The sequence below is a fragment of the Hypanus sabinus genome, chromosome 26 (genome assembly GCF_030144855.1).
Source record: "Hypanus sabinus isolate sHypSab1 chromosome 26, sHypSab1.hap1, whole genome shotgun sequence".
Classification (NCBI taxonomy): Eukaryota; Metazoa; Chordata; class Chondrichthyes; order Myliobatiformes; family Dasyatidae; genus Hypanus; species Hypanus sabinus.
Window position 1 is genome coordinate 2810441 of NC_082731.1, and position 288358 is coordinate 3098798.

At 43.2% G+C, this 288358-nt stretch overlaps 7 protein-coding genes across 13 annotated transcripts in view; 3 read left to right on the forward strand and 4 right to left on the reverse strand.

Annotated features, from left to right (window-relative positions):
• The window catches only part of LOC132381798 (melanoma-derived growth regulatory protein-like), a 10775-nt gene extending 7664 nt beyond the window's left edge, over window positions 1-3111 (reverse strand). The window contains exon 1 of the mRNA XM_059951379.1: window positions 1656-3111. Coding sequence (XP_059807362.1) covers window positions 1656-1812 — 157 coding nt within the window. The 5' untranslated portion in view covers window positions 1813-3111. The remainder of the gene's footprint in view (window positions 1-1655) is intronic.
• An 8326-nt stretch (window positions 3112-11437) lies between these two features.
• On the reverse strand, window positions 11438-25530 carry snrpa (small nuclear ribonucleoprotein polypeptide A). The gene is made up of 7 exons (XM_059951378.1): window positions 25418-25530; window positions 19716-19797; window positions 18208-18380; window positions 17327-17494; window positions 14784-14957; window positions 13129-13217; window positions 11438-12187 (listed from the first exon to the last, which is right to left on the reverse strand). The coding sequence occupies exons 2-7, from the start codon at window positions 19786-19788 to the stop codon at window positions 12028-12030; spliced, it is 837 nt and encodes a 278-aa protein (XP_059807361.1). The 5' UTR covers window positions 19789-19797; window positions 25418-25530; the 3' UTR covers window positions 11438-12027.
• actmap (actin maturation protease) lies at window positions 24763-67277 on the forward strand. 2 transcript variants are annotated; one of them, XM_059951373.1, is made up of 8 exons: window positions 24763-24843; window positions 25628-25692; window positions 30172-30520; window positions 42127-42195; window positions 47320-47444; window positions 53689-53818; window positions 59594-59664; window positions 64730-67277. In XM_059951373.1, exons 3-8 carry the CDS (start codon window positions 30303-30305, stop codon window positions 65086-65088), a joined length of 972 nt encoding a protein of 323 aa, XP_059807356.1. In that variant the 5' UTR covers window positions 24763-24843; window positions 25628-25692; window positions 30172-30302; the 3' UTR covers window positions 65089-67277. The 2 variants fall into 2 exon arrangements, with proteins under 2 accessions (XP_059807356.1, XP_059807357.1); XM_059951374.1 differs by lacking the exons at window positions 24763-24843; window positions 25628-25692 and adding an exon at window positions 25760-25902.
• A 132-nt stretch (window positions 67278-67409) lies between these two features.
• yif1b (Yip1 interacting factor homolog B (S. cerevisiae)) lies at window positions 67410-89380 on the reverse strand. 2 transcript variants are annotated; one of them, XM_059951376.1, is made up of 8 exons: window positions 89242-89380; window positions 85716-85936; window positions 85136-85240; window positions 82909-82987; window positions 71576-71633; window positions 70181-70336; window positions 69943-70036; window positions 67410-68744 (listed from the first exon to the last, which is right to left on the reverse strand). In XM_059951376.1, exons 1-8 carry the CDS (start codon window positions 89273-89275, stop codon window positions 68589-68591), a joined length of 903 nt encoding a protein of 300 aa, XP_059807359.1. In that variant the 5' UTR covers window positions 89276-89380; the 3' UTR covers window positions 67410-68588. The 2 variants fall into 2 exon arrangements, with proteins under 2 accessions (XP_059807359.1, XP_059807358.1); XM_059951375.1 differs by having other exon boundaries at window positions 89233-89368.
• Window positions 89381-92416: 3036 nt separating this feature from the next.
• Window positions 92417-95942, reverse strand: gemin7 (gem (nuclear organelle) associated protein 7). 2 transcript variants are annotated; one of them, XM_059951385.1, is made up of 2 exons: window positions 95782-95942; window positions 92417-93081 (listed from the first exon to the last, which is right to left on the reverse strand). In XM_059951385.1, the coding sequence occupies exon 2, from the start codon at window positions 93065-93067 to the stop codon at window positions 92687-92689; it is 381 nt and encodes a 126-aa protein (XP_059807368.1). In that variant the 5' UTR covers window positions 93068-93081; window positions 95782-95942; the 3' UTR covers window positions 92417-92686. The 2 variants fall into 2 exon arrangements, with proteins under 2 accessions (XP_059807368.1, XP_059807371.1); XM_059951388.1 differs by lacking the exon at window positions 95782-95942 and adding an exon at window positions 93618-93768.
• On the forward strand, window positions 93875-210937 carry sympk (symplekin). 3 transcript variants are annotated; one of them, XM_059951382.1, is made up of 26 exons: window positions 93875-94049; window positions 104372-104437; window positions 113443-113496; window positions 115745-115818; window positions 115921-116047; window positions 124535-124784; window positions 126471-126641; window positions 128775-129014; window positions 134993-135144; window positions 135831-135981; window positions 139312-139510; window positions 142118-142274; window positions 144212-144447; window positions 147822-147903; window positions 147999-148112; window positions 149243-149390; window positions 156538-156698; window positions 160048-160156; window positions 164510-164610; window positions 169441-169531; window positions 170376-170483; window positions 175042-175229; window positions 176795-176971; window positions 182687-182776; window positions 198454-199101; window positions 209796-210937. In XM_059951382.1, the coding sequence occupies exons 1-26, from the start codon at window positions 93993-93995 to the stop codon at window positions 210093-210095; spliced, it is 4251 nt and encodes a 1416-aa protein (XP_059807365.1). In that variant the 5' UTR covers window positions 93875-93992; the 3' UTR covers window positions 210096-210937. The 3 variants fall into 3 exon arrangements, with proteins under 3 accessions (XP_059807365.1, XP_059807363.1, XP_059807364.1); XM_059951380.1 differs by lacking the exon at window positions 93875-94049 and adding an exon at window positions 99870-100054; XM_059951381.1 differs by lacking the exon at window positions 93875-94049 and adding an exon at window positions 99870-100054 and having other exon boundaries at window positions 142124-142274.
• A 4687-nt stretch (window positions 210938-215624) lies between these two features.
• rsph4a (radial spoke head component 4A) lies at window positions 215625-277371 on the forward strand. 2 transcript variants are annotated; one of them, XM_059951384.1, is made up of 6 exons: window positions 215625-216132; window positions 255614-255848; window positions 267933-268691; window positions 272907-273045; window positions 273507-273624; window positions 276968-277371. In XM_059951384.1, the coding sequence occupies exons 1-6, from the start codon at window positions 215933-215935 to the stop codon at window positions 277200-277202; spliced, it is 1686 nt and encodes a 561-aa protein (XP_059807367.1). In that variant the 5' UTR covers window positions 215625-215932; the 3' UTR covers window positions 277203-277371. The 2 variants fall into 2 exon arrangements, with proteins under 2 accessions (XP_059807367.1, XP_059807366.1); XM_059951383.1 differs by having other exon boundaries at window positions 215627-216132; window positions 267930-268691; window positions 276968-277370.
• Window positions 277372-288358: the final 10987 nt, after the last annotated feature.

Below are 288358 nucleotides of genomic sequence, written 5' to 3' on the forward strand. Positions count from 1 at the left end.
CCCAGCACCAATCTCTGTGGCACACCATTAGTCACAGTCAGAGTGGCAACCCTTTACTACCACTTCTCTAGTTTATCCCGTAAAGCCAGTTTACTACCTCATCCTGAATGCAGAGCATCTGAACCTTCTTGACCAGCCTCCCATGTGAGACCTTGTCAAATGCCTTACTAAAGTCCATGTAGACAACATCCACTGCCTTACTTTCATCCACTTAAAGTAGCCAAGGGAATGTTTTCTACATAAATGCACTGACAGCATTGTTAACAAGGGACTAGGCAGAGGTGTCAGTCCATCAGCAGAAGATGATGTCCCTTGGCTGATGCCCCATTCCCAACCCATGGGCCGAAACACACAGAATTACCAGGCCAATTTTTCAAAAGTCTGTCACAGTACCTGAGGGAAACCAGCTGGGCAATTACTTACGTAATTCTGTTAATTCCTCCCACTTTTAACATTCAGTTATGTATAATATTCATTACAAAACAGTATGTTTTTATTAGCTAAATGTCCCAATGTGTCTCACTGGCTTACCTAACCTTCAAGTCAAGTCAAGTAACCTTGACAGAGCAAGAACTAGAGAAGCACAGAAGTTTAGTGTGGGTGAACAGCTTCCACCTCTGTCAAATTTTGGAATGAACAAAGAACCAACCCATGAAAAGTACCTCACTATGTTTGCTCTCTCTTTTTATTTGGACTACTTATTTAATTTAATTATATATTTCCTGTTGTAATTTATACTGTTTTTATGAATTGCACTGTAACATTGCAGAAAACAAAAATAAAACTTCACACCAAATCATAAACACAAAAGGGATTCTGCAGTTGTTGGAAATCCAGAACAATATTCACAAAATGTTCAGCAGGTCATGCAGCATCTATAGAAATGAATAAACAGATGACATTTAGGGTCCAGGCCCTTCATTAGGACTGGAAAGAAAGTGGGAAGACACCAGAATAAAAAAATGAAGGGGGTGGGGAAGGACAAGAGATAGGTGAAGCCAGGTGGGTGGGAAAGACAAAGAGCTGGAGAAGAAGGTATCTGATAGGAGAGGAGAGTGGACCATGGGAGAAAGGGAAGGAGAGGCAGCAGGGAGAGTTGATAGGCAGGTGATGAGAAGAGGTAACATGCCAGAGTGGGGATAGAAGAAGAGCAAAGGGAGGGGGATGTCAGTGATACTAAACCTGATTCATGACTTACCAACAGAGAAACTAATTCAAGGACGATCAAGAAGCCAGAATTGATGGAGCAGAGAGAGTTGTAGGACTGGAGGAGAGAGATCGGAAGTCATGGAGGAATATGAAAACTGGGTAAGGATTTACGGGGAATTGAGTAACCAAGGGAAGAGTGTTTTCATTGGCCGAGTGGGGGCACAGGTCAGGGAAAGGATCAAAGGGTGAGCAAAAAGCCGTCTCTCCTCGCGGTATCATCATGAGTTGAAACACTCTGTCCGGAAGAGCAGCTCAGAGGGTTGAGGGGAAAAAGGAGAGTAGGACGAAATGGTAGTTCATTGCAACGAATAGCCTTCTTTCGTTGGCTTTCATTTGTAAACTTCCGCTAACAATTCTTTATCTAGAAGTACTTCATTTCAAACCCCTTTCTTGCAGCAGAACAAAACAAAGCTACAGAGATCAGCTCCTGTCTTTAAATTACTTACGGCTGCATTCTTCATCAGCACAGAGCTTCCAGTCTGCCAGTTTATGCACCGTTTCGCCCCTCTGGGACAGGACATCACTGGCGCAAAAAAGAGTCACACAAAGGAGAAATACTGCCAGGGATGTCCCAGATTGCATTTTATTCCTTGCAGGAAACATCCTGAACCCTTGGTGCTCTGGAAGAGACAGCTAGCTATGGGTAGAATACTGAAATGGTGGCCTCCCAGGAGCCCACGCTTGTGTTTGCTGAGCTGAAAAGGATTAGTTTAACAACCTAAAAACTGTGTGGAATGTCATTCCCAGCAGGAACTGGCTCAAGGCGAAGGTCTTAAGAATAATTCTCTTTTTATAAACTCTTATAAAAAGCATGATGTTAGAAGTGTTTACACTTGTTGCATCATGGAATAAAAATATTTTTCAAAAGTTCGCCTGTTTGAGTTGGAGTGGGAAACAATGAAGTGCTTTGGTGTGCTGGAATGGCTTGTTTTTAAAATATTTCACCTATGGAAGATGGATTAGAAAGAACCAGACAGATAACATCCTTTGAAGATATCTGTCCTTTGCACTTATGAGACAAGTGCATTAAAAGTATCCTGTCCCATTAAACACTGCCAGGACAGGGATAGGTGGAGAGAAGAGGACATGAGTCAGCTGGGCTCATGCTTCAGGGACTGGGCTGCACCTGGCCCTGGTGGTCATTCAGGTCAAGCCCGTGGGCAGCCCATCTGAATTGCCCGCCTAACCCTCTTTCAAGGTGGTATATGTGCCTTGGTGTCAGTGCACTCTTCATTGGCTCACTGGAGATTCTGCAGGATTGGTGGGCAAGGCAGGGGCCTTCTGGCAAATGAGGACAGCGTGCTAACAGAGAGAGGCCATTCAGCCCTTTGAATATCATTATAGCTGATCACCCAAGTTCAGTCCCCTTCCTCGATTTTTTCACATACCCCTTGACCTCCTCCTTGATGGTTTGACCTCATCTGTCTTCTATAGGAGAAAATTCCACTCTGGGTGAAAAAGTCTCCTTATCTCCTGCCAAATATCCTTCCCAGCATCTTTCGACTGATCCCTGCTTCTGGACATGTCCACCATCAAGAACATCTTCCCACTCCTCCAGGATTTTGTAAGTGTCAATGAGCTCTCATGCCTCTAAACTCCAGTGAATATAAACCCCATCTATTCAATCTCTCTTCATATATCAGTCCAGCCATCTCAGGATCCTTCACATCTCTCCTTTTCTTTCTTTCTTCTCTCTCTCTCTCTCTCTCTCTCTCTCTCTTTCTCTCTCTCTCTCTCTCAAGAATATCTTCAGATAAAGTGATCAAAATGACAGACATTATTTAAGGTGTCCCCGAGGCTTCTATATTTGTGAGGTGCCAACAAAATGTCACCATGTATCACCAATACCACCCTGAATTTTTGCCCCTTGTTCAAGGACTCTATAACTCATGTCAATATTATTTATTTATTTTGTACTTACACTGTTTTCCCTCTTTTGCATATTGTCGAGCTTTGTCCTTTTTCACTGATTCTATTGTATTTCTTTGTATGTCTGTGAATGCCTGCAAGAAAACATCACAGGGTTGTGTATGGTGATATATATTTACTTTGAACTTTGATACTCAATTTCTTATGCTATGAAAGACAAACTACCATTTGCCTTTTTAACTGTTCATTGCAATCTGCATGATTGTTGTCATCAAATGGTGTTTAAGGACACCCAGGTGCCTTCTATTGCAATCTGCCTTCCTGCTTTGCTATCAAAGTGCAAAACCTTATATTTGTTCATATTATATTGCTCCATTTATCAAAGTTTTAATACAAAAGAGAAACAGACACTTTTCTGTTGCTCCCGGAGACGGGTCGTTGGTAACAGGCTGGACTCCCACTCATCTCAAGTGTAGGCAGATGGTCATGGTCCAAGTAAGGGCTGCCAGTACTTCAAGCAATTCATCAATGGCATTGTTTCCTCAAGTTGAACTAGGGTGTAAATGGAGCAGGACTCCAATGCCCTCAAATAGAAAACCCTACAAAAAGTAGTGGCTATGACCCAGTCCATTTCAGGTAAAGCCCTCTCCACTATTGAGCACTGTCTCGGGAAAGCAGCATCCATCACCCAGGCAATACTCTCTTTCCACTGATACCATTAGGGAGAAGGTAGACAAACCTCGGGACCCACACAACCACGTTCAAGAACAGTTATTACCCCTCAACCATCAGGAAGGAGGTTCAGGAGCCTCAGGACTCACACAACCAGGTTCAGGAACAGTTATTACCCCTCAACCATCAAGCTCCTGGAGTTTCACTTGCCCCATCACTGAACAGTTCCCACAACACATGGACTCACTTTCAAGGACTCTTCATTTACATTTTTGATAGTTATTGCTAATTTATTATTAGTTTTCTTTTTGTATTTGTAGTTTCTTGTCTTTTGCACATTGGTTGTTTGTCCATTCTGTTGGGTGTGGTCTTTCATTAATTTTGTTTGTTTCTTTGATTTACTGTGTGTGCCTGCAAGAAAACAAATCTCAGGGTTACAAATGGTGACATATGTAATTTAATAATAAGTTTACCTTGAACTTTGAAAGCTAATGTAGTATAGAACATAGAATAGTACAGCCCACTATGTTTTGCCAACCCTTAAACCCTGTCTCCCATATAACCCTCCCCCCACCTTAAATTCCTCCACATACCTGTCTAGTAGTCTCTTAAATTTCATTAGTGCATCTGCCTCCACCACTGACTCAGGCAGTGCATTCCACGCACCAACTACTCTCTGAGTAAAAAAACCTTTCTCTAATATCCCCCTTGAACTTCCCTCCCCTTACCTTAAAGCCATGTCCTCTTGTACTGAGCAGTGGTGCCCTGGGGAAGGGGCACTGGCTGTCCACTCTGTCTATTCCTCTTAAAATCTTGTACACCTCTATCATGTCTCCTCTCATCCTCCTTCTCTCCAAAGAGTAAAGCCCTAGCTCCCTTAATCTCTGATCATAATCCATACTCTCTAAACCAGGCAGCATCCAGCATCCTGGTAAATCTCCTCTGTACCCTTTCCAATACTTCCACATCCTTCCTATAGTGAGGTGACCAGAACTGGACACAGTCCTCCAAGTGTGGCCTAACCAGACTTTTACAGAGCTGCATCATTACCTCACGACTTTTAAACTCTTAAAATGTGGCCACACATTTTAATTCCACATCCCATTTCCATTCTGATATGTTTATCCATGGCCTCCTCTGTTGTCAAAATGAATCCAAACTCAGGTTGGAGGAACAACACCTTACATACCGGCTGGGTAGCCTCCAACCTGATGGCATGAATATTGACTTCTCTAACTTCCGTTAATGCCCCTCCTCCCCTTCTTACCCCATCCCTGACATATTTAGTTGTTTGCCTGTTCTCCATCTCCCTCTGGTGCTCCCCCCTCCCCCTTTCTTTCTCCCGAGGCCTCCTGTCCCATGATCCTTTCCCTTCTCCAGCTCGGTATCATCCCACCCCCTCCAGTCCTCTCCTATCATTTCGCATTTCCCTCGCCCCCCACTACTTTCAAATCTCTTCCTTTTGGTTAGTCCTGATGAAGGGTCTCGGCCCGAAACGTCAACAGCGCTTCTCCCTATAGATGCTACCTGGCCTGCTGTGTTCCACCAGCATTTTGTGTGTGTTGTTGTTTGAATTTCCAGCATCTGCAGATTTCCTCGTGTTTGCTCTAGGAATAATGGTGCATGGTTCCCTGAAGGTGGAATCTCATGTGGATAGGGTGGTGAAGAAGGCTTTCGGTATGCTGGCCTTTATAAATCAGAGCATTGAGTATAGGAGTTGGGATGTAATGTTAAAATTGTACAAGGCATTGGTGAGGCTGAATTTGGAGTATTGTGTAAAGTTCTGGTCACCAAATTACAGAAAAGATGTCAACAAAATAGAGAGTACAGAGATTTACTAGAATGTTACCTGGGTTTCAGCACCTAAGTTACAGAGAAAGGTTGAACAAGTCAGGTCTTTATTCTTTGGAGCACAGAAGGTTGAGAGGGGAATTGATAGAGGTATTTAAAATTATGAGGGGGATAGATAGAGTTGACGTGGATAGGCTTTTTCCATTGAGAGTAGGGGAGATTCAAACAAGAAGACATGAGTTGAGTGTTAGGGGGCAAAAGTTTAGCAGTAACACGTGGGGGAACTTCTTTATTCAGAGAGTGGTAGCTGTGTGGAATGAGCTTCCAGTAGAAGTGGTAGAGGCAGGTTCGATATTGTCATTTAAAAAGAAAATTGGATAGGTATATGGACAGGAAAGGAATGGAGGATTATGGGCTGAGTGCAGGTAGGTGGGACGAGGTGAGAGTATGCATTCAGTATTGACTAGAAGGGCTGAGAAGGCCTGTTTCTGGGTTGTGATTTTTATATGGTTATATGGTTTACTCCATGCACTATACTTGCAGTTCTCGCATGACCTTTATCCTCTTCCACCTCACTATCTGCTCTAACAGTCTGGTTCTCCTCCCTCTGCAAAGAAATGGAAAGAAATTTCACATTAAACAGTATTTAGCTGTGATAATGTAGGAGAAGGAAGCTTATAATAAAGCTCCCACTTTGCAAACAAAAATGGGGTAGTTCAGCATTAAGCTCCTTCCACACGGTCAAAAGAGACACTCTTGGTCATTATCCTCAAAACAAACATGGCAGGGAATGCATTGGATTTCACATAGAACAGTATTAATAGTTACATGAACACTCTAGTTGAGTACGAGTTGTCAACTGGTGGCTGTAGAGGCTGATCTGGGATCCACATATTTTTGCACAGTGTTGACGAGTGTAGGTGGTGGCTGTGGTTAGTGGTTGGGTCTTTTCATTTTTCAGTCTCTCCTTTCACAGCTGCCACTTGTTCTCTGTAGCACAGCTCCTTCTTGAACAAGTTTCAAAAGTTGCACAACATTAAAATGATCTCTTCTGTTCGTAGAACTGTACAACTCAGGCCAGGCCCTTTGGCTCATAATGTCTAAGCTGATGACGGTGCCAATTCAAACTCTTCCAGATTTCTTGTCCATGGTCTAAAAACCTCAATTCTCCACTTGTCCACGTCTGTCCATTTCCTGTTAACCATTACTATCTGCTTCCTCTTCTTCTCTTGGCAATTCATTCAGGTACCTGACTTTCCAAATAGTAATTGCCTTATGAATCTCCACTAAATGTTCCCCTTCTCACCTTAAAACTATGCCCTCTATTTGACTTTTCCACCCTGGGAAGAGATCTACTCCTCACAATTTTATCAACTTCTATCAGATCTTCCCTCAGCCTCCGACATTCAGAGTAAAGGACCAAGTTTGCCCAATCTCACCTTATGACTAATATTCTGTAATCAGTATTCCGGTGAATCGCTAATGCAACCTCTCGAAAACCTTCAGATGCTTTCTGTAAACTGTAAATGTGCCTTATCAAAGTTTTATACAGCTGCAACATGACTTACCAACATTTGTACTTAAAAACCCTAGCTGAAGGCAAGCACACCTCTCTATTTGTGTTACTACTTTCAGGGAGCTATGGATTTGCACCCACCCCAAGATACGCCTATACATCAATCATCCATCAATTGCATACATCTAACCTCCCAAAGTGCAACCCCTCACTCTTGCCTGGATTAAACCCACATGTCATTTCCCTGCCTATATTACCAACTCGTCTTGGCCTTGCAATTCACAACTGTCAATTTTTGCGCAAAATTAAGTTTCCACCTCTAGTCATACAGAATTACACCCCTCAACCGCTAACCCTGCCTTCTATGGCCACACCAATCTACCACGTACCTTAATCTTATGGATCAGTCTTCCATAATCCAGATTCCCACTTACCAACAGTATGTATTCACTGCCACAACTTCATTCATCATTAAAGCTCTGTCTACATTGTCACATTAAACACAGAAGGTAAGTGGTACATGTGGAGATGGTGATGCTGTATCATTGGGTCATTGTTGGTCTGCTCCTAGACTGAGACAAGTAACCAAACACAGGAGCAGGTGGTGGGCCATCAGGGGAACTGTCCAGACTCTCTTCAGAGGTTGCTTTCATAGTTGGTGTTCATGGAGAGGGAGCACACGGTGCCCCCTGACTCTCTTGGATTGGTGGGAATTGCTGAGGCTAGCTGGGCAGAGCAAACCAATTTAAAAATTAGTCACATTTTAACAACTGTAAATATAAAAATGAAAGAGAAAGATGATTTGAAGGTGAAAGTCAAAAGAAAACAAAAGGTCAGATACAGAATAGGGCTCCCTGTCTTCTCTAACTGGGACATGTAACACTCCACAGCAACAGCAATAAAATCAGGGTTCAATTCCCGCTGCTGTCTGTAAGGTCGTTCTCCCAGACCACGTTGCGTACCTCTGACTTTCCAGGCTAGGTTAGGTTGTGGGGAAGCTTGTGTGCTGCCCCAGCACATCCTCAGAATGTGTTGGTTATTGACACCAATGATGCATTTCACTGTTTTGATCCACATGTGACGAGTAATGCTGAATTCTCAATATCGCCCAATAGACTAATGTTCATTCCAAGATTCTTGTATGGTCAAACGGTCATGTTCTACTACTGCTTAGACAGTCCTAGTCTTTACAAGCAGGTTCCTTGCATCCGCGTTTAACCGAGTGTCTGATTACAACATACCAGTCAGCTAGGAATGTTTAATCTGCAGGCAGCATTAGCAGAAGCAGGGAAGGGATAAATACTGCCGCTGTTAACTTGATAACTGTCAGCATGGAATTGCAGCCAGAGCAGCACTGGAATCCAGGGCAATTCAGATGGAAAATTAAACACAATCAAGCCCTGCTCTATGTGCCAAAACTCTCCAAAACCTCATCAAGGCCAACCTACCCCAGCATAGCAAACAACCTGCTGGAGGGAGGGACACTCAGCAGTTCCGGCAGCATGTGAATGAGTAAGAATTGTTGATGCTATGGGTCAAAACTCCGCATCTGGTCCTAATTCAGAGTTACAGCCTACATTTACTATTTATCCCCCCACCCTCCACAGATGCTGTTCAGCTAGAGTAGCAGATTGTGTTGGCTCCAGGTCAATCTCCTACCCTGGAACAGTGATGATGAACCACAATTATGGGCCTACTGGCACTTTCTGTGCCAGTAGAAAGTTTGCTGCCTTAATCTTTGTAATTGTAACACCCTTGAATAAACCCCATTCCCAAACACGTCTATACACTGGATAAATCTGTAAACTAAGCTTTTTCTCTTTGTTTTTACCCTCCGTCCACACTAAAACCAGCGTTTTTGTGCCCCCAAAACCAGAGCTTTTCAGAAATGCTTTCCAGGGTGTGTATTTTTGAAAATGTTGCTCAGTGTGGACGGGGTAACTGGAGAAATCTGAAAACGCTGTCAGACAGCTGCATGGCATTTCATTGTTTTCTTGAACACAACCTAACAATTTCAGAACAGACGGCAATGAGACTGAAGCCGGAAGAGTTGGAAATACTTTGACCCATAACTTACTGAATAAATAAGTATACTCACTTTGCCGTTTTCTTTCCTTGCTTGTATGAAGGTGGTTTACCTATTTATGCAAGAACTTCTCTGACAATAGATGTGTAACAGCCTAATGTAATATTGTATGGAAATACAAGATAATGATGCAGACATGTTTTACACATTTAACAAGGTGCTTTATTAATGCAACAAGAGTTAGTCAGTTTTTCAATGTTCGTCGTCAGCCGGGTCATAGTCCGTGAACCATGGACAGTCGGTTGCCGCCATACGCTCCAGTATTTGTTTTTTTTACTTTTAAGTCCTCCTGTGTGAAAGCGAACAGCTGCCCGTCATTAAGTTTTTCTAGTCTGTAACTGAACACACACCGTCTTTCACAGCAAGATTCGACACCAAATATGTCGCTTGTTTTCAGCAGATGTGTCCTGCGTGTGTGCAGTAGAACCGGCGAAATCTCAACGTGGACAGATATTTTTTAAAACGCAGTGTGGATGTAGCTGTTTTTGTAAGTGCAACACCCTTGAATAGACCCCATTCCCAGGAACAGTCCCTACAACTACCACAGTAAAACGTACATATCCATTGCACCTCTCATGACATCCCAAAATTTGTTAGGAATCTCGAAGTGCAGTTTCAGTAGCTACATTTGCACACAGGCACCGAGAAGAAACCAAATGCAGATTGGGTGTTAACTGCACACTTTTTAATTTGAGCTTTCAGTTACTTGCCCCCAACTCTCCCCCCCCACTGAACCTTTAACATTTTTCCAGCAACCACTATGTACAGCCTCTGTTGTGACATGCTTCTGCTCCCACCCTTCTTGTTCTGTTCACCCTTTCTCCTCTCAACAACCAAGATATTTGTTTTCTTAACTTTTTTTGTTCTGATGGAAGGTCACCTGAAATATTAACTCCACGGATGCTTCCTGACAATCCCCAGATTTCACTTCTGTTTCAGGTTTCCAGCGTCTGCAGTTACTTTATTTGTCAACCCAACAGTTCTGTAGGTTGGTGTGACACCTGTTCCACCCACTGGTCTGAGCCCAAGCTCAAATTATTCTTGGTTTATCCATAAGCTAGCAGGAAGAGTATCATCAAATGACTATTTCTGCTGTTGGTCAATCCCCATTGCTAACATTTTCCACTCTCCCCCAAGAAAGGCAAACCAATGGCATTGCTCTTTCCCAGGACATTGCCAGTAAAATGGCCTGACCAGTACGATGAGAAGACTGCACGTCTGAAACTGTGAAACCAGTGCCAACTCTTGAGCTGATAAGGAAATCAATTTCAAAGCAGCCCTAAAAGCCTCCTTGTAAAGAAGACCAGTTAGCTCTGGGGCAGGACTGCTCAAACTGGAAGAGGAGCACTCAAGCATATGAGGCCAGGCACCTACATCTAGCCACCCTACCAAGTGCCACTTTGATGAAGTCTGCAGATCCCACATCATACTTGGTGACCTCCAAAATCCAGGAAGTGGAAACAAATCATGCTAGATTCCTGTAGAGACTTCCTGACAACTCCAGGACAAGGACAGGGTATTGTGGGTGCCTGGCTCAGGAAGCAGGTGAGAGAAGAGGTTCAGAAAATGGATGCACAAGGGCCAGGAATTCTTGGTTGTGTAAAAAGATGTTAAAACAAATCATTCTACATGGTGCTGGGGAGAGTGAGGATATGGACAAAGTAAATATACTGATCTCCCTTGTAACTTAGATGACCATTTACACTAAGTATTAGAGATCATCAGACACAATAAGAAAAAAAAACAGAAAAAGATGTAAGGGGCAATAAAATATGAGACCATTGTAATTTAAATACATTTAAAGGAAGCATTTTTACAATGTGGAATTGATGTGATCAATAGATGTCTTAAGCAGCTGAGTACAGAGTGAGTTGGAGGAGTATAGTAGAGTGCCAGTTAACAGCACCAGTGACCCAGGTTCACTTCCCACCACAGTAAGGAGCTTGTATGCTCTCCCCGTGACCACGTGGGTTAGTGAATTGTGGGCTTGCTTGCTATGTTAGCATGATAACACTTGCAGGCTACCCCCAGCACATCCTCAGAGAATACTGGTTGTAGATACAAATGACACTTCACTATGTTTTGATGTACATGGGAAATTCAAAGCTTTAACTAAAGCTAAAATACCCCATTAAATTCAAGGTTGGGGTGGGGGGGAAGAAAAGAGGGAATCTCAGATGAAGCCAAAATCTGTGGAGCTGAACAAATGAAATTGTGTAAGGAGACTAAACAGGCTGATAGTTTAACTCTAACACTAAATAGCAGATCTCAGATAAAGAAATACACACAGCAGGTTATTTAAAAAAACCTTTTAATACTTCTTTTGGAAAGCTCCAGGTGCAATGTCACTGAGACTCTGGGTGAACAGCTTTCTTGATGTAGTTAAACAAACTTTGCCTCAGTCAGTCAGACACAGACATTCATTCATTCAAAGCTGCAGCCATAACAGGGCACACAAACGCAAAGAAACCAAGGGCAGAGGAAGCTTCATTGAGTTCCTTCAGACATGGTTAAGGCTGTTAGCTGTTTCTGGACATTACTGGAAAAGAGTGGACTGATTCAGGTTGATGTACGTGGCCGAGGATACAACATCCACAAGAGAATCTGCACAGTCCTCTGACTATACACTCAACTCCACTGGAGGAGGAGGTGGCCACAGTCACAGGGGCCCACATGACACTGGAACTCTTGTGGAGAGTCCGTTGGGCCAGCTATGATCTCCCAAGGAGCAAGGTGAACCCAAGGGGCTCTTCAGCCTCACTTACCTGACGCACCCGAACAGGAGTCTAACACACAAACCAATTACTGTACTATTTATATTAAAAAAACAGGAAAGGGCTTTGAAAGCAAAGCCAAAATTAATCAGTTCGATCCTCTCGAACCTTCATTTCTTTGCAAAGGAGATCTTCATTGCATTCGACTGTGTGATCTTGAATCCCTGCAAGGCATCACGTGCTGCACCAGCCTGGACCTCGTTGTCGAACTCCACAAAGGCGATGTCGTGGCGACCTGGAACCAGCCGGACTTCTTTAAACCCAGGGAACCTGGAGAAAGCAGGCAGAAGCTTGGTGGAGCACAAGGCAACAAACAAACCCCAGTATTCTCCACCTCGCTATCAGGTCCCCCAAAGTGCTTGCAGGGCTAATAAAGTATAGTAACAGCTGCAACTTGGGAAGTCAAACAAATTAATTTTTTGGAAGTGCTCACCATGTATTAATGAAACAAGTGTTTGTGGTGATGCCCATTGTGGGGCCGATATTGTCCAGGACAATACCAAAATGTGCTGTTGGATTTATTTTCACGTCTGAGATACCATAAGCAGCTGCACAACACTCTCTCAGCCAGTCCAGACCCAGCAGTGCTTCTTAACTGGGCGACGAGCTCAAACCCTCCTTTGTCACAGAGCAGAAGGCTACTACTGCGTGATAGCTGGCAAATTACAGTAAACGTCTTTGCTATACTATGAAAAAAATACAGAATGCCAGCATAAATGGCACTATTTACCATCTGTCCCATTGCATCAGGACCACCAGACACAAGTTACTTTCCCTAAGCAGCAAGACTGATCAACCTTCACCCGCTAATTCCACCACTATACCACTCTCCTCATGTACAGCCTAGGGTGCTGTAATTTGTCAATATGAGGCAGAGAGCGAATTTGTAAATCTGAAGGGACCAAAAGGTGTTAGGAATGGCTATGGTGGAGTGCTGCGGAAGGGGTGTGGGACAGATGGCCGAGGAGTGCCAGGGAGGGTTTTTTTTTGGATTTCTCTCCTCTCCCACAAGTTGGAGGCTCAGAAGGTCCAAGGAGAATTGGAACTTTCCTTTATCTTGAGAGACATCACTCCAGGAGCCTCAGATGTCCATCGTTGCTCCCACCAACAGCACTTTCCAGCAACATCTGCACATTTATTTATTCAACACCACTTCCCAACTCAGTATACCAGTTGAAGGTCTAGTAGCTTCTGTCCCTTCTGATACTTACTGATTGAAAAGCATGGAGAGCATCAGCTCATTAGTCTCTTCAGGCAGGTTGGTCAGGAAGAGGATGTGATTGGGTGGATTTTCAGACACCTAAAAAACAAAAGATGGCAATTAGCTTTTGAGCAGGACACTGATTTTGCTCCACCAGCACACCATGTATGGTATCTCTCCATTTTCTCATCCCCATGAGCACTTGCTTCACTGCAAAGTCAAATCCTGAACCTGCTCGGTAGCCCAGCTCAGGCACTGAACCCTACCACATATTAGGATGCTTTGAGTGCGCAGCAGAAATAAACCAAGGCTGCTCCAAGAAGTGGAGGAATCAGTTTATTCCAGATGAAAATGGTGGCTTTGTGGCCATGTTTGCGGACGATACAAAGATAGTTGGAGGGGCAGGTAGTGTTGATGAAGCAGGGAGTCTGCAGATGGAATTTGAAAGGATCTACTGCTTTCCCTGATGAAAATGGCAAAGCCTGTCATCAAAACATCAGTGATACCTGTACTCGGCTGTAAGCCAGAGAAAAGTTAGAAACATAGAAAACCTACAGCACAATACAGGACCTTCGGCCCACAAAGCTGTGCCGAATTTGTCCTTGCCTTAGAACTACCTAGGCTTACTCTATTTTTCTATGCTCCATGTATCCATCCAGGAGTCTCTTAAAAAGACCCTATCATTTCCACTTCCACCACCACTGCCGGCAGCCCATTCCGTGCACTCACCCCTCTCTGCATAAAAATCTTACCCCTGACATTTCCTCTGTACCTATTTGGACTTGGACAGATTAAGAGAATGGACAAAGAAATGGCAGGGAAGTGTAGTGTATGGCTGTGGACTTCAGTAGATGGAATAAAGGCAGAGAGTATTTTCTAAATGGGAAACAAATTTAAAAATCGGAAGCACAAAGAGACTTGACAGTCCTCGTGCAAGATTCCCCAAAGGATAACTTGCAGGTTGAGTCAGTGGAAAGGAAGGCAAATGCAATGTTAACATTCATTGATCAGACCACACTTGGAGCATTGTGAGCAGCTGTAGGCCCCATATATCTCAGGGTGTGCTGGCATTGGAGGGAGGGGGGGGGGTCACAAGAATCATCCCAGGAATTTGTCAGCTCTGGGGTATACTTACTATAGTTAAGAAGAATGGGGGGGGGGGGGGGGAGGAGGGGAAAGAGGATGATCTATTGAAATATTGAAAGAGGTTCTTGATTGATCAGGGTGTTAAAGGTTCTGAGGAGAAGGCAGGAGAATGAGATTGAGAAAGATAATAAATCAGCCATGATGGAATGGTGAAGCAGACTAAATGAACCCAATTCTGCACCTACGTCATGGCTTTTAGCAAAAAGGATTATAAATTAGGTCAATTAATTCTCATCCAGAGGTCAACAAGGAGCAAATTTAGAAAAATCTAAGAAAAACTCAATCTCAAAATGTCAATTTCCTTGTAAAGTCTCACACAGGGTCCCTCCAAGAACACAATGCAGGTTTAGACACTGTGCAGCAAGTTATGTACTCACTAGCCAGGGAGCAAAGTCACAGAGGCAGTGTGGGAATTCACTACATAATGAGGGGCTTTCTTCAGGAATCTTTCAATTGGCAAGATAATAGTTAAGAGTGTACTTGTACTTCCATCACCTCCAACAACAGCTGGACACTTACCGTCTGAGCAGGCGGTGGCATCTGGCCAGGCATCATTTGGCCAGGAGGAATGGAACCTGGTGGCATCTGGCCAGGCGCCATCCCAGGTGGAGGCATCATCCCAGGTGGTGGCATGTAAGGAGGCTGTCCCGACATTGGCATCATCCGTGGAGCCTGGCTCATCATTGGCATGCCCTTGAAGAAACAAACAGCAATGAATGAACAGACTGGCTGGTGGAGTAGTAAGCTCTAGATGAACAAATATTGTGGTAATACTCTCCCACCCCCACCAACAGCCATGTTGCCCCAACCACAATGGACCCTAGCTACTCAATGGTGGCAACTTAAATATTGTATTGACTGTATAAACACTGAACTATTGAAATACAGCATGGAATAGCCCCTACCAGTCACACAATGCAGTCCCAGTCTAATCACGGGACAACTTACAATGACCAATTACTAATTTGGGGTGTGGGAGGAAACCAATGTATTCTTTACAGAGTTTCTTCACAGACTCTTTACAGGTGATGTTGGACTTGAACTCCATTGCCCCAAGCTGTAATGGTGTCACACTAACCACACACCCAATGGTACAAATTTGGGAGGTAGTACCTGAGTATACTAAAGATCAAAGACAAGGGTCAATGTGGAGGGAGCCCAGGACAAACTAAATTGATATGATTGATCTCAGAAGCCTCCATTTAGATCAGCAGAGTGCAAGGAAAACAAGGATAGCAAGGAGAGACAGATGACTCCACTGACATTGTTTAAGTTTCAATTCAGCCTAATCAATTGCTCAAGTTCTAGAAGTTCACCTCTCAAAAGTCGAAATGGCCATTATCCAGCAACATAGCAGGCAAACCAATTTTAAATGCAATGATTTACGCGACTACTGTGATTCGCGCATCCACCTGTGATTGTTCTTTAAGAAGCAACTTTAGCATTAAAGAACCAATTTTAAAAATCTAGTGATTTTTACAAATACTTAGATAGACTAGGCAAAGACTCTAGATATCCAGCTGACTGGAAAAGCCCTTAAAGAGTTAGCTGATCAAAACCAATTCACCCTCATCTCTGTTCTAAAGTGACACTCTTCTATTCAGAGGCTGTGTCCTCTGGTCCTAGACTCACTCATGATAGGAGATATTCTCTTCACGTCCACCCCATCTAGGCCTTTCAATATGTGAAAGGTTTCAATAAGACCCCCACCACTCCATCCATTTTTCTAAACTGCAGTGAGTACTGCCTCATAGTTAATCAGACACTCTTCACACATTAACCCTGTCATTCCTGGGATCATTCTCAGAAACCTTCTCTGGCTGTGGAAGCCAAGTGATTAGGTATACAGTGAGCCCTCCATATCCGGGGGTTCTGCATCCATGGATTCAACCAACCGTGGATCGAAAATATTCAAAAAAAATTCAAGTCCTAAAAAGCAAAACTTGAATTTGCCGCGTGCCAAGCACTACACTGAAGTGATGTGTAGGCATACCCTGCTGTCGCCTCCCATCATTTCACGGATCCTCAGTCTCTCTCCAGCACCCGTTGTTTGAGCATTGTTCGCCTCACGTCTCGTTCATTCACTACTTGCGTTGTGAGTGAGAGGAAGGAGCTTAAGGCTAGTAAGGGATGGCTGGTTGGCCACGTAAAGAACACGGGAGAATCGGCATCAGCTGATGCCAAGGCAGGATCAGCGTTCCCAGAACAGCTACGATGGTTGCATCTGTACTGAACATGTACAGACTTTTTTTCTTGTCATTATTCCCTAAACAAATAACTATTTACATAACACTTACATTGTATTAGGTATTATAAGTAATCTAGATATGATTTAAAGTATACGGGAGAATGTGCATAGGATATATGCAAATACTACGTCATATTATATAAGGGACTTGAGCATCCGCTGATTTTGGTATCCACGGGGGGGTCCTGGAACCAATCCCCCACGGATACTGAGGGACGACTGTATTTAGAATGAAAGTTGATAGGTTCTTTAATTAGTAAGAGTGTCAAAGGTTACTCAGAAAAGGCAGGAAATGGGGTTAAGAGAGATAATAAATCAGCCATGATGGAATGTCAAAGGAGGCCAAACTCTATTCCCATGTCTTATGGTCTAATTCCAGTCAAGATTTACTGTTGTCTTGGCAATGTGGAAAGACAATAGTTCAGACTGCATCAGCAAACCCAATGTTGGACTGCCATTTGCCTGTTCTCTGTCATTCTTAAACAAACTTGCACAACACTAATCACTATCTTGGTATAACAACACCATGACCACTTTGCACCACAACAAACTGATTTTTTTGGTTTGTTTTAAATTGTTCTTTGTGTAATTTATGATTTTCTAGTGAATTTTCTATGTCTAATGTTATATGACTGCAATGCTGCTGCTAGTAAATTTTTCACTGCACCTGTTCATACATACAATAAACTCTGCTTTGACTTTGTCACCCCAGACCTAAACACCCAATCAAGCAAGTGTCCGATCCAATCAGTGAATAAGCAGACAATATGATTCTCAACAAGTTACTCATTCTCATTCAGATGGTGTCACTTACTGAGACAGGAGGGGGAACAGCATTGGCTGTTGGTGGGGCATTTGCCTTCTTGTTGGCTGAAGGTTCAGGAGCTTTCACCTTCCTCTTTTCCTTCTTCCGGTCACGTTCTACGTAGGTGCCCTTCATCTTGGCAATGATATCGGAATCAGTCTTTGCATATTGGATCCGCTGTGGACGGGAGAGAAGTTGCATCAGACTATAGAAATGCTACGCGAGGGTTGTTTGCAGAAGTTAAAAAAAATGGCGGGTGCGGGAGCAACTTGACCTGCAGAGATAACCCTCTGTAGAGAATACAAGTCATAGTAGTGGAGAAGGAAAGGGAAGAACACTAGCTGTAGGTCGTTCAAGTTAATCAAGTGGCAAGGATCAGACTTGCTGACAAGTCAAGACTTCTATTAAATCATAAACACAAGAGGATCTTCACAATGCTGACACCCTGAATAACAGACACAAAATGCTGGAAAAACTCAGCAGGTCAGGCAGCATCTCTGAAGAGGAAAAAAACAGTTAATGTTTGGAACTGACACCCTTGAGTTTCAGCCCAAAATGATAGCTGTTTACTCCTCTCTAAAAAAATGCTGCCTGACTTGCTGAGCTCCTCCAGCATTGTGATCTTTATTAGATCTTGAGTTCAGTTTGAACTTGCTACATCTCAAGGACATCTTAAGTAAACTAGATCAGAATAGGTTATACTGAAAGCATCAATTGAAGTTGGATGGAAAGAGGTACATGAGGAACAGACAGACCAGCAGACACTAGAGGGTGAAATGCCTCAATAGTGACTTTATTTCTTTGCACTGAGGTCACATTAGTAGAACAATGAGATTGAAATGAAAGAGCCGGATGTACCCAATAGAGCACAACCACCATGAGGAACTCACCATCGGCTTGTCATAGAACGGAAACCCTTGCATAGACCTCAAGGCATTGGTAGCGCTGCTGACTTCCTTGAAAATGACAAAGGCTTGCCCCCGCATCTTTAGGTTCCTGGAGACAAGGATGTCCAGAATCTGACCAAACTGGGAGAAGATGGCATAGAGCGACTTCTTCAGCTCTGGAGACACAGAACTTCAATCAGCTTTTGTATTAACGCAGCAGTGAGTGACAAGTGTAATGACACCTTAATCACTGCCATAGTTAAAAGTGCTACCTGCCTCAACACCTCTTCCCTCACTACCATTCGGGGCCCCAAATAGTCCTTCCATGTGAGGCAACACTTCACCTGTGAGTCTGTTGGGGTCATCTACTATACCTGGTCCTCCCAGTGAGACCTGACGCCAATTGCGAGACCGCTTTGCCGAGCACCTTTGCCAGAAAAAGTGGGATCTCCCAGAGGCCACCCATTTTAATTCCACTTCCCGTATGTCAGCCCTGGTCTCCTCTACTGTCGCGATGAGGCCACTCTCAGGTTGGAGGAACAACACCTTTTATGCTGGGTAGCCTCTGGCCTGAAGATCAATTTCTCAAGCTTTTGGTAATGCCCATCCCTCCCTTTCCCCATTCCCATCTCTCCCCCTTTTCTTTCTTCCATGGCCTTCTGTCCTCCTAACAGACTCCCCCTTCTCCAGCCCTCTATCTCTTTCACCAATCAACCTCCCAGCTCATTACTTCACGCCTCCCAGTTTCACCTATGACCTTGTGGTTCTTCCTCCCCTACCCTCACTTTCTTACTCTGACTCCAGCTTTCTTTCCCCCAGTCCTGATGAAGGGTCTCGGCCCAAAATGTCAACTGTACTCTTTTCCATAGATGCTGCCTGCGTTTGTTGCTTTATTAAATGCTGCCGATGGTGTCCGTCTCAAATAACCTCCAACAGTTAGCCTCTACAGGTGGCTTAACTACTAAAACTGGGCAGAACAGTTTCTACTAACAGGAGAAGGGGCATATGTGGACCAGTCACTCCGGTCAGACAGGGCTCGTCAGCTAAGGTTGGTAGCTCATCTAGGAAAGGGAAAACACTGATCTGAAACCTCCACTGCCTTGTGACTTTACCCACTCATGGGGAAGGCTACAGGAGTAACCCAAAGGAAAAATCCGCAGTGCCAGGTTGTGTTCAATGCTGACTGTAACTCCTGTTGGCGACGCTGGTACCAAACTGAATCGCTCTCTGCCATTCTGTTATTAATCAGCTGCCTGAAGGGGAGATGCAAGAGCTTGCTCTCCATATCGTACTGCCCTAGCTTACATATCACATCACAGCTGAGATGCAATATCCACGGCGAGTCCTTACCAATGGAGGGTCTCACTCTCCTTGATAAACACAAGGGACAGTGGATACAAACCAATTAGTTCAAATGGCCAGCTGTAAATCAAGTTTCCATGCTATCAAATGCACTGAGGTGCAACCATTAACCCAATGTGTTGTTGCTTCAGATGCTCTCAAATACTTACCATCTTTTTTAATCTTCTCGTTCAGATTATTGATGTAGATGGTGTGGTTCGGACGGGCGTCCTGGACAGACATGACTCTTCACTGACCCAAGTGAAATTCAAAACAAGAAAAAAATAAGATCAGTCACAGCCGACAGCAATCAAAGCAGAACAAACGTCTTCACTGCATGAGAGCAAAAGTTGACCCAGAAATAACAAACTTAAAGTCAACCATAGCAAATTGTGGAATTTAATAAATCCAAAAGGATTTTGACTTTGTTCACAAAACAGTAATCACAGATCAGCACTAAACTCTAACTTGTTCACGTGGGTCTAGTGCTGTCAGACTAAGCAGGCACGCAAGCAGCAACTATTTGTGCCACTTTTCAGACTGACACCCTGGAGGGTTCCACAGTGCACTTACTCATCTACAGTACTTTTTAAAAAAATGAAGATTTCTGCCTTCAGTCAGCAAATCATACAGACCTACTTTTCCTTGGGTTAAAGCAAATTGTAGGCTGAAGAGTTTATAGCAAAATTAACACCACGACTAAATGGAAGAAAGTTGTGGAGTGCAAGATACTATTGATGCAATGGCTGACTGCACACAGAGGCAGGAAAGAACAAAGTGGAGGAAGGGGCAAATATTGAACACAGATGGCAAACAAGAGAACCTGAGAAAACAGGAGCAGATTCTGCAGATGAAAGTGGCACCAGAGGGAGGTGATACCCATTATCCACTCTCCTCTCTCATTAGATTCCTTCATCAGCACCTATCACCTTCCAGGTTCTTACTCCACCCGCCTTCCCCACCCACCTTCCCCCTCATCTGCCAGCTTGTATTCTTTCCAGTCCTGATGAGGAGTCTTGGCCTGAAATATCATCTGTCTATTCCTCCCCAAAACAGGAATAGGCCACGTGTCCTGCCATTTAATATGATCATGGGCGACCTGTGCTGACCTCAACTCCTCTTCAATGCCAGGTCCCCATCACCCACTCTTTGGTCCTGCAAATATTCATCTATCTCCACCTTAAATATTTCTAGTGATCAAGGGCAGATAACTCAAGATTCACCAGCCTCAGACAGATGAATATGCATCTTAGTTTTAAATAGCCATGTCCCCTGTTTGAGACTTTCCCACAAATGGAAACATCACAACATTTCCACTGACAAATGAAAACTAAAGACTTTCCAAATGCTAGAGTCTGGAGCAACTCAGCAGGCCAGGCAGCATCTGTGGAGTCAACATTTCCAGTCATGCCCCCTTATAAACTTATAATGTACAACAGGTCTGTTCGAGAGTCAAGCAAAACATCACAGCACAATACTGACCATTCGACTCATAATGAATGCTGTGTTGACTTAATAACTTACTCCAAGATCTAGACTTCCCTCTTACATAACCCTCCATTTTTCCATCGTCCATATGGGTATCTAAACATTTCCTAAATGTCACGAATGAATCTGCCTCACCATCCCTGGACACACATTCCCCACATCCACCACTCTGAAGAACTTACATCTGACATCCCCCATACTTTCCTCTAAACACCTTTAAATTATGCCCCCTGGTATTAGCTATTTCTGCCATGGCTGCCCATGGAAAGGATGTTTCGAGCTGAGCCGGAAATCTACAGACCCAAAACATCGAAAATCATTCTGCTCCCTCCCTCAATTATTTGCTTCCACTGATTCCAGTGTTTATTTTATTCTGCACCCAGGAGATGGAATCATAGAAATCTACAATCTACAATGTTCTACTCTAGAAAGTGCCTAGAATTTCCCTACCACATAACTCTCTATTTTTCTAAGCACCACGTACCTATCCAAGAGGCTCTTAAAAGGCCTTGTATCCACCTCCACCACTGTCACCGGCAGTGCATTCCACAGCCACCACTCTCTGTAAAAAAAAATCTTACCTCTGACATCCCCCTTGTACCTACTTCCAAGCTCCTTAAAAAGCACATATAAGGGGTTGACAAATCTTAGAGCACATTCGACTTCATACATTAAAACAAAACGGGAGAAGGAAGGAGGGATAATAATATCTGAGGAAGAATGGACAATAATATGGAGGTTTCTATGGAAGTGTACCAGTTCACAGAAATGGAGGGAGTTTGGATGGAAAAACTTGATAAGATATTTTATTACACCCTCTCAGAAATCCCATGATGATAGTAACCTCCCTGTTTGCTGGAAAAATTGTGGAAATCAAAATGCAAATCATTATCATATTTTTTGGGACTGCACTGTTATCAAAAACTATTGGAGGGGGATACACATTCTTTAAATGTGAAATACCCTTAGAGAGTAAGACCATATATTTTGGATATATACCTCAAGAATGGGTGAAAAGAGAAAAATATTTAATGAACATGGCTGGTAAAAAGACTCTACTAGGAAATGGTTATCACAGGAGAGCTCAACTTTAAATAAATGGATGGAAATTACAATGGACATTTACAAAATGGAGAAGGTAACAGCATAAGCTGGAACAATTTTATTCATACTGGGAAAAATGGTTTAACTACATAATGCCTCAAAAGCCTGATTTTATTCTCACAAATCAATGAATATGTTGTTAAAAAAGATCACTCCCTACTTGTACATAGCTTTTTTTCCTTTTGCTTGTTTTTTTCTTTCCACTCTTTTCTATAAGTGTATACCTCAGATAAATACTTTGTGGAGATTTGGAGATATGATTGTATGATATATATGTACAATCTCTTAAATACATCTTATGGAAATGTTTGTTTGATGAACAATAAAAAAATAAATTACAAAAAAAAACTGTGCTAGCCATTTCAGCCCTGGGAAAAAACCTGGCTATCCACACAATGCCTCTCATCATCTTACACACCTAGAGGAGATGCCCTCTTCTCACTGTTACCATCAGGAAGGCAGCACAGGAGACCGAAGGCACATACCCAGCGACTTAGGAATAGCTTCTTCCCCTCAGCCATGAGATTTCTGAATAGACGTTGAACCCATGAACACTACCTCACTACTTTATTTTTGCACTATTTATTTAATAGAATATATATGTACATGTACACACACTGCAAGTCATGTTTTTTCTATTATGTATTGCATTATACTGCTGCCACAAAGACGTCGAATGTCATGACATATTCAGGTTTTAAACCAGATTTCATCTTGTACGACCTCTATGCACTTCATAATAAATGGATCCACAGTACATGGGACAGTAACAAACCAATTCCAATTGGATTTCCTGTTTAGCCTCCTGCAATCTCACTGCAGCCATTAAAACACCCATCACTGATCCAAACAAGCCAGGACCTTTGAGCTCCAGACTAGTCCACCTCGGGCAGTTAGTCTCACTTGAAAAGTGTTTACATGAAATCAAATACAGTGGATTCTGGTTAATCAGTACAGCCATTATTTGGGACAACTCTTCAACAAAGGCAAGTAGCTGGGATCTCTTTCATTAATTTGGGACAGGAGACTATTGCCAACATTTTCTAACTAGCAACACACACAATATGCTGATGGAACACAGCAGATCACAGAACATCTATAGGAAGAAGCACCGTCAACAATTTGGGCCGAGACCCTTCATCAGGACTAACTGAAAGAAAAGATAGTAAGAGATTTGGAAGGAGGGGGAGGGGGATATCTGAAATGATATAAGACAAGGGGGGGGGGGAGCTGAAGTTAAGAGCTGGAAAGGTGATTGGCAAAAAGGGGATACAGAGCTGGAGAAGGGAAAGGATCATGGGACGGGAGGCCTAGGGAGAAAGAACAGGGGAGGGGAGCACCAGAGGGAGATGGAGAACAGGCAAAGTGTGATGGGCAAAAAAAAGAAGAGGGTGATCAGAGATGGGGTAAAAAGGGGAGGAGGTTTATTAATTTTAGTTATAGAAATCAATGTTCATACCATCAGGTTGGAGGCTACCAGACATATAAGGTGTTGTTCCTCCAGCCTGACAGTAGCTTCATCTTGATAGTAGAAGGCCATGGATAGATATCTAACCATATAACAATTACAGAATGGAAACAGGCCATCTCAGCCCTTCTAGTCCGTGCCAAACATAGTTTTTTCTCCCTCACCTAGTCCCACCTACCTGCACTCAGCCCATAACCCCCCATTCCTTTCCTGTCCATATACCTATCCAATTTTTTTAAAATGACAAAATCAAACCTGCCTCTACCACTCTCACTGGAAGCTCATTCCACACAGCTACCAATCTCTGAGTAAAGAAGCTCCCCCTTGTGTTACCCCTAAACTTTTGCCCCTCAACTCATGTCCTCTAGTTTGAATCTCCCCTACTCAGTGGAAAAAGCCTATTGATGTCAACTCTATCTATGCCCCTCATAATTTTAAATACCTCTATCAAGTCCCCCCTCAACCTTCTATGCTCCAAAGAATAAAGACCTAACTTGTTCAACTTTTCTCTGTAACTTAGGTGCTGAAACCCAGGTAACATTCTAGTAGATCTCCTCTGTACTCTGTATTTTGTTGACATCTTTCCTATAATTCGATGACCAGAACTGTACACAATACTCCAAATTTGGCCTCACCGATGCCTTGTACAATTTTAACATTTACATCCCAACTCCTATACGCAATGCTCTGATTTATAAAGGCCAGAATACCAAAAGCTTTCTTCACCACCCTGTCCACATTTTAATTCCACGTCCCATTCCCATTCGTCTAATTTTCGTCTCTGATAGCTGAACAGTAAGGCAGTTCAAAACTGCGGTTTCAAGCATTCAGGCTTGAAGATACCATAAGACAGCCGGATGTCAGAATTAAACACTTTCATTTCTTCAACAAGTTAGGACTATGAAAAATTTAAAGGTATCATGAGTGTAACAATGAAAATTAAGACTTGGAAGATGCATCGTCAAAAAGCACTGTTTGAAGGTAGTTCTATCAGCCCAAAGGCCACAGCATGAATGAACCCCTCGGTCAGTATCATTAGAAACATTTGTTCTCCTGCAACCAGGTAACGTGCCCGTCCCGGCGGCACCAGACCGGCCCCCCGCGCCGGTCAGCAGGCCTCTCGTCCCCGAGACTCCGAGCTCCATCCCGAGGCCCCAGGCGCCTCCCACCCTCCCTGAAAGCCCCGCCCGCCCGCTCGGCCGAGACCTCGCACGCCGCAGGCCCGTTCACACCGCCCGGTAAGATGGTGACCTCGACCCCGCCGCCGCTACCAGCCACACACGGAGAGTGGTGGGCCCGCTCGACCCCGCCGCCCAGCCGCTACCAGCCACACACGGAGAGTGGTGGGCCCGCTCGACCCCGCCGCCGCCCCGCCGCCGCCACCAGCCACACACGGAGAGTGGTGGGCCCGCTCGACCCCGCCGCCCAGCCGCTACCAGCCACACACGGAGAGTGGTGGGCCCGCTCGACCACGCCGCCCAGCCGCCGCCGCCGCCCCTACCAGCCACACACGGAGAGTGGTGGGCCCGCTCGACCCCGCCGCCCCGCCGCTACCAGCCACACACGGAGAGTGGTGGGCCCGCTCGACCCCGCCGCCGCCGCCGCTACCAGCCACACACGGAGAGTGGTGGGCCCGCTCGACCCCGCCGCCCAGCCGCTACCAGCCACACACGGAGAGTGGTGGGCCCGCTCGACCCCGCCGCTACCAGCCACACACGGAGAGTGGTGGGCCCGCTCGACCCCGCCGCTACCAGCCACACACGGAGAGTGGTGGGCCCGCTCGACCCCGCCGCCCAGCCGCCCCGCACTCACGGATGGACGGCGATTGCCCTGCGCCTCCGACCGACGGCCTGGCCGTTCCGCGCCGTCTGACGCCCCGCCCACGCCCCGCCTCGGTTGGCCGGCACTGCCGACAAGCCGCGCGCTGATTGGCCACTGGCGGTATCAATCAACCTCACACAAAAAAAAAGCCGGCGCGCGATCGCATCCACAGCTCACACCGGGTTTGTTCGCCTTTTCCAGACGATTCGGAGAGAGTGCGAAGAAAAATAAACCTTCGTCTGCCCGTTCTCCGTCGCCCAGCAAGGGTAAGCTGATCGACCTACGGATTGGTAAAACTAAATGTCAATCAGGAATTGCGCGCCCTTACAACCAATAACACAAGTGCTGCAATCTGATTGGTCTATTCTCCAATTGTCAATCCTCTCGATCCGCCCAGAGTCCCACATCCTGCTTTGAATGAGGACTGTAGTTCGAAAGAGAGACAACGCACACAAAATGCTGGAGGAACTTTGCAGGTCAGGCAGCATCTGTAGAAAGGCATAAAAATTATGGAGAGTCTGGGTAGGCAGGGTTAATAAAACGCAGGGAGCTGAGGAGTTAAAAATAGAATAGTCAACATATTTTCAAAGTTTAGGGGAGCAAAGAACGAGAGAGTTTAGGTTGAAAGTGACAGGGATTCATTTAAAGGAAATCTGAGAGGAAAAATTCGAAGTTGGCAAAAACATCTTCACAATCTCCATCAGTACAGGAACACCATAGAATAGTACAGCCCTTCGGCCCACAATATTGTGCCGACCCTCAAACCCTGCCTCCCATATAACACCCCACTTTAAATTCCTCCATATACATGTCTAGTAGTCTCTTTAACTTCACCAGTGTGTCTGCCTCCACCACTGACTCAGGCAGTGCATTCCACGCACCACTCTCTCAGTGAAAAACCTTCCTCTAATATCCCCCTTGAACTTCCCTCCCCTTACCTTAAAGCCATGTCCTCTTGTAATGAGCAGTGGTGCCCTGGGGAAGAGGCGCTGGCTGTCCACTCTGTCTATTCCTCTTAATATCTTGTACACCTCTATCATGTCTCCTCTCATCCTCCGTCTCTCCAAAGAGTAAAGACCTTAGCTCCCTTAATCTCTGATCATAATCCATACTCTGTAAACCAGGCAGCATCCTGGTAAATCTCCTCTGTACCCTTTCCAATGCTTCCACGTCCTTCCTATACTGAGGTGACCAGAACTGGACACAGTACTCCAAGTGTGGCCTAACTAGAGTTTTATAGAGCTGCATCATTACATCGCGTCTCTTAAACTCTATCCCTTGACTTATGAAAGCTAGCACCCCAGAAGCTTTCTTAACTACCCTATCTACCTGTGAGGCAACTTTCAGGGATCTGTGGACATGTACCCCCAGATCCCTCTGCTCCTCCACACTACCAAGTATCCTGCCATTTACTTTGTACTCTGCCTTGGAGTTTGTCCTTCCAAAGTGTACCACCTCACACTTCTCCGGGTTGAACTCCATCTGCCACTTCTCAGCCCACTTCTGCATCCTATCAATGTCTCTCTGCAATCTTCGACAATCCTCTACACTATCTACAACACCTTTTCCATGATAATGCTAAAGGTCAGAGAGCAGTGATCACTGTCCCCCAGATGCTCACCCACTGACAGATCTGTGACCTGACCCAGTTCGTTACCTAATACTAGATCTAGTATGGCATTCCCTGTAGTCAGCCTGTCAACATACTGTGACAGGAATCCATCCTGGACACACTTAACAAACTCTGCCCCATCTAAACCCTTGGAACTAATCAAGTGCCAATTAATATTAGCGAAGTTAAAGTCATCCATTATAACAACCCTGTTATTTTTGCACCTTTCCAAAATCTGCCTCCCAATCTGCTCCTTGTTATCTCTGCTGCTACCGGGGGCCTACAGAATACCCTCAGTAGAGTAACTGCTCCCTTCCAGCCACAGTGACTCAAAAGAGGATCCTGCTACATTACCCACCCTGTAATAGTGTCCCTGACCGGTAATGCCACCCCTCCTCCCCTTTTCCCCCCTCTCTATCCCTTTTAAAGCACTGAAATCCAGGAATATTGAGAATCCATTCCTGCCCTGGTGCCAGCCAAGTCTCTGTAATGGCCACTACATCATAATTCCATGTGTGTATCCACGTTCTCAGTTCATCACCTTTGTTCCTGATGCTTCTTGCATTGAAGTACACACACTTTAGCCCTTCTACCTTACTACCTTTATACCCTTTATTCTGCTGCTCTTTCCTCAAAGCCACTCTATATGTTAGATCTGGCTTTACTCCATGCACTTCTTTCACTGCTCTATCGCTCTGGGTCCCATCCCTGTTGCAAATTAGTTTAAACCCTCCCAAACCATGCTAGCAAACCTACCAGCAAGGATATTGCTCCCCCTCTTCAGGTGCAACTCATCCAATCCGTACAGGTCCTATCTTCCCCAGATGAGATCCCAATGGTCCAAAAATCTAAAACCCTGTCCCCCTGCACCAACTCCTCAGCCACGCATTCAACTGCTGTCTCCTCCAATTCTTACCCTCACTATCACGTAGCACTGGCAGCAATCCTGAGAACGCCACCCTCGAGGTCCTGTTCTTCAGCCTTCTGCCTAGTTCCCGAAACTCACACTTCAGGACCTCATCCCTCTTCCTGCCTACGTCGTTGGTCCCAACACCACAGGGATGTACTTACCCCCCCCCCCCCACCACTCTATTCACCTTCCACCTCTGACTGTGTGGCTCAGTACAGCTCCAACACCGTATACAGCACAAGTTTGCCGATGACACCGCTGTTGTGGGCCGTATCAAAGGGGGTGATGAATCAGCACACAGGAGGGAAAAATTGGCTGAGTGTCACAACAACAACCTATCACTCAGTGTCAATAAGACCAAGGAACTGATTGTAGATGTCAGGAGAGGGAAACCAGAGGTCCATGAACCAGTAGTCATCAATAGACAATAGATGCAGAAGTAGACCAATCAGCCCTTCGAGCCTGCACCGCCATTTTGAGATCATGGCTGATCATCTACTATCAATACTCGGTTCCTGCCTTGTCCCCATATCCCTTGATTCCCCTATCCATAAGATACCTATCCATAAGATACCTTCTTGAAAGCATCCAGAGAATTGGCCTCCACTACCTTCCGAGGCAGTGCATTCCAGACCCCCACAACTCTCTGGGAGAAGAGGTTTTTCCTCAACTCTGTCCTAAATGACCTACCCCTTATTCTCAAACCATGCCCTCTGGTACTGGACTCTCCCAGCATCTGGAACATATTTCCTGCCTCTATCTTGACCAATCCCTTAATAATCTTATATGTTTCAATCAGATCCCCTCTCAATCTCCTTAATTCCAGCGTGTACAAGCCCAGTCTCTCTAACCTCTCTGCGTAAGACAGTCCAGACATCCCAGGAATTAACCTCGTGAATCTACGCTGCACTTCCTCTACAGCCAGGATATCCTTCCTTAACCCTGGAGACCAAAACTACACTATACTCCAGGTGTGGTCTCACGAGGGCTCTGTACAAATGCAAGAGAATTTCCTTGCTCTTGTACTCAATTCCCTTTGTAAATAAAGGCCAACATTCCATTAGCCTTCTTCACTGCCTGCTGCACTTGCTCATTCACCTTCAGTGACTGATGAACAAGGACTCCTAGATCTCTTTGTATTTCTCCCTTACCTAACTCTACACCGTTCAGATAATAATCTGCCTTCCTGTTCTTACTCCCAAAGTGGATAACCTCACACTTATTCACATTAAATGTCATCTGCCAAGTATCTGCCCACTCACCCAGCCTATCCAAATCACCCTGAATTCTCCTAACATCCTCATCACATGTCACATTGCCACCCAGCTTAGTATCATCAGCAAATTTGCTGATGTTATTCTCAGTGCCTTCATCTAAATCGTTGACGTAAATCGTAAACAGCTGTGGTCCCAATACCGAGCCTTGTGGCGCCCCACTAGTCACCACCTGCCATTCCGAGAAACACCCATTCACCGCTACCCTTTGCTTTCTATCTGCCAACCAGTTTTCTATCCATGTCAATGTCTTCCCCCCCCAATGCTATGAGCTTTGATTTTATCCACCAATCTCCTATGTGGGACCTAGCCTTCTGAAAATCGAGGTACACTACATCCACTGGATCTCCCCCGTCTAACTTCCTGGTTACATCCTCGAAAAACTCCAACAGATTAGTTTTCTCCCTCCCTCCTTTCTTAAAAAGTGGGATAACATTAGCCATTCTCCAATCCTCAGGAATTGATCCTGAATCTAAGGAACATTGGAAAATGATTACCAATGCATCCGCAATTTCCAGGGCCAGGGTCAGCACAACATTGTGGGCCGAAGGGCCTGTGCTGTGCTGTACTATTCTATGTTCCGTGCTCTTTTCTTGCTGCTGCCATCAGGTCGAAGGAACAAGAGCCTCAGGACTCGCATCACCAGGCTCAAGAACAGTTACTACCCCTCAACCATCAAGCTCTTGAACAAAAGGGGATAGCTACACTCATTTAAGGACTCTGATATATTGTTATTTCATGCTTATTATTTATTGCTATTTATTTATATCTGGATTTACACAGTTTGTTTACAGTTAACAGTTCCTGGTGTTTACAGTTACTGTCCTATAGATTTGCTAAGTTTGCCCATGGAAAAAAGAATCTCAGGGTTGTATGTGGTGATATGGATATACTCTGATAATAAATTCTACTTTGAACTTCGAGATTTACACATATTCCCCCCTTGTAGGTTGTGGATTCCCACTGCTCTGATTGTTGAGGAAAGTTGAGAAGAGGAAATGTGTAGCCTGTCCAATTCAGAAACTGAAGCACAGATTAACTGACAGCAGCTCCCAGTGAACGAAACATCCTGTAACACGAATGTCGCAACAGCAGGAAGACAACCCTGTGATATCTTCTGATTCACAAAGGTCACACCTTCCTCCCCCTCCACCTCCACCTCTGCCTCCGCCTCCGCCAGAATTTTCCAACCAATCATCATTACCTGCCAAAAGATTGTACCAAGTTCTTGCCAAAGGCCAATTGCAGCAAAGTGACCGAGAAGAACTAAAGAAGCTGTTGCAGAACCGATCCAACAGGTACAAAGATGTTAAAAAAGTATGAGCCTGCTTCATAGTTCTCTGTAACATCAGCAACTCTGGAAGGAGACTAAACAGAAAAAGGAAAAAGGTGTTCAAGATCAGCAGAAACCTGATAGCGGGGTTTCACAGAAAGCTGCCAGATATTGAAAGTCTTAGATAAAGTGGGCATGGAGAGAATGTTTCCAATAGTGGGAGAACCTAGGACCAGATTGGAAGGTTGTCCATTTACAACAGGAATTTACTTAGCCAGACGGTGGTGAATTTGTGGAATTCATTGCCATGGATGCCAAGTCATTGGGTATATCTAAAGAAGAGATTGATCGTTTGTTTGCTTGTTTATTATCCAATTATTCATTTGTTTGTTTGTTTATTGAGATGCCCTTCTGGCCCTTTGAGCCATACTGCCTAGCAATCCCCCAATTTCTTCCTAAACTAATCACAGGACAATTTGTAATGACTAATTAACCTACCCACCAATACGTCTTTGGACTGTGGGAGGAAACTGGAGCACCCAGAAAAAACCCATGTTGTCACAGGGAGAAGTACAAACTCCTGAAGGCAGCAGCGGGAACTGAACCCGGCTCGCCCGTACTGTAAAGCGTTGCGCTATGCTGCCGTACTACCCTTGATTAGTAAGGATGTCAGAGATTATAGGGAGGAGGCAGGAGATTGTGGTTGAGAGGAAGAATAAATCAGCCATGGTGGAGCAGACTCAATGGGCCTAATCATCTGCTCAAGCTGGGGCTCCATGGAAGTCATGGCTCAGTGCTTTTTAGGCTCTGGATGGATGGTTTTGGGAACAGAGAAGGGAGTTAGAGGTCAGGTTACAGTTTAGGGGCATGGATGTAGTGGAATTAGAAGTCTGGCTGGAGTCTAGGCCTCTACTCCACATTGAAGACTATCATCATACGTGGTTGGATATTGGGCTGGCAGACCAGCTAGGATGAGAGCTAGTGACCTCCCTGGGTCAGAGAGTCATCAGTGGGTTCCTGGATTGGAGTTCTGTGAGGGCCAAAGGCACAAGGCCCAGTGACTCCCAAAGTATGTGAGTCGGCAAGACCAGACTTCAGGGTCCTGTTAGCTGCAAATTCACAAATGTCATCATCAGAGTCCTGGAGAAGAAACTGAAGGTCAATCAGACCCACTGGCTAAAACCATGGGTTTGTGAGTCTAATTGAGAAGTCGAAGGCCTGACATCTGCAATTCTATGAGTCCCTGGACACAGGCTGCTGTCCTGGGATTAGAGATCAGCTCACGTGTGGCGCGCACGCGTGTGTGTGGGGGGGCGGGGGGGAGCAAGGAGCTTGTTGTTCTGTTGTTGATGTTGCTTGTGTTCTGCTGAGCATTGTGGGTAAGCACTGGATTGTGTTGCACCTCCTGTAGGCACATCCATAGAAGAGCAAGTGTTGGGTGTTAACACAAACAATGCATTTCACTGTGTGTTTCGATGTTTATGTGATAAGTAAATTAATCTCTAGTTCTGCTCCTATGTCTTATGGGCTTCTGATCATTTAACAATAAGTATACTAGTGCAGAATAATGTTGAACTCTTATATTATGACAGGCTAACACGGCACCCTGTATGCTAACAGCACACCACGTTAACATGTTACATGTCTACTCTTCCAAGTTATTTTCTCATCCTGTGCAATATCGATCCCACTGTAAAGATTAGACAGTATGTACACTCGGTGATCACCTGTACCTAATAAAGTGGCCACTGACTGTATGTGATCTTCTGCTGCTGTAGCCCGTCCATGTCAAGATTCAACATGTTGTGCTTCAGAGATGCTCTTCTGCACACCTCTGTTGTAACACCTGGCTGAGTTACTGTGCCCTCTTGTCAGTTTGAACCAGTCTGGCCATTCTCCTCTGACCTCTCTCATTACAAGGGCCTTTCACCCACAGAGCTGCTGCTCCCTGGATGGCTTTTGTTTCACAACTGTCTCTAGAATTTAACCTGTAAACTCTAGAGGTGGTTGTGCATGAAAATCCCAAGAGATCAGTAGTGTCTGATACTCAAATCACCCTGTCTGGCACCAACAGTCATTCCGTGGTCAAGGTCAAAGTCACTTACATTACATTTCTTCCCCATTCTGATGTTTGGTCTGAACAACGACTGAACCTCTTGACCTTGATTGCATGTCTTTATGCATTAAGTTGTTGCCACATGATTGGCTGATTAGATATTTACATTAATGAGCAGGTGTACCTAATAAAGTTGCCACTGCGTATTTAAAAAGTGCAGAGTATTACTTTAAAAATAGTAAAGAAGGAAGAATTGGATTGCAAGATAAATCCAGTTAGAAATGTAAAGAACAAATGGTAAAAGTTTCCATTAATACAGAAAAATGTTAGCAATATAAATATTGATCCTAGAGTGTGGGGAAGTAGTTATTACAAAATAAGGACTTGGTGCATGTGGGAAACAGGCGCAGTATTTTACATTGGTCTTTACAACAGAAAAGACTGAGAAATGAAGCAATTTTGGAGTTGGAATTGAGGGAGGAATTCTCTCAGGAAAGTTAGTCACTGGTTAAGTGGTAGCGGTTGGAGCTGGGACCTGATGGGACCCGAAGAAGAGGCCATTGAGATGGTTAATGCATTGGTTTTACAGGCAGCAGCGGCCTTTCAGATCTGGTGTTACTTCAGTTTAATTTTCTAATTTAATATTGAGACACAATTAGGGTTTAGGGCAGTGGATAACAGAGCGATTATCTACCATCGCCAGATACTGCTACAATACAGAGATCGCCCAAAAACAAACTTTCATGAAGATCTGCTGGTTAAGTTACGTGACCTCGGCTTGCTAAGGGGATCAGGCCTCGGACTCGCCGGATGCTGGTGGCCGAGGGTGGGGATGTCATAAGTGGTGTGCGAGGAAGCGGAAGCGAGGCAAGCGGGCAGGAGAAAAGCAAACCCTAGCCAGCCGGCTCTCCAATGTCCGCTCCCTGGACAATAAATTGGACTACATCCGACTCCAACATAACACTCAGCGGGAGTACAGAGTCTGCTGTGCGTATGTTTTCACAGAGACTGTGGCTCACTGACGGAGTCCCAGACACCACCGTTCAGCTGGATGGGCTCGCCTTGTTTCGAGCGGACAGGGACGCAGCTCTCTGCGGTAAGACTCGCGGTGGTGGCTTGTGTGTTTACATCAATATGGAATGGTGTAAGAGCTCTGTGCTGGTTTCCCGACACTGCTCATCCCTAGTGGAGTTTCTGGCAGTTCGATGCAGACCATTTTATTTACCACGGGAATTCACCTCTGTCCTCATAGTCGGTGACTACATTTCCCCCAGCGCTAATGTGGAGGAGGTGCTCTGTGAACTGTACGGGGCTATTAGTGAACTGCAGAACGCACACCCTGATGGACTGTTTATTGTCGCCAAAGATTTTAACTGCGCAAACCTTACGTCAGTGGTCCCCAAATTCCATCAGTATGTGGACTTTGCAACGAGGGGGGAGAACGCATTGGACCTGGTTTACACAAACATCTCCCACCCCCACCCCCACCTCGGTTACTCAGACCATATCTCTGTTATGCTAATCCCAGCATACAGACCGCTGGTCAGGCACTCCAGACCAGTTCAGAAGCAGGTGAAAACCTGGCCAGCAGGAGCCATCTCTGCTCTTCAAGACTGCTTTGAGCACACTGACTGGCACATGTTCAGGGAGGCTGCAACAGATGGCAACTCCACCAACTGAGAGGAGTACACAGCATCAGTGACCAGCAAGTGCATTGATGACGTCACTGTGTCCAAGACCATCAGTACATGGATGACTGCGGAGGTGCGTGCGCTGCTGAGGACCCGTGACTCTGCCTTCAGAGCAGGCAACAAGGCAGCCCTAACAACAGCAAGGGCCAAACTCTCCTGGGACATCAGAGAGGCAAAGCATGCACATGCCCAGCGAATCCACAGCCACTTCCAGGACAGCGGTAAAACGCGGCACATGTGGAAGGGCATCCAGGACATCACCAATTACAGGACAACATCACCTGACTGTGTGGGTGATGCCTCTCCCAGGTGCGCTGAATAACTTCTACGCCCGTTTTGAGGCAGAAAATGACGTGGCGGCGAGGAAGTCCACCCCTCCTACAAATGACCAGGTGCTGTGTCTCACTGTGGCCGATGTGAGAAGAACCCTGTGCAGGGTCAACCCACAGAAGGCTGCTGGACCAGACAATATCCCTGGTAGAGTGCTCAGAGGATGTGCAGATGTTCTCACTGATATCTTCAACATCTCCCTGAGCAGCGCCACCGTTCCAACGTGCTTCAAGGCTGCCACCATCGTCCCCGTGCCGAAGAAGTCTTCAGTGTCCTGCCTCAATAACTACCGTCCCGTTGCACTTACATCCATCATCATGAAGTGTTTCGAGAGGCTCGTCATGAGGCACATCAAGACCCTGCTGCCCCCCTAACTGGACTCCCTGCAGTTCGCATACCGTCCCAACCTCTCAACAGATGCTGCCATTGCCACCACCCTCCACCTGGCCTTAACCAGGTTAAGCTATGAATGCTGTTCATAGATTTCAGTTCAGCATTCAACACAATCATCCCTCCGAAACTGATTGGAAAGCTGAGCCTGAACACCTCCCTCTGCAACTGCATACTAGACTTCCTGACTGGGAGACCTCAGTCAGTCCGGATCGGAGACAGCATCTCCAACACATCACACTAAGCATGGGGGCTCCCCAGGGCTGTGTGCTCAGTCCACTGCTGTTCACTCTGCTGACCCACGACTGTGCTGCAACACCACATTATCAATTTCGCCGATAACACGACTGTGGTGGGTCTCATCAGCAAGAACGATGAGTCAGCTTACAGAGAGGAGGTGCAGCAGCTAACAGACTGGTGCAGAGCCAACAGCCTATCTCTGAATGTGAACAAACAAAAGAGATGGTTGTTGACTTCAGGAGGGCATGGAGCGACCACTCTCTGCTGAACATCGACGGCTCCTCGATAAGAGGTTGTTAAGACCACCAAATTTCTTGGTGTTCACCTGGCAGAGAATCTCACCTGATCCCTCAACACCAGCTCCATAGCAAAAAAAGCCCAGCAGCGTCTCTACTTTTCGCAAAGGCTGAGGAGGGTCCATCTCCCACCACCCCCCATCCTCATCACATTCTACAGGGGTTGTATTGAAAGCATCCTGAGCAGCTGCATCACTGCCTGGTTTGGAAATTGCACCATCTCGGATCGCAAGACCCTGTAGCGGATAGTGAGGTCAGCTGAGAAGATCATCGGGGTCTCTCTTCCTACCAGTACAGGCTGCATCCACAAAGCAAACAGCATTATGAAGGGCCCCAGACACTCCTCGTACAAACTCTTCTCCCTCCTGCCATCTGGGAAAAGGCACCGAAGCATTCGGGTTCTCACGACTAGACTATGTAACAGTTTCTTCCCTCAAGCTATCAGACTCCTCAATACCCAGAGTCTGGACTGACACCTCACTGTCCTATTGTCCTGTTTATTATTTATTGTAATGACTGCACTGTTTTGTGCACTTTATGCAGTCCTGGGTAGGTCTGTAGTCTAGTGTAGTTTTTTTCTGCGTTGTTTTTACAAACGTTTGTACATAGTTCAGTGTAGTTTTTGTACTGTTTCATGTAGCACCATGGTCCTGAAAAAGTCTTGTTTTTAGTGTGTACTGTACCAGCAGTTATGGTCGAAATGACAATAAAAAGTGACTTGACTGGACTTGACTTGATTTTCCAAATTTCCCTAGATATGATGAAATGGGAAAAGTATCAGTTCCTCAAAAAGGAAGGGAAACAGAAAGGAGGGAATTATGGCCCATGAAAATGAAAGAAACTGCTGATGCTGGAAATAAAAAGGGGAAGGACTAGAAACATTCAGTGGGTCAGGCAGGGCTGCTGCCAGATCTGCATTAAATGACAGAACAGGTTCTGGGGTCAGGTGGCCAATTCTTATTTATACTTCAAACATTCATATTGCAGAACAGCATTATATCTTACATATTAATGCAAGTGTGGTGCTGTAGATGACATGGAAAGATTGTGTACTCTCTTCTACTACAGCCTGTTCAGCATTGGAATTTAGCACAGCACACGGTTAAATGATTTCTTTGATGGATTAACCCTCGGGTCCTGTCGGCTAGTTAATATTGTAGACCATGTGGGCTAGTTAATATTGTAACCCTGTGGGCTAGTTAATATTGTAGACCATGTGGGCTAGTTAATATTGTAACCCTGTGGGCTAGTTAATATTGTAGATCCTGTGGGCTAGTTAATATTGTAACCCTGTGGGCTAGTTAATATTGTCAACCCTGTGGGCTAGTTAATATTGTAACCCTGTGGGCTAGTTAATATTGTCGACACTGTGGGCTAGTTAATATTGTAGATCCTGTGGGCTGGTTAATATTGTAGACCCTGTGGGCTAGTTAATATTGTAACCCTGTCGGCTAGTTAATATTGTCGACCCTGTGGGCTAGTTAATATTGTAGACCCTGTCAGCTAGTTAATATTGTCGACCCTGTGGGCTAGTTAATATTGTCAACCCTGTGGGCTAGTTAATATTGTAATCCTGTGGGCTAGTTAATATTGTCGACCCTGTGGGCTAGTTAATATTGTAACCCTGTTGGCTAGTTAATATTGTAGACCCTGTGGGCTAGTTAATATTGACGACACTGTCGGCTAGTTAATATTGTAACACTGTCGGCTAGTTAATATTGTCGACCCTGTGGGCTAGTTAATATTGTCGACCCTGTGGGCTAGTTAATATTGTAGACCCTGTGGGCTAGTTAATATTGTAACCCTGTGGGCTAGTTAATATTGTCGACCCTGTGGGCTAGTTAATATTGTAGACCCTGTGGGCTAGTTAATATTGTCGACTCTGTGGGCTAGTTAATATTGTAACCCTTTCGGCTAGATAATATTGTCGACCCTGTGGGCTAGTTAATATTGACGACACTGTCGGCTAGTTAATATTGTAACACTGTCGGCTAGTTAATATTGTCGACCCTGTGGGCTAGTTAATATTGTAGACCCTGTGGGCTAGTTAATATTGTAACCCTGTGGGCTAGTTAATATTGTCGACCCTGTGGGCTACTTAATATTGTAGACCCTGTGGGCTAGTTAATATTGTAGACCCTGTGGGCTAGTTAATATTGTAATCCTGTGGGCCGGTTAATATTGTAGACCCTGTGGGCTAGTTAATATTGTAACCCTTTCGGCTAGATAATATTGTCGACCCTGTGGGCTAGTTTATATTGTCGACCCTGTGGGCTAGTTAGTATTGACAACCCTGTGGGCTAGTTAATATTGTAACACTGTCGGCTGGTTAATATTGTCGACCCTGTGGGCTAGTTAACATTGTAACCCTGTGGGCTAGTTAATATTGTCGACTCTGTGGGCTAGTTAATATTGTAATCCTGTGGGCTAGTTAACATTGTAACCCTGTGGGCTAGTTAATATTGTAGACCCTGTGGGCTACTTAACATTGTAACCCAGTGGGCTAGTTAATATTGTAATCCTGTGGGCTAGTTAATATTGTCGACCCTGTGGGCTAGTTAATATTGTAGACCCTGTGGGCTAGTTAATATTGTCGACCCTGTGGGCTACTTAATATTGTAGACCCTGTGGGCTAGTTAATATTGTAGACCCTGTGGGCTAGTTAATATTGTAATCCTGTGGGCCGGTTAATATTGTAGACCCTGTGGGCTAGTTAATATTGTAACCCTTTCGGCTAGATAATATTGTCGACCCTGTGGGCTAGTTTATATTGTCGACCCTGTGGGCTAGTTAATATTGACAACCCTGTGGGCTAGTTAATATTGTAACACTGTCGGCTGGTTAATATTGTCGACCCTGTGGGCTAGTTAACATTGTAACCCTGTGGGCTAGTTAATATTGTGGACTCTGTGGGCTAGTTAATATTGTAATCCTGTGGGCTAGTTAACATTGTAACCCTGTGGGCTAGTTAATATTGTAGACCCTGTGGGCTACTTAACATTGTAACCCTGTGGGCTAGTTAATATTGTAATCCTGTGGGCTAGTTAATATTGTCGACCCTGTGGGCTAGTTAATATTGTAATCCTGTGGGCTAGTTAATATTGTAACCCTGTGGGCTAGTTAATATTGTCGACCCTTTGGGCTAGTTAACATTGTAACCCTGTGGGCTAGTTAATATTGTAATCCTGTGGGCTAGTTAATATTGTAGACCCTGTGGGCTAGTTAATATTGTAACCCTGTGGGCTAGTTAATATTGTCGACCCTGTGGGCTAGTTAATATTGTAGACCCTGTGGGCTAGTTAATATTGTAACCCTGTCGGCTAGTTAATATTGTCGACCCTGTGGGCTAGTTAACATTGTACCCCTGTGGGCTAGTTAATATTGTAATCCTGTGGGCTAGTTAATATTGTAGACCCTGTGGGCTAGTTAATATTGTAACCCTGTGGGCTAGTTAATATTGTCGACCCTGTGGGCTAGTTAATATTGTAACACTGTCGGCTAGTTAATATTGTCGACCCTGTGGGTAGTTAATATTGTAATCCTGTGGGCTAGTTAATATTGTCCACCCTGTGGGCTAGTTAATATTGTAGACCCTGTGGGCTAGTTAATATTGTCGACCCTGTGGGCTAGTTAATATTGTAATCCTGTGGGCCGGTTAATATTGTAGACCCTGTGGGCTAGTTAATATTGTAACCCTTTCGGCTAGATAATATTGTCGACCCTGTGGGCTAGTTTATATTGTCGACCCTGTGGGCTAGTTAATATTGACAACCCTGTGGGCTAGTTAATATTGTAACACTGTCGGCTGGTTAATATTGTCAACCCTGTGGGCTAGTTAACATTATAACCCTGTGGGCTAGTTAATATTGTCGACTCTGTGGGCTAGTTAATATTGTAATCCTGTGGGCTAGTTAACATTGTAACCCTGTGGGCTAGTTAATATTGTCGACCCTGTGGGCTAGTTAATATTGTAGACCCTGTGGGCTAGTTAATATTGTAACCCTGTCGGCTAGTTAATATTGTAACCCTGTCGGCTAGTTAATATTGTCGACCCTGTGGGCTAGTTAACATTGTACCCCTGTGGGCTAGTTAACATTGTACCCCTGTGGGCTAGTTAATATTGTAATCCTGTGGGCTAGTTAATATTGTAGACCCTGTGGGCTAGTTAATATTGTAACCCTGTGGGCTAGTTAATATTGTCGACCCTGTGGGCTAGTTAATATTGTAACACTGTGGGCTAGTTAATATTGTCGACCCTGTGGGCTAGTTAATATTGTAATCCTGTGGGCTAGTTAATATTGTCCACCCTGTGGGCTAGTTAATATTGTAGACCCTGTGGGCTAGTTAATATTGTAACCCTGTGGGCTAGTTAATATTGTCGACCCTGTGGGCTACTTAATATTGTAGACCCTGTGGGCTAGTTAATATTGTAGACCCTGTGGGCTAGTTAATATTGTAATCCTGTGGGCCGGTTAATATTGTAGACCCTGTGGGCTAGTTAATATTGTAACCCTTTCGGCTAGATAATATTGTCGACCCTGTGGGCTAGTTTATATTGTCGACCCTGTGGGCTAGTTAATATTGACAACCCTGTGGGCTAGTTAATATTGTAACACTGTCGGCTGGTTAATATTGTCGACCCTGTGGGCTAGTTAACATTATAACCCTGTGGGCTAGTTAATATTGTCGACTCTGTGGGCTAGTTAATATTGTAATCCTGTGGGCTAGTTAACGTTGTAACCCTGTGGGCTAGTTAATATTGTAGACCCTGTGGGCTACTTAACATTGTAACCCTGTGGGCTGGTTAATATTGTAGGCCCTGTGGGCTAGTTAATATTGTAATCCTGTGGGCTAGTTAATATTGTCGACCCTGTGGGCTAGTTAATATTGTAATCCTGTGGGCTAGTTAATATTGTAACCCTGTGGGCTAGTTAATATTGTCGACCCTGTGGGCTAGTTAACATTGTAACCCTGTGGGCTAGTTAATATTGTCGACCCTGTGGGCTAGTTAACATTGTAACCCTGTGGGCTAGTTAATATTGTAATCCTGTGGGCTAGTTAATATTGTAGACCCTGTGGGCTAGTTAATATTGTAACCCTGTGGGCTAGTTAATATTGTCGACCCTGTGGGCTAGTTAATATTGTAACCCTGTCGGCTAGTTAATATTGTCGACCCTGTGGGATAGTTAATATTGTAACCCTGTCGGCTAGTTAATATTGTCGACCCTGTGGGCTAGTTTATATTGTAACACTGTCGGCTGATTAATATAGACTCCATGTGCCTAGAGATCACCCAAGACGTAGGTACCACAGTAGACTAGCAGTTAGCAGAATGCTATTATAGTTTGAGGCATCGTAGTTTACTGTTATATTTCAATGTCACAAGACCATAAGATATAAGAGCAAAATTAGGCCATTATTTGCTGGGATTCAGAAGAATGAGGGGTGACCTAATTGAAGCCTGTTAAATGGTTTGACAGAGTGGATTTGGAGAGAATGTTTCCTGTGGTGGGAAGATCTAAGGACAGAGGACATAATCTCAGAATAGAGGGGCTTCCTCTTAGAATGGAGATGAGGAGAGATTTCTTTAGCCAGAGAAGTGAATCTGTGGAATTCTTTGCCACAGGCAGCTGTGGAGGCCAAGTCTTTACGTTTACTTAAGACAGAGGTTGATAGATTCTTGATTGTCAGGGCATGAAGGGATACGGGGAGAAAGCAGTAGATTGGGGCTGAGAGGAAAATTGGATTAGCCATGATGAAATGGTGGAGCAGACTCCAATAGGTCGATAATCGCCTCCAGTGTCTTTCCAACTACTGAGGTCAGACTAACTGGCCTATAGTTTCCTTTCCTCTACCGTTCTCCCTTCTTGAAGAGTGGTGTGACATTTGCTCCCACAGTCCAAAGCTGTATGGGGAAGAAAGTTAATTGGCCATTATACATCATCCTGGGGGTTGAATCAGGGGCTGCTAATGGGGTAGACGGCTAATTGCTCATTATACGTTGCCCTGTGGTTCAATCAGGGGCTGCCAATGGGGGCTAATTGCTCATTATACATCATCCTGGGGGTTGAATCAGGGGCTGCCAATGGGGTAGGAGGCTAATTGCTCATTATTCGTCATCCTGGGGGTTCAATCTGGGGCTGCTAATGGGGGCTATTTGCTCATTATGCATCATCCTGGGGGTTGAATCAGGGGCTGCCAATGGGGTAGGAGGCTAATTGCTCATTATACATCATCGGGGGGGGGGGGGGTTGAATCAGGGGCTGCTAATGGGATAGATGGTTAATTGCTCATTATACATTGCCCTGTGGTTCAATCAGGGGCTGCCAATGGGGTAGGAGGCTAATTGCTCATTATACGTCATCCTGGGGGTTGAATTCAGGATTCAGGGGCTGCTAATGGGATAGACGGTTAATTGCTCATTATACATGTCCTGGGGGTTGAATCAGGGGCTGCCAATGGGGTAGGAGGCTAATTACTCATTATACGTCATCCTGGGGGTTGAATCAGTGTGGTGCAACTCGAGGGGCTGAAAGGACCTGCACCGTAGTATCTCTAATAATAATAATAATAATAATAATAAATTGAGCAATGTAGATTTTATAAGATTCTTTTTATCCCCCCACAGTTTTAGTAAAGAGCTGAACTGGTTACTAATTAATGCACCTGTACCCTCGATGATCCAAGATGGTCCACAGTAAGTATACGTCATCCTTTTTTTTAACTTAAATATACACTGTTAATTTGTCTAAATTTAGTTTAGCATACATTGTGGGTTTAAGCCACTTTCCAGTTTGAAGTTCAAAATAAATCATTCTCGTTTAAAGTTCTTACCAAAGTACATATTTGTCGCTGCATACTTGAGCTTTGTTTTCTGGAACGAATTTACAGAAAAATAGAAAGATATTATAACGTTCATGACAACTATAAATAAGACTGACGAACACCAAAATGCAAAAAATTGTGCAAATAATATTTAAAAATAAATAAATAGTACTGAACTGTAAAGTTGGGTGCCATGGTAGCATTGCGGTTAGAGCAACTCTTATTGCAGATCGGGAAATCGGAGTTCAGAGTACAATTCTGACGTCATCTATAAGCAGACTGTGAGCTTTCTCCAGGTGCTCGAGTTTCCTCCCATGGTCCAAAGAAGTAGGTTAATTGGACATTGTGCATCATGCCATGATTAGACTAGGGGTTGCTGGGCAACATGGCTCAAAGGGCCTGTAGTGACTTGTGCTGTGTGTTTATGAGGTGTACTAGGGCAATGAGTCACATTAGAGGGGGGCGTGGTAAAAGCAAAGGAAATAAATGATGTATCACACTACTACTCTGTAGCAGCCATTATCTATTCTCTTTCCGATTTGTACTTTATGCTGTGCGTTTATTACGTGTATTATGGTAATTGGTCACATTAGAGGGGATGTGGTAGAAGCAAAGGGAATAAGTTACGTATCACACTGTGACAACTGGTAAGTTACAGGATGTCGTGTGCACTAACGACACCGTGTCTAACGTGGATGGAACAGTTTCTGTTGTTCGCAAGATGTCCCATGCGCCTAGTATCACATTGACATGGATCAGAATGGAGGCTGATTTAGCTCAGACAGCAGATACACCTTAGAGGAACAGTTGGAGGCTAGGAAGAAAAGGCAGAACAGCTTCGAAGAGATCAGGAGCAGTTACGAAGAGATCAGGAACAACAGCTTCGAAGAGATCAGAAGTAGTGCGTAATTCAATCGTGTATGCTTCTGAGAACACTGATTTACAGTACAATGACACTCGTGTTTCAGATGATAAAGGTCTAAAGTGCCGTGCTAGAAATCATAAGGACATGAAAGGAAATGATAAGCACACAGTGAAGCAACAGCAACACATTGCATCTCTGCCTAAAAGAGAGATTCCAATCTTCAATGGTGATCCACGGCAGTATCACTCATTTATGAGTAGCATTGAAGGCAAGGCTGAAGGTTGTGATGCTTGTCATCTATTTCCTTGAACAGTCCCGTGTAGAGCTTGTCAGAAGTTTCCAGTGTGCCAGCCACGAGCAAGGATACCTAAAGGCCCATTTTGATGATGAGCTCAAAACTGTGTGTCCTGCATGGAAAAGCCTCCTTTTTGGCCACATGTCAAATCAGAGGACGTGAAACCTCTTCAATACTACAGGCTTTTTCTGAGAAGTTATTGCAATTCCATGGGAGAAGTGCAGGGCCATGCATAAGTTGAACATGCCTGCTAATCTGAAGATTGTCGTAAATAAATTGCCTGATGAGCTTTGGGAAGAATGGTGATGGGAGGTATATGAACTGCAAGAAAGGCACACCCGTGAGGTTACTTTCACAGACATTGTTGATTTGATTGAATGGTGAGTGAAGATTGCTGCACGCCGTGTTCGGGGAAGTATACAATGCGACAGCAAAGGTGTGAACAAAACTGGGTCAAAAGTTCATTCTCAAGCTAAAGGGAGCAGCTTTGCTACTACAGTGGCTACCATGGAAAGTGAAACTGATGAAAAGGGAAGTTTGGAACAAAGCAAACACAGCAGCACCTTGGTATCTAATGGCCTTACGGAGGTTGGTGATTACGATTGTAATTGCAGTTCAGGTGAAGTCAAGAGAGTAACAAGCCAGTGGTTATTTGTGCTTTCCTAGATCAAGGAAGCACAGAGAACCTCATGAACAAGCTCTTGTGCCATGGTCAAGAGAAGGTCGTGAGTAGATACTTCATTTCAGGATTGAGAGAGTCTGACTTGGATAGTGTGAACTATTGTGACCTGCCTAACATCCATACACAGGAAAGTATGCCTTGTCAAAGAGATCTTCGGGAATTGTCTCACCTGAAGCAAATTTATTTGCCAGAAATTGAACTGACAGGAATGAACATGGCACTTGATTGGCAGTGTTAATGATGCATCCTATGCAATCAGAACAATGCTGGGTTGGACTGTTAATGAACCATTGGAAGGAGGTCATGATCATGGAAGAGACTACACTCAGCCAGGACTGGCAGTTAATGCGACTTCAGTTTTGTGCTTGGATGAGCTTTGGCAGCAGCAATTCATGACAGAATGCATACAGGAGAAACAACCTGGTTTGCCAGGAGAAGAACACAATCCAGGACAGCCTGCTTACCAAAAGAGGACATGTTGAGATTTCATGTCTCCTGTGTCCTAGCAGCATGGAGTTGTAACTATTCTGGTATAATAATTAGGGAGCTGGAACATAGGAGCTTTGCATTCTGTGCTGTGCATTTATCATGTGTATTATGGTAGCTAGTATTGGAGTATAAAAGTTGCATTATTTGCTGTGTAACCAAAACTATGTAGTCAGCTTGCTATGCATGTATCCAAAATGGAGTATGAAGGTTGCATTGTTTGCTGTGTGGCCAAGGCTGTGTGGTCAACTTGCTGTGCATGTATCCAGGATGAAATCCTAGGAATGTAAAAGACAATGGTGTGTTAGAGGAAGCTAAGAGATGTAAATTATGTAATCTGAGTTTGCTATTTGCTATGCATGTACCCAATTTAGCAGGAGAATGAAATATTAAGAATGTAGAAGACAATGGTGTGTTAATGAGAGGTAGCTAAGAGATGTAGATTAGAACATGATTGTACGTGTGAAACTGGACCAGGAGATTGCTATAAAAAATGCTGTGTCCAAAGATCGGTGGGCAATCAGCGACTAGCTCAATGACCGTCTCAGCTTTGATTTGCAAATTAAAGTTTAACCCTTCTTAAAGAATCTTCTGCATCTCTTGGTCATTTCTGGGGCACGAGAAACCACGATACTAGTCACATTAGACGGGGTGTGGTGGAAGCAGAGGGAATAAGTTACATATTCTTGCTTATTTCATGGCAGCTTGTTGCTTTGGAGCGATGGAGGTCGTATCTTTTGCTGACCACTGAGACAAAGCTCAGTAATGCTGAATTGTATGCTGCTAACTGCCAGTGAAGGATTGAATAAAGAGTTTGACTTTTGCAGCATCATTGGGGCTATGGGCGTGTCACACTGGTGTCGCAGACTGGCGGCAATTGTTTTGTTTTAATTTTTGATCAATCTTTTGCCGCTACAGGACCTATTCTGTGCTCTATCTCAATAAATAAATACATAAAGTCCTTGGAAGTGAGTTTATAAGTTGTGGAAGCTGTCCATGCTGGATCAGCAGCTGGTAGTTATAGAATACTAACGGTTTCTGAAGCTGGTGGTGTGGGGCCTAAGGCTCCTGTACCTCCTGCCCTGTGGTAGTAGCAAGATGGATGGTGGGGGCCGTTGATGCTGTTTTCATGGGGTAGTGCTTCTTGTAGTGAGCTCAGAGGTGGGGAGGGGTTTTCCTGTGACGGTCTGGGATGCATCCATCACTTTTTGTGGGATTCTTCTTTCCTATTTCCATACCCAGGCCATACTTGCCACTCTATAGAAGTTTGTTAAAGTTTTAGATCACATGCCAAATCTCCACAAACCTCTAAGGAAGTAGAGGTGATATCTTGCCTTCTTTGTGGTGCACTTAGGAGCTGTTCCCAGGACAGATTCTCTGGTATAATTAACGGTAATGAATTTAAAGTTACCGTTCCACTGACATGTACCCTTTTTTTTAGCTGTGGGCTGCAATACCAGTGAATACCACAGTGTCAGGGCTCTTCACCGTACTTTGTCTGTTGGTGGGCTGGTGGAAACTGCTGTATAAGTGCTGAGTTTCCCCAATTGTTTCTATATTCATATCCCAAACAAACTAACAAAACCACCATGACCAACCTTCTGTCTCATTGCTTTTCTTTGTCTAGCATGCCCCTTGTGTTCACCAAAATACCATCCAGGCCATGCTCTCTTCTCGCTATTGCCATCAGCACACACACCACCAGGTTCAGGAACAGTTATTACCCCTCAACCACCAGGAAGGAGGTACAGGAGCTGCAGGACCCACATCACCAGGTTCAGGAACAGTTATTACCCCTCAACCATCAGGCTCCTGAACCAGAGGGGACAAATTCACTCAAATTCACTCACTCCATCACTGAGTTATTCCCACAAACTATGGACTCAGTTTCAAGGACTGTTCATCTCATATTCTCGTTGTTTATTATTTATTTATCACTTGTATTTCCTTTTTTTCTTTTGTACTTGCACAGATTGCACACTTGTGTGCTAGTTGCTTGACCGTCCTTTGAGTGCAGTCTCTCACTGATTCCATGACAGTTCTTGTATTTACAGACAGACATACGTTATTGATCCCAAGGGAAATTCATTTATTGTGAATGCCCGGAAGAAAATGCATCTCAGGCGCAAAATGCACAAATGCATTGTGTCACATTTGTACTTTGATTATAAATTGACTTTGTGTGGTCCTTAAATGCAAAGGCATTTTGAATCATACATACAGGCCTATCGAGTCTGCACTAAGAGCCTAGCGTCCATTTACGCTGATCCTGCATTGATCCTATTTCCTTCTCCCCCCACATTCTGCCAGTTTACAGTGACAGCCTTGTTGGAATGCAGGAGGAAATTGGTGCACCCGGTGGAAACTCACTGTCACAGGGAAGATATGCAAATGTCATACAGGGAGCTCCAGGAGTCAATGTCAAACCTGGCTCTCTGCAGTTTTGGGATTGTACAAACTGTGCCACAATCAACTATTTCCAAATATTCAAAACTTTCACATGCCTTCCTCTAGTCCATTTGGGTAAAATTACAAAACAAAGAGCTCGGGGAATAGAGTAAAGGATACATTTGCTACCTGGATTCCCTGTTTCAGCTCCATCTCTCCTTGCCATGGTTGACCCTGCATTTTTCAGCTCCTGACGCAGCGACGGTTTATTCTATTCCAGGTGCGGCCTGGTTGCTCTCTGGATGGCTGGACATTTGCTGAATGCACCTCGACCTGTGAGACTGGAGGACATTGTGAACTGTGCCATAGAGAAGAACTACACTGCTCAGGGAGAGATGTTCTCAGGTACGGTCCAAAGCAGCTTCTCTACCTCCATTACTGGTTCCCATCACTTCTGTGATTAGTTCCCACTGATTCTGTGTTTAGTTCAGTGATTAATTCCCAATGGTTCTGTTATTAGTTCTATGAGTGGTTCCCATTGGTTCTGTGATTAGTTCATTGATTGGTTATCATCGGTTCTGTGATTGGGTCCCATTGGTTCCTTGATTAGTTCCCATCAGTTCCGTGATTGGTTTCCATCCTTTCTACTTTACAGATTAATCTGGCTTTGTGTTGTAGAGCACAGAAACAGGCCCTTTGGCCCATTAAGACTATACTGACCAAGAGGTATCCATTCTATGTATCAGCACAGGAACAAACTGCCTGGCCCACAGTGTCAGTGCTTACCATGATGCCAAATTATACTAATCCCAGCAAGCTGCACCCCTCTGTTCCCTTCCTGTCTAAATGCCTCTTAAACATTGCTGTTTTGTGTGCTTCTAGCCTCCCCTGCCAGGCAGTTAACGCCTTCTTTGTAAGTCTCTTTTAAACATTCCCCCTCTCTGCCTGAAGCTATGTCCTCTAGTATTTGGCATTTACTATCCTGTGGCTTTTGCTGTTGTATAAACTTCAATCAAGTCTCGGCCCAGCCTCTGATACTTTCTGGAACACAATCCAAGTTTGTCTAACCACTCATTATAGCTACATTCTCCAGTCCAGGCAACCATTTTGGCTGAGACCCTTCACTGAGACTAAAACGTCAACTGTTTATTCCCCTCCAGGTTGCTGAGTTCCTCCAGAATTTTGTGTGTGTTGCTCAAGATTTCCAGCATTTACAGAATCTGTTATGTTTGTAACCAGCTGCAAGATGACTGACAACTTTTATCCTGAGTGCCCTCACTTGCTGTAAGCCTTTGTTACAATTCTATCTGCCTGGGTTGTAAATTTCAGGGAGCTATGAACTTCCACCCCAAGATCCCTCAGTACATCACTCGGTCCCTGTACACACTCCCTCTGTCCCTAAAGGTCCCACCTTTTATTGTTTCATTGTGCAGCAGGGAATGGCTCTAACAGCCCTTTGTGCCACTCTGCCCATCGTCCTACTGATTTTAACCTGTCTAGTCGTGGGACAATTTAGACAGTTATGGTGAATCTCTAGACTGTGGGAGGAAACCCACACTTTCCACAGTGTCCGTACAGATAACCTCGGGATTAGTCTCTGACATCCCCAGGCTGTAATAATGTCATACTGACTGTTACGCTACCATACTCTCCACCTGTGTTTGACAACCAGAAATACAACACTCCACAATGAAATGCTGTCATTTTTCTGCACAGGTTAAGTCTAATGTGGACCACAATCTCTGGCAGCTCACCCTGCCCTTTCAGAATGTCCTATGCCTCTTCAGAGATGTTCTTGATCCTGACAAAGTGAAGGCAACACACCATTCTAGAGTCTGTCCTCTCAGAAATGCCTCTGAATATGGAGTTAGATAGCATTACCACTCACCAAGATTTGGACCTTCAAAATATTAGGTAATGATAGGTATCTAGAAAATTATAAGGCTAGCAGGAAGGAGTTTAAGAATGAAATTAGGAGAGCCAGAAGGGGCTATAAAAAGGCCTTGGTGAGCAGGATTAAGGAAAACCCCAAGGCATTCTACAAGGATGTGAAGAGCAAGAGGATAAGATCTGAGAGAATAGGACCTACCAAGTGTGACAATGGAAAAGTGTGCAGGGAACCAGAGGAGATAGCTGAGGTACTTAATGAATACTTTGCTTCAGTATTCACAATGGAAAAGGACCTTGGCCATTGTAGGGATGACTTGCAGTGGACTGAAAAGCTTGAGCATGTAGATATTAAGAAAGAGGATGTGCTGGAGCTTTTGGAAAGCATCAAGTTGGATAAGTAACCAGGACCGAATGAGATGTACCCTAGGCTACTGTGGGAGGCAAGGGAGGAGATTGCTGAGCCTCTGGCGATGATCTTTGCATCATCAATGGGGATGGGAGAGGTTCCGGAGAATTGGAGGGTTGCAGATGTTGTTTCTTTATTCAAGAAAGGGAGTAGAGATAGCCCAGGAAATTATAGACCAGTGAATCTTACTTCAGTGGTTGGTAAGTTGATGGAGAAGATCCTGAGAGGCAGGATTTATGAATATTTGGAGAGGTATAATATGATTAGGAATAGTCAGCATGGCTTAGTCAAGGGCAGGTCCTGCCTTACGAGCCTGATTGTATTTTTTGAGGATGTGACTAAACACATTGATGAAGGTAGAGCAATAGATGTAGTGTATATGGATTTCAGCAAGGCATTTGACAAGGTACCCTATGCAAGGCTTATTGAGAAAGTAAGGAGGCATGGGATCCAAGGGGACACTGCTTTGTGGATCCAGAACTGGCTTGCCCACAGAAGGCAAAGAGTGGTTGTAGACGGGTCATATTCTGCATGGAGGTCGGTAACTAGTGGTGTGCCTCAGGGATCTGTTCTAGGAGCCCTTCTGTTCGTGATTTTTATAAATGACCTGGATAAGGAAGTGGAGGGATGGGTTAGTAAATTTGCACAAAAGTTGGGTGTGTTGTGGATAGTTTGGAGGGGTGTCAGATGTTACAGCGGGACATTGATAGGATGCAAAACTGGGCTGAGAGTTCAACCCAGATGATTGTGAGGTGGTTCATTTTGGTAGGTAAAATATGATGGCAGAATATAATATTAATGGCAAAACTCTCGGCAGTGTGGAGGATCAGAGGGATCTTGGGGTCTGAGTCCATAGGACACTCAAAGCAGCTGTGTAGGTTGACTCTGTGATAAGAAAGCATACGGTGCATTGGCATTCATCAATCGTGGGATTGAGTTCAAGAGCTGAGAGGTAATCTTACTGCTATATAGGACAGTGGTCAGACCCCATTTGGAGTACTATGCTCAGTTCTAGTCATCTCTCTACAGGAAGGATGTGGAAACTATAGAAATGGTGCAGAGACGATTTACAAGGATGTTGCCTGTATTGGGGAGCATGCCTTCTGAAAACAGGTTGAGTGAACATCGGCCTTTTCTCTTTGGAGCGATGGAGAATGAGTGGTGATCTGGTAGAGGTGTATAAGATGATGAGAGGCACTGATCGTGTGGATAGTCGGAGGCTTTTTTCCAGTGCTGAAATGACTAACGGAAGAGTGCACTGTTTTAAGGTGCTTGGAGATGTCAGAGGTAAGTTTTTTACTCAGAGAGTGGTGAGTGCTTGGAATTGGCTGCCGGCGACGGTGCTGGAGGCGGATACGATAGGGTCTTTTAAAAGAGTCCTGGATAGGCACATGGAGCTTAGAAAAATAGAGGGCTATGGGTAACCCTAGGTAATTACTAAGGTAAGGACATGGTCGGCACAGTTTTGTGGACCGAAGGGCCTGTATTGTGCTGTAGGTTTTCTATGTTTCTGTGTCGAATGGCCTAATTCTGCTCTTCTGTCTTATGGATATTCCTGCTTTATGTACCTGCCCCTCCTAGTGGCCACCTCTCCTCTGTGTGACCCCCTCTGCCCCTTGAATGTCTCAAGAGCTCAATAACTCGCCTTGTCTTACCTCACTCTTTTCAGAGCTTGATAGAAGTATAGAAAATACACTTTATGCCTTCTTAACCTCAGCGTCAATCTGCGCAGCAGCTTTGAGTGTCCTATGGACTCAGACCCCAAGATCCCTCTGATCCTCCACACTGCCGAGAGTTTTGCCATTAATGTTATATTCTGCCATCATATTTGACCTATCATAATGAACCTCTTCACACTTACTGGGTTGAACTCCATCTGCCTCTTCTCAGCCCAGTTTTGCATCCTATCAATGTCCCACTGTAACCTCTGACAGCCCTCCACACTATCCACAACACCTCCAACCTTTGTGTCATCAGCAAACTTACTAACCCATCCGTCCACTTCCTCATCCAGGTCATTTATAAAAATCACGAAGAGTAAGGATTCGAGAACAGATCCCTGAGGCACCACACTGGTGACTGACCTCCATGCAGAATATGACCCTTCTACAACTATTCTTTGCCTTCTGCGGGCAAGCAATGTCCCCTTGGATCCCATGCCTCCTTACTTTCTCAATAAGCCTTGCATGGGGTACCTTATCAAATGCCTTGCCAAAATCCATATACGCTATATCTACTGCTCTTCCTTCATCAATGTGTTTAGTCACATTCCTCAAAAAATTCAAACAGGCTCATAAGGCACGACCTGCCCTTGACAAAGCCATGCTGATGATTCCTAATCATATTATATCTCTTTAAATGTTCATAATTCCTGCCTCTCAGGATCTTCTCCATCAACTTACCAACCACTGAAGTAAGATTCACTGGTCTATAATTTCCTGGGCTATCTCTACTCCCTTTCTTGAATAAGGGAACAACATCTGCAACCCTCCAATCCTCTGGAACTTCTCCCGTCCCATTGATGATACAAAGATCATCGCCAGAGGCTCAGCAATCTCCTTCCTCGCCTCCCACAGTAGCCTGGGGTACAAGTCATCCGGTCCTAGATAACTCACCTCGTCTCACCTCACTGTTCTTTTCAGAGCTTGATAACTCACCTTGTCTAGCACTTTTAGCTGCTCCTGACGCTCGGTGGACTGGAGGGAACAGTGCACTGTTAAAGTGACATTGTATTGATCAGGTGTTACCCACAGACATCCCACCTCTCCCGGAAGTTCTGGGAGTCTCCTGCATATTGATAGTGGCTCCCTGATGTCTGCAAATTATATACTATATCCTGGAAATCGGTTTTTTGAGAGGGAGAGGGAGACGGAGAGGGTGAGGAAGGGGAAGAGTGAGAGCGAGAGGGAGCATCCTGATAGGTTTATTTAGCACAAAGAGAGACCAATCAGTTTTCTCTGTGGGTGGGCTTTACAGTCAACCTCTCTCTCTCTCTCTTTCATTGTCCATCAGTTCAGTTTAGTGTCCTGCAGCACCATGGCAGAGTGTTCCAAAAAAAGAAAATATAAAATGTACTTCACCCCAGACTACACTAAAGCGTATCCTGCCTAATAGGGGTCAAAAATAATGACAGTGTTGCTCGCTGCACTGTTTGCAACAGTGACTTTTCTATTGCCCATGGTGGGTTAAATGACTGTAACAGACATGTTGAGGTGTTTAACAGGTGTCATTCGTTCATTAGCATAGCTAACGTTATTTAAACTACTGGCTAGCTGCTAAGGAGCTACTCTATTGATGGCCTACGTGATGAGGCCAAACTCCCTGTAGACTTGCTTAAAGTTGTAATAGAATTAAAAAAGTCACCATGATAATTTAAGTACATATTTTAATGTCACATTTACTGCATATACCCAACTTGGTTTACAGATTAGACAAAATCACTAAACAAAGTATTACATACACCCTTGGAGGTTGACCTGGGGGTGCGGATATGGGGTTGTGGGGGGTGCGGGTGCTACCTCCCTGAAATGGGTGGGATGTCAGAGACCCAGTAGCTTTACCAGGTGTACTCTAAAGGTCTGTCATCATTATATGAAAAAAATAAACCACTGGAGGAATTCAGCAGGTCAGGCAGTACTGATGGAGGGAATTGGGCTGTCGACATTTCAAGTCGAGACCCTTCACCTGGAATGAAAGGAAAGGGGGACAGAGCCAGTCTAGAGAGGTGGAGGGGAGGGGAAGGGTGGTGGAGCGGACCGTAGAAGTTATGTCTTAGCAGCCTATGTTTAGCAGATACGCAACCCAGGCCAGTACGATATGGAGGGCAGGCTGTTGCCCATGAAGCAGGCTCCCTCTCTCTGTGCAGCTGATGAATTCACAGGAACGTCAGAGACCAAAATAGTTTGGCACCAGTGGCATTGCAGGAGTTGCCAGTTTCAACACAGCCTTAGGGACGCCAGCTCTGGATTTTTACTCAGTGATTTAGTTCCGGAGCTTTCCCCATGAGTGGGTATAACTGCAAAGCAGCCGAGGTTTGAGATCAGAGTTTTCCTTCTCCTAGATGAGCTGCCAACAACAGCTGACAAGCCCCATCTGCCTGAAGTAACAGGTTTTAAGGCCCCAGCGACCTGCCTTTCCCTCTTTCCCTGTCAGAAAGAATGTTTCTGCCAGGTTTACTAACAAAGCCACACCTGAAGGCCAGGATCTGGACTTGTCTCTAGGCTATTTGAGACACAACATTAGGTGGTGGGAGCTTATTCCCACTACCTCCCCACCCCCACCTATGACAACCTTAAGGAACCAAGATGGTGAATGGAGCTAAATTAATGCTTATAATTGTTTTTCTGATTGCAGGTGATAATATGGTAAAGCTGGCAAAAGAAGTTTTTGCATGTCACGGGGAATTGCTCTCTGGTGGTTTATTGGGCAGTAACAAGGCCCGAATACTGAGTCATCTGAAGTCTGGATATCCTGCGTTAATACCGTATCCTTGCAAATTACTCACATCTCGCATTACTCGCATGCCCAGACTGGGGCTGCTGCTCACTACTGCTTGGCCGGATGTAGACTTGAATTGCTGAATCTATGGAAAGGTACAATGAAACTCCAATAACCCGCTCTCCAACGTGGAAATACAGATGGTTCCGCATTAGTCATACAAGACGACACTTGGAGCAGCTCTGATTCCTTATCTAAGAAAAGGTGTGCTGTGAATAGGTCAATGGGTTTCAATAGGTACATTTAATGTCAGAGAAATGTATACAATATATATCCTGAAATTCTTTTTCTTCCCAAACATCCACAAAAACAGAAGAATGCCCCAAATAATGAATAAGAGTTAATCATTAGAACCCCAAAGGAACCGCCCCCCCCCCCAGCTCATTGGAGAGGGTAACTGGAAGCAGTAGCCACGAATTAGATTCCTTCTCAGAACATGGGTAAATATGCATTGATCTGCAGCTGCTTTATACCCAGGGAATCACTGAATGGTAATCAGGAACAGGGAGCAGGGAGCATTCATTCTCCCTGGCACATCAGGGAAAAATGCTGGGTGCTGTTTCCACCATCATCCTTGTGATGGATAAGCAATAGCAAACCCTTGTGCAGAGTTTTACCCCCTAATCTGGGGTAACTGGACATGAAATGCAGAAGAAAATTTCTGCCATTTCATCATGAGCTGATCCAATCTCCCCTTTAGTCCCATTCCCTTGCCTTCTCACCATAACTTTTGATGTCCTGACTACTCAGATACCTATCAATCTCTGCCTTAAATACACCCAATGACCCTGCCTCCACAGCTGCCTGTGCCAACAAATTCCAGAAATTCACCACCCTCTGGCTAAAGAAATTTCTCTGTTTTGAAAGAGTGCCCCTCCATTCTGAGGCTGTGCCCTCTTGTTCTAGACACTCCCACCATGGGAAACATCCTTTACACAACTACTCTGTCTAGGCCTTTCAATATTTGAAAGGTTTCAACGAGATCTCCCTCCTCAGCCTTCTGACTTCCAGCGAGTACAGACCCAGAGCATTCAAACGTTTGAAAACCCTTTGATTCCCAGAATCCTCCTTGTGAACCACCTCTGGACCCTCTCCAATACCAGCATATCTTTCCTTATATGAGGAGCCCAAAACTGTTCACAACACTCAAGGTGAGGCCTCACCAGTGTCTTACAAAGCCCTGCTCTTGTATTCTAGACCTCCTGAAATGAATGCTAACATTGCATTTGCCTTCCTCACCACCGACTCTAGCTGCAAGTTAACCTTGAGGGTGTTCTGCACAAGGACTCCCAAGTCCCCTTGCATCTGAGAATTTTGGATTTTCTCCGTTTAGAAAATAGTCTGCACGCTCCTACCAAAGTGCATGACCTTGCATTTTCCAACATATTTCATTTGTCACTTTCTTGCCTATTCTTCTTATCTGTCTAAGTCCTTTTGCAGGCTACCTGTTTCCTCAACACTACCTGCCCCTCTACCAATCTTCATATCACCTGCAAACTTGGCAACAAAGCCATCATCTAAATCATTTATATTCAGCTTAAAAAGAAGTGGTCCCAACTGTTACGTACCCCGTAACTGGGTCACTTACCAGCAAAGATAGAGAGGTCCATTAAAGTCTGATGGTACTATTTTTAACAGTATTTATTGATAAAAATACACAAAAATAATATCAATGCAAACATACAGATAATATACATCGTCAATATTAAATCTAAAAGCCCGGGTATAATAATAATCACTAAGAAATAGCTCTGTCATTGTCTAGGGGATAATGTATTGTCCGATGGAAATATAAAAGTCACTCAAGTTCATGCAGGCTGCAGCCTTTTGTTGGAGAGAGAGAGAGACGGATTTTTCTTAGAACTTGCCCGTTTTATGATGTCGATCCTTCGAGAGTTCCGTTGGTGTAGCTGGGACCAGCTCCTTTTGCTATTTAGCTAAGCCGCCTTCCGTGGTCAGGCCCACCAATTCCGAGGCAAATGGAAAAGGACACACTTGGGCTTTCCACCGGCTGTCGCTATTACGCTGTCACGGGATTTCTGGCATTTCTCCTGGTGCGTCTGAAGGGGCTGTTCCCCAAACCCTCTTTTATTCTGACTCACGGGGTCTCAGATGTCAATCAGGTCGGGATGATGCAATCCCTCAAACAACCCCCTCTGATCATTCCCTGAGGGCTTCCATGAAGTACAGTACTCAATACACAATTCCGTCTCCAAGAGACAATGTCCATTTCCCGTGGCTTTGTATCACTGAGGGGCCAGGACATTCCAAACCCCTTTGTGGATTCTGCGTGTCTTTCTCTCATTTCCTGGGTCTCCTGACCTGAATTAATAGTGATCTTGCGATTCTCAAAAAGGAGGGGGCTACTTTGTACCCTTCGGCCCCTCAGAGTTGGGGCACAGGCGTAACACAACACAGACCCCAGTGGAACACCACTAGTCACTGGCAACCAATCAGAAAAGGATCCTTTTATTCCCACTCGCTGCCTCCTTCCAATCAGCCAGTGCTCTAAGCATGCTGGTAACTTTCCTATAACACTATCAGCTTTTAATTTGGTAAGCAACCTCATGTGTGGCACCTAGTTAATGCCTTCTGAAAATCCAAATATACAACATCCACTACATTCCCCTTTATCTATCCTACTTGTAATCCCCTCAAAGAATTCCAGCAAATTCGTCAGGCAAGCGTTTCCCTCAAGGAAACCACGCTGACTTTGTCCTTTCTTGTCCTGTGTAACCGAGTATTCCATAACCTCATCCTTAACAACTGACACCACTATCTCCCCAACCACTGGGGTCAGGCTAACTGGTCTATAATTTCCTTTCGCTGCCTTCCTCCTTTCTTAAAGAGTGGAGTAACATTTGCAATTTTCCAGCCCTTGGCACCATGTGAGAGTCAAATGATTTTTAAAAGATAATGCCTCCACAATCTCTAATGCTACCACTTTCAGAACCCAGAGTGCAGTTCATCTGGTCCGGGTGACTTAGGTCTATCAGCTTTTTGATCACCTTCTCCCTTGTAATAGTAACGACCCTCTTTTCTCCATCTTCACACATTCCTACATCTGACACACTGCTAGTCCTCCACAGTAAAGACTGATGCAAAATACTCACTTAGTTCATCTGCCATCTCTTTGTCCCCATTATTATTTCTCTTGCCTCATTTTCTAGTGGTCCTATATCCACATTTACCATTCTTTTACCTTTCACGTACTTAAAAAAGCTTTTACTATCTACTTTGATATTGTTTGCGAGCTTGCTTTCATATTTCATCTTTTTCCTTCTAATGATTCTTTCAGTTACTCTCTGTACATTTTTAAAAGCTTCCCAATCCTCTACCTTCCCACTAATTTTTCCTTTGTTGTATCCCCTTTATTTTATTTTTATAATAGCTTTGACTTCCCTTGTCAGCCACGGTTGTACTACTTTGCCATTTGAGTATTTCTTTGTTTTTGAAATACACATGTCCTGCACCTTCCTCATTTTCCCCAGAAACTCACACCATTTATGCTCTGCTGTCATTCCTGTCAGCATCTCCTTCCAATTTACTTTGGCCAACTCCTCTCTCAAACCACTGTAATTTCCTTTACTTCACTAAGATACTGCTACGTCAGACTTTATTTCCTCTCGATCAAGTTTCATGTTGAACTCAGTCATATTGTGATCACTGGCTCCTAAATGTTCTTTTACCTTAAGCCCCCTAATTGCCTCCGGTTCTTTACATAAGACCCAATCCAGTATAGCTGATCCCCTAGTAGGTTCAATGAGAAACTGCTCTAAGAAGCCACCTTGTAGGCATTCAACAAACTCACTCTCTTGAGATCCATTACCAACCTGATTTTCCAACTTAACCTGCATGTTAAAGTCTCCCATGACAACCATAACATTGTCCTTTTGACTCACCTTTTCTATTTCCTTTTGTAATCTATTGTCCATATCACAGCTACTGTTGGAGGCCTGTATATAAAAGGACCCTGCCATGAGGGTCCTTTTACCCTCGCAGTTTCTTAACTCAACCCACAAGGATTCAACATCTTCTGATCCTATGTCACATCTTTCCATTGATTTGATGCCATTCTTTACCAGCAGAGCTGCACCACCCCCTCTGTCTACCTTCCTATCCCTCCAATACAACGTGTAACCTTGGACATTCAGCTCCCAACTACAACATTCCTTCAGCCACGATTCAGCGATGACCACAACTTCATACCTGACAATCAGTAATATTGTAACAGGATCATCCACCTTATTTCTTATACTCCGTGCATTCAGATATAACACTGAGTACTGTATTTGCTACCCTTTTAGATTCTGCATCCCTAATGCACTGCTTCTCAGCCTGCTGGCTGCAACTTTGTTCTATCATCTGCCTGCCCATCCTGACAGTGACTGCACACTATCTTTGCTCTTATGCCATCCGTCCTATCCATCCATGATAGAAGTTTATAAAATTATGAGGCAGAATCTTTTTCCAGCAGAGAGATATCAAATACTAGACGGCATGTATGTGAGGAGAGATTAGAAAATATAAAGCAATGTTGCAGTTGGGATTGGCTTATTGTTGTCATGAAGACTGAGTTATAGTAAAAGGGTTGCATGCTTTCTGTTTGTACAGATCAGATCTTTACACAGAGCATTGAGCTAGAACAAAGTGCATAAACAATAACAATGCAGAACTGCCACAGATAAAATGCAGGATCATAGTGAGATAGATTGTGGGCTGAAGGGTCTGTTCCTGTTCTCTACTGTTCTGTGTTCACCGACCTGGGATCTCTTTGCCCTCCCCAATCTAGCTGTCACTGGGTGGTAATCGGGAGCTGTCTGCTTTCCCCTTTCTCCCATGCCTCAGGAGTAGAATCAGGAGCAGGAAACCCGGTGAATTCCTCCCTCTCCATGTCCCCTCTGTAACTCTGAAGAGAACAGACCATCGGTAGCTCACCTGAGAGTTTACAGGGTCAATTTGAGTTTATTGACAGATGCACAAGTACGAGGAGGTATGGGTACAATGACAAGCTTGCCTCCAGCGGCATCAGAGGCACTTAGGTGCAGACAACACACGTACACAAAAAAACAATTATAACACCATAGGGCATCAGAGGAGAGTTAGGCTATTCTGCTCCAGTACTCAATCATGGCTGGTTTATTATCCTCTCAACCCCATTCTCCTGCCTCTCCTCATACCCCATGATGCCCTCACTAATCAAGAACCTACCAATCTCTGCTTTACCCAGTGACAGCTTCCACAACCATCTGTGGCAATGATTCACCACCATCTGGCTAAAGAAATTCCTCCTCGTCTCTGTTCAAAAGGGACGTTCCTTTATTCTGAGGCTGTGCGCTCTGGTCCTAGACTCTCCCACTACAGGAAACATCCTCTCCACAGCCTTTAAGTATTCGATAGGTTTCATTGAGATCATTCCTCCCCCTCATTCTTCTAAACTCCAGTGAGTGAAAGCCCCGAGCCATCAAATGACTTATTCCTGGGATCGTTCTCGTGAACCTCTGGACCCTCTCCAAAGCCAGCAACATACTTTATACATTTTTACATAATTTATAAATATACAAGAACAAATGTCAAAATATTAGTGCAATATAAAAACAATGAGAGAAAAGTCCAAAGAGTGACTTGCAGTTAAGGAGGGTTAAATTGTTAATGTACTTTGTGTTTTTATTGGTAATCCGAGATGAGAGGGAGCATGGGGCATGCCATTAACACCCTGTTTGCTTCACTGCAAATCGCTACATTCCATAACTACAGGAAGCTACGATGAAGATTTCAACCACGAGCCCTGCCTGAGGAGAGGACACAGAGCTCACTGGGCGGTGGTGTCAGGTGAGTTCCAACACCATGTGGAGCTGTACCAGTGTCAGCGCCTTACAGCTGGAATATCCAATTTACTGTGTAGTGGCTTAACTGCTGAGTCTGGAATTTCTCCTTAGTTCAAAGTAAATTACATATTTGTCATCATATACAATCCTGAGGTTCTTTTAAAACAAATCTATTTATTGAGATATGGCACAGAACAGGCCCTTTGAGTCCTCTGAGCTGAGCTGCCCAGCAACACTGAATTTAACCCTAGCTTAATCTCGAAACAATTTACAATGACCAATTCACCTACTAACTGGTACATCTGGACTGTGGGAGAAAACCAGAGCAACCAGAGGAAACCTATAATGTCACAGGGGGAATGTACAAACTCCTTACAGACAGGTTTAAATCTGGATCACTGTCTCAGTAAAGTGTTTTGCTAACCACTACGCTACTGTAGTAAATATTGTTCTCGACATTTATCTTCTTTTTTCTTTTTGTATTTACACAGTTTGTTGTCTGTTGTGGGCATTCACAATAAGTACATAGAAACACAATAGAATCAATGAACGATTGCACCCAACAGGATGGATAAACAACCAATGCACATAAAACAACAAACTGCGCAAATACAGAAGAAATATAATAAATATCAAGAATGGTATTTATTACGGGAGCGTAGTTACACCATTACGGCTCAGGGTGTCAATTCGGAGTTCAATTCCAGTGTCATCTGTAAGGAGTCTGTACACCCTCCCTATGGAAGCTGTGGGAATTCCCCGGGGTCCTCCCACAGTCGTACCGGGTAGGTTAATTGGTGATTGTAAATTGTCCTGTTTAAGATTAGGGTTAATTGGGGTTGTCCAGGGTTGCTGGGTGGGACAGTGTCCCATTATTTCATGCCATTTTGAGGTGTTTTTTTTCTGTAGGAACCAATAGGAAGTGACTGGGTGTCTTCCAGTGTCCCAAAACATTCTTTTAGAATCTATACAGCCTCACTGTACAAAGTCACTGCTTTTCACCTTTCAAAATCCCTTCTGTAGCTTTGCTCAGCAAACACGAGGAAATCTGCAGATGCTGGAAATTCAAACAACACACACAAAATGCTGGTGGAACATAGCAGGCCAGGTGGCATCTGTAGGGAGAAGCGCTGTCGACGTTTCGGGCCGAGACCCTTCGTCCGGACTTTGCTCCTTTGCTGGTCTTCAGCTTCACAAACCCAGAAGTCTGAATTCTCTCGCTGAACCCTGCTTGCCTCTAAAGATCTGTAAGACTGATTGGCTTGACTTTGGATCACACCCACCTTGTTTCTCAGCAGACATTTTATGATTGGGCATCACTGAAACACTTTGTCTCCCTTGTTGCTACAGAACTTGATGCAGATTTTTGCAACATGCAGAACATTTACATTTACTTGCAATATAAAGAACTTCATAGCCAGTAAAATTTAATCACCATAGAGGATCTTCCCAGGTTACAAATGCCAATTGTATGTAGAGTGCACACATACAAACCTGTGTTTGGGAGACCAGTGGGATGGATTCTGGGTTGTCGGCATCTACAAGGCCTGGGAGCTTGGTTTGTGGCAATATCTCTATACACTGGTTTAACTACACACTGCCCTCAGATGGGCTAAGATTTTATTTAAGTATATTGCCCAGAAGTCTCTGACTTCCAAACTGTTCAGGTTAAGCAACTGAACCCTGTCACATCCACACTCATATCATTTTACTGTAGAGAGCCCTGACAAGCTGTTTCGCTGCATGGTGCGGAAACTGCACTGCAGCAAACAGTGCTCTACAATGGGTCGTCAAAAATCCCGAAAGCATCACCGGCACCAGCCTACCTGCCATCAAGGACATGTGTATATACAGAGTGGTGTCAGAAAAGGGCCAGAAACATCATGAAGGATCCCATCCACCCTACTGTGGACTGTTTGTCCCACTCCAATCAAGGAGGGCCCTACGTAGCAACCACCAGACTCAAAAACAGTTACTTTCTCCAGGCAGTAAAGCTGATCAACACCTCCACCCACTACTTTATCATTTCCCATCAGTCACCTTATGTACAGCCTTATGGACAGACAATATGTTAAGTAGGGATCCGTGCACAATTCTGATTTGATGGGGTCAGACGTGAGAGCGTGGAGGAACATCTGGAGAAACTTCTGAAATGCCCGCTACGCTGCCGCTGCTACTGTGCGGTCCGGAATCTCCAGATGAGAAGGCCTCCGAGACCTCGGCTTTGCTTGTTTCAGCGGCTGGGATGAGGTCGAAGGCGCTCGGCAGAGGATGGTGCCCAGGAGGCTGTATCGGAGGGGCTGGTCGGAGGCATTAATTTTTATTGAATATCAGATGTGATGCAGCATTATCCTGATCAGTCTTTTCTGTAGCACAACACTGGAATTGGATTTGAAAAGGGACATAATGGAGAAAAGAACACACACAAAATGCTGGTGGAACACAGCAGGCCAGGCAGCATCTATAGGGAGAAGCACTGTCGACGTTTCAGGCTGAGACCTTTTGTCAGGACTAGAGATAATGGAGAAAAGTTTCTTATTCAGTTGTGGGGTCATTCTCTGCATATTTATGTAGATTCCAGAGAATATGACATCTCAATAAAAATTCTCAGTCAGCATTTGTCACACAGCTCCAGTTAATGTGAAAGGGCCTAGATTGTTTCTCTTCTAGAAGTGGTGATGCAGGCCAGAGTGGGCAAGGAACTTTCATGCAAGAGATTAATTAATCTTTTATACCATTCTTCCTCATTTTAAAGCAATAAATTCTCAGTACTTTACTGCATACCTACTTGTCACTTTAAAATTGCATTAAACATAGTGACATTAATCATTGTGCTCCATCATTTTTACACTTTTTTCTTATTAGCTTTATTTGTCATACGTACATCAAAAATGTATTCATTTATTGAGATACAACTTGGAATAGCTTCGTCAAGACATGGCATCCAACAACCCCAATTTAACCCTAGCGTATTCGCAGGACAATTTACAATGACCAATTAATCTAATACCCAGTACGAAGGAAACTGGAGTACCATGGAGAGGACGTACAGACTCCTTACTGAGGACATCAGAATTGAACTCCAAACATATTGTCTGCTACACAACCGTGGTGCCCAAAGCATAGTTTGTGTCAGCTCAAATTGGTGAGGATTGTGCCCACAAGTGTCGCTGTACAACACTGTACGGTGGGGGGTGGGGGAGGTACTAGAGCACCCAGAGGAAGTCCACATGGTCACGCAAAGAACATACAAACTCCATTGTTCGGTCAATTTAAACGCAGGACAGATAGACTGAAAAGTCAGGGTGTTGGGATCAGAGGTGAGAGGTGGTTTTGCTCACTCTCTGCAATGGTCACTCCTCTCTCTGCAGTGCTGAGGTGATGAAGACCGCCCTGGCCACTGTGCTCTGTGCCCGCTAATATGATGAACTGATAAGCAAGTTTAATTGTACAGCATTTTTCAAACACAAGGTAGTTCAAAATGCTTTACACAGAACAAGATATAAAAATCAAACATCAAATTTCAGACAATATATAAAAGTAAAATCACACAAAATAGAATAATAATATACAAAATAGATAAATAGAAGTTACAGTGCAGGAAATTCTAATTAAAAGCTACAGTAAAAAGAGAAGTTTTAAAAGAGCTTAAAGGCTGGGGCAGACTTCAGATCCTCTGGAAGGTTATTCCAGATATGTGAAGCGTAGTAACTAAAAGCTGCTTCACCATGTTCAGTTTTGACCCTGGGGACAGTAAGATGACCTGAGAGCTTGGGAAGGTTCACAATGCGGCAAAGAGATGGGAGATGTAATTTAGCCCTTGACCATTCAGTGCTTTATAAACCAATAATATTTTAAATTCTGTCCTCTGATGGTTGTGAGAACTGGGTTGATATGTTCTACTTTCTTGGTCTTCGTGAGACTCGAGCAGCAGTGTTCTGAAGGTTTTTTTTCAACAGAGACCTGTGAAAACACTGTTACAGTAGTCAAGTCTACTAAAAATAAATGCATGGACAAGTTTTTCTGAATCTTGCTGAGGCATAAACTCTTTAACTCTTGCTATAATTTTTAAGATGGCAGTAAGCTGACTTGGTAATTGTGGCGGTTAAAATTTCAGTCGGAGTCCATCACAACACCAAGGTTTCTGGCTTCCAATGTGGTCTGCAACAACATGGATTCCAAGGGAGCACAGACTTTTAATTGTTCTTTTTCGCACCAAAAGCAACGCCAGGCTTTGGGCCTACTCTGGTCCGATCCGGGTTTAGATCTGAGGACTCAATTTTGGTTCGGAATGCTGTTGTTTGCTTCAATTGTTTGTAAGATCAGCATTTTTTAAAATCCTTTCTCTTGTGCATTAAGTGTTGGTCTTTTATTTTTTTTTCTTTAATTGGGTTCTTTTCGGTTTCTTGCTTTGTGGTTATCTAAGTAAACAAACCTCAAGGTTGTATAATATATACAGTCTTTGATAATAAATGTACTTGAATTTTGTAGACAGCAATGGGAATCAAATCCCAAACAGCTAGCTCTGTGAAGTGTGAAACTGGCACTACCATGCCACTGTTTGCATATTAAGGATGCACTCCCAAATAATTAATGAAGAGATGGATGATTAGCTTGTAGTTTGATCACCAAATTAGTTGGCCATTCAACAGGTTTGTTTTCCACTTCTGCACGGCAGTGTCTCCCCCACCCTCCATTTTAACCAAATTTTACAGAAGCACCATAGAGAGTGGCCTGACCAACAGCATCACCATCTGGTATGGTAATAACAAAGCTCCTACAAAAGATTGAGAGGAGCATTGGGATCTCTCTTCAGCCCATTAGAGACAGTTATCATGAGCACTGCATATGCAGGGCCCTTAGCATTATCAATCATCCCTCCCATCTGTCAACAATCTCTTTGACACCCTACCATCAGGCACAAGGTACCATAGCATTAGGACAAGGACTGTAGGATGGGAGACACCTTGGTCTGGAGGAATGTTGTCTCGTTTTGACAGTATGCAGCTGTAGAGTTGAATGGCTATAAACTTGAGCTTTAACCCATTTGTCTTTTTGTGGTTGTACAGGAGCACTGCTGGGATTGAGATGTGAACTGTTGGAGGACATCTATGAGAAGGATCCTGACATCCCTGGTCTCTACTACCCGAAGGGAGGTGTGAGCAGAGCTTCCTACTCTGAGGACTGTGTTGTTGAGTCCCACCTGCTGGCCAAGCAAGGGAAGAGCCTGAAGTACCAGCTATGGGAGTATGAGCTGGTTCACAGGAGCAACACGCAGCTGACAGAATTCAGCCCAAAGCGAGACAATGATGGAACGTCCTACGTTATACCCGAGGGTGGTGTGAAGCTGGGACTTTGTGGGGTTGTGATTCTTCTACAGCCATTGTTCTCAGAATCAAAGTTGACAGCTTCTATTACTAATAAATAAGAAAAAACTCCCATTGTAATTTGCAGATCACATCTTTACTATCAGGACTTTTTTTACCCCTTCACTTCCTCGGCTCTACCTTCCAATCCTGTGCAACCCTTCTCATGATTTGATTTCATTTTTTAAACAGAGCTATGCTACCCCCTCTGCCAACCTGCCAGTCCTTTCAATAAAATGCTTGGACATTAAGATCTCAGCTATAATCTTCTTTCAGCCACTATTCAGTGAATTCTACATCATACATGCCAATCTATAACTGTGCTACCTTATTCTGTATACTGCAGACATTCAGTGTAACACCTTCAGTCCTGTATTCACCCTTTTTGATTTTGTCCACCTTTTACATTGCAACTCATCTTGTTAACTGCAATTTTGCCCTGTCATTTGCTAGCAGTCTCACCACACACTACCTGTTTGTAAACCAGATCCTTGGCACTTTTTCTCCAGTTCCCCTCTCCTTGACAAATTAGCTTAAACACATCCAAACTGCTCTAGCAACCCTGCCTGCAAGGACACTGGTCCCTTCGGGTTCAGCTGCAACCCAGGTACCTTCCCCAAAAAGAGATCCCAATGATGCTGGAATCTCCACCCCACATTTATCTGCCAGATTATCCTATGCTTACTGTCACTGCTGATGGCATGGGCAGCAATCCAGAAATTACTACCCTGCAGGTCTTTCTACCCGGCTCCCTGAAATCTCTCTTCAGGACCTCCTCACCCATCATTGGTGCCAACATGTACCAAAACTTCTAGCTGTTCACCAGTGCCCTTTAGAATGCTGTGGATCCCAGACATCCCCGACCCTGGCAACATACCATCCGAGTGTCCACAGAACCTCATCAAGAAAGCCTCTGATCTCAAACCTTCATTAACTTGAAGTCATACCCACTCTTAGGAAATCAGAGCATTGAGTATAGGAGTTGGTACAAGGCCAAATTGGTGAGGCCAAATTTGGAGTATTGTGTACAGTTCTGGTCACTGAATTATAGGAAAGATGTCAAAATAGAGTACAGAGGAGATTTTCTAGAATGTTACCTAAGTTACCGAGAAACATTGAACAAGTTAGGTCTTTATTCTTTGGAGTGTAGCAGGTTGAAGGGGGACTTGATAGAGGTATTTAAAATTATGAGGGGGATAGATAGAGTTGACATGGATAGGCTTTTTCCATTGAGAGTAGGGGAGATTCAAACAAGACATGAATTGAGAGTTGGGGGTAAAAGTTTAGGGATAACATGAGGGGGAACTTCTTTACTCAGAGTGGTAGCTGTGTGGAACGAGCTTCCAGTATAAGTGGTAGAGGCAGGTTTGATTTAGTCATTTAAAAAAAATAGGTATATGGACAGGAAAGGAATGTAGGTTTATGGGCCGAGTGCAGGTAGGTGGGACCAGGTGAGAGTAAGTGTTCGGCGCGGACTAGAAGGGCCAAGATGGCCTGTTTCCGTGCTGTAATTATTATATGGTTAAGGCTTTGGGAGTTAACCCGGAGGGAAAATCTGGAGCTAGAATTCCTAACTCAACTACATTGAATTCAACGCTGACTGGCAATTCCTGCAATGTTCTAAGCCATTTCTTTGGATTTATCAGCTGCATGAAGGGGGAGCCTGCTGCATGGGAACAGCTTGCTCTCTGTATCATACTGCCCTTGCTTGCATATACAGCTAGGATGCAACATCCATGGTCAACACCAACCAAATGAAGGCCTAATTAGGCTAACACATTATGGGCCAAAGGGCCTGTACTGTTCTATCTTCCAAGTGTATTCACTGCTTTAATGAAGTAAACGAGGGAGCTTCACTCAGAGCCATGAGATGATGATTGGGATCAGGACAAGAGTGCCATGTTGTACCCTGTTTATCTGAAAGAGTAGAGTCCTCTGAATACTTCATTCAAAAGACAACTCCTCCATTGTACAACACTCACATGCTACTACACCAGGAATGTCAATTGAACAATGCTAACTTTATTAATTTAACTGTATGCAGTTTAGACAGTGTGGTTGGAGAGGGACTATTAATTTGTAGCTGATATAATGAGGTCCATAACACACTGCACATACTTCAAACTTCTGCCTCAATTAAACACTGACATTCTCAGTTTGTGGCTCATGAGCATCTTGGAGAATTATTATAACAGCAGATTTATAATCCTTTTGATCAAATATTTAACTCACACTAACACATCTGTATTCTCTTATTGATGGAATTAGTTAGCCAAAGTCTTAGCAGTTCTGGTGCCTGGATTGAAAATACTCTACCCTCATCAGAGCAGTAACTGCAATGCCTCAGCACAGGAAACTATGTGACACAGGACATCTAGAAATCCAGATTTTACAAGATTTTATAAGTAAACCACATTTCATTGCTCTTCAAGCAAGCTGGAGTGGAGCTGGATTAATGGGAGAAATTGAGGGTGTAACAGGATGACATTTTCCAAGACACAGAATCTAACACTAGAGGTAGCAGCAATCAATTTAATCAACCCTTCTCTACCCAGAGCCCTGGACAATTCTTTGTTGCTTGGTTGTTTCCTCCACATCTACTTCTGCCTCACCCCCACTGGCATAATCTCAGATAATAGTTGGCTACATAAAGAACACTCCTCTCTTTAGTTGACAAGCTGCCCCAGTACTGCAAGTTCTATGCTCGCTTCCTGTTTCCGTGCTGTAATTGTTATATGTTATATGGTTAAGGCTTTGGGAGTTAACCCGGAGGGAAAATCTGGAGCTGGAATTCCTAACTCAACTACATTGAGTCAACTCAACGCTGACTGGCAATTCCTGCAATGTTCTCGGCCATTTCTTTGGATTGATCAGCTGCGTGGAGGGGGAGCCTGCTGCATGGGAACAGTCAGCACTGAACAAGTGGTTCAGTGAGGCATCAGAATTACATTTCTTTAACTTGGAAGAAAATCTGTCTGGACATGAAAGGGAAGCTGTCCCGATGAAATAATTACAACACTGATGAACAACAGTTTTTTTTAAATTTCCTCTGTTTATAAATAGATATTAAAATATTCCCCTCAGTGGTAAGCAGATTCACCACAGATTTGTCCATCAGCTTGACTTTCCTGCAAATTCAAAACCCATGAATCTCAGTTAATTATACAGGTAGTCCAGTTGAAAAAGTTCCGCTGCGGATGAAACAGCCACATTCCACATCCATTCCTCAGAGAAGACAGTCTCATGTGTTTCCTCCCTTCCTCAATGTCCTACCTTCATTGGAAATTGGATAGTCACATCCTCTTTGGGGAGACTAAACTATCTTGTGACCCCTCACCCAGGGGAGGATGCATGCACACAGCTTTATACCACCCCCCCCTTGTTCAGTGAGATATCCCACCCACACCCCTTCTCACCCACCCCCAGCAGTCTATTTGGGAAGGCAGCCAAGTCTTGCTGCATCCACCCAGAGTGACCGACTTGTTTACATTCGCCAATCCCCGGTATCTAGAGGGATCAGTGAAGCCCCACCCCAGGGACAGCAGGAAGCTCTCCCGTTCTCCTATCGGACCAAGTGATAGGTGAGCCAATACATGAAGAATGGCTGCACTGCAGCAATGGCCATGGTCAGGTACATCCTCAGCTGATTCCTGGTGCCCCGGACTAGAACTCCCTCAGCTGCAGCTTCCGAGAGGATCTTCAGCCTCAAAGTTCGAATCTGAAATATTTGAGAATTAAGATGTTGCAAGGATTAAGTTAAACATGCAGAAATACACAGATGGCAGACAAGGCAAGAACAGGAGCAATCTCAAGGTTGAATATCCTGTAAGGCCAATGTCAGACCCAGAGACGAGAGAACAAGCAGACCCAACAGGCACAGAGATGAGAGAACAAGCAGACCCAACAGGCACAGAGACGAGAGAACAAGCAGACCCAACAGGCACAGAGACGAGAGAACAAGCAGACAGAGCAACTGGAATAGCTGCTGCTTCACAGCTTCAACTCTGGCCTTGGGTGCTGTCTGTATGGAGTCTGTCCATTTCTCCTTGACTGAGTGGGTTTCCTCCCACATCCCAAAGACAAGCGAGCTGATAGGTTGGCAGGCCAATGAGTGGAGAAATCTTGTGATAGATTGGGAATATGTAGGATCAGTATAAATGCACGTTTAATAGTCAGCACAGATGTGTTGGGCTGAAGAGCTTGTTTGTGCTTTGTGACTGAGACTGGAAAGGTCAATCTTCCCAGTACTGCACTGCAGGGATGAGCCATACATTGTATCACAGGAGAGCTGATGACACTGGAACTGTATTTGAGTCAGCAACACTGCAGCCCTCTTCCAGAGAGCAGTTAGGATCCAGAAATTCAAGGGGAGACAATAGATCTTAATTCCCTTAACAGATAGATAATCTCAAACCAGCCTCAGAAGGAGGGTTGGGTATGGGGCTAGCAACCCCATTCTGTAAAAATTCAGTGCTACAGAAAAACTAGCTCCCCGGAGAGAATGGATCTTTGCCTGGAAAACACATGAAGTCGTGTGGTGAAAACAGAAGACACAGAGCTGATTAACCTTTGGCCCAGGACACTGAGCTGCCATTGGCATCCTATGCCCCACTAGGAGTGGTTAAATATTAGTGGATTGTGGAAGGAGAACCAAGTTAAATAACTAAATCTAAACATTATAATAAACGAGATTTAGATTTGTTCCATGTAGATCGAAGCACTGGATCAATGACCAGCACAAACCGAGGGGGCACCCTGCAAGTGTCTCCACGCTTCTGTCGCCAACATAGCATGTGTGCAACTTACCAACTCTGACTGGAGTGTGGGAAATAACAGTACAGTGGTCATGGGAAAATGAACAAACTCCTTACAGTCTGCAGTGGGAATTAAAGTTTGTACACTCTCTGTGAACCTACCATGAAGACCACTACCGAGATGCAGCACCATCCCAAAGAAATGTAGTATCCCATTCTTCCAAACAACAACCCAGAAATGACTCCAGCTATCATCCTGCAGGGAAGAAATCAGATGTCGTGTCATTGCAAAGCCATCAATGCCCATACCCCCACCCAATACCCCGAGAGCCACCTAGCATCAGGACATGCCCACAAACGCATCTGCCCTGTCTGCACACTCAAAAGCTCACACACCTACCCAACGTATTTGTATCCCGCAAAGGCAACAAGGTCAATGGTGGTTAAATCCGTGTTCACCGTGACGAGATAGAGACTGAGCAAGATAGCAAGCACTTCAATGACCAGCCAGATTAACGCAGTGCTGGCCAGCATCCCTAGAACCTCTGGAGAGAACCTGTGGGGAGAGACAAGAGTGAGCTCAAACAATGCTGGGTGAGAGTTAAAATATGCGCTGGGTGACTGGATGCAGCCAGTCATACCCTACAGAGACAAACACACAGAATGCTGGATAAACTCAGCAAGTCAGGCAGTATCTATGAAAAGGAACAAGGAGTCAATGTTTCGGGCTGGAACTAAAGACAGGTGGGTGGGGAAAGTAAAGGGCTGGTAAAGAAGGCATTTGACAGGTAAGGAGGGTGGACCATGGGACAAATGGAAAGAGGGGCACCAGAGGGAAGTGATAGGTAGGTGAGGAGAGGAGGCTGGAGGCCAGAGGGAATAGAAGAGGGACGGGGGAAGGGAAAATTACCAGACAGAGAAATCCTTGTTCCTGCCATTAAGTTGGAGGTTACCTATGAGGGGCTGTTCCTCTACCTTGAAAGGGCCTCATCATGATAGAAGAGGAGTCCATGAATGTTGAGCTATAATCTGGAGTGATCTTATCCACAGCACAAGCGGCTGTCCCCAGCAGGAATACAGAACCATCCCAGTATTCACCTGTACACCCTCCCACTAACCAGCTGGAAAGCAGAATTGATGTGGCAAGCCCATTCTTTGCTTTGGGCTATTTGGAAGGGACAAGAAACTAGAGTAGAAACAAGTGTAGAGTGCTTGGTATCTGAAAAAGAAAAAAAATGCTCAGTTTGATATGGACAGATTCTTGTATAGGAAATGGACCAAAATCAGGAAAGTGAGACTAGCTGAAATAAGACATCTTGGCTGGGCATGGATGATTTGGGCCAAAGGGCCAGCTTCCATGCTGCTATAACTTTGTTCTTGCCTCAGACTTGTGCACCAGTGCACGACAGGGAACCAACCATACCACCATGTTTTGAATTTGTCATTAAATGAAAGCCCTGATTCCCCCCGGGACACAGTGACGCCTGATGTCCTGGCCAACAATTATCCCTTAGCTGGCATTAAAGATCAATACCTGGATATTGTTACGTTAGTCTTTACAAATATGTAAAATAGGATTACTATATTTACTGCATTACAAAAATAATCTTTGCAGCTGTCAAGGTACAACACAAACAAAATGTGTTTTTTACAGAGTGCTAATGTCCTTTCTTTTTTAAAAAGGACAAAGATGCATTATGCTGCCTCCCAACATCTTACTTAAACATGCTCAACTATACAGCTGGTTGGTTCAGAGGGAGAGAGAAGAAACAACAGACAGTGACAAAGTTTTTACCTGCTCTGTGTCCCAAGAGCAAGCCCGGCCACCAGTAAATACGTGATGAATGCCATTGCTGGAGACAGATCAGAACAACAAAATGAGTCAATTCATCACAACCTCTGTTTGAGCAGAAGTTATCTAGCTAAATATCCTTAGGTTTGATACAACAAAATCTGACACAGACACAGCAGGAAAAGTTAAAGACATTGGTTTTAAGGAGTGTCTGAGAGACAAGTTACCCAGAACTCTGCAGAGCTGTGGATAGAGTAGCAATCAACTCTGGGAATAAAATAGAATTCTGAGTTATTATTTAAATACAGAGCAGTACAGGCCCTTCCATCCCTTCAAGCTGCTGGCCAGAAAGAACTACAGTCTTCAAGTCAGTGAATCTGGATGGGCCGAGGTCAGTGGAAGTAGACAAACTAATTGTCTTTATTCTTGCAATAAGGTTGAAAGAATGGAGGCTGACATTTTGTGAGTTGTCTTGTGAACTGATTATGTTCAGAAATAGCCATATCAAAGTGCTTTAAAGTACAGTCGGCCCTCCTTATCCACGGATTCAACCAACTGTAGACTGGGGAAACCCGGAAGTTCTCTTTCCAACACTCGTTGTTTGAGCATGTACAGACTATTTTTTCTTGTCATTATTCCCTAAACAATACAGTATAACAACTATTTACATAGTATTAGGTATAAGTAATCTAGAGATGATTTAAAAGTACAGGCAGTCCCCAGGTTATGAACGAGTTCTGTTCCCAAATCTGTTTTGTTGAAACAGGTAGATCCGCTATTATTTAGCATCAGTTAGTCAAACATTTGTCTTATTAAATGGTATATATTTTACCTTTCTATGCATATAAAACACTTAAGAAACATACATATTTCAATAACTAAACCACTGCGTTGCTTAGAAATAATTGTAGCTTTCATCGGGGCAGGGCCTTTCACGTGCTCTATTAAAATTGTTCCAATCGTTGACCGACTGTAGCCTAACACTTTTCCAATGACCAATGGCATTTCACCTCTTTCCGATTGCTTTATTACTTCAACTTTATTGTCAATCATGATCGTGATTATTTTCGTGAACAGAAACACTATGAATTCAGGTCCTAAAGACCACCGCACTGAGCCAGGTTAAACAAGGGACTTGAGCATCTGTGTTTTTTGGTACCCGTGGGGGGGGTCCCCAGAACCAATCCCCCACAGATAAGGAGGGCCGACTGTACTTGATGCTCCTGATAATCTGCTGGTCTAGAGATCATTTCCAAATAAGAAGTTATTTACGAGGTGTTCTTTGGTATGATGAACATGCATAATGTCTTCCCTGAGGAATTAGCAATTAGTAACAAGCAAACTAATTGGCTGGTCTCTCCGATTTAGAACAAAAGTAAATTTTCCAGCTGTCAGTGAACACAGATTCTCTGTGACTGGTCATAAATACTAATCCTTGTAACAGAGCTGTACTGCCCTGTAACCAATTTAATCCTAACGTAATCACAAGTCAATGACCAACTAACCAACTGATTGGTAGGTTAATTTGTACCGAGAGAAAAACTGGAGCATCCAAAGGAAATCCATGTGTTCACGGGGAGGATGTGCAAATTCCTTACAGATGACATCACCCTGAGCTGTAATAGTGTTAGGCTAACCTTGGAGGAGATAGCCAAAAGATGTAGTGGTGAAGGGCATTACTTAGGACCATGAAGGGATTGAAAATGGTGACAAGACCGAGACACTTCCCATCTGGGGAAGAAAAGGCAGAACTGGCTGACATTGTAGTGTGGTGAATGGTGCTGCTGGTCCATAGCTCCAGCAAACTGGGTTCAATTCCAGCTGCTGCTGTCATGTGTGGAATGTGCAAGTTTTAAATGGGTTTCCCCAAGTACTGCTTTACCTACACAATTGCATGCCTTTAGAATAAATAGCTGCTGTGAATTACCCAGTGTTGGTGAGTGGTATAAAATGGGGTGGGGGGGGGCAGTTGGGAATAGTAAGGGATGTAAAGCCCTATCTGTCCAACAAACTTTTTTGACCCCTCCATTAGGCAGGAGGTGCTGCAGCAAAAACTGTTAGGATGGGCAACAGCTTCGTCCTCCAGTAAGACTACTGAACTCCCTGCCACCAGGTTATGAATCTCAGCATATGGTCTTCATGTATGAAGCACCAGCACCAATTACTTTTTAAACTTGTATCATAAATGCATCTTATTATTTGTGGTAATATTACTTTGTGCTTCTTGAATTATATGTATACTGTGCACCTGGATCTGGAGGAACATCGTTTGGTTTGGCAGTATACACATGTACGGTTGAAAAACAATAAGCTGAACTTGAAATGAAGGACATGAAAAAAACCCAAATAGTTTACAGAAGAAGGTGGGGGAATGGCATAGCTCTAAGATCCTGCACAGACTCAACGGGCTGAATGGACTAGGGACAAAGATTTTAAATAGTTTGATTCCGTTACAGGCCAATACTAGGGAGAAGAATGGGGGGGGGGGGGTGCTAGGCAGTGGTGTCTGGCAACTTCTGAAGTCAATAGCTTTGGGATTTGAGATCAATAATGAAAGAAATTTCTCAATTTGTGTTTACAACCAACCTTACTATTTGGAGACTGTGTTTCAGAGTGCAATAATCATCAGCAAATGCGCTAACCTTAATCTGCCAAGGGAAATATGTAGTTACATAGTCAAATACCTGACATTTATCTGACTAACTTTCCCAATGGCTCAGTTGAGCTGTACGTAAATAGCAGGAGGGTGGGTTCAACAGGTTGGAGAAGTATGATAAAGTAAAAGAGAAAAGTGTGGATAAAGATAAAGCAAAAGTTTAAATGAGAAAAGCAGTGGTGGAGTACAGAAAAGTGCAAAGGAGACAAAGATTACTAGATTTTAAAAGCACATTGAGTGTAAGGGCACTTTATCCGAATGCCCATAGTATTCAAAACAAGGTCAGTTAACTTGTAACACAAATCAGTATAAAGGGGTATGATTTATTGGCCATTCCAGGAAGATGGTTGCAGGTGGAGAGGATTAGGAAGTAACTGTCCAAGAATATCAAGTAATAAGGATGGATAGCAGGAAAGTAAGTGAGGCTCTCTTAATTAAAGGTGAGTTCAGGGAGATAGTGAGAGAGACTAAGATCAAAGGAGCAAAATTTTGAATCCATCTGGGTAGAGATTAGGAATCGTAAAGGGAAAAAAATTCACTAGTGGGAGCTGTCTGTTGACCACTGAATAATAACATTACAGTGGCACAGGCAAAAAAACAGAAATATCTGAGGTATGTAAGAATGGAATAGTAGTTATCGTGGGAGACTAACTTGCACATTGATTGGGTGAATCAAGTTGGTCAAGACAGCCTTGGAGGACTTCATAGAATGTATACATGATAGCTTTCTTGGACAGCATGTTATTACAATGGAACATGCCATCTTGGATCTGGTCCTGTACAATGAGACAGGTAAGGTTAGCAATCTTGTAGTTAGGGGTCCACTTGGAAAGTGATCACAGTATGATTTAGTTTACCATACAAATAGAGAGTGCAATAGTTTGACCTAAAACCAGTATATATATACCTAAACAAAGGAGACTACAACTGGATGAGGGAGCAGTTGGATAGGGTAGACTGGGAACACCACCTATAAGGTGGGACGACTGAAGAATAGTGGAAGACTTTCAAAGAGATTTTTCCACTGTGCCCAATAAAAATATATTTCTGTTAAAAGCAAGGACAGTAAGGGTGGGGAGAGCCAGCCATGGATAACAAAGGAAAGGTTTGAAAACTTCAAAAAAAAACACAAAACAACAAACAAACTAGGTAATGATAGAGATCTAGAAGATTGTAAGGCTAGCAGGAAAGAGCTTAAGAATGAATTAGGAGTGCCAAAAGGGGCCATGAGAAGGCCTTGATGGACAGGATTAAGGAAAACCTCAAGAAGTGCAAGAGGATAAGAAGTGAGAGAAGTGGAAAAGTGTATGGAACTGGAGGAGATACGATTCTGGTGATGTCATTGTCGGGAATGGCAGCTTAAGTCACTAGCTCCTCCGGAAAAATGTGTATTAAGTCCCGTTAACCCATCAAATATATTTTTTGGAAAATATTTGAACTGAAGAGGGGCAAGAATGGGGAAAAGGAATGGAAATAAAAAAAGCCACACTGCAGAGCCTGCAGCTGAGAGGAGTGCAGTGAGTGGCTCTCCTACCTAACCGCGTGCTAGCGAGGCGGACGCTGGACCTCGTTCAAAGCGGTGAATATGATCGATCTTGAAAAAAAATAATGGAGGTCCAGAAAGAAATAAAGCAGCAGCTCCGTGATATTAAGTCAGAGCTCGCTAGCGTCAATCAAAAAATAGCAGTAGCAGAGACTCGGAATTGAGAAGGTGGAAGATCGCGTTCAAAACGTGGAACGGATACTGAGTAAGACAATAAAAATATTAAATCACCAAGAAGGTAAACTGCTTGACCTGGAGGGAAGATCACGGCAGAAAAATATCAGAATCTACAACGTTCCCAAAGGAGCGGAGGGCTCGTCTATGACGGAGTTTGTCGGAAAGTTACGTGCTCGATCTTCCCTCGGCTATTAAGCTGAAGTCGAAAGAGCCCATCGTGCGGTCTTCCTGAAACCTACCCGGGATAGAAAACCATGCTCAATAATAATTAAATTCCTTCGGTATAGCACCAAGGTGGAGATTCTATGAAGGGCCTGGGATAAGAAGAGTGTTTTTCGACAGTAAATTAATATATTTCAACCAAGATTACCACCCCACCGCAGTCCTCCAGAAACGCAAAGAATACTCTGAAGTAAAGTGAGTACTAAAGCAAAAAAAGATTAGATTTCAAACTCCGTACCCTGCTAAACTTTGAATGTTTTATGACAACGGGACGTGGTTCTACCAGACAGTGGAAGAGGCAACTACAGACATGAAGGCCAAAGGGTTGCCCGTCAGCGTCACCAAAACGAGGGAAAGCCTGGCTGAGGAATTATCCCGCTCTGCTTGGGAAATAGTGCGAGAATCGAGAAGGCAGGAGACGGGAGGAGGCCAAGAGAAATATATCAGGTAGAGACTGGGAGTTTCCCCAAAGACAGTCCTCACCCCCTTCAGAAGAGCCATAAGGTTTGGCCAACTTTAAAAATGTTGAGAAGTTAAACGGGAGCAAAAGTACACAGTGATATACTTATCTCAGGAATACTTACTATAATGTGGATTTTATATTACTTTGTTGAGAAAAGGGAAATCTTTTCTGTGTAATGGATTTGTTCACTGACTTTTATAAATACTGCAATGGGGGCCCTCAACTCACAAGTAGGAGAGGTTATCCCCCACAGCTAGACATTTCCTCCAGCTCATCGCAGGGTCATCTACTAGAGACCTCAGCCTTGGAATCACACGTTCATTGCCATTTTTGTTATTATTTGCGTTTCCTGGTTCTCATTTGTTCAGGAGTAGATCAATTAAGTTTTATTCTAATTTCAATGATACATTGACCGATAAATAGATGGTTAAGGACAAAGTAAAATTCATTTCTTTTAATGTCAATGGGCTATTAAATCCAATCAAATGTAAGAGAATTTTATCCAATTTGGAACAATTTGATTCATATTTGGAAAAATGGTTTAACTACATAATGTCTCATAGGCCTGATTTTATTCTCACAAATCAATGAACCTGTTGTAAAAAAAAAATCACTCCCTACTTGTACATAGTTCTTTCCTTTTGCTTGTTTTTTCTTTCCACTCTTTTTTGAGGTGGGTACCTCAGATAAATACTTTGTGGAGATTTGTGATATACATGCACAATGTCTGAAATACATCTTATAGAAATGTTTGTTTGATGATGAACTTCAATAAAAAAATAAATTACAAAAAAAGGAACTGGAGGAGATAGCAGAGGCACTTAATGTGTACTTTGCTTCAGTATTCACTATGGAAAAGAATATTGGCAATGACTTACAGCAGACTGAAAAGCATATAGATATTAAGAAGATGTGCTGGAGCTTTTGGAAAGCATCAAGTTGGATAAGTCACCGGGACTGGACGGGATTGGATGTACGTCAGCCTACTGTGGGAGGCGAGGGAGGAAATTGCTGAGCCTCTGGCGATGATCTTTGCATCACCAATGGGGATGGGAAAGGTTCCAGAGGATTGGAGGGTTGAAGGACGCTGTTCCCTTATTCAAGAAAGGGAGTAGAGATAATCCAGGAAATTATAGACCAGCGAGTCTTACTTCAGTGGTCCTTCAGTGGTAAAGATCCTGAAAGTAAAGATCAGGATGGTAAAGATCCTGACAGGCAGGATTTATGATCATTTGGAGAGGCATAATATGATTAGGAATAGTCAGCATGGCTTTGTGAAAGGCCGGTTGTGCCTTATGATCCTGATTAAAATTTTTTGAGAACGTGGCTAAATGCATTGATGAAGGTAGAGCCATAGATGTAGTGTATATGGATTTCAGCAAGGCTTTTGATAAGATACCCCATGCAAGGCTTTTGAGAAAGTAAGGAGGCATGAAATCCAAAGGGAAAATTGCTCTGTGGATCCAGAACTGGCTTGCCCACAGAAGGCAAAGCGTGGTTGTAGATGGGTCATTTTATGCATGGAGGTCAGTGACCAGTGGTGTGCCTCAGATCTGTTCTGCGATCTCTTCATGACTTTTATAAATGACCTGGATAAGGAAGTGGAGGGATGGGTTAGTAAATTTGCACAAAAGTTGGGGGTGTTGTGGATAGTGTGGAGGAGTGTCAGAGGTTACAGCGGGACATTGATAGGATGCAAAACTGGGCTGAGAATTCAAACCAGATCAGTGTGAGGTGATTCATTTGGGTAGGTCAAATATGATGGCAGAATATAGTATTAATGGTAAGACTCTTGGCAGCGTGGAGAATCAGAGGGATCTTGGGGTCCATTGGACACTCAAAGCTGCTGCATAGGTTGATTCTGTGATTAAGGCATACAGTGCATCGGCCTTCATCAATCATGGGATTGAGCTTAGGAGCCGAGAGGTAATGTTTTTTTAAAAAACAAATTATTTATTTATTAAATTTTAGAAAATTACAAGAATAAATGTGATAATAAAGTAGTAAGAAAAATAATATTAACCCTCCCCCCCCCCTTAACCCCTATCTAAAGAGAAAAACAAGAAAGAAAGAAGAGAAAGATTGCCTGGATATTGGAGGATCCCCACATGCTCCATGGAGTTCAAAATAATTTTAATATTTATTTTTACTTTCCAATTACTTTATAATTTTATCTTCAAAGGACCATATAACAATCACAGCACGGAAACAGGCCATCTCGGCCCTCCTAGTCCGTGCCGAACTCTTAATCTCACCTAGTCCCACCTACCCGCACTCAGCCCATAACCCTCCACTCCTTTCCTGTCCATATACCTATCCAATTTTACCTTAAATGACACAACTGAACTGGCCTCTACTACTTCTACAGGAAGCTCATTCCACACAGCTATCACTCTCAGAGTAAAGAAATACCCCCTCGTGTTTCCCTTAAACTTCTGCCCCCTAACTCTCAAATCATGTCCTCTAGTTTGAATCTCCCCTACTCTCAATGGAAACAGCCTATTCACGTCAACTCTATCTATCCCTCTCAATTTTAAATACCTCGATCAAATCCCCCCTCAACCTTCTACGCTCCAATGAATAGAGACCTAACTTGTTCAACCTTTCTCTGTAACTTAAGTGCTGAAACCCAGGTAACATCCTAGTAAATCGTGTCTGCACTCTAATTTATTGATCTCCGTAAATCGTCTCTGCATTCTCTCTAATTTATTGATATTTTATTGATAATTTATTGACCTATGTACTTAATCCTATCTTTTCTAAGTATGGGAGCCAAATTTTCAAAAATATATATTCATTTCTTAGATTGTATGTAATTTTTTCAAGTGGGATACAACTATGTGTTTCATTATTCCAACGATCCATAGTTAAATACAAATCAGATTTCCAAGTAACTGCGATAACTTTTCTGGCTACTGCCAATGCAATTTTTATAAATTTTTTCTGATACTTATTCAATTTAAGTTTTGGTATTGTCCCTTCAATGTCTCCTAATAAAAATAATACTGGACTATGTGGGAGTTGTACTCCAGTAATTTGTTCCAATAAAAGTCTTAGATTTATCCAAAATGGTTGAATTTTAAAACAAGACCAAGTAGAATGTAAAAAAGTACCAATTTCTCGATTACATCGAAAACACTACTAATTTCCTTTAGTAAGGGGTAAAATTTCACTTTTATCCCAATTTACTTTATACCCTGATACTTTTCCATATTCTTCCAATCTAAAAGATAATCTTTGCAAAGATTGCAATGGGTTTGTTAAATAAATCAAAACATCATCAGCAAATAAATTAATCTTATATTCTTCTTGATTAACTCTAAAGCCCCCGCCGAGAGGTAATGTTGCAGCTATATAGGACCCGAGTCAGACTCCACTTGGTGTACTGTGCTCAGTACTCAGAGGGTAGAGGGGATTGTGGCAACCATGGAACGGGTGCAGAGGAGGTTTACAAGGATGTTGCCTGGATTGGGGAGCATGCCTTATAAGAATAGGCTGAGTGAACTCGGCCTTTTTTCCTTGGAGCGACGGAGGATGAGAGGTGACCTGATAAAGGTGTATAAGATGAAAGGCATTGATCGTGTAGATAGTCAGAGGCTTTTTCTCAGACCTGAAATGGTTAGCACGAGGGGGCACAGTTTTTAAGATGCTTGGAAGCAGGTACAGAGGAGATGTCAGGGATAAGTGTGTGGGAATGGGCTGCCGGTGATGGTGGAGGCAGATACGACAGGGTCTTTTAAGAGACTCCTGGATAGGTACATGGAGCTTAGAAAAATAGATGGCTATGGGTAGCCCTAGGTAATTTCTAAGGTAAGGACATATTCGGCACAGTTTTGTGGGCCAAGAGGCCTGTATTATGCTGTAGGTTTTCTATGTTTCTATGAAATAAAGGAAGGCATCAAACTAAAAGCTCATGTACAAAGTTGCCAAGGGTAGTGGGAAACTGGAAGATTAGGGAAAAAATTTAAAAACACAAAATAGTATGTTTTTCTAATTATATAAAGCAGAAAAGGGTGGTTAAAGTGAACATAAATGCCTTGGAGGATGAGAAGGGAGAATTGATACTGGGTAATGAGGAAATGGCTGAGGCTTTGAATGACTATTTTGTGTCAACTTTCACAGTGGAGGACACATCTAACATGCCAGAGAGTTGGTATGAATGCGATGGGAGGCGAGGACCTCGATAAAATAGCCGTCAGTAAAGAGGTAGAGTGAGCAAACCTGTAGGCCTAAAGACGGACAAGTTCCCTGGTCCTATGGAATGCATTCCAGGGTACTGAAAAAATGGCAGAGGTTATAGTAGAGGCTTTGGTGGACTCTGGGCAGGTCCCAGCAGATTGGAAGGCGGCAAATATCATGCCACTATTCAAAAAAAAAAGGATGCAAGCATAAGTCAGGTACTTATAGGCCACATAGTTTAATACCTGTAGTTGGGAAAATGCTTGAAGCCATCATTAAAGGAGGAATAGCGGGGCTCTGGAAAGAAATGGATCCATCAGGCAGTCACAGCATGGATTCAGCAAAGGCAGGTCCTGCTTGACAAAATTACTGGAGTTCTTGAGGATACAGTGAGCACAGTGAATAGAGGGAAACAGATGGATATAATTTACTTGGTTTTCCAGAAGGCGTTCGATAAGGTGCCACACAAGATAAGGATGGATAGAGTTGGGGGTGATGTGTGAGCATGGTAGAGGATTGGTTAACCAATAGAAAGCAGAGAGTTGAATACAAGGGTGTTTTTCTGATTGGCAATCAGTGGTGAGCAGTGTGCTGCAGGGGTTGGTGCTGGGCCTACAACTGTTCATGATATACATTAACGATCTGGAACAGGACTAGTGTAGTGTACCTAAGTTTGCTGATGATACTAAATTGAATGGAAAAGCAAATTGTGCAGAGGATACGGAGAGTCTGCAGAGTGATATAGATAAAGTGAGTGGGCAAGGGTCTGGAAGATGAAGTACAATGCTGGTAAATGCAAGGTCATCCACCTTGGAAGGAAAATGGAAGATCAGATTATTATTTAAATTGTAAAATACTGCAGCATGCTGCTGTACAGAGGGACGTGGGAGTGCTTGTGCATGAACCACAGAAGACTGGTTTGCAGGTGCAGCAGGCTATCAAGGCAAATGGAATGTTGGCCTTCAATGCTAGAGGGATTGAATTTAAGAGCAGGGAGGTTATGCTGCAACTGACAGGGTACTGGTGAGGCAGCACCTGATGTACTGGCTTTGGAGGTGGTGGAAAAGAGATTCATCAGGTTGATTCCAGAGATTTTGGGGGGGGGGGGGGTAGTCTATGAGGAGAGATTGAGCCACTTGTGATTGTACTCACTGGAATTCAGAAGAACGAGAGGAGATCTTATAGAAACAAAATTATGAAAGGGACGGATAAGATAGAGGCAGGAAAGCTGTTTCCACTGGTAGGTGAGACTAGAACCAGAGGATTCAGGGGAGTAAATTTAGGACAGATGAGGAGGAATTGCTTTCCCCAAAGACTGGTGTATCTGTGGAATTTTCTGCCCAATCGAGCAGAGGAGGCTACCTCAGTAAATATAATAAAAAAACAAGGTTTGGTTAGATTTTTGCATTGTAGGGGAATTAAGGGTTATGGGGAAAAGGCAAGTGGAGAGGAGTCCATGGTCAGATCAGCCATGATCTTATTGAATGGCAGAGCAGGCTCAACGGACTAGATGGCCTACTCCTGCTCCGATTTCGCATGTTCTTATATTATACATGTACTTTCAATTCATGGTTTGTGGTGTAAATGGGGCTCAGGTGAGACAGCATTAAAAAACTTCACAATTCAAAAGAGAATTGACCCTCTGGTCTTGATTTTGACCATTCCAAACCCAGGCTGCTGGAAAGTGGATGTGTTGATCAGGCTTGGTTCCAAAAACACACAAACCACTGACTATCCAAATGGGTGCTTGTTGGGAGAGATGTGTACCATGAGTGCACAAGAGCTTTGACTCCCAACAACATTTAAACATTCATCAGAAATGTGCACCCCAACCTATTTGTCCAACAATGTTACTAATTCTAAGGGATACATAAATTGGAGGCAGCAAAATTCCCCACTTCAGGAAACATGCGACCATTCTACAAGCAGATTCAGTCGCACTGAAGAGGGATGAAGAGGATGGATGAAGAGTGTCCATTGATGTCAGGTCTGTACAAAATTTTGCCTCTTGCTGAAAACTGTGTCAAAACACTGGAACAATTTATAATCCTGGTTGTAACTGCAGGCACTACTGATCAAATAGTTCAGACACTCACCTGGAATATACAAGTCAGGAGCATTTACTTCAACCCGGGGAGCCACAGGGGTGTCTTGTTGATACTGCACTTCCCAGTTCTGTCAACAAAAAGGGTGAAGAGCTGCTGTAACTTTGCTCTTTGATCATCCTTTTTCTAAAATCAACTTTTCTCTCCTCCTGTAACTGTCTATCTCCATGTTATTACAGAATGCTGTCACCTTCAGCACATCTTCCTCAGCTTCTTCTGAATCAGAATCAGGTTTAAGATCACTGACATATGTTGTGAAATTTGTTATTTTGCAGTAGCATTACAGTACAATACATAACAGAATATCAATTAAATATACACTATATTAAAAATCTAAATTAAACAAGTTGGCAAAAGAGCAAAAAATACTGAGATAGTGTTCATGGGTTGGTTCATTGTTCCGAAATCTGATGGAGGAGGGGTAGAAACTATTTCTAAAGCAGTGGGTGTGCACCTTCAGGCTTTGTGTCTTCTCCTTGATGGTAGCAATGAGAAAAGAGCACATCATGGGTGATACAAGTCCTTAATGATGGATGCTGCTTTTTTGAGGCATCGCCTTTCCAAGATGTTTTCAATGATGGGGAGGCTAGTACCCGTGATGAAGCTAGCTGAGTTGGCACCTTTCTGCTTCACACATCATCTGGACCCTCTTCTGCTCCAACTCTTCTTCAATATGTTCCTACCTCCTCTCAAAGTTCAAATTAAATTTGTTGACAAAGCATACATCACCATGTATAAACCTGAGATTCATTTTCTTGCAGGCATACACAATAAAAGTCAATGAAAGACCATATACAACTGGATGAACAAAGCCATTCTGCAAAAGACAACTGTACATTAAAAATATCAAGAATATGAGATGAAGAGTCCTGTGGGAACAGTTCAGTGATGGGTGAGTGAAGTTATCCTTTGCTTCAAAAGCCTGATAGTTGAGGGGCAATAACAGCTACTGAACCTGGTGGTGTGAGTCCCAAGGCTCCTGTACCTTCTTCCTGATGGAAGTAGTGAGAAGATTGGTGAAGATAGATGTTGCTTTCTTGCAAGAGTGCTCCATGTAGATGTGCTCAATGGTGGGGAGGGCTTTCAGTGAAAAGCTACCCTTGCTTCAGCCTGCACTGTATCACATATAACATCCTCAACATGAATAGAGGTTAGTGTAACACTATTACAACACCAGTGACCCAGGGTCAATTCCTACCACTACCTGCAAGGACTGTGTGAGAGCCCCCTCACATTCTAAAGTCAGATGTGTAATGGGTTATTTGGTCACATGGGCACAATTGGGCTCCTTTAGCTAGAAGTACCTGTTACTGTGAATCAGGCCATTCAGCCCAGTCTTCTCCACCATTCCATCATGGCTGATTTATCCTTCTCAACCTTCTTCTCCTGCCTTGTCCTTGTAACCTTTGAAGCCTTTACTAATCCAGAACCCATCAACCCTCCACTTTAAAAGGACCCAATGATTTGACTTCCACACCCACTTGTGGCACTAAATTCTGCAGATTCACCATCCTCTAGCTAAAGAAATTCCTTTTCAGACAGACAGTATCATCTTGAGAGTAAAGAGAACAAGTATCAAATAAAGGTTTTATTCATACAAGTATCACAGTATTGTCTCTGTGGAACCAAGACTGACCACTCTGCTTGTCTACATTTCAGTTCCATTACTATTTACCACTATTGCAAACAGAAGAACTGTTAGGATTCATGTGAAGTGGCACCAAGACTTCAGAAACAATTTTACATTACATGTTAACAGAAGCAAAACAATTCTGGATGCCACAGTAGCGCAGTGGTTACTGCCACTACCACAGCTTACGCGGAGTTCACAGTTCAATTCCGACATCACCTGTGTCTCCCCATGGAATGCATGGGTTTGCTCCGTGTGTTCCAAAGATGTTTTGGTTAGTAAGTTGTAAAATCTTTGTTGATTAGGCAAGAGTTAAATCGGGGATTGAAAGGCCTATTCTGGAATGCATTTCTAAATAAACTTCTGTAAGGCAATGTGGCACAAGAAACCCCATTAAATGCACAAACTGCCAGATCAGTAGGCATTGCTCCAGGGATGATTCTAAACGAGATGACACAAAGGCCGCTTTGTTACATCCCAAAGGAACTCAAGATTCCTGAAGATTCCATGAGTTTTAAGATCAGGATACACTTATTCACAAAAGAATCCTCTGGAACTTTAAGGCCAGTAAAGAGTCACATCCCTTACCTGGTGCATGTACGGAAAGATGAGGAGACCCAGCTTCTTTCCAACGTAAACAGTATCCACAGCAAAGTAATACTTCAATCTGCTCACTGGAATAAATCGATCAATCTGCAGACAGAAAGGTACAGAGACAATGCACCCTCATATGGTTAAGAAGAATGACCGAGCAGAAGCTAAAAACATTTGCATGACCTTAAGATATCTGGGTCAGGCCTTAATTGGCAGAGGGTGGTGAATCTAAAATTCTTGTGAAGGCTGGATTATTAATCCTGGGATTTCCTCCAGGTGCTCAAATTTCCTCCCACATTCCAAAGACATATCAGTTGGTAGGTTAATTGGTCATTGTTAATTGTTTCGTGATTAGGTGAGCATTAAAATTAGGGGATTGCTGGGCAGCACGGCTCAAGGGGCCAGAAAATAAATAAACTACACCTATTGGTGTTGAGATATACTGATAGCCAGTGCAGGTCAACAGCTGTTTCCATATGCTGAAAACTTATGGTTTTGGAATGAATGAAATAATAAAGAGGAAGATTCTGTGTGTTGTCTGAAGGATTTGCCTGGCTTTACCAAAGCCTCTTACATTTTTATCCATAATGTCCTTCCCATGACTGGCCAAACTGCTCCCATAAGCCATTGCCAAGTCAGACACCATAGGGTCAGCAAGGATGCCAGGTCTCGTCAGGCCAAAGCTCGAAGAAGGCCCCTCGTATCCAGATTCAAACGGGGGAACATCCATATTTCCACTGGTGTCTTCGAAGAGGTGACTGGGCTGCCCTGGGACCCTCGCTCTCACCTTGGTAGCTGGAAGAAAGAGGGGCAGAATAATAAACACAAAGTACACTGCAGATGTTGTGGTCAAATCAGACGTACAAAAAAGCTGGATGAACTCAGCAGGTCAGGCAGCATCTGTTGAAAGAAGCAGTCAATGTTTCGGGTCGAGACCCTTCGTCAGGACTAAAGGTGGAGAGGGCAGGGGCCCTATAAAGGTGGGGGGGGGGGGGAAGAGGGTGGAAAACCAATAAAAGGGAAGATCAACGGGTGGGGGAGGGGAAGCAGGGAGGGGATAGGCAGGAGAAGTGAAGAGGGAATCTAAGGGGAAAGCACGATGGGTAGTAGAAGAAGGCGGAATCATGAGACGTGATAGGCAGCTAGAAGAGGAGACAGAGTGAAGGTGGGATGGGAGAAGGGAGGGAGGGAAATTACCAGAAGTTGGAGAATTCGATGTTCATACCAAGGGGCTGGAGTCTACCCAGATGGTATACGAGATGTTGTTCCTCCAACCAAAGTTTGGCCTCATCATGACAGTAGAGGAGGCCATGTATGGACATATCCGAATGGGAATGTGAAGCAGAGTTGAAGTGAGTGGCAACCGGGAGATCCTGTCTGTTGTGGCGGATGGAGCTGAGGTGCTCGACCAAAAAAAGAATAAACAGAACAAGCTGGCTAACAGAACACCACCAACTCAACCCAACCCAACTCCTCAGAGAAGCTCCAGTTCAGATTCTCACTTGTTACATGTATATGGAAACAGTGAAATGCCCTAGTGTAAAAATATCACAACCTCCACTCCCCCCCCCCCCCCCCAACCACTATCAATTGATTTCACAGCAACTAGGGAAGGCATTTGATCAAGTATACACACATCAACAGTGGGAAGAGATTGCACATGGAGTTAAAACTTATGAGTAGTGTATGTGCTGGCAAATCAAACAGGAGATTCTGCAAATGCTCAAATCTTGTACAACAAAATGCTGGAGGAACTTAACACATCAAGCAGCTGAAGGATTTCCACCCAAATATGTCAACTGTTTCTTCTCCTCCACTGAGGCTGCCTGACTTGCTCATTGTGTGTGTTGTTCAGGAAAAGCACTGGATTTCTTTCATTCGGCAAGTCTAAACCTGGTTCTGGCAGGTTAATAACTGGCTTCATGTAAAACTGGTTCCCATAGAAGAGTAATGGACGACTGGAAACGGGTATGAACCCACTGAGAAGGATGCAGAGAATTGCCGAGGACATTTACCTTTATTTTATTTAGATGCAGCCCTTCTGGCTCTTTGAGCACCGCCAGCAACCCCAGTTTAACCTGGTCCAATCACAGGACAATTACAGTGACTTCTGGACTGAGACACGAATCCAGAGCACCCGGGGAAAATCTATGTATTTCATGGGGAGGATGTACAGACTACTTTCCAAACATGCCAGGACTGAAACCCAAACTCTGGCATCATGCTAATTGCTACGCTACTGATTTCTGGGTCTTGAGAGGCAATAGCCCAATAAATATCAAGGTACAATTATGTTAAGCCGATTATAATCAGTAACAGATAGAATGCATGACCCTCTCAGTAGATTGCTGTCCTGTGTCCTTTTTCTTCATTTTTTTTCAAGCTGTTCCACAAGGCTCATATGAAACTCATTTCAGAAAGCTCCACTCATATCTTCTCCAACACTTCAAGTTGAGGCATGCAAAAATAAAATTGTCCAGCACACCATAAACAAAATCTAGAAATCCAGAGTAACGAACACAAAATGCTGGCAGAACTCAGCAGGCAAGACAGCATCTATGGACAGGAATTAAGAGTCAATGTTTCAGGACAGGACCCTTCTGTTGAATCTTTATTGCTTTCCATAGATGCTGCCTGACCTGCTGAGTCCCTCCAGGATTTTGTGTTGTCTAGCCCATATTCATTCTACACTACTAACTTCTGTAAAGGATGTGACACTGTACTTTCAGGGGTTATATTAACATAGAAGTGTAGCTGATCAATGGAAATAAATATTAAACCAATGTGTGGGACTGCGAAAGGAAACAAGCCGCATAAACTTTGCAGCCTCTAATATCTTGCAAGTTATGTAAGATTTCTCACAAGTGCTTTCTAAATGGCAACATTTTGGACAAAAACCAGAACTATTTTATCACTGGGCTAGAGCTCTGAGGGAGTTATAGTATCAATGACACATTCATGCCAACACCAAGATCATGTCTTGGGCTTATTTGGTTAAAGAAACTGAAGCTTTTGAAGATCTGAAGCATAAGAAACACTAATCTAGGAATAAATCTCCAATTTCACCCAAAGCACCCACTTTCCCCTCAAACTGCAAGGTCTTTGTGATAACAACAGTGTGATGGTAGAAGCTTGTTAGGGAGCAGCCTCCACTTCCCACAGAAGAGCTCATATCTGGAGTTTCCCTAAAGCCATGTTCATTTCAAACCACATCAACATCTAGACTCCTCTGACCCTGACCAACTCCCTTTCCAGATCCCATCCAATAACCACACTCACCCACCCCAAGAATCTGTCCACCCAAATCTCTCTCCCACCTCACTGCAAAACCTGCTGCCCATACCCCTCTCCCCACCCTCATACACCCAACAGACCTCACCCAACCACCCCCTCTCCACCAGACCCCGCCCACCCCCTTTCCCTCTCCCTCAGACCCCGTCCGCCCATCCCGTCCCTCTTCCCCCAGACCCCGTCCCTCTCCCCCAGACCCTGTCCGCCCACCCCCCTCCCTCTCCCCAGACCCTGTCTGCCCACCCCCTTTCCCCATTCACCCCAGACCCCGCCCACCCCTTTCCCTCTCCCCCCAGACCCCGTCCGCCCACCCTTTCCCCATTCACCCCAGACCCCGTCCGCCCACCCCTTTCCCCATTCACCCCAGACCCCGTCCACCCACCCCTTTCCCTCTCCCCCCAGACCTCATCCGCCCACCCCCTTTCCCCATTCACCCCAGACTCCGTCCGCCCACCCCCTTTCCCCATTCACCCCAGACCCCGTCCGCCCACCCCCTTTCCCCATTCACCCCAGACCCCGTCCACCCACCCCTTTCCCTCGCCCCAGACCCCGTCCGCCCACCCCCTTTCCCCATTCACCCCTGGTTTAACCCCCCCGGGATTAATCACTTTCCTCTGGGGTGGTCACTATCTAACACCAGTGGACGAAGGAGACCCCTCGGGCGTGGGGTCTCCGATTTCGGCAGAAGGGTCCCCGAAGAGGAAGCCGCTTCCTTTCCAGTGGCCATTTGCGAACAGGGAACACTTCGCCACTCGTCTGGGGCGTCGCCTGGCCAACATATTTAAAAGTGGGCCACGTACGTAACTTACGCTGCCTGAAGCCGGCGGGGCCACTGCGGTCCATGTCGGGAACCGTCTCCGCTCACCCACCCGAACCGCCAGGAAAGCAGCTACGCCTGCGCAGAACGGCCGCAAGGCATGTGATCGACACCCTGTCCACCAATCAGGAAACCAGTTTGACTACGTAGTGATATTGATGACGGCTCGAAACCCCGCCCACAACTGGTTATTTCATGCCAATGATTGGACGGATATTGAGACACGTGCCTTCTTTTTTAAATTAATTGCCGACCTAATTTAGAAGCAATTAAAGTCCTGGTTTAGGAGAGTAGCTTGCCAACCGATTGGGAATAGGTCAGAGGACAGACTCCTTTAAAGAGGAAAAGAAGACAAGTTTTCCACTTCAATAAATAAAGTGTTATATAGTGTATATGGGTTGTATATAGTGATATATTCGTATTTTGATAATAAATTGACTTTGAACGTTAATGGTAAGTTTCAGTATAAGTGGAATCTGATTGAGGGAGAAGAGAATAAATGGGCAAAACTAATCTAGCCTATTTATGTTTTGTAAATTGAGTTTAGAGGAATATCTTTTAATAATACTAATGTCATTTTTTTCGCCATAAGTTGTTTAATTATCTTCCTCTTCACAGTAATCAAAGTGACATATACATATTTTCTGTTAATAGCAATACGAATTCCTGCTCTGGGTTCTACCACTTGGGAGAAAAGTCGTGGGCAACTTTACGACGGCTGTTAAAAGGACCAACCCAAACATCTCAATCTCCACAACAGCAGTAATGATCCTGGGAATTAAAGGGTTAATGTATGAGGAGACTTAGATGAATCTGGTCTGGTACTCACAGGAGTGAGAAGAATGGGGGTGGGAGGGAGGGATTGCATTGAAACATTTTAAACGTTGAAAGGCTCAGATAGATTGGGCGTGGAGAGGATGCTTCTTATAGCGAGTGAGTCTTGGACCAGAGGGCTCAGCCTCAGAATAGGACTTCCTTTTAGAACAGAAGATGAGAAGGAATTTCTCTATCCAGTGGGTGACCTTGTGTACATAAGGTGACTCCAACAGGAAATGATAAACAATAACAATAATAAATATTTTATTAATTCCAAGTGGGAAAACCTTTCGTTATGGCAGTATTTAAAAACAAACTTACGAGTGCACACTCGTCATGAAGTATTATAAAGTACAGAACAATAATTACCAATGTGTAACAAGAATGTATGAAATAATTAAACGGACTGGATTTTTTTTCTCCTATCACACAGAGATGAACTGTCGTATGTGCTTGTAGCATACGGTACAAAAGATTTTCTGTAATGATCCTTGTGATAGTGGAGCTGAATAAGTCTGTTTGAAAGGGTGCTCTGCTGTTTATTCAGTAGGTCATGGAGAAGATATACCATAATGGGTAAGTTTGTTTAGTGACATCCTCTCCACCACTAACTCAAAAGGGTCCAGTTTGTAGCCAAGGGCAGACGCTGCTCCTCCGAGATAAAGCCGCAAGGACGACTGCAGTCGCTACAACAGACTGGTAAAAGATCTCCAACATCCTGCTGCACACGTTGAAGGATCTCAGCTTCTTTAGAAAATAGAGTCTGCTCACCTCCTTCTTGTAAAGTAGTGGTGGTTGAGGGCAAGGAGGAAGTGGGCGATACGTGAACCTGGTATCAGAGTGCTGTCTACTAATGATGATGAACTTCTGATATTCATACTATTTATGTTGAAAACTATTGGACCAGTGTGTAATTCCAGACTAAAGTGAAGTGAGAGCTGCTGGCTGATGCTGGTAAGGGCTCTTGCCTCATGAATCAAGAATATGGACTGCCTGCTTCTTCACAGTAGGCTGGTCCTACCTCACCATTGTATCTGTTCCCAAAATCAGAATTGGGTTTATTATCACTAGCATATGTTACGAAATGAGTTTTGTGTAAAACATAAAAAATATAGTTACAATAAAATAAGTAAATAAATAGTGCAAAAGAGGAATAGTGAGGCAACTCTGATGGACCGTTCAGAAACCTGATGATGAAAGGAAGAAACTTTCTGAAACGCTGAATGTGGATCTTCGTGCTGATGGTGGTAACAAGAAGATGGCAAGCCCTAGATAGTGAGGGTCCTTGATGATGGATGTTGCCTTCTTGAGTCATCACCTTTTAAAGATGTTGGGGAGTCTTGAGCCCATGATGGAGCTGGCTGAGTCTACAAACTTCTGTACCAGCCTAGCAGAGACTGGTACAGTGCACCATCATGAATTCTGTTGTTATGTTTATGCTGGATAGCTGCAAGATCTGTTCAATTAGTCCCCACTCTCATCTACTGTAAGATATAGTAACAGAATTAGGCCATTTACACTAGCCTGCTCTGCCAATCAATCATGGCTGTTTATTTTTCTCACCAACCCAATCCTGCATCCTCCCCATAAACCTTGACTCCCTTACCAATCCTGAACCTCTCAATCTTTGCCCTGAATACACCTTGGGTCGAAGCGACACCAGCAATGAATTCCAAGATGAAGAGATTCCTCATCTCAGTTTTAATGGAATTTCCCTTTATTCAGATCCTAGACTCTCCTACTAATGAAACATCCTTTCCTCAGCCACTTATCTAGGTTTTTCAGTGTCTGATAGAATCCCAATAATTGTATAACTTTCAAACAAAGATGCATCAATAGTGTCTACAGAAGGCCACATCTGTCATCAAAGCTCCCCACCATGCCACCTTCTTGCAGCCACCATTGGGCAGGAAGTACAGAGACCTCAAGTCCCACACCATCAAGTTTGTTAACAACTACAGTACTTGAATAATCAAACAATTACTGAATCACCCCAGAGAATCCTAATCAGTTTAGCAACACTAAGACAACTTTGTTTTGTTTTCTTTTGTTCTGATTAGGATTTCTTGTCAAAAATTGTGTTTAATTTAGATTTAATTTGTTTTTCTTGAAAGTGTTGCTTATGATGCATTGTGCCTGTGATGCTGCTGCAATTTAATTGTACTTCTGCATTTACAATGCACAACTTGAATTTTCACTGATAAGAAAAGATAAAGTAAATTACATTACAGCCAGTTTTGGTTTAAAACTTGTACAGTTTTTAGAAATAGGGAAACAGTGTGAAATGTTGCTGTATCATCGATCGGTGAAGGAACAAGTTACTGTGAGAAATGCTGAGAGGCTTCCAATGATCAGGAAAAAAATGGAGCACTTTAGAATCATGCTCCTATAAACTTAAATTTTTATTCTGAATTTTGCTGAACAAACAAAATTAAGATATGTTAGTAATAAATGTGCACTTTATACCTCTCACCTCAGACAACCTGCAATTCCCCTCTGGAGAACAAATGTATCTTTTTGAAGTAGAAATCCTCAGCATAGAGAGCAGTGTATGATCTCACCCCCAGTGTCATAACTCAAACCTTACCCAGTGGACAGGGTATAGAGACATTCTAAGTGTGTTAAAGGTTAAATGTACAAGCTATGATGTCAGTACAGCGCAGTAATGCTTCCTTCTGAACACCTAATGGTGTCTGCAGGTCAGAAACTTGGAAGTTCAGGATGTCAATGTCTGAGGCAGTGAATGTTGCAGTGACACTGACCCGCTCGTACATTGTAAAGGTCACTGGCTTCCCCGTCATTGTAATCAGACTTTGTAGAAAGCGTTCCCGGAGCAAAGAACGTGATCTCTGCTCCTCCTGAAGGCAGAGACTAGAACAATTGTTTGAAGCTTGAATGGAGGAAGGCGCTAAGGCGTGATAGCGGGCTGATGTTGGGTCAAAACCCCTGCTCTGTCCGTCAGGAGCCCGAGGGAGACGCAGAACCATCACAGGAGAAGCCATTCAGGAAAATGTCTCTGCAAGCAAAACCAGGTATCCAAATTAGATAGACTCAGCACGACAGCACAGAAACTAGTTTGGCCCAAATAGTCCACGTGGCTCTTATTCTGCCCGGTCCCATCGATCTGCACCTGGATCCACAGCTCTCCTTTCCACATCCTCGCCACATCCACCACTTCTGCTGGCAGTTTGTTCCACCCTTTGAGTTTCCCCTCAAATATTTCACTTTTCCCCCTTAACCTATGACCTATAGTTGTAGTCCCACACAACTCAATGGAAAAAACATGCTTATATTTTCCCCATCTATACCCCTCATAATTTTGTATACCCATTTCAAATCTCCCCTTATTAACCTATGACCTGGGGAATAAAAGTTAGATAATTAACTCTGACTTGCATGATTGCTTATAAAATGTAAATTCATAAAGAAATAATAGTAAGCTCCTAAGAATTCTAATTTTAATTTGCATGCTTTCACATCACATGTCCATTTCCCCAGCACACACATTCAATTGAACCCTCCCCTCCAGTACTTATTGTTTCTTTTACATACCAAGGGAATGCACGATCAAAGAGACTACTGGTGCTAGAATCGGAGAAACAAATAAACAACCAGAATACTGTGTCCTGATTCAGGCTACAGATCTGAAATAAACTGACTAGTCCTGTCCCTCCACTGATGCTGTCTGACCCTCTGGATTCCTCCAGCTGGTTGTTTACTGGTTCTGCATGGTTCAGAGTACATTTTCTTTGAACTTCGACCAGCCAAGCCTCCTAAATGACACATTCAGTCATTCCCAAACTGCCATATCCTCTCATTTATCCCCCTCCTCCCATATTCAAACTCTCATGTTTTTCCACAAAATTGTTAAACTGAGAAAACTGCAAGGAACTATATCTATCAAGGCCACGTGCACAACCGAGGGAAATGGAATTTCTCTGGGAGGATGCCAGGCATGCTGGAAATGACAATGCATGCATGAAAGTAAGAGAGATACAACCAAGGTTTGGGCGTAAAACACTGCGGAGTGCAAGACAGAAGAGTGGGAGAGGGGACGGAAGGAGTGAGAAGCTCCCCGGGTCCAAGTCTCGGGAGAGGAGGGTGGAAAGGAGTGAGTGGTTCCCCGGGACTGTCTGGGAAGAGAAGAGTGGGAGAGGGTCGGAAGGAGTGAGAAGCTCCCCGGGTCCAAGTCTCGGGAGAGGAGGGTGGAAAGGGGTGAGTGGTTCCCCGGGACTGAGGTCTGGGAAGAGGAGAGTGGGAGAGGGTCGGAAGGAGTGGGAGAGGGTCGGAAGGAGTGAGAAGCTCCCCGGGTCCAAGTCTCGGGAGAGGAGGGTGGAAAGGAGTGAGTGGTTCCCCGGGACTGTCTGGGAAGAGAAGAGTGGGAGAGGGTCGGAAGGAGTGAGAGAGGGTCGGAAGGAGTGAGAAGCTCCCCGGGTCCAAGTCTCGGGAGAGGAGGGTGGAAAGGGGTGAGTGGTTCCCCGGGACTGAGGTCTGGGAAGAGGAGAGTGGGAGAGGGTCGGAAGGAGTGAGAGAGGGACGGAAGGAGTGAGAAGCTCCCCGGGTCCAAGTCTCGGGAGAGGAGGGTGGAAAGGGGTGAGTGGTTCCCCGGGACTGAGGTCTGGGAAGAGGAGAGTGGGAGAGGGTCGGAAGGAGTGAGAAGCTCCCCGGGTCCAAGTCTCGGGAGAGGAGGGTGGAAAGGGGTGAGTGGTTCCCCGGGACTGAGGTCTGGGAAGAGGAGAGTGGGAGAGGGTCGGAAGGAGTGGGAGAGGGTCGGAAGGAGTGAGAAGCTCCCCGGGTCCAAGTCTCGGGAGAGGAGGGTGGAAAGGGGTGAGTGGTTCCCCGGGACTGAGGTCTGGGAAGAGGAGAGTGGGAGAGGGTCGGAAGGAGTGAGAAGCTCCCCGGGTCCAAGTCTCGGGAGAGGAGGGTGGAAAGGGGTGAGTGGTTCCCCGGGACTGAGGTCTGGGAAGAGGAGAGTGGGAGAGGGTCGGAAGGAGTGAGAAGCTCCCCGGGTCCAAGTCTCGGGAGAGGAGGGTGGAAAGGGGTGAGTGGTTCCCCGGGACTGAGGTCTGGGAAGAGGAGAGTGAGAGAGGGTCGGAAGGAGTGAGAAGCTCCCCGGGTCCAAGTCTCGGGAGAGGAGGGTGGAAAGGAGTGAGTGGTTCCCCGGGACTGAGGTCTGGGAAGAGGAGAGTGGGAGAGGGTCGGAAGGAGTGAGAAGCTCCCCGGGTCCAAGTCTCGGGAGAGGAGGGTGGAAAGGAGTGAGTGGTTCCCCGGGACTGTCTGGGAAGAGGAGAGTGGGAGAGGGTCGGAAGGAGTGAGAAGCTCCCCGGGTCCAAGTCTCGGGAGAGGAGGGTGGAAAGGGGTGAGTGGTTCCCCGGGACTGAGGTCTGGGAAGAGGAGAGTGGGAGAGGGTCGGAAGGAGTGGGAGAGGGACGGAAGGAGTGAGAAGCTCCCCGGGTCCAAGTCTCGGGAGAGGAGGGTGGAAAGGAGTGAGTGGTTCCCCGGGACTGAGGTCTGGGAAGAGGAGAGTGGGAGAGGGTCGGAAGGAGTGAGAAGCTCCCCGGGTCCAAGTCTCGGGAGAGGAGGGTGGAAAGGAGTGAGTGGTTCCCCGGGACTGAGGTCTGGGAAGAGGAGAGTGGGAGACACACAATGGCTGCCCTGCACTACCGTTCCCTCTCCTCACCACCCTCCGGAGACAGGAGTATCATCAAGCCCTTGCCTGCTGCCACTCTCCGAACTTCGATTTGTACTTCAGGGAGCGGGAAACAAGTATCACTGTGATGACTGTCCGCTCTAGTATCAATTGTTTGGTGACAATAAAGTATTTGTCTTCACACTTGGGACTAAAGCAAGACCATCAGGTTCCGCTCTGGTCTGGTCCTGCACCAAACCCAGTCCCCGGAACACGTCTCAGTCAGTGAAACATTCCCCACCCTCTGTTCTCTCGCTCCGTGTCATAAATTTCAAAAAGTAAACTTTATTCGGAATAACACATCAGTATACAGACAAGAGAGGAATTGAATGAACTGACTTCATTACTCACACCCTTCATTCACATAATGAGGAGTAAAAACCTTTACGTTACGGCTCCGTCGAAATGTGCAATGTACAATTGCAATAGTAATTTATAATAATTAGAACAGTTAATGTTATATGGAAATACACTCAAATCAGCATGAGTTAATCGGTCTGGTGGAAGAAGCTGTCCCGGAGCCTGTTGGTCCTGGCTTTTATGCTGTGGTACTGTTTCCGGGTGGTAGCAGCTGGAACAGTTTGTGTTTGGGGTGATTCGGGTCCTTTTTTCACACCTGTCTCTGTATATGTCCTGAATAGTGGGAAGTTCACAACTACAGATGTACTGGGCTGTCTGCACCACTCTCTGCAGAGTCCTGTGATTAAGGGAGGTACAGTTCCCATACCAGGCAGTGATGCACCCAGCCAGGATGCTTTCAGTTGTGCCCCTGTAGAAAGTTCTTTGGATTTGGGGGCCCATACCAAACTTCCTCAACGGACTGAGGTGAAAGAGGTGCTGTTGTGCCTTCTTCACCACAGAACTGGTACGTACAGACTATGTAAGTTTATGCCCAGGAACTTAAAGCTGTTCACTATCTCAACCCCAGATCCATTGATGTTAATGGGGGTTAGCCTATCTCCGTTCCTCCTGTAATCCACAACCAGCTCCTTTGTATTTGCGACGTTGAGGGAGAGGTTGTTTTTTTGACACCACTGTGTCAGGGTGATGATTTCTTCCCTGTAGGCCACCTCGTTATTGTTTGAGATTAGGCCACTCAATGTAGTGTCCTCAGCAAATTTAATTAGCAGATTGGAGCTGTGGGTGGTGATACAGTCATGGGTATACAGGGAGTAAAGGAGGAGACTCAGTACGCAGTCCTGTATTGAGAGTCAGAGGGTTGGAGGTGACCAACTGACAGCGATCTGACAGGAGGTCCAGGATCCAGCTGCACAAAGCAGGTCAAGGTCGTGGTTTCTGAAGTTCCTGTCGGGCCTGCATGGAATTATGTATTGAATGCTGAACTGTGGTCCAAGAACAGCATTCTCACATAATCATCCTTCTTCTCCAGATGTGTAAGGGTGGTGTGCAGAGCTGTGGCTATTGCGACATCTGTTGATCGGTTGTGTTGGTAGGTGAATTGTAGGGGGCCCAGTGTGGGTGGTAGTGTGCTGCCGATGTAATCCTTGACCAGCCTCTCAAAGCATTTGCTTTTTATTGAGGGGAGTGCGACGGGACACCAGTCGTTCAGACATGTTACCCGGGTCTTTTTTGGTACAGGGACAATGGTGGAGGAGGAGGCAAAGTGAGAGTGGTTGCCACCCACTTCAACTCTGCTTCACATTCCCATTGGGATATGTCCATACATGGCCTCCTCTACTGCCATGATGAGGCCAAACTCAGGCTGGAGGAGCAACACCTCATATACCCTCTGGGTAGTCTCCAGCCCCTTGGTATGAACATTGAATTCTCCAACTTCCGGTAGTTCCCTCCCCCTCCTTACCCCATCCCAGTTTCTCTCTGCCTCCTCCTCCAGCTGCCTATCACCTCTCTCATGATTCTGCTTTCTTCTACTACACATATTGCTTTCTCCTTACATTCCTTCTTCAACTTTCCTGCCCCTCCCCCACCCCTTGTTCTTTCCTCTGATTGGTTTTTCACCTGGCACCTACCAGCCTTCTCCTTCCCACCTTCTCCTCACCCTTTTATAGGGCCCCGCCACCTCCCTCTTCAGTCCTGACGAAGGATCTCGGCCCAAAACGTTGACTACTTGTTTCCACAGATGCTGCCTGACTTGCTGAGTTCCTCCAGCTTGTTGTACGTATTGCTTTGACCCTAACATCTGCAGTGTACTTTGTGGTGGTGAATTTGTGGAATTTGTTACCACATGCAGCTGTGGAGGCCAGGGTGTATTTAAGGTAGAGATTGATATGTTCTTGATTGGACGTGGAATCAAAGGTTACGGGGAGAAGGCTGGGAACTGGGGTTGAGGAGGAGAAAAAAAAGGATCAGCCATGATTAAATGGTGGAGCAAACTCAATGGGCCAAATGACCTAATTCTGCTCCTATGTCCTATGGACTATGGTGTTAAGCTTCATGAACTTGATGGTTGAAGGATAATAACAGTTCCCAAACCTGGTGGTGTGGGTCCTGAGGTCCCTGTACTTCCTGGTAGTAGTGCGAGAAGAGAGCATGGCCTGGATGGTGGGGGTTCTTGATGATGGAGACTGCTTTCTTGCTACAGTGCTCCTTGTAAATGTGCTCAATGGAGAGAGAGCTTTTCCTGTGATGGACTGGGCTGTGTCCACCACTTTCTGTAGACTATTCTGTACCTGAGCATTATCCGATATCAGGGTGTGATCCAATCGCTGAAGATGCTCTCTAATGTGCATCTATAGAAGTTGTGAAAGTTTTAGGTGACTTCCCAAATCTACACAAACTTGTAAGAAAGCAGAGGGCTGTCACCTCTCATTTGTGCTGGCTCATGTCCTGGTCCCAGGACAGATCATCTGAAATGCTAATGGCAAAGAATGTAAAGTTGCTGCCCCTGTCTACCTCTGATCCCCCAATGAGGGCTGTTGATGGACTTCCGGCTTCTTCCTCCTGTCGTCGATTATCAGCTCTTTGGTTTTGCTGGGTGAGAGGTTGCTGTTGCCGTACCATTAAACCAGATTTTCAATCTCCCTCCGAAATGCTGATCCATCACCATCTTTGATTACAACAGTTGAATTTTAGGCAACATTTTTAATGTAGCAGAGGGGGTCAGGCCACTTAATAAGACATTCACAAATAAGTATTTTGATACCAAACTATTAAGGACAGATGAGATCCTGCTGATGTTTGAAATCCAGAGCAATGCATACAAAATGCTGGAGGAGCTCAGCAGGTCAGGCAGGATCTATGGAGAGGAACAAACAGTTGATGTTTCAGGCCCAGACCTTTCGAGCAACATTACAGGGAAGACTGAGGTGGGGAGGAGGGAGATTCAGTCAGGAAATTCTATGGCCTGTATACACGTCCACTGATAAGGCAGCCAATGAGGTTGAAGTTTCAGTGTGATCATTAAAATTCACATTGTATGTTACTGTGCTGCATATATATGAAGTTCAAATTTGTTTGTACTTATATTGCAGATCTGCATGGCTGCCATTTTTCTCATCTATTAGTGGGACCTCTTTTGTGAATTCTTGGTCACCAAGTGCATTTTGTGCCTCATGTTTTTTTTCTGCATCTTTCTTTCTTATTCATGTCATAGGATTCCCATAGCTGAAAATCTTGGTTTGGGACAATATTGTAATCAGCTAGACCAGGTCACAGTAGCCCGGGACACCTTGTCATTCAAACATTACATCACATGCCTTCCACCACCCTGAATTACATCACATACATCCAATGCTGGTGTCAGTAAATAAAGAGAAAATACTGCAAGTAGGCAACAATCGGCAAAACATCTGTGAACATGCTACAAGTATAGAGGACAGACAAGAGACTGCAGAAACTCAGCAGGTCGAGCAGTATTTATAGAATCCCAAAGACTGCAAGTACATGTTCTCACATCAGAACCAATGACAAACAAGAGCAAATCTGCATATGCTAGAAACACAAAATGCTGGAGGAACTCAGCAGGCCAGGCAGCATCAGTGGAAAAGAATGAAGAGTTACCGCTCAGCAAGACCAATAAAGTTGATTTAATTGGGTCTGCCGTGAGGGATTTTGGGCGATGTAGTTTATTGACCGCACCATTACCCGTAAGGCATGCGTAGTGCGACGAGCCTGCCGTTTGCGCATTGTGATGATGCAAGCTAAGTGATGTATGCGTGGTGCCGCTGAGGCCGAGTTCGGTGTGAGTTGTGCTCTAGGCCCCGAAATGGCAGCGGCTGGGCCGGCCGCTGATAGCGGCTCCTCCCGCCGTTGCCTCGCCACACAATACTTCAATGAGGAAGAGAATAATGCGATCGAGAGTCTGACAACCAGTGAGAGGGTGAGGAGGCAGAGGGTTGAGGGCCGTGGCCGGATGGGTTGGTATGTGGTAATGGAAAAGGATGGGATGAATTGATTAGGGATCTTGAGATGGTAAGTGGCTCGAAGTTGCAAGAATGGAGCTCAGGGGAAAGAAATTGACGAGAAGTTTGGATTCAGCTGGTGCAAAGAGGGTGGGGTGACAGGGATGAAGAGGGTGGGAGTTTGATGCAGTGGATGGGAGAGGGGGGCGGGGGGCGAATTATGTGGCATAAGTGAAATGTCAAGTCTTGTAATATTTCACCCCTACGTCAATCTGTCGCCTAATCCCCTTCTCAAAGTCTTCTTTGGTACAGTGTGGTCATAAAACAAGATCCTTTGACCCATGATGTGCTGAATAAATTAAATTAATCCCTTCTGGCTGCACGTGATCAATGTTCTTTTAACGAGGGCGCATAAATCTATAAATATATAATATAAAATTTGAAAAATCAACAAGGCAGCTAAAAAGCCATAAGGAGGGAAAAGATGAAAGGTGTGCTAGTCAGTAATATTAAAGAGGATACCAAAGATTCTTTCAGATATATATAAAAAGTAAAGAAGAGAGTAGTTGTTGGACAACTGGAAAATGACGCTGGAGAGAAAGTTATGGGAGGGAAAGGAATTGTGGGCAAACAAAATAATTATTTTGCATCGGTCTTCCCTATGGAAGACACTAGCAGTATGCTGGAAGATTGAGAGTGTCAGGGTTTGGAAGTGAGTACAATTGCTAATACTAAGGAGAAGGTGCTTGGGAATGTAAGAGGTTTGTAGGTAGCTAAATCACCTGGACCAGATGAACAACAGTCCAGGACTCTGAAAGAGGTAGCTGCAGAGATTGTGGAAGCATTAGTTATGATCTTTCAAGAATCACTAGATTCTAGGATGGTTCCAGAGGACTGGAAAATTGTGTCTCCACTCTTCAAGAAGGGGAGGAGGCAGAAGAAAGGAAATTATAGGCCAGTGATACTGACCTCAGTGGCTGGGAAGATGTTGGAGGCAATTGTTATGGATGTAATTTCGGGGTACTTGGAGGCACATGGTAAAGTAGGCCAAAATCAGTATGGATGGAGGCTTTTCCTCAGGGCTGAAATGGTTGCCACAAGAAGACACAGGTTTAAGGTGCTGGGGAGTAGGTACAGAGCAGATGTCAGGGGTAAGTTTTTTACTCTGAGTGCGTGGGATGGGCTGCTGGCAATAGTGGTGGAGGCGGATACGATAGGGTCTTTTAAGAGACTTTTGGATAGGTACATGGAGTTTAGAAAAATAGAGGGTTATGGGTAAGCCTAGTAATTTTTAAGGTAGGGACATGTTTGGCACGACATTGTGGGCCAAATGGTCTGTGTGTTGTAGGTTTTCTATGTTTCTATGGTTTCCTTAAGGGGAAATTTGCCTGACAAATCTTTTAGAATTCTTTGAGGAAATAATAAGCAGGATCGACCAAGGGCAATCAGTGGATGTTGTGTTCTTTGTATTTTCAGAATGCATTTGACAAGGTTCCGCACATGAGGCTGGTTAACGAGATAAGAGCCCATGATATTACAGGAAAGATATTTGCATGGGTAGAGCATTGGGAGGCAGCAAAGGGTGGGAATAATGGGAGCCATTTCTAGTTGGTTGTTGGTGACTAGTATGGTTCCACAGAGGTCTGTGTTGGGACTGTTTCTTTTTTCATTGTATGTCAATGATTTGGATGAGCGAATTGATGCTTTTGTGGCCAAGTCTGCGGATGATATGAAGATAGGTCGTGGGGCTGGTAGTGTTAAGGAAGCAGGGAGGTTATAGAAGGATTTGGACAGATTAGGAGAATGGACAAAGAAGTGGCAGATGGAATACAGTGTCAGGCAGTGTATGGTCATCCATTTTGGTAGAAGAATGAAAGGGTTGACTATTTTCTAATTGGAGAGAAAGTTCAAAAATCGGAGGTGCAAATAGACTTGGGGTCCTGCGGGATTCCACAAAGATTAATTTGCAGTTAGAGTTGGTGTTAAGGAAGGTAAATGTGATATTAGCATTCATTTTGAGAGGACTGGAACATAAAAGCAAGGATATAATGTTGAGGGTTTATACAGCACTGGTGAGGTATTGTGAGCAGTTTTGGGACCCTTATTTAAGAAAGGATGTGCTGACATTGGAGAGGGTTCAGAGTAGGTTCACGACAATGTTTCTGGGAATAAAAGGCTTATCATATGAGGAGTGATTGATGATTCTGGACCTTTATTCGCTGGAATTCAGAACAGTGGGGGAGGGTGGCTCTTTGAAAGCTATCGGATATTGAAAGGCCTGGATAGAGTGGATCTGAAGAGGATGTTTCCTATGATGGGGGAGTCCAGGACCAGTGGTCGCAATCTCAGAATAGAGGGACATCCATTTAGAACAAAGTTGAGAAGGACTTTCTTTAGCCAGAGAGTTGTGAGTGAATGCAATTCTTTGCCACAACCAGCTATGGACGCCAGGTCATTGGGTGTATTTAAGGTGGACGTGAATAAATTCTTGATTATACCAGGCATGAAAGGTTACAGGGAGAAGCCAGGAGAATGGAGTTGAGAGGGAAATGGATCAGCCATAGTAGAACAGACTCGATGGGCTGGATGGCCTCTTTGTGTTCTTATTTCTTATGTCTTACACTCTGCATTTATTTCTGTATCTACAAAAAAAAATGTAGTTATACAGTAGTTAGAGAGTGTTTATTAACACTGCTGTTTGAGATGAGCTAAATCCCATGACTGGTCTCACAGTAAGCAGCATTGTCAGCAAAGAGAAGAGCCCAATTAAAGAACTGAGAAAACAGAACCCTTTTCAGCATCTTAACTAATTATCCCTCATCTTCTTTGCTGCATGTGTGAAAGATGTACTCTGGATTCTGGTTAGTTGGGGCAGCTGCTTACTTGGGACAACTCTTGAAGAAAAAGTAATTGGGGCAGGATATGGTGCTGAACAATTTCTAACTAGCGTCAGTTGTGTGGTTTTGAGATACTACATTGTGCTTCGAGCGAACGGTTTTTAAGTAGCATCAGTTGCATGTATTTGCAGTTGCAGTGATCTGTTTTCACTGATAGTTGGTGAGAAATAAGCAGAAAGACAAGTCACAACTATTTTGCTCACTGCAGTTTCAAGTATTCAGGGTTAGAGATGCAAGGAACGGTCAGGAGTGAAAATGAATTATTTCACTACTTCAGCAAGTTAGGAACTACAAAGAGTGTAAAGTTGTTGCCAATTATGAATGTTGGAATGAAAATGAAGATTTGGCGGATGTAATCATTGAAAACATTGTATGAAGGCAGTCCATTATCTACAAGAGATGTCTGATTTTGTTCATGTACAGCATACACTGGATGAATTTCTCCATCATTGATAACTCTGAAACTTGGGTTAGTTGGGGAAGCTGCTTAACTGGGCCAAAATGTACCGGTTCCCAATGTGTCCCAATTACCTGGAATCCATTGTATATACTGTATAAACAACTCATAATATGAATGAAAATGTGGATGGGTAGGTTTCTAAGTTTTCAGATGATATGAAGATTGGTGGTAATGTGGATGGTGTGGAAAAAATGGTGTACTGAGTTGCTGATCTGGGCTGGGAACTGGCAGATCAGTGAGGTGTTGCAAGTGTAAATTACAATACTCTTGATGGAAGGAGTCTTAAAAATGTTGATGTACAAAAGAATCTTGGAGTCCTCGTCCATAATCCCCAGAGTGGCAAAGAAGGCTTATGGTATGTTGAGGGATTGAGTTTAAGTGTTGGAGCTCTTATAAAACTAGTTAAGTTGCACATTGGAGTATGGCATTCAGTTGTCACTGACACATGTTAGGAAGAATGTAGAGGCTTTGGAGAGGATGCAGAAGAGGTTTTCTAGATACTGCGTGGATTGAGGAGAGGTGAGACAAACTTTGATTGTTTTCTCTGGAGTGGTGCAGGTTGAGGGGAAGACCTGATAGTTTAGATTATGAGACGCATAGATAGACAACTCTCTCTCGGGGTTAAAGTGTCTAATACTGGAGGACATTAAGGAGACAGGAGGTAAATTCATGGGAGATGCGTGGATGATTTTTTTCTGCTCCCTCTCTCTTTATCTCCCCCACCTGCTTCTCCCCTACACCAATGAGGAAAGAGGCCAGAGTGGGGAATGGACCGGGTTTTCCTAAAGGGAGAGATCAGTGTTCATGCCTTTATGCAAGTTTATGTATCCTGACCTCAGCCTGACACTTATTATTATAGTTATTTTTGAATTGCAAGTAATATTTCTGTTATCTGTTGATAAAATTGGGGAATAATCAATAGACTTTTTATTTTACAGGTTGTGGATCTACTGAATCAGGCTGCTCTCATTGTTACCGACAACAAAATCACAATTCTCAAACAGGTCAGTAAATCAGGAGAGACTACAAAGCAGGTTTTTATTTTAACTGATTTTATAGTGTGCATCTAAACACAATCCAAATGTATCACTGGCACCAGTTGACCTGCCATCAAGGATGTATATACAGGAAGGTCAGTAGCATCATGAAGGATCCCAACAATCATGCTCAAAATCAGGTTTATTATCATTGGCATGTGACGTGAAATTTGTTAACTTATCAGCATTAGTTCAATGTAATACATAATCTAAAAGAGAATGATAATAATAAACAAGTAGGTAGTGAGGTGGTGTCCAAGGATTCAATGTTCATTTAGGAATCGGATGGCAGAGGGGAAGAAGCTGTTCCTGAATTGCTGAGTGTGAACCTTCAGGCTTCTGTACCTCCTACCTGATGGTAACAGTCAGAAAAGGGCATGCCCTGGGTGCTGGAGGTCCTTACTAATGGACGCTGACTTTCTGAGACACCGCTCCCTAAAGATGTCCTGGGTACTTTGTAGGCTAGTACCCAAGATGGAGCTGACTAGATTTACAACCTTCTGTAGCATCTTTCGGTCCTGTGCAGTAGCCCCTTCCCTCTCTAATAACTTAATTGATATGTTGGGACAAGGTTAGGTCCTCAGAGATCTTGACACCCAGGAACTTGAAATAGCTGACTCTCTCCACTTCTGCACTCTCTATGAGGATTCCTTCGTCTTACCCTTCCTGAAGTCCACAATCAGCTCTTTCGTCTTACTGATGTTGAGTGCCAGGTTGTTGCTGCAGCACCACTCCACTAGTTGGCATATCTCACTCCTGTACACCCTCTTGTCACCACCTGAGATTCTACTAACAATGGTTGTATCGTCATCAAATTTATAGATGGTATTTGAGCTATGCCTAGCCACATTGTCATGTGTTTATAGAGAGTAGAGCAGTGGGTTAAGTACATACCCCTGAGGTGCACCAGTGTTGATCATCAGCGAGGAGGATAGGTTATCACCAATCCACACAGACTGTGGTCTTCCAGTTAGGAAGTCGAGGATCCAATTGCAGAGGGAGGTACAGAGGCTCAGGTTCTGCAACTTCTCAATCAGGATTGTGTGAATGATGGTATTAAATGCTGAGCTATAGTCAATGAACAACATCCTGACGTAGGTATTTGTGTTGTCCACGTGGGCTAAAGCCATGTGGAGAGCCATTGAGATTCCGTCTGCCATTAATCTATTGTGGCAATAGGCAAATTGCAACGGCTCCAGATCCTTGCTGAAGCAGGAGTTCATTCTATTCATGACCAACCTCTCAAAGCATTGCATCATTGTAGATGTGAGTGCTATCGGGTGATAGTTTTTAAGGCAGCCCACTTTATTCTTCTTAGGGACTGGTATAATTGTTGCCTTTTTGAAGCAAATGGGAACTTCAGCCTGTAGCAGTGAGAGGTTGAAAATGTCCTTGAATACTCCCTATAGTTGGTTGGCACAGGTTTTCAGAGCCTTACCAGGTACTCCATCAGGATCTTCTGCCTTGCGAGGGTTCACTCTCTTTAAAGACAGTCTAACATCAGCCTCTGAGACAGAGATCACAGAGTAATCAGGTGCAGTAGGGATCTTCTCAGCTGTTGTGATGCCCCCTTCAAAGCGGGCATAGTGGTGTTGAGTTCATGGTCTGTTTGACCCACTTCTCACTCCCATCAGGGAGGAGGTGACACAGCATCCATGCCAAGACCAGCAGACTCATTAATGTTACTTTCCACAAGCAGTACTTTTGATCAGTACCTCAACCCACTGACCCACACCCTCAACCTCCACTACTTTATTACTTCCTGTCATTCATATGTACATACACTACTGTCAGTCATATGTACATAAATTCAATCTATGTCTATAAGCAATCTTGTATATTTGTATTTATTGTGGCATTATTATTATTGTGCTGTTTGTCTTATTTTGGTTTGTTTGGACTGCTTCCAGAGTAACAATTCTTTACACTTGTGTATTGGAAATGATATTAAATAATCTTGAATCCCTTGGTGTTGCTTGTTTAATAATATGCTGCTTTCCAAAGCAGTTGTGATACTGCACATTATTTAACAGAGGTGGTTTGTTAGACTTGTCTCTTTAACATTGCTTACTACTTACCAGATGTATAATCACAATTAATTTAACATTGCCGTACACAATGAGGTTAGGATAGATTCTGGTCATTGAAATAGGTTTTAGTGTTTCTTGAAGAAAGAGTGGCTGAGATTATAGAGGGAATTTTTTAAATCAAGATGCTCTGGAATCCTGAACAGTAAGTTAGTGCAATTTTTTGAGGAAATTACAAGTAGGCTAGACAAGGGAGATGTAGTGGATGTTGTGTATTTGGATTTTCAGAAGGCCTTTGATAAGGTGCCGCACATGAGGCTGCTAAACAAGATAAGAGCCCATGGAATTACGGGGAAGTTACATACATGGATTGGTTGATTGGCTGGAAACAGAGAGTGGGAATAAAGGGATCCCATTCTGGTTGGCTGCCGGTTACCAGTGGTGTTCCACAGGGGTCCATGTTGGGGCCGCTTCTTTTTACTTTGTATATCAACGATTTGGATTATGGAATAGATGGCTTTGTGGCCAAGTTTGCTGATGATACAAAGATAGGTGGAGGGGCCGGTAGTGCTGAGGAAACAGAGAGTCTGCAGAGAGTCTTGGATAGATTGGAGGAATGGGCAAAGAAGTGGCAAATGAATTACAATGTCGGAAAGTGTACGGTCATGCACTTTGGTAGAAGAAATAAAAGGGCAGACTATTATTTAAATGGGGAGAGAATTCAAAATTCTGAGATGCAACGGGAGTTGGGAGTCCTCGTGCAGGATACCCTTAAGGTTAACCTCCAGGTTGAGTCAGTAGTGAAGAAGGCGAATGCAATGTTGGCATTCATTTCTAGAGGAGTAGAGTATAGGAGCAGGGATGTGATGTTGAGGTTCTATAAGGCACTGGTAAGACCTCACTTGGAATACTGTGAGCGGTTTTGGGCTCCTTATTTCAAGTCAAGTCAAGTCAACTTTTATTGTCATTTCAACCAAACCTGCTGCTACAGTGCATAGTAAAAATGAGACAACGTTTTTCAGGACCATGGTGTTACATGACACAGTACAAAAAACTAGACTGAACTACGTAATAAAAAACAGAGAAAGCTGCACTGGACTACAGACCTACACTGGACTGCATAAAGCGCATAAAAACAGTGCAGGCATTACAATAAATAATAAACAGGACAGTAGGGCAAGGTGTCAGTCCAGGCTTTGGGCATTGAGGAGTCTGATAGCTTGGGGGAAGAAACTGTTACATAGTCTGGTTGTGAGAGCCCAAATGCTTTGGAGCCTTTTCCCAGATGGCAGGAGGGAGAAGAGATTGTATGAGGGGTGCATGGGGTCCTTCATAATGCTGTTTTCTTTGCGTATGCAGCATGTAGTGTAAATGTTGGTGATAGCAGGAAGTGTGATCCGAGATGATGCAATTTCCAAACCAGGCAGTGATACAGCTGCTCAGGATGCTCTCAATACAACCCCTGTAGAATGTGATGAGGATGTGCTGACGTTGGTGAGGGTTCAGAGAAGATTTACTAAATGATTCCGGGAATGAGAGGGTTAACATATGAGGAACGTTTGACCGCTCTTGGACTGTACTCCTTGGAGTTTAGAAGAATGAGGGGGGACCTCATAGAAACATTTCGAATGTTGAAAGGCATGGACAGAGTGGATGTGGCAAAGTTGTTTAGTCTAATATGAGAGGGCATGACTTGAGGATTGCAGGACCCCCATTCAGAACAGAGATGTGAAAAAAAAAATTTATTCAGAGGGTGGTGAATCTATGGAATTTGTTGCCACGGGTGGCAGTGGATTTAAGGCAGAGATTGATAGGTATCTGAGTAGTCAGGCTATCAGGTTATGGTGAGAAGGCGAGGGAATGGGACTAAAGGGGAGATAGGCTCAGCTCATGATGAAATGGCAGAGTGGACTCGATAGGCCAAATGGCCAACTTCTGCTCCTTTGTCTTATGGTCTTCAGGATTAGAGCAGCAAAGGAGAGAGTCCATGGAGGGATTTGAAAGCAAGGCTGAAAATTTAAAAAACTGTTTAACCAAGCAAGGTTGAACAGCTAGCATAATTTGATTTTGAATGAAATTGGAGCTCATGAAATTGGGCTTTTAGTTTATTGATGACAGTGCAAGCAGCAAGTAGACATCACCAGTTCAGTTACATCAGGCAGCAGGTAGACATCACCAGCTCAGTTCCATCAGGCAGCAGGTAGACATCACCAGCTCAGTTACATCAGGCAGCAGGTAGACATCACCAGCTCAGTTACATCAGGCAGCAGGTAGACATCACCAGCTCAGTTACATCAGGCAGCAGGTAGACATCACCAGCTCAGTTACATCAGGCAGCAGGTAGACATCACCAGCTCAGTTCCATCAGGCAGCAGGTAGACATCACCAGCTCAGTTACATCAGGCAGCAGGTAGACATCACCAGCTCAGTTACATCAGGCAGCAGGTAGACATCACTATTATTAATAAAAACGCTGGAAACGGGAACTAAGTTTCATGGTTCTTTACTGGTATAGTCCGAACTTGACACACACATAAAGATCAATACGTGTCTAATAGCACAAGCAACGATGTGTTACTACAACATAAAGTAGTCCCATATTATAATGTAGGCTCTACGGTACACTCCTCCTCTTTTATTTTTATTGTGTATCAACTTTTTTTTTACAGGGGCACTATGCTAAGCAAATATGTTTACCCTTAACATACAAACACCTACCATTTGTTTACAAATTACAACGAAGTAACTTAATAATATCAAATTATAACAAGCCTTTTTCTTTTTTTATTACTTTTGGTCTGAGACCAATTTAGAACTCAAGTCACTGGGGAGGGTGGGGGGGTCTTCTCTGCCTCTCCAGGTAATGTCTGTCCTGAAACGTTTGCTTTGGGAAATCAGTCTCCACAGGTACATCAGGTGGGTCATCAGCACTGATGACAGGCTTATCTGTAGATGAGACTGATGCTGTCACCTCAGGAGTGTTTGCTTCCATGTTGGGGAATCCAGGCAACGTGTTGTTGTGTTTTTCACCTGAGCATCCAGGATTTAGTCCACATGACGTCTCCATACGTTCTCCCCCACCTCCACTGAATACATCAGGGACCCGTCTATGGCAGAAATTGTAGCCGGCTGCCACTTTTCAGTCCGGTAATCACGTTCGAGAACTGATTGTCCCACACCGTAGCTCCGTGTTGACTTAGGACTCAAGTGTTTGAACTGTCTGTTCTGCACATTCCGCCGTACATCTGGTTTGAGAAGATCCATGTGGGACTCAGGTTCCTGTTCAGAAACAGCATCACTGGAGTCTGATTAGTGGTTGCATGTACTGCATTACGATAGGCAAGGAGGAAGTTGTCTATCTTGTGTTGCAGTGGTCGATTTTCGCTGTCCATTGCCTTGATGGCTTTCTTGAACACCTGCACAAATCTTTCTGCCAAGCCACTTGTAGATGGATGGTAAGGGGCAGATGCAAAGTACTTGATTCCATTGTTCTTCACAAAACTTTGGAATTCTTCGGAGATAAATTGTCGTCCATTGTCTGTGCAGATTCACTGTGGTGTGCCATTCCTGGCGAACACGGCCCTCAGCACTGTGATGGTCTTTTCCGATGTGGTTGTCTTCATTTTGATGACCTCTGGCCATATGGAATGTGCATCAATGGTGATTAAAAAGAATAAACCCATGAATGGTCCAGTAAAGTCGATGTGCACTCATTGCCATGGTGATGAGAGCCACTCCCATGGACGGAGAGGGGCTTGTGGTGGTGTGTTCTGGATCTTTTGACATCCAGAGCAGTTCTTGGTCAAGTCCTCAATCTGTTTATTGATTCCTGGCTGCTACACGTAGGCACGGGCAAGACTTTTCATCATCATGGTACCCAGGTGCCACTCATGCAGTTCCTCCAGCACTCTGGTGCGTAGCTTGGGAGGAATCACAACTCGTGAACCACACATTAGTGTTCCCTGACATACTGACAGCTGCTCCTTCCTCGCTGAGAAGACTGGAAACAGTGTGTTACCACGTGCTGGCCTTCCCTTTACCGTGATGTCATACACATAGGGTCATTGTGTGTTTCTCTTTCAATGAGGCTGTTCATCACTGGTAATTGTTCAACTATTGTTGTGTGAAAGACCTCTGCTAAATCTGTTTGTGTAGTTACCTCTGAAGTCGGAGGTGGTAAACGTGACAAACCATCTGTGTTGCTTGGTCCCCTTGTGTTCAATGTCATACCTGTGATGTCCTAAGAAAAGAGACCATCGCTGCAGCCTCTGTGCTGTCATCACTGGAACGCCTTTCCTTGGGTTGAAGATTGACACATTAGAGAGGCTGATGGTCAGTCAACAGATAGTGACTGAATTTCTTGACTCCCCACATGAGGCTTAGTGGCAATCTTTGCGTAGTTGTGTTCAGCTGAAGTTAGACTTCTTGAGGCAAAGGCTGTTGGTCTTTCTGAGCCATCTTGTGTGATAACACAGCTCCTATCCTTTGGGGTGAGGCATTACAAGCCAGTCGGATTGGTAAGCGGGGGACTCAAAATGTGCGTGCGCCCCTTCTGAAGTTATGAGTCTCTTAGTTTCTTGAAACGCTTTCTGACTACTCAGTCCACTTCCATTGTGTCCTTGTCTGTAATAATGCATTTAATGGATGTAGGACTGTGGATAAGTTAGGCAAGAACTTGTGGTAATAGTTCAGTAGTCCAAGATGTGCTCTCAGCTGAGACACACTTTCAGGTGGTGGTGCCTTAAGCACCATCTCTATCTTGTTTTGAGACATGTGTAAGCCATGCTTGCTGATCCCATGCCCACAGTATGAGATTTCCTTTTAGAAAAACTCACAGTTCTGTCGATTAGCTGTGAGCCTATATTCTCGTAACTCAATGAGCACTTGTTCAAGGTTAGAAAGATGTTCGTCGTCAACTTTGCCGGTGACAATGATGTCATTCAGGTAACACTGAGTCCCTGGAATCCCCTGCAGGACCTGGTCTGTTGCCCTTTTCCAGATTGCAGGAGCTGATGCTATCCCAAGCACCAACCTGGTGAAGTCCTTTGTGTGTATTTATTGTCAGGTATTTCTTGGCTGCATCATCGATTTCCATTTGGAGATAAGCCTGGGCCGAATTGATTTTTGTGAAATTTTCCCCTCCTGACGGAGAAGCAAAGATGTCCTCAATATGAGCTAGAGGATACTGTACTGTGCGGAGAACTGGGTTAACAATCACTTTAAAGTCTCCACATATGTGCACCTTGCTTGGTTTTCCTGTTTGTGCTGGAGGTTTTCTCCATCACTGGAATAGGTGTGGTCCATTCACTCCAATCCACCTTGGACAGGACCCCAGTCTGCTCCAGATTTTTTCAGCTCAGCCTGTACTGTAGGATGCATTGCGTAAGGCACTGGCCTGGCTTTGTGAAATTTTGGACATGCATTTTTCTGCATTCTTTGTCTTTAAGTCACCAGTCCTCAGGGTCATGTAACATGTTCCCACAACGGTAACATTTCTTTCCTTCATTTCTGTTCAGTGACATTTTATTTGTAGCATATTCCAAAGATTTTTATTGTATATCTGAAGCACCCCGTGCTGCTATTTCCAATGATATTGCAATGTTCCAGGCTTTCTCTAAGTTAAGGTCTTTTTCACACAGGAGCTTCTTCTGTGTGGTTTCACAGTGCAAGCCAGACACTAACCTGTCCCTCAATGCATCAGATAGACCTGCTCCAAATTGACAGTGTTCTGATAATTTGCACAATTCAGCACAATACAGTCAGCCTTACTTATCTGTGGGGGAATTGGTTCCGGGAACCCCCATGGATACCAAAAAACGCGGATGCTCAAGTCCCTTATTTAACCTGTCCCATTGCTGTGGTCTTTAGGACCCAGCAGAACCCCGGACTTTATTTAACCTGTATCAGTACCTTAGGACCTGGCGCAGCTCTAAATCCTCAGTGTTTCTGTTCACGAAAATAATCACAATCACGATTGAAAATAAGGTGGAAGTAATAAAGCAATCAGAAAGAGGTGAAACTCGCGCATCGGTCATTGGAAATGCATACGCTACAGTCGGTCAACGATTGGAACAATTTTAATGGAGCATGTGAAAGGCTCTGTCCCGATGAAAGTTACAATTATTACTAAGCAATGCAGTGATTTAATTATTGAAATACATATGTTTCTTAAGTTTTATATGCATAGAAAGGTAAAATATATACTATATACTAAGAAAAACGTTTTGACTAACTGACGCTAAATAATACCGGATGTACCTGTTCCGACTTCAAATCCGACTTAAAGATGCACTCAGGAATGGTACTTGTTCATAACCCGGGGACTGCCTGTACTTTTAAATCATCTCTAGATTACTTATAATACCAAATACAATGTAAATACTATGTAAGTAGTTGCTATACTATATTGTTTAGGGAATGATGACAAGATAAAATAGTCTGTACATGCTCAAACAATTGAGTGCTGGAGAGAGAACTTCCGGGTTTTCCTGATCTACGGTTGGTTGAATCCGCGCATGCGGAACCCACAGATAAGGAGGGCCAACTGTATTCAGAAATGCTTTCATTTTTGCTCTGATTCTGTTTGTGAAATTTAAATCGTTCAGCAATGACCAGTGGTTTGGGGTTTAAATGCTGTTGGGAGAGTGCCTACTATTTGCTTGAATGTTTTGTCAGCTGGGGTTTCAGGGGTTAACAAGCTCCATAGCAGCCCGTATGTTTTTGCTCCCATAACACGCAGTAAGATGCTGGATTTCTTTTCATCAGTAATACCGTTAGCGTCACAATATAATTCCACTCTTTCAATGTAAGTTACCCATTTTTCAATACCACTATCAAATGCTGTAATGGTTCCAATCATTGCCATCTTTGTTATGTTAATTTAGTCCTTTGCTTCTTGCAGGGAACTGTACATTTTATTCTGATCTTTGTTTCTTCCTTCTCTAGGTTCAGGAGCTGATTGTCAATAAGGATCCCACACTCCTTGACAACTTCTTAGACGTGAGTAATTTCGTTCTTCCCAGAAATCAGAGAATTTTCCAATGGTATTGTTTGAACATCAGTGCTCTCTCATGATGGGAGAGAAATGGGAATGGGGTTTGCAGTTCGGTTATGAATATTTAGGCCAGGTGTTGGTGTTGAAGGGTGGCGGGCTGGAGATGTGTCTCCCTTGGGCAAGGTGTAGCACTGCTTAGCTCCCCCGGGATCAGGGTCCCCATGTGAAGCCGTGGGAGCAGGTGTATGAGCCAAGTCACAAGTCCTGGTTGTGTGACCACTGATGCCAGGCAGACAATCTCTGAAGAGTTTGGTAATGGTTAGGGTCATGTGTCTTTTAAAGACACTGGAAGAAAGCAATGGTTTTGAGCTAGTGTTTAGAAATGTCAAGGGAGTCTGCATCCCTTATAGTTTTAGGTATTGAGTTCCACAGTTCCAGGAGTGTAGTTCAAAAAAGCTGACCTGCCAATTATCTTTTGAGGGCGATTGTTTAAATTTAAGAAGGCCCAAGAACTCAAGCAGGATTATAAAACAGAAGGATTCTGTTGTATGTATTCCAGTCCCAGACCATTGAGAGCGTTGAGAACTTTAAAATTAATTCTAAAAGATACAGGAAGCCAATACAGCATAGCTAGGATGGGAGTGGTTTTAGTTAAAAGTCTAGCAGTGGTGTTTGGAATGAGTTGAATCTTGTTAATGGATTACTTTGGGAGGCCAATAAAAAGTACATTTCAGTAATCTAGTCTATTCGATATAAAGGTATGAATTAGTTTTTCAGCAACATTGTGTGATAGAAATACGAGTACCTTTTCAATATTTCTTAAATGTAAAAATGCTGCTCTGGTCACTTTCTTTATGTGGGATTTTAAAATTCAGATTTGAATCAAGGATAAGACCCAATATTTCTGTTGCTTCTGTTGCCCGGGACAACTTTCAAACTCTCGCCCTGTCCTGGTGAGTTGCTGTAATGTATATCCACAGCATAAGATTCAAAAAGGCAGCTCACTGCCACCTTCTCAAGCAACTAGGGATGAACATTTAAATGCTAATAGCCTGCGTAGCCCACATCTCTTCACTTATTACAAAATAAGTGACCACTCAGCTCAGTCAGAGTCCATTAGTATCTGTAATGTTAGGTGGAATCACATTTTGTATCCACAACTAAGTTGCTCTTGTTCCAAAAGTGCTATAAAGTTGGTTTAACTTCTCATTTGGAAGACGACAGTACTAGTGCAGTGAAGTATCAGCCTAGGCTTAATGTTCCAGTCTCTGAAGCAGGGGTTGAACTCAGAACCTGAGTGCAAAACCACACCTTGTGAATATTTCACAGTCCACTCAGTGCCCACTAATCAAGGTTTTCAAGGTAATCAAATTAATTGGGACATGTCAGGACCAGTACGTTTTGGCCCAGTTAAGCGGCTGCCCCTATTAGCCCCAGTTTCATGGAAATTAAAGACAAACTATTGTTTATCTGAGTAGCATTTTACATATTTAAACAAAATATTTAAACATATCTTACATATTTATACAAAATACACAACAAATTAGAACACTGCCAATGGTAATACAGTACTATAAAACTGTATTAGTACCTAATAGTTATTGACAGATGAATTAATCTGCCGTGTTCTTTTGAATGACTAAATAAACAAAATCAGCACAGATACTTAGTGTAGATAATCAGCTACCTTCATACAATGCTATCAACAATTGCGTCCTCCAAATCTTCGTTTTCCTTGTAACATTCAAGATTATTGTCGATACTTTCATTAATTCCTAACTTGTTGAACTAGTGAAATTGTTCCATTTTCACTTTTGGCTGACTCTGCCATTTCTATGCCTGAATACTTGAAAGCACAATGAATTAACCAGTTTTGAATTACTTTACTGCTCATTTCTTGTCCAATGTCAGTGACAAAAATCGATGCCTTTTGAACACAAACACATGCAACTGACACTATTTAAAGCTCATTGCTCTAAGTATGATGTAGTGTCTAATGGCCGTGCAAGTGCACGTGACTGGCACTAGTCAGAAACTGTTCGGCACGGTGTTCTGCCTCAATTCAGTGGCATAGCAGGGAATCCCGGCTATTTCCTTGATTTAGTTTTAATGTCATTTGGCCCGGTACATGTTGAATGACATTTAAACTGGACTTGAATTTGAGAACACTTGACAATGAATCTAGTACATTGGTGGTGTGATTGCTTATTGCTGTAATGCTAGTAACTAACAAATCAATTTAATTGTTTTTAGGAAATGATTGCATTTCAGTCAGATAAGTGGATTGATGTTCGTAAATTTGTGATTGGATTCATGGAAGAGGCATGGTTAGTACATCTTCTGGTATTTTAAAACTCTTCTTTCCACTTTTAAAGCTCACTTCATTCCTGACTCTGTCTCCACCCTTTCTTCACCCCCCCCCACCCCAGTAAGCGTGACAATGAGCTGCTGCCAAAACTAATTGCCAATCTCAACATGCTGCTAAAGGATGAGAACGTCAATGTGGTGAAGAAGGTCATTTTGACCATGACACAGCTGTACAAGGTGGCACTGCAGGTAAGAAATACATGCGTCATCGTGTCTCAGTCTTTGTGTGTCAGCCACGGAAAGCTTCAGTATTGAGACCTGCTCTTCTGTTAAATCAGTAGCAGGAATGTGACTGACTAAAACTGAAACACATGGAAGCTGCAATTAGGAAATATAAAAGTCTTTTATTCATACAGCAGAAAAATGAGGGGTTGAGGCGGGGGGGGGGGGAAGAGAGAGAGAGAGAGAGAGAGAGAGAGAGAGAGAGAGAGAGAGAAATAGTATGAGAATGAATCCTACTCACCCAACTTATATTTTAGACCACAAGACATAGCAGCAAATTAGGCCATTTGGCCCATCATGTGTGCTCAGCCATTCAATCATGGCTGATCCTTTTTCCCCTCCTCAACCCCATGCCCTGGCCTTCTCCCTGTAACCTTCGATGCTATGTCCAATCAAGAACATCAGTCTCTGCCTTAAGTACACCCAACAACCTGGCCTCTGCAGCTGCTTGTGGTAACAAATTCCACAAGTTCACCATCCTCTGGCTAAAGAAATTTCTTTGCGTCTGTTTCTGTTTTAAATGAACGCCCCTCGATCCTGAGGAAATCCCTCATCATGGGAAACCAGAGCCATCAAATGTTCCTCCTTTCATTCCCACAATCATTCTTGTGAACTGCTTGTGGACCCTCTTCTTAGATGAGGAGCCCAAAACTTCCACACTACTCATGGTGAGGCTTCAACAGTGCCTTATAAAGCCTCAGCGTCACATCCCTGCTCTTGTATTCTAGACCTCTTAAAATGGAAATGAATGCTAACATTGCATTTGCCTTCCTCACTACCGACTCAACTTGCAAGTTAACCTTCAGGGTGATCTGCACAAGGACTCTCAAGTCCCTTTTCATCTCAGATTTTTGAATATTCTCCCCATTTAGAAAATAGTCTGCACATTTATTTCTACCGAAGTGCATGACCATGTATTTTCTAACATTGTATTTCATTTGCCACTTTCTTATCCATTCTCCTCTAAGTCTTTCTGCAGCCTACCTGTTTCCTCAACACTACCTGCCCCTCTACCAATCTTCATATCATCTGCAGACTTGGCAACAAAACCACGTACTCCAGCATCTAAATAATTGATATACCGCATAAGAAGAAGCTGTACCAACACCGACCCGTGTGGAACACCACTAGTCACTGGCAGCCAACCAGAAAAGGATCATTTTATTTCCACTCACTGCCTACTGCTAATCAGCCAATACTCTAACCATGCTAGTAACTTTCCTGTGAAACCATGAGTTTGAGCTTGGTAAGCAGCCTCACATTGGGCACTATGTCAAAGGTCTTCTGTAATCTCCTCAAAGAATTCCAACAGTTTCATCAAGCAAGATTTTCCCTAAAGGAAGCTGTGCCGACTTAGTTCTATCTTGTCCTGTGTCACCAAGTATTCCATAACCTCATCCTTAACAATTGACTCTAGCTTGCTTCATATTTCACCTTTTCCCTTCTAATGATTCTTTTAGTTTCTCTCTGCAGGTTTTCAAAAGCTTCACAATCTTCTATCTTCCCACTAATTTTTGCTTTGTTGTATGCCCTCTCTTTTTATTTTACATTAGCTTTGACTTCCCTTGTCAGCCATGGTTGTTCTGTTTTTCCATTTGAGTATTTCTTCTTTTCTGTATTACATCTGTCCTGCACCATCCTCATTTTTCCTAGAAACTCATGCCATTGCTGCTCTGCTGCCATCCCTGCCAGTAGCTCCTTCCAATTTACTTCGGCCAATTCCTCTCTCATACCACTGTAATTTTCTTTATTACACTGAAATACTGCTATGTCATACTTTACTTTCTGCTTATTAAAGTTCGAATTACTTTCTGCATGGAGGTCAGTGACCAGTGGTGTGCCTCAGGGATCTATCTTTGGGATCCCTACTTTTCGTGATTTTTACAGCGGGACATTGATAGGATGTAAGACTGGGCTTAGAAGTGGCAGATGGAGTTCAAACCAGGTAAGTGTGAGATGGTTTATTTTGGTAGGTCAAATATCATGGCAGAATATAGCATTATTGGTAAGACTACAGGCAGTGTGGAGGATCAGAGGGATCTTGGGGTCGCAGTCCATTGGACACTCAGAACTGCTGCACAGGTTGACTCTGTGGTTAAGAAGGCATACGGTGCATTGGCCTTTATCAATCATGGGATTGAATTTAAGAGCCGAGAGGTAATGTTGCAGCTATATAGGACCCTGCTCAGACCCCACTTGGAGCACTGTGCTCAGTTCTGATCGCCTCACTACAGGAAGGATGTGGAAATCACAGAAAGGGTGCAGAGGAGATTTACAAGGATGTTGCCTGGATTGGGGAGCATGCCTTATGAGAATAAGTTGAGTGAATTTGGCGTTTTCTCCTTGGAGCGACGGAGGATGAGAGGTGACCTGATAGAGGTGTACAAGATGATGAGAGGCATTGATCATGTGGATAGTCAGAGGCTTTTTCCCAGGGCTGAAATGGCTAGCACGAGAGGGCATAATTTTAAGGTGCTTGGAAGCAGGTACAGAGGAGATGTCAGGTAAGTTTTTTATGCAGAGAGTGGTGAGTGTGTGGAATGGGCTGCCGGTGGTGGAGGCGGAAACGATAGGGTCTTTTAAGAGACTCCTGGATAGGTACACGGAGCTCAGAAAAATAGAGGGCTCTGGGTAGTCCTAGGTAATTTATAAGTTAAGGACATGTTTGGCACAGCTTGTGGGCTGAAGGGCCTGTATTGTGCTATACGTTTTCTATGTTTCAAATTGAACTCATTTCTTTTCTTCTTTCTTATTTTTTTTTCTTTTCTACTCTTTTTTAATTCTTTATCTTTTTTTTTTTTTTGTTAAATTTTAGTTGATCTCCTAATAGGCTCAATGACAAACTGCTTTAAAAAGCCAGCTTGTAGGCATTCAAGTAACTCACTCTCTTGAGATCCATTACCAACCTGATTTTCCCAATCGACCTGCATGTTCAAATCTCCCAAGACTATCATAACATTGCCCTTTTGATGAGCCTTTTCTACTTCCTGTTGTAATCTGTGGTCCATGCTGCAGTTACTGTTGGAGGCCATCAGCATCCTCTTACCCTCGCAGTTTTTTTAACTCAACCCACAAGGATTCAACTTCTTCTGATGCTATGTCACATCTTTCCACTGATTTGATGCCATTCTTTACCAGCAGAGCCATGCTACCCCCTCTGCCGATCTTTCTGTCCCTCCTATGCAACGTGTAACCTTGGACGAAGTAATTATGCTACTTCTGTACAAAGATACCAATAAACTATTAACTACAGTGTCTGAGGAGACTGAAGAAAGCCTGGATTTTGCACATCTGTACTTAAGTAATTGTACAGATCCTCAGTAGACAGCAACTTAACAAGCTATATCTCTGCTTGGTACAGAAACTGCACTGCAGAAAGACTCTACAACTTGTAGTCAAATCTGCCCAATACATCACTGGCACCAGCCTCCCCACCATCAAAGACAAAAAGAGAAAGGTGCCAGAAAAGGGCCAGTAAGTTTCCCACCCACCCAGCTTGTTGACTGTTTGTCCAACGGGGAGGAGGCTAGGATTAACAGACTCAAAACCAGTTACTTTCCCCAAGTAGAAAGGCTGAGCAACACCTTCACTCACTACTTCACCACGACTTTATTATTTCCCATCAGTCACCTTATGTATAGCCTAGTGTCACTTTATGGGCATACAGGTAATCTAACATGTAATTGTATTTACTGTGTTTATTAATTATTATTGTTGTGTTCTTTATCTTTGTGCATCGGATCCAGAGTAACAATAACAATTAATTTGTTCTTGTTACACTTGTGTACAGGAAATGACATTAAACAATCTTGAATCTTGAATTGCTATAGTTACCTACATTAATATTTTGATTATAGTCAGGTAAATTTACAGAATGACATGTTTACATTGGTAGCACATCTTGATTCGCAGAAGCCCTTTGTTGCAAAAGCGCCCAAAGTATACCCCTTTTGTTACAGCATCGAGGGATGGCTCCATGAATATACAACTAACAACAAGGTTAAGTGACAAAACAAATCTGTTCTGGACTGTGCATTAAGTGGCAGGATACACCTTTAACAATGCGATAACAACAGGAAAAATTAATCTGGGACGTCTTTACTGTGTGCATTTTCTCCGGGTGCTCAGGTTTCCTCCCACATTCCAAAGATGTATGGATGTATGGGCTTATAGGTTAATTGGTCAATTAGGTATAGTTGTGCAGCTCCAGCTCATTGGGCTGGAAGAACCTGTACCTGTGCTGTGTCTTTAAATAAATAAAAGTGTCTTCCCCCAGGTAATTTCAATGAGACAGAATCAGAATGTCCCATACCAAATGATTGCTTTCGGTAGCTACAAGGTATCAGTTGGAAGTTGAACTGTGTCAGGTATTATTTCCTGAAGACAGTTACTCATTTTAATTAATCCATAAATTCACAATATGGATTAATCCACAAGTTCCATAATCTACAGGTTTGTGAGTACCATGGTAGTATAGCGATTAGTGCAGTGTTTTTACAGTTTGTACATGGAGTGTGTGGATTTTGTCCAGGTACTTTAGTTTCCTTTCACAGTCCAAAGATGTACAAGTTAGTAGGTTTGTAAATGATTGCATGATTAGGCAAAGGTTAATTCAGATGACACAGATGGAAAGGCTGGAAAAGCTATTATCTCTAAATAAAATAAAACTAAATAATAATTATGCTATCTATAAATGCATTAACTCCAGAATGATTCCTAGTAGTGTTCTTTTGCATAGCAAAAAAAGTCTGTCTGAGAGTGTAAATAATTAGTTACTGTTGTTGAAGGAAGGATATCAGCTAGCAGGTGCAAATGTATGTAATATTAGATGTAGAGGTCTGAAAAATTTATTAGCAAATTCAATAATAACTTTCAAATTTGTATAAGTACTTAAATGAGTGAAACTTTGTGGAGTTCAGGGGAAGGAAAAGAAGTGCAGACTACTTGGATATCTCACCCAAGTGCCAGCAAAGACAAAATGCATTGAAGAGCTTGCTCCTACATTGGAAAATCTTGGCTCAGGCACATATCAGGGTATTTACTTTTTCTTCAGGTTACTTTGAATTCCGTCCAGCATGTTTTATTTTCTAATTCTTTCAGCTTTACTTGTTCTTTCTTCCCTTTCGTTTTGTGCTTTTGTCATTCTCTGAATTTGCTAAATTAGAAAAAGTGATATTTGCAGATGTGGGAGCAAGGGAGTGTCAGAGAGCAAAGAGCTAGCACAGGTGTGATGGACAATGGTTATCCTTATTTATTTTGTGGAGCATCATTGAGAGTCGGCACCAAAATTCAAGTTTATTTGTCACGTGTACATCGAAATATTCAGTGAAATGTGTCTTTTGCGTTGAAAGCCAACACACACAAGGATGTGCTGGGGGCACCCTACAAGTATTGCCACACATTCCTGTGCCAACAGAGCATGCTCACAATGCTCGGAAGAACACAACAAGCAACAGCAAAACTAGCCCCATTCCTCCCTCCCATTTACACAGTCCTTTAACCCCACCGGAACAGCCTCTAGTCTCTAACGGACTTGGACTTGGGCCTATAGAAACTGGGCTTTGACCTAAACCAAAAAGGAAAGAATTCCTAAGAGGCTGAAAGTATAGAAGTGGGGTTCAAATCTAGAGTCGTCTTCTTCGGCTATCCATCAATTTTCGATGATGACTGAGGCCTGGGCAAGGTTGTATGGAAGACCAGCATTTGCCCATGCTGCAAGTCTCCCCTCTCCATGCCACCAATGTTGTCCAAGGGAAGGGCATTAAGGCCTATACAGCTTGTCATTGCAGAGCAATCTGTGGTTAAGTGCCTTGCTAAAGGATACAACGTGCTGCCTCAGCTGAGGCTCGAACTAGCGACCTTCAGATCACTAGACTGACGCCGTAACCGCTTGGCCACACGCTACAAAATCTAGAGTAGTAAAAATGCCAAGTGCTTTTGAGTGGTGTGGAGGAGGGTAGCAAAGGAAGTGGTGAGCCTGAGATGAATTTGAACTGGAGTTTAATAACCCAAATGGGATGGCTGCCTTGGTTCATTCTGGAATTGTGTCTAGACATTTTGCCCTCTGGATTGGAAAGAAAAAGGTCAAGAGAGAACGTGGCAAAAAGTAGCGCAGTTGGCTTGAGATTGACGTGGTTCATTGCTCTTTCCCCTTATTTCTTAATCACAAAAAGTTGCAAAGCTTGCAGGAAATCATCTAGCATCTATGTTCGATAGCAAGATCATGCATTTTGCCTTCCACCAGTGTGCCTGCTGCTTTTGTTATACTGATAGAGCGATTATGCAGTTATTGCTTGAAACCACTTCAGTGTTCCTATGGCAATTTTTGCGATGCTGGCCTCTTGTGCTTCTCTGATTCTTCAAAATATGTACCATTGGTGGTCACTTGCACTCTCAGGTGCTGAGCTTTTCAATTCTTCTGCTCAAATTTTTCTGTCCCTCTGTCCCACTCCTTCTCAGCACTTTTTGCCCAATGTTTTGGTCACCTGCTCTTTTCTTTCTGGCAGACTTCATTCCCTTTATTAGCATGTTAATCCCTAGAGTGTAGAAGAATGAGAGAAGATTTGATGGAGGTATACCAAATATTGAGGGGCATAGAAAGGGTAAATACAAGCAGGCCTTTTCCACTGAGTTTGAGTGAGACGAGAGCTAGAGATCATGGGTGAAGGGTGAAAGCTGAAATGTTTAAAGAGAACATGAGGGAGAACTTTATTCGGAGGGTGGTGTGTGTGTGGAATGAGCTGCCAGTGGAAGTGGTTTGATTTCAACATTTAGTAGAAATTTGGATAGCTACGTGGACAGGAGGGGAATGGATGCTATGGTCCAGGCGCAGATTGATAGGGCTAGGCCAGGGGTCAGCAACCTTTACCACTGAAAGAGCCACTTGGACCCATTTCCCACAGAAAAGAAAACACTGGGAGCCGCAAAACCCGTTTGACATTTAAAATGAAATAACACTGCATACAACGTTTTGTTTTGCCTTTATGCTATGTATAAACAAACTATAATGTATTGCATTTATGAAATTGATGAACTCCTGCAGAGAAAACGAAATTACATTTCTGCATGCAACAAAAACATTTTGAACTCCGAAAAAAAGACGTTGGGTTGAAGGTTACTTTTAAGTAAAATACTCTACGTCTATTTGAGTCCTTCTTGTATTTATGAAAAACGCCAAACTTAAATTTGCCGCCAGCAGCAAACCAAAAATAACATCAGCCAGCTGTCAACCTGAAAAATAAAAGGACTTTTTCACTGAACAATGAAAACATATGAACATACGTAAAATAATAGGCAATTAAAATATTTATCATACTTGGTCAGGTTGACTCACACCTGACAATGCAGTCGTATTCTGTAGGGATGGATCGATGCTTAGGGGAGTGACCGGGAAGGATAATGTGTTTTTTTCCTCTCTGAACTCACAGAAGCGTTTCCCAAACGATGTTTGCATTGCGATGATTGCAGAATGTAAATACTCCGAATTTATCATGTCGTGACCTTGTTTGAACTCTCTCAAATTGGGGAAGTGAGACAATGTGCCTTTCTGTAAATCTCTGGCAAGCACTGTCAACTTGCGCTCGAATGCCAAAACATCCTCCAACATGTGCAGGGCTGTACGTCCTTACCCCTGAAGAGCTGTGTTCAGCGTGTTCAGGTGCGCTGTCATGTCTACCATGAAGTGTAGCTTTTCCAGCCACTCTGGCTGTTCCAGCTCAGGAAAGGTGAGCCCTTTGCTGCCCAGGAAAGTTTTCACTTCTTCCAGACACGTGACAAAGCGTTTCAGCACCTCCCCTCTGGACAGCCAGCGATAAAAACACGTTGTAGCGGTGTGCTACACGCAGTCAGTAAACTGCAGTCAAAGATAGCTTTATTCGAACTAAACAGCCTTGCTTTTAAGCCTCCCTCAATCCGCCCCCCCATGGGCGCTGATGCTGCAAAAGACACGTACTCACAAACCCCCGTAGGCTATCTCCCTTAGCCTGAACGCTGGCTAATTGTGAGCCGGTTCGGATGTGTCAGGAAATGGGTCGCCACAACGTCTTATTTAGATTGTACAAGATCACCATAATCTTCAAATTTAGAATTACATTTCAAAAACTAACAAACTAACATAAAATACATTTTAATTAAATACTGACCAATTATTTCCCAAAGCAACAGGGAGCCGCAGCACAGACGTAAAAGAGCCACATGTGGCTCCGGAGCCGCGGGTTGCCAACCCCCGGGCTAGGCAGATTGATAGTTTGCCATGCCTAGATGGGCTGAAGGTGCTGTTTTGATGCTGTGGTGTTGAATGACTGGCTCTGACTGTTGAATTCCAAATGCCTTTGTATCTGTGCTCCCTTATCATGTTAATAGTGTAAGTTATGTTCAGAGCATTGACTACATATTATAAGTGCCTTGTGTTTTATTTGCCAAGAATATTTTAAACACCTTCTTTGTTTTAATCAGTGGATAGTAAAGTCAAAAATCATCAGTGAAATGGAGGAGGCATGCTGGGATATGGTTAGCGCCATGAAAGATGACATCGTCATGATGCTGGATTCTGATAATGATGGAATCCGGACTCACGCCATCAAGTTCATTGAGAGTTTGATCATCACCCTGTCACCTCGCACACCTGATTCTGATGTTCCCCGACGGCAGGAGAATGACATTAGTCTGGATCGCATTGTGAAAGACCACCCTTTCATTAAAGCATGTGGGTATCTGAAGAGCAATTTGCTACCTGTTGTCGAGTGGTAAGGATAAAACTGGATTATGACTTTTCTGCAGCTCTGAACTGTTCCCTCATCAAGCCTCTGCTTTGTGTCAATTTGTTAGCTTGACAGAATCTGAATCTCACTGGCATATGTCATGAAATTTGTTGTTTTGCAGCAGCTGTTCATTGCAATATATAATAAAAATTCCAAATTATAGCAAGTAGTATACATCTTAGGTAAGTATGTGTGTGTGTATATAAATAATTGGAGATTCCACATTAGTCCTGTGCTAAAATTTTTGACCTGCTCCCCAGAGTTGTCTCACATTGACTCTCATTCTCACCCTGACTTTCTTCTGTATTCCTGCTCTCTAAAGGCGAGGGAGATGGTGGAGCGCTGGTAGCAGCACATGGAGAGAGTTACAAATTTAATTGTAACAGAGTCATCCAACTGAACTCCACTTCAGTTTTTCTGCATCTTTACAGTCTTTATTATTTAGAGGTACAACGTGCTTTAGGGCATTCCAGCCCTTCAAGCTGTGCCACCCAGCAACCCCTGACAACCCCAATTTAACTCTAACCTAATCACGGGACGTTTTATAAAGATTATTTAACCTACCAGGTATGCCCTTGGATTGTGTGAAGAAACAGCAGTACCTGGAGAAAAGCTATGCATTCTAAGGGGAGAGCGTGCAAAAACTAGAGGACACTGGGACTGAAGTCCAAACTCTGACATCCCGAACTGTAATAGCATCCTACTCACTGCTGTGTTGCCATGTTGCCCTTTATAAAGCCGTCTCTTTATAAAGTTGCTTGTAAGTCTTCTTCCACCTTCTTCCAAGGGAATAGCTTCATGGTAACATGGACTGAAGCTATTTAGCTCATTGAGTTTGTTCTGGTTTTCAGAACAAGCTTGTATGAAACAATTTTCAGCTTTCCCCCCTTTTATCAATTACCTTAAATCTGTGCCCATCTGCAGGATTACCCTGATACTGGTGTTTGTGTCCAAGGAGGCACATGAACTGTGACAAATTATTTCCCTGGAGGGCAGAGAAGGAAGTCTGGGTGGAAAAAACAAAAACATTGAAGCAATTAGTTGAAATCTTAATATTAATTGTACTGGTGCTTTTACCATTGGACTTGAGCCTTGCAAATTCATATTTTTCACTTGCATGTTTGTAATATAAGCATTTATTGACTGATCAATCTACTAAAGTTCAAAGTAAATTCATTGTCAATGTTCTTGTATATATTAAATACAGTGTCTATAAAAAGTATTCACCCCCCCAAAGTTTTCATTTTTATTGTTTTGCAACATTGAATCACAGTGGATTTAATTTGGCTTTTTTGACACTGATCAACAGAAAAAGACTCTTTCATGTTAAAGTGAAAACAGATCTCTACAAAGTGATCTAAATTAATTACAAATGAAGTTGGCTCCTCTGGTTCAGGAGCCTGATGGTTGAGGGGTAATAAGTGCTCTTGAACCTGATGGTGTAGGCCTGAGGCTCCTGTACCACCTCCCTGATGACAGCAATGAGAAGGGAGCACGGCCTGGATGGTGGGGGTCCTTGACGATGGATGATTCCTTCCTGTGATAGTGTTCTGTGTTAATGTGCTCAGTGGTGAGGGAGGGCTTTACTAGGAATGTGGTCACATGGATTGCTTATTATCTTCTTTTTCCAGGTGCACTTCAGGAAGAGGGGAAAATGGCACTGGATCACCTCCTGAAATTTATGGTTCACCCTGCCATCTCCAGTATCAACCTTACAGCTGCCCTGGGTTCTTTGGCAACCATTGCCAGGCAACGACCAATGTACATGTCTGAAGTGATCCAAGCATACGAGACTCTTCATGGTGAGGATGTGAGAAAAAAGATGGTTCCTTTCATGATGTTTCTGATGAGTCATTCTTGCACAAGTCAGCTCACGGTGACTTGTGAACACAGTGTGCAGTTTATCCAGAGGCTGGTGAATCTGTGGAATTCATTACCACAGACGGCTGTGGAGGCCAAGTCATTGAGTATACTTAAGGCGAAAGTTGAAAGGTTTTTGGTTAGTCTGGGTGTCAAAGGTTACATGGAGAAGTCAGCAGTACAATGATGAAAGGAATAATAAATCAACCATGATGGACAAACTTGATGGGCTGAATGACCTAATTCTGCTCTTGTGTTTATGGTTTTATGGCCTTGTGGCCTCTGGTTGTGTCAGGGTTCTTTTTCCTTCATATCTGAAACTGTTAACAACATGGAACTGGACAAACAGCTGTGATGGGACAGCGAGCAGTCGGATGGCCAGATGAACTGATCAAAACCAAAATAAGAATAACTGCAGATGTTCGATATTCAAAAAACAGAAAATTTTGGAAATACTCAGCAGATCAGTTAGTGTTTATAGAGGGAAGAACAGAGTTTAATGATTTTGGTCAATGTTGGTTGAAGGATTCTTCTCCAAGATATCAGAGATCGGCCCTGCTACAATTCAAAGTTATCCTGTAATACCCTTTATAGTTCAGCTGTAAGGGCCTAGTTCTGCAAAGAGCAGATTATCTAAGAATAGGATTCCTTCAGTAGCATTCTCCAATTCTACATTGGAGAGGGTCCTGGGAAGGTTCATGAGAATGATCCCAGTAATGAAAGGTTAATGTATGACGAGTGTTTGGCTCTGGGCCTGTACAAGCTAAAGTTTAGAAGAATAAGGGGGAGTTCTAATTGAAACCTATCAAATATTGAAAGGCCTAGACAGAGTGGATATACAGAGGGGGTATCTCACAGCCTCAGAATAGGACATCCCTTTAAAACAATGAGAAGGAATTTCTTTAGCCAGGTGGTGGTAAATATGTGGAATACATTGCCACAGATGGTTATGGAGACATTTGAGGCCACTGCTGCCACTGTCTTGAGTGTCCATGACCCCCAGCACTCTCTTAGAGGATTACTGAGTCACATGTGATAATATAAGAATTAAAAGAAGCATGGTCCATGACCCCCTAACTCTCACTGGACCATTCAGTAAGACATCAGCTTATTTATTTTTACAACCTCAGTGTCACTCGTGGTTCTTAAAACTCCAAGCATCAAGTAGTCTCTGTTTTGAGAGACTATACTTGGTAATTGAGCACTCTTGTGAGTAAAGAATTCACAAAATTCACCACCATGATGTTCAACATGTAACAGGATGTTGGGGAGGATTTGGTACAACAGTACAAGATGTTGGTGAGACTGCACTTGGAGTACTGTGTGCTGTTCTGGTCACCTAACCAGAAAGATGGCATTAAGTTGGAATGAGTACAGAAAGGATTGACAAGCATATTACTGAGATTGGAGGACTTGAGATACAAAGAGAGAATGATGGGCTGGGACTGTTTTCCTTGGAGCTTTGGAAGGTTGAGGCTTGAGGTTTATAAAATCATGGGGCAGTTACGGGAAATGATCTTTTTCCAGGGAGGGGGAGTTGAAAAGGGAAACCAGAGGAAATAAGATGTAAGGTGAAAATTTATAGGGAACCTGAGGGGCAAGTTTTTCCCCACACGGGGTGGTACATTAATGGAATGAGCTGCTAGAGGAATTGGTAGTGGCAGTTACAATTACTATGTATAAATACATTTGGATAGGAAAGATTTAGAGGGATATGGGCCAAGTGCAGGAAAATAGGATTAGCTCAGGTATACAACGAAGTTGGTATGGATGAGCCTCTTTCTGCGGTGTATAACTGGCACTCTGCCAGCTTGTGTTCAGTAAGTTTTGCTGAATTTGCTGTGGTTACTCAACTTACTTAGTTTGATTTGCCCTAGCTACTGGTGACTGGCACATCTCCACTGCTAGCTTCAGTGCCATTTCTTTATGATTCAAGCCTGTTCCTTCCCAGCCTACTAGGTTTGATGAGCCTAGCTAATTGTGGGGCTTGTGTGATAGCTGCTCTCCTGGAGTTGTGAGGGAGGAATTTGTGCTGTGCAGGTGTCACATCTTTCACACCTGATTTCTGGTTCCAGCCAATCTGCCGCCAACACTGGCGAAGTCGCAGGTCAGCAGTGTACGAAAGAACTTGAAGCTGCACTTATTGAGTGTCCTTAAGCACCCATCCTCCGTTGAATTCCATGCACAAATCACTACACTTCTGCTGGACCTCGGCACACAGCAGCAGGAGATCGCTCGCAACATGCCCAACCTGAAAGATATGCGGAAACGTCACCGCGAGGAGACTGAGCAGGGCCTCAAGAAAATCAAAATGGGTAAGAGGGCTGTCATCCAAATTCATGAACTCTCTATGATTGTGTTCTGCCTGGGGAAGAGGTTGAGGTAGTAAACTGTGATTCAAAAACAATTCGTGATTCAGAGAATCTGCGTTTAGTGTGACAGTTGCTTCATAAATGCTGCTTTAGGTCTGCTTTCTGTTAAATCCTTGAGCGACGTTCTTACATTGAAATATTTCTAACCTTGAATTCTTTGAAATTGTCTATTTCATCTTGGTATTTTTTTTACCTTTTTAATCAGTTTTTATGGAGAAGGATTTCTTTTGTGAAACCGTTTCATTTAATGAATTGCACCAATTATTCAAACTGGTGATTGAATTCAGTAAAGTATGAGAATGCATTTGAAGAGGAACAAAGTGAGTGTGTGTCCAAGAATTCATTCCTTTATTAGCCAAGGTGTAGAATATACCTCCTCCTTCCTTCCTCTTCTCCCATGGCCCACTATCTTCTCCTATCAGATTCCTTCTCCAGCCCTTTATCTTTTCCACCCACCTTGTCCTTCTCACCTCTCCACCTTTTTATTCTGGCGTCTTTCCCCTTTCCTTTTACCAGTCTTGATGAAGGACCTCGGTTCACAATGTTAACTGTTTTATTCATTTTCATAGCTGCTGTCTGACTTGAGTTCAAGCATTTTGTGTGTGTTTCTCTGCAGAACCTCTTGTGTTTATAAAAGCAAGTAGCTAAGTTAAGATTGCTGTAATGCTATTTAGACCACGGCTAGGATTAGTTTCTGTAGAACAGAAGAGACTAAAAGGAAATCTGAATTCAAAGTTGAGGAGCCAAAATAAATTTTGTTTTAAGAATGGTCAAAGAGGCATAGTTTTAAAGTAATTGATGTTGTTGAGATAAAAACAAATTTTTTCAGAGAGTGTGGGTCTGGAAGTCACAACTTGAAGGTCGATAGAGGTAGAATACTCCATATTGACGTATGCTTGAGCACTGATAGTCAGGACTGGTGAATGTAATGTTGAAAGATGAAAATCTGGTAAAGACAAAATGTGCTGCATAGCCCTAGAACAGGGGTCAGCAACCTTTACCACTGAAAGAGCCACTTGGACCTGTTTCCCACAGAAAAGAAAACACTGGGAGCCGCAAAACCTGTTTGACATTTAAAATGAAATAACACTGCATACAACGTTTTGTTTTGCCTTTATGCTATGTATAAACAAACTATAATGTGTTGCATTTATGAAATTGATGAACTCCTGCAGAGAAAACGAAATTACATTTCTGCATGCAACAAAAACATTTTGAACTCCGAAAAAAAGACGTTGGGTTGAAGGTTACTTTTAAGTAAAATACTCTACGTCTATTTGAGTCCTTCTTGTATTTATGAAAAACGCCAAACTTAAATTTGCCGCCAGCAGCAAACCAAAAATAACGTCAGCCAGCTGTCAACCTGAAAAATAAAAGGACTATTTCACTGAACAATGAAAACATATGAATATACAAAATAATAGGCAATTAAAATATTTATCATACTTGTTCATGTTGACTCACACCTGACAATGCAGTCGTATTCAGTAGGGATGGATCGATGCTTAGGGGAGTGACCGGGAAGGATAATGTGTTTTTTTCCTCTCTGAACTCACAGAAGCGTTTCCCAAACAATGTTTGCATTGCGATGATTGCAGAATGTAAATACTCCGAATTTATCATGTCGTGACCTTGTTTGAACTCTCTCAAATTGGGGAAGTGAGAAAATGTGCCTTTCTGTAAATCTCTGGCAAGCAACGTCAACTTGCGCTCGAATGCCAAAACATCCTCCAACATGTGCAGGGCTGTACGTCCTTTCCCCTGAAGAGCTGTGTTCAGCGTGTTCAGGTGCGCTGTCATGTCTACCATGAAGTGTAGCTTTTCCAGCCACTCTGGCTGTTCCAGCTCAGGAAAGGTGAGCCCTTTGCTGCCCAGGAAAGTTTTCACTTCTTCCAGACACGCGACAAAGCGTTTCAGCACCTCCCCTCTGGACAGCCAGCGATAAAAACACGTTGTAGCGGTTGCTACACGCAGTCAGTAAAATGCAGTCAAAGATAGCTTTATTCGAACTAAACAGCCTTGCTTTTAAGCCTCCCTCAACCATGGGCGCGGATGCTGCAAAAGACACGTACTCACAAACCCCCGTAGGCTATCTCCCTTAGCCTGAACGCTGGCTAATTGTGAGCCGGTTTGGATGTGTCAGGAAATGGGTCGCCACAACGTCTTATTTAGATTGTACAAGATCACCATAATCTTCAAATTTAGATTTACATTTCAAAAACTAACAAACTAACATAAAATACATTTTAATTAAATACTGACCATGTAGCGGTGTGCTACACGCAGCGCTAAAATTACGACATGGAGTCGGTAACTGCAGTCGAAGGAAAAAACTTTATTCGAAATCTTCAGCCTCACATTTAAGCCTCCCTCAACCTGCCCCCCATGGCGCAGAGGCTCCAAAGCTCTGTGCTCGCAAACCCCCGTAGGCTATCTAATTGTGAGTCGGTTCGGATGTGCCAGGAAAAGGGTCGCCACAACCAATTATTTCCCAAAGCAACAGGGAGCCGCAGCACAGACGTAAAAGAGCCACATGTGGCTCCGGAGCCGCGGGTTGCCAACCCCCGCCCTAGAACAATTGAATGCGGAACAGCATGGCACAGGGTCGGCCATTCTGCCCATGATGTGCCAATTGTGATAGAGTCATAGAGGAGTACAGCATAGAAACAGGCCCTTCAACCCATCTAGTCCATGCCGAAACCACTCACTGCCTACTCCATCGACCTGCACCAGAACCACAGCACTCCAAACCCCTACTATCCATGTACCTATCCAAACCTCTTAAACGTTGAAATCGAGCTCGCATGCACCACGTACTGTCAGCTCACTCCATACTCTCACAGCCCTCTGAGTGAAGAAGTTACTCTGGATGCTGCTGTCTTGTGACAGCGCTCCATGTAGATGTCATTTATCAGCCTAACAGCCCCAAGATCCACCAAGCTGCCTGCTTCCACTACTGACCATCATGACCCTCTCTGCCCTACATGTCACCTTTAAACACTTCCCACTCTCACCCTACATACTCAACACACATCCTCTGGTGATTGCCATTTCTACCCAGGAAAAAGATTCTGTCTATCCTATCTATTCCTCTCATCTTTTTCAAAACTTCTATCAGATCTCCCCACAGCCTCCATTCTAGCAAGTACAACCCAAGTTTTTCCAACCTTTGTAGCTCATTTGCTGTAATCCAGGTAGTAGCTTGGTGAGCCTCTTTTACACTCTCTACACAGTCTCAGCATCCTCCCAATAATGGGGTGACCAGAAATGCACACAATACTCGAAGTGTGGTCTCATTAAGGTTTATGTAGCTGCAGTGTGACTTCAGAATCAGGTTTAATATCAGTGGCACATGTAGTGAAATTTGTTGTTTTGTGGCAGCACTGCTTTGCAATACTCAATAATAAAATCTATATACATACATACATCCATTCAGAAATCTGATGGTGGAGGGGAAGAAGCTTTTTCCTGAAGTAAGTGTGTGCGTGCGTGCACGTACGTACCTGTACCTCTCTTCAGGACCCTGTACTACCCCCTTGATGGTAGTAATGTGAAGATGGCATGTCCTGGGTGATGGGGGTCCTTGATGATCGATGTTTCCTTTTTGAGGCACTGTCTTCTGAAGGTGTCTTTGATGTTAGGGGGTCCAGTGCCCATAATGGAGATGGCTGAATTCACAACTTTCTGCAGCTTTTTCCGGTCCTGTGCAGTGACTCCTTCATAGCAGACAGTAAGGCAACCAGCTAGAATGCTGTCCATGGTACATCTGTAGAAGTTTGCGAGTGTCTTTGGGTGTTTGGTGATATACCAATTCCCCTCAAGCTCCTAATGAAATTTGGCTGCTGTCGCAACTTCCTTGCTCTTATACGCAACACCTCCTATTTTGCACTTTTTCTGTGATTTCTTGTATGTGACACAAATGGGATGGATTAAAAGGGCAGCGGTTTACTGAGAGTTGAGCAGAACTATCCATCATGTGCAGTGTTACCCAGGGGCAGCTAACAATATATTTTCCATCTGAAAGTAGTTCTGTAGTTTTCAAAAATACATACATGGTGGCAGGAGCTTCAGTAGTTTTGTAGCCTGGAGGAGGAAGCTGTTTCCTGTCCTAACAGTTCTTGTCTTAATGCTACAGTACCGGCTACCTGATGGTAGGGTGTCAAGGAGATTGTTGGACATTGACTAACGCTCTTGGGTAGAAGTTGATCACAGCTTGTTTTGTGTTCTTAGTCTGAGCAGAAAGTTGGTAATTTATTTATAATTAGGTCTGATATGAATTTTAAAACCTTGGAGAACTCATTCTGTATCTAGATCACCAACTGCATTATTAAAATATACTTCACAGACTCTGTATCCCAATGATTTTGGCAGGCAGATAATCAGCGGAGAGGTTGGGAATTTGCTGAGGCCATCACAGAAAGGGAAAAAGATGTTTAATAATGTCATGAAGTTAATCGGAGCACTTATCTAGAGGATCACTGGTTAAGACATACTTCTGTTTTTTTTCTGGGACATTGTGGAATTTAGTTCAAGTGATGTCGAGCAAGAATCTGAAATTGATGTCTCAGTAATTGAAATTGGGGGGAAATGCATATATTGAACAGCTGAAATAAAAGCAGGAAAATGTTGGTTGGTGAATTAATTGGGCACTGTTAAATTACTCTTAGTGTGCGGGTGAGTGCTAGAATCTGGCTGGGGGGGGGTTACATTACTGTCTGGTATGGAGTGCATAGCATTGGAAAAATGTACAGAGAGTTGTAAGCAGCACACACAAAATGCTGGAGGAACTCAGCAGGCCAGGCAGCATCTATGGGGGAAGAAAAGCAGAGTCAGTGTTTTGGGCTGAGACTCTTCAGCAGTTGTAACCTCAGCCAACAACTTCGATGAGGGCATCTTCAAAAGGCAATGCCTCAAGAAGAAGGCATCCATCATCAAGGATCCCTTTCACCCAGGACATGCCCTTTTCTCATTGCTACCATCAGGGAGGAGGTACAGGAGCTTGAAGACACACTCAATGTTTAAGGAATAGCTTCACCATGAGATTCTTTTTTTTTTGAAAACTTTTTATTGCATTTTTAAGTAATACAGAATGAAATATGAAAAAAAAAGATATGTATATAACCCTTCCCACCTCCCCTTAACCCCTCCCCCCTAACTACCCTATAGAAAAAAAAGAGAAAGAAAGAGAAAAAAAAAGAAAGAAAGAAAGAGTGCCTGGTTGTTGGTAGATCTCCACATGCTCCATGGAGCTCCATGGTCTTGCTCTAAAATTCAACCTTTTTGGACAAATTTAAGACTTTTACTGGAACAAATTACAGGAACACAACTTCCTCATAATCCAATACTACTCTTACTAGGTGATATTGAAGGGATAAAACCGAAACTCAAACTAAATAAACACCATGAGATTCTTAAACCTGATTCTAATTCTGCTGGGAACATGGAGAACAAAATGGGTTGGCTGAAAGTTAGTATTAATGGAAGTGAGCTCTTGTTGATTGGCAAGGTGGGCTGAAGGGCCTTTTTCTGTGCAATGTTACTCTGAAAGTAGAAAAAGTTTCAGGATTCCTTCAAGGATTACTATGGGGAGAAACGCGTGGAAAATAGAAGTAGTTCATGTTTGGGATTGTCAAATGAGTTTGGTTTCCACAGATGCTGCTCTGGGATTTCTTATTTGATTTCACTGCACCTTTCATTGTGGTGCCCGAGGAAGTGCTGAGCAGCCACTCTGTTCCTTGGTCTTGCCTGTAAACCTGACATTTCAAAAGCCTAGACACCCCAGTGGAGTATATTGCTGCTTTCTATAATGTGGCAGCAAGGGAGGGACTCACTGAGTCAAAGTTGATGCATAGCTACCCTTTGTTTGCCCCAGCTTCACAAGAATTTGTGCACATTGTAAGTGGTAATTCTGTTCCTGACAGAACCTTTAGGAGAAGATGATGAAGACAAAGATCTTGAGCAAGCGTCAGTTTCCTCTGTTAAACCGTCGTCATCCCAGAACACACAGTCTGCCATTGATGTCACGGCACAGTTTCTCATGCCTCTACTCTCGCCAGAGAATGTGGCGAATTTGGTGAGTGCAAAGTTACCAAAGATCCTCTCCTCCGTGGACTCTGTCTGTACTTCTAATTGCCTCAGTAAAGACACCAGGATAATCAGCTTCTCGAGGCATTCTCTCTCCTGCACTCTCCCATTGGGCAGAAGGTGCAAAAACCTTAAAGCACATATTGAGAATGTGCTCAAGCTCAAGGATAGCTACCCCACTGTTATCAGAGTCTCGTATGATAAAATTGACTTTGAGTAGTTGTATTTCAAGGCTTTATTGGGGATAAAGGCAATGTGGAATGTATAGGATATGTCTATCAATTCCTGTGACAAAATATGGTAGCCATGTTAGCATAGCAGTTAGAGTGATACTATTACAACTAAAGTTCAATTCTGACATTTTCTGCAAAGAGTCTGCACTATGCACTCCCCGTGACCACGTGGGTTTTCCCCAGGCACTTCAGTTTCCTGCCACAATCCAAAGATGTACCGGTTAGTGGGTTAATTGGTCATTGTAAATTGTCCCGTGATTTGTCTAGAATTATATTGGGGGGAGGGGGGCTGTGCAGTGTGGCTAAAAAGACCAGAGGGGCCTATTTTGCGCTGAACCTCATAAATAAATAATGTTTAGGATTTTTCAGGTATGATACCAAGTACAGTAGATACCTTTGTGGTGTGTGGGACCCGTAGTGAACCCCTTGCTTTTTGTTTCAGGTTCTGATCAGCATGGTTTATTTACCTGATGTGATGCCAGCCTCTTTCCAGGCTACCTATACTCCTGTGGAGTCAGCAGGAACAGATGCACAGATTAAACATTTAGCCCGACTCATGGCCACACAGATGACATCGGCAGGCCTTGGACCAGGTAACGAGAAAGTTCTTGGACTTTCCATGGATTTTGTTAGCACAAGACCAGTATTCATTCATTGCTTTGTGCTCACGTTTTTATTTAGATGAGGTTGCTGTAAATATTGCCAGCAGTAATTGATACATTAAATTGAGAACATAAGAAATAGAATCATGAGAGAGGCACCAAGTCCCTTGAGCTTGTTTTTCAGTGAGGTCACAATCTTTTACCTCTGCAGTGTTTCTGTACCGATCTCAAATTCCTTGATAGCCTTAACATCATAAGATGTAGAAGCAGAATTAGGCCATTTGGCCTGTCATGTCTTCTCCAGCATAAAATCATGACTGATTTGTTATTCCTGTCAACCTCATTCTCCTGCCTTCTCCCCACAACCTTTGATGCCCCAACTAATCAAGAATTTATCAACCTCCACTTTAAGTATACCCAATAACTTGGCCTTCACAGCTGCCTGTGACAATGAATTCCACAGATTCACCACCCTCTGGCTTAAGAAATTCCTCATTGTTTATCTAAAGGGATATCCTTTTCTGATGTTGTGCCCTCTTAATATCTAAAATCTCACTGACAGCATCTCCATTGGCTTCTTGGGAAATAATTTTCAAGATTTTCCATGCTGTGGCTGAAGATGTTTCTTCTCTTGTCATGATTCAGGAGTCAGTAGCACTGGGCAATTCTTTGAGCTAATTAGCTCAGAATCCAATAATGTTGGGTCCAATGGACACAAACTGCTGAAGGAATTCAGTGATGGCCTAATGCAGGGTCCTGACCTGAAACATCAGTTATTCCTTTACCTCAAATCCCGATTGACCTGCAGCAGTTTGTTTATTCATTGCTTCAGGTTCCAGCATCTTATCTCCTTGGGCTTCTGTTCATTCACTACCAAATAGAAGAGGAATCTTTACAACAGATGGTGATGGTCATTGGTGCAGACATGTATATCGGTGGCTGATTTTAGATTTTAACTGTCCGTCTTGTATTGCACCAACCTATTATGTACCAGTGTTGTACATAGGACCAACCAGAAAAAAAGTAATTTTATATTTGTTGCTCTGAATTTTCTTTGGAAAGATTTCATCATGATCAAAATTCAAAGTAAAAATTTATTATCAAGAGTACATACATATCACCATAAGCAACCCTTAGATTTTTTTTCCTGCAGGCATAGTAACTATAACAGGATCAATGAACAACAGCCTGTGAAAATGCAAATATAAATAACAAGTATGAAGTAAAAAGATAGAAACCTTTAAGTAGGAATACCAGGAATAGAATGAGTGTATTCACCCCCTTTTGTTCTAGAGCCTGTTGGTTGGGGAATAGTAACTGTTCTTGAACCTGGTGGTGCGAATCCTGAGGCTCTTGTACCTTCTACCTGATGGCAGCAGCGAGAAAAAGGCATGGCCTGGGTGGTGAGGATCTTTGAAGGATGCTGCTTTTCTGTGGCAATGTTTCACGTAGATGTGCTCAATGGTTGGGGGGGCTTCAGCTGTAATGTATTACCTTTTGTCGGATTTTCTGCCCAAAGGCACCTGTGTTCCCAAACCAGGACGCAATGCAGCCAATCACCACACTTTCCACCACACATCTATATCAGTTTTGCCAAGATTTTTGATTATATGCCAAATCTCCACAGACTCCTGAGGAAGTAGAGGTGCAGTCGTGCTTTCTTCGCAATAATGTTTATATGATGGGTCCAGGGTTCAGTTACTGATCCTCTCCATCTTTGTTCCTCCAATGGTTACTGGCTCATGGACCTCTGGTTTCCTTCTCCTGACGTCTACAATCAGTTCCTTGGTCTTATTGACATTGAGTGAGAGTTGGTGTTATGTCACCACTCAGCCAAGTTTTCACTCTCCCTCCTGTATGCAGTTGCTCCCACCTTTCATACGGCCCACAATAGTGGTGTCATCAACAAACTTCCGTATGGTGTTGAGCTGTACTTTGTCACACAGTCATGAGTGTAAAGCGAGTAGAGCAGGGGCTGAGCACACATCCCCTTGGCTGTGCTGATGGAGATTGTGGTGGAGATGTTTTTGTCAATCCGATTTCTAGGGTCTGCAAATGAGGAAATCCGCGATTCAACTGCACAAGGGAGTACTGAGGCCCAGGCCTTGGAGTTTACTGATTAGTTCTGAGAGGATGATGGTGTTAAATACCAAGCTGTAATCGATAAAGAGCATCCTGATGTATGCATCTTTGCTGTTTCAAGGTTTGTGAAGAGCCAGTGAGATGGTATCTGCTGTTGCTATAGTAGGCAAATTGGAGCGGATCCAGTTGTCATTCATGCAGGGAGCTGATATGCTTCAAAACTAGCCTCTCAAAACACTGATAGGTTACCATGCTCTTCTTAGGCACTGGTGTGGTTGAAGCATGTGGGTACCACACATTTCTGGAGCGAGAAGTTGAAGATATCCATGAACACACCAGCCAGTTGGTCAGCACAAGTCTTCAGTACTAGACTGGGTACCATCTGAACTGGATGCTTTCCTTGGATTCACTCTGTTGAAGGAAGCCGGTACATCACCTTCAGATACCGGGACCAAAGGATCATTGGGAGACACGGGGGTGTGCAAAGGTTCCTCCCTGTTCTGGTGCTCAAAGTGAGCATAGATGGCTTTGAGCTCATTCAGAAGTGAAGCTATGCCGTCCCCTATATCACAAGATTTAACTTTGTAAGAGGTTGTGGTATTCAAACCCTGCCACAGATATCGAGCATCCCTTATTGATTCTAGTCTGGTCCAGAATCTCCACTTCGCCTTTGAGAAGGTTTTCTGGAGATCATACCTGCATCTCTTGTAGCATTCTTGAATGCCTCTGATCTGGCTCTCAGCGAATTCCAGATCTCATGGTTCATCCAGAGCGTTAAATCCTGAGCGACAAACTCATCCACAGCTGTTCCAATAAAGTCTTTTGTGATCCTTGTGTAGTATTCAGGTCCTCAGATGTATTCTTGAACATGGCCTACTCCACTGACTCAAGGCAATCCTGTAACTATTTCTGTCTCCCGTGACCACCTGACCAGTTGTCCTGATCTCTAGAGCCTTGCTTTTCAGGCTCTATTTATGTAGGTAGTCTAATAGCGCCATGGGGAATTTTTTACAGTAATCTGAGGGAGTCTCAGTTTAACTGGTGACTGGACACAGCTCTCTCAGTATTACAGTGAAATGTCAGCCTGCAATTGTGTTGATGTTTTTGCAGAGAGTACAAGCTGCCTGTCATTGACCATGCTGTTTTTGTCGTTGCTATTTGGTTTGATCTGGAGGTAAAATGTCAACTTTCTCTCTCTAGAATGCGGTTGTTCTCACTAGCCAAATGATTTTTCCTTAGGTGTTGACCAGATGAAACTTCAGGCAGATGAAGACATGAAACAAGGGAAAGATGGTAAAACTGACATTAGACGACGTTACTCCATGATGCGGGGGCAAGGTCAAGCTATCTCTGTTGTTGGGGCACCTGTTCACTTCTCACAAGAGGAGATGCAAGCAAAGAGACGACCAGAACCCATTATGCCTTCAAATCAGTCCAGGTAATTGGTCAATGCACCAATTTGGGAAATCAGTTTTCATATGGGTTTGTTGCACAGGATTCAAAGGTACATTTAATGTCAGAAAAATGTATACAATATACATCCTGGAATGCTTTTTCTTCCCAACCATTCACGAAAACAGAGGAGTGCCCTGAAAGAATGAATGACAGTTAAATAGTAGAACCCCAAAGTTCCCCACAGCTTTGCTCCCCCCCACATGTAAGCGGCACCAAGCAACAATCCCCCCTCCCCCATTGACCAAAAAAAAGCATGGAGCACACAAGCATGAGCAAAGCAACAGCAAGGACACAGACCTGCAGTACTCCAAAGACTACCACAGACTCTGTCTCCGTTTTCACAGCAAGAGGGGAGACATAACAAACAACTTGCTGGTTTACGATGTTAAAAGTCCATTGCATTGCTTTTTCTGAGCTCTGTACCCAAAGATCTCGGGTCTCTGCCGTGGATCTTGCAACTCTCCTGATGACACACTGATCTCCTGCTGTGATACCGACCTTCGATCCGCCTGTCTCCAGAGCCACAAGATCTCGTCCTCTAAAGGCGAGCTGAGCTCTTAGGCCAAGCCCTTGGTGTGCCAAATAATGGCCAGTTGTGAAACTCTGAGAGCAGGTCCCATTCCCTCAAAGAACCGTAGTCAGCATGTAACTTCAGGTGAGGGTCTTCAAAAGAACCCTGAAAGGGAAAAATGGAGATATTAAAGATGGGAATAGAGCTGTTTTCGAAGATGCAAACAAAAGAGTCGCTGTTAGGCGCCATTAATTGTCCTGAACTCCTCCATGAGTTTCTATCCTTTGGTTACACTATTAGGCTGATCCGAGGCTGTGTATTTGGAATGTATCAAGGTGCATCTCAAGTTTGTAATCTGACACAATTTGATACAGAGCCACATAAAACTGTTAGGACTGGTGACGAATGGCTGGACCAAGGCATATTTTAGTGAGTGACAGCAATTTTGGCAGGGAATTCCAGAGCTTGGGCATGCTTGCTGTAACCATGATTGTCAACAGTAGTGCAGAGCTCTAGAGATCTCTCAGGATTAACAGGCAGAAATGAGGACAGCACTATTAAACTAATTCACAACCCTAGCAAAGATCTGTAATCGATTGGGATTTTATCAAGAGATTGAGTTTATTTTGACATGCAAATTCTTAAGTGGAGCTAGGAACTGAAATATTAAGTCACCTCAAGACATGCTACCTGATATTTTACAAACAGTAATATTCTGCAGCCTCAGTCCTGACTCTCCAAGACAGATAACACACACAAAATGCTGGTGGAACACAGCAGGCCAGGCAGCATCTATAAGGAGAAGCACTGTCGACGTTTTGGGCCGAGACCCTTCACCAGGATCAAGAGTCTCGGCCCAAAACGTCGACAGTGCTTCTCCTTATAGATGCTACCCGGCCTGCTGTGTTCCACCAGCATTTTGTGTGTGTTGTTTGAATTTCCAGCATCTGCAGATTTCCTTGTGTTTGCTCTCCAAGACAAATACGAATTTCTTCCATCAACTCAGCTGGTTGACCAACATTAGCTCCTCGTTAAATACAAACTCAAGTTTGAAGTTTTTATTTTTGTTTTCAAATCACTACATGGCTTTCTTTAGTAGTGCGCATAAAATGCTGGTGGAACTCAGCAGGTCAGATAGCACCTATGGAAAGGACATTTTGGGCCTTCTTCAGGATGGAAAGGAATTGGGAAGAAGCCAGAATAAGGTGGTGGGGAGAAGGGAGGACAATCTAGAAAGGTGATAGGTGAAGCCAGTTTGGTGGGAAGAAGCTGGGAGGTGATAGTGAAAAAGGCAAAAGGTTGGAGAATAAGGAATCTGATAGGAGAGGAGAGTGGATCATCGGAGAAAAGGAAGGAGGAGGGGCATCAGAGGGATAGACAGGTGAGGTGAGAGGCCAAAATGGGAAAATGAAGACTAGGGAAGTGGGTGAGAGAATAAAAATACCAGAAGTTGTAGAAATCGATGTTCATGCCATTAGGTTGGAGGGTACCTAGAAGGAATATGCAGTGTTGCTCCTCCAACCTGAGAGTGGCCTCATTGTGACAGAAGAGGAGGCCATGAATCAACATGTTGGAACAGGAATGGGTGTAGGAATTGAAATGATTGGCCACTAGGAAATTCTGCTTTTTGGGTCCTCCTCCCCTTTTCCCCCTTCTTCTTGTTTCTTCCCTCTTTCTTGCCAGTCCTGATGAATGTCAACTGTTTATTTGTGTGTATTGCTCTGGGTTTCCAGAATCTGCCAGATTTCACGGGTATCACATCACGAACACGTCTTTATCCTTTAATCTCCTCCAACCCTCAGTGTTCCAATTCCAATCTTTGGGTCAGCATTCAGCCACAAGACGTTTAGCTCTGGAATCCCCTCCCCCATCCACTTTGAAAACGCTCCTTGAAGCCATCCTTTTTGACCAAGCCGTCTGTTGTCTCCATGTGTTGTTCAGTGTCAAATTCTGTGTCATGCTCCTGTGTGAAATCTTGGGATGTTTTGTTGCAATAAAGGTGCTACAAAAGCACGTAATTTTATTTTTGGCTTAGAACACGTTGGATCCTTTCCAATCATTGATCGGTTTCTCTGTCAGTTTTAGGCCGATGGGACAGAGTGGGCGGAAGAAGGTTTTTCGTCTGGGTGACGTGGTGCAGCAGTTGCCTGCAGATAAGATAGATAAGCTGAAGATTGGTGCCTTGAAGCGCATCCTGAACTCTGAGAAAGCAGTGGCACGAGGCGGAGCTGGTCCGGTATGTATAACGTGAAAGCATCTGCCATCACCTATCACCTTCTAGCTTGTCTTCCTTTCCTTCCTTCCATCTTTTTATTTTGGCATCTTCTCCCTTCCTTTACAGTCTGAAACATCAAAGCATGTATGCAGTATACAACCCTGAAATTTGTCTTCCTCACAGACAGTCATGAAACAAAGAAGAACCATGGAACCAATCCATTCAAAGAAAAATATCAAACATCAAACCCACTACCCCCACGTGCAAAAAAAATTGTGCAAACAGCAACAGAAAAAATGAGCGAAAACACAGAATATTAGAACACACAATCAAAAGGCTCAGTTCAGCTCAGTGTTCATTATCTGCAGGCCATCCCGATTCAAAAATCACCCAAAGCTGGTAACAAAAATGAGCGACCAGAAATAGAAGCTGTAGCACATTATAAATCTGAATTAATCCAAATTTACAATCCACGTTGATTAAGCCTTGCTCCATTAACTGTTTATTCATTTCCATAGATGTTGCCTGACTTGCTGAGTTCCTTCAGCATTGTAGTGCAGTTCTGATCAGGTAGCTGAGTAGCATTTTAAAAGGTGTGCAGTCATAACCACATACTGAAGGAGGCTGAGCGAGTTTCCTGCTGCGTAGCTGGACTGGACGGTAGTTTAATGATTAATTCCACGCTTTGCAGTGCCAGCTGGATCGGGGTTCAGTTCCTGCCATTATCTGTAAGGAGTTTGTACAGTCTGCCTATGATTGCGTGGCTTTCCTTTAGAAGCTTGGGTTTCCTCCTACATTCTAAAGGCATGAGGGATGAGGTTAGTAAATTGTGGGCATACTGTATTGTGCCGGAAGCTCGGTGGCTATTGTGGATTGCTTCCAGCACATCCTCAACGGAAATGATTCATTTCTCTGTGTGTTTCAATAGACCTTAGACAATAGATGCAGGAGTAGACCATTTGGCCCTTTGAACCAACACTGCCATTCAATGTGATCATGGCTGATCATCCACAATCAGTACTCCGTTCCTGCCTTCTCCCCATATCTCTTGACTCCACTATCTTTAAGAGCTCTATCTAACTCTTTCTTGAAAGCATCCAGAGAATTGGTCTCCACTGCCTTCTGAGGCATAGGTTCACAACTCTCTGGGTGAGGAAGTTTTTCCTCAACTCTGTTCTAAATGGCATACCCCTTATTCTTAAACTGTGGCTTCTGGTTCTGGATTCCCCCAACATCGGGGACATGTTTCCTGCCCCTAGCGTGTCTAAACCCTTAATAATCTTACGTTTCAATCAGGTGTGGTCTCACCAGAGCCCTATACAACTGCAGAAGGACCTCTTTGCTCCTATACTCAACTCCCCTTGTTATGAAGGCCAACATGCCATTAGCTTTCTTCACTGCCTGCTGTACCTGCATGCTTACTTTCAGTAACTGATGAACAAGGACACCTAGATCTCATTGTACTTCCCCTTTTCCTAACTTGACACCATTCAGATAGTAACCTGCCTTCCTGTTCTTGCCACCAAAGTGGATAACCTCACATTTATCGATATTAAACTGCATCTGCCATGCATCTGCCCACTCACCCAACCTGTCCAAGTCACCCTGCATCCGCCTAACATCCTGCTCACATTTCACACTGCCGCTCAGCTTTGTGTCATCTACAAATTTGTTAATGTTACTTTTAATCCCTTCATCTAAATCATTAATGTATATTGTAAATAGCTGCGGTCCCAGCACCGAGCCTTGTGGTACCCCACTCGGCACTGCCTGCTATTCTGAAAAGGACCCGTTAATCCCTACTCTTTGTTTCGATGTACATGTGACAAATAAAGTTGGATATAACCAAGATTGGAGACTTGTGTATAATGCAGAGAAGCAAATTTTCATCAAAAGTTTTGTGATATTTTCCTTTCCACTGACTGCATGTGAAGTTTATTAATGAATTTCTTACCCAGATCCGTGTGAAGATCCTGGCACGTCTTGTGACGCAATTTGATGGGAGAATGAAAGTCGAGATGCTGGATTTCATACTTGAGGATATCCGAAACCGTGTTGACCTTGCATTTGCATGGCTTTACCAAGAGTACAACTTGTATCTTAGCCAATGGCCCAATGGCAGCCTTGAGAATTATGATGAGTGTCTGACTAGCCTATTGTCCGGCCTGCAAGAGAAACCAGACCAGAAGGACGGGTCAGTAGGAGTGACAGTGGGAAATTTACTTGCTTCCTTACTCTTTGTGTTGCTTGTTCAGTTTTCTCTTTGCATCTCTCAATGGGGTAGATCACTGGTTGTTTGAACTTTATTCCAGTATTCTGATCACAACTCAGAACACTGACTTGTGCCAAGCTAAAAAGCAAAGCTATATGGAAAGTTGAAGGGCAAACACGAGGAGATCTGCAGATGCTGGAAATTCAAACAACACACAAAATGCTGGTGGAACACAGCAGGCCAGGCATGCCTTGGGTCTTGGCCTGAAATGTCAGCAGCGCTTCTCCCTATAGATGCTGCCTGGCTTGCTGTGTTCCACCAGCATTTTGTGTGTGTTGTTTGGAAAGTTGAAGGAATTTTTTTATTCTCTTTGGTTACACTATCTTCCATTCTGCTTCATTTTGTTCTCTAATGACGTATCTTTATTGCTCTCTTCTTTATTGTACCAAATGTCAATTTATCCAATGGGTCACCACCTTGAATCGTTTTTACTGATCCACACTATTTTAAAAACAGGCAGTGAACCAAACAAAAAAAAACTACTTATAGTTTTGCTGTCAATGAAATACTTAATGTAGGAGACAACTGCAAGTTGTCTGCTATATTATTGACAGCAAAATTTGTGAAAAGTGCTACGTAAATACATTTCTTTCCTCAAAGATGATTCTGATGTAAAAGCTTACAGTTTATTTTATCATTCTGATTTAGCTGCGTGACTGCATTTTTGGTTAAAGAGTCAAAGAGAAGTTCAGCACAGAAACAGGCCCTTTGGCCTAGGAAGTCCATACCGAAATTTTTAAGCTGCCTACTCCCAAAGACCTGGATCGTAGCCCTCCACAGCCCTATCCTAACTTCTCTTAAACATTGAAATTGAGCTTGAATGTGCTGGCAGCTCATTCCACACTTTCACAACCCTCTGAGTGAAGAAGTTTCCCCTCATGTTCCCCTTAAACTTTTCACCTTTCACCCTTAAGCCACGATCTCTGGTTGTAGTCCCACCCAACCTCTGGAAGAAGCCTGTTTGCACTCACTCCTCATATTTTTGTATACTTATATCAAATCTCTTTTCAATCTTTGACATTCTAAAGGATACAGACCTAACCTATGTAATCTTCTCAAATGTAAACTCAATAGTTATTTTCACACACTATGTGAATAGCAATTTGGCAAGCTCTGTTGGGCTGAATGGCCTGTTCCTGTCAAAAACTTTCTAATCTCCTATAACTTGGGTCCTCCAACCTGGCAACATCTTTGTAAATTTTCTCAGCACTCTTTTAACCTTGTTTTCATCTTTCCTGTAGGTAGGTGACCAAAACTGGACACAGTACTGCAAATTTGGCCTCACCTATGTCTTATAGCACATCAACATAACATGCCATCTTCTGTCCTCAACATGTTGATTTATGAAGGCTGATGTACCAAAATCTTTCTTTATGACCCCATCTACCTGTGATGCCACTTACAACAAATTATGTAAATATATTCCCAGATCCCTTTGTTCTACCACACTCCTCAGTGCCCTACCATTTACTCTGTAAGACCTAGCCTGTTTGGTCCTACTGAAATGCAAAACCTTGTATTAAATTCCACCTGCCATTTTTCAGCCTATTTTTCCAACTGATGCAGTTCCCTCTGCAAGCCATGATGGCCTTACTCACTGTCTACTACATCCCCAATCTTGGTGTCATCTGCAAATTTGCTGTTCCAGTTAACCACAGTTTCATCTAGATCATTGATGTGGATGACAAACAACAACAGACCCAGCACCTATCCCTGCAGCACTCCACAGGCATTCAGTCAGAGAGGGAACTCTCAACTACAGCTCTCTGGCTTCCCCCACAAGGCTAATGTCTACCTCATCCTGGAAGCAAAGCAACTGTTCTTGACCAGCTTCCCATGTGGGACTTTGTCAAATGCCTCACTAACATCCATGTAGATAACATCCATTTTCCTGGTAACTTCCTCAAAAAACTCTGTAAGATCGGTTAGACATGACCTACATGCACCATGCCATGCTGACTATCCTCAAGCCCATGTCTATCCAAATACTTGTATATTCGATCCCTCAGAATACCTTGCAATAACTTTCCCCCAATTGATGTGAGGCTCACCAGCCGATAATTTCCCAGTTTCTGTTTAGAGCCTTTTTTTAAACAGCGGAACAACATTTCTTGTTGCTAAGAATATTTTAAATAACTCTGCTAGGGCCCCAGCAATTTCTGCACATGCCTGACAAGGGACACCTTGTCAGGCTCTGGGGATTTATCCACCTTGATTTGCAAACACCACATCAGGTGGCAAACACCACCTTCTCTGTATCCTATAGAGGGTTCTTGAAGTTGATGCCACGTTGTCTCACTTGGCTCTGTATCTGTCTCCCAAGTAAATACAGATGCAAAGGTTACATTAAGATCTCCACCATCTGTTTTGGCTCCACACGTGGATTACCATTCTGGTCTTCCACAGGACCAATTTTGTCCTGAGCAATCATTTTGCTTTTAACATACCTGCAGCATCCCTTAGGATTTTCCTTCAACTTGTCTGCTAAAGCAACTTCATGCCTCCTTTTAGCCCTCCTGATTTCTTTAAGTGTTCTTTTGCATTTCTTATACTCCATAAACACTTCATTTGTTCCTACTTGCTCATACCTGCTACGCATCTCCTTCTCTTAAACAGGGCCTCAATATCTCTTGAAAACCAAGGTTCAATACACTTTGTTATCTTTACCTTTTATTCTTACAGGTACGTACAAGTTTTGTACTCTCAAAATTATGTTTTTGAAGGCCTCTGACTTTCCAAGCGCATCTTTGCCAGCAAACAGCCTGTTCCTCAAACACACTTGCCAGATCATTTCGGATGCTGTCAAAATTGGCCTTTCTCCAATTTTGGGAAGTTGTTCATTCTGCCATACATTCTCTGAAGTAGAGGCCACGTAAAATACTGCTGCCTGTACCCTTGTTCTCACTAAGTGCTGTGCACTCTGTGAAACTAATCATACTGGCCCCCATGGTAGCATTGTGGTTAGCACGATGTTATTATAGCTTTGGGTGTCAGAGCTCAGAGTTAAATAGTGACATCCTCTCAGGAGTCCGTGTTTTCTCTAGGCCCTCTGAAAATGTTTCAGTTCAGGCAACATCTACGTAGAGAGAAAGTTAACCTTTCAGGTCTGTTATCTTTATTTAGAGCCTTGGGATGTTTTGTCCTACACAAAAAGCACTATTTAAATGCAGGTTGGTGATTTTTATACTCACAAGCTTTAGGTCTTTATAATTCATCTGCAGACTCTCCTTTAATCAGGTTGGAATGTTTCCTATAATTTCTTTGGTGTTTTTTAATTGTACGTCTCCTCTCATTAGGCTGTTTACAAAGCTGGTTCTGGAGGCTCCATCTATAACTGATAATGCATTAGAAGTGATCCGGAGGTATTGTGAGGATGAGGTAAGTTGCAGGCCATTGTTCTGTGGCTGCTGGCTACATTATTCAACCTGTTCCAATGAGAAGCTGACTTTGGTTTCCTCGCTACCTTTCCTTAGACTCGGATCTACCTGGGAATGTCGACACTGAGAGATCTGGTCTTCAAACGCCCCTCGAAACAGTTACAGTATCTTCATGTGCTGCTTGATCTGAGCTCCCATGAGAAGGACAAGGTGAAGTCACAAGAAACAGCTGTTTCCAGTTTTCTGTGGGGCTTTGGGAGGAATGGGCTAGGGATCTGTTCCCCACTTTAAATCCTTAACAATTATCTGCTTTCTTTTAATATTCAATTTACTTTCAGATCTCTTTCCTGAAGACTGGATTCGTGCTAGGTGTGAATAGGTATTGGGACTCCTTTTCTGGAAATTCATGAGCTGACTTTATAGGAGGAAGCTCCTTGATTCTTGGTGTCATGCGTGGTTCAGAGAATAAAAATGAGATTCCACAGGTGCTGGAAATCTAGTGTAACATGTATAAAATGAGTGCTGATGAAGGGTCTTGGCCTAAAATGCCGACTGTTTATTCCTCCCCATAGATGCTGCCTGGCCTGCTGAGTTCCTCCAGCATTCTGTATGTGTTGCTATAGTTCAGAGAGTGACATTGTTATTGTCTCTTGTAAGGTGTGGATTTGTCCCATTCCAAGTAATCTGAGTGGCATGGTCTGTGGATCTTGGGTGGAGTTTGCATGTTCTCCCTGTGACCTCATGGGTTTCCTGTGTTCCAGTTTGCTCCCACTTAAGATGTGCACAAGTTGGTAGGTCAGTTGGCCGTGGTAAATTACTCCTCGTGTGTAGGTGAGTGTTGAATCTGGGAGGAATTGATTGGAATGTGGTAAAAATGAAATGGGATTTGTGTAGATGGGTAAAAGATGGCTGTAGATTTGATGGACCTTGTTTTGCTGTATTACTCTATATAATTATAATTACTCTTAGGATTGCTCTAAATCTTAAACACAATCCAGGCTAGCGTTTGGGTGTTAAATGAGATTTCCTCGGTATCTACCTCTCAACTAATGTAACTTGGATCATTAATTAGTTTTTAGTGTGAGATGTGAGCACGTTATCTCCAGTGACTCCTACATTGCAAAGTGGCTGCACTTCAGAAATGCTTCATTGGTAATGAAAGCTTTGAGACCAGCCCAAGGTTGTGAATGACTGGAATTAGATTTATTACCACTCCCTGATAAGATATGACCTCTGCCTACAGTGGTGATCCATTTTCCCCTTCGAAATCAGCTTGTTTATGTGCTGTAGGCACCCAGAAGTGATAGCGCACTCCTAGTGATACTCGGTTTTGTCTCTAGGTCCGCTCACAGGCATTGATGTTCATTAAAAGAATGTATGAGAAAGAGCAACTGCGTGATTACATCGAGAAGTTTGCCCTGAATTACTTGCAACTGCTGGTGCACCCCAATCCGCCCTCCATTCTCTTTGGGGCTGACAAAGATACAGGTGAGAGCTCTGTGTGTACTCTGTCACTCTGGACTCTCTGAGGTTGAAGTAAAGAAGACAGTTTGCCTGCAGTGAGCAGATCTTAAATGTGTACGTTAACGTGACGGGTGAGATGAAACCAGTCAGACTGTACTATATCGAAATGCAAATGTACTCTTCTGACTTGGCATTCGCTAACTTGGGGAGGTCTGACAGCTGACACTGGGTAAATGTGCACGTTAACGTGACGGGTGAGAAAGTCTGTGGTAGTCTTGCTAGGATTTTACTGTTTCTTATGGATGGATGAGTATCAAAAGAAATGTTGCTTCTTTATAAAATTACAGTTGGGCTGCATCTGGAATATTACATTTAATAGAAGAATTTAAGAGGCTGGTAGGCATGCGAATGCAGAGGATGGAGAGATCTGGACTTTTGTAGGTATAAGGGGCTTTTTTATCATACGACATAGAGGCAGAATTAGGCCATTCAGCCCATCATATGATCTCCAACATTCTATCATGGCTGATTTATTATCCCTCTCAACACCATTCTTTTGCCTTCTCTCTGTAACCTTTGATGCCCTGATTAATCAAGAACCTAACGACCTTCACCTTAAATATAGCTAATGAACTAGCCTGCCACAAATTAATCATCATCTGGCTAAAGAAATCTTCATTCTGTCTGGACGTCCCTCAATTCTGAAGCTGTGCCTTCTGGTCCTAGACCAGGGGTGGGCAAACTTTTTGACTTGAGGACCACAAAGGGTTCTAAAATTTGACAGGGGGGCCGGACCAGGAGCAGATGGACGGAGTGTTTTGGTAATAAACCTCATGAGAGAAAATAAAATATCATGGGATATGTAGAAACCATGTGCTTTAATTTCAATTGAAAATGAACAAATGCATTACAACAAAATATCTGTCTTTGAAGTCCCATGGTATTTAGCTATTTATTGAAATGACTTTTAAAACACTGAAAATTAAATGAATAAAATACAGCTTTTTTAAATAGTAACAGTTATCATTTTAAAGCACTGAAAATTCTGTTATCCTTCAAGATATTATCATCATCACTCTCCTCCTGACTGTCTTTATTTCAAAAACGGTAGGAGATGCAGGTCTACTTGTCCTGCTCGATCTTATTCAATTGTCCCCTGTGCCAAAACTCAACAACGACCCGCACAATGACAGAACAGTGAGAGCGCGCCAGTATGCGGAGCGCGTTATTTGATCTGGAGCGCATTTTTTATTCTGAGAAGGTACGTGCACCTGCGCACTGCTCATGTCCATCACGTAACAGAAATGACATGTAACATGTAAAGCTTATTGAAAAAAATATTTTCAAATGCATTTTTTACATAACACAACGAAGAAACTTATTTTTAATTTCAGTGGGAATTTAATTTCAGTCTCCCTTTTTAGCCAGTGCATCAAAGTCTGGATTTAGTTTTGTTGAGGCGATTCTCAGGATGGATCTGAGGTGTTGGTCAGTTAACTTGGATCTGTGGCTGGCTTTGTTGACGTTCATGACGCTGAACACCTGTTCACACAAATAGGTCGAGCCGAACAAAGAGTAAAGCGCAAATGTGGAGTAATACGCTGCACCTCAACAAAGGTCAATGTGTAGCGGTGTGCTACATGCAGCGCTAAAATTACGACATGGAGTCGGTAACTGCAGTCGAAGAAAAAATCTTTATTCGAAATCCCCAGCCTCACTTTTAAGCCTCCCTCAACCTGCCCCCCTGCGCAGAGGCTCCAAAGCCCTGTGCTCGCAAATCCCCGCAGGCTATCTCCCTTCGCCGGAACGCTGGCTAATTGTGAGCCGGTTCGGATGTGCCAGGAAATGGGTCACCACAAATGTATATAGAGTGCGTCATCTATTGGGAAAACGCCAGAATTGCGGGGAACAAGGTTTATTAATATAATTTCATCAAGTTCTGCTGGCCGGATTAAAAAGCTTAACGGGCCGCATATGGCCCGCGGGCCGTAGTTTGCCCATGCCTGTCCTAGACTCATTACAGGAAGCATCCTCACCGCATCCACTCTATCTAGGCCTTTCAGTATTCAAAAGGTTTCCCCCCTTGTTCTCCTAAACTCCAGTGAGTACAAGCCCAGAAATGTTAAATGCCTCTTATATGTAAACACTTCCATATCCATGATCATTCTTGCGACCGTCCTCGACCCTCCCCAATGTCAGCCCATCTTCCCTTAGATAGGGGCTCAAAACAGCTCTCAAAACTTCAAGTGCAATCTGATCAATGCCTTATAAAGCTTCAGATTTATATCCTTGCTCTTATATTCTAGTCCACTTAAATTGAATGCTAACATTGTATTTACCTTCCTTACCATCGACGCACTCTGTAAGTTAATGTTGAGTAAATCCTGTATGAGGACTCCAAAGTGGCTTTGCACCACCGATTTTTGCATTTTCTCCCCATTTAGAACATAGACCTCGCTTTTATTCCTTCTGCCACTTCTTTGCCCATTTCCCTGATCTGTCCAAATTCTGTAGACACTCTGCTTACTCAACATGACCTACCCCTCAACCTATCTTTGTACCGTCAGCAAAGCCATCAATTCTTTCATCCAAATCATTGACATATAACATCAAAAGAAGCGGTTCCAACACTGACCCTTGTGACACACCAGTAGTTACCGGCAGCCAACCAGAAAAGCCCCCTTTAATCCCACTCTTTGCCTCCTGCCTGTCCGCTAATCTTCTGTCCATGTACCTTTCCTGTAATACCATGGGCTCTTGGTAAGCAGCCTCATGTGCGGACCTTGTTAAAGGTCTTTTGAAAATCTAAATAAACAACATCAATTGATTCTCCTTTGTTTTTTCCGCCTGTTATTTCCTCAAAAAATTCCAAAAATTCTATCAGGCAAGATTTCCCCAAGAGGAAACTATACTGACTGGCCTATTTTACCGTGTGCCTCCAAGTACCCTGAAACCTCATCCTTAATAATAGTTTTCAACATCTTTCAAACCACTAAAGTCAGGCTAATTAGCCTATAATTTCAGTTCTTCTGCCTCCCCCTTGGAATGACATTTGCAATTTTCCAGTCCTCTAGAAACCATTTCAGAACAGAGTGATTCTTGAAAGATTATTCTTTCTTCAGCTATCCCCTTCAGAACACGGGTATAGAGCATCAGGTCCAGGTGATTTGTGTTCCTTCAGACTTTCTAGCTTCAGAAGCACCTTCCGCTAAGTAGCAACGACACTTCTGCCCTGACACTCTGCCTGTGTTTGTCATATGAAGACTTGCTCGAAATACTTATTAAGTTCGTCCGCCATTTCTTTGTTCCCATTGCTACCTCTCTGGAATCATTTTCCAATGATCCAATATCCGCTCTCGTATCTCTTTTACTCTTTATAAATATCTGAAAAATCATTTTTGTATCCTCTTATATTACTGAATAGCTTACCTTCAAATTTCATCTTTTCTCTCTTTATGGCTTTTTAGTTGCCTTCTGTTGGTTTTTAAAGGCTTTTCAACCCTCTTCTCACTAATGTTGGTAATATTATATGCCCTTTACTTATATTTTATGCTGTCTTTGACTTTCTGTGTGAGCCACAGTTGCCTCATCTTCCCTTTAGAATACTACTTCATCTTTATGTTGCATAATTCCTGTGCCTTCTGAATTTCCCCCAGAAACACCAGCGAATGCTGTTCTATCATCATCCCTGCTAGTGTCCCCTTCCAATCAACTTTGGCCAGTTCCTCTCTTATGCATCTGTTTACTCCATTGTAATACTGATACATCTGATTTTATCTTCTCAAAACTGCAGGGTGAATTCTATGATATATTTGAATACTACCTCTCAAGGGCTCCTTTACCTTAAGCTCCTTAATCAATTTTTGGTTATTACATAGCCCTCAAGCCAGAATTGCTGTTCTCCTAGTGGGCTTAATCTTCCCTTTGTGGGCTCAATCACAAGCTGCTCTAGAAAGCCACCCTGTAGGCATAATTTAAATTCACTCTCTTGCGATCCAGCAGTAACCTGATTTTCCCCAATCTGCTTACATATTGAAATCCCCCATGATAATCGCAACATTACCCTTTTGAGATGCATTTTCTATCTCCCTTTATAATTTGTGGTCCACATCCTCGCTACTGTCATTTAAAAAAAATTGGATAGGTATATGGACAGGAAAGAAATGGAGGGTTATGGGCTAAATGTGGGTCAGTGGGACTAGGTGAGAGTAAGTGTTTGGCACGGACTAGAAGGGCTGTGATGGCCTGTTTCCGTGCTGTAATTGTTATATGGTTATACTATTTGGAGGTCTGTATATAACTCCCAAAAGGGTCTTTTTACCTTTTCAGTTCCTTAACTCTACCCACAAGGATTCTACATCTTCCAATCCTATGTCACCTCTACCAGTAAAGCACCTCCATCCCTCTGCCCATCTGCTTGTCCTTTTGATACATCGTGTATCCTTGGATGTTTCAGCCACGACTCAGAAATGCCCACAACATCATACCTGCCCATCTCTGTGTTACAAGATCATCTACCTTATTCTGTATACAATGTGCATTCAAATATAACACCTTCAGTCCTGTATTTGTCACCCTTGTTGATTTTGGCCCCCTGTTATACTTTAACTCATCCCACTGATTGCAATTCGCCCTATCGCCTGACTGTTCCTCCTCATAATTTCACTACACTCTGGATCTAGTTGTCTACTAACTCCCCCATCCTCAGCACTATCACTCTGCCAAATTAGTTTAAGCCCTCCCTCACAGCTCTAGCAAACTTGCCTGTAAGGATATTGGTCCCCTTCAGGTCCAGGTGTAATCTGTCCTTTTTGTAAATTCCCCAGAAGAGATCCCAATGATCCAGAAATCTGTAACCCTGCCCTTAGCACCAATTCCTCAGCTACGGATTCATCTGCAAATCATCCTATACCTGCTTTCACAGACAGCAATGCAGAGATCACTAATGTGGAGGTCCTGCTTTTCAGCTTTCTGCTTAATTCCCTCTACTCCCTCTTTCCAGGACCCCCTCCCTTTTTTACCAGTGTCGTTGGTACCAATATGCACCATGGCTTCTGCCCTATCACTCTCCCCACTTAGAATATCATGGACCCGATTTGAGACGTTCCTGACCATGACCAGGGATGCGAGACACCACTGAGGTATCTTTTGTACTGCTTTCTGCTCCTTTAACCATGGGATTCTCTATCAGTACTACGTTCCTTTTCTTCCCCTTTCCCTTCTGAGCCATGGAGCCAGACTCAGTGCATATCGTTGCTGTGACTTCCTCCAGTAGGCTACAGGGGTACTCTGCACTGGCAGCCCTTTCTTGACAGTCACCTTAGTTGCAAGAGGTTGGTACCTGTGTGACTCCCCCCCACCCCCCGCCCCGTAGTTCCTGTCTGTCACCTCCTCAGTTTCCCTCTGACCCGAAGGTTGTCTAGCTGGGTGACTCCCCCCACCGCCCCACCCGCCCCGTAGTTCCTGTCTGTCACCTCCTCAGTTTCCCTCTGACCCGAAGGTTGTCCAAATGGGTGACTCCCCCCACTGCCCCCCCGCCCCGTAGTTCCTGTCTGTCACCTCCTCAGTTTCCCTCTGACCCGAAGGTTGTCCAAATGGGTGACTCCCCCCACCGCCCCCCCCGCCCCGTAGTTCCTGTCTGTCACCTCCTCAGTTTCCCTCTGACCCGAAGGTTGTCTAGCTGGGTGACTCCCCCCACCCCCCGCCCCGTAGTTCCTGTCTGTCACCTCCTCAGTTTCCCTCTGACCCGAAGGTTGTCTAGCTGGGTGACTCCCCCCACCGCCCCCCCGCCCCGTAGTTCCTGTCTGTCACCTCCTCAGTTTCCCTCTGACCCGAAGGTTGTCCAACTATGTGACTGCCCCCACCCGCCCCGTAGTTCCTGTCTGTCACCTCCTCAGTTTCCCTCTGACCCGAAGGTTGTCTAGCTGGGTGACTCCCCCCACCGCCCCCCCGCCCCGTAGTTCCTGTCTGTCACCTCCTCAGTTTCCCTCTGACCCGAAGGTTGTCTAGCTGGGTGACTCCCCCCACCGCCCCCCCGCCCCGTAGTTCCTGTCTGTCACCTCCTCAGTTTCCCTCTGACCCGAAGGTTGTCCAACTATGTGACTGCCCCCACCCGCCCCGTAGTTCCTGTCTGTCACCTCCTCAGTTTCCCTCTGACCCGAAGGTTGTCTAGCTGGGTGACTCCCCCCACCGCCCCCCGCCCCGTAGTTCCTGTCTGTCACCTCCTCAGTTTCCCTCTGACCCGAAGGTTGTCTAGCTGCTGCTCCGTTTCCTAACATGGTCTCCAAGGAGCTTCACCTGATGCAGTGCACTTCACACAGCTATCAAGGTGTCTGGAGGTCTCCCAGAGTTCACACATCTCAACAAAGAACATGCTGCTAGCTCTGAACCCAAAGTGCAATATCACTGGCATATGTTGTGGGATGTGTTGTTTAGTGGCAGTAGTACTTTACAATATATAATAATATAAAACTATAAATTACAGTGTCACTCCTATATTAAAAAAAATAAATAAGTGCAAAAAGAGAGGGGAAATGATAGAAGTAGTATTTATGGGTTCATTGTCCATTCAGAAATCTGATGACAGAAGGAAAGAAGATGTTCCTGAAACATTAAGTGTATCTCTTCAGGCTTCTGTACCTCCCTGATGGTAGCAATGAGAAGAAGGCATGTCCTGGGTGATGGGGTAATGGATGCTCCCTTTTTGTGGCATCTCCTTTTGAAGGTGTCCTGGATGCTGGGGAGGCTACCGCCCATGAAGGAGCTAGCTGGGTTTACAACTTTCTGCAGCTTTTTCTGATGTTGTGCAGTTGCCTTTCCATACCAGACAGTTTTGCAATTAGTTTGAATTGCATGGCTCATCTGTAGAAATTTGCAAGTGCTTTAGATGATAGAGCAGTTGGGTAGGCGTATTAATGTGCAGGAAATGTGGTGAACTGGACATTGTGTAGACAGAAGGGGCTAATTTAGTATGGTTTTAATGATTAGTTTGGCACCACATAGTGGGCTGAAAGGCTGGTTCCTGTGCTGTGCTGTTCTGTATGGATGAAATTACTCTGAGAGGGCGAAGCTCAGCTGTCTACCTGCAGGAGTGATGGGTTAGCATCTGCTGTCTGAATAGTGTGCTATTTTTACCTGCTGACTTTCTTTTTAATTTCTTTTGACATGACAGAGGTGGCAGCTCCTTGGACGGAAGAGACGGTGAAACAGTGCCTGTACTTGTACCTTGCTTTACTTCCCCAGAACCATAAACTCATCCATGAGCTTGCTGCTGTCTACACAGAGGCCATTGCTGACATCAAGCGCACTGTACTGCGTGTCATCGAGCAACCGGTAAGCCCAAGCCCGAGTTCAGAGAGTAGCATACTTTTCTCTGTCTCATTCTGAGATCTGACTTTAATTACACCAGTGCTCTACTGCTTTTCTCAGGGAGGGGGCGGTCTGGTTTTACTGGGACTTTGTGTGTCTTTGGGTGGGTGTGATGGATCTGGTGGTAAGGAATTGGGGAATGTGGGGTTAGTACAGAAGGTAACACTGAGGTACGCTAAATCTCAAGTCGCTGACAAAACAGGCCCTTTGATTTACTGAGGCTGCACCTACCACTATCCACCCATTTACTCTTAGGCAATACAAAGCTATTTTATTCTCATTAAACTCCTCCCTCTACGCACTCTATCATTCACTTGCACATTAAGGAGAATTAATAAACTAATCTGCCTGATTGGGATGTGGGTGGAAACAGGAAGACCTGGTGGAAGCCCACTTTGTCACAGGGAGAGCGTGCAGACTGCACACAGGAGATACTGGAGGTCAGGGTTGTAGGAGCTGAGAGGCAACAGTACAGCTCAACCACTGTGTCCTCCATCTGTAAACTTGCCATTCACATACTCATGATGTGTCCCTGCAAAGTTCTCTGCTGTGGGCTCTGGTGAACCTGTTTGCTGTGAGCGGGACTGCACTTGATGTTTTGTGCTGGCAAGTGGTGAAATGTCAGTGATTGGTATCTGATGGGGCTGGGATCAGGAATACTGGGCTGCCAGGAGCATGGGTGCAATGTACAACTGAGGCCAAGATCCTTTGTGCTTGATTTGACAAGCTGAAGCTTACCTAAAGGTGATTATTTGCATGGACTGTTTTAACCACTGCTCATGATGTTAGTCTAAAAGGCATTGTCACTGCCCAGCAGCACATCAGTGAGAAGTAGGAGCAGAATCCTGAACGTCCTGTGAACCCAGCTCATCCTTTTTAAGATATGGGGCCTAAAACCCCTCACAGTGCTCTAAATGTGGTCTGACCAATGCCTTATAAAACCTCAGCGTTACATTCTTGCTTTTATATTCTGATCCTTTTGAAATGAATGCTAACAGTGCACTTGCCTTTCTTACTACTGTCTCAACCTGCACATTAACTTGAGTGAGTGCTGCACTAGGACACCCAAGTCCCTTTGCATCTCCATTTTCTGAATTCACTACACTCTTTTAGAACATAGCCTTTATTCCTTCTGCCAAAGTGCATGATCATATAGTTCCCTGCACTGATGGGAGGTCTGTACATAATTCCTTTGTGAGTAAGGATGACTGCGTACAAAAGATCAGTCAAATGGTTACTCCTTTTCAAGTTCTGATGTTCTTGTTTTAGAGAAGATTGAGACTATATTTTCCACTGTCTCCTGACCGATACCTATCCCTAAGCCAACATTACTAATATGAATGATATCATCACTGTTTTAGTACCATTTTCTCCATGCAATTTGATTGCTACATTTCCCACATCGTTTTTCACTGCTTGTTTCAATGTACATATGATTAATAAACTTGAATTTTGAATGTCAGTCTGCTGCTAGAATTGGTTATTGATTGTGTTCTTATTGTGCTTTGATCTAATAGTCAGGATCGGAATAGGTTTACTATCACCAACATGTGTCGTGAAATTTGTTAATGCAGCAGCAGTTCAATACAATACATAATATAGAAGAAACAAAAACACAAAATAAAATGGTAATAAATAAATCAATTACAGTATACATATATTGAATAGATTAAAAATTGTGCAAAAAACAGAAATACTATATATTAAAAAGTAGAAATTGGATGGCAGAGGGGAAGAAGCTATTCCTGAATCACTGAGGGTGTGCCTTCAGGCTTCTGTACCTCCTACTCGATGGCAACAGCGAGATAAAGGCATGCCCTGGGTGCTGGAGGTCCTTAATAATGGATGCTGCCTTTCTGAGACACCGCTCCTTGAAGATGTCATGGGTACTTGGTAGGCTGGTACCCAAGATGGAGCGGACTAAATTTACAACCCTCTGCAGCTTCTTTTAATCCTGTGAGGTAGCCCCCCCCCCCCCCCCCCCCCCATACCAGGCAGTGATACAGCATGTCAGAATGCTCTCAAAGGTACATCTATAGAAGATTTTGAGTGTATTTGTTGACATACCAAATCTCTTCAAGCTCCTAATAAAGTATAGTCGCTGTCTTGCCTTCTTTATAACTTTATCAATATGTTGGAACCAGGTTAGACCCTCAGAGATCTTGACACTGAGGAACTTGGAACCTGCTCACTCTCTCCACTTCTGATCCCTCTATGAGGATTGGTATGTGTTCCTTCGTCTGAACTTTCCTGAAGTCCACAATCAGCTCTTTCGTCTTACTGATGTTGAGTGCCAGGTTGTTGCTGCGGTACCACTCCATTCGTTGGCATATCTCACTCATGTACACCCTCTTGTCACCACCTGAGATTCTACCAACAATGGCTGCATCTTCAGCATATTTATAGATGGTATTTGAGCTATGCCTAGCTACACAATAATGAGTATAGAGAGTAGAGCAGTGGGCTAAGCACACATCCCTGAGGTGTGCCAGTGTTGATCATCAGCGAGGAGGAGGTGTTATCACCAATCTGCACAGACTGTGGTCTTCCGGTTAGAAAGTTGAGGATCCAATTTCAGAGGGAAGTACAGAGGCCGAGGTTCTGCAACTTCTGAATCAGGATTGTGGGAACGATGGTTTTAAATGCTGAGCTTCATTCCAGTCACGACCAACCTCTCAAAACATTTCATCACTGTAGATTTGAGAGCTACCGGGCGATATTGGGTGATAGTCATTAAGGCAGCTCACATTATTCTTCTAGCAAACAAATAGTTTGCTTGCTAGAACAGTTAATGTCGCATGTAATCATGCTGCTGTGGGTAAGGATTATATGTAGTGTGACCAGATAAGGACAGCACTTTTCCTTCCTGGAATAATACTATTAGTGCAACAGATGTTTTTTTTCCAAAAACTATTGGCTTGTCTGTTGATAGCACTGATTTCATATCTTCATTTAAATTCTCCACCTCCCATGGTGGGATTTGAACTTGAGTCTCTGGCTCATTGGTCCAGCGTAAGTCAAAGAGTTTAATGCTGCAGGAACGCCACCATTCTTAGAATTGGGTATGTATTGGCAGCCCAGACAGACATGCACTCCTTCCCCTCCCCTCAACTTCCTATTTTGGCTTCCTTCCTGATGAAGGGACTCAGCCTGAAACAGCAATTGTTTATTCCCCTCTACAGCTACTGCCTGACCTGAGTTCCTGCTGCATTTTCTGTGTGTTACGTTAATTTAATAATGGAATGGTGTTGAAACAAAACTGAGCACTTTTAGACCATCAATTTCCATCTCAATGCTGTTGGTGTTGTTTCAGATTCGAGGAATGGGAATGAATTCTCCTGAACTTCTACTGTTGGTGGAGAACTGTCCGAAAGGTGCTGAAACCCTTGTGACCCGCTGCCTGCACATTTTAACAGACAAAGGTAATCACTGGGATCTGTAATAATTTGACATAATTGTCTACAGACGGCAGAATTTATCTGGAGCATAAGTAATGTGGGAAATATTCGCTCCTGAGCCGTGAGCACAGGGAGGAATTACAGGAAATAAATGTCTGCTCTACGGCTGTGTTGAGCATTTGGGCATGAAGACAATTACATAACTATATTTTAGAAAATTAAAGCTTAGAGTTCACTCTATAGTTCCTGCTACAGTTTTCTGATCATGTAGAATATACAGTATATCACAGGATATACACTTGGTGGCCACTTCATTAGGCACAGGATTGGAACATGGCATGGTCTTCTGTTGCTGTAGTCCATCCACTTCAAGGTTGGATGTGTTGTGCATTCAGAGATGCTCTCCTGCACACCACTGTTGCAACACGTGATTAGTTGAGTTCCTGTCGCCGTCCTGTCAGCTTGAACAAGTCCAGCTATTCTCCGACCAAAAAAGGCATTTTTATCCACAGACTGGATGATTTTAGTTTTTCGCACCATTCCCTGTAAACTCTAGAGATTGTTGAGTGTGAAAGTCCCAGGAGATCAATTTAAGAGATCCTCAAACCACCCTATCTAGCACCAACAATCATTCCACGGTCACTTAGACCACGTTTTTTTCCCCATTCTAATGTTTGGTCTGAACAAAACTCTTGACCATGTCTGCATGGCTTTATGCATTGAGTTGCTGCCAGTGATTGCCTGATTAGATATTTGCATTAATAAGCAGTTGTATCCAATAAAACAGCCACTGAATGTATGTGCAAACATGAGGAAATCTGCAGATGCTGGAAATTCAAACAACACACACAAAATGCTGGTCCTGATGAAGGGTCTCGGCCCGAAACGTCGACAGTGCTTGTCCTAATAGATGCTGCCTGGCCTGCTGTGTTCCACCAGCATTTTGTGTGTGTTCACTGAATGTATGTTTCATGTTGAGTACTTTGTTTCATTGGCCAACATAAATATCTGCCATATTGTAGTTTTGTCAAGGTACTTCTGTTCTCTGCTGGATTTTCTTTTGCTGGGGTCAAACACTGAGCGATTGAATTCAGTTTCACAGTTGGGTTTATGGCAACTTTGAAGGCTCAGTGTAGCAAAGGGATCCTGGTGGGGAAGGAATATTTATCCACCATGACATGCTTGTCCTTTTCCTTCATTGGCTTGTTACAAGGATGCTTTCTCAATAATGATCAATTAGGCACAGAATATTTATTTATGGACAAGTACTTTATTGTCTCAAGTAACAAGCATGTGAACTTACAAATTAAATACACCAGGTTTCCCTGACCCTCCACGATCAGTCAAAGAAAAAAGGTTGGTCTCCACAGAGTTCTCACTGATTGTGCTCTTAAAATCCATCATTTTTATTTTTTCCTTATCAGATCAATCTATGATATTTCAATTCTGTTGGCTCAAGGCCATCTGACTGACCTGTGTCAGTTCTGAATGGATATGGTGAGAGCTATAAGCAGTATTGCTTTATGGCTGTTTCCTTCAGTCTTGTGGCTTGCGGGATTTCTTTTGTCCAACTCAGACCAGTCTGACCAGGTCAGCCAAACACTGGATCTAGATGACCAGATCACATGTTGTTCCTTCTATAAGCTGCATTTTACATAATGAAGATCTTTTAAAAAAAATATTATTTATTTATTAAATTTTAGAAATTACAAAGAATAAATGTGATAATAAAAAAATAAGAAAAATAATATTAACCCTCCCCCCTCCCCTTAACCCTTCCCCCCTTAACCCTTATCTAAAGAAGAAAAAAAGAAGAGAAAAATTGCCTGGATATCGGAGGATCCCCACATGCTCCATGAAGTTCAAAATAATTTTGATATTTATTTTTACTTTCCCCAATTACTATAATTTTATCTTCAAAGGACCTATCTATTTAATCCTATTTTTTATAAGTATGGAAACCAAATTTTCTAAAATATATCATATTCATTTCTTAGATTATACATAATTTTTTCAATTGGAATACAACTATGTATTTCATTATTCCAACGATCCATAGTTAAATATAAGTCCCTTCGATATCTCCTAATAAAAATAATAGTGGACTATGTGGAAGTTGTACTCCAGTAATTTGTTCCAATAACAGTCTTAAATTTATCCAACATGGTTGAATTTTAAAACAAGACCAAGTAGAATGTAAAAAAATACCGATTTCTTGATTACATCGAAAACATTGGTCAGACATATTTGAATTTAATCTATCTTTTCATTTTCTTAATATATGTTAAAACTCTTTTTCTTTTCACAGGTCCATTAATTCCATTAACATTAAAACTTAATAAATTAAGTAAATTAATCATTCATAGTACCTTGGGAGCGCTTTAAAATTCTCCATGTTGCTATGAGTCTCTCCCCAACCATCCAGGCAAAAGAGAAGAAAAATAGAAGATAACTAATATATAAAAAAAAAACAAAATACCCCCCCACTAATGTTGTGAATAAAAAGAACACAACATTACCCCCCCCCCCCCCATTTTACGGGTCATGGCAATCGCCATGATTGTACACGTTAAATCGATCAGGAGCTCCTCCAGCTCCCCGCAAAAAAAAAGAAAATATATTAGTGAAGAAAAAAAAGACAAATAATTAATGTCTCTACTCCCAATTAATACTCCTCGACTATTTTTTCCCTTATAAATGTCCATCAAGTCCAATCTTGTTTCAGTCTTCATCATTAGTCCATTCCATTTCTATAATTCTTTACTCCTCTTTATGGACATCAGGTAATTCTTGTACAAATTCCTCCGCTTTCCAGTAGTCAACGAAGAAACTTCTTTCTCCATTATCCAGGAAAATTATCAATTTTGCTGGGTAGCTCAATAAAAATTTATAGCCCTTTTCCCATAAAGATTTTTTCACTGGATTAAATTCCTTCTGCCTCTTCAGAAGGTCGTAACTTATGTCTGGATAAAAAATACTCTTTTTCCTTCTATTATCAATGGCCCATTTCTCTTTTTAGCACCTTGAGTAGCTGCCTTCAAGATCATTTCTTTATCTTGGTACCTTTTATCAAAATTGATCTTGGATTTTGATCTTGTTGAGATCTTGGTCTTAAAGCTCTATGTGCTCTTTCAATTTCAATTACTTGACTTCCTTCTTTCATTTCCAAAATCTTCGGCATCCATTCTTGAAAGAATTTTATTGGATTTTCTCCCTCTGTACCTTCCATAAGGCCAACAATTTTAATATTATTTCGTCTACTAGAATTCTCAAGCGCATCCATTTTTTCCAACATCCATTTTCTTTCTGTTGTCCAGGCAAGATTATTCACTTCTATCTTGTCTATTCTTTCAGTGTTTTCATCCACTTTTATTTCCATCTCTTTAACTTTATTATCCATCTTCTTTTGTTTTTCCATCACATTATCAAGTGTATTCTGTATCCTTCTTATATCTGTTCTTACAACTTTTAATTCATTCGTCATATCTGTTCTTACAGCTTTAAATTCATTCATCACATCGGTTCTTATAGCTTTTAATTCATTCATCATATATATCAGGATATCTTTTATGTCTCCTTTAATCTCTTCCTTCCTTTCCTTTTCTTCTTCCTCTGAATCTCCCAAAGAGTCTATTTCTACTTCCGATCCACTTCCAATTTCACTTCCAGCCGTAGTTGGGATTTGTAGTTTTGTTAATATCTGTTCATGCGTACTTCCGCGCATGCGTTGTTCGTGCCGTTTCTTCTTAGAGACCGCCGACGTTGCTGCAACTTCCGGTCCCGCATCATCGGAAGTGCCATGCACTTCGCCGGGAGGAGATCCAACTTGAGTCTGAGGCTTCGCCGAGACGGTTAGGCCTTTTTCCCCGCCGATTTGCGCAGTCTTCGAAGTAGTAGCTTTCTTCTGTTTCAGTTTAGGAGCCATATCAAAAGATAATCCTGAATTACTTATAAATAGTTTCTAGTAGATATTTGTTAACTCTTCTTCATTTAAACCTTATTTCATTACTTTTTACGAGGGAGCTGGGTTCCCAACGTCTCGACCCTACGTCATCACGTGACGTCCCCCAGTGAAGATCTTCTTAACTGAAAATGGTCTCTAAAGGAAACTCATTGTACCCATGTTCAGTTGCTCTGATTAAGTTATCACTGAGCAAGAATCAGTTCACCAAACTGTTAACAAAATGGTAATTGCAAGGACAGTCTCTCAAAATGGCCGTGAGTGTTCTTGCAACAACATGAACAAAGACTTCAGCAATGTCCATTTCCACCTGCCTCATTCTTATTCACTGATTTGTAATTTGTTGTTCTTTCTGGCTGACAGAAACTGTTAATAGAGCTTGAATGTTATCCAGTAATAATCTGATATAATTTCAGTTCCTCCATCACCGGAGCTGGTGAAGCGAGTCCGTGATCTCTACCACAAGAGGGTTCCAGACGTCAGATTTCTGATCCCAGTGTTGAATGGCCTTGAGAAGGTACTATAATGTTTTCAGACTGAAGTTATGGCAAGGATGGCTCCTAGTAGGAAAATGAGTAACAATGGAGGGGACAGAGTGTCAGAAGGAGCGGGAGGGTAACGTGTCACATGAGTGAATCCAGTCCTTATGGATATGAAATAGCAAGAGGCTTCCTATTAAAGTTCTAGTTCAGTTTATTGTTATTCAAGTGTACGCATGTATACTGTCAAAGGAGGTGTTTCTCCAGACCAAGGTGCACAGCACAGTACATAGAACCCAAACACAACACAAAGTAATATTACCACAAATAAATTCACAAATAATAAGATGCATATACGGTACAAGTTAGAAATAAAACAATTTAACATTACTGGCACTTCATACATGATGAGTCGTGGGTGTTGGGAGGGGGGTTCAGTAGTCTTATGGCCTGGGGGAAGAAGCTGTTTCTCATCCGAACAGTTCTTGTCGAAACACTATGGTACCACCTGCCTGATGGTAGGGTGGTCAAGGAGATTGTAGGATGGATGGGAGGAATCATTGACAACGCTAAGGGCCCTGAGTACACCTGACAAGTATCTCAGATAGGTGGAAGAGAGACTCTCACGATCCTCTCAGTCCTTTGTAGGGATGCGGTCAGATGCCTTGCAGATGGCAGTGCCACTGGTCAGGACAATCGGGTGCAAGGGGGGAGCCTCATTCGCCTCAGTCTCCTAAAGAGGTGGAGATGGTGTTGTGCTGTCTTGACCAAAGAGGGACCAGGTGAGATCGTCTATTATGTGCACTCTCTGAAACTAGGTTCTCCTAACTCTGCATAGAAGAGCCATGGATGTGCGGTGAGGAGTGGTCAACCTGCGCATTCCTAAAGTCAGCAATCATCTCTTTGGTCGTGTCCATGTTGAGACTCGAGTTGTTGTGCTCACTCCATTCTACCAGCCGCTCTACCTCCTCTTGGCATCACTGCAGTCATCAGCAAACTGAATTTGGTTTGAACTGAATCTAGAATGCAGCCATGTGTCAGAAATGTGAACAGCAGCAGGCTGAGCTTGCAGCTCTGGGGAGAACTGGTGTTCAGCGTGATGGTGCTAGAGATGTTTCTGCCAACATAGACTTTCTGTCTAGAAATTCAGGATCCAGTTACAGGGAGAAGGGTTGAGATCCAAGGGGACAGTTTCCTTTCTAGCTTCTGAAGGATGGTTGTATTAACCACAGAGCTGAAGTCAATGAACAGCAGCTTGGCATATATGGAATCATTTTCCAGGTGGGACAGGACGAAGTGGAGTGTGAGATTATGGCACTATCAGCGGATCGATTTCAGTAATAAACGAATAAAAAGGGGCCCAGTGTATCAGGACGATGGGATTTAATGCAAATCATAACCAGCTGCTCAAAACACTTCATTCTTGTTGATGTCATTACTAATTGAGGGTAGTCATTGAGGCAGGTTACTGTTGTCCTCTTGGGCACCGGGATGATACTAGCTGTCTTGAAGGCTGTAGGGGGTAATGAACTGTTCCAGAGAGATGTTGAAGATGTTTGCTAGAGTTTCAGGTAACTGGGCTGCACAGTCTCTCAGCACCCGACCAGGTATGGTCTGACTAGGATCTTCCTCACACTAGACAGAGTGCCTGCTCCTCGGGGGGTGGGGGGGGTGGGAGAGAAGTGGGCTGGGGGCCTTCCTCATTCCATAACTCAAACTGAGTGTAAAAGACATTCAGGAAGAGAAGTGGCACCATCATTGTTATGCAGTGTGCACTTGTAGTGTTATGGTCTGAATGCCCAGCCACATGCACCCTATGTCTCTTGTGTCTGTGAATAATCTCGTTTTGTCTTCCTGATGGCGCAGACCTGAGAGCTGTCTTATCTGCTGATGTGAAGGCAACATCTGGGCCTCTCAGCCATGAGTCAATGCTGTCAGCCGTAGCTTTGATTTATCCCCACATATGTTTAATAGTAGTGATGTCCTCAGTGCACTTCTCTATGTAGCCAGTCACAAATCTTGCGTATTCACCAATGTTAATGTGATTGTTGCAGGAAGCCGCCTGCTTGAATCTGTTCCAGTCCATGTTTTCAAATCTGTCCTGTAGTGTTGAAGTTGCTTCTTCTGGTCTGATCTTTATCTCCCTTTGAAGTGGTTTGATATGTTTAATCGGAGATCAGTGTGCAGAAATTAGCATAACAGATAAGTGGTCAGAGAATCCCATTTTAAGAACACAAAACACTACAGTACAGTGCAGGCCCTCAAGCTCATGATGTTGTGATGACCTTTTAACCTACTCTAAAATCAATCTAACCCTTTCCTCCTAAATCCAGTGCCTATTCAAGTCTCAAGGTACATTTATTATCAAAGTATGTATACAGTATAGAACTCTGAGACTTGTTTTCCCAAAGGCAGCCACGAAACAAAGAAACATCATAGAACCTGACTAAAGAAAACCCTTCACCCTAAACTCAAACACCTTATGCATGGAAAATAGAAATAATAGCACAAACAACAAAAAGTGTGAACATTACATGACATTAGATATCATCAAACTGCAGAGAAAGAGGCTGCAGAGCTAACACTGCCATCAAATCATACAAATAGTAAAAAAAAAGTGTAAACAAAATCACGTCACATGAACTGCAGAGTCCCTCAAAAGTGAATCCACAGCTGCTTTCAGCGCTGAGGACATTGAACATCAAAATGCAGAATGAGTCCACTAAGCTGATCGAACCTTGCCGTGTGGGGCCCATGACTCCTGCACCTTCTGCCGGCTACAGCGAGAGGGAGACTGCTCAAGGACAGGCAGATGGCACAGAACGCATTCGTTTGCTGCTCTTGGTCTCATCATTTTTAATCTTTCTCAACACTTTAATCAGAGGAGTGTAATGGACCCAACCACAAGTTTCTGTTCTGCTATTAGGTATCGATGACCTTCACATCTGTCTGTTACCTTATCCCCAAGAAGATCCCAAAAGCACCAGCTCATTTAGTTGGCTGAAAAACACATCCTGAAATGGAAATAGATCACAGTTCAGGAGAGATATATTTAAGAGCAGAAAAGTGTCTCGTAATTTCATGAGCTGTCTACAGGATGTCACAGTTGGTTGTTGGCACCATCTTGCAACCAAAGAATATCTTAAGAATGTCTTATGTCACTAGTGTGTCAGCCTTCATCACCACTCCTGACAATGCTCCTCTACTTCCATCCAATCACATTAAAATTATCCCCACTCATATTAGCCATTTCTGCTCTGGGATAAAGTATCTGGCTATCCGCTTGATCTGTGCCTCTTAGCACCTTGCACACTTTTCCAGGTCTTTGCTTCCTTTCTGACTGCTTTGCCTTGCTTTACTTTACCTATTGAACCTTCTGTGAACCTTCTTGACATTATTGGTTAACTTAAGATGATGGATGTAGGAGAGGCAGTGGATGCCATTTACTTGGATTTTCAGAAGGTGTTTGATAAGGTGCTACACATGAGGCTTCTTAACAAGATGAAATCCTATGGCGTTATAGGAAAAATACTGGCATGTGTAGTGCAATGGCTGACAAACAGAAAGCAGCGAGTGGGAATAGAAAGGGCCTTTTCTGGTTGGCTGCCAATGACTAGTGGTGTTTCTCAGGGACCAGTATTGAGACTGCTGCTTTTCACATTATTTGTCAGTGACTTTGATGGCTTTGTGGCAAATTTTGTGGATGATATGAAGATAGGTGGAGGGGTAGGTAATGCTAAGGAAGCAATGCGATTGCAGCAAGACTTAGACAAATTGGAAGAAGGGGCAAAAAAGTGGCAGATGGAATACAGTGTTGGGAAATGTATGATAATGCATTTTAGTAAAAGGAACAATAGTGCGGACTATTATCTAAATGGGGAGAAGGTTCAAACATCAGAGGTACAGAGGGACTTAGGAGTCCTTGTGCGAGACTCCCAGAAAGTTAATTTATTAAGTCTGTGGTAAAGAAGGCAAATGCAATGTTGACATTTATGTTAAGGGGAGTTAATGCTGAGCCTTTATAAGACACTTAGTTTTGGGCATCATATCTCAGAAAGGAAGTGTTGTCATTGGGGAGAGTCCAGAGGAGGTTCATAAGGATGATTCTGGGAATGAAGGGTTAACATAGGAGAGTATTTGGCAGCTTTGGGCCTTACTCACTGGAATTTAGAAGAATGCAAGGGGATCTCAATGAAATCTACTGATTATTGAAAGGACTAGATAGGGTGGATATTGAGAGGATATTTCGTATGGTATGGGTATCCAGAACTAGAGGACTCAGCCTCAAAATTGAGGGGCGACCCTTTAGAACAGAAGTAAAGAGGAATTTTTGTAGCCGGGGAGTAGTAAGCCTGTGGAATGCTCCGCCACAGACTGCACTGGAGGCCAAGTCCAGCATATATTTAAGGCATGTTGATCGTTTCCTGATTGGTCAGGGCATCAACAGATATGGCGAGACGGCAGTTGTAAGGAGTTGAGTGACATCCGGGATCAGCCATGATGGAATGGTGGAGCATACTTGATGGGCTGACTAGCCTAATTCTGCTCCTGTGTCTTATGGTCTTAAGGACTTTGCATGAAAACTCAACTCTCCTTTTGAGCAAGGGTCATCTAAAAAGAGGAGGATCTAAGATAAGTGCTAACATACTGTACTTCAGGGATCATTGTGGTCAACTTGCTGATGAGAAAATAGCCAGTGTCCAAGTCTAAATGTGGTGCAATCTCTAAACTGTTTTGAGTTTACAGCTAATTTCAGTGTCCTTCCCTCAACAGCAGAAGTTCCCTGATACAGCAGCGAGTGTCGTGTGAAGCTGCTTCAGTATGTTTCTTGAAATAATAAGTAACCTTGTATTAACTCTCTTTCACAGAAAGAAGTAATCCAGGCGCTGCCCAAACTAATCAAACTGAATCCCATTGTGGTGAAGGAGGTCTTTAACCGGCTTCTGGGGACTACACACAGTGAGTTGTGGCGATGCTTGCAGGGAGGTGGGGGTTGGTAACGGAGGAGAAATTGTGTGCTGCGGTGGGAAGTGAAGGAATTGCATTCATATGATGGGAGGCTGTAGGTTCTGTCATTTTCAGTGTCTTGTAGGCGCACCCTGGAGTTGTACACTGCCTTTTACCAGCCTCCTTTTTATTGACTCTGGCCACTCTTCCCGCTGCCCACCTTCCATCGCCCAACTCCCACTCTGGTCAAGGATGCTTATCACCCTATCTTCTCAGGAGAGGAGAGAAGATAGAATGTCTAAGGTGAGAGGCATCCTTGAGCAGAGTGGGAACACGTTCCACTAGGGTCAAGGACAGCTTCTATATCACTAATATCAATGTTCCTGCACTGCAATTTCCCAGTAGCTTTTATATCAAATTAAGTTTTCTTTCTATAACTTGATATGCGTATGTACAGCATGATCTGACTGAATGACGTACAAAGAAAAGCACTTTTCTGTATCTCGGTATTCGTGACAATAATAATAAACCAAGCCAAATCTCTAGGGCAGCATGGTAGTGTAGTGGCTGGTGTAATGCTGTTACAGCCCCAGTGACCCGGGTACGCTTCCACAGTGTAATGACATACGGTTTAGTGTGTTAATTTTTCACGTGGGTGGAATTGTGCCACATTAAATAAAGGGAGCTGCCCATTGGACGGGAATAAGGTGGAGGTAATGTTTTGTGGTGGAATTTTACTTGCTGGATGTAATTTGCTGTTAATAAGCATAAGATGGGGTGTACATGAATGCTACATTCTCTGCCTACTGTAAGACTTTAAAGTCCGAACTATGTAATATTTCTTCTTCTTTTCTAGTGGGTGAGGGAGGCTCAGCAGCTATTTCTCCCTTGACCCCTGGTGATCTTCTCATTGCCCTGCACAACATAGACTCTACCAAATGCGACATGAAGTCAATAATCAAAGGTAACTAATACCCACAGTATCTCTGTGTTTTCTTCTTATCTCTCACTGCACCCTTCCCCAGCTGATTGCAGGGTCCTGGCAAACAACCCAATACTCTCATTGATGAATCTCGTGTTCTGAGACCAATTACATTAAACATGGGCATGGTTTGAGAAAGCTGATTTTGAGTAAAATGCTTATTCCCATTTCTGTCAGGAAAATTAGCTGAGCTGTCTGCTTTTGCTATGGGATGTCAGTTTACGTAGTTATATAGCATGGAGATGGATCACAGAACATCGGAACACAGGACAACGTGGGGTGTTGTTCATAGTGTTATACATAGTACAACACAGGAACCTTCAGCCCTTAATGTCTGTGCTGAACGTGATGCCAAATTAAATTGAATCTCTTCGGCCTGCATATGGTCCATATCCCTCCATTTCCTGCAGAGTCATATGTCTTAACGGTCTCTTTCTGCTTCCATCACTACCTGACAGCCCAGTCCAGGCACCAATTACTCTCTGTGTAAAATAAAACTTACCTTGCACATTTCCTTTAAAGCTTCCCCATCTCACCTTAAATCATATCTTCTAGTATTTGATAATTATAACCTGGGAAAAAGATTCTGACTGACTGCCCTATCTGTGCCTCTCTTAATTCTATAGACTTGTATTAGGTTTCCTCTTGGCCTTCAGTACTCCGGAGAAAATAAGCCAAGTTTGGCCAACCTCTTCTTGTAGCTCAGACCCTCTAATCCAGGGAGTATGTTGTTAAACCTCTTCTGCACCCTTTCCAAAGACTTCACATCCTTGTACTGGAGCAGCTAGAATTGTACATCTTCTGCTCAATGAACATCTAGGACCAGTGATTGTCTCACTGACCAACAAGCACTGATTTCAACTAATTCTGTTTTAATAATATTCTCACCACATTCCCATCAAACCCTTTAGATTCTGCCACTCATCTATACAATAAGGCCATTTATACCAGTCAGTTGACCTCTCTGATGGTAGTGATGAGAGGAGGGCATGCTCTGGATGGTGAAGGTCCTTGATGATAGACACTGCCTTATAAACCATTGCCTTTTGAAGATGTTCTCAATGATGGAGAGCCTAGTCCCATGAGTCTACTGTATGAGTCTACAACTGTCTGTAGCCTTTTCTAATCCTGTCAATTGTTTTCAAAGACTCGTCTTATTAGTCCCATTTCCAATTAATTTCACTAACAAGCTGTTTATGTCCACTCAGTGGAATTTTATTTTTTTGTTTTTTGCACCATTCTCTAAAATTTCTAGAGACTGTTGTGTGCAAAAATCCCAGAAGATCAGCAGTTTCTGAGATACACAAGCTACACCATCTGGCACCATGATCAAAGTCGCTGAGATATTTCTTCTCTGGTCTGAATAACAACTGAACATCTTGACCATGTCTGTATGTTTTTGTGCATTGTGCTACCACATGATTGAATATTTGCATTAATGAGCAGATGTACAGGAACACTTAATAAAATGGCCACTTAGTGTATAAGTCAATGAGTTACATTTTGTAGATGAGCATTCTGGATAATGCTTCTGTGACCTGTACTTTTCCTAATTCCCTTCACCTTTAGATTCTCCCTAATACCTAGTTCTTTTGCTGTCCTCTCCAAATGATTCCTATTGTCTAAGGCAGGGGTCGGCAACGTTTACCACTGAAAGAGCCAATATGGACCCATTTCCCACAGAAAAGAAAACACTGGGAGCCACAAAACCAGTTTGACATTTAAAATGAAATAACACTGCATACAACGGGTTTTTTTTGCCTTTATGCTATGTATAAACAAACTATAATGTGTTGCATTTATGAAATTGATGAACTCCTGCAGAGAAAACGAAATTGCATTTCTGCATGCAACAAAAACATTTTGAACTCCGAAAAAAAGACGTTGGGTTGAAGGTTACTCCATAGTTAGCCTACCTTGGATCGAAGAATTAAAAGAAAGCGCGCACTGGCGGGTGTCAGGCATTGGCAGTGGTGATGTATATTAATAGCGATAAAAAACACGTTGCAGCGGTGTGCTACACGCAGCGCTAAAATAAAGACACTGCAGTCAAGGTAACTTTATTTGAACTAAACAGCCTTGCTTTAAAGCCTCCCTCAACCCGTCCCCGTGGGTGCGGATGCTCCAAAAGACACGTACTCACAAACCCCCATAGGCTATCTCCCTTAGCCGGAACGGTGGCTAATTGTGAGCCGGTTTGGATGTGCCAGGAAATGGGGTCTCCACAACGTTTTTAGATTGTACAAGACCACCATAATCTTCAAATTTCGAATTACATTTCAAAAACTAACAAACCATGGGGAGCCGCAGCACAGAGATGAAAGAGCCGCATGCGGCTTCGGAGCCACGGGTTGCCGACCCCTGGTCTAGGGGTTGAATGGCTTCAAAAAGGCAACAACTATACCAGTGCCTAAGAAGAATAATGTGAGCTGCCTTAATGACTATCACCTGGTAGCACTTGCACCGACAGTGATGAAATGCTTTGAGGAGTTGGTCATGACTAGACTGAACTCCTGCCTCAGCAAGGACCTGGACCCATTACAAGTTGCCTATTGCCACAATAGGTCAACGGCAGACGCAAGCTCAATGGCTGTTCACACAGCTTTAGACCAGCTGGATAACGGAAAAGGCTACGTGAGGATGCTGTTCATTGACTATAGCTCAGCATTTAATACCATCATTCAAACAATCCTGATTGAGAAGTTGCAGAACCTGGGCCTCTATACATTTCTCTGCAATTGGATCCTCAACTTCCTAACCGGAAGACCACAATCTGTGCGAATTGGTGATAAGATCTCCTCCTCACTGACAATCAGTGCTGGTGCACCTCAGGGGTGTGTGCTTAGCCCACTGCTCTACTCTCTATATAAACATGACTGTGGCTAGGCATAGCTCAAATACCATCTATAAACTTGCAGACGATACAATTATTGTTGGTAGAATCTCAGATGGTGACAGGAGCAAGATATGCTAACTAGTGGAGTGGTGTCACAGCAATAACCTGGCACTCAATGTCAGTAAGATGGAAGAGCTGATTGTGGACTTCAGGAAGGGTAAGATGAAGGAATGCATTTCAATCCTTATAGAGGGATCAGAAGTGGAGTGAGTGAACAGTTTCAAGTTTCTCAGTGTCAAGATCTCTGAGGATCTAACCTGGTCCCAACATATCGATGCAGTTATAAAGAAGGCAAGACAGCGACTATACTTCATTAGGAATTTGAAGAGATTTGGTATGTCAATAAATACACTCAGAACTTATATAGATGTACAGTGAAGAACATTCTGACAGGCTGCATCACTGTCTAGTATGGGGGGGTGGGTGCTACTGCACAGGACCGAGAGAAGCTGAAGAGGGTTGTAAATTTAGTTGGCTCCATCTTGGGTACTAGCCTACAAAGTACCCAGGACATCTTCAAGGAGCAGTGTCTCAGAAAGGCAGCATCCATTATTAAGGACCTCCAGCAACCAGGACATGCTCTTTTCTCACTGTTACCATCAGGTGGGAGGTACGGAAGCCTCAAGGCACAAACTCAACGATTCAGAACAGCTTCTTCCCCTCTGCCATCCAATTCCCAAATGGACATGGAACCCTTGGACACTACCTCACATTTTTAATATAAATTATTTCTGTTTTTTTGCACATTTTTTAATCTATTTAATATATGTATACTGTAATTGATTTACTTTTTTTTTTCTTTTTTATTATATATTGCATTGAACTGCTGCTGCTAAGTTAACAAATTTCATGATACATGCTGGTGGTAATAAGAAACATAGAAAACATACAGCACAACACAGGCCCTTTGGCCCACAAAGCTGTGCCAAACATGTCCTTACCTAGAACTGCCTAGGCTTTATGCATAGCCCTCTATTTTTCTAAGCTCCATGTACCTATTCAGGAGTTTCTTAATAGACCCTATTGTTTCTGCCTCCACCACCGTCACCGGCAGCCCATTCCACGCACTCAGCACTCTCTGCATTTTAAAAAAAAACTTACCCCTGACATCTCCTCTGTACTGACTTCCAAGCACCTTAAAACTGTGCCCTCTTGTGTTAGCCATTTCAGCCCTGATTATCGACTGACTGTGGAAAAAGCCTCTGACTATCGACATGATCAGTGCCTCTTATCATCTTGTACACCTCTATCAGGTCACCTCTCATCCTCTGTTGCTTCAAGGAGAAAAGGCAGGGTTCACTCAACTTTTTCTCATAAGGCATGCTCCCAGTCCAGGCAAGCAAAAAAAAATGGAACACTTCACAAATTTGCATGAATCTGATTCTATTCTGTGAAAGTTTGGGACACATTTCTAACTCTAAGGTTCTTGTATAAATAACTATTGTTTTCCCTTCAGAGTTAAAAGTAAGTAAAGCACAGTTTGTTTTTTGTATCCTTTTTGGTATGATGTTTCCTTGATTTTCTTGTGTTTTGTGTATTTACTATGACTACCTGCAGGAAAATGAATCTCATGGTTATATATGGTGTACATGTACTTTGATAATAAATTTGCTTCAGACTGCTTATGATTCTTTTCCTTTTAAGCTACAAACCTGTGCTTTGCGGAGAGGAATGTGTACACATCAGAGGTTCTTGCTGTTGTGATGCAGCAACTGATGGAACAGAGCCCACTGCCGATGTTGCTGATGAGAACAGTCATTCAGTCCCTCACCATGTATCCACGTCTTGGGGGTTTTGTTATGAACATCCTGTCCCGCCTCATAATGAAGCAGGTAATGGGGGAAGGAGGTGAATTTGACTTTTCTTTGGCAATGGAATGAGTATGTCCCTGAGTAGCATTCAGTTCCCTCCAGGGTTATTTTTTGTTTTTAATTTATTTAGAGATACAGCACAGAATAGATCCTCTTAGCCCTTCGAGCCGCACCATCAAGCAACCCCCAACAATCCTGATTCAATCCTGATCTAATCATGGGGTAATTTACAATGACCAATTAGCCTGCTCAGTCTGTCTTTGGACTGTGGGAGGACCTGTAGAAAACCCACACATTCCATAGAGGCTCCTTGAAGAGGATGCTAGAATTGAACTTGGAACTCCAACACATTGAGCTGTAATAGCGTTACGCTAGCTGCTATGCTATCTTAAATTTTTTTAAATCCCCTGCCAAGATGCTCAAATTTCTTAAACTCTGACTTTTTGATCATCCCCAAATTTAATTGGCAGCTTTCAGTCCATGGAAGCTGCTAAGTTCCTGATTAGTAAAGGAATCAAAGTTTATGAGGAGAAGATGGGATAATGGGGTTGAGAGAGAAAATAAATCAGCCATGATTGAATGGCAGAGCAGGGTTGATGGGCCAAATGGTCTTATAGGCTTAAGCCTTCTCTCTGTTTCCTGATTAAGCCTGTGACCTGTTTTTCTCTTTAACCAAACATTTATTCCTCTGTAGTAGCGCACACAAAATGCTGGAGGAACCCAGCAACATCTATGGAAATGAGCAAATAGTCAACATTTCGGGCCGAGTCTCTTTGTCAGGATTTGAAAGGAAGGGGAAGAAGCCAGAATAAAGAGGTGGAGGAAGGAGTACAAGGTGGAAGGTGATAGGTGAAGCCAGGTAGGTGGGGAGGGGAGATGAAGTAAGAAGCTGGGAGGTGATAAGTGGAAAAGGCAAAGGGCTGGAGAAGAAGGAATCTGATAGGGGAATGGGAAGGAGGAGGGGCACCGGGGGAAATTTCAGGCAGGTGAGGAGAAGAGGAAAGAGGCCAAAATGGAGAAATTAAGAAGAGAGAACGATTGGAATAACTCCCAGAAGTTGGAGAGTGGAGATCATCTGTGGAATACAAGGTATTGCTCCTTCAACCTGAGAGTGCTTCATCATGGCAGAATAGGATGCCATGGACTGACTTGTCAGAGCAGGAATGGGGATAAGAATTGAAATGGTTGGACACCAGAAAACTTTGCATGTTGTGAATGGAGCTGAAGCACTCCTCTTCAGGACCATCAGTCCTATCGGCATTAAAGCTTCAGTATTGGTGGGACTGATGATCCTGTTGAGGGGTCTTGGCCCGAAACGTTGACTGTTTATACCTCTCAATAGATGCAGAGTTCCTCCCATATTTTGTTAGTGTTGATCTGGATTTCCAGCATCTGCAGAATATCGTATTATTTATTAATCTGCCCCAGTATCTCCTCATGAGATGGTGTCAGTTTTAGTTTGTAACAGAGCCCTTGGGTTGTTTTGTTATGTTTATTGTACTGTACTGTATGAACACCTGTTGACTAGCGATGTTGGGGTACTTGGAACCTGGTTATTGAGCTGGAGCTTCTCTGTGCTGATACAGGTTTGGAAGTATCCCAAGGTGTGGGAAGGCTTCATTAAGTGCTGCCAACGAACAAAACCGCAGTCCTTCCAGGTGCTGTTGCAACTTCCACCCACCCAACTTGCCAATGTTTTCGAGAAATGCCCAGAACTCCGAGAACCACTCCTGACACATGTGCGTTCTTTCACACCACACCAGGTATGTAGATGCTGTTTGGGTTGAAAAGAATTGCTTTCCTGTAACTCCCAGCTTTTTTAAGATGCAACAAACAATACCTGTACTGTTTCTGAGTAGCGTAGTGGCTGAATATGACTGACACCAACAGAGTTAGAGTACCACTGTGCAAAGGCATTGGAAGTTAGGAGAAGAGGAATGGGGAGAGCCGTTACTAGTGTCTTTAATAGCTTGCTGCCTATCCCAGTGTTGATAAGTTAATTGCAACAGGCCCTTCTGGTCTAACAAGCCTGTGACACCCATGGAACTGATTAACCACTAACCAGTACATCTTTGCAATGTGGGAGGAAACTGGAACACATGGAGGAAGCACATGGTCATGCTGAGAAGGTATAAACTCTTAACAGGCTGCAGCGGAACTCAACCCAATAGCGTTATACTAACTGCTATTATACTGTGCTGCCTCTTCATGAGCCTTATCTGTGTAATAAACGTTTTAGTACATCATTAATGTTCCATTTAAAAATCTATACACTATATCTATAGGACCCTTCATCAAATTTGGACTGCCACTACTGCAGTCCTCCCATTCTTTTGTATTTCTTTCTTTAATTTCTCTTCAAATCTAATACAGTTTGATTACCACAATCAAATAGATGTGGTGTTTTACCAAAGGGAAGCTAATCACCGTACATAGATTCAGGTTCATTGGGACACATCAGGACCAATACATTTGGCTCAACTGAGTGGCCGAATTTTCATGGAAATAGTTAGAATCATGTATTTTTAAAAAAAGAAACTGTAAAAAATTACATATTTCAATGTAACACAGAACAAATTAGAATACTACCAAAAGTACTACAGTACTATAAAACTATATTTCCTGATATTTGTCAATGGAGAGATTCATCTAGTGTAACCAAGGAACAAAATCAGTGCAGACACCTGGTGTTGATAATGGACTGCCTTCATTCAATGCCATCCATCGATGATTGCATCCTCCGAATTTTCACTTTCATTCTAACATTCAAGATGATTTTGATACCTTTAAATTCCTCATAGTCCTAACTTGTTGAAGTAGTGAAGTTGTTTCATTTTCAGTCTTAGCTGTTTCTGGCATCTCCAAGACTGAATGCTTGAAACTGTAGTGAGTAAAACAGTTTTGAATTGTCGTGCTGCTTATTCCTTACCAATCATCAGAGACAAAAAGCACAGCGTTTTGAACATAAGTACACTCAACAGACGCTATTTTAAAAACTGTTCACTATAAACACAGTGAAGTGTCTCACAGCCAAGCAAGGGCATACAACTGACACTAATTAGAAACTGTTTGACAAAGGTCACCTGCCCTAATTAAGCAGCACAGTACTAACAAAGGGTATCCCGGCAGTTTTCTCAAATTAGTTTTTGCTCTTTTAACAGTTGCCCCAAATAAGCATTGCCCTGATTAATTAACTGGAATCCACTGTATTTGTGTATGATTTGTTTAGAAAGACAGAATACCGTATATTCATGTGTACTATGACACGATAAGACACTGTAAAAGCAAGATATAGAATACAAAGAAACATTGGCTAAAAGTGTGGCAAATGGAAGGAAGTGCATTATGGTGATAAAAAAGCATTGAATAGACTTCTTTGTAAATAGTAAAAAAGCTACAAGCAGTGAAACAGGTGAATCTTTAAAATGTCATATATAGAAGCAATGGACTTGGGAAAAAGAATGAGGCCGAGTTAGGCTCTTTACTATTGTGATTTGTTGTGGTGACAACAAGGGAAAAAAATGGGTCTTGGGAGGAATGCAGCATAAATTTATCACAATATATCTAGTTCAGTTTACAAAATCTTGGATCCCAATGGTTTTTCAACCCATGGTTCTTTGGATGTCAAGAATGAGGCATAAAAGTTGTTTCTTTTGGTCATTTATTAAGGGTTACAAGAACAAGGAAGCATGAGGGGAAAGGAAGATAGCAAAGAGCTGAGCCTAGTGGCAAGGAAAGGAGCAGAGACTTAGAGAGTGAACCAACATGTACCACATTGCTAATGACACACAAACCAAATTTCATCATTTACATCAATCAATAAGATAGGCCTTATTCAATACCCAGTACTGAAACAGAAGTTTCCAGAAAGGCAACTACAATTATGAGAAACACACTGAACAATTATACATAGGTAATTATGTAAAAATTTTAAAAAAACATAAGAAAGCTGAACTACAAGGAAAACAGCAATTGTTGTGTCCAAACCAACAAAAGAGACACAGAATATAAGATGGTATTGTTGTAATTTAAAATTTTCAAACTACTTAACAAACTAGTAGAGTGGATTGAGAAAAGCCATTTCCTGGATCAGAACCATAGAACCTTAGAACTTTACAGCATAGAAACAGGCCTTGTGGCCCTTCTTGGCTATACCGAACCATTTTTCTGCCCAGTCCCACTGACCTGCACCTGACCCATATCCCTCCATACACCTGTCCAAGTTTTTCTTAAATGTTAAAAGTGAGCCCGCATTTACAACTTCCATCTGGCAGCTCATTCCACACTCCCACCACTCTCTGTGTGAAGAAGCCCCCCCCCCCCCCCCAATGTTCCCTTTAAACTCTTCCTCCTTCACCCTTAACCCATGTCCTCTGGTTCTTTTTCTCCCCTAGCCTCAGTGGAAAAAGCCTGCTTGCATTCACTCTATCTATACCCATTATAATTTTACATATCTCTATTAATTTTCCCCTCATTCTTCTACGCTCCAGGGAATAAAGTCCGAACCTATTCAACCTTTCTCTGTAACTCAGTTTCTCAAGTCCCGGCAACATCCTTGCAAACCTTCTCTGCACTCTTTCAACCTTACTAATATCCTTCCTGTAATTCGGTGACCAAAACTGCACACAATACTCCAAATTTGGCCTCACCAATGACTTATACAGCCTCATCATAACATTCTAACTCTCATACTCAATACTTTGATTTACAAAGGCTAATGTACCAGAAGTTCTCTTTACTACTCTATCTACCTGTGACGCCACTTTTAGGGAAATTTGTATTCCTAGTTCCCTCTGTTCTTCTGCACTCCACAGTGCCCTACCATGTTAAACTCCATCTGCCATATTTCAGCCCATTTTTCCAGCTAGTCCAGATCCCTCTGCAGGCTTTGAAAACCTTCCTCACTGTCCACTACACCTCCAATCTTTGTATCATCAGCAAATTTGCTGATCCAACTTAACACATTATCATCCAGATCATGGATATAGATGACAACACTGGAGCCAGCACTGATCCCTGTGGCACACCACTAGTCACAGCCTCCACTCAGAGAAGCAATCCTCCACTACCACTCTCTGACTTCTCCCAATGAGCCAATTTCTAATCCAATTTACTACCTCACCATGTATACCTAGCGACTGAATCTTCCTAACTAACCTCCCATGTGGGACCTTGTCAGAGGCCTTACTGAAGTCCATGTAGACAACATCCTCTGCCTTCCCTTCATCCACTTTCCTTGTAACCTCCTCGAAAAACTCTTAATAGATTGGTTAAACATAACTTACCACACTCAAAGCCATGTTGACTCTTCCTAATAAGTCCCTGTCTATCTACATACTTGTAGATCCTATCTCTTAGTACTCCTTCCAATAATTTACCTACTACCGACATCAAATTTACCAGCCTATAATTTCCCGGATTACTTTTTGAGCCTTTTTAAACAACGGAACAACATGAGCTATCCTCCAATCCTCCGGCATCTCACCTGTAGATACCGACATTTTAAATATATCTGCTAGGGCCCCTGGCAGACTAATTTCAACATTAGTCTCCTTCAAGGTCCGAGGGAATACCCTGTCAGGTCCTGGGGATGTATCTACTCTGATTTGCCTCAAGATAGCAAGCACCTGCTCCTCTTCAATCTGTATAGGTTCCATGACCTCACTACCTGTTTGCCTTAATTCCATTGACACCATGCCAGTTTCCTTAGTAAATACAGACACCAAAAAACACATTTAAGATCTCCCCCATTTCTTTTGGTTCCATTTATAGCCGACCACTCTGATCTTCAAGAGGACCAATTTTACCCCTTACTATCCTTTTGTTCTTGATATACCTGTAGAAGCTCTTTGAATTATCCTTCACCTTGACTGCCAAAGCAAGTCTTCTTTTAGCCCTCCTGATTTCTTTGCACTTTTTATACTCCTCAAGCACCTTATTTGTGCCCTGTTTCCTATACCCCTCGAGAACCAAGGTTCCTTATTCTTATTCACTTTTTCTTTAATCCTGACAGGAACATACAAACTCTGCACTCACAAAATTTCTCCTTTAAAGGCCTCCCACTTACCAACGACATTCTTGTCAGAAATCAACCTGTCCCAATCCACGCTTTTTCGATCCTTTTAGATCCAGCTTAGAACCAGCTTTCCAGTTTAGAATTGTTTAGATTTAGGAGGGACCATTTCAAAATACAGCCAGCTTTTCAGGACTAGAGTTAGGAAACACTTCTGCACAATTCCAGAAATAATCCAGCACATCCTCAAGCAGCAATTTCTGCTAAGTCAATTGCCTGAGATTAGTACATTTAGAATGAAAAGACGTGTACAGTTGGCCCTCCTTATCTGTGGGGGATTGATTGCAGGACCCCCCCCCCCCCCACCATGGATACCAAAAAATGCAGAAGCTCAAGTCCCTTATTTAACCTGTCTCAATGGGTGGACTTTAGGACCCGGCGGAGCTCGGGATCTGCTGCCCGCGGCTGCTGCTGAATCCACAGTGTTTCTGTTCCGTTGACGGAAAACGATCACGAATGAAAATAAAGTGGAAACAATAAAGCGATCGGAAAGAGGTGAAACGCCATCAGTCACTGGAGAAGCATTAGGCTACAGTCGGTCAACGATCGGAACAATTTTAAAGGATAAAGTGAGAATAATGAAGTATGTGAAAGGCCTTGCCCCCTTGAAAGCTACAGTTATTACTAAGCAATGCAGTGGTTTAATTATTGAAGTTCATACGTTTCTTAAGTATTTTATATACATAGAAATGTAAAGTGTATACTTTATACTAAGACAAACGTTTGACTAACTGATGCTAAATAATACCGGATGTACATGTTCCGATTTACTTATAATACCTAATACAAAGTAAATGGTATGTAATTAGTTGTTATACTGTATTGTTTAGGAAAGAATGACAAGAAAAAACAGTCTGTACATGCTCAAACAACGAGTGTAGGAGAGAAAACTTCCAGGTTTTCCTGATCTGCGGTTGGTTGAACCCTCGGATAAAGAGGGCCGAATGTATATTGATTGGGGTCACAGAGGACCATGTTCAATGTTGGAACAGGTCTGAGAGAGTAAGTGCTCTCATTCAGTGTTCAATCAGTTGACATGGTGAAGGTACTTAATGGTGAGGAGTCTAGAATTTTGATGCAGCATTGATGAGCAATGGTGTTTGAACTGGAGGGGGGGTGGTGAACTGTAGTTTCCATGTGCCTGCTCACCTAATCTTTTGAATTGACGTATTTGAAACATCATTTGTTAGTCTGTGCAATGTTTCCAGTGATAACAGGATGTGCAGCTTGTTCAGAATTTACTGAGCAATGGAAGGATTAGTTAGTAACATGGATTAAAAGGTATCGCAGACCTTGGAATAGGTCAGCTATTGGACATAAGCCAGCAATTGTAGCTCCTTTTGCCGATTATGCAGTCTGCTGCTGCCAGCAAAATCATCATTCATTATTTTAACTTTACTTGCAGCAAAATCACATTCCAAAATCTATAATGATTGTGCTGGAGGCCAATTCGAAGTCAGAAGTGGAACCAATGGAAGCTAAACCCATAAATGAGGTGAGTGTCACTGAATCTACCATGGATTGAATTTTATTAGCTGGGTCTGAACTTCACATAATGAAATACAAAATCAGATTCTTAAATCCATATCTTTAACCCTATCACCCCTACAGCAGTTCGCCAAAATCCTGTCCTGGGCCAGTTCTCAAGTTATCGCAGGTGTAACCCATCCTTTTTCCTCTCCCCAGGATAAAGACTTTGGGGCTTCTGTTGGCATTTCTCTAACCACTGGGTTTTTATGGAATGGAGTTGCTAGCCCCATGCCCAACCCTCCTCCTTTCGCAGCTGGGCTGGAACCGAGGCAGAGTTCCTAAACCCACATACCCCTTGCATAGTTCAGTGCTTAATGGTTCCTACTTTGTTTTTACTGTCCATGGAATTTGGGCAGCTCAGGTGTGAAATAGTTAGTGGAGCTTCAGCGATCCAGATTTGATCTTGTCCTGTCTGTGTAGAATTTGTCTTTTCCCATGGTGTCATGGTTTCCTCCCACATCTAATTACACAGTGGGTTAATCGGTTATTGTGAATTGCCCCAAGTAGGGGAAATGGGATCAATGGAATTGCCTGAGAGCTGGCATGGACTTGATAGATCAAACGGTTGCAATCAGTCACTGTTTTATGACAAAGATGAGTACTAAAATTGTACTTTGAGGAATTATTATGGATGCATTGTTGTAGCACAGAGCTCTATCCAAGGTTTTTGCACTATTCTTTCTTTTTCAATCTTTTTATTGAATTTCATATATAAAAGAAACATAATATAATAACAAATAGGTTATAAATGCATAAGACTTGAAATTGAATTAATAGTAGGATAACAATATCCTATTAAGATATCAACATAGAAACATAGTACATTATCAATCAAGTCTATAATAATTATATGAAAAAATAAAAATAATCATCAAAAGAAAAAGAAAAAATTATAAAAATACAGGCAAAAAATATAAAAAAATACTAAACTAAACTAACTGGGCAATAATAACAGTTTATTTGTATATGATAGTACCAAAAACTCTGGAACTCCATACCTGAACAAGAATAAGTAAAGAGAAGGTCTGGAAGAGGCCAAATTAATTCATATGAAAATGTCGAATGAACGGTCCCCAAGTTTCTTCAAATTTAATTGATGAGTCAAAAATAGTGCTTCTAATTTTTTCCAAGCTCAGAAAAGAAATAGTTTGAGAGAACCACTGGAACGTGGTAGGAGGATTTACTTCTTTCCAATTTTATAATATAGACCTTCTGGCCATTAATGTTACAAAAGCAATCATTCGTCTAATTGAAGGGGAAAACTGATTATCATCCTCATTTGGTATACCAAAAATTGCAGTAATAAAATGAGGTTGTAAATCGATATTCCAAACTGAGGAAATGGTAGCAAATATGTCCTTCCAATAGTTATGTCAAGTGGGACATGACCAAAACATGTGGGTCAATGAAGCCACATCTGAATGACATCTGTCACATTGAGGGTTAATATGGGAGTAGAATCGAGCAAGCTTATCTTTAGACATATGAGCTCTATGTACAATTTTAAATTGTATTAAAGCATGTTTAGCACATATAGAAGAAGAATTAACCATTTGTAAATTTTTTTCCCATTTTTCTATTGATATATTATTGAAGTTCTTTTTCCCATTCTTGTTTAATTCTACCTGATATTTCTGGTTGTATCTTCATAATCATATTATAAATAAAAGCCACTAATCCCTTCTGATAGGGATTTAAGGTAAAAATCATACCTAAAAAGTCCATTGAAGTTGAATTGGGGAAGGATGGTAGAATTTTATGTAAAAAATTTCTAATTTGTAAATATCTCAAAAAGTTAGATTTAGGTAACTCAAATTTGTTGGAAAGTTGGTCGAAAGACATCAAACTACCGTCAAAGAAAAGATCACGAAAACATTTTATACCTTTCCTTTTCCATATGCTAAAGGCTTGATCTGTCAAAGAAGGTTTGAAAAAAAAATTAAGTAAAATAGGGCTATCAAGAACAAAGTTTTCCAGAGTAAAAAATTTACGAAATTGAAACCAAATTCATAATGTATGTTTGACAACAGGGTTGGATATCTGTTTATTGAATTTAACTAAATCGGCAGAAAGAGAAGAACCCAGAACGGAGAATAGAGAATATCCCGGTGCCTCATTGCATTCTAAATTTACCCACTGTGGACACAATGGTGAATCCAAATCTGATTTCCAATAAATTAAGTTACGAATATTACTCGCCCAATAGTAAAATCTAAAGTTAGGTAGAGCTAAACCACCATCTTTTTTAGATTTTTGTAATTGCCTTTTACTTAACCTAGGATTTTTATTTTGCCACACAAATGAAGAAATTTTTGAATCAATGTTATCAAAAAAAGATTTAGGAATAAAAATTGGTAAAGCTTGAAATAAATATAAAAGTTTCGGTAGAATCATCATTTTAATAGCATTAATCCGACCAACTAATGATAAGGATAAGGGAGGCCATCTTGTAGTAAGTTGTTGAATTTGATAAAGCATAGGTAGAAAATTCAATGTAAATAAATCTTCATATTTCTTAGTAATTTTTATACCTAAATAGATAAAGTTATCATCAATAACTTTAAATGGTGTCCTTTCATTCAATAAAGTTTGCGCGTTTAAAGGGAATAAATCACTCTTATCCAAGTTTAGTTTGTAACCAGAAAAACTACCAGATTGAGCCAACAAGGATAAAATAGCGGGAATAGACCTGTCAGGATCAGAAATATATAACAACAAGTCATCAGCATAGAGTGATAACTTGTATAATTTCTCATTACGGGTGATACCAAAAATATTAGGAGATTCACGAATAGCAATGGCTAAAGGTTCTAATGCAATATTAAACAATAAAGGACTTAAGGGACAACCTTGTCTCGTACCACGAGATAATTGAAAAAAGGAAGATCTGTAATTATTTGTAAGAACAGAAGCAACAGGTTTATGATGTATTAGTTTAATCCATGATATAAAATTAGGACTAAAATTAAAATATCTCAAAGTGTTAAATAAGTATACCCATTCAACCCTATCAAAGGCTTTTTTAGCATCTAGTGAAATAACACATTCTGGAATTGTGGGTGATGAAGTGTAAATTATATTAATCAATTTTCTAATATTAAAAAAGGAATACCGATTCCTAATAAAACCAGTTTGGTCTTCTGAAATAATCTGTGATAATACCTTTTCTAACCTAATAGCTAAAATTTTTGTAAGAATCTTAGAATCTACATTTAATAGCGATATAGGACGATAAGATGCACATAGAGTGGGATCCTCATCTTTTTTAAGAATTAGAGAGATAGTAGCTTCATAAAAAGACTGAGGTAATCTCTTCTTAACAAATGCATCATTAAAAATTTCACATAGCCAAAGGGAAAGCAAAGAAGAAAAAGTTTTTAAAAATTCTATAATATAACCATCAGGACCAGGAGCTTTCCCTGAGTTCATTGATGAGATGGCCTCTCCTATTTCGGCCAAAGAGATAGGAGCATCAAACAAGCTACGATCTTCATCTGTCTGTTTGGGAATATTCAAATTGTTAAAAAAGTTATCCATCATGGACAGATCGCCGTCAAATTCTGATTGATATAAAGATTTATAAAAATCTTGAAAAGTGTTATTGATTTCTTTATGATCGGCAGTCAGATTTCCGTCTTGTTTACAAATTTTAATAATTTGTCGCTTAGTCGAAATAGCTTTTAATTGGTTAGCTAATAATTTACCAGTTCGATCACTATGGATATAAAATTGGGCCCTGGTCCTAATTAATTGATTCTCAATTGAAGAAGATAATAATAAGCTATGCTCCATTTGAAGCTCAACTCTTTTCTTATAAAGTTCTTTGGTAGGAGTCACGGAATAAATCTTATCAATTTCTTTAATTTTATCCACTAATAAAGCAATATCTAAATATCTTTGTTTTCTTTTACCGACAGAATATGAGATAATTTGTCCACGGATAAAAGTCTTAAAAGAATCCCAAATCTGTCAATCTCTTCTGTATAGTTTGCTGAGAAAAACAAGTCAATTTGCTGTTTTATGTAGGTGATGGATTCTAGATCTTGAAGCAAAGTAGCGTTAAGTCTCCAAGATCTAGTATTATTCGAAAAGTCCGAAATCTTGATAGATAACTTCAAAGGTGCATGATCCGAAATAGCAATAGAATCATATTTACAATCAATAACATCTGTTAATAAACGATGATCAATAAGAAAATAATCAATTCTAGAATAACTGTGATATACATGTGAAAAAAATGAAAATTCTTTATCTTTAGGGTTCAAATTCCGCCATATTTCAGTGATTCCCGAATCAACCATAAAAGAATTAATAAGTGAGGCTGATCTATTCGGAAGAATTCGAATAGGTTTAGATCTATCCATCGAAGGATTCAAACAACAATTGAAATCTCCACCCATTATCAACATATATTCATTTAGATTAGGAAGGGAAGTAAATAAACGTTTAAAAAATTCAGGGCAGTCAAAGTTTGGAGCATAAATATTAACTAGAACCACTTTTCGATTAAAAAGTGAACCAGTTATCAACAAAAATCTGCCCTGTGGATCAGAAATAATTTCATGATGTGTAAATGAAATTGAGGGGTCTATAAAAATAGACACACCCCTAATTTTGGCGGTACAATTCGAGTGAAATTGTTTACCCTTCCAGAACCTAAAAAAGCGTTGATTATCCTCCCTCCTAATATGGGTCTCCTGTGCAAAAATAATATTAGCATTTAGTCTATGGAATACTTTAAATATTTTTTTACGCTTAATCGGATGATTTAAACCATTAGTATTCCAAGAGATAAAGTTAACAGACTTATCCATCATTCCAATATTAATTGTGTATATCATAAAAGGTTAAAAAGACACATAACCCATAAATCAGGAAGAAGGAAAAATGATTCAGGAGCAACCGGAGAACATGACACCTCAACAATATTAATAATTTAAAGTCGGCCCATAAACTAAAAGCAAAAAAATAAAAAGCAAAAGCGTGATAGAAGATCCCTACCCCCTCCCCCAACCCCACGGAAAAAAGCCAAGCGGCAGGCGCACAAACTAACACTAATATTAGCCCCATTTTCAAGATGGCGACTTCATGAAAAGAAAGAAAAGAGAAACTATATAACACCCAGATATAAATACAGGGTTGTAAACAAAAAGAATATATATCAATCAAAATGAAAAAATAATATAAAAAAGCAAAAAATCATTAATAAAAAAAGGATAGCCTTTAAAGTTTAAAATAGTGTAATATGCCTTTAAAAAAAATTCCATATTCAAATACAAGGAAATGACGTTTCAAAAACAAAGACTTATGGGAAGAAGAAACGACATTTTGAAAGGACCATATTACAAAATACGGATGTAAATTCACCAATCTTATTTTTTAAAAAAAAGGTTATCAAAATAGAATTAAAAAAGGGTTCAATAACCACTACAATATATATATTAAAAAAGTTCAAAAATTCAAAACATTCGTCCCATTCACAAATACAGGCAAATAAACGCTTACGGAAAGCAAAGTCTTATGGAAAGAAGAAACGACATCTTAAAAAAATAAATCATTATTACAAAGTCTTAACATGTATATCTAATCCAGAGGGAAAAAAAATTAATTAAGAGAAAAGACATTATAGTAAAATTAAAAAAGCATCTGTAAATCATGATAATAATAATAAAAAAAAACCAGGTCTGCAGACCAAAATAAAAAGCTATACCACAGCTTCATAAGTTAAAGCCTAAAACGGAATGGCGTCTTCTCTCCAAAAGTTCTTCCACATAACACATAGTTCAAGTTGTACAAGAGCGATATTCTTCAACGAATTTCTTCGCTGCTTCCGGAGTATTAAAGAAACGCTGACTGTTGTCGCTCAGCGTAATTCTGAGATTCGCTGGATATCTTAAAGCTTGTTTAAGTCCAATCGAATGAACCTCCGCCATCACCGGTTTAAAAGCAATTCGCGCCCTCATTACCTCGAATGAATAGTCCTCCACAATACGAAACTTGTTGTTTTTGTGAGAAATCATACCTTTCTGACGAGCTAATCGAATTAAAAGCTCTTTCTCCCGAGGATAATGGAGACGGACAATCACAGCTCGTAGCTTGTCTTTCGCAGCCGAAAATCTCGAAACTCTGTGGGCACGATCAATAGTAGATTTAACCCGCAAAGCGACCTCACCAAAAATTTTCCACAATAAATTAGAGAAATATTCAGTTAAGTCACCAGACTCGAGATTTTCGGGAAATCCAATAATACGCAAATTCTGTCTGCGAGATCGGTTTTCAAGATCGGTGATTTTAAACTTATACTGCTCCACTATTTTAGCGGTCGATCGTACCTTCTCCTCCAAAGTTTCGATTGTACGTATTTTTTCACAAATTATCTTGTCAAGAGCCGCAAACTTTTCTTCATGGCGTTCAATAACTGCTGCCTGCGATTGAAGCTTGATATCAAATGATTTAACGACTTCTTCAAGCTCCGATATTTTCGCAGTAAGTTTGTTTTCCAGACTTGCAAGTTTAGTATCCAGAAGACTGGAGATTGCATCGAGAGATATAGGGTCTTTAGACGATTTCTTAGGCACAGACATTTTAAGTTTGAAAAAATTAAATCCAGTGTTATTTTTAAAAAGAAGAATAAATCATAAATATCAACCCATATGATTAAGTACGAAAAGATTTGATTAAAGGGTGATTATAGCTTAAAAAATGAAGAGCGCCTAAAAGGCAGATGTCTACGTCGCCATCTTGAAACTCCACCCCGGTTTTTGCACTATTGAGAGACTAAAGTTCTGCTCGCCCAACTGGCTTGTTCCATAATCCTTTTAAGCCGCAATTACAAACAAAGTAGGACGGACACAGGATGAAGGGTCTTGATGAAAGGTCTCTGCCCAAACCATCAACTGTTTATTCCTCTATTCCAAGTATCAACTGTTTATTGATACTGTTTGACCTGCTGAGTTCCTCTAGCATTTTTTTTGCATGTGTTCTGGACTCCTAACATCTGCAAAATCTCTTATGTTTAAGACACTATCTCTTTCTCACTACATCAGCTGAATTACTGACTGTTCAACTGTTTTAGGTGCTGTATTTTAATTTCCTGTGATGTTCAATATAACGATTCCATTTTGTGCAAGGTTTTGTTCACTCAATATATGAAGGATTTTGTATTCAAACTGGCTAAAAATTTCAAGCTCTGTTTATGAGTAACTTCGGTTTACAGTTTGGAATTAAAAGGTGCTGGGTATTGAGAAGGGACTTGCAGTCACTTGCAACTTGCCTTTGGTCATGTTTCTCTAGCTGTCACAAAATGATTTGCAACAACACAATTACTTAGGAAGACAACCCACAGTATTATCATCTCTTCTTAAGCTCTTTACTGCTATTGGGGGCATAGGCTTCCGACAGCAGCTTGACAGAGTCCTCAGGTGTAGGCCATCCGTACATCTTCTAGGCGAAGATCCTTCCTCTCTCCAGAAAGAGGTCTTTGAAGCTTTTGCTAGCTTTTCTCTAGCACTGTGTTTTTACATGATGGGGTTGCTAGCTCCATGTCCAATCCTCCTTTTGCAGCCGAGCATAGGCTTATTCATGGAGAAGTTGACCTTCAGTATACAAACAAAAAATTAAAATCCAGAAAATATTGGAAACACTCAGGTGGTGGGGGGGGGGGGGGGGCGCGGTGGTCAGGCAGTATCTGTGGAAAGAGAGACAGAGTTAACGTTTCATGGTCATGCTGCTTGATATACAGCCAGCAAGCACAGATCGGACCCTTTGGCCCATAGAGTCCAGCTAACCACCATGCAACATTTACACTGATGCCATTTATTTTCACTTTCCTGTATTCCATCACCTCTACTACTCATCTACGTATTAGTTATTTACAGTGGTTAATCAACTTGTCACCCCCGCACATCTTTAGGATGTGGGAAGAAACTGGAGCACCGAGCAGGATCCACAGAGTCACAGAGAATGTGCAAGCTCCACACAAACAGCATCAAAGGTTAGGATTTAATGCAGGTAGTTGGAGTTATGATGCCGCAGTTTTACCTGCTGCTCCGATGTGCCTCCCAAGTATTTACAGTATTTTCTGTTAAAAACATAAGTGGTTCTGCAGATGTTGGAAATCCAGAGCAGTACGCACAAAACTCCAGCAATATAAGGAACGAGAACTGCCAGATATACAAGCTGGTTTTAGAAGAGGCAGAGAGAGGTACCAGAGACCAAATTGTCAACCTACGCTGGATAATGGAGAAATCGAGGGAACTCCTGAAAAGTATTTATCTGTGTTTTATTAACTACTCAAATAAACTATGGAAAATCCTTAAAGAAATGGGGATAACTGGACATCTGATCTGCCTAATGAGAATGTATGAAGATCAAGAAGCAACAGAACTGAACACAGAACAACAAACTGATTCAACGTTCAACAAGGCTGCATACAGTCACCCTGCTTGCTGAACACATCATGGGGAATGCTGGTCTAGAGGACTCAAATGTTGGAATCAAAATTGCCGGATGAAATATTAACAACCTCTGATATGCAGACGATGCTACTGTAATGGATGAAAGTGAGGAGGATCTGAGGAAGCTTCTAATCAAATTGAAAGAAGAAGGTGCAAAAGCTGGCTTGTTGCTGAATATTAAGAAAACCAAGATTATGTGGACCAGCCTATTAACTCCGTGGTGATAAGTGGAAAGGAAGTAGATGCGGTGACGGATCTTCTTCGGTTCAAAGATTTCTATAGATGGTAACTGCAGCCACAAAATTAAACGATGCTTACTTCTGGGGAGGGCAGCAATGAGAAATGTAGATAAAATACTGAAGAGCAGAGACATAACATTGTCTACAGAGATCCGTATAGTCAAGTCTATGGTATTTCCAGTTGTGATGTATGGCTGTGAGAGCTGGACAGAGTAAGGATGAAAACAAAAGAAGCAACGCCTTTGAACTAGGATGCTGGAGGGCAGTGTTAAGAATTCGTTGGACAGCAAGAAGATCCAACAAGTCAATACTTGAAGAAATACAGCCAGACTGCTCTCGAGGAGACTTGATTATGAGTCAAAAGCTCAAAATTTTGGCCACATCATGAGAAGAGAGGATTCCTTGGAGAAGACTCTCATGTTAGGTAAAACAGAAGGTTAAAGAAGGAGAGGATGACAGAGGCTACGATGGACAGAAATTTTACTCAGACAATGTGTAAGACCTTGGGGGCTCTTGGAGAGGCAGGTTCGAACAAGAAGGCTTGGTGTGCAGGAGCCCATGAGGTCATGAAGAGTTGGATCCAACTTAACGACTGAACAACAACAACCCAAAATGCTGGAGGAACTCAGCAGGTCAGTCAGCATCTCTGAAAATAGATGAACAGTCAATATTTTGGGCCGAGACCCTTCTTCAGAACTGGAAACGAAGGAGGAAGGTGGTCTTCTGTTATGTTCCAGTTTTTCATCTTTTGAATTCCTACACAATAAAAAATACCAGATTTCCTTTCTATCTCACTTATTCCACACAGTTGTGAAGCCTATTAGCTGCATTGTCTTGTTCTCCACATCTTCAGGGGAGAAGGGGGCCGGGGAGATTTTAAATAAAGCGATAGCCAATTCATTTAGTTGAACTTAACCTGGGATATCCTTCTGGCATGGATGCTGGCAATAAATAGCAAGAGTTGCAGCTCATGCTTTAAGGCAGAGTCAGGTTTAATATCACTGGCTTGTCATGAACTTTGTCATTTGTGGCGGTAGTACACTGCAATACATAATAAAAATAAACTATGAATTACAATAAGTATATATTTAAAAATTAAATAGTGCAAAAAGAGCAGGGAAAATGGGTAGTGCTCATGGTATAAGGAATACCCCTTTGTTAAAATGATCAGTTCGTCACAGTGAGAATCTGTATTAACTGACAAGTACCTTTATTGGCTCAGCACAAGAATGTGAATTTACACAATCTACTATGTGCACTATTGGGTAGATGGAGCTCATCAGCTTGGGAAGGCAGTCCATCTAAGAGAGGGAAAACTCTGATTTCAAACCTCCGCTGCCTTGCGGCCATACCCACTCATGGGAAAGGTTTCCGGAGTAAACCCTGTGGACAAATCTGGAGCTGGAGTCCCTAAGGCAGTCCGACGTTGTCTTCAAACTCATTCTGGCAACTCCTGCGACAACACTGGTGCCAAGCTGTATCGGCCCTTACCTTTCCCTTGGACGACATCGGTGGTGTGGAGAGGGGAGACTTGCAGCATGGATAACAGCCAGTCTTTCATACAGCCTTGCCCAGACCTGCGCTCTGGGGAAGACTTTCCAGACGCAGATCCATGGTCTCGTGAGACTAATGGATGTCATGCTATGTGCACATGACTCTCCCATGAACAGTCAAAGAATCGGTAATACCCAGGAAATGTGTCTGCATTGGTCATGTGTTCCTCATGTTCCTGATCTAATCTCCAAGTTCGAAATCGAAAACGTAAAGCTTTACGGCAGATTTCCCTGAGTTGGACAATCAACGTCAGGACTGCATAGAAAGAATGGCCTTTTAATCAGGACAGCAATCAAGATTTTTAAAGGCAGAGCTTTGCAGCAGTTTCTCTGAGTTGAGAGGTGACCAATCAGCAACAGGAATTCATTAGAAAGGGCCAATAAAAATAACTCAGGTGCAAGCAGAATGACCGTCCTTCTGAGTATGTCAGTCTTTCGAGTGGCTCTGGCTCGTCAGGCTTCGGCAAGATCAGCCTTGGGTGAAGTAAGGTATCTTGCAAGTTGCTCTCTCCCTGTTCTTATTTGTTCATCTCTCAATTAGTGAAAATGGCTCCAGGCTCAGTGTTTTGTACTCTGTGTGAAATGTTGGAAGTTTGAATAGTTGGAATACTGAGTTGCAGCTCCTGAGAGAATGTATTAAGGAACCGGAGCTGCAGCTCAATGTCCTTTGATTCATACGGGAAAATGAGGAGGTGATAGACAGGAGCTACTAGTCACCTCTAGATTGCAGGAGACAGATAACTGAGTGACTGTCAGAGGAAGGAGGGGAACTGCACAGCTGGTGCAGAGTACACCTGTGGCCATTCCCCCCAATAATAATTATACAACTTTAGATAATATTGAGGGGGACGACCTACTGGGGGAGTCACAGTGACTGGGTCTTTGCTATTGTGGCTCAGAAGAGCAGAAAGATGAAGGGAAGTGGAGTGTTGATAGGAGATTCTTTAGTCAGAGGGACAACAATGAGGTTCTGTGGGCATAATAGAGACACCCAGATGGTATATTGCTGCCAGGATCGGGGATGTCTCAGATCGGGTCCATGGCATTCTCAAGGATGAGGGCGAGCAGCCAGAAGACTTGATACATATCGGCACCAAAGACATAGATAGATAAGGTGAGAAGGTCCTGAAGAGGGATTTTAGAAAACTAGGATGAAAGCTCAAAAGCAGGAGCTGCAGGGTAGTGATATCTGGATTGCTGCACATGCCAAGTGCCAGTAATATCCATTATCCTTGCGGGTAGGTTGGCTAGTTTCTCAAGTGGGTTTAAACTAATTGGCAGGGGATGGGAAGATGGGAAGAAGTGCTGAAGATGAGATAGTTGATTTACAAACAGAGGCAATATGCAGTGAGACTCTTTGCAAGGAAAGGCTGATGATAGGGCAAAATTGCAGTCAACAGGGTGAATTACAACATAAAAGGAGACTAAATCGAAAAGGGCGAATCCCAGATTGAAGGTGTTGTAATGTATGCGCGCAGTATATGAAATAAGGTAGATGAACTTGTAGCACAGTTACAGATTGGCATGTTTGATGTCATAGGCATCACTGAATCATGACTGAAGGAAGATTATAGCTGGGAGCTTAATGTCCAAGGATACACACTGTATTGAAAGGTCAGGCAGGAAGGCAGGGGGTGTGTTGTTCTGTTGTTTTTAAAAAATGAAATCAAATCATTGGAAAGAGGTGACATAGGGTTGAAAAGTGTTGAATCATTGTGGATAGAGCTAAAGGAGCTACAAAGGTAAAAAGACCCTTGAGTTATGTATAGACACCCAAATAGTAGTATCGATGTGGTCTACAAATTATAAAGGGAGAAAGGAAGTGCATGCCAAAAGGGCAGTGTTACAATAGTCATGGGGATTTCAATATGCAGGTAGATTGGGAAAACCAGGTTGGTGCAGGATTCCAAGAGGGGGAGTTTCTGGAATGTCTATGAGGTGGCTCTTTAGAGCAGCTTTTGGTTGAGCCCACAAGAGGATTAGCTATTCTGGATTGGGTGTTGTGCAGTGAACCAGAATTGATTAGAGATCAATTAGGGAAAAGGAACCTTTGGGGGCTGGTGATCATAATATGATCAAATTCATTTTGAAATTTAAGAAGGAGAAGCTAAAGTCAGATGTATCAACGTTACAGTGGAGTAAAGAGACTTACAGAGGCATGAGAGAGTAACTGGCCAAAATTGATTGGTAAAGAACACTGGCAGGGATGACGACAGTGGAGCAATGTCTGGAATTTCTGGGAGTAATTCAGAAGGCGTAGTGTGTGTGATCTATAATAGAGATAGAAATAGAGATATAGATGTGTGTGTATATATATATATATATATATATATATAAAAAAACTAGAGTGAAGGTTCTTGGTAAACTGGAAGTCATCTACACCAGATGGTGTACACCCCAGGGTTCTGAAAGAGGTGGCTGAAGAGATTAGTAATAATCTTTAAAGAATCACTCGATTCTGGAATGGAGGACTGGAAAATCGCAAATGTCACTCCACTTTTTAAGAAGGGAGAGAGGCAGAAGAAAGGAAATTAAAGGCCAGTTAGTCTGACCTCAATGGTTGGGAAGATGTTGAAGTTAATTATTAAGGATGTAGTTTTGGGATACTTGGCACATGATAAAATAGGCTGTAGTCAGCCTGGTTTCCACAAGAGAAAATTGTACCTGACAGATGTGTTGGAATTGTTTAGGAAATAACAAGCAGGGTAGATGGATGGATGTTGTGTACTTGGATTTTCAGAAGGCCTTTGACAAGGTGCCTCACATGACTCTGCTTAACAAGCCCATGATATTAAAGGAAAGTTTCCAGCAGGCATAAAACAGTGGCTGATTGGCAGGAGACCAAGAGTGGGAATAAAAGAAGCCTTTTCTGACTGGCTGCCAGTGGTTAATGATGTTCCACTACAGTCTGTGTTAGGACCAATTCTTTTTACATTATATATCAATGATTTGGATGATGGAATTGATTGCTTTGTTGCGAAGTTTGCAGGTGATACAAAGTTATGTGGAGGGGTAGGTAATTTTGAGGAAGTAGAGAAGTTACAGAAGGACTTGGGTAGATTAGGTGAATGGGCAAAGAAGTGGCAGGTGGAAAACAGTGTCAGGAAGTGTATGGTCATGCACTTTGGTAGAAGCAATGAGCTGGAGAGAAAATACAAAAACCTGAGGTGCAAGTGGGCTTGGGAGTCCTTGTGCACGATTCCCTGAAATTTGCAGGCTGAGTCTGGTGCGGAAGGCAAATGCGATATTTGCATTCATTTCAAGAGGACTAGAATATAAAAGCAAAGATGTAATGTTCAGACTTTATAAAGCACTGGTGAGGCCTTACTTGGAGTATTCTGAGCAATTTTGGACCCGTTATCTTAGAAAGGATGTGCTAAAACTGGAGAGGGTTCAAGGGAGGTCCATGAAAATGATTCCAGGATTGAACAGCTTGTCATATGAAGAACCTTTGACTCTAGGTCTGTATTCACTAGAATTCAGAAGAATGAGTGTTGACCAAATTGAAACTTCTTGAATGGAGAAAGGCCTTGTTCGAGTGGTTGTGGAGAGTATGTTTCCTATGGTGGGAGAGCTAAAACCAGAGGACATAGCCCCAAAATAGAGGAATGTCCTTTTAGAACGGAGATGAGGAGGAATATCTTTGACCACAGAGTGGTGAATCTTTGGAATTCGTTGCCACAGGCAGCTTTGGAGGCTAAGTCTTTATGTACATTTAAAGCATAGGTTAATAGTTTCTTAATAGGTCAGAGCATGAAGAGATACTAGGGGAAGGCAGGGGATTGGGGCTGAGAGGACAAAAGGATCAGCCATGATGAAATGGTAGAGCTGATGATGGGCCAAATGACATAATTCTGGTCTTGTGGTCTTGTGTCTGTGGGTCCTCCACATCTGTGATGGTTACTTTCTGGGGAGTTATCGCCCCCTTGTATTCGAATTCCGTACGTTTAAACACTTACTATCGGTTGAAATGTCACATTTTCATCTTGTGGCTCGAGGCCACCAAACCCACCTCGGTCACTTTATTGGTTCTGGTGCAGAGTTACAATCAGCATTGTTCTGTGGTCTTTGCCCTCAGCCTCGTGCCTTTTATTCTTTTCAACTCTGACTGGTTCAAACCAGGTGACTCAGACACACAGCCTCCTCCCCTTCCTGTGTTACTAAGGGATAGATCCTTGTAACAATGGGTACACTGTCCATTTAGAAATCTATTGGCGGAGGGAAAACACTGCACTCCTTGAGGTGAATCTGCACTGAATTCTATAGCAGGAAGAATTTGTGAATTTCTAAGATGTTAACCAACACCTAGACACCAGTAAAGCCAATACTGTAAGGTGTAATAATTGGCAGATGTGAGAATCTATAATAATTACTGTTGCTTAGTCTAGTAATTGTGTCTTTGTTTTTCCTTGGTTGGATGCTGGAAGTCATAGGGAAGGATACAGACCTTTCGTCTCACTGTCGGCACTTGCTATTTAACACTAATGCCACATATGGGTAAACTTAAATGTGCAGATGATTCTTTCAAAAAAATCTGCAGATGCAGATTAAAACAAAACAAAAACAGAAGAATATTGAGAACAATAACGTTTCTCTCTTCCTGGACGCTGTCTGACCTGCTGAGTGTTTCCAGTGTTTTATTGTTGTTATTTTAGAGATTCAGATATCTATTTAGAGATACAGCACAGAAACAGGCCCACGCTGTGTGACCAGTTAATCTGTATACGCCTGGAATGTGAGAGGAAACGTAAGCTCTGTCACGGAGAGGACATGTAAACTCCTAGTCAGCAGCAGAATTGAACTCAGGTCACTGGTGCTTTAATAGTGTTAGGTGAAGTGCTATGCTATTGTGTCGCCTCCAGCCTGCGTTGTTCGTGTGCTTGCTAGAATAAGCAAATGACCATACTTCAAAAAAGCAGCATCCAACGTTAAGGACCCCCATCACCCAGGACGTGCCCTCTTCTCATTGCTACCAGGAAGGAGATGGTGCAGGAGCCTGAAGACACACATCATTCCAGGAACAGCTTCTTCCCCTCTGCCATCAGATTTCTGAATGGACAGTGAACCCATGAACACTACCTCAGTATTTTCCCGCTCTTTCTGCGCTGCCTATTTAATTTAAATGTATAGTTTTCATTATTATGTATTGCAGTGTACTGCTGCCACAAAACAACAAATTTCATGACATTTTCCAGTGAGATTAAAGCTGATTGCGATAGTGATGTATGTGTCGAACCCCTAATGACTCACTGGGTTGTTGATCGAAAACTTCTTTAGTTCTGGTTGCATGCTATAAACCTGCTAATTTAGGGACTGAAAACAGCAGCTCTAAAGCTGTCTCAGATCTAGCTGCCTCATTGATGACGGTTTGGACTGTTTCCCATTGCTTTGCAGGAAGAGCTGCAGCACCTGACTGTTGCTCACACGCAGAAGGATATGATCACTATGCGCCTGGCTCAAGAGAAAGCCCTCAAGAGGAAACTGGAGGAGGAGCAGAAGTTCAAGCAAATGGCAGTGCAATTACACCCCCATCATGCTACCCTCACCCCACCAAAGCTTGGAGTTTTGAAGTCCCCTGGACAGACTGCCTCCACCTCCCCGAGCCTGAAGCCTCCCAGCCAAGTTCCGAGCCCTGCTGTACAGGCTCCGTCAAGCTCCCCTGCCCAGAGTGTGCCAAATGCCCCTGCCCAGGCTCCTCCAGACTCTTCCAGTAAGCCTGCTGCCAGCCCACCTGTAGAGACCTCCCAAGCCCCTGCCGGCCAGCCTGCTGTCAGCCCCGTGGTAGAGGCGGCCCCGAACACCGTTGACCAGGCTGTGCATGCTCCGCCCAGTCTGCTGGCTGCGTCCTCTACAGTGCCACCAAAGGACGAGCCGATGGAAGTTGGCGACAGTGTCAGTGATCCTGAAGGTATTGGAGACACCTCACAACCGACGATCATCATAAACGTGAAGGAGGAAGAGGAGAGGCCGATGGCGTTGGATGAACCATCCCAGGGAGTGGTTGTCATGGAGACTGGACGTGAAGGACAGATTGTACTCAAGGTAAGAGAAGTTAATTATAAGCCTATAGCTACACGACGTAATGCAACATGGAAACAGGCCCTGGGTCATCAACCTCCCAATGACACAAATCCCACTTTATTCTTCCCATTTTCCCATCAAGTTACCCTGAACTTTATTAATACACTAGGTAATATATGGTGGCCACTGCTCCACATGGGGAGGTGGGAGGAAAGTGTAGCAGCTAGGGGTAATCCTTATGATCAGACCACAGAGACAGCATCCAAGATTCAAGATTGTTTCATGTCATTTCCTGTACATATATGTAAAAAGGAACAAAATAATGGTTACTCCCGATCTGATGCAGCACAAAAATATCACAAAAGATAAAGAACACAATATTTAAACAAACAACTATACATACATTGGTTGTATGTCCATAACGTGACACTAGGCTGTACATAAGGTGATTGACAGGAAAAATACAGTAGTGGTGGAGTTAATGATTGAAGGTGTTGATCAGCCTTGCTGCTTGGAGAAAGTAACTGTTTTTAACCTTGGTAGTACTGGCATGGATGCTATTGTCGTGGTTTCTCGTGCCCCACAAACGACCAGGAGACGCAGAAGATTCTTCAAGAAGTATTAAACTTTAATTTGCAATTCAAAGCTGAGACAGTCAGTGAGCTAGTCGCTGATTGCCCACCGATCCTTGCCATAGCATTTTTTATAGCAATCTCCCGGTTTAGTTGCATTAGCATATCCAATTGGTCTATAGGTGCATATCACAAGTACATCTGCCACTATTGTTTCTACCTATTGACTTAATCATGTTCTAATCTACATCTCTTAGCTACCTCTCATTAACACAACATTATCTTCTACATTCTTAAGATTTCATTCTTCTACTAAATTGGGTACATCCATAGCAAATAGCAAACTCAGACTACATAGTCTACATCAAGGCTGACTACATAGTTTTGGTTACACAGCAAGCAAGTTCAAAGCAAAACATCTCTTAGCTACCTCTCATTACCACACCATTGTCTTCTACATTCAATTGGATACATGCATAGCAAATAGCAAACTCAGACTGCATAATCCACATCTCTTAGCTTCCTCTTATTAACACACCATTGTCTTCTACACTCCTAAGATTTCATTCTCTAGCAAGTTGCAACTTTTATACTCCAATATATCCCCCCTTTGAGACCCAGAGGGTCTCACACAGAGAAAGAAGACTAAGAGTCTGCGCACAAAAGCCCCAATAAACTCAAGCACTTATTCCCAAATCTCGGGTTAAACTATAATTTTCTGCGCCAAGACCTCAAAGTATTCTCTCCCTGTTACCCTGGGCAGCTGAGCCAAAAACCTGTCCCTTTGTACCTGAGACAGGGAAAAAGACTCAGAAGCCCTTACAATCTACTCCCACACTGTCGTTTTGCTCTTGTTCATCCTGCAGGTGTTGTAGGCTGTAACGATACATTTTCGGTGTTTCTTTCTCCACTAAGCTTGCTTCAGTAATTGCCACGAGCATCCGAAATTGTTTGGTTGCAGCACGCACTACAAGAGATTTGAGACAAGGAAGAAAACTGCACAGCACAAACACACAGCTCAACAATACAATACTGACAGTTATTGCCATTTTAGTCATCCATGCTCCCCATCCTCCGAGTCTACTTTCTAACCAGTCAAATAACTGATGTCCAGACCCTGCATTCTGTGTGCATACCTCGCACTGTGACAAGACAAAGTCCACTGAAGCCTGTAAATAAGGTGACCAAAAACCATCCTTCTTTATTTTCTTCATCACTTCCCCCCTTGCACAATGGTCAATCCCATGCGCTTCTACAATCAGAATCGTCAGTAGAGGGGTGGGCACTACCAACAAACCATCTTCCATGCTCCACAAGCCTTCCGAGTTCTGCTTGGCCCCCCTTCATCTCCACATTGTCTGTTCTGCCAAAGTTGCCTTACCTTGTATTTCAATTAGGTCCTCTACCACAGGTTCTGGAGTTAGGCTTACCTGGGGGGCAATGACAGCTTTTCTGGCTGCCTCGTCCACAGCTTGATTTCCCTTTGTTATTACATCATTTCCCTTTTTATGTGCCTGGCATTTTACTATAGCCAATGCTTTAGGCTTCATTATGGCTTTTATTAAGTCTAGAATTTGCTGACAATGTTGTATGGGATCTCCACTGTTTTTTTAAAACCTCTCTGCTTCCACACTGCCCTGAACAAATGGCATACTCCATGGGCATATGCTGAATCAGTATAGATGTCTACTTTCTCACCTTCCATCGTTTCACACGCAGCTGTCAGGGCTTTGATTTCCGCTAGTTGGGCGGAACACGGTTGGGGACAGGACTCCATCCTAATAATCTTATAGCTCGACTGATCCTGCTGCACTACTGAGAACCCTGCATGATTTCCATCATAATCCTTATAACAAGAGCCATCTACGAACAGAACCTTTTTATTTGCATCCTCTAGGTGTTCTGACCGTAAATCTGCTCTCAATTTGGCAAATGTCATCGTCTTCCCTACACAATCATGGGGTTCTCCTTCATAGCCCAAAGGGACAAAATCGGCTATATTACTGGTAGTGCATCTCTGTATAGTTATATCTGGAAATGTCAATAGCATCTGATACGCCTCTATCCTGGCTGGTGTCAGCACAAATTTCCCTCTTTCCAGCAATTCTGCTACTTTGTGGTGTGTGTACAGAGTCACAGGATAGCCCAGGGTTACAGATGATGCCTTTTCATATGCATAGTACAGCGCCGCCAATCCCTGATAACAGGGTGGATACCCCTGAGCCACCTCATCTAGTCTTGTACTGTAGTATGCTATCGGCTGATTTGCTTTTCCTGTGCCTGTCTCCTGTGTTAGAACCACTGTGACATAACCCTCCTGTCGGTTGGATACATACAAATGAAAAACCTTCTCGTAGTCAGGCAAAGCTAATGCTGGTGCTGACTGCAATTCCTGCTTAATAGCATTGAAAGCTATCTCCGCCTCTTCATTCCACTGTAAGCCGTTCTTCAAATTTGTATGTCCTGCTTCTTTCATTATCTTTCTCAAAGGTGCCACAATCTCAGCATATTCTCCTATCCAATCTGAGCTGTACCCTGTCATTCCCAAAAACGTCATCATCTGCCCTACAGTCTGGGGTTTTGGGGCCTTAGTTATTGCCTCAATCTGATCTGGTGCTATCGCCTTCATTCCCTTTTATATTACCCTGCCTAAGTATTCCACTTGCTGTGTGCAAAATTGCAGTTTCTCTTTGGATACTTTATGTCCTCCGTGCGCCAGCTTCTCTAACAGAGTTATAGTGTCCTGCTTACAGTGTTCCTTACTGTGGGAGCAAATCAACAGGTCATCCACATACTGTAACAATGTACTTTCCAATGGCATGCCCTCTGCCTTCAACACCTGATTAAAAACGTGTGGTGAATGTTTAAATCCTTGCGGCATTCTGGTATAGGTATACTGAGCACCTCTGTAAGTAAATGCAAACAGACACTGACACTGGTCGACTAGAGGAATGCTGAAGAAAGCCGAACATAAATCAATCACTGAAAAGTAACTTGCTTCTGGTGGAACATTAGTCAAAAGTGTGTGTGGGTTGGGGGACTACCACTGGCCAGTCCTCTACCACATCATTTACCGTTCGCAAATCATGCACCAATCTCCACTTAGATTTATCTGCTTTTAAGACCGGCAGCAACGGGGTATTGCATGGACGGTTTGTTCTTTTAAGCACTCCTATTTCAAGCAACCCCTGCACTGTCGATACTATTCCCTCTTCTGCTTCTGGTCTTCGAGGGTATTGTGGTCTACTGGGTGGAATTGCTCCCCTTTTCAGCCTTATTTCCACCGGACTAGCTGTTTTTATTTTCCCTACGTCCGTGTCATGCTGTGACCACAGAATAGACGGCAACTCATCTAACCTTCTATCTTTCTGCTGGCCTCTTTCCTTTCCCAGCAAGGGCAGGTGTGGTTGGGGAGTTATTTCGACCTCTCTCACTGTCCCTACCATATCTACACTTACCATTATTTTAATGCAATTGTTGTCTTCTGATATTCACACCTCTGGCGTGATTTTCCTCCACACTGTTAGAGTTTCAGCACTCTTAACTAAGGGTCCTAAGTCTTTAGACTGATATCCTTTGTTTACCAACAAGATTACGTGGGGCGCAGCCTCCGGTATCCTGTACCATTTTTCTAAAAAGGTGTTCCACTTAACTTGTAAAGCTGCCCCTTGCTTTCCAATTATCACAGCCTCCCCTTCCAGGTGCTGTTGGGTACATGCCTCCAGGTGCCATCTCTCCTGTAACTCCCTGTTCTGAGTCTCGTCAAAAATCACTGTACAATGTAGCTCAGATTTGGGCATTACCGCCTTTGGTAATATAGCTTGCACGCTCTTTTTCCATTTCTCCCAGGTTTCCTGAATCTGATCTGCGATGTCTCCTATCCAAAAGACATTAGCCTTCTTGTCTTCTCGCACTATCAATTGAGCCCTTGCTCTTTCCACACTCAGCCCATTTCTGGTGCATTCTAATTTTAATTCCAGTTTCAATAAGGCATCTCTGCCTAACAAATTAATCGGAGTTCCTTTAAATACTAGCACCGGCAAAACAATTCCTTTATTTCCCATTCTCAACTGCACTGGAGCCATGTACTGTGTCAACTGTGTTTTTCCCGAAAACCCTACCGTCTTAATAGACTTCCCTGACATGGGAAGGTGAAGGGCATACTGTGGCTGTACACAAGTGTACGTGGCTCCAGTATCTATCATCTTTGGTGTCAGTTGCCCTTCTAACATAACCTGAACAATGGGTTCCTCGTCTGCCTCCCTTGTTATCATTGGGTAATATTCCTTCCCACTTGAGTTCTCGGGGTACCCCTAATACCTCGCATAGGAGTTCACAGGTCCGCTTAGGCCTGTGGGAGCTGGTCCTTGGCTAAACTTTAGTTCCCTTCTTATGGGTTCCTGCTGGTGTGTGACAGGCCATGGTGTAAACGGACAATCTCTTCTCATGTGACCTGGCTGATTACATTCCCAGCACAATCTCTCTACCTCTTTTTCCCCCCGTTTCCTCACTGGTCCCCTCTGCCCATAGCTCCTCTGTCCTCCTCCTTGGGACTTCCTGTCCTATCTGGGCTGTTTGAATTTAGTCTGTTCCTGATAGGGCATTTGTGGGAATGCTCCTCCAAAGAGGTTGATTATTGGCATGGGGTTTTCCGGCCCTTGTCTTACAGTATGATCAGTTCCTCCATGCGGTTGAGAAATACCGGAAAGACAAACGAAGGTTGGCTGAGCAGCAGAAAGAGGTGCAAAGAAAGTTAATACAAATGCAGCTCGAAGAACTCAAAAAGAAGGAAAAAGAGAAAAGCAAAAAAATGCTGCCAGCAGCCACTGGTCCGAGTACTGCCATCGAACTGGATGAACTGATCATACTATTTTCCACCTCTTGCTCAGTCTCCAGTCTCCACCTTTTCAACTGGTTTTCTACGTAGGCTGCTGGGTTTTCAGTGTCTCCCAGTGGATCCCCCTTTAAGGCTTTGGGGTCCACTTTGGGTGGATAAACCTTCCTGTGGGCCTGCCATACCCTCTGCCTCACTCTGTCAAACCCGTCTCCATCAGTTCTCGGGTCGTTGGAGTTTACTATGCCAGCCATTTCCATTAGTTCGTTAAATTTGGAGGTTCCCATCAACCTTATCAATAGTGCCTTCAAATCTCCCATGGCCAATAATCGTCCCGCTGTTTCTTCTTCAAAGGCTCTAATCCATTTCCCTGCTCCTTCATGTAGATTGGGCAGAGTGTTTTTCAGCCCTTCTAGGTCCTGGGATCCCCAAGGGATGTACTGCACTTGTCCTGATTCTTTAACTAACAACGGCATCATTCTTCCTCCTTCTTCCCACTTGACCTGGCTCTCCTCCTCGCCTGACTCCCCATCTGTCTCAGGGTATGTCTTTACTGCCTCCCACACAAATCTCTCCAGGGTCCTCTTCTTCCCTCGGTCTCCCTGTGGAGTCCTTCCTTTCTGTCTTGATTCAATACTTGGTTGGCCCCTGGAGTATTTTTCGCATCTCCTCTGGCAATCCTCACTCAGTAACTTATCTAGTCTCTCTCTCTACTTCCACAAGTCGCTCCCCTACCGCCGCCTCCTGCTCTTCTAGGCTTCTGCCTCCTACCTCTTCCCCACAAATTCTCCCCTCCTCTCTCTCTGCACTTAACTCTTGCTCCTCCAATGAGTCACCTTCTCTTTCTTCCTGTCCGTGTCTGTACACTTGTGGCAGGGACTCCTCATGATCCTTACTCGTGCTTGATTCCCTTCTCTCTTGTGTTTCTCCAAGACTCTCATCTCCTATCTTTTTTCCACTTCCTCTTGAATGCCTCATCTCTTCCCGCCCTGATGAGCCACTTTCTTTTCTAGTCTGTTTATTTCTATGGTATAACCGATACTCCTCAGACTCCTTTTCCTCTCTCAAGTATTTCATCAGTTCAATCTCTTCTTTCATTTCTCTCTTTGCCTGTTCCACCTTTATCCTTTCTGCCTGTATCTCCTTCCATATCGCCGCTTTTTCCTTCTCGTATTGTCTTTTTTCCTCCTTATTATCCCAAACTTGTACTTCTCCTAAAGTATGTTTACTGTTCCCGTCAGCAAGGGGCACTGCTTAGGGGTTCCTTCCTCATTATAGGGAGGGGGCTTTTCTGTTTCTTAAGCATCCGGGTGCGGAGCTGAAGCCAGCTTCTCACTGTACCTTCCTCTCTCTCTAACAGGCTGTTTCTCCAGCACCTTAGTGTCTTCCTTGCTTGTAATCAATATTCTACCTGTCCTCCTCAGCCTTTCTCCCTCCGTTCTGAAGAGTTTTAGCACATTTCTCGTTCTCTTTTTTGCCCTCTTTTCTTAGATTTATCTTTTGGTTTGTAATTTTTAATTAGTCTCTCCATTTCTTCGCACAAGCTTACATCAAACGTTCCTTCTCTTGGCCACTTTGTGACCAGGTTTTTGGTTCTTTTTTCCCATTTTTCTGAAGTTTTTGTGATCTCATATTTATTTATCGGGAATTTTTTGCTCAGAATCTCTACTGCCGTTCCTTTACCTGTCATGTTATTCCCTCTTTTTAAAGTATTTCAGAGATTCACAGTTCATTTACTGGATAATATTATTTACTCTAATTCTATGCCTAGTCTATCATCTATCTACCAGCGCTTTAAACTATATATTGGACTGTCCTTGTTTCCTATTCTGTTCTGCCCGTACAGACCTCTATTCAGAGCGGTATCCACAGAACTTGCTCTTTGCACCTCGTCTATTCAGACCCTTATCTCTTAAGATAAGGTATCCACCAGGATATTCTCTATTTTCCCATTCCCTGCCCGTTCAGACCTTCGTTTTATACGAAGCGGTATCCACAGAGATTTACCAACACCACGTGGAATTTTTAACTTCTTATTAACTTATTTGTACTTACCCTCACTGCAGTGTTCTTGATCAATCTTCTGAGCCTCCTGTTAACCCCCAATTCTGCCAGATTCTTTGGACCGGAGAGACCCTTCGGCAGTGGTTACACACTTCTGAGACACCTCCCCAAAACCAATTCTTAGTCTAAATTTGTCGCAAAAAGCACTTACCTTTTGTTTGGGTGCACTCTTAATTCTGTCAGCTTTGTGGGGGTCCCTAGAGGACTGGGAAGCGTCCCCAATCTGCCATTTCCTTTCCATGGGTCTCTTTCCGGTCCTGCCGCGGTCGCCAATATTGTCGTGGTTTCTCGTGCCCCACAAACGACCAGGAGATGCAGAAGATTCTTCAAGAAGTATTAAACTTTAATTTGCAAATCAAAGCTGAGACAGTCAGTGAGCTAGTTGCTGATTGCCCACTGATCCTTGTACATAGCGTTTTTTATAGCAATCTCCCGCAGAAGATTCTTCAAGAAGTATTAAACTTTAATTTGCAAATCAAAGCTGAGACAGTCAGTGAGCTAGTCGCTGATTGCCCACCGATCCTTGTACATAGCATTTTTTATAGCAATCTCCAGGTTTAGTTGCATTAGCATAGCCAATCGGTCTATAGGTGCGTATCACAAGTACATCCGCCACTATTGTTTCTACCTATTGACTTAACCATGTTCTAATCTACATCTCTTAGCTACATCTACATCTCATCTCATTTGTGTGTGTTAATCTACATCTCATTAACACACCATTGTCTTCTACATTCTTAAGATTTCATTCTCCTACTAAATTGGGCACATGCATAGCAAATAGCTACATCAAGGCTGACTATATAGTTTTGGTTACACAGCAAACAAGTTCAAAGCAAAACATCTCAGCTACCTCTCATTACCATACCATTGTCTTTTACATTCAATTGGATACATGCGTAGCAAATAGCAAACTCAGACTACATAATCCACATCTCTTAGCTTCCTCTTATTAACACTCTTATTCCTCTTATTAATGTCTTCTACATTCCTAAGATTTCATTCTCTAGCAAATAGCAAGTTGCAACTTTTATGCTCCGATACTATGTGGTCTCCTCCCTTATGGGAGTGGGACAGACTGTTCACGAGTAATATGGGTAGGATCTTTCATGATGTTACTGCCCCTTTTCCAGCACCTTTCTGTGTATAGGTCCCTGATTGTGAATAGGCCAAGGTCAGGAGCAAACTGGTCTCTTGTGTGTTGAGGCAGCGGCCCTACCTGCTGTGCCACCCACACCGTCTGGAGTGTTAGAGTTGCAGTGTACGGGTTATCACATTGAATCTGCATTGTTTTACCTGCTGACCATCTGAGTTGCAGGCAAGATAAAATCTGCAGATGCTGGAAATCCGAGCAACACACACAAAGTGCTGGAGAAACTCAGCAGGCCAGGCAGCATCATCGAGCACCGTTGTCATTTTGGGCCGAAACCCAAAGGAGAAGAAAGCTGAGGAGCAGATTTTAAAAGGTGGGGGGAGGGGATAGAGGAATACATAATGATATGGGGAAGGATGAAGTAAAGAGCTGGAAAGTTGATTGGTGAAAGAGACCAAAGGCCTTGTAAGAAAGAAAAGGGGGAGGAACGTACTTTTGATTTTATTTATTAATTGAAGGGTGTAATGAAATACAGTACCTGTTTCATAAACTTTTTCTCATCTCTCTTACAAGTCCATTGTCTATAAACACTGTACAGATTAATTGCCCATCCAGATGAAAGATGCATCTTAATTGTCATTAGATCATCCAAATGTTCCATTTCTAGTCTGTTTCTGGATTAACATTTGAATGAATCCATAAGATTGAATTCACATTCACAGTCAGCACTAGGAAATGTTCGACAGTGTCAACAAGAATTGATGGTTCAAATTCTTCCTCACAGCTCAGCATATCAACATCTTAATTAAACTTTCCCAGAAATGATAAATTTGAACCCACAATATTGTTAAGATATTTTTGAGGTAATACTTTCGTCGTAGTTCAGTTGTACAACATTCTGTTTTCCAAATTCAAAATCGGTTTCATTTATAATAGCAACAGGGTCAAAAGTTTGCTGGTCATTGTCAGGAAATCTATTATCCAAGTGGTTACACACACTTTGAATGAATTGATGTACAGTCATGCAAACAATTTTGTAGAAATGAAATTTTACCTTGTTCTAACAGTTATTAATTTAAAAATTGATTTTTTTTAAAGATTGCTGATCTAAAATGTCAGAATATAGGATTTTTCACACCAAACAAACACAAACCACAACTCACAATACAAGTAAATGATGATGGGCAGTCAAAACAACTGACGTGCGCAATGGCAAAAGAATATTTTAACTAGATGGTGTCAGCATTCAATGCTTTTTTTTAGCAGAGCTATTGAATTCCATTCTGTGTTTATTGTTGCAATTTGTAACAGTTGTAACTTGAAACACTGACAATGTAAGTACATTGAAGTTCTAAAATGTTTCAAAGTAAAGGTTGGTTTAATTGCAGGATATTTCATAATTATATTAGCATAATTTCAAAATTATGTTAACATATGGAAAGAAATTTCTAGCTGCACAGCAACAAAAGTTATGTGTGTGGGAGCATTTTAGTTCTTGCGCAGAACTAAAATGCACCCACGCAGCTTAGAGGGAACAGTGAGCCAGGAGATTGTGAATCTTTATTATTCATTTTCACAGATGGCTGTGGAGGACAAGTCATTGGGTATATTTAAAGTGGAGCTTGATAGGTTCTTGATTAGGAAGGACATCAGAGGTTATGCGGAAGATGCAAGAGAATGGAGTTGAGAGGGAAAATAAATCAGCCTTGATGGAATGGTGGAGCAGACTAGATGAACCACATGGTCTCATCCTGCTCCTTTGTCTTATTGGCCAACCGCTGGAAGGTGTGGGTGGAGCTGGACTGCTGGGGGTGTGGTGGAGGAGAGGAGAGGAGATGGGGTTGGTGGGGTGTGGGGAATACGGTGGGGTTAAATGGGAGTGGTGGGTGGAGAGAGGGAGGGAGTTGTGGGGAAGGGGGTGAGGGAGGCTTTGGGTGGTGGGGTATGAGGAGGTGGTAGGAAGTGGGGGGGGTGTTCATTGGAAGAAGGGAGGGTGGCAGGATGGGCGTGTTGGTGGGATATTATGCTAAGCCTGGTCTGCACTGTTGCTGTCCTAAACAAGCTGCTTCTGCTGATTGGGGAGTTGAGGTGGGGGTGGTGGTTGAACAAGCTGCCCTTTGACTGGCATCTCTCCAACTTGCTTTCGGAACAGGATCCAAAAGCCAATGAACAAACTGGTCAACAGCCACTGCTCCATGAAGTAGGACAGCTGGTAGCACCAGATGTCACGGAGCAGGTGATCCTGATCCGCGATGACCCACCGGTGGCAGAGGGGGAGCCAACATCCAGCAGCGGGCAATCAGCCAGCCTCCCAGAACAGGCAACCGGGCAGGATCCGTCCAGCGCGGCTCTTGAGAAGAATGGCGAGGGATCTGAGCAGTGCCAGGCAGCAGGAGACAGCGATCAACAGCCTGTCACCAAACGCAAATCTGCTGCGAGGAAAATCAGTTAAGAACGAATCGTGGTACATATCCATGGTATGCAAGCTGATTAGTAACAAAATACAAGCTTAAAAGGACAAATAAAAGTTTCACTCTTCAAAGGAAAGTGAAAGCTGTAGTTTGTCACTGAACTTTCCTGTTCCAGGAGTTGTGCCAGGGATTTGATCCAATTTTTTTATTAAGGTCTAGTTAGGTCCATATTGGGCTATAATTAAATAACCAGTCACTGTTTAGTAATGGTTGAGGAAAGAGCAGTGTCTCTTCTTTGACCAGTAGCTCCAGTACACATCAGTTGTGCTAGCCCTCAGTATTGCCATTTCCAACTGTAGGACATGCCCAGAATTAGAATTGGATCCACATATTTTACTTCACTCTGCCCAGTTGCTGAACCCAAGTTCTTGATATTATCCAAGCATGCAAACCGATTCTGAACACTCATCCCATTTTCTGGCAGCTCATGTGAAGCACCACTGATGTGATGGGGAGAAAGAAGACTGCCTATTCTCCTTGTATTTATGCAACAAGGAAATTGGAGCCTATCTTGGAATCGGAGATGAATTTGGAAGGAGCTCTCTTCAGAATTCCTATGTTTACTGTGTGTTCAGAGACTTAAGCAATTCCACCAATGTAATAGATTGATTTCATTCTGATTGGTATTCATTCAGCAAAACCTGTTCATATTTCCTTTGAACTTCCACTAAGAATGTTTTGTTTTTATTTCAAAGTGTTTAAGTATGGCTGTTTGACCTTGTGTAATATGACTGTCATGTGCAGTGGGCTGGAGAGTTTTACATCTAAAGCTGTAAGAATGAAATGAATTAAAGTTTGGAGAGTTGGCAACATGTATTTAAAATTTAGTGTCTGATTTTAAACTCAGATTGAGAGGGAGTTACTTAGTGCAGCTCTGTGTCTGTACAGACACAACTGATGTCACACTCAGGCTATTTTACGAGGTTTAGGAGCGTACCTAATAAAGTGGCCACAGGAGGGGAACCCGGTGTCATCTCCTACTGTAGCACATTCAAAGGTCGAGTTTAATGTCAGAGAAGTGTATACAATATACATCCTGAAATGCTTTTTCTTCACAAAACATCCACAAAAACAGAGAAGTGCCCCAAAGAATGAACGGCAGTTGAATGTGAGAACCCCAAAGTCCCCCCCCCAGCTCCTCCCTCCCGTGTGTAAGCGGCAACAAGCAATGATTCCCCCTCCACCCACAAGCAAAAATAAACGCACATCGGTACAATCACCAAGCCCAAGTGTGAGCTAAGCGATAGCGAAGACACAGACCTTGCAGTTATCCCAGAAGCTTCGCATTTCATCCGAAATCGACAACCCACAGGTTCTCTCTCTCCCCGGCAAGGGAGAGGGAGGTGTCTCCCATTTTCACAGTGAGCAGGAGACATAACAACAACCCGCTGGTTTACAATCTTAAAAGTCCATTTTGTCATGTTTTTCAAGCTCTGTGTCTGAAAATTGCAAAGACCTCGCGTCTTCGGGCCCACAGCAAAAGATTTTCCAGCCTCCCCAACAATACACATCTTCAGCCATGACACCGACCTCGATCCACCTGTCTCCAGAGCCCCAAGATCTTAGGCTTCCGAACACGATCGAGACACTCAGGCCAAACCCTTGGCATGTCAAATAGCGGCCAGTCATAGAACCCCGAGAACGGGTCCCATCCTGCAAAGAACCGAAGCCTGCGCGTAACACTGAATGGGAAAAATAAAGATATTAAAGGTAGAAATAGAGCTGTTTCCGAAGATGCAAGCAAAGGAGTCGCTGTTGGGCGCCATTAATCCTCCTGAGCTCCACCCCCACTTCAAGATTCGACATGTTCATTCAAAGATACTTCTGCACACCACTGTTGTAACATATGGTTATTTGATTTACTGCCATCTTTCTGTCAGTCTGGCCATACCCCTCTGACCTGACAAGGCGCTTTCACCCACAGAACTGCTGCTCACTAGGTGTTGTTTTAGTTTTTCGCACCTTTCTCTGTAAACTGTTAGAGTCTGTTGTACAAGAAAATCCTCTGGGTATTTATAGACAGGTAAGTTTGATGTCGGTAGTAGGTAAATTATTGGAAGGAGTACTAAGAGATAGGATCTACAAGTATTTGGATAGACAGGGACTTAATAGAAACAGTCAGCATGGCTTTGTACGTGGTAGGCCATGTTTATCCAATCTATTAGAGTTTTTCGAGGAGGTTGCCAGGAAAGTAGATGAGGGAAGGCAGTGGATGTTGTATACATAGACCTCAGTAAGGCCTTTGACAAGGTCCTGCATGGGAGGTTAGTTACGAAGATTCAATTGCTAGGTATTCATGGAGAGGTAGTAAATTGGTTAGACATTGGCTCAATGGAAGAAGCCAGAGAGTGGTAGTGAAGGATTGCTACTCTGTGTGGAGGCCACTAGTGGTGTGCCACAGGGATCAGTGCTAGGTCCAATGTTGTCATCTAGATCAATGATCTGGATGATGATGTGGCAAATTGGATCAGCAAATTTGCTGATGATACAAAGATTGGAAGTGTAGTGAACAGTGAGGAAGGTTTTCAAAGCTTGCAGAGAAATTTGGACCAGTTGGAGGAATGGGCTGAAAAATGGAAGATGGGGTTTAATGCGGACAAGTGTGAGGTATTGCACTTCGGAAGGTCAAACATACAAGGTAAATGGTAGGACACTGAGGAGTGCAGTAGAACAGAGGGATCTGGGAGTACAGATACATAATTCCCTAAAAGTGGCGTCACAAGTAGATAGGATTGTAAAGAGAGCATTTGGTACATTGGCCTTTATAAATCAAAGTACTGAGTATAAGAGTTGGAATGTAATGGTGAGGTTGTATAAGACATTGGTGAGACCGAATTTGGAGTATTGTGTGCAGTTTTGGTCACCTGATTACAAGAACGATATTAATAAGGTTGAAAGAGTGCAGAGAAGGTTTACAAGAATGTTGCCAGGACTTAAGAAACTGAGTTACAGGGAAAGGTTGAATAGGTTAGGACTTTATTTCCTGGAGCGTAGGAGAATGAAGGGTGATTTGACAGAGGTATATAAAATTATGATGGGTATAAATAGAGTGAATGCAAGCAGGCTTTCTCCACTTGAGGCCAGGGGAGAAAAAACCAGAGGCCATGGGTTAAGGGTGAAGGGGGAAAAGTTTAAAGGGAACATTGGGGGGGGGCTTCTTCACGCAGAGAGTGGTGGGAGTGTGGAATGAGCTGCCAGATGAAGTGGTGAATGCAGGCTCACTTTTGATATTTAAGAAAAACTTGGACAGGTATATGGATGAGAGGGGTTTGGAGGGATATGGCCCAGGTGCAGGTCAGTGGGACTAGACAGAAAAATAGTTTGGCACAGCCAAGAAGGGCCAAAAGGCCTGTTTCTATGCTGTAATGTTCTATGGTTCTCAAGTCAAGTCAACTTTTATTGTCATTTCGACCATAACTGCTGGTACAGTGCATAGTAAAAATGAGACAACGTATGGTTCTAAGTACAAAGTGTATTTATTATCAAATTACATATGTCACCACATACAACCCTACAATTCATTTTCTCGTGGGCATTCACAGTAAAAACAAAGAAACAGAGTAGAATCAATTAATACTGCACACAAGTGACCAACAAACAGCCTGTGAGATACAAAAAGTTGATAAATAAATGAGCAGTAAATATTGAGAATACGATTTGAAGAGTCCTTGAACGTGAGTCCGAAGATTGTAGGATCAGTTCAGTTTTGGGGTGAGTGAAGTTGCCCCTCTCGTTCAACTCTGATAGTTCCTGAATAACTGTTTCTAAACCTAGTGATGTGGGTCCTGAAGCTCCTGAACCTCATTCCTGATGCCAGCAGTGAGAAGGGAGCATGGCCTAGATGGTGGGGTCCTTGATGGATGCTGATGAGTGCTCATTGTTGATGTTGTCAATGATGGGGAGGACTTCACCTATTATAGACTAGGCGGTATCCACTATTTTTGTAGGCCTTTTTGTTCAAGAGCATTTCTGTTTCCAGACCAGATGTGATGCAAGCAGTGATACTCTCCATGACAATTCTATAGAAGTTTGTCAAAGTTTTAGCTGTCATGCCGAATCTTCGCAAACTTCTCAGAAAGTAGAGCCTCTGCTGTGCTTTCTTTGTAACGGCACTGAGCCCAGGACAGCTCCTCTGAAATAAGTCATAGAAAAGTACAGCACAAAAACAAGGCCTTCAGCTATTCCTATCAACCTGCATCCAAAATGACCTTAACCGCTGAAATCAAGTTTGTCTGCACCACTTGTGCTGGCAGCACATTCCACACTCTCACTCTGTGAAGAAGTTCCCCTCATGTTCCTCTTAAACTTCTCACCTTTCACCACAATGTTACGGAATTTAAAGCTGCTGACCCTCTCCACCTCTGATCCCCTGACGAAGAAATGCTCGTGGACCTCTGGTTTCCTCCTCCTGAAATCAACTACCTGCTTCCTGGTCTTGCTGATACTGAGTGAGAGGTTGTGTTGTTTCAATCTCTCTCCTTTATTCTGATTTGTCACCTTTGATTTGGCCAACAACAGTGGCGTCAATCAGGAAACTTACATGTGGCATTTGAGCTGTGCTTAGCTTCTCAGTCATGAGTATAAAGTGAGTAGAGCAGCTATAAGTATATAGCCTCATGTGCTGATGGAGATCATGGTGGAGATGTTGCCAACCTGAACTGACTATGGACTGCAAGTGAGAAAATTGAGGATCCAATTGCACAAGGACTTGAGGCCAAAGAGTTTATCAATTATTTTTGAGGGGATGATGATATTGAATACCAGGTTGTGCATCTTCGCTGTCCAGAAGTGCAAGGGTTGAGTGCAGAGCCATTGAAACGTAATCTGCTGTGGACTAAATGAAATAAAACTTAATGGAGATTGGGAGAAAATGTTTGTGGGTGTGGTATGCTGAACTACAATTTGCTTTGAGCCTTTTGGAAAGGATTTATTAGGCACTTCTGTCCCTTACAGCAATGCTGTGCAGTCCCTGACAAACCTAATTAACGGGACAATTAATCTCCCCTTTCTCCTGCGATATCCCTTCACCTACCCTCCTCTTCCCTCTCCTACACCTTCGCCCGTTACATTCCAATCGTTTCTGCTCCTCCGTCAACTCGATGACGTAGATCGTGGAACGCTCACCTTGCGGCTCAGCAGTCGTTCGCTGTACGCTGCGATGACGTTCGGCGTACGTTATGGCACGCTCACCTTGACGGCGTTGTGTCCTTCGCTGTCGTCCGCAATGACGTAAGACGTACAGCTCACCTTGACGCCCAGCGGTAAACTGCAAAGATGTAAGACGTCGGTAATTGCACGCTCACAGTCCTTCAATGAGTCGTGATGACGCAAGACGTTCGTATTGGAACGCTCTCCCTCGCAGCGAAGAGACGCACTAGCGTTGTTTGGTTTTACCTAGCAACGCATCGAATGATAGCAACCGTCGCCCTGGAGATCGGTAGGCCCGGCCTGCCTGGGCCTTGGAGTAGAAGGAAAATAGAGGGGTGAGGGAAGGAGGGAGGGAGTTCATTACAGGGTGAAGGGAGTGTCGAAGATTAAAAGAAAGTTATTAAGCGGGAGCATTTTGTTACTGAGAGGAGAGGCTAACAGTGATCGAGTAATCGAGTTGTAGGGGTTTTAGTGATAGAAACAATTGGAGAAAGAATCTATTACACTGTAATAGAAAGATAGGTGAAAAATAAAGCGGGAGAGTACAATAAAGAAGCAGAATTATATAGAAATAATGGCAATGGAGAAAATAAACTGAAGGAAAAGACAAATTAGAGAAGCAGAACGTGTCAGAGGGAAAAGAGGGGAAGGAAATTCCAGGCAGCTAAAGATGACGGAGACTACAGGTAAAGTGGTTAGCCCAAAGCGGAGAGAGTCAGCGCGACAGAGCGAAGCGCCCAGCGCGGAAAACAGCAAGGAGAAGCTGGTGCAAATGGAGCCTGAGCTGAACCTGGATTTTGCAAGTGGAACTATGATCCGAAATGCAAAGGCTTATTTGTTACAGAAAAGCACTATATCTAATCTGAACCTGTGAGTACTTAAATGTAAAGCTTGAATTAACAAATGTTACTTTTATTCATTTCTTCACCTACCCTGCCATCTCTCCTTCCTTTATTATTATTTTATAATTGATATTCAGCGTGAATTAGGCCCCACCCCGCCCAGCAACCTCACTCCCCCCCCCTATTCTAGCCATGTCACAATTTAAAATGACCAATTAACCTACCAACTTTGGAATGTGGGGGAAAACCGGAGCACTGGAAGGGAGCCATGGGGTCATGGGGAGAACGTACAAGCTCCTTACAGGCAGCAGAGGGAATGGAACCTGGGTCACCTGTACTTTAGCCTCATTACTTCTTAGACCATGAAATAGAAACAGAATTAGGCCATTCAGCCCTTTGAGTCTGCTCCAACATTCCACCATGGCTGATCCATGGCTCATTCCCATACACCTACCTTATTGCCATATCCGTTTATGCTCTGACTGATCAGGAAACGATCAACTTCCACCTTAAATATACCCATGGACTTGGCCTCCACTGCAGTCTGCGGCAGAGCATTCCACAGATTCACCACCCTCTGGCTAAAACCTCTGTTCTAAAAGGTCACCCCTCAATTTTGAGGCTGTGCCCTCTAATTCTGTATACCTCCCCCACCATAGGAAACATTATACTTTCACCCCATCTAGTCCTTTCAACATTTGATAGGTTTCAGTGAGATCCCCACATATTCTTCTAAATCCCAGTGAGTACAGGCCCAAAGCTGCCAAATACTCTTATGTTAACCCTTCATTCCCAGAATCATCCTTATGAACCTCCTCTGGACTGTCCCCAATGGCAACACATCCTTTCTGAGATATAATGCCCAAAACTGTTGACAATAATCCAAGTGCAGTCTAACTAGTGTTAAAAATCCTCAGCATTATCTCCTTGCTTCTATATTCTAATCCCCTTGAAATAAATGCCACCATTGCATTGCCTTTCTTACCACAGACTCAACCTGTAAGTTAACTGCTGGGAGTCTCTCACAAGAACTCCTATCCCTCTTGTATCACACATTTCTCCTCCGCCATTTTCCTCAATATCACTTCTAATAAATTCCCACGTCTTCACCTTGCTCTGACCCCCATGACGGAATTTAGGTACAGTGAGAGAATCACAATGTCATATACTATACAATGGAAACAGTCTCTTCAGTTCACTGGCTTGGTGTTGACCATCAAACACCTATTTACACTGGTTCCATGTTATTCTCCCCATCCAGCTCCCCCTTGATTCCACCCCTTTATGTCAAGTCACTTTTATTGTCATTTCGACCATAACTGTTGTACAGAACATAGCAAAAATGAGATAATATTTTTCCATGGTGTTACATGACACAGTACAAAAACTAGACTGAACTACGTAAAATACAAAACAGAAAAAAACTACACTAGACTAAATACCTACCCAGGACTGCATAAAGTGCACAAAACAGTGCCGGCATTACACTAAATAATAAACAAGACAATAGGGCAGTAAGGTGTCAGTCCAGGCTCTGGATATTGAGGAGTCTGATAGCTTGGGGGAAGAAACTGTTACATAGTCTGGTTGTGAGAGCCCGAATGCCTTTTCCCAGATGGCAGGAGGGAGAAGAGTATGTATGAGGGGTCCGTTGGGTCCTTCATAACACTGTTTGCTTTGCGGATGCAGCATGTAGTGTAAGTATCCATAATGGTGAGAAGAAGATAATCTTCTCAGCTGACCTCACTATCTGCTGCAGGGTCTTGCAATCCGAGATAGTGCAATTTCCAAACCAGGCAGTGATGCAGCTGCTCAGGATACTCTCAATAAACCCCTGTAGAATGTGATGAGGATGGTGGGGTGGAGATGGACTTTCCTCAGCCTTTGTAGAAAGTAGAGACACTGCTGGGCTCTCATTGCTATGGAGCTGGTGTTGAGGTGAGATTCTCCGCCAGGTGAACACCAAGGAATTTGGTGCTCTTTATGACCTCTACCAAGGAGCCGTTGATGTTCAGCAGGGAGTGGTCGCTCCATGCCCTACTGAAGTCAACAACCATCTCTTTTGTTTTGTTCACATTCAGAGACAGGTTGTTGGCTCTGCACCAGTCTGTTAGCTGCTGCACCTCCTTTCTGTAAGCTGACTCGTTGTTCTTGCTGATGAGACCCAGCACAGTCGTGTCATCAGCGAACTTGATGATGTGGTTCGAGCTGTGTGTTGCAGCACAGTCATGGGTTCGCAGAGTGAACAGCCCTGGGGAGCCCCCGTGCTCAGTGTGATGGTGTTGGAGATGCTGCTCCTGATCTGGACTGATTGAGGTCTCCCGGTCAGGAAGTCTAGGATCCAGTTGCAGAGGGATGATTGTGTTGAATACTGAAGTCTATGAACAGCATATGAATGTACGTGTCTTTTTTGTCCAGGTGAGTGAGGGCCAGGTGGAGGGTGGTGGTAATGGCATCGTCAGTGGCAAAATAATCTACATTCCTGCAGGTATTTTGGAAGTGGGTGGAAACAGAGTGAGAATATGAAGACTCCATTCACAGACAACACTGAAGGTCAGGATTGAGCTTGGGTCTGCTGGAGCTGTGTGTCAGCAGCACAATCCCACACCATTGTGTTTGTACATTATGTGGTTTACTTCAAGTTCCAATTTATTGTCATTAAACTGTACACACATATACCTGTAAATGAGGCGATGTTTCTTCGAAGCAATGGGCACAACACAGTGCATATAATTCACACGTAACATATAAAGTAATATTACCACAAATAGATTAATAAATTAAAAGATGCATATGCAAGTTTAAAAAGTGAACAGTATAATGCGACCTACGTGATGAGACCTGCATGGTGGCAATGGCTTAGGGGAATAAGCTGCTTCTCATCCTAACAGTTCTTGTCCCAATGCAATTGGCCCTCTAAAACACATTTGAAAAAACATCTAAATGCTTTTCTTATTGGCATCTGCAGCTGTTGAGTTGGGTGATCACCCACTCAAAGTTTTCCTTCTTTGCAGTTGGCATTGATATCTTCAGTCCAAAATAGCACTCCTTAACACAAAGCTCTTTGACCAGGCTATACGTTACCTATGCAAATATCTTCTGTGGCTCAGTGTTGAGCCCGACTGTGGCTGTTTCACCGTGTTAAAGGAGTGATTCAAATGTCAGCTGATCTACTAGTAGGACCTCCAGCATGCACTCAATCTCAATTGCACCACTTCCCCACCACAGTCTTAATTTGGTCTTCTGCTGTGAGCTGTTGCTTCTTTGCATTTTGGACCACCTAGCCAAGTATGCTCACGTTATTCTTATTTCCTGGCTCTCAAAGCATCTCATTTAACTTATTTTCCCATTTATTTCCCTTTAACCTGTTCTGTTCCAATCCCCATTTACTCCCCCCGTTCCAATTAATCTACCAACCAGCACGTCTTCTAGGTGTGGAAGGAAACTGGGGTAGCTCTAGTATCCAGAAGGTGAGTGCCGCTCAACTTTATCATCCACAGATGAATTGTGAATCTTTCCAGATGCTGAATTTTGATTCATAACTCAGCCACCTGCTATGACTTTACAATCTCCTTTGACATTTATCCCAGCTAACTGGTGCTCTTGCTATCAGATCCCATGTCTTTTATTTCCCATTTGAGCTGTGGGCAAAGGTTTCCGTGATAGTTTTTTTTTGGTTATATCTTTTGATCTGTAATAAGTTTTCCAATTAACATCTAGAATGTAATTTTCCTTTACTCCACACTTAAAGCAGCTTTGCTGGCCTTTACTCAAGAAGGAGTGTTCTTTGTTATACAACCAGTGAGAAGGAGACTGTTCCCATTCATGGGAGAATTGAGAACTGGGGTGGGGGGGATGGTTGTTTAAGTTGATTAGAGGAAGTACCAAAGGTGACATCATGCTTTGCCTAGCAGGACGGTAGTGAAAGAATCAAATGTGACTTTGAAGGGGAAAAAAAGAACATGGTATGGGTGAGGATGGGCAATTAACTATTGCTCTTAAAGCAGTTAAGTACAGTCATAGGGCTGAATGGTCACCTACTGTTCTATTATCATTCTATGAAAGTCCTTTTATAATTTCTCTGACTCTTCCTTTTTATCCGTTTGGCCCTGATGGTATAATCGTTCATTATACGAAGGACTTAGTCAACAGTTATGGCTTAGATTGCGTCATCAAGGTCCCCTTCCATCCAGGTCAAGCTCTCTTCAGGAGTACGGGCACCTCAGGACCCACACCACCAGGTTCAGGAACAATTATTCACCCATCAGTTGCCTGACCAGCATGGATAACTTTGCTCACCTCAACATTGAGCTGACTCACTTTCAAGGACTCCACAATTCATGTTCTCAGTATTATTTATTATTATTATCTTTGTATATGCACAGTTTATCTTTTCCACATTGCTTGTTTGTTAGTCTTTGTGCATAGTTGTTCATTGATTCAATTCTATAACTTTGTTCTCCCATGAATGCCACAAGTAAATGAATCTCAAGGTGACACTTTGATAATTAATTTACTTTGAACTTTCAGCTTTGACTTACATTTCTCCTTTTGCTGAACCTCCACTGTCTATTGAACTGTTGTTTTCAGATCACCAGGGATGTGCCTAAACTCAGTCCTTCCATAGAGCATTGATCTAGGATGGCCTGGTCTTCTGTTTCAGAGACTCTTTCACAAACAGTACTTCAGTTCCTGAAAGCACATACCACCAGGCTCAAGATCAGTTTCTAACCCACTGTTATAAGACTATTAAATGGTTTTCTGGTATGATAGGATGGACTCACAATTTACCTTGTTATGATCTTGCACTTTACTGCTAACCTGCACTGCAATTTCTCTGTAGCTTTTACACTTCACTCTGCATTGTTATTGTTTTACCTTATTCAACCTCAATGCACTGTGTAATGAATTAATCTGATTGAACAGTATGCAAAACTTTTCACTGTACTTTGATACATGTGTCAATAATAAACCAGTTCATGCTTTAGGTGGTATATTTTTGGTCCATTGTTGATTGACCTTCTGAAACTTCTATCCATATGTCTCGTTGCTCCAGAGAGGCTCCGTTTCCTTCATAGTCAGAACTTTGTATTTTGGTAGAAATCGCAGATTCTCCATTGATAGACTCAGATGCCACCCCATTCATATCCTCATACAATAATCTGTTGTTTCTTTCCCTCTTCTGTTTTCTCACAGAAACATGTTGATTTCAGAGAGAGGGGGCAATTGCATTGAGATAGTGGCAGCAATATTAAAGTCTATGACATAGAAGCAGGAAAAGGCCACTCAACCCAATGAATCTGCTCTGCCATTCCATTCCATTCCATTATCTGCTCTGCCATTCCATTATTATTATTATTCCTCTCAACACATTCTACCCATAACTTTTCATGGTCTTTCTAGGCATTTCAATATTTGATGGATTTTAATGAAATTTAAACCAAATTCTTCTAAATTCCAGCAAGTACAGGCCTAGAGCTATCAAACATTCCTCATACATTAACCCTTTCATTCCCATGAACCTCCTGTGGACCTTGTGTCAGGGGCAGCCACTGTCAGTCAATGGGAGAAGTTGTAGGAGTGATCGATCGTTTGAAGAGGTTTTGGAGAGTTGTCTGTGACTTGAGCAGTAAGTGGGCCAGTGGTTTAGTGCTCCTGAGTCATGTTGGGGGCCTGTGAGAGAGAGTGGAATGGCCGATTCTACTTGCATTCAGGGCTAACTGGCTGAATGCTTACTGCTGCATTCAGAATAACAGTTCAGGAAGGAGAACAGTTAGTTCCCAATGCAGCCACAAGACAACAAAAATATTTATGTGCTTTTCCCCCGCAACTGAATATACCCATTGAATTTTATTAACGTTACCAGTATTAATAAAGTCAATATTAGTTTTCCACAGTTTTCTCCATCTTGTCTGCAGCCTAGTCTCAATTTTATGAAACTCAGCACAATTTGAGTAGATACCTTACTTTTCCTCAGTAGCTATGTACAGTAGAGTTTAAAAATAGGGCTTCATTAAAGAGGGGCCCACCTGGCCCTCCAGGGTTCAGGAGCTTCTTTTATCTAACTCTATCTGCATATAGTAAATCCTCAGTTTTCAACTGTCTGACTTAAAGATTGATTATTTGGGATACATGTATTTTATTTGCAAAGCTAATTGTTACTGTAACAAATAGCATGCCCCTTTTTTGTAGAGAAGTAGAAGCAAACTCTTTTAATCTGACATGATGGTGACAGACCTGCAGATTTTCTGAACTATCTAATAATATACACTTTTTAATGAAGTAGAACGATAGATTTTCCAGTGAATTCACTCTTAATTATAATGTGAAAACAGAACCAGGAGAGTTGAAATGGAGAGAGGGAACTGGGGCCCTGGTGTGTGGAAAGGAGCTCAGCAATTGGGACAGTCCCTGGAAGAAAGCACAGGGAGCCAGGCACTGGTCATCAGAAGGAACAGTGGGAATCAGCATTTATTCAGATGCTGACCCGTTTGGATTACTAAATGGTTGGGTTAGAATCAGATCACTGTCTTATAAGATGTTAAATTTGTTGATTTACAGTTAATCGGAGTTTTACTGAAGTTTTCATAATACTTCCCATTGCCATTTTGATTCACTTATTCTCACTTAACACAATGCTTAAATGATCCCTTTTGTAAACCAAGGAATGATGCTTTCCATCATTCTGTCCCCTTATCCATATGTAAACCAAGGTATGCTGCTTTCCATCCTTCTGTCCCCTTATCCATATGTAAACCAAGGAATGGTGCTTGCCATCATTCTGTCCCCTTATCCATATGTAAACCAAGGTATGGTGGTTTCCTTCCTTCTGTCCCCTTATCCACATGTAAACCAAGGTATGGTGCTTTCCATCCTTCTGTCCCCTTATCCATATGTAAACCAAGGTATGGTGGTTTCCTTCCTTCTGTCCCCTTATCCAAATGTAAACCAAGGTATGGTGCTTTCCATCCTTCTGTCCCCTTATCCATATGTAAACCAAGGTATGGTGGTTTCCTTCCTTCTGTCCCCTTATCCAAATGTAAACCAAGGTATGGTGCTTTCCATCCTTCTGTCCCCTTATCCATATGTAAACCAAGGTATGGTGGTTTCCATCCTTCTGTCCCCTTATCCACATGTAAACCAAGGTATGGTGGTTTCCTTCCTTCTATCCTCATCTCCACATGTAAACCAAGGTATGGTGGTTTCCTTCCTTCTGTCCCCTTAACAATATGTAAACCAAGGCATGGTGGTTTCCTTCATTCTGTCCCCTTTTCCATAAGTAAACCAAGGTATGGTGCTTTCCATCATTCTGTCCCCTTTTCCATAAGTAAACCAAGGTATGGTGCTTTCCATCCTTCTGTCCCCTTTTCCATAAGTAAACCAAGGTATGGTGCTTTCCATCCTTCTGTCCCCTTATCCATATGTAAACCAAGGTATGGTGGTTTCCATCCTTCTGTCCCCTTATCCACATGTAAACCAAGGTATGGTGGTTTCCTTCCTTCTGTCCTCATCTCCACATGTAAACCAAGGTATGGTGGTTTCCTTCCTTCTGTCCCCTTATCCATATGTAAACCAAGGTATGGTGGTTTCCTTCCTTCTGTCCCCTTATCCATATGTAAACCAAGGTATGGTGCTTTCCATCCTTCTGTCCCCTTATCCATATGTAAACCAAGGAATGATGCTTTCCATCATTCTGTCCCCTTATCCATATGTAAACCAAGGTATGGTGCTTTCCATCCTTCTGTCCCCTTATCCAAATGTAAACCAAGGTATGGTGCTTTCCATCCTTCTGTCCCCTTATCCATATGTAAACCAAGGTATGGTGCTTTCCATCATTCTCTCCCCTTATCCACATGTAAACCAAGGTATGGTGGTTTCCTTCCTTCTGTCCCCTTATCCACATGTAAACCAAGGAAAGGTGCTTTCCATCATTCTGTCCCCAAGTCAGTGTGTAAACCAAGGTATGGTGGTTTCCTTCCTTCTGTCCCCTTATCCAAATGTAAACCAAGGTATGGTGCTTTCCATCCTTCTGTCCCCTTATCCATATGTAAACCAAGGTATGGTGGTTTCCTTCCTTCTGTCCCCTTATCCAAATGTAAACCAAGGTATGGTGCTTTCCATCCTTCTGTCCCCTTATCCATATGTAAACCAAGGTATGGTGGTTTCCATCCTTCTGTCCCCTTATCCACATGTAAACCAAGGTATGGTGGTTTCCTTCCTTCTGTCCTCATCTCCACATGTAAACCAAGGTATGGTGGTTTCCTTCCTTCTGTCCCCTTATCCATATGTAAACCAAGGTATGGTGGTTTCCTTCATTCTGTCCCCTTATCCACATGTAAACCAAGGTATTGTGGTTTCCTTCCTTCTGTCCCCTTATCCAAATGTAAACCAAGGTATGGTGGTTTCCTTCCTTCTGTCCCCTTATCCATATGTAAACCAAGGTATGGTGGTTTCCATCCTTCTGTCCCCTTATCCACATGTAAACCAAGGTATGGTGGTTTCCTTCCTTCTGTCCTCATCTCCACATGTAAACCAAGGTATGGTGGTTTCCTTCCTTCTGTCCCCTTATCCATATGTAAACCAAGGTATGGTGCTTTCCATCCTTCTGTCCCCTTATCCATATGTAAACCAAGGTATGGTGCTTTTCATCCTTCTGTCCCCTTATCCAATTGTAAACCAAGGTATGGTGCTTTCCATCCTTCTGTCCCCTTATCCATATGTAAACCAAGGTATGGTGCTTTCCATCATGCTCTCCCCTTATCCACATGTAAACCAAGGTATGGTGGTTTCCTTCCTTCTGTCCCCTTATCCACATGTAAACCAAGGAATGGTGCTTTCCATCATTCTGTCCCCAAGTCAGTGTGTAAAGCAAGGTATGGTGGTTTCCATCATTCTGTCCCCTTATCCATATGTAAACCAAGGTATGGTGCTTTTCATCCTTCTGTACCCTTATCCAATTGTAAACCAAGGTATGGTGCTTTCCATCCTTCTGTCCCCTTATCCATATGTAAACCAAGGTATGGAGGTTTCCATCCTTCTGTCCCCTTATCCACATGTAAACCAAGGTATGGTGGTTTCCTTCCTTCTGTCCTCATCTCGACATGTAAACCAAGGTATGGTGGTTTCCTTCCTTCTGTCCCCTTATCCATATGTAAACCAAGGTATGGTGGTTTCCTTCATTCTGTCCCCTTATCCACATGTAAACCAAGGTATTGTGGTTTCCTTCCTTCTGTCCCCTTATCCAAATGTAAACCAAGGTATGGTGGTTTCCTTCCTTCTGTCCCCTTATCCATATGTAAACCAAGGTATGGTGGTTTCCTTCCTTCTGTCCCCTTATCCATATGTAAACCAAGGTATGGTGGTTTCCTTCCTTCTGTCCCCTTATCCATATGTAAACCAAGGTATGGTGGTTTCCTTCCTTCTGTCCCCTTATCCATATGTAAACCAATGTATGGTGGTTTCCTTCCTTCTGTCCCCTTATCCATATGTAAACCAAGGTATGGTGGTTTCCTTCCTTCTGTCCCCTTATCCATATGTAAACCAAGGTATGGTGGTTTCCTTCCTTCTGTCCCCTTATCCATATGTAAACCAAGGTATGGTGGTTTCCTTCCTTCTGTCCCCTTATCCATATGTAAACCAAGGTATAGTGGTTTCCTTCCTTCTGTCCCCTTATCCACATGTAAACCAAGGTATGGTGGTTTCCTTCCTTCTGTCCTCATCTCCACATGTAAACCAAGGTATGGTGGTTTCCTTCCTTCTGTCCCCTTATCCATATGTAAACCAAGGTATGGTGGTTTCCTTCATTCTGTCCCCTTATCCACATGTAAACCAAGGTATTGTGGTTTCCTTCCTTCTGTCCCCTTATCCAAATGTAAACCAAGGTATGGTGGTTTCCTTCCTTCTGTCCCCTTATCCATATGTAAACCAAGGTATGGTGGTTTCCATCCTTCTGTCCCCTTATCCACATGTAAACCAAGGTATGGTGGTTTCCTTCCTTCTGTCCTCATCTCCACATGTAAACCAAGGTATGGTGGTTTCCTTCCTTCTGTCCCCTTATCCATATGTAAACCAAGGTATGGTGGTTTCCTTCATTCTGTCCCCTTATCCACATGTAAACCAAGGTATTGTGGTTTCCTTCCTTCTGTCCCCTTATCCACATGTAAACCAAGGTATGGTGCTTTCCATCCTTCTGTCCCCTTATCCATATGTAAACCAAGGTATGGTGGTTTCCTTCCTTCTGTCCCCTTATCCACATGTAAACCAAGGAATGGTGCTTTCCATCATTCTGTCCCCAAGTCAGTGTGTAATCCAAGGTATGGTGGTTTCCTTCCTTCTGTCCCCTTATCCACATGTAAACCAAGGTATGGTGGTTTCCTTCATTCTGTCCCCTTATCCACATGTAAACCAAGGTATGGTGGTTTCCCTCCTTCTGTCCTCATCTCCACATGTAAATCAAGGTATGGTGGTTTCCATCCTTCTGTCCCCTTATCCACATGTAAACCAAGGTATGGTGCTTTCCATCCTTCTGTCCCCTTATCCATATGTAAACCAAGGTATGGTGCTTTTCATCCTTCTGTCCCCTTATCCAATTGTAAACCAAGGTATGGTGCTTTCCATCCTTCTGTCCCCTTATCCATATGTAAACCAAGGTATGGTGCTTTCCATCATGCTCTCCCCTTATCCACATGTAAACCAAGGTATGGTGGTTTCCTTCCTTCTGTCCCCTTATCCACATGTAAACCAAGGAATGGTGCTTTCCATCATTCTGTCCCCAAGTCAGTGTGTAAAGCAAGGTATGGTGGTTTCCATCATTCTGTCCCCTTATCCATATGTAAACCAAGGTATGGTGCTTTTCATCCTTCTGTACCCTTATCCAATTGTAAACCAAGGTATGGTGCTTTCCATCCTTCTGTCCCCTTATCCATATGTAAACCAAGGTATGGAGGTTTCCATCCTTCTGTCCCCTTATCCACATGTAAACCAAGGTATGGTGGTTTCCTTCCTTCTGTCCTCATCTCGACATGTAAACCAAGGTATGGTGGTTTCCTTCCTTCTGTCCCCTTATCCATATGTAAACCAAGGTATGGTGGTTTCCTTCATTCTGTCCCCTTATCCACATGTAAACCAAGGTATTGTGGTTTCCTTCCTTCTGTCCCCTTATCCAAATGTAAACCAAGGTATGGTGGTTTCCTTCCTTCTGTCCCCTTATCCATATGTAAACCAAGGTATGGTGGTTTCCTTCCTTCTGTCCCCTTATCCATATGTAAACCAAGGTATGGTGGTTTCCTTCCTTCTGTCCCCTTATCCATATGTAAACCAAGGTATGGTGGTTTCCTTCCTTCTGTCCCCTTATCCATATGTAAACCAATGTATGGTGGTTTCCTTCCTTCTGTCCCCTTATCCATATGTAAACCAAGGTATGGTGGTTTCCTTCCTTCTGTCCCCTTATCCATATGTAAACCAAGGTATGGTGGTTTCCTTCCTTCTGTCCCCTTATCCATATGTAAACCAAGGTATGGTGGTTTCCTTCCTTCTGTCCCCTTATCCATATGTAAACCAAGGTATAGTGGTTTCCTTCCTTCTGTCCCCTTATCCACATGTAAACCAAGGTATGGTGGTTTCCATCCTTCTGTCCCCTTATCCACATGTAAACCAAGGTATGGTGGTTTCCTTCCTTCTGTCCTCATCTCCACATGTAAACCAAGGTATGGTGGTTTCCTTCCTTCTGTCCCCTTATCCATATGTAAACCCAGGTATGGTGGTTTCCTTCCTTCTGTCCCCTTATCCAAATGTAAACCAAGGTATGGTGCTTTCCATCCTTCTGTCCCCTTATCCATATGTAAACCAAGGTATGGTGCTTTCCATCCTTCTGTCCCCTTATCCATATGTAAACCAAGGTATGGTGGTTTACTTCCTTCTGTCCTCTTATCCAAATGTAAACCAAGGTATGGTGCTTTCCATCCTTCTGTCCCCTTATCCATATGTAAACCAAGGTATGGTGGTTTCCTTCCTTCTGTCCCCTTATCCATATGTAAACCAAGGTATGGTGGTTTCCTTCCTTCTGTCCCCTTATCCATATGTAAACCAAGGTATGGTGGTTTCCTTCATTCTGTCCCCTTATCTACATGTAAACCAAGGTATGGTGGTTTCCCTCCTTCTGTCCTCATCTCCACATGTAAATCAAGGTATGGTGATTTCCATCCTTCTGTCCCCTTATCCACATGTAAACCAAGGTATGGTGGTTTCCATCCTTCTGTTCCGTTATCCACATGTAAACCAAGGTATGGTGGTTTCCATCCTTCTGTCCTCATCTCCACCTGGAAACCAAGGTATGGTGGTTTCCTTCATTCTGTCCCCTTATCCACATGTAAACCAAGGTATGGTGGTTTCCTTCATTCTGTCCCCTTATCCACATGTAAACCAAGGTATGGTGGTTTCCATCCTTCTGTCCCCTTATCCACATGTAAACCAAGGTATGGTGGTTTCCTTCCTTCTGTCCTCATCTCCACATGTAAACCAAGGTATGGTGGTTTCCTTCCTTCTGTCCCCTTATCCATATGTAAACCAAGGTATGGTGGTTTCCTTCCTTCTGTCCCCTTATCCAAATGTAAACCAAGGTATGGTGCTTTCCATCCTTCTGTCCCCTTATCCACATGTAAATCAAGGTATGGTGGTTTCCATCCTTCTGTCCCCTTATCCACATGTAAACCAAGGTATGGTGGTTTCCATCCTTCTGTCCCCTTTTCCATAAGTAAACCAAGGTATGGTGGTTTCCCTCCTTCTGTCCTCATCTCCACATGTAAATCAAGGTATGGTGGTTTCCATCCTTCTGTCCCCTTATCCATATGTAAACCAAGGTATGGTGGTTTCCTTCCTTCTGTCCCCTTATCCATATGTAAACCAAGGTATGGTGGTTTCCTTCCTTCTGTCCCCTTATCCAAATGTAAACCAAGGTATGGTGCTTTCCATCCTTCTGTCCCCTTATCCATATGTAAACCAAGGTATGGTGCTTTCCATCCTTCTGTCCCCTTATCCATATGTAAACCAAGGTATGGTGGTTTCCTTCCTTCTGTCCCCTTATCCAAATGTAAACCAAGGTATGGTGCTTTCCATCCTTCTGTCCCCTTATCCATATGTAAACCAAGGTATGGTGGTTTCCTTCCTTCTGTCCCCTTATCCATATGTAAACCAAGGTATGGTGGTTTCCTTCCTTCTGTCCCCTTATCCATATGTAAACCAAGGTATGGTGGTTTCCATCATTCTGTCCCCTTATCCACATGTAAACCAAGGTATGGTGGTTTCCTTCATTCTGTCCCCTTATCCACATGTAAACCAAGGTATGGTGGTTTCCTTCATTCTGTCCCCTTATCTACATGTAAACCAAGGTATGGTGGTTTCCCTCCTTCTGTCCTCTTCTCCACATGTAAATCAAGGTATGGTGGTTTCCATCCTTCTGTCCCCTTATCCACATGTAAACCAAGGTATGGTGGTTTCCATCCTTCTGTTCCGTTATCCACATGTAAACCAAGGTATGGTGGTTTCCATCCTTCTGTCCTCATCTCCACCTGTAGACCAAGGTATGGTGGTTTCCTTCATTCTGTCCCCTTATCCACATGTAAACCAAGGTATGGTGGTTTCCTTCATTCTGTCCCCTTATCCACATGTAAACCAAGGTATGGTGGTTTCCCTCCTTCTGTCCTCATCTCCACATATAAATCAAGGTATGGTGGTTTCCATCCTTCTGTCCCCTTATCCACATGTAAACCAAGGTATGGTGGTTTCCATCCTTCTGTCCCCTTATCCACATGTAAACCAAGGTATGGTGGTTTCCATCCTTCTGTCCTCATCTCCACATGTAAACCAAGGTATGGTGGTTTCCATCCTTCTGTCCCCTTATCCACATGTAAACCAAGGTATGGTGCTTTCCATCCTTCTGTCCCCTTATCCATATGTAAACCAAGGTATGGTGGTTTCCTTCATTCTGTCCCCTTATCCACATGTAAACCAAGGTATTGTGGTTTCCTTCCTTCTGTCCCCTTATCCAAATGTAAACCAAGGTATGGTGGTTTCCTTCCTTCTGTCCCCTTATCCATATGTAAACCAAGGTATGGTGGTTTCCTTCCTTCTGTCCCCTTATCCATATGTAAACCAAGGTATGGTGGTTTCCTTCCTTCTGTCCCCTTATCCATATGTAAACCAAGGTATGGTGGTTTCCTTCCTTCTGTCCCCTTATCCATATGTAAACCAATGTATGGTGGTTTCCTTCCTTCTGTCCCCTTATCCATATGTAAACCAAGGTATGGTGGTTTCCTTCCTTCTGTCCCCTTATCCATATGTAAACCAAGGTATGGTGGTTTCCTTCCTTCTGTCCCCTTATCCATATGTAAACCAAGGTATGGTGGTTTCCTTCCTTCTGTCCCCTTATCCATATGTAAACCAAGGTATAGTGGTTTCCTTCCTTCTGTCCCCTTATCCACATGTAAACCAAGGTATGGTGGTTTCCATCCTTCTGTCCCCTTATCCACATGTAAACCAAGGTATGGTGGTTTCCTTCCTTCTGTCCTCATCTCCACATGTAAACCAAGGTATGGTGGTTTCCTTCCTTCTGTCCCCTTATCCATATGTAAACCAAGGTATGGTGGTTTCCTTCCTTCTGTCCCCTTATCCAAATGTAAACCAAGGTATGGTGCTTTCCATCCTTCTGTCCCCTTATCCATATGTAAACCAAGGTATGGTGCTTTCCATCCTTCTGTCCCCTTATCCATATGTAAACCAAGGTATGGTGGTTTACTTCCTTCTGTCCTCTTATCCAAATGTAAACCAAGGTATGGTGCTTTCCATCCTTCTGTCCCCTTATCCATATGTAAACCAAGGTATGGTGGTTTCCTTCCTTCTGTCCCCTTATCCATATGTAAACCAAGGTATGGTGGATTCCTTCCTTCTGTCCCCTTATCCATATGTAAACCAAGGTATGGTGGTTTCCTTCATTCTGTCCCCTTATCTACATGTAAACCAAGGTATGGTGGTTTCCCTCCTTCTGTCCTCATCTCCACATGTAAATCAAGGTATGGTGATTTCCATCCTTCTGTCCCCTTATCCACATGTAAACCAAGGTATGGTGGTTTCCATCCTTCTGTTCCGTTATCCACATGTAAACCAAGGTATGGTGGTTTCCATCCTTCTGTCCTCATCTCCACCTGGAAACCAAGGTATGGTGGTTTCCTTCATTCTGTCCCCTTATCCACATGTAAACCAAGGTATGGTGGTTTCCTTCATTCTGTCCCCTTATCCACATGTAAACCAAGGTATGGTGGTTTCCATCCTTCTGTCCCCTTATCCACATGTAAACCAAGGTATGGTGGTTTCCTTCCTTCTGTCCTCATCTCCACATGTAAACCAAGGTATGGTGGTTTCCTTCCTTCTGTCCCCTTATCCATATGTAAACCAAGGTATGGTGGTTTCCTTCCTTCTGTCCCCTTATCCAAATGTAAACCAAGGTATGGTGCTTTCCATCCTTCTGTCCCCTTATCCACATGTAAATCAAGGTATGGTGGTTTCCATCCTTCTGTCCCCTTATCCACATGTAAACCAAGGTATGGTGGTTTCCATCCTTCTGTCCCCTTTTCCATAAGTAAACCAAGGTATGGTGGTTTCCCTCCTTCTGTCCTCATCTCCACATGTAAATCAAGGTATGGTGGTTTCCATCCTTCTGTCCCCTTATCCATATGTAAACCAAGGTATGGTGGTTTCCTTCCTTCTGTCCCCTTATCCATATGTAAACCAAGGTATGGTGGTTTCCTTCCTTCTGTCCCCTTATCCAAATGTAAACCAAGGTATGGTGCTTTCCATCCTTCTGTCCCCTTATCCATATGTAAACCAAGGTATGGTGCTTTCCATCCTTCTGTCCCCTTATCCATATGTAAACCAAGGTATGGTGGTTTCCTTCCTTCTGTCCCCTTATCCAAATGTAAACCAAGGTATGGTGCTTTCCATCCTTCTGTCCCCTTATCCATATGTAAACCAAGGTATGGTGGTTTCCTTCCTTCTGTCCCCTTATCCATATGTAAACCAAGGTATGGTGGTTTCCTTCCTTCTGTCCCCTTATCCATATGTAAACCAAGGTATGGTGGTTTCCATCATTCTGTCCCCTTATCCACATGTAAACCAAGGTATGGTGGTTTCCTTCATTCTGTCCCCTTATCCACATGTAAACCAAGGTATGGTGGTTTCCTTCATTCTGTCCCCTTATCTACATGTAAACCAAGGTATGGTGGTTTCCCTCCTTCTGTCCTCATCTCCACATGTAAATCAAGGTATGGTGGTTTCCATCCTTCTGTCCCCTTATCCACATGTAAACCAAGGTATGGTGGTTTCCATCCTTCTGTTCCGTTATCCACATGTAAACCAAGGTATGGTGGTTTCCATCCTTCTGTCCTCATCTCCACCTGTAGACCAAGGTATGGTGGTTTCCTTCATTCTGTCCCCTTATCCACATGTAAACCAAGGTATGGTGGTTTCCTTCATTCTGTCCCCTTATCCACATGTAAACCAAGGTATGGTGGTTTCCCTCCTTCTGTCCTCATCTCCACATATAAATCAAGGTATGGTGGTTTCCATCCTTCTGTCCCCTTATCCACATGTAAACCAAGGTATGGTGGTTTCCATCCTTCTGTCCCCTTATCCACATGTAAACCAAGGTATGGTGGTTTCCATCCTTCTGTCCTCATCTCCACATGTAAACCAAGGTATGGTGCTTTCCATCATTCTGTCCCCTTATCCACCTGTAAACCAAGGTATGCTGGTTTCCTTCATTCTGTCCCCTTATCCACATGTAAACCAAGGTATGGTGGTTTCCTTCATTCTGTCCCCTTATCCACATGTAAACCAAGGTATGGTGGTTTCCCTCCTTCTGTCCTCATCTCCACATGTAAATCAAGGTATGGTGGTTTCCATCCTTCTGTCCCCTTATCCACATGTAAACCAAGGTATGGTGGTTTCCATCCTTCTGTCCCCTTATCCACATGTAAACCAAGGTATGGTGGTTTCCCTCCTTCTGTCCTCATCTCCACATGTAAATCAAGGTATGGTGGTTTCCATCCTTCTGTCCCCTTATCCACATGTAAACTAAGGTATGGTGCTTTCCATCCTTCTGTCCCCTTATCCATATGTAAACCAAGGTATGGTGCTTTCCATCCTTCTGTCCCCTTATCCATATGTAAACCAAGGAATGATGCTTTCCATCATTCTGTCCCCTTATCCATATGTAAACCAAGGTATGGTGCTTTCCATCCTTCTGTCCCCTTATCCAAATGTAAACCAAGGTATGGTGGTTTCCTTCCTTCTGTCCCCTTATCCATATGTAAACCAAGGTATGGTGGTTTCCTTCCTTCTGTCCCCTTATCCAAATGTAAACCAAGGTATGGTGCTTTCCATCCTTCTGTCCCCTTATCCACATGTAAATCAAGGTATGGAGGTTTCCATCCTTCTGTCCCCTTATCCACATGTAAACCAAGGTATGGTGGTTTCCATCCTTCTGTCCCCTTTTCCATAAGTAAACCAAGGTATGGTGGTTTCCCTCCTTCTGTCCTCATCTCCACATGTAAATCAAGGTATGGTGGTTTCCATCCTTCTGTCCCCTTATCCATATGTAAACCAAGGTATGGTGGTTTCCTTCCTTCTGTCCCCTTATCCATATGTAAACCAAGGTATGGTGGTTTCCTTCCTTCTGTCCCCTTATCCAAATGTAAACCAAGGTATGGTGCTTTCCATCCTTCTGTCCCCTTATCCATATGTAAACCAAGGTATGGTGCTTTCCATCCTTCTGTCCCCTTATCCATATGTAAACCAAGGTATGGTGGTTTCCTTCCTTCTGTCCCCTTATCCAAATGTAAACCAAGGTATGGTGCTTTCCATCCTTCTGTCCCCTTATCCATATGTAAACCAAGGTATGGTGGTTTCCTTCCTTCTGTCCCCTTATCCATATGTAAACCAAGGTATGGTGGTTTCCTTCCTTCTGTCCCCTTATCCATATGTAAACCAAGGTATGGTGGTTTCCATCATTCTGTCCCCTTATCCACATGTAAACCAAGGTATGGTGGTTTCCTTCATTCTGTCCCCTTATCCACATGTAAACCAAGGTATGGTGGTTTCCTTCATTCTGTCCCCTTATCTACATGTAAACCAAGGTATGGTGGTTTCCCTCCTTCTGTCCTCATCTCCACATATAAATCAAGGTATGGTGGTTTCCATCCTTCTGTCCCCTTATCCACATGTAAACCAAGGTATGGTGGTTTCCATCCTTCTGTCCCCTTATCCACATGTAAACCAAGGTATGGTGGTTTCCATCCTTCTGTCCTCATCTCCACATGTAAACCAAGGTATGGTGCTTTCCATCATTCTGTCCCCTTATCCACCTGTAAACCAAGGTATGCTGGTTTCCTTCATTCTGTCCCCTTATCCACATGTAAACCAAGGTATGGTGGTTTCCTTCATTCTGTCCCCTTATCCACATGTAAACCAAGGTATGGTGGTTTCCCTCCTTCTGTCCTCATCTCCACATGTAAATCAAGGTATGGTGGTTTCCATCCTTCTGTCCCCTTATCCACATGTAAACCAAGGTATGGTGGTTTCCATCCTTCTGTCCCCTTATCCACATGTAAACCAAGGTATGGTGGTTTCCCTCCTTCTGTCCTCATCTCCACATGTAAATCAAGGTATGTTGGTTTCCATCCTTCTGTCCCCTTATCCACATGTAAACCAAGGTATGGTGCTTTCCATCCTTCTGTCCCCTTATCCATATGTAAACCAAGGTATGGTGCTTTCCATCCTTCTGTCCCCTTATCCATATGTAAACCAAGGAATGATGCTTTCCATCATTCTGTCCCCTTATCCATATGTAAACCAAGGTATGGTGCTTTCCATCCTTCTGTCCCCTTATCCAAATGTAAACCAAGGTATGGTGGTTTCCTTCCTTCTGTCCCCTTATCCATATGTAAACCAAGGTATGGTGGTTTCCTTCCTTCTGTCCCCTTATCCAAATGTAAACCAAGGTATGGTGCTTTCCATCCTTCTGTCCCCTTATCCACATGTAAATCAAGGTATGGTGGTTTCCATCCTTCTGTCCCCTTATCCACATGTAAACCAAGGTATGGTGGTTTCCATCCTTCTGTCCCCTTTTCCATAAGTAAACCAAGGTATGGTGGTTTCCCTCCTTCTGTCCTCATCTCCACATGTAAATCAAGGTATGGTGGTTTCCATCCTTCTGTCCCCTTATCCATATGTAAACCAAGGTATGGTGGTTTCCTTCCTTCTGTCCCCTTATCCATATGTAAACCAAGGTATGGTGGTTTCCTTCCTTCTGTCCCCTTATCCAAATGTAAACCAAGGTATGGTGCTTTCCATCCTTCTGTCCCCTTATCCATATGTAAACCAAGGTATGGTGCTTTCCATCCTTCTGTCCCCTTATCCATATGTAAACCAAGGTATGGTGGTTTCCTTCCTTCTGTCCCCTTATCCAAATGTAAACCAAGGTATGGTGCTTTCCATCCTTCTGTCCCCTTATCCATATGTAAACCAAGGTATGGTGGTTTCCTTCCTTCTGTCCCCTTATCCATATGTAAACCAAGGTATGGTGGTTTCCTTCCTTCTGTCCCCTTATCCATATGTAAACCAAGGTATGGTGGTTTCCATCATTCTGTCCCCTTATCCACATGTAAACCAAGGTATGGTGGTTTCCTTCATTCTGTCCCCTTATCCACATGTAAACCAAGGTATGGTGGTTTCCTTCATTCTGTCCCCTTATCTACATGTAAACCAAGGTATGGTGGTTTCCCTCCTTCTGTCCTCATCTCCACATGTAAATCAAGGTATGGTGGTTTCCATCCTTCTGTCCCCTTATCCACATGTAAACCAAGGTATGGTGGTTTCCATCCTTCTGTTCCGTTATCCACATGTAAACCAAGGTATGGTGGTTTCCATCCTTCTGTCCTCATCTCCACCTGTAGACCAAGGTATGGTGGTTTCCTTCATTCTGTCCCCTTATCCACATGTAAACCAAGGTATGGTGGTTTCCTTCATTCTGTCCCCTTATCCACATGTAAACCAAGGTATGGTGGTTTCCCTCCTTCTGTCCTCATCTCCACATATAAATCAAGGTATGGTGGTTTCCATCCTTCTGTCCCCTTATCCACATGTAAACCAAGGTATGGTGGTTTCCATCCTTCTGTCCCCTTATCCACATGTAAACCAAGGTATGGTGGTTTCCATCCTTCTGTCCTCATCTCCACATGTAAACCAAGGTATGGTGCTTTCCATCATTCTGTCCCCTTATCCACCTGTAAACCAAGGTATGCTGGTTTCGTTCATTCTGTCCCCTTATCCACATGTAAACCAAGGTATGGTGGTTTCCTTCATTCTGTCCCCTTATCCACATGTAAACCAAGGTATGGTGGTTTCCCTCCTTCTGTCCTCATCTCCACATGTAAATCAAGGTATGGTGGTTTCCATCCTTCTGTCCCCTTATCCACATGTAAACCAAGGTATGGTGGTTTCCATCCTTCTGTCCCCTTATCCACATGTAAACCAAGGTATGGTGGTTTCCCTCCTTCTGTCCTCATCTCCACATGTAAATCAAGGTATGGTGGTTTCCATCCTTCTGTCCCCTTATCCACATGTAAACCAAGGTATGGTGCTTTCCATCCTTCTGTCCCCTTATCCATATGTAAACCAAGGTATGGTGCTTTCCATCCTTCTGTCCCCTTATCCATATGTAAACCAAGGAATGATGCTTTCCATCATTCTGTCCCCTTATCCATATGTAAACCAAGGTATGGTGCTTTCCATCCTTCTGTCCCCTTATCCAAATGTAAACCAAGGTATGGTGGTTTCCTTCCTTCTGTCCCCTTATCCATATGTAAACCAAGGTATGGTGGTTTCCTTCCTTCTGTCCCCTTATCCAAATGTAAACCAAGGTATGGTGCTTTCCATCCTTCTGTCCCCTTATCCATATGTAAACCAAGGTATGGTGCTTTCCATCATTCTCTCCCCTTATCCACATGTAAACCAAGGTATGGTGGTTTCCTTCCTTCTGTCCCCTTATCCACATGTAAACCAAGGAATGGTGCTTTCCATCATTCTGTCCCCAAGTCAGTGTGTAAACCAAGGTATGGTGGTTTCCTTCCTTCTGTCCCCTTATCCAAATGTAAAACAAGGTATGGTGCTTTCCATCCTTCTGTCCCCTTATCCATATGTAAACCAAGGTATGGTGGTTTCCTTCCTTCTGTCCCCTTATCCAAATGTAAACCAAGGTATGGTGCTTTCCATCCTTCTGTCCCCTTATCCATATGTGAACCAAGGTATGGTGGTTTCCATCCTTCTGTCCCCTTATCCACATGTAAACCAAGGTATGGTGGTTTCCTTCCTTCTGTCCTCGTCTCCACATGTAAACCAAGGTATGGTGGTTTCCTTCCTTCTGTCCCCTTATCCATATGTCAACCAAGGTATGGTGCTTTCCATCCTTCTGTCCCCTTATCCATATGTAAACCAAGGTATGGTGCTTTCCATCCTTCTGTCCCCTTATCCATATGTAAACCAAGGTATGGTGGTTTCCATCCTTCTGTCCCCTTATCCACATGTAAACCAAGGTATGGTGCTTTCCATCCTTCTATCCCCTTATCCACATGTAAACCAAGGTATGGTGGTTTCCATCCTTCTGTCCTCATCTCCACATGTAAACCAAGGTATGGTGGTTTCCTTCCTTCTGTTCCCTTATCCATATGTAAACCAAGGTATGGTGGTTTCCTTCATTCTGTCCCCTTATCCACATGTAAACCAAGGTATTGTGGTTTCCTTCCTTCTGTCCCCTTATGCACATGTAAACCAAGGTATGGTGGTTTCCATCCTTCTGTCCCCTTATCCACATGTAAACCAAGGTATGGTGGTTTCCATCCTTCTGTCCCCTTATCCACATGTAAACCAAGGTATGGTGGTTTCCCTCCTTCTGTCCTCATCTCCACATGTAAATCAAGGTATGGTGGTTTCCATCCTTCTGTCCCCTTACCTACATGTAAACCAAGGTATGGTGCTTTCCATCCTTCTGTCCCCTTATCCATATGTAAATCAAGGTATGGTGCTTTCCATCCTTCTGTCCCCTTATCCATATGTAAACCAAGGAATGATGCTTTCCATCATTCTGTCCCCTTATCCATATGTAAACCAAGGTATGGTGCTTTCCATCCTTCTTTCCCCTTATCCAAATGTAAACCAAGGTATGGTGGTTTCCTTCCTTCTGTCCCCTTATCCATATGTAAACCAAGGTATGGTGGTTTCCTTCCTTCTGTCCCCTTATCCAAATGTAAACCAAGGTATGGTGCTTTCCATCCTTCTGTCCCCTTATCCATATGTAAACCAAGGTATGGTGCTTTCCATCATTCTCTCCCCTTATCCACATGTAAACCAAGGTATGGTGGTTTCCTTCCTTCTGTCCCCTTATCCACATGTAAACCAAGGAATGGTGCTTTCCATCATTCTGTCCCCAAGTCAGTGTGTAAACCAAGGTATGGTGGTTTCCTTCCTTCTGTCCCCTTATCCAAATGTAAAACAAGGTATGGTGCTTTCCATCCTTCTGTCCCCTTATCCATATGTAAACCAAGGTATGGTGGTTTCCTTCCTTCTGTCCCCTTATCCAAATGTAAACCAAGGTATGGTGCTTTCCATCCTTCTGTCCCCTTATCCACATGTAAACCAAGGTATGGTGCTTTCCATCCTTCTGTCCCCTTATCCATATGTAAACCAAGGTATGGTGCTTTCCATCCTTCTGTCCCCTTATCCATATGTAAACCAAGGAATGATGCTTTCCATCATTCTGTCCCCTTATCCATATGTAAACCAAGGTATGGTGCTTTCCATCCTTCTGTCCCCTTATCCAAATGTAAACCAAGGTATGGTGGTTTCCTTCCTTCTGTCCCCTTATCCATATGTAAACCAAGGTATGGTGGTTTCCTTCCTTCTGTCCCCTTATCCAAATGTAAACCAAGGTATGGTGCTTTCCATCCTTCTGTCCCCTTATCCATATGTAAACCAAGGTATGGTGCTTTCCATCATTCTCTCCCCTTATCCACATGTAAACCAAGGTATGGTGGTTTCCTTCCTTCTGTCCCCTTATCCACATGTAAACCAAGGAATGGTGCTTTCCATCATTCTGTCCCCAAGTCAGTGTGTAAACCAAGGTATGGTGGTTTCCTTCCTTCTGTCCCCTTATCCAAATGTAAAACAAGGTATGGTGCTTTCCATCCTTCTGTCCCCTTATCCATATGTAAACCAAGGTATGGTGGTTTCCTTCCTTCTGTCCCCTTATCCAAATGTAAACCAAGGTATGGTGCTTTCCATCCTTCTGTCCCCTTATCCATATGTGAACCAAGGTATGGTGGTTTCCATCCTTCTGTCCCCTTATCCACATGTAAACCAAGGTATGGTGGTTTCCTTCCTTCTGTCCTCGTCTCCACATGTAAACCAAGGTATGGTGGTTTCCTTCCTTCTGTCCCCTTATCCATATGTCAACCAAGGTATGGTGCTTTCCATCCTTCTGTCCCCTTATCCATATGTAAACCAAGGTATGGTGCTTTCCATCCTTCTGTCCCCTTATCCATATGTAAACCAAGGTATGGTGGTTTCCATCCTTCTGTCCCCTTATCCACATGTAAACCAAGGTATGGTGCTTTCCATCCTTCTATCCCCTTATCCACATGTAAACCAAGGTATGGTGGTTTCCATCCTTCTGTCCTCATCTCCACATGTAAACCAAGGTATGGTGGTTTCCTTCCTTCTGTTCCCTTATCCATATGTAAACCAAGGTATGGTGGTTTCCTTCATTCTGTCCCCTTATCCACATGTAAACCAAGGTATTGTGGTTTCCTTCCTTCTGTCCCCTTATGCACATGTAAACCAAGGTATGGTGGTTTCCATCCTTCTGTCCCCTTATCCACATGTAAACCAAGGTATGGTGGTTTCCATCCTTCTGTCCCCTTATCCACATGTAAACCAAGGTATGGTGGTTTCCCTCCTTCTGTCCTCATCTCCACATGTAAATCAAGGTATGGTGGTTTCCATCCTTCTGTCCCCTTACCTACATGTAAACCAAGGTATGGTGCTTTCCATCCTTCTGTCCCCTTATCCATATGTAAATCAAGGTATGGTGCTTTCCATCCTTCTGTCCCCTTATCCATATGTAAACCAAGGAATGATGCTTTCCATCATTCTGTCCCCTTATCCATATGTAAACCAAGGTATGGTGCTTTCCATCCTTCTTTCCCCTTATCCAAATGTAAACCAAGGTATGGTGGTTTCCTTCCTTCTGTCCCCTTATCCATATGTAAACCAAGGTATGGTGGTTTCCTTCCTTCTGTCCCCTTATCCAAATGTAAACCAAGGTATGGTGCTTTCCATCCTTCTGTCCCCTTATCCATATGTAAACCAAGGTATGGTGCTTTCCATCATTCTCTCCCCTTATCCACATGTAAACCAAGGTATGGTGGTTTCCTTCCTTCTGTCCCCTTATCCACATGTAAACCAAGGAATGGTGCTTTCCATCATTCTGTCCCCAAGTCAGTGTGTAAACCAAGGTATGGTGGTTTCCTTCCTTCTGTCCCCTTATCCAAATGTAAAACAAGGTATGGTGCTTTCCATCCTTCTGTCCCCTTATCCATATGTAAACCAAGGTATGGTGGTTTCCTTCCTTCTGTCCCCTTATCCAAATGTAAACCAAGGTATGGTGCTTTCCATCCTTCTGTCCCCTTATCCATATGTGAACCAAGGTATGGTGGTTTCCATCCTTCTGTCCCCTTATCCACATGTAAACCAAGGTATGGTGGTTTCCTTCCTTCTGTCCTCGTCTCCACATGTAAACCAAGGTATGGTGGTTTCCTTCCTTCTGTCCCCTTATCCATATGTCAACCAAGGTATGGTGCTTTCCATCCTTCTGTCCCCTTATCCATATGTAAACCAAGGTATGGTGCTTTCCATCCTTCTGTCCCCTTATCCATATGTAAACCAAGGAATGATGCTTTCCATCATTCTGTCCCCTTATCCATATGTAAACCAAGGTATGGTGCTTTCCATCCTTCTGTCCCCTTATCCAAATGTAAACCAAGGTATGGTGCTTTCCATCCTTCTGTCCCCTTATCCACATGTAAACCAAGGTATGGTGGTTTCCTTCCTTCTGTCCTCATCTCCACATGTAAACCAAGGTATGGTGGTTTCCTTCCTTCTGTTCCCTTATCCATATGTAAACCAAGGTATGGTGGTTTCCTTCATTCTGTCCCCTTATCCACATGTAAACCAAGGTATTGTGGTTTCCTTCCTTCTGTCCCCTTATGCACATGTAAACCAAGGTATGGTGCTTTCCATCCTTCTGTCCCCTTATCCATATGTAAACCAAGGTATGGTGGTTTCCTTCCTTCTGTCCCCTTATCCACATGTAAACCAAGGAATGGTGCTTTCCATCATTCTGTCCACAAGTCAGTGTGTAAACCAAGGTATGGTGGTTTCCTTCCTTCTGTCCCCTTATCCACATGTAAACCAAGGTATGGTGGTTTCCTTCCTTCTGTCCTCATCTCCACATGTAAACCAAGGTATGGTGGATTCCCTCCTTCTGTCCTCATCTCCACATGTAAACCAAGGTATGGTGGTTTCCATCCTTCTGTCCCCTTATCCACATGTAAACCAAGGTATGGTGCTTTCCATCCTTCTGTCCCCTTATCCACATGTATACCAAGGTATAGTGGTTTCCATCCTTCTGTCCCCTTATCCACATGTAAACCAAGGTATGGTGGTTTCCTTCCTTCTGTCCCCTTATCCATATGTAAACCAAGGAATGATGCTTTCCATCATTCTGTCCCCTTATCCATATGTAAACCAAGGTATGGTGCTTTCCATCCTTCTGTCCCCTTATCCACATGTAAACCAAGGTATGGTGCTTTCCATCCTTCTGTCCCCTTATCCACATGTAAACCAAGGTATGGTGCTTTCCATCATTCTGTCCCCTTATCCATATGTAAACCAAGGTATGGTGCTTTCCATCCTTCTGTCCCCTTATCCAAATGTAAACCAAGGTATGGTGCTTTCCATCCTTCTGTCCCCTTATCCATATGTAAACCAAGGTATGGTGCTTTCCATCATTCTCTCCCCTTATCCACATGTAAACCAAGGTATGGTGGTTTCCTTCCTTCTGTCCCCTTATCCACATGTAAACCAATGAATGGTGGTTTCCTTCCTTCTGTCCCCTTATCCATATGTAAACCAAGGTATGGTGGTTTCCATCCTTCTGTCCCCTTATCCACATGTAAACCAAGGTATGGTGCTTTCCATCCTTCTATCCCCTTATCCATATGTAAACCAAGGTATGGTGGTTTCCATCCTTCTGTCCCCTTATCCACATGTAAACCAAGGTATGGTGGTTTCCTTCCTTCTGTCCTCATCTCCACATGTAAACCAAGGTATGGTGGTTTCCTTCCTTCTGTCCTCTTATCCATATGTAAACGAAGGTATGGTGGTTTCCTTCATTCTGTCCCCTTATCCACATGTAAACCAAGGTATTGTGGTTTCCTTCCTTCTGTCCCCTTATCCACATGTAAACCAAGGTATGGTGCTTTCCATCCTTCTGTCCCCTTATCCATATGTAAACCAAGGTATGGTGGTTTCCTTCCTTCTGTCCCCTTATCCACATGTAAACCAAGGAATGGTGCTTTCCATCATTCTGTCCACAAGTCAGTGTGTAAACCAAGGTATGGTGGTTTCCTTCCTTCTGTCCCCTTATCCAAATGTAAACCAAGGTATGGTGCTTTCCATCCTTCTGTCCCCTTATCCATATGTAAACCAAGGTATGGTGGTTTCCATCCTTCTGTCCCCTTATCCACATGTAAACCAAGGTATGGTGGTTTCCTTCCTTCTGTCCTCATCTCCACATGTAAACCAAGGTATTGTGGATTCCCTCCTTCTGTCCTCATCTCCACATGTAAACCAAGGTATGGTGGTTTCCATCCTTCTGTCCCCTTATCCACATGTAAACCAAGGTATGGTGGTTTCCTTCCTTCTGTCCCCTTATCCATAAGTAAACCAAGGTATTGTGCTTTCCATCCTTCTGTCCCCTTTTCCATAAGTAAACCAAGGTATGGTGCATTCCATCCTTCTGTCCCCTTATCCATATGTAAACCAAGGTATGGTGGTTTCCTTCCTTCTGTCCCCTTATCCACATGTAAACCAAGGTATGGTGGTTTCCATCCTTCTGTCCTCATCTCCACATGTAAACCAAGGTATGGTGCTTTCCATCATTCTGTCCCCTTATCCACCTGTAAACCAAGGTATGGTGGTTTCCTTCATTCTGTCCCCTTATCCACATGTAAACCAAGGTATGGTGGTTTCCTTCCTTCTGTCCCCTTATCCATATGTAAACCAAGGTATGGTGGTTTCCTTCCTTCTGTCCCCTTATCCATATGTAAACCAAGGTATGGTGGTTTCCATCATTCTGTCCCCTTATCCACATGTAAACCAAGGTATGGTGGTTTCCTTCATTCTGTCCACTTATCCACATGTAAACCAAGGTATGGTGGTTTCCTTCATTCTGTCCCCTTATCCACATGTAAACCAAGGTATGGTGGTTTCCCTCCTTCTGTCCTCATCTCCACATGTAAATCAAGGTATGGTGGTTTCCATCCTTCTGTCCCCTTATCCACATGTAAACTAAGGTATGGTGGTTTCCATCCATCTGTCCCCTTATCCACATGTCAACCAAGGTATGGTGGTTTCCCTCCTTCTGTCCTCATCTCCACATGTAAATCAAGGTATGGTGGTTTCCATCCTTCTGTCCCCTTATCCATATGTAAACCAAGGTATGGTGCTTTCCATCCTTCTGTCCCCTTATCCATATGTAAACCAAGGTATGGTGCTTTCCATCCTTCTGTACCCTTATCCATATGTAAACCAAGGTATGGTGGTTTCCCTCCTTCTGTCCTCATCTCCACATGTAAACCAGGGTATGGTGCTTTCCATCATTCTGTCCCCTTATCCACATGTAAACCAAAGTATGGTGCTTTCCATCCTTCTGTCCCCTTATCCATATGTAAACCAAGGTATGGTGCTTTCCGTCCTTCTGTCCCCTTATCCACATGTAAACCAAGGTATGCTGGTTTCCCTCCTTCTGTCCCCTTATCCATATGTAAACCAAGGTATGGTGGTTTCCATCCTTCTGTCCCCTTATCCACATGTAAACCAAGGTATGGTGGTTTCCCTCCTTCTGTCCTCATCTCCACATGTAAACCAAGGTGTGGTGTTTTCCATCTTTCTGTCCCCTTATCCACATGTAAACCAAGGTATGGTGGTTTCCTTCCTTCTGTCCCCTTATCCATATGTAAACCAAGGTATGGTGGTTTCCTTCCTTCTGTCCCCTTATCCATATGTAAACCAAGGTATGGTGGTTTCCATCATTCTGTCCCCTTATCCACATGTAAACCAAGGTATGGTGGTTTCCTTCATTCTGTCCACTTATCCACATGTAAACCAAGGTATGGTGGTTTCCTTCATTCTGTCCCCTTATCCACATGTAAACCAAGGTATGGTGGTTTCCCTCCTTCTGTCCTCATCTCCACATGTAAATCAAGGTATGGTGGTTTCCATCCTTCTGTCCCCTTATCCACATGTAAACCAAGGAATGGTGCTTTCCATCATTCTGTCCACAAGTCAGTGTGTAAACCAAGGTATGGTGGTTTCCTTCCTTCTGTCCCCTTATCCAAATGTAAACCAAGGTATGGTGCTTTCCATCCTTCTGTCCCCTTATCCATATGTAAACCAAGGTATGGTGGTTTCCATCCTTCTGTCCCCTTATCCACATGTAAACCAAGGTATGGTGGTTTCCTTCCTTCTGTCCTCATCTCCACATGTAAACCAAGGTATGGTGGATTCCCTCCTTCTGTCCTCATCTCCACATGTAAACCAAGGTATGGTGGTTTCCATCCTTCTGTCCCCTTATCCACATGTAAACCAAGGTATGGTGCTTTCCATCCTTCTGTCCCCTTATCCACATGTAAACCAAGGTATGGTGGTTTCCATCCTTCTGTCCCCTTATCCACATGTAAACCAAGGTATGGTGGTTTCCTTCCTTCTGTCCCCTTATCCATATGTAAACCAAGGTATGGTGCTTTCCATCCTTCTGTCCCCTTATCCACATGTAAACCAAGGTATGGTGGTTTCCTTCCTTCTGTCCCCTTATCCATAAGTAAACCAAGGTATGGTGCTTTCCATCCTTCTGTCCCCTTTTCCATAAGTAAACCAAGGTATGGTGCATTCCATCCTTCTGTCCCCTTATCCATATGTAAACCAAGGTATGGTGGTTTCCTTCCTTCTGACCCCTTATCCACATGTAAACCAAGGTATGGTGGTTTCCATCCTTCTGTCCTCATCTCCACATGTAAACCAAGGTATGGTGCTTTCCATCATTCTGTCCCCTTATCCACCTGTAATCCAAGGTATGGTGGTTTCCTTCATTCTGTCCCCTTATCCACATGTAAACCAAGGTATGGTGGTTTCCTTCCTTCTGTCCCCTTATCCATATGTAAACCAAGGTATGGTGGTTTCCTTCCTTCTGTCCCCTTATCCATATGTAAACCAAGGTATGGTGGTTTCCATCATTCTGTCCCCTTATCCACATGTAAACCAAGGTATGGTGGTTTCCTTCATTCTGTCCACTTATCCACATGTAAACCAAGGTATCGTGGTTTCCTTCATTCTGTCCCCTTATCCACATGTAAACCAAGGTATGGTGGTTTCCCTCCTTCTGTCCTCATCTCCACATGTAAATCAAGGTATGGTGGTTTCCATCCTTCTGTCCCCTTATCCACATGTAAACTAAGGTATGGTGGTTTCCATCCATCTGTCCCCTTATCCACATGTCAACCAAGGTATGGTGGTTTCCCTCCTTCTGTCCTCATCTCCACATGTAAATCAAGGTATGGTGGTTTCCATCCTTCTGTCCCCTTATCCATATGTAAACCAAGGTATGGTGCTTTCCATCCTTCTGTCCCCTTATCCATATGTAAACCAAGGTATGGTGCTTTCCATCCTTCTGTCCCCTTATCCATATGTAAACCAAGGTATGGTGCTTTCCATCCTTCTGTCCCCTTATCCATATGTAAACCAAGGTATGGTGGTTTCCCTCCTTCTGTCCTCATCTCCACATGTAAACCAGGGTATGGTGCTTTCCATCATTCTGTCCCCTTATCCACATGTAAACCAAAGTATGGTGCTTTCCATCCTTCTGTCCCCTTATCCATATGTAAACCAAGGTATGGTGCTTTCCATCCTTCTGTCCCCTTATCCACATGTAAACCAAGGTATGGTGGTTTCCCTCCTTCTGTCCCCTTATCCATATGTAAACCAAGGTATGGTGGTTTCCATCCTTCTGTCCCCTTATCCACATGTAAACCAAGGTATGGTGGTTTCCCTCCTTCTGTCCTCATCTCCACATGTAAACCAAGGTATGGTGTTTTCCATCCTTCTGTCCCCTTATCCACATGTAAACCAAGGTATGGTGGTTTCCTTCCTTCTGTCCCCTTATCCATATGTAAACCAAGGTATGGTGGTTTCCTTCCTTCTGTCCCCTTATCCATATGTAAACCAAGGTATGGTGGTTTCCATCATTCTGTCCCCTTATCCACATGTAAACCAAGGTATGGTGGTTTCCTTCATTCTGTCCACTTATCCACATGTAAACCAAGGTATGGTGGTTTCCTTCATTCTGTCCCCTTATCCACATGTAAACCAAGGTATGGTGGTTTCCCTCCTTCTGTCCTCATCTCCACATGTAAATCAAGGTATGGTGGTTTCCATCCTTCTGTCCCCTTATCCACATGTAAACCAAGGAATGGTGCTTTCCATCATTCTGTCCACAAGTCAGTGTGTAAACCAAGGTATGGTGGTTTCCTTCCTTCTGTCCCCTTATCCAAATGTAAACCAAGGTATGGTGGTTTCCCTCCTTCTGTCCTCATCTCCACATGTAAATCAAGGTATGGTGGTTTCCATCCTTCTGTCCCCTTATCCACATGTAAACCAAGGAATGGTGCTTTCCATCATTCTGTCCACAAGTCAGTGTGTAAACCAAGGTATGGTGGTTTCCTTCCTTCTGTCCCCTTATCCAAATGTAAACCAAGGTATGGTGCTTTCCATCCTTCTGTCCCCTTATCCATATGTAAACCAAGGTATGGTGGTTTCCATCCTTCTGTCCCCTTATCCACATGTAAACCAAGGTATGGTGGTTTCCTTCCTTCTGTCCTCATCTCCACATGTAAACCAAGGTATGGTGGATTCCCTCCTTCTGTCCTCATCTCCACATGTAAACCAAGGTATGGTGGTTTCCATCCTTCTGTCCCCTTATCCACATGTAAACCAAGGTATGGTGCTTTCCATCCTTCTGTCCCCTTATCCACATGTAAACCAAGGTATGGTGGTTTCCAATCTTCTGTCCCCTTATCCACATGTAAACCAAGGTATGGTGGTTTCCTTCCTTCTGTCCCCTTATCCATATGTAAACCAAGGTATGGTGCTTTCCATCCTTCTGTCCCCTTATCCACATGTAAACCAAGGTATGGTGGTTTCCTTCCTTCTGTCCCCTTATCCATAAGTAAACCAAGGTATGGTGCTTTCCATCCTTCTGTCCCCTTTTCCATAAGTAAACCAAGGTATGGTGCATTCCATCCTTCTGTCCCCTTATCCATATGTAAACCAAGGTATGGTGGTTTCCTTCCTTCTGTCCCCTTATCCACATGTAAACCAAGGTATGGTGGTTTCCATCCTTCTGTCCTCATCTCCACATGTAAACCAAGGTATGGTGCTTTCCATCATTCTGTCCCCTTATCCACCTGTAAACCAAGGTATGGTGGATTCCTTCATTCTGTCCCCTTATCCACATGTAAACCAAGGTATGGTGGTTTCCTTCCTTCTGTCCCCTTATCCATATGTAAACCACGGTATGGTGGTTTCCTTCCTTCTGTCCCCTTATCCATATGTAAACCAAGGTATGGTGGTTTCCATCATTCTGTCCCCTTATCCACATGTAAACCAAGGTATGGTGGTTTCCTTCATTCTGTCCACTTATCCACATGTAAACCAAGGTATGGTGGTTTCCTTCATTCTGTCCCCTTATCCACATGTAAACCAAGGTATGGTGGTTTCCCTCCTTCTGTCCTCATCTCCACATGTAAATCAAGGTATGGTGGTTTCCATCCTTCTGTCCCCTTATCCACATGTAAACTAAGGTATGGTGGTTTCCATCCATCTGTCCCCTTATCCACATGTCAACCAAGGTATGGTGGTTTCCCTCCTTCTGTCCTCATCTCCACATGTAAATCAAGGTATGGTGGTTTCCATCCTTCTGTCCCCTTATCCATATGTAAACCAAGGTATGGTGCTTTCCATCCTTCTGTCCCCTTATCCATATGTAAACCAAGGTATGGTGCTTTCCATCCTTCTGTCCCCTTATCCATATGTAAACCAAGGTATGGTGGTTTCCCTCCTTCTGTCCTCATCTCCACATGTAAACCAGGGTATGGTGCTTTCCATCATTCTGTCCCCTTATCCACATGTAAACCAAAGTATGGTGCTTTCCATCCTTCTGTCCCCTTATCCATATGTAAACCAAGGTATGGTGCTTTCCATCCTTCTGTCCCCTTATCCACATGTAAACCAAGGTATGGTGGTTTCCCTCCTTCTGTCCCCTTATCCATATGTAAACCAAGGTATGGTGGTTTCCATCCTTCTGTCCCCTTATCCACATGTAAACCAAGGTATGGTGGTTTCCCTCCTTCTGTCCTCATCTCCACATGTAAACCAAGGTATGGTGTTTTCCATCCTTCTGTCCCCTTATCCACATGTAAACCAAGGTATGGTGGTTTCCTTCCTTCTGTCCCCTTATCCATATGTAAACCAAGGTATGGTGGTTTCCTTCCTTCTGTCCCCTTATCCATATGTAAACCAAGGTATGGTGGTTTCCATCATTCTGTCCCCTTATCCACATGTAAACCAAGGTATGGTGGTTTCCTTCATTCTGTCCACTTATCCACATGTAAACCAAGGTATGGTGGTTTCCTTCATTCTGTCCCCTTATCCACATGTAAACCAAGGTATGGTGGTTTCCCTCCTTCTGTCCTCATCTCCACATGTAAATCAAGGTATGGTGGTTTCCATCCTTCTGTCCCCTTATCCACATGTAAACCAAGGAATGGTGCTTTCCATCATTCTGTCCACAAGTCAGTGTGTAAACCAAGGTATGGTGGTTTCCTTCCTTCTGTCCCCTTATCCAAATGTAAACCAAGGTATGGTGCTTTCCATCCTTCTGTCCCCTTATACATATGTAAACCAAGGTATGGTGGTTTCCATCCTTCTGTCCCCTTATCCACATGTAAACCAAGGTATGGTGGTTTCCTTCCTTCTGTCCTCATCTCCACATGTAAACCAAGGTATGGTGGATTCCCTCCTTCTGTCCTCATCTCCACATGTAAACCAAGGTATGGTGGTTTCCATCCTTCTGTCCCCTTATCCACATGTAAACCAAGGTATGGTGCTTTCCATCCTTCTGTCCCCTTATCCACATGTAAACCAAGGTATGGTGGTTTCCTTCCTTCTGTCCCCTTATCCATATGTAAACCAAGGTATGGTGCTTTCCATCCTTCTGTCCCCTTATCCACATGTAAACCAAGGTATGGTGGTTTCCTTCCTTCTGTCCCCTTATCCATAAGTAAACCAAGGTATGGTGCTTTCCATCCTTCTGTCCCCTTTTCCATAAGTAAACCAAGGTATGGTGCATTCCATCCTTCTGTCCCCTTATCCATATGTAAACCAAGGTATGGTGGTTTCCTTCCTTCTGTCCCCTTATCCACATGTAAACCAAGGTATGGTGGTTTCCATCCTTCTGTCCTCATCTCCACATGTAAACCAAGGTATGGTGCTTTCCATCATTCTGTCCCCTTATCCACCTGTAAACCAAGGTATGGTGGTTTCCTTCATTCTGTCCCCTTATCCACATGTAAACCAAGGTATGGTGGTTTCCTTCCTTCTGTCCCCTTATCCATATGTAAACCAAGGTATGGTGGTTTCCTTCCTTCTGTCCCCTTATCCATATGTAAACCAAGGTATGGTGGTTTCCATCATTCTGTCCCCTTATCCACATGTAAACCAAGGTATGGTGGTTTCCTTCATTCTGTCCACTTATCCACATGTAAACCAAGGTATGGTGGTTTCCTTCATTCTGTCCCCTTATGCACATGTAAACCAAGGTATGGTGGTTTCCCTCCTTCTGTCCTCATCTCCACATGTAAACCAAGGTATGGTGGATTCCCTCCTTCTGTCCTCATCTCCACATGTAAACCAAGGTATGGTGGTTTCCATCCTTCTGTCCCCTTATCCACATGTAAACCAAGGTATGGTGCTTTCCATCCTTCTGTCCCCTTATCCACATGTAAACCAAGGTATGGTGGTTTCCTTCCTTCTGTCCCCTTATCCATATGTAAACCAAGGTATGGTGCTTTCCATCCTTCTGTCCCCTTATCCACATGTAAACCAAGGTATGGTGGTTTCCTTCCTTCTGTCCCCTTATCCATAAGTAAACCAAGGTATGGTGCTTTCCATCCTTCTGTCCCCTTTTCCATAAGTAAACCAAGGTATGGTGCATTCCATCCTTCTGTCCCCTTATCCATATGTAAACCAAGGTATGGTGGTTTCCTTCCTTCTGTCCCCTTATCCACATGTAAACCAAGGTATGGTGGTTTCCATCCTTCTGTCCTCATCTCCACATGTAAACCAAGGTATGGTGCTTTCCATCATTCTGTCCCCTTATCCACCTGTAAACCAAGGTATGGTGGTTTCCTTCATTCTGTCCCCTTATCCACATGTAAACCAAGGTATGGTGGTTTCCTTCCTTCTGTCCCCTTATCCATATGTAAACCAAGGTATGGTGGTTTCCTTCCTTCTGTCCCCTTATCCATATGTAAACCAAGGTATGGTGGTTTCCATCATTCTGTCCCCTTATCCACATGTAAACCAAGGTATGGTGGTTTCCTTCATTCTGTCCACTTATCCACATGTAAACCAAGGTATGGTGGTTTCCTTCATTCTGTCCCCTTATGCACATGTAAACCAAGGTATGGTGGTTTCCCTCCTTCTGTCCTCATCTCCACATGTAAATCAAGGTATGGTGGTTTCCATCCTTCTGTCCCCTTATCCACATGTAAACTAAGGTATGGTGGTTTCCATCCATCTGTCCCCTTATCCACATGTCAACCAAGGTATGGTGGTTTCCCTCCTTCTGTCCTCATCTCCACATGTAAATCAAGGTATGGTGGTTTCCATCCTTCTGTCCCCTTATCCATATGTAAACCAAGGTATGGTGCTTTCCATCCTTCTGTCCCCTTATCCATATGTAAACCAAGGTATGGTGCTTTCCATCCTTCTGTCCCCTTATCCATATGTAAACCAAGGTATGGTGGTTTCCCTCCTTCTGTCCTCATCTCCACATGTAAACCAGGGTATGGTGCTTTCCATCATTCTGTCCCCTTATCCACATGTAAACCAAAGTATGGTGCTTTCCATCCTTCTGTCCCCTTATCCATATGTAAACCAAGGTATGGTGCTTTCCATCCTTCTGTCCCCTTATCCACATGTAAACCAAGGTATGGTGGTTTCCCTCCTTCTGTCCCCTTATCCATATGTAAACCAAGGTATGGTGGTTTCCATCCTTCTGTCCCCTTATCCACATGTAAACCAAGGTATGGTGGTTTCCCTCCTTCTGTCCTCATCTCCACATGTAAACCAAGGTATGGTGTTTTCCATCCTTCTGTTCCCTTATCCACATGTAAACCAAGGTATGGTGGTTTCCTTCCTTCTGTCCCCTTATCCATATGTAAACCAAGGTATGGTGGTTTCCTTCCTTCTGTCCCCTTATCCATATGTAAACCAAGGTATGGTGGTTTCCATCATTCTGTCCCCTTATCCACATGTAAACCAAGGTATGGTGGTTTCCTTCATTCTGTCCACTTATCCACATGTAAACCAAGGTATGGTGGTTTCCTTCATTCTGTCCCCTTATCCACATGTAAACCAAGGTATGGTGGTTTCCCTCCTTCTGTCCTCATCTCCACATGTAAATCAAGGTATGGTGGTTTCCATCCTTCTGTCCCCTTATCCACATGTAAACTAAGGTATGGTGGTTTCCATCCTTCTGTCCCCTTATCCACATGTAAACCTAGGTATGGTGGTTTCCCTCCTTCTGTCCCCATCTCCACATGTAAATCAAGGTATGGTGGTTTCCATCCTTCTGTCCCCTTATCCACATGTAAACTAAGGTATGGTGGTTTCCATCCTTCTGTCCCCTTATCCACATGTAAACCAAGGTATGGTGCTTTCCATCCTTCTGTTCCGTTATCCACATGTAAACCAAGGTATGGTGGTTTCCATCCTTCTGACCTCATCTCCACATGTAAACCGAGGTCTGGTGCTTTCCATCATTCTGTCCCCTTATCCACCTGTAAACCAAGGTATGGTGGTTTCCTTCCTTCTGTCCCCTTATCCATATGTAAACCAAGGTATGGTGCTTTCCATCCTTCTGTCCCCTTATCCATATGTAAACCAAGGTATGGTGCTTTCCATCCTTCTGTCCCCTTATCCATATGTAAACCAAGGTATGGTGGTTTCCCTCCTTCTGTCCTCATCTCCACATGTAAACCATGGTATGGTGCTTTCCATCATTCTGTCCCCTTATCCACATGTAAACCAAAGTATGGTGCTTTCCATCCTTCTGTCCCCTTATCCATATGTAAACCAAGGTATGGTGCTTTCCATCCTTCTGTCCCCTTATCCACATGTAAACCAAGGTATGGTGGTTTCCATCCTTCTGTCCCCTTATCCACATGTAAACCAAGGTATGGTGCTTTCCATCCTTCTGTCCCCTTATCCATATGTAAACCAAGGTATGGTGCTTTCCATCCTTCTGTCCCCTTATCCACATGTAAACCAAGGTATGGTGGTTTCCCTCCTTCTGTCCCCTTATCCATATGTAAACCAAGGTATGGTGGTTTCCATCCTTCTGTCCCCTTATCCACATGTAAACCAAGGTATGGTGGTTTCCTTCCTTCTGTCCCCTTATCCATATGTAAACCAAGGTATGGTGGTTTCCTTCCTTCTGTCCCCTTATCCACATGTAAACCAAGGTATGGTGGTTTCCTTCCTTCTGTCCCCTTATCCATATGTAAACCAAGGTATGGTGGTTTCCTTCCTTCTGTCCCCTTATCCATATGTAAACCAAGGTATGGTGGTTTCCATCCTTCTGTCCCCTTATCCATATGTAAACCAAGGAACGGCGGTTATCTTACTTCTGTCCCCATGTCTGTGCATAAACCAAGGAATGGTAGTTTCCTTCCTTCTATGCCAATGTCATTGTGTAAATCAAAGAATGGTGGTTTATTTTCTTCTGTGCATAAACCCAGGAATAGTGGTTCCTTTCTTCTGTACCCATGTTCGAGTGTAAACTAAGGAATGTGGTTTTCATCCTTCTGTCCCCATGTCCCTGTGTAAACTAAGGAATGTGGTTTTCATCCTTCTGTCCCCATGTCCCTGTGTAAACTTAGGGTATGGTTTCTGTCCTTTTGTCCCCATGTCTGTGCGTAATCTTTACTTAACTGCCCCTATCTTACCCTTGTGCTCCTTTTGATGTCAAACACCACATTCGTGTCACTCTCAAGGCAATGACATTCTCCTGAGACTGCTTTCTCGAGAAATCTGCTCCACCCACCAAAGTGGAATTTCCCTGTGGCCTACTATTTTAATTCCTGTCTCCATTCCCCTTTTGACATGTCAGTCTGTGGACTCCTCTTCTGCTATGACGAGGCTCCTTTCAGTGTGGAGAAACAGAAACTTGTGTTCTGTCTGGGTAGCCTCCAACCTGATGGCAGGAACATCAATTTATCCTCCTCCTGTTAACTTTTTTTTGCTTTTTTTTCTTCTCCCCTCTCTGTTCTTTTATTCCCCACTCTAGCTCTTACCTCTTCTCCTTACCCGTCTCAACTTCCCCTGTTGCCGCACACTCTTCCCTTTCTCCTACATTCCACTCTCCTCTCCAATCAGGGTCTTTCTTCAGCCCTTTACCTTTCCCAGGCAGCTGGCTTGACATATCAGCTTCCAGCTTGTCCTCCTTCAGCTCTCCCTGCCTTTTTATTCTGGCATTTTCCCCCTTCTTTCCAGTACTAATGATGAGTCTCAGCTTAAAATGTAGACTTTTTCATTTTCATTGACCTGAGTTCCACCAACATTTTGTTTGTGTTACTCTGGATTTCCAGCATCTATAGAATCTCTTTTGTTTATGCCTTTTGTAGACCAAGAAATGGTGGTTCCTTCTTCTGTCCTATGTCTCTACTTAAATGCATCTACCCATGTTGACAAACACCGCATTCTTATCAGTCTTGGGCAACAATATCCTCCTGAATTCAATAATGTATTTACTTAATCTGTGACATTGAATCCTGCTCCAGTGTGTGGGGAAGTTATAGGATTTACGGTGTCCTTGGTAGGATAAAATATATAACAAGAAACCTTACTTTAATCTACAAAGTTTCTTTTATGTGCTTTCTTTCTTGTAAATGTATGTAGCTAACAGCTGTTCCTCCAGGTTTTTTATCTTTGTTCTAACTATTGACATAATTCTACATGTGCTTCCTACCAATACACACTACCCACTGAATCTCAACGTACTGGGTGAGACTGTTCATCCACACAGCCTCCCTGAAAGGCAATGACTGCTCACAGCTTGGTTGATACCTTGCACTGATTCCTGTACAATGTATGAATTGTAGTCCACACGAATGAATAAGAAATAGAAAGCCCCACGATTTAATTTCTAAGGATCAATCTGCCGGCAGTGGGTGTCAGTGTTTATAGTTCCCTTCCAATTGGCCTTGAGAAGATGGTGCTTATCAGCGTATTTGGACTGCTGCAACCCATATGGAAGTTGCAGATTAAGGTTTATAATGAGGTCATAGTATGCATTATTCATGGCTTAAATCATGGCTGTTGGGTAATAGGTGAAACCAGGTAAGGTGGGGGATGATGAGCTACTGAGGGAGAAGTTAGAGATTGTGGTTGGTGATAGGCGGAAACAGCAAAGGAAAAATACACAAACCCAAGGTTTCTGCAGATGTTGAAAAGTATCATACCTACATCTGTTACTCATGCTACATAGTTCCTAGCTCCATTTGCAAGCTTCCTAGTTTGGACCCAGTGAGGATCACAGGTACATGTGTTTGATTTTGCAGAGTTCCTCTAGCATTTTATGCATGTTTCTCAAGGAAAACTATATTAGGCAGATATTCCAGAGGGAGAAGGAAGCAAGAAAACAGAAGAGAAGGTTTAAAAGAAGTTAAAAAGAATGTATCTGGTAGGAGGTAACATGAAATTCTTTAATCTCTTTGTTACTGCCCTTTTAGCTATGATCATCTCTCTGAGTTGATAACCAAGGTGCTGGACGAAAGGCCCGTCAACGCTGTGGACATCATCGAAGATATCAGCAAGAGAATCAAAAAGTTACAGTTCTCCAAGAAGATAGACACGTTGCAAGATGAATATGAAATTTCATTGGCATACAGTTTAGCGGAAGTTCAGAAATCCCTCTTTATCAAGGCAGTGGAGGAAGAAGAGGGAGTGGATCCTGAGGAAGAAGTGGTAAGTACTGTTTTCCTGATCAAGTGACTTAGAGTCTTTGGTGATAATTTAGCCCAGAAATTCCCACAAATTGTTCTGCCCACAAATCAGTTTTATTTACACAACACTAGTCCCTATTATTCCCTTTCCTGTCCTTTTCACTAAGTAAGTGTTTGCATTGTCACTAAGTAGGTGTAACAAATTGGGAAGACAGCAGATGCCAGGTATTGTGGAACAGAAATGTACAGAGGCTGAATGAGTGGTGTAGTGTGGAGGATCAACAGTAGGTACCAACAGCTCACTGATGATTCAGCTGTATATCACACCAGGGAATTCATTCCTGTACTCTAGTATCATGACCAGTTGCATCACAAGCTGGTATGGAAGCACCAAAGCCTATGAATGGAAAAGCCCAGTCCATCACAGGCAAAGCACACCCCAACACTGAGCACATCTACAAGGAGTGCTGCCACAAAGAGGCAGCATTCATCATCAAGGACACCCACCATCCAGGCTATAATCTTTTCTTACTGCTGCCATCAGGAAGAAGGTACAGGAGCCCCAGGTTCCACATGGTGTGTGTAGTTTTGCATTGTGTGTGTAGTTTTTCATTGATTCTATTGAATTTCTCTGTTCTACTGTGAATGCCTGCAAAACAATGAACTTTTTTGAACTTTGAGTCAACTGATTAATGTCAGGGTAACCAAACAAGAACAATTAATTAAGGGTAAAAGGACCTTGATAGCAGTAATATACAGGCCTCTCAACAGTAGCTGGGATGTGGACCACAGATTACAACAGGAAATAGAAAAGGTGTATCGAAAGGGCAATGTTATGATAATCATGGAAGATTTCAACATGTTGATTGGGAAAACCAGATTGGAAATGAATCTCAAGAGAGTGAGTTTGTTGAATGCCTATGAGATGGCTTTTTAGAGCAGTATGGTATTGAACCTACTAGGAGATTGGGTGTTACGTAATGAAGGTGATTAGGGAGCTTAAGGTAAAAGAACCCATAGGAGACAGTGATCACAATATGATTGAAATTTCATAGGGAGAAAATAAAGTCTGACATAGTGGTATTTCAGTAGAGTAAAGGAAACTGCAGTGGTATGAGAGAGCAGTTGGCAAAAGTAAACTGGAAGGAGATGCTGGCAGGGCAGCAATGACGTGAGTTTCTGGGAAATATTAGGAAGGTGCAGGACAGAAGCATTCCAAAAATGAAGAAATACTCAAATGGCAAAATAGTACAATCGTGACTGACAAGGGAAGTCAAAGCTAATGTAAGAGCAAAAGAGAGGTCATCCAACAAAGCTAAAATTAGCGGGAAAACAGAGGATTGCGAAGCTTTTAGAACCCAACAGAGAGCAACTAAAAGAATTATGGGGGAGAAGATAAAATATGAAAGCAAGCTTGCAAACAATATCAAAGTGGATAGTAAAAGCTTTTTATATAGATAAGAAATAAGATTGATGAGAGTGGATGTAGGACTGTTAGATGATGAAGCTGGAGAAATAATAATGGGGACAAGGATATGGTAGATGAACTAAATGAGTATTTTGCATCAGTCTTTACTGTGGAAGACACTAGCAGTGTGCCAGTTGTTGAAGGGTGTGAGGGAAGAGAACTGAGAACAGTTACTATTACAAGGGAGAAGGTGCTCAAAAGACTTAAGGGCACCGAAATCACCCGGACCTGATGAACTGTACTCCAGAGTTCTGAAAGAGGTAGCAGTAGAGATTGTGGAGGCATTAGTAGTGATCTTTCAAAAATCATTGGACTCTGGCATGGTGTCAGAAGACTGGAAAATTACAAAAGACACTCCACTATTCAAGAAAGGAAAATGGCAGAAGAAAATAAACTATAGACCAGTTAGCCTGACCTCATGGTTGGGAAGATGCTGGACTCAATTGTTAAGGATGAGATTGTGGAGTACACAGGACAAGATAAGACAGAGTCCGCATGGTTTCCTTAAGGGAAAATCTTGCCTGATGAACCTGTTGGAATTCTTTGAGGAGATTACACGTAGGATAGATAATGGGGATGCAATGGATGTTGTATATTTGGACTTTTAAAAGGCCTTGACAAGGTGCCACATATGAGATTGCTTACCAAGTTCGGAGCCCATGGAATTACAGTAAAGGTAAAGCACTGGCTGATTAGTAGGAGGCAGCGAGTGGGAATAAAAGGATCCTTTTCTGGTTGGCAGCCTGTAACTGGTGGCATTCCGCAGGGTTCGGTGTTGGGACTGCTTCTTTTATGTGGTATATCAATGATTTAGATGATGGAATAGATGGATTCGTATCATCTGCAAACTTGCAGATGATAAGATTAGTGGAGGGGCAAGTAGTGTTGAGGAAACAGGTCGGCTGCAGAAAGACTTAGATTAGGAGAATGCTAAATGAAATTCAATGTTGGAAAATTCATGGTCATTTACTTTGGTAGTAGAAATAAATATGCAGACTATTTTCTGAACAGGTAGAAAATCTAAACATCTGAAATGCATAGGACTTGGGAGTCCTTGTCCAGACACCCTAAAGGTTAATTTGCAGGCAGAGTTGGTGGTGATGAAGACGAATGCAATGTTAGCGTTAATTTCAAGAGGTCAAGCATACAAGAGCAGGCATGTGATGCTGAGGCTTTATAAGGAAATAATGAGGCTTCATTTTCCGTATTGTGAACAGTTTTGGCCTCTTCATCCAAGAAAAGATGTGCTGGCATTGGAGAGGCTTCAGAGGAGTTTCACAAGGATGATTCTGGGAATGAAAGGGTTGTTATATGAGGAACGTTTGATGGCTCTGGATCTGTACTCACTGGAATTTAGAAGGATGAGGGGGAATCTCATTGAAACCTTTTGAATGTTGAAAGACCTAGACAGAGTAGATGTGGAAAGGATGTTTCCATGGTCGGGGAGTCGAGGACAAGAGGGCACAGCCTCAGGATAGAGAGGCATCCATTTAAAACAAAGATGAGAAGAAATTTCTTTAACCAGAGGGTGGTGAATTTGTGGGATTTGTTGCCACTTGCAGCTGTGGAGGCCAGGTCGTTGGGTGTTTTTAAGGCAGAGATTGATAGGTTCTTGATTGGACGTGGAATCAAAGGTTACGGGGAGAAGGCTGGGAACTGGGGTTGAGGAGGAGACAAAAAAAGGATCAGCAAAGATTGAATGGCAGAGCAGACTCGATGGGCCAGATGGCTGATTTCTGCTCCTGTCTTATGGCATCAAAAGTTACAGGGAGAAGGCCGGGGAGTGGGCTGAGGAGGAAAAAAGGATCAGCCATGATTGAATGGCGGAGCAGACTTGATGCGCCAAGTGGCCGAATTCTGCTCCTATGTCTTATGGTCTTACGGTCTAATTGCCCTCAGCTCTTGGGCTGCTCAGAAATGCTTCTCACTGACATCTGCTGAGAAGTTTCAGAAGGGGTTGTACAGGCCATTGACTTTTCTTTCCTGTTGCAGTCTCCAATAATTTTGGGAATTATCTTGCAACTATGATTAGTGCCCATTCTACCATTTTCTCCTTGTATTTACAGCTAAAACCATGCAAGGTTTTGAGTGCCACCTTATGTTCTCTACTGAAAGCATTCAAAAACTACTGTCAAGTAGTAGAGGACATGCATTTTAAGCTGAGAGGAGGAACTTTTAAATGAGATGTGTAAGTCAAGTTTTTTTATACACAGACTAGTAAGTGCCTTGAAGGGGCTGCAGGGGTAGTGGTGGATGTAGATATGATAGTGGTGTTTAAAAGACTGTTAGACAGGGAATGGAGGGATATTGATCATTTATGAGCAGAGGAGATTTAGATTAGTATGGCATTATGGGCTTAATGGCCTGTAACTTTGCTGTGCTGTTTTATGTATTCTCTGCTTCTCCATCTTTTCCATATACTGTATGTAACTCACATCTTTCATACCTCTGATACCATTGAAGAAAATATCTACATCTTCCCCAAGCCCAGAACAGTACTCCATCTGAAGTCTAACCAGTTATATGAAAAGTTCAAAGTAAATTTATTATCAAAATAAAGTTATTAGGAACAATTGGAGACACAAGAGACTGAAAATGCTGGTCTCTGGAGCAACATAATGCTGGAGGAACTCAACGCATCAGGCAACATCTATGGAGGGAATAGACAGTTGACATTTCTGGTCAAGTCTTGACACCAGTCTGTTAATCTCAATCAAGAAAAAATCTGCAGATGCTGGAAATCCAAGCAAATACACACAAAATGCTGGAGGAACTCAGCAGGCCAGGCAGCATCTATGGAAAAGAGTAAATTGCTGAAACCCTTCATTAGAACTGGAGAAAAAGATGAGGTCAGAGTAAGAAGGTGCGGGGAGGGGAGGAAGAAATACAAGGTTGGTAGATAAGTGAAATCAGGAGGATGGAGGGGTGAAGTAAAGAGTTGGGAGGATGCTTGGTGAAAGAGACAAAGGGTTGGAGAAAGGAGAATCTGATAGGAGAGGACAGAAGGCCATGGAAGAAAGGGAAGGGGGAGGAGCACTGGAGGGTGATGGGCAAGTAAGGAGAAGGAAATGGGGATGGGGAATGATGAGGGAAAGGGGGAGGGGGGCCATTACTGGAAGTTTGAGAGATCAATGTTCATGCCATCAGTTTGGAGGATACCCAGATGCAATATAAGGTGTTGCTCCTCCAATCTGATTGTAGCCTCATCATGGCAGTAGATGAAGCCACGGACTGACATGTCGGAATGGGAATGGGAAGTGGAATTATAATGGGTAGCTAATGGGAGATCCCACTTTTTCTGGTGGATGGAGCATAGATGCTTGGTGAAGTGGTCTCCCGATCTACGTCTAATCTCACCAATATACAGGAGGCCACACTGGGAGCACCAGATACACTAGGTGATCCCAACAGACTCTCAGGTGAAGTGTTGCCTCACCTGGACGGACTGTTTGGGGTCCTGATTGGTAGTGAGGGAGGAGGTGTAGGGGCAGGTGTAGTACCAGGAGGGAGATCAGTGGGGAAGGATGAATAAACAAGGGAGTCATGTAGGGACCAATCCCTGTGGAAAGCAGTAAGTGGGGGGGGGGGGGGGGGAGGAAAGAGAAAGATATGCTTGGTGGCGGGATCCAGTTGGAGATGGTGGAAGTTATGGAGGTTATGTGGAGGCTGGTGGGGTGATAGGTGATGTCTAAGTTCTTCAACAGCCTTGTGTGCTATATGAAGGCTTCTTTTGTTCTCCACCAGTCTTTTATAAAATTTGTTTTGACACTTTCAAAGATTGGAGTGTACAATTCACAATGTTTATCTGTCCTTGAAACACCTTTAAAATGGTACAATTTTGTTTGTATTGCTGTTTCTGCTGAAATTACCTCACCATAGTTCTCTGCACTTAAATTTCATCTGTCCTTAATTAATCTATTTAAATCCTCCTGTTTACTGTGTTTCCAGATTCATTGCCATTTGAAAAGTTCTCAATGTACAAAAATTCAGGTTGTTAATTCATATCAGACTAGAAGGTTCAATACTGACCTCTGGTGGAAGCTATTGCAGACTTTCCTTTGGACTCAAAAGAAACTGCAGAATCTGAAAGTAAATTTATTATGAAAGTATGCAAATGTAACCATATACTACCCTAAGATTCATTTTCTTGCAGACATTCACAGTAGAAGACAGAAATACAACAGAATCAATGGAAAATTACAGACAAAAACTGACAATCAATGTGCAAGAAACAAATAGTGCAAATACAAACAAAGCGAATAAAAAATAATTAAATAAGTGATATTGAGAGCAGGAATTATAGAGTCCTTGAAAGTGAGTCTATAAGTCCATAAGTGAAGTTATCCCTTCTGATGCAAGAGGCTGATGGGTTAGGGGTAACAACTGTTTCTGAAGCTGGTGGTATGCGTCCTGAAGCCCCTGTTCCTCCTTCCTAAGGCAGCAGTGACAAGATAGCCCGGCCTGGGTGGTGGAGATCCATAATGATAGAAGCTGCTTTCTTCTGGCAGTGCTCCTTGTAGATTGTTCATTATTATTTTCTCCTCTTGCCTTTAGCCAGTTTGGTATTAAACAGTTACAATCTCCTTAACCTCATCAGCTTCAGTTTTGCTAAAAATCTATCATACTTTAACGTGCTTATCTATACACAGCATCAACTGACATTCTATAGTTGATTCATAATAGTGAATCCAGATAGACACATCACCAGACATTCTGAGCCTCAGTACTTCCTCATGCCTCTTTAGTATCAGCATGGACACAGCTGTGCTGGTAGGTTAACTGGCAGGTGAAGGTTATCTCTTAATTTAGGTATGTGGAAACTGAGGCATTAATGGGCGTATGACAGAAAATAAATTGCAAAGCTACAGGGGAATAATTGGGAGGGAGGGGAATAAGACTGATTCGGTGAGAAGCCAGCATGGATCCAATGGGCCAAGTAGTAATTCTCATAAATTGGAAGGGACTTGAGCAGTGAAGTCCAGCTGATGCTCCAGTACAAAGTGATGGAGTTCATAATAAATAGTGTGAAAGGGGAATAGTGAGATAGTGTTCATGGGGTCACTGATTGTTCAGTGATCTGATGATAGAGGGAAAGAAGCTGTTTCCAAAAAGATGAGTGCACATCTTTAGGCTCGTGTTCCTCATCCATAACTGTAGTGATGGATCAAATGGCGTAATTCTGTCCCAATGTCTTATGGTATTGAAAAGAGGGTGTGTCTTGGATGATGAGGGTCCTTAATAAGACCATAAGACATAGGAACAGAATTAGGTCATTGGCCCATTGAGTCTGTTCTGCCATTCAATCATGGCTGATCCCCTTTTTTTACTTCTCAACCTCAGTTCCCAGCCCTCTTCCCATAACCTTTGGTGCCATGTCTAATCAAGAATCTATCAACCTCTGCCTTAAATATGCCCAGCGACCTGGCCTCCACAGCTGCATGTGGTAACGGATTCCACAAATTCACCACCCTTTGGCTAAAGAAATTTTTCTGCATCTCTGTTTTGAATGGATGCTTCTCTATCCTGAGGCTGTGCCCTCTTATCCTAGACTCTCCCGCCATGGGAAACATCCTTTCCACACCTACTCTGTCTAGGTCTTTCAACATTCAAAAGATTTCAATGAGGTCTCCCCTCACCTTCTGAATTTCAGTGAGTACAGACCCAGAGTCATCAAACATTCCTCGTATGATAACCCTTTCATTCCTGTAATCATCCTTGTGAACTTCCTCTGGATCCTCTTCAATGCCAGCACATCTTTTCTAAGATGAGGGGCCCAAAACTCTTCACAATACTCACTGTGAGGTCTCACCAGTGCTTTATAAAGCCTCAGCATCACATCCTTGCTCTTGTATTCTAGACCTCTTGAAATGAATGCTAACATGGCATTTGCTTTTCTCACCACTGACTCGACCTGCAAGTCAACCTTTAGGGTTTTCTGCATAGACTCCCAAGTCCATCTGCATCTCAGTTTCCTGGATTTTTTTCCCGTTTAGAAAACAGTCCGCACATTTATTCTGCTAGCAAAGTGCATGACCATGTATTTTCCAACATTGTATTTCATTTGCCACTTCCTTGCCCATTCTCCTAATCTCTCTGTTCTTCTGCATCACACCTGTTTCCTCAACACTACCTGCCCCTCCACCAATCTTCGTATCATCTGAAACTTGTTAACAAAGCCATCTATTCCATCATCTAAATCATTTATATACAGCATAAAAAAAAGTGGTCCCAACACCCCCCCCCCCCCCCCGCGGAACACCACTAGTCACTGACAGCCAACCAGAGAAGGATCCTTTTATTCCCACTCGCTACTTCCTACCAATCAGCCAACACTCTAACCATATTAGTAACTTTCCTGTAATACCATGGGCTCTTAGCTTGGTTAGCAGCTTCATGTGTGGCACCTTGTCAAAGGCCTTCTGAAAGTCCAAATATACAACATCCACTACATCCCCTTTATCTATCCTACAGATTTGCCAGGCAGGACTTTCCCTGAAGGAAACAATGCTGACTTTGTACTATAATGTCCTGTGTCACCAAGTACTCCATCACCTCATACTTAACAATTGACTCCAACACCTTCCCAAACATTGAGGTCAGGCTAACTGGTCTATAAATTTCCTTTCTGTTGCCTTCCTCCTTTCTTAAAGAGTGGAATGACATTTGCAATTTTCCAGTCCTCTGGCACCATACCAGAGTACAATGGTTTTTGAAAGATAATTTCAAATGCCACCACAAACTCTAATGCTACCTCTTTCAGAACCCGAGGGTGCAGTTTATCAGTCTGGGTACTTATATACCCTTAGGTCTTTCAGCTTTTTGAGCAACTTCTCCCTTGTAATAGTAGCTGCACCCTCTTCTCTTCCTTCACATACTATACAGCAGCAGAAATACTGCTACAGTGAAGAGTGATGCAAAATACTCATTTAGTTCATCAGCCATTTCCTTTTCCTTTGTTATTATTTCTCCACCCTCATTTTCTAGCTGCCCTATATATCCACTCTCATTTCTCTTTTATTTTTAACATACTTGGAAAAACTTTTACTATCCACTTTGCTGGCTTGCTTTCATATTTCATCTTTTCCCTTCTAATGATTTTTTTAGTTGTTCTCTCTATGTTTTTAAAAGCTTCCCAATCCTCTATCTTCCCACTAATATTTGCTTTGTTGTCGGCCCTTTCTTTTGCTTTTACAGTAGCTTTGACTTCCCTCGTCAGCCATGGTTGTACTATTTTACCATTTGAATATTTCTTCATTTTTTGGAATATATGTAATGATAGAGGACAAGCTCTCCTCTACAATCACTCTGAGCACCGGTGCCCCACAAGGCTGTGTATTCAGCCCCCTGCTGTACTCACTGTACACCCATGATTGTGTAGCCAAGTTTCCATCGAACTCAATATATAAGTTTGCTGATGACACCACAATTGTAGGCCGCATCTTGGGTAATGATGAGTCTGAGTACAGAGAGGAAATTAAGAACCTGGTGGCATGGTGCGAAGACAATAACCTATCCCTCAACGTCAGCAAGATAAAGGAATTGGTTGTTGTCTTCAGAAGGAGTAGCGGACCCCATCTACATCGGTGGTGCGCAGGTGGAACAGGTCAAAAGCTTTAAGTTCCTCGGGGTGAATATCACAAATGACCTGACTTGGTCTAACCAAGCAGAGTCCACTGCCAAGAAGGCCCACCAGCGCCTTTACTTCCTGAGAAAGCTGAAGAAATTTGGCCTGTCCCCTAAAACCATCACTAATTTTTATAGGTGCACCGTAGAAAGCATTCTTCTAGGGTGCATCACAACCTGGTATGGAAGTTGTCCTGTCCAAGAAGAATGGACTAATGTTTATAGGTGCACCGTAGAAAGCATTCTCTAAGATTGTTCATAGAGCCCATATGTCTAAATCTAAACTATCTCGATTCTACCCTAGCGTTAGTCCGCTCTGTGATAAATGCAAGAGGGGTGTGGCCTCTCTCATCCATATGGACTGGTTCTGTCCTAGCTTGGAGAAATTCTGGAAAGATGTCTTCACTACGTTATCGTGTATTCTGAATCAGCACCTAGAACCAAACCCCTTAATTGCTCTGTTCAGTTTTTCGGTCGAGACAGATTTACGTCTGGGTCCGACCAAATGCCGAATATTATCCTTTGCCTCTCTTCTGGCTAGACGCTTGATCCTCCTCAGATGGAGAGATGCTGCCCCGCCCACTCATGCTCAATAGCTTAACAACATCATGGCCTGTTTGGACCTCGAAAAAATTCATTATTCAGTTCTCAATTCGGATCTAAAGTTCCATAAGGTCTGGGGACCTTTTATCGAGTACTTTCATAACCTTCCTCTTGACTAGGGTTTTTTTTTCTCTTCGGTCCCTTGCTTTCAGCTCCTTTTTTTTCTCTGGTAGAAGGCATTATTATCCTCCGTTGCTGAGTGTATTCACAGTCTGGGAGTTTGGCTGTCCTGACTTATACTCTCTATATTGTGTTGTGGTTGGTCTGGAGTTGCTGTTGTTTTTTCTTGTGTTGTGGGGCTTGGGGAGGACACTAAGCTTACTTGTCTTTAATTTAGGTGCTTTTTTTTTGCTAAATTCTCTTCCTTTGTAACATATTGTTATTGTATACTTAATTTTGCACTGTTTTAATGTTCCTCATTGGGATTTGGGGGTTTTAATTTGTAAAATGTTTTGAAAAACTAATTAAAAAAATTTTTTAAAAAAAGAAAGCATTCTCCTAGGGTGCATCACAGCCTGGTATGGAAGTTGTCCTGTCCAAGACCAGAAGAAGCTGCAGAAGGTCGTGAACCTAGCCCAGCACGTCTCACAAACCAATCTTCCAACCTTGGACTTACTTTGCACCACACTGTGATAAGACTGCTGACCCAGATCTGGGCTGTACCTTCCAAATATCCAGACCTAACTTGCAGTACCGTACTTTCCCTTTTCTATTTTCTAATTATGAGTTATAATTTAAATTTTTATTATATTTACTTTGTACCTCAGGGAGCGCAAAGCAGAGAAACAAATATCACTGTGATGATTGTACGCTCTAGTATCAATTGTTTGGTGACAAAGTATTTGTATTGTATTGTATATATTTCTTGCACTTTCCTCAATTTCCCAGAAATGCATGCCATTGCTGCTCTGCTGACATCCCTGCCAGCAGCTCCTTCCAATTTACTTTGACCAACTCCTCTCTCATACCACTGTAATTTCCTTTATTCCTCTGAAATACTGTTACATCAGTCTTTACTTTCTCCCTATCAACTTTCAAGTTGGACTCAATCATATTGTGATCACTGGTTCCTAAGGGTTCCTTTACCTTAAGCTCCCTAATTGCCTTCATTTCATTACATAGCACCCAATCCAGTATAGCTGATCCCCTAGCAGTCTCAATGACAAACTGCTTTAAAAAGCTATCTCTTAGGCATTCAACAAACTCACTTTCTTGAGATCCATTAGTAACTTGATTTTCCCAAACGAACACATGTTAAAATCTTGCATGACTCCCAAGTCCCTTTATATCTCAGATTCCTGGATTTTCTTCCAGCTAACAAAATAGTCTGCACATTTATTTCTACTACTAAAATGCATGACCATGTATTTTCCAACATTGTATTCATTTGCCACTTTCTTGCCCATTCTCCTAATCTGTCTGCATCCTGCATCCTACTTGTTTCCTCAACACTACCTGCCCCTCCACCAATCTTTGTATCATCTGCAAACTTGACAATATGGCCATCTATTCCATCATTTAAATCACTTATATACAGCATAAAAGGAATTGAAAAGGAAGTGGTCCCAACGTCGACCCCTGCAGAACACCACTAGTCAATGGCAACCAACCAGAAATGGATCCTTTTATTCTCACTTGCTGCCTCCTACCAATTAGCCAATACTCTAACTACAAACGTTTGTATGTTACTAACTTTCCTGTAATAACATAAATTCTAACTTGGTAAGCAGCCTCATGTGTGGCTCCTTGTCAAATGCCTTCTGAAAGTCCAAATATATAACATCCACTGCATCCCCTTTATCCATCCTGCTTGTAATCTCCTCAAAGTGTTCCAACAGGATTTCCAAAGAGTTTGTCAGACAGATTTTCCCTGAAGGAAACAATGCTGACTTTGTACTATCTTGTCCTGTGTCACCAAGTACTCCATCACCTCATCCCTAACAATTGACTCTAACATCTTCCCAACCACTGAGGACAGGCTAACTGGTCTATAATTTCCTTTCTGCTGCCTTCCTCCTTTCTTAAAGAGTGGAGTGACATTTGCAATTGTCCAGTCCTCTGGCACCATGCCAGAGTCCAATAATTTTTGAAAGATTATTACTAATGCCACCACAATCTCCACCGCTCCCTCTTTCAGAGCCCTAGGGTGCAGTTCATCTCGTCCAGGTGACTTATATACCTTTAGGTCTTTCAGCTTTTTGAGCACCTTGACCCTGGCACCTGGGAGGCAACATACCATCTGTGTCCCATTCATATCCACATTATGCAGAAATCACGCTTGAAAATGCATTAGTTCTAAAATGATCTGAAACGTTCTGTGGTTGTGAAGATTTCTGTAAAAAATTAGCAAGCATTTTTTTCGCTCTTGGTACATTCTTGTCTATATTCTTCTTCTTGTGTTTTTTCCAGCAGTTGGAGACTCCTCTCCCGAACGTGATGGAAATGGCTTTTTACTTTGAGCAGGCAGGAGTGGGTCTCAGCAAGAACGAGATGTATCGTATTTTCCTGGCACTGAAGCAGCTAGTAGACACACAGCCACTGCAGAAATGCCGGTTCTGGGGTAAAATCATGGGACTCAAAGGGAATTACATCGTAGCAGAGGTGGAGTTCCGGGAAGGGGAGGAAGACACAGAGGAAATGTTGGAGGAGGATAAAGAAGAGGAAAAGGAAGAGGCGAAGGAGGACACTGAGCAAGATACAGAGGAAGAAGGAGAGGTAGTCGAAGACAAGCCCCCAGCATCAACGTATAAACCACCACCAATTATCCCAAAGGAGGACAACCGCTCTGGCACAAACAAATATACCTATTTTGTTTGTAGTGAACCAGGCAAGGTTTGGACCAAACTACCTCCGGTTACACCAGCCCAAATCACAGTAGCCAGGAAGATCAAGAAGTTTTTCACTGGCAGCTTGGATGCTCCTGTCATCAGTTACCCACCCTTTCCAGGGAATGAGATTAATTACTTGAGGGCACAGATTGCCCGGATATCTGCTGGTACTCAGATCAGTCCACTGGGATTCTATCAGTTTGGAGAAGAGGAGGAGGAGGAAGAGGAAGGGCTGGTGAGGGAGAACTATGAGGAGAATTCAGAATTTGAAGGCATTCCAGTACCAGAGCTCTTGGACAACCTGGCGAATTGGGTCCATCATACACAGCACATCCTTCCACAGGTGTGACATTGACACTTGCAAGTTGTGATTTATTTCAATATTGTGTTATCTTCATCCTTCATGCATATATGCACACTGTGCCCCAGTAAAAAGAGCTTTTGTTATACATATGGATAGTACTAATTTTATGATCAATGTTTAAAAAATTCAGAGCATGCTGCAAATTGAGCTCAGTGTCCCACTCTGTCAGTCTGGTGCATTTAAAGATTCATGTGCATGGCATACCTAAGGATCTGTAAGAGAGATGCAGTTGGCTGGAGTGGTAATTGCAAAGACTACAGTCTGACCTGCATGGAGATTGTAGAAACACACAGAGCCAAGAATCATTTGAAATGAAATGTTATTACTGAGACTCGAATGTCAAAGAAACCAACAGGGTTGTTGACCTTGGTTGAGTGGGATAATTGGGTTGGTGCCTCAACTGCAGAAACATTATTAATATAATATGTTGTGAAATTTATTTTTTGTGGCAGCAGTACAGTACAATATATTAAAATACTATATATTACAGTAAGTCAGAATCAGATTTATTATCACCAGTATGTGTCATGAAATTTGTTAACTTAACAAAGTAAAAGTAAATCAATTACACTGAATATATATGTGTGTTTTAGAAAATTGGATTACAAATAGTGTAAAACAGAAATAAGTGAGGCAGTGTTCACGGGTTCAATGTCCATTTAGGAATCGGATGGCAGAGGGGAAGAAGCTGTTCCTGAATCACTGAGTGTGTGCCTTCAGGCTTCCGTACCTCCTACCCAGTGTGACTGGGCGATCAACACTGGCGCACCTCAGGGGTGTGTGCTTAGCCCACTGCTCTACTCTCTGTATACACATGACTGTATGGCTAGGCACAGCTCAAATACCATCTGTAAATTTGCTGATGATACAGCCATTGTTGGTAGAATCTCAGGTGGTGACAAGAGGGTGTACGGGAGTGAGATATGCCAACTAGTGGAGTGGTGTTGCAGCAACAACCTGGCACTCAACGAAAGAGCTGATTGTGGACTTCAGGAAGGTTCAGACGAAGGAACACATACCAATCCTCATAGAGGGATCAGAAGTGGAGAGAGTCAGCAGTTTCAAGTTCCTGGGTGTCAAGATCTCTGAGGATCTAACCTGGTCCCAACATATCGATGTAGTTATAAAGAAGACAAGACAGCGACTATACCTCATTAGGAATTTGAAGAGATTTGGCATGTCAAATGTACACTCAAAAACTTCTATAGATGTACCGTGGAGAGCGTTCTGACAGACGACATCACTGTCTGGTGTAGGGGGCTACTGCACAGGATCAAAAGAAGCTGCAGAGGGTGGTAAATCTAGTCAGCTCCATCTTGGTTCTAGCCTACAAAGTATCCAGGACATCTTCAGGGAGCGGAAAGGCGGTGTCTTCAGAAAGGCGGTGTCCATTATTAAGAATCTCCAGCACCCAGGGCATGCCCTTTTCTCACTGTTACCATCAGGTATGAGGTACAGAAGCTTGAAGGCACACACTCAGCGATTCAGGAACAGCTACTTCCCCTCTGCCATCCTATTTCTAAATAGACATTGAACTACCTCACATTTTAAATATAAATTATTTCTGGTTTTTTTGCATGATGTTTAATCTATTCAATATATATGTACTGTAATTGATTTACTTATTAACTATTATTATTTTTTCTCTTCTATGTATTGCATTGAACTGCTGCTGCTAACAAATTCTACATCACATGCCAGTGATAATAAACCTAATTCTGATTCTGATGGGGGTCCTTATTAATGTATGCTTCCTTTCCGAGGCACCAGTCCTTGAAAGTGTCTTAGATACTATGGAAGCTAGTACCCAAGATGGAGCTGACTAATTTTACAACTTTCTGTAGCTTCTTTCAGTCCCATGCAGTAGCCTCCCCAGCACCGCTCCACCCCATACCAGCCTGTCAGAATCCCCTCCACAGTAACCTATAGACATTTTTGGGTGTTTTAGGTGACAAACCAAATCTCTTCAAACTCCTAATAAAATATAGCTGTTGTCCTTCCTCCTACATAACTGCATCAGTATGCTGGTACCAGGTTAGATTCTCAGAGATCTTAACATCAGGAACATGAAATTGCTCACTCTCTCTAGGTCTGACTCATGAGGATTGGTTCGTATTCCCTTATCTTACCCTTCCTAAAGTCCATAGTCAGCTCTTTCATCTTACTGACACTGAGTGCAATGTTTTTGCTGTGTCACCACTTAACCAGCTGGTATATCTCGCTCCTATATGCCCTCTCATCTCCATCTGAGATTCTACCAATAAGAGAGTAAAAATACTGAGATAGTGTTCATAGATTGGTTCATTGTCCATTCAGAAACCTGATGGTGGAGGAGAAGAAGCTGTTCCTGAAACATTGAGTGTATATCTTCCTCTCTTATGATAGTAATAAGAAGAGAGCATGTCCTGGGTGATGGGGGTCCTTAATGATAGATGCTGCCTTTTTGAGGCATTACCTTTTGAAGATGACCTCTTTAATGTTGCTCTGCCTATATATGTGGCTGGGACGAACTCCGTTCTCATCACTTCACTCATTGTTAACCTCATAGAGTCATTCAACATGGAAGCAGGCACTTTGTTCCAACCATTCTTGCCGACCAATATACCTGTCTACACTAATGCTATTTACCTGAATTTGACCCATCTCCCTCTAAACCCATTTTCATCAGATTTTTAGCTGCCTTTTAAATGTTGTTCAAACGTTCATTTATTATCCTATTTATTGCACCTATCGCAACCACCTCAATCACCAGTTTACTGTACTTACAGCATTATTTCTCATAGACCATACTATGAGTGGTGTCATACACTCCACTCATTTGGAGTGGAGTGTATCAGAACAGGAGAGCATGGGACAGTATGTTTTAATCCACTGTATATCTTTGATGGGCAGACTAGTTGTATCATCCCCCTATCTTTTTCCACATTGCTGTAACTTTCATACCCCTTAAAATATTTTTCTAGCTTTCTTTTGCACACCACGGACAATTCACCCTAGCAGGCAGTGCTTTCCAGATACTAGGTACTTATTGTGCAAAAAAGTATTTAATCTTTTCGCCATTGGTTATTTCTTGTGTTCATTCAAGGGCTGTGGGCTTCACAGGCTGAGCCAGCATTTAAATTACCCATCCCAAATTGTCCTTGAGAGGGTGGTGGTGAGTTACCTTCTTGAGCAGCTGCAGACTTTACTTAAGGTTGGATATACTAAGATACTGTTAAGGAGGGCATTCCAGGAATTTGCCCCATCAATGGTGATGGATTGGTGATATTTTTCCAGGTTAGGATGGTGTGAGGCTTGGAGGGCAACTTCCAGGGGTGGTTTTGCACCTTTTCCTGGTGCTGGGTTTTGAAGGTGCTGTCTAAGGAGTCTTGGTAAGTTGCTGCAGAGCAGACTGCTGCTGTGTGTCAGTGGTGGAGTGAGTGAATAATTGTAAATGGAGTGCCCTTCTGCTATGTATTTTATGTTGTCGAACTGCTTGAGTGTTGTTGAAGCTGCATTCACCAAGGCAAGTGGAGAGTGTTCCATTACACTCCTGACTTGAGCCTTCCAGATGGTGGACTGTCCCTTTGAGTCTGTGCCTCTTGTTGTCAACCCATCAGTTATTGGAAGGTTCTTCTTAATTTATTCTCTCCCAGTGGCTGGGTGACCTGGTTCCAATATAATCCACCACTCAACCCCTACCAACACAAGGGAAATTTGTCAGTTATCCAGGACATCTTCAAGGAGCAGTGCCTCAGAAAGGCATCGTCCATCATTAAGGACCCCCACATCTAGGACATGCCCTCTTCTCAATGTTACTATCAGGTAGGAGGTACAGGAGCTCGAACGTACACACTCAGCGATTCAGGAAAGCTTCTTCCCCTCTGCCATCCAATTTCTGAATGGACATTGAACCCATGAACACTGCCTCACTAATTTATTTCTTTTTTTTGCACTACTTATTTAATTTAACTATTTAATATATCTTACTGTAATTCACAGTTTTTTTCTCTCTATTGTGTATTGCAGTGCATGTTTTCAACTGCCAAGTCCCAAGGCAGTGGAATTTCCTACATAAACCTGTATTACTTTCTTCTCCCCTCCCTCCTTCCCACTCTTCTTTTTAAGAATATTACTGTTTCTGTTGCAAAGAAAAACCTCACTGATTCTTGAGAATTTTGATTCTCTAAATTGAGTTGTTTTCTCCCTTTGCAGGGCAGATGTGTCTGGTTCAATGCTGTTCAGAAAAAGGAGGAGGAATTGGAGGAGGAAGAGGAGGAGGAGGAAGAGGCACCAGATGAGCCTGAGCCAGAGGTGGGACCTCCCCTCCTTACTCCGTTGTCAGAGGATGCAGGTAGTCATCTAAATGAACCCCGTACTGCTTGCACTCCCACTAACATTTTAGGATTTTCCTAATATAGTTTTTCTAAAATTTCCTTCCACTGACTTGGGAATGTTTAGGAGCAGAATAAGGCCATTGGGACCCTTCCCACAGATTTAATCCCTGAATACCTTCCTCTTTACCCCTCAGAACCTATCCATCCTTTCAATTACAACACTTGTTACCAACTATTCAGTCTTGCGCTCAATCGCACCTCCTCCCCTCTTGCAGCAACACCCAAGTCAAAGGTTATATTTCCCACAAACTCTCCAAAGCCCCACACTCTGGTTAGTTCTATTTTCTCACTGATCTGAAGTTGTATAGAACCACTGCAAGGAGCACAGGAAAAAAGAAAGTCATGGAAGAATGCCTCCACAGCATTCCTTTTACAATTCTTCAAATGCTTTCTTTCTGCTCTTTTTTCCCCTCCCTAGAAGTCAATGGTGTTCCTCCTTGGACAATGAAGGCCTCATCCAGTCTGATACCTCAATATGCTGTTGCTGTAGTCCGGTCGAATCTCTGGCCAGGAGCATGGACTTTTGCGACTGGGAAGTGAGTACCTGGTGTTCCAGGAAAGGTTTTCTAGACTCTGGCGAGTTGGACAGGCTGCTCTTTCTTCCAGTAAGTCTGTGCTAAGGTTGCCATTGGTGCAGCTAGTGCCTCGGAGGTTTAACCCTGACCTCCGGTGCTATCTGTGTGGAGTTTGCACATTCTCCTGTGATCATGCAGCTTTCCCTAGGGTGCTCTGGGTTTCTTACCAAAGATTTTATTTATTTTATTTAGAGATTCAGTGTAGAATAGGCCCATCCAGCCCTTTGAGTTGCAATACCCGATTTAACCATGACCTGCTAATTGGTACATCTTTGGACTGTGGGAACAGGAGCAACCAGAGAAACCTACCTATTCATGGGGAGGAATGTACAAACTCCTTGAGTATGCTGGCATTGAACTCTGAGTTATAATAGCATTGGTGCCTACAAACATGGATGATGGGAGACCTGTTGGAGAACTCCGAACTCCAATGCCCTGAGCTGTAATAATGCCACTCTAACATCAGAAACAGGAGCAGGAGTCGGCCATTCGGCCCGCCGAGGCTGCTCCGACATTCAATAAGATCATGGCTGATCTGGCCATGGACTCATCTCCACCATAACCCTCAATTCCAGAATGCGTGTAAAGTGGCAGTGGAAGGTCAGCACTGAAGGGTCTGTTTCTGTTCTCTCCTCCTACGTAGAGAAGAACTGAACTGATGAAGTAGGAAACTCAACAGCTGGAGGACCTCTGCTGGTGGATAGCATTAAGACAGCAAAGGTACCTCTATCAGCAGTAATTCAGAGTCAACTTTCCAACCTTGAAACTGAACCATCTATGTTTATAAACAAGTTCATGTTTATAAAGATAAATTTTACTTGTCACACATACATCGAAATACTCAGAGAAATGCATTATTTATGTCAAATTAAATAATTTAGGATTGTGTTGGGGGCAGCCTGCAAGTGGTGCCACGCTTCTGGTGCCAACATAGCATGACTGCAACTCACTGGCCTTCGCTGTACGTCTGTTTGGAATGTGGGAGGAAATTGGAGCACCCGGAGAACATAGTCACAGGGAGAACATATAAACTCCTTACAGAGGTACCAGGAATTCAACCCTGATTGGTGAAAGCTGGCCTGTAAGCCAATTCCTCTAACGGCTACACTGCTGTGCCACCCAGTGTCTCAGTAGATCATCTCACAGGGGCCACTTGACACAACCTAACCCCTTATGGGTCCGTCCGCAGTGTCCCAAGTGTAGGATTTCTTGGACAGGGTGAATAATAGACAATAGACAATAGGTGCAGAAGTAGACCATTCGGCCCCTCGAGTCTGCACCGCCATTCTGAGATCATGGCTGATCATTCACTATCAATACCCAGTCCCTGCCTTGCCCCCATATCCCTTGATTCCCCTATCCATCAGATATCTGTCTAGCTCCTTCTTGAAAGCATCCAGAGAATTGGCCTCCACCGTCTTCCGAGACAGTGCATTCCACACCTCCACAACTCTCTGGGAGAAGAAGCTCTTCCTCAACTCTGTTTTAAATAACTGACCTCTTATTCTCAATACATGCCCTCTGGTACTGGACTCTCCCAACATCTGGAACATATTTCCTGCCTCAATCCTATCAAATCCTTTAATTATCTTAAACGTTTCAATCAGATCCCCTCTCAATCTCCTCAATTCCAGCGTGTACAAGCCCAATCTCTCCAATCTCTCTGCGTAAGACAGCCCTGCCATCCCAGGAATCAACCTAGTGAATCTACGCTGCACTTCCTCAATTGCCAGAATGTCCTTCCTTAAACCTGGAGACCAAAACTGTACACAATATTCCAGGTGTGGTCTCACCAGGGCCCTGTACAAATGCAAAAGGACATCCTTGCTCTTGTACTCAATTTCCCTTGTAATAAAGGCCAACATTCCATTTGCCCTCTTCACTGCCTGTTGCATTTGCTCATTCACCTTCATTGACTGATGAACTAGGACTCCTAGGTCTCTTTGCATTTCTCCCTTACCTAACTCTACACCGTTCAGACAATACTCTGCCCTCTTGTTCCTGCTTCCAAAGTGGATAACTTCACATTTATTCACATTGAATGACATCTGCCAAGTATCTGCCCACTCACCCAGCCTATCCAAGTCTCCCTGTATTCTCCTAACGTCCTCTTCGCATGTCACACTGCCACCCAGTTTAGTATCGTCAGCAAACTTGCTGATATAGTTTTCAATGCCCTCATCTAAATCGTTGACATAAATTGTAAAGAGCTGTGGTCCCAATACAGAGCCCTGTGGTACCCCACTAGTCACCTCCAGCCAGTCCGAGAAACACCCATTCACTGCTACCCTTTGCTTTCTATCTGCCAACCAGTTTTCTATCCATGTTGAAACCCTGCCCCCAATGCCATGAGCTCTGATTTTACTCACCAATCTCCTATGTGGCACCTTATCGAATGCCTTCTGAAAATCTAGGTACACAACATCCACTGGCTTACCCTCGTCTAACATCCTTGTTACACCCTCAAAATACTCCAACAGATTAGTCAAGCATGATTTGCCCTTGGTAAATCCATGCTGGCTCGGCCTATTCCTATTACTGCCATCAAGATGTGCCACTATTTTGTCCTTAATAATGGACTCAAGCATCTTCCCCACGACTCCTTCCCTCCCTTCTTGAAAAGTGGGATAACATTAGCCACTCTCCAATCTTCAGGGACTGATCCTGAATCTAAGGAACATTGGAAAATGCATCCGCAATTTCCTGAGCCACCTCTTTTAGAACCCTTGGATGCAGACCATCTGGACCCGGGGATTTATTAGCCTTCAGTCCCACCAGTCTACTCATCACAGTTTCTTTCCTAATGTCAATCTGTCTCAATTCCTCTGATATCTTATGACCCTGGCCCATCCATACATCTGGGAGATTGCTTGTGTCCTCCCTGGTGAAGACAGATCTAAAGTACGTATTAAATTCTGTTGCCATTTCCCTGTTTCCCATAACAATTTCTCCCAATTCATTCTTCAAGGGGCCAACATTGTTCTTAACTATCTTCTTTCTCTTCACATAGCTAAAAAAGCTTTTGCTATCCCCTTTTATATTGCTCACGATAGCCTTTGTATGGTTTTGCTGTGACTGTGTGAGTTTCCTCTGGGTTTGGTTTCCTCCCACATTCCAAAGGTTTAGGGTTAGGGAGTTATGGCCATGCTATGTTGGTCCCGGAAGTGTGGCGATACTTGCAGGCTACCTCCAGCTCAATCCTTGCACTTTACTGTATGTTTCAGATTCTTTAGCCTGGTATCCCTTTGTACATTTTCCCTCGGGATCAATAAAGTATGTCTGACTGTCTGTCTGTCTTTGACAGGAAGTTTGAGAATATTTACTTGGGCTGGGGCCACAAGTACAGCTCAGAGAACTACAGCCCACCCGCAGCCCCACCAGTGCAGGCAGAGTATACCAGCGGCCCTGATACCACAGAGGTGGATGACCCAACAGTGGAGGAGGAGCAGGCACTCCGTGCTGCAATCGAGGAGCGGCTGGCAGCAGCAGAGCAAGAAGAGGAAGAGGAAGAAGAGGAGGAGGAGGAGGATGAGAATTAACCTATAAGAGATTTCCATACAATATTAGAACTTTTCTTTTTACTTTGTTTTCAAGTATTAAATTCAAATTATTCTATGTGTCCTGGACCAATATTTTACCTACAATTAACTAAATCTGTAAATGATTTGTTTTCTATAAATTGTGGAAAATAAAAGCTCTTGTAAAGGTAAATGCAAGGAAACATTGTTGAAAAGTCATCAAGTAAAAGCATTATCTCTATTTTTTTCTCTTCTCCCTTCTCTCTCCTCTTCTCCCCTCCCCCTCCCATTCTTCCCTCCCCCTCCCCTCTCCCCCCTCTCCCCTCCCCTCTTTTCTCTCTTCCCCCCACCCTTTCTCATTGTACACATACCTTTTGTCTGAGAATGAATGATGAAAAAGCATTGGGAGGATAAGGTGGGAAGGAGAGCTTGGGGTGTGAGGGGGAGGGAAGGAGCAATCAGTGCAAGAGAGGGAGGGGGCAAAGGGGGGAGCAAGAATAAAATCTGAGGGGGAATGAATGGAAGTAGTGGAACAATAAAGAGATGGGAGTGGAATATGAAGACAAGAGGAGGGAAGAGGGAGTGGGACAAAGAGTGAGGAGAGAGGGAGCTGAGAGTGAGGGGGAACAGAATGAGAACAAGGGTCAGGTGTGACAACGAAGAATCTGAGAGCATGAGAGGGTGATAGGAATGGAATGAGGATGAGAGGGCCTGACAGGGAGAAACGACAGCGTGAAGGAGAAAGATAGCATGAACGATTGTTCTTTGTGCTTATTGTACCATGGGAGGCAATGCAGACATTTTACACCAGGTAGAGACCCAATCAGACCTATGGTGGTGTGGAGTAAATCTTCATGACTGAACCGACCCAGACTGTGGAAGAAACATACAGGTTCAGGAGCTATCGCAACCTCTTGTCCATCAGGGCACTGAGAAAGCTTATAATGTCATTTAATAAGAATATCTCTGTCATGAATGAAGTTTGCTGTCCAATTTTCCTAATTTTTTAGTTTGAATAATTGAGGTTTTTATATATAGAGCTATGAAATAATTTGACTGTAATTTACAGTTTTGGCACATCCCAAAGCAATTTTGATTGTAATGTTGGATAATTGCAATCAAAAAAATGATAGTCTTTCTTGCTGCTTTAGTGCAGCATATCAGTACGAAACTGGGAGCAACTCCCCTAATTTGAGAAGACAGATGGGGCCTTGAAAGTTGTAAGGAACCACAAGTTTAATGAAAAGAAAACATACAGGGCCTTAGTGAGACCACACCTGGAGTATATTTAGAAACATAGAAATCCTACAGTTCACAAAGCTGTGCCGAACATGTCCTTACCTTAGAAATTATCTAGGGTTACCCATAACCCTCTATTTTTCTGCGCTCCATGTAACTGTCCAGGAGTCTCTTAAAAGACCCTATCGTATCCACCTCCACCACCGTCGCCAGCAGCCCATTCCATGCACTCACCACTCTCTACGTTAAAAAAAACTTAACCCCTGACATCTCCTCTTTACCAACTTCAAGCACCTTAAAACTGTGCCCTCTCATGCTAGCCATTCCAGCTCTGGGGAAAAGCCTCTGACTATCCACATGATCAATGCCTTTCATCATCTTATACACCTTGATCAGGTCACCTCACATCCTCCATGGCTCCAAGGAGAAAAGTCTCAGTTCAGTCAACCTGTTCTTCATAAGGCATGCTCCCCAATCTAGGCAACATCCTTGTAAATCTCCTCTGCACCCTTTCTGTGGTGCAGAAAGTGAGGCAATCAGAACTGAGCACAGTACTCCTAGTGGGGTCTGACCAGGGCCCTATACAGCTGCAAAATTACCTCTTGGCTCCTAAACAATCCAATGATTGATGAAGGCCAATGCACTGTATGCCTTCTTAACCACAGAGTCAACCTGCGCAGCAGCTTTGAGTGTCCTATGGACTTGGGCCCCAAGATCTCTCTGACCCTCGACACTGCCAAGAGTCTTACCATTAATCCTATATTCTGTCTATATGCTGACTATTCCTAATCATATTATGCCTCCCCAAATGTTCATAAATCCTTCCTCTCAGGATTTTCTCCATCAACTTACCAACCACTGAAGTAAGACTCACTGGCCTATAAATTCCTGGGCTATCTCTACTCCCTTTCTTGAATAAAGGAACAACATCCACAACCCTCCAATTCTCCAGAACCTCTCCCGTCCCCATTGATGATGCAAAGATCATTGCCAGAGGCTCAGCAATCTCCTCCCACGTCTCCCACAGTAGCCTGGGGTACACCTCATCTGGTCCTGGTGACTTATACAACTTGATGCTTTCCAAAAGCTCCAGCACATCCTCTTTCTTAATATCTACATGCTCAAGCTTTTCAGTCGACTGTAAGTCATCCCTACAATTGCCAAGATCCTTTTCGGTAGTGAATACTGAAGCAAAGTACTCATTAAGTACCTCTGCTATCTCCTCTGGTTCCATACACACTTTTCCACTGTCACACTTGATTGATCCTATTCTCTCACATCTTATCCTCTTGCTCTTCACATACTTGTGGAATGCCTTGGGGTTTTCCTTATTCCTATCCGTCAATGCCTTCTCATGGCCTCTTCTGGCTCTCCTAATTTCTTTCTTAAACTCCTACCTGCTAGCCTTATATTCTTCTAGATCTCTATCATTACCTAGTTTATTGAACCTTTCATAAGCTCTTCTTCTTGACTAGATATACAACAGCCTTTGTACACCATGGTTCCTGTACCCTACCATCCTTTCTCTGTCTCATTGTAATGTATCTATGCAGAACGCCACACAAATATCCCCTGAACATTTGCCACATTTCTTCCACACATTTCCCTGAGAACATCTGTTCCCAGTTTATGCTTCCAAGTTCCTGCCTGATAGCCTCATATTTCCCTCTAGTCAATTTAAATGCTTTCCTAACTTGTCTGTTCCTAGTCCTCTCCAATGCTATGGTAAAGGAGATAGAATTGTAATCACTATCTCTAAAATGCTCTCCCACTGAGAGATCTGACACCCGACCAGGTTCATTTCCCAATACCAGATCAAGTACAGCCTCTCCCATCTTGTAGCCTCCCATATTGTGTCAGGAACACACCTAACAAACTCCACCCCATCTAAATCCCTCACTCTAGGGAGATGCCAATCGATATTTGGGAAATTAAGATCTCCCACCACGACATCCCTGTTATATCTTTCCAAAATCTGTCTCCCTAAATGCTCCTCAATGTCCCTGTTACAATTGGGAGCTCTATAAGAAACACCCAGTAGAGTTATTGACCCCTTCCTGTTCCTAACTTCCACCCGCAGAGATTCGTAGACAATCCCTCCATGTCCTCTTCCTTTTCTGCAGCCATGACACTATCAACAGTGCCATGCCTCCACCTCTTTTGCCTCCCTCCCTGTCCTTTCTTAAACATCTAAAGCCTGGTACTCGGAAGTAGCCATTCCTGCCCCTGAACCATCTAAATCTCTGTAATGACCACAACATCATAGCTCCAAGTACTGATTGATGCACCATCAATAACTCACTCTGAGACGTAAGGCGAGATATTGGCTTTTATTGACTGGAAGAAGGAGCGAGTGACCACCATACTACATCCTGGAGACTGAGAGGCCGGGCTCAGGCCTTAATCGCCTTTGTACAGGGGTCTGTGGGAGGAGCCACAGGAGCAGTCAGCAGGGGGTGTGTCCAGACAGGTATATGTAGTTCACCACACTGATCCATGCTCTAAGCTCACCTGCTTTGTTCTTAATACTCCTTGCATTAAAATAGACACATCTCAAACCATCAGTCTGAGTGCGTCCCTTCTCTACCACCTGCCTATCCTTCCTCTCACACTCTCAAAGCTTTCTCTATTTGTGAGCCAACTGCCTCTTCCACCATCTCTTCAATAATCCTAGTTTAAACTCTCTCCAATTGCCTTAGCAAACCTCCCTGCCAGGATATTAGATCCCCTGGGATTCAAGTGCAACCCTGCCCCAAAAGAGGTCACAATGATCCAGAAATCTGAATCCCTGCCCCCTGCTCCAATCTCTCAGCCATGCATTTATCCTCTCCCTCACTCTGTTCCTGTACTCACTGTCATGTGGCACAGGCAGTAATCCTGAGATGACTACCTTTGTGGTCCTGCTTCTCAACTTCCTTCCAAACTCCATGAAGTCTGTTTTCAGGAGCTCCTCCCTCTTCCTGCCTATGTCATTGGTATCAATATGTACCACAACCTTTGGCTGTTCTAATTCCCACTTCAGGATATATTGGACACGATCAGAAACATCCTGGACCCTGGCACCTGGGAGTCAAACTACCATCCGTACTTCTTTCCTGCATCCACAGATCACCTGTCTGACCCCCTAACTATAGTGTTCCCTATCACTGCTGCCATCGTCTTCCTTTCCCCACCCTTCTAAGCCACAAGGCCAGACTCTGTGCCAGAGACGCGGCCACTGTTGCTTCCCCCAGGTAGGTCATCCCCCAAAAGTACACAAGCAGGAGTACTTATTGTCAAAGGGGACAGCCACTGGGGTGCCCTCTAGCCTTTGACTCCTGGCCTTCCCTCTCCTGACTTTTACCCACTTATCTATCTCCCCAGGCCCTAGTGTGACTACTTGCCTATAGCTCCTCTCTATCACCTCCTCACTCTCCCTGACCAGGCGAAGGTCATCAAGCTGCATCTCCAGTTCACTAACGTGGTCCCTAAGGAGCTGCAGCTTGATGCACCTGGCGCAGATGTGGCCATCTGGGAGGCTGGGAATCTCCCAGATTTCCCACATCTGACATCGAGCACATAGTGGCCTCACACACATACTTCCTGTCCGTAATATGCACGGATAACCTACCTCGCCTCAACCTGTTAACACCGAAGCCCTGTTGAGCCAAAGCCTTCCTACTCTGTCTCCCTCTACTCCTACGCCCACTCTATAAAGCTGTCTCCCTTTAAACTCTTCTTGCTGTTCTCACTGACCGACATCCACACGCTTGCACTGTCATGCCCCGATCTGAATACCTCTTCAAATGTATTGTTTGAAGGGGCACCTCTGTCAATGCAGGACTCCCTCCCTACCTGCAGGACTAGTCTGGACACTAGTTTGGAAACATTAATAGGAGTATCAATTGAATGTTTGGCCTTTCAAGCTTGCTCCATTATTCCATACAAGCATGGAATCTTTTATCTCGATACCAGGTCCCAGCTCTCTCCCCATTGCACTTTTGATGACTTTCATCTGTAGAAATCTTGGGTTTTCTCTGGGCGCTCCAGTTTTCTCCCACAGTCCAAAGACACACCAGTTCATGGATTAATTGGTCATTGTAAATAGTCTTGTGATTAGGTTAGATTACATCGGGGTAGCACAGTGCAGGGGGTTGGAAAAGCCTATTCCATGCTGTATAAATAAATAAATAAATGTATCTACCTTCTTAAATATACTCAACAACTTGCATAGATTCCACTGCTTCACCACCCTGTGAGTGAAGACATTTCTCCTCATTTCCATATCCTGTGACTGTGACCTTTTCATTCTGGACCCTCAGTGAGGGGAGGCCTTGTGTTTCAATCTAGCCTTGTCAGAATTTTGTATATTTCAATGAGATCCCATCTCATACTTCTAAACTCCAGTGAATGGGTTGACCCAATCTCTCCTCAGACATCAGTCCCACTATCTCTGTAATCATTCTGGTGAACCTTTGGTTTTATGGCAAGTGTATCCTTTCTTGATTAGAGTGAATGTTTCTGATCACGTCCACAGTATCTTGAAGTGGAAGGAGAATAGCCAGAGGTTATGGTGCATATTGGTACCAACAACATAGATAGGAAAAGGGAGGAGGTCCTGAAAACAGACTACAGGGAGTTTGGAAGGATGTTGAGAAGCAGGACCTCAAAGGTAGTAATCTTGGGATTACTGCCTGTGCCATATGACAGTGAGTATAGCAATAGAATGAGGTGGATGATAAATGCATGGCTGAGGGATTGGAGCAGGGGGGAGGGATTTGGATTTCTGGATCATTGGGGCAGGTATGACCTGTTTAGAAAGGACAGTTGTACTTGAATCCCGGGGGACCAATATTCTGGTGGGGAGGTTTGCTAAGGCTATTGGGGAGAGTTTAAACTAGAATTGTTGGGGGGTGGGAACCAAACTGAAGAGACTGGGGAAGAGGAGGTTGGCTCACAAATAGAGAAAGCTTGTAGACAGTGCAAGAGGGAGGATAGGCAGGTGATAGAGAAGGGACGCACTTAGACCAAAGGTTTGTGATGTTTCTATTTTAATGCAAGGAGTGTTGTGAACAAAACGGATGAGCATAAAGCGTGGATCAGTACTTGGAGATATGATGTGGTGGCCATTACAGAGATTTGGATGGCTCAGGGACAGGAATGATTACTTCAAGTGTCGGGTTTTAGATGTTTCAGAAAGGACAGTGAGGGAGGCAAAAGAGGTGGGGGCGTGGCACCATGTGGACGCCAAGGAGGGATTGTCTATGAAGTCTCTGTGGAGTCCATTGTCTATGGAGGTTAGGAACAAGAAGGGGTCAATAACTTTACTGGGAGTTTTTTTATAGGCCACCCAATAGGAACAGGGACATCGAGGAGCAGATAGGGAAACAGATCCTGGTAAGGCGTAGTAATAACAGAGTTGTTGTGATGGGAGATTTTAATTTCCCAAATATTGATTGGCATCTCCCTAGATCAAGGGATTTAGATGGGGTGGAGTTTGTTAGGTGTCTTAGGTTTCTTGGCACAATATGTAGATAAGCCTACAAGAGGAGAGGCTGTACTTGATCTGGTATTGGGAAATGAACCTGGCCAGGTGTCAGGTCTCTCAGTGAGAGAGCATTTTGGAGACAGTGATCATAATTCTGTGTCCTTTATAATAGCATTGGAGAAAGATAGAAACAGACAAGTTAGAAAAGCATTTAGTTGGAGTAAGGGGAATTATGAGGCTATCAGGAAGGAAATAGGAGGCTTAAATTGGAAACGTTCTTAGGGACAATTACAGAAGAAATGGTAATTCAGGGGATATTTGTGTGGACTTCTGTATAGCTACGTTTGAATGAGACGGGGAAGTTATGGTAGGGTACAGGAACCATGGTGTACGAAGGCAGTAATAAATCTAGTCAAGAAGAAAAGAAAAGTTTACAGAAGGTTCAGAGAGCTAGGTAATGTTAGAGACCCAGAAGATTATAAGGTTAATAGGAAGGAACTTAAGAAGGAAATTAGGAGAGCTAGAAGGCCTTGGCGAGCAGGATTAAGAAAAATCCCAAGGCATTCTACAAGTATGTGAAGAGCAAGAGGATAAGACAGGAAAGAATAGGACCCTATCAAGTGGGAAAGTGTGTAATGGAACCAGAGCAAAATAGCAGAGGTACTTAGTGAATACTTTACTTCAGTATTTACTATGGAGAAGGATCTTGGTGATTGTAGTGATGACTTTCAGCATGGGATTCAATGGGATCTGTTTTGGAACACTTACTCTTCGTGATTTTTATAAATAAGCTAGATGAGGACATGGAGGGTTGGGTTAGTAAATTTGCTGATGACTCAAAGGTTGGGGACGCTCTGGATAGTGTAGAGGGCTGTCAGAGGTTACAGCGGGACGTTGATAGGATCCAAAACTGGGCTGAGAAGTGGCAGATGGAGTTCAACCCAGATAAATGTGAGGTAACAACACACAAAATGCTGGTAAAACACAGCAGGCTAGGCAGCATCTATAGGGAGAAGCACTGTCGACGTTTCGGGCCGAGACCCAAAGTCAGGACTAACCGAAAGGGAAAAATGAGGTAAATGTGAGGTAGTTCATTTTGGTAGGTCAAATATGATGGCAGAATCTAACACTAATGGCAAGACTTTTGGCAGTGTGGAGGATCAGAGGGATCTTGGGGTCCGAGTCCATAGGACACTCAAAGCTGCTAAGCAGGTTGACTCTGTGGTTAAGAAAGCATGCAGTGCATTGGCCTTCATCAATCATGGGATTGAGTTTAAGAGCCGAGAGGTAATGTTGCAGCTATATAGGACCCTGGTCAGACCCCACTAGGAGTACTGTGTTCAGTTCTGATTGCCTCAGTATAGGAAGGATGTGGGAATCATAGAAAGGGTACAGAGGAGATTTACAAGGATGTTGCCGGGGAGCCTGCCTTGTGAGAATAGGTTGCATGAACTTGCCCTTTTCTCCTTGGAGTGATGGAGGATGAGAGGTGACCTGTTAGAGGTGTATAAGATTGAGAGGCATTGATCCTGTGGATAGTCCCAAGCTTTTTCCCTGGGCTGAAATGGCTAGCACGAGAAGACATAGTTTTAAGGTGCTTGGAAGTAGGTACAGGGGAGATGTCAGGGGTAAGTTTTTTACGCAGAGAATGGGGAGTGCGTGGAATGGGCTGTCGGTGGTGGAGACGGAGATTGGTTCCTTACAGTGAAGTCAAAACTGAAATGCTTGCTTGCTCTGCCTTTTCTCACTCCTCATTACATCCTCCCACTTCTGACTGCAGCGGATTGACATTTCTCTTCACTAATCTTTTGTTTCTTTTCTACACTGATAGAAATTTTTGCATTCTACTTTTAAGTTCCTTGTAAATTTTATTTTGTCATTTGTCTATTATGTTCTTGTAAGTTTTCAGTTTACCTCTTAGTCAAGTTCAGTTCAAGTTTAGTTGTCATTCAACCCTACACATGAATACAGCCAAATGAAACTTCACACTTATCTGGGCTGAACTCCATCTGCCACTTCTTAGTCCAGTTTTGCATCCTATCAATGTACCGCTGTAACTTCTGACAGCCCTCAACCTTTGTATCATCAGCAAACTTACTAACCCATCCCTCCACTTCCACATCCAGGTCATTTAAAAAAATCACAAAGAATAAGGATCCCAGAACAGATCCCTGAGGTATACCACTGGTGACTGACCTCCATGCAGAATATGATCTGTCTACAACCACTCTTTGCCTTCTGTGGGCAAGCCAGTTCTGGATCCACAAAGCAACGTCCCCTTGGATCTCATGCCTCCTTACTTTCTCAATAAGCCTTGCAAGGGGTACCTTATCAAATGCCTTGCTGAAATCCATATACACTACATCTACTACTCTTCCTTCATCAATGTGTTAATCACATCCTCAAAAAATTCAAATCAGGCTCGTAAAGCATGAGCTGCCCCTGACAAAGCCATGCTGACTATTCCTAATCATATTTTGCCTCTCCTGTTCATAAATCCTGCCTCTCAGGATCTTCTGCATCTACTTACCAATCACTGAAGTAAGACTTACTGGTCTATAATTTCTTGGGCTATCTTTACTCCCTTTCTTGAATAAAGGAACAACATACACAACCCTCCAATCCTCTGGAACCTCACCAGTCCCCATTGATGATGCAAAGATCATCACAAGAGGCTCAGCAATCTCCTCCCTCACCTCACACAGTAACCTGGGCTACATCTCATCCGGTCCTGGTGACTTATACAACTTGATACTTTCCAAAAGCTCCAGCACATCCTCTTCCTTAATATCTACATGCTCAAGCTTTTCAGTTTGCTGCAAGTCATCACTACAATCACCAAGATCCTTTTCCGTAGTGAATACTGAAGCAAAGTATTTATTACATACCTCTGCTGTTTCCTCCGGTTCCATTCACACTCTCCCACGGTCACACTTGATAGGTCCTATTCTTTCAAGACTTATCCTCTTGTTCTTCAGATACTTGGAGAATGCCTTGGGATTTTCCTTAATCCTGCCTCCCAAGGCCTTCTCATTGCCCCTTCTAGCTCTCCTAATTTCCTTCTTAAGCTCCTTCCTGTTAGCCTTATAATCTTCTAGATCTCTAACTTTACCTAGCTCTTTGAAACTTCTTAAGATTTTTCTTTTCTTCTTGACTAGATTTATTACAGCCTTTGTATAACACGGTTCATGTACCCTACCATAACTTCCCTGTCTCTTCAACTGGGAAGATGGAAGAACCAACGTCAGCGTGCTAAATGAAGCAAAAACAATTAGCATTGAAGCCTACGTCATCAAGAATGAAATAAGATGGAGCGGTCTTGTTGTTCTGATGAAAGATGAACGTCTGCCAAAACAGAGCTTCTACTCCCAGCTTAAAGAAGGCAAACGTAAAAGAGGCGGACAACAGAAGAGATTCAAAGAGATTCTTAAAAGCCAGCATGAAGAAATGTAACATTGACAGCAATAATTGAGAAACCAATGCCAAAGACAGGAAACTCTGGCAAGCCATCATCTGAGAAGGAACAGCAACTTTCGAAGCCAACAGATGTGCAGAATTCGAAGAAAAGAGAAGGAAATGGAAAGAGAGGCAGCAACAACCAAAGCCCGATCTGCCATCTGGAACTACCTGTGCTGGATGCGGAAGAACTTTCAAAGCCAAGATTGGACTCATAAGCCACTTGAGAGCCCATAAATAGATCAACAGAACGAAGACCATCATCCTTGAGCTCGAGAGATAGCCATGACGACGATGACGATGACCTATGCAGAACTCCACACAAAAATCCCCTGAACATTTGCCATATTTCTTCCACACCTTTCCCTGAGAACATCTGTTCCCAATTTAAGCTTCCAAATTCCTGCCTGATAGCTTCATAATTCCCCTTACTCCAATTAAACACTTTTCTAACTTGTCTGTTCCTATATCTCTCTAATGCTATTGTAAAGGAGATAGAATTGTGATCACTATCTCCAAAGTGCTCTCCCACTGAGAGATCTGACACCTGACCAGGTTCATTTCCCAATTCCAAATCAAGTACAGCCTCTCCTCTTGTAAGCTTATACATATTCTGTCAAGAAACCTTCCTGAACACACAGAACAAACTCCACCTTGTCTAAACCCCTTGCTCTCGGGAGATGCCAATTGATATTTGGGAACTTAAAATCTCCCATCATGACAACTCTGTCGTTATTACACTTTTCCAGGATCTGTTTCCCTATCTGCTCCTCAATATCCCTGTTACTATTGGGAGGCCTATAAAAAACTCCAAGTTAATGACCCCTTCCTGATGCGGGGCAGATGCAGTTTAATGTGGATAAATGTGAGGTTATCCACTTTGATGGCAAGACCAGGAAGGCAGATTACTATCTGAATGGTGTCAAGTTAGGAAAAGGGGAAGTACAACAAGATCTAGGTATCATCAGTCACAGAAAGTAAGCATGCAGGTACAGCAGGCAGTGAAGAAAGCTAA

Excerpts from the sequence above, each read along its gene's own strand:
- gemin7 (XM_059951385.1), bottom strand. The coding sequence starts at position 93,067 with ATGGCTTCTCCTGTGATGGTTCTGCGTCTCCCTCGGGCTCCTGACGGA.
- rsph4a (XM_059951383.1), top strand. The coding sequence starts at position 215,933 with ATGACGGAGACTACAGGTAAAGTGGTTAGCCCAAAGCGGAGAGAGTCA. Across the intron at positions 216,133-255,613 it reads ACTATATCTAATCTGAACCT|CTATGATCATCTCTCTGAGT; the intron begins GTGAGTACTTAA and ends CTGCCCTTTTAG. Across the intron at positions 273,046-273,506 it reads TCCGTTGTCAGAGGATGCAG|AAGTCAATGGTGTTCCTCCT; the intron begins GTAGTCATCTAA and ends TCCCCTCCCTAG.
- actmap (XM_059951373.1), top strand. The coding sequence starts at position 30,303 with ATGTCGCAACAGCAGGAAGACAACCCTGTGATATCTTCTGATTCACAA. Across the intron at positions 30,521-42,126 it reads TTGCAGAACCGATCCAACAG|TTTTAGTAAAGAGCTGAACT; the intron begins GTACAAAGATGT and ends ATCCCCCCACAG. Across the intron at positions 47,445-53,688 it reads TCAGGGAGAGATGTTCTCAG|GTGATAATATGGTAAAGCTG; the intron begins GTACGGTCCAAA and ends TTCTGATTGCAG.
- snrpa (XM_059951378.1), bottom strand. The coding sequence starts at position 19,788 with ATGTCTGTCCAGGACGCCCGTCCGAACCACACCATCTACATCAATAAT. Across the intron at positions 14,958-17,326 it reads CTGTTCCCCCTCCTGTCTCA|GGCATGCCAATGATGAGCCA; the intron begins GTAAGTGACACC and ends TGTTTCTTCAAG. Across the intron at positions 13,218-14,783 it reads TGCCACCGCCTGCTCAGACG|GTGTCTGAAAATCCACCCAA; the intron begins GTAAGTGTCCAG and ends TTTGTTTTTTAG.
- yif1b (XM_059951375.1), bottom strand. The coding sequence starts at position 89,275 with ATGGACCGCAGTGGCCCCGCCGGCTTCAGGCAGCGTAAGTTAC. Across the intron at positions 71,634-82,908 it reads TCCTGACTTGTATATTCCAG|CAATGGCATTCATCACGTAT; the intron begins GTGAGTGTCTGA and ends ATCTGTCTCCAG. Across the intron at positions 70,337-71,575 it reads GCTCTTGGGACACAGAGCAG|GTTCTCTCCAGAGGTTCTAG; the intron begins GTAAAAACTTTG and ends CTCTCCCCACAG.
- sympk (XM_059951380.1), top strand. The coding sequence starts at position 99,887 with ATGCGTGGTGCCGCTGAGGCCGAGTTCGGTGTGAGTTGTGCTCTAGGC. Across the intron at positions 175,230-176,794 it reads CCCGCCTCATAATGAAGCAG|GTTTGGAAGTATCCCAAGGT; the intron begins GTAATGGGGGAA and ends GTGCTGATACAG. Across the intron at positions 182,777-198,453 it reads AAGCTAAACCCATAAATGAG|GAAGAGCTGCAGCACCTGAC; the intron begins GTGAGTGTCACT and ends ATTGCTTTGCAG.